Source organism: Lepisosteus oculatus, chromosome 2, assembly GCF_040954835.1.
Source record: "Lepisosteus oculatus isolate fLepOcu1 chromosome 2, fLepOcu1.hap2, whole genome shotgun sequence".
Classification (NCBI taxonomy): Eukaryota; Metazoa; Chordata; class Actinopteri; order Semionotiformes; family Lepisosteidae; genus Lepisosteus; species Lepisosteus oculatus.
The window spans coordinates 54,535,391-54,823,748 of NC_090697.1; the positions used below are offsets into that span (position 1 = coordinate 54,535,391).

Genomic DNA, 288,358 nt, shown 5'->3' on the forward strand with positions numbered 1-288,358 from the left:
ACTTTAATTTGTAGAAAACTACTCTAATTGGAAGCACAGTTAACTTACATTTCACCAATGCACAAACTCTTCTGTTGCTTTCCTTCCCCTTTAAAGAGGTTTGCTAAACCCCCCTTTCTATTTTATTTATTTTCATAACATCCACATTTCATGTATGTGATGTATTTTGTTTAAAAAATTAAAATAGCAGTTAAGTATTTTAAAATAGCAGCCAAATGTTGTTCATATACAGGATCTTGAGTTCATCAAAAGTAGTCAATACCTTCCAAGTGCCTTGTTGTTTAAACCACTCTTAGGCCCCTCCAGCCTGAAACAAGTTTGGCCAGTAGACATACTGTTATTCTTTTATGTGTTTTCTTAATTCCTGGGAATCAAGAAGTGGGGAAAACCATTTTATCCTTTATACTTGTTTTTTCAGCTCTACTGGCTTGGCTATAGAGGCTATCATTGGTTTGCTCTATTGCTCTATAGCCAATAATAGCCTATGTTCTTTAATCACAAAACATCTTCTGCACAGGAATAATTTGTATAATACCTTATTTGATATACTTTCCTTTCATTATTTGTATACTGTAATAATTTTTACCGGCATGATCATGAGTGTAAATTCATTTTTAATGTTACTGTTTACAACTCCCACCTGTTAAACAATTACAGGATATTGAGCTACTAATGAATTGCTTGTGACATTATTAACCTGCTGAGTCACTTTGTTGGATAACAGAAACAAAATGCCTCTCAGAATTTCAAATAATTTTATTATTACATAATGGTGTTGTAATCTGGCTGGAGACAAAGACGGACAAAGCCAGACAAAGATGTATTAAACTTAGTAAACATGCTTTACAATAAATGCACAACTTTAAATACATATAAATGCATACAGCACACTTGCTCAAGACTAGTAAGAGGTCATTATGACTAAGCCATATAACAGTCAGATATTGGAAAATTTAGTTAATGAAAAATAAAGCATGTTTGCATTAACAGATGGAATAATCAATGTTAAGTTCGAAGACAGCTCTATTATAGTGGGTTTCCACAGCTCACATAAGAAAACTTGAGGTTCATTTCTTAAGAGTATCCTTCCACCAGGCCTTTTTTTACCAGTTGTCCAGAAAGTCAAACCCTGTCTTCAGAATGGTGCTACTTGTATTAAACTGGAAAATAAACAACAATTAAATGTGTTAGAATGAAAAATGTAAAGAAATGGTTTAAGACTGTTATCCGAGATATAGTGCCGTTAGTCATTAACACTAACATTTTCACCCTTTTAAAAGCATTCACAAGAGTGATACTTTAGGAGTCCTAGAGGTCACAAGAGATTTTCCTTGTAAGAACAACCTTTAACTTATAATCTTGCCATATAAATTTTATAGGACTCAGAAGTTTGCAAAAGACTTTTACCGTTTTACACTTAAATACAATATATTCATGCCCAAGAGTCTGACAGGATTGATTTTTAACTAGAAAACAAATGTTGACTTTACTACCAAGGCAATATATGTAAATTTTTCCCATTTTGCCCTTGAAAACATCTGAATCTTTGAGATTCAGATAAAATATAGAAGGATTCATATTATGTTATTTAAAAAATAACTCATGGGTTAAGTGTTCATGATAAAACTATTAAGCTACCTCAAATCAGGCATGTATTGGTGTGAGCATGGCTCTAAGATCTCATGATCTCAACTCATGATTTGTCAACTCAAAATCTACCCAAGAAAGTTTGCCAGCCTCTTATTATGCCTTAAAGTCTTAAAGGCTTTCAGAAACAGCACACAGTCTATTATAACAAGGTCCTAAAAAGCATTCTCAATAGGGGCATCCCTTAAAACTATTGGCGTCCCCAACTGTATATCATTGGTTATTGGTAATAAAACTTTTCTGACACTATGGACTGAAAGTGCTAAAAAAGTGAAAGTAAGGTGAAAGCGAGGCACCAAAACAAAATTAACTAAGTGACTTTACAGTATCACTGTCATTTATGAAGAGCTTAACCTGGAAAGAAAAAAGAAATAGTCTCCTGGATATTTCAATCAGTTATTTTTTTTGTGTTTTATTTTTTAAAGCTTAAATATTTAAAGCTGAAATATCAGATTAATTTTCTTTTCAAAAAGTACCATAAAACCATTTAAGAGTTATGTCTTCATATTTCTTTTCCTGATATATTTTCATTTTATTCTGAAACGCTTCTTAAGTAAATACCAAACTGGGACAAATATTACATTATCAGTAACCTCTGCTTATTAAAAACATGAACATGTAGATAGCTATGCAAAAAACAATATTAAAGAACCAGCAGGTAGTTTATACATTTGTGAAAGAGAAAAATGTCAGCAATAACATTTAAATTTCTAAGTCAAAATAAAGTTAATTACCTAACCTCTAGCAGAAAGCAATCAGTAAAATCTCAGGAGCACAGGGATCCACTGGCATCCAACTTATACATACTGAAAAATTCAACCCATCAGGAAATCTGGTACACCCCAGCCTATATAGTGACTGTTAATGTATCTCTTACTAGTTATTCAGAATCTCTTAATCCAATGACAACTATAATAGTTTTTTATGACCCTAAAGTACACATTATCATTGTCCTTCTTTACCTACTGCTATTCTCTGGATCTTTAATATAATTTATTATTTTTACATAATTTGTAGTACACTGTATATATTAACTTCTTTCACTAGATGTTTTTAGTAGCTTGTTGTTTACTGATATTTTAATAAGTGTCAGTTTTCCATAAGGTCTAGGACATTTAATTTTTATCTTATTTTTCCATGTCAGCATAAAATTTACTTATTTTATGAGTAAGTGTCAGAAGTTAAGGATGATTATTTCAGGAAATAAAAAAGTAGTACAAAGGGCAATGTTATTATCTAGGTGTACCTACCTGGGAGAAGGTAGGACTTGCTGCCAGAGTTGACTCCTCTTTATCATCATCCTTCGAGGTATCGACAGTGTGAATGGGAGACTTGGTTTCTGGTCCTGGAGTGAAGACGTCATCTAATATGCTGACAGAAGGGAGGCTGGTCTGAACACGCTCCCATCCTGCCACAGTTGAAGACACACTGATGGGTGCTGGCTTTTCTGTTTTGGGGGCTCGAGGTCTCTCGGTTCTCTGCTCCTCTTTGTCTCTAGGGTTAGATTCTTGTCGCAAGTATGAGGGCAGCGTTTTTTCTCCTTTCTCAAGAGATTTGATCTGGCTGGGTGTTAGGGATTGAAAATCAGCCTGCTCACCCTCCAGTCTTGACCTTTCGGCACTGATCTTCCAGAATGACGACTCCTCTTCCTTCCTGCTCAGACCAAAACTGTCTCCATTGAGAGCCTTTCCATTCTGGGACACTTTCACTGTTTGGATGTTCTGGGACACCTTTGATGGCTGTGAATTTTTTATGGTTTGCTTTGCATCAGCTTGCGAAGAGGAGATTGCCTGTTCTGGAGCTGCAGTCAATGTCAGGCTGAAGTCCATCTGGCTCTGTCAGAAAAACAGTTAGAAGCGTGGCAAGCACAGATCAGACCTTAAACAGAAAATTCACTACCACTATCCACCCAGGAAGGAGCAGGAATGTTTCAGAGTCTAAACCTTAAGTTAATGTCTAAAACCAGTCATATGATGGAAAACTTTCTAAAATACACAACGTTTACTAGGATAAAGCATTTATTGTGTTTTTTTTTATTTAAAAGAGTTAGATACACAATCAATGATATTTTGATTTAGAGTATTACCAGAAAAGGACAACCATAAGAAAAGGGTGCTTACTGAAGCAGAAATCTTCACATAACTAATTGAAAAATCATACTGTTCAAACCAAACCACAACTTAAAACTACCAAAATAATTGTCAAATGTGTACATCACAAAGCTACTTCCTATTATACTCGATGTGTATGTCAGAATCCCTAACAATGGTTAGGGATCTAGACCATTTGATCAGTAATGATTTGACTATTATTCGGTCAATTCACTTAAATTAAGTCATGTGGTTTTGTAATAAGTTACCACAACACAATTAAACATGCTGGACCATTTATGCTTTAAAATATATTACAGATATTAATGATGTTATGTAAGTGTGATGGCAGTCCAGTGTGTGCTTTTACAGGAGCATTTGTACTACTGGGAAGAGTGAGTTACATGTTAGATTTAATTCAGTACATGAACAGTTATTTCAGTTCTGGAGAAGACTTGTCATTTACACCTTTACAATATATTAAAGTACATGCATTCAATATAACAAAATAAACAAACACACTGTACATTGACATTATCAGGCAACAAACCCCTTCACACAGATTTCTAGCTGGATAGATTTCTTAGTAAAAGGAAGACATTACAAAAAAACTGAACATATAAATCAATATTTGTATAAATATACAATATTCCAGTAAAATTAAAAATAAGAAAGAAAAAATACACTTTTTTCTTGTATTATAGGAGGTTTTAATAAATTCATTATTTTTTTTAACCTCTCCATTCAGTTCATTGGTCGCGAGGGAGATAATCCAGTTTGGATTAGTTCCAAACTGTAATTTCTGTCAATTTTTATAATCAATAACATGTTTCAATTTCTTAATTGTAATACAAACTGTTTGTTAACCTTATAGAAATTAAGGTCTACAAGATATCTAAAAATATGCATTTAATAAGACTTTATTGCGAACAGTGGATCCTACTGTGCATGTTATGCACTTATTTTCTTGTCAATGCACATCCTATATCCTATAGTATGTATTCAGTGTATCATTATGTTAATGTATTAAACTGTGAACAACTACTATTCTGAAAGCAAAATTGCCTTCTTATGGAAGCCCGTTTCCGCCAGGGAGTAAAAAAAAAAGCGCTGTGGTATCTCACAATTGCGACTTTGAAATAGCCCACATTTCACTGTCTGTCCTTTTGTTATTGTAACAGAGTCAGGTTCTAGGGTTTGTGCCCTCGCCGCTCCCACCCTAGTTCGTGCCTCACTGCATGGACTTGAACCCAGGTCTTGCCAGATGAGCTAAAGAAGACCTTTATAAAGTAAAAAAAAGAATTGTACCAAATTTGTTTTGGACAGATTTACAAAATGTCATCTTTAAACATTTAAAGGTACATGTAAAATTTAAAGATTTTGATATTTTATATTTTCATATTAAGATCTGATTTTGTAGCAGAGCTAGCTTGGGCACGGTGACTTCATCGCCCTCCCTGCGTGTAGAAGGGACTTCAGCGGCATGGGCTGAGGGAGGTCTTCTTTAGCTCATTCAGCTGGTTCCCTGTTGCGTTACGCCGAAGATCCAGGTTCACTCCCCAGATGTTGTGGGAGGATGGCAAGGGCATGAGTTATGGATAAAGGGTATGTTCTTATTCATTTGTTAATTATTTTGGTGAAATACTGCATCCAGAAAAGTAAATGGTGTAATACCGCTCCCTCTATTAATGCTTTTAAATTACAATTCCTTTTTTACTTAAATTCTATTAGAAATTTAAAGAATCAAAAGGCAGTATAAGTTTCAGCTTTTATAATTGTGAATTCCTTTGGATGTGAAGTGTCTGTTTCTGTATTTTTTTCATATTCTGTCTCCTTTTTTGTATTTCTGGTGTTTAAATAAAAACTTTTTTAAAAAGCCCACCGTCCACTATTCCATCCGGGTACTATGGAAGCTTCCCTGGCGAAAATGGGGTTCCATAAAAATGTGTGTAATTAATTTGATTTTTATCATGGTACTTGACAAGACAAGTCTTCAGGCCTATAGATCCTATGATCCTGTATGATTTATGAATATAGTGTAACGGAACTGCCAACATACAGGTTGTGCGATCTGTTTGCAGTGCGGTGATGGCACCGCCTTCCCTTGCGCATAACAGGGATGTTGGCTGGCGGGGTTAAAGGAGGTCTTCTTTAGCTCAGCTAGCAAAACTTGTGTTTGAGTCCATGCAGTGAGGCACGAACTAGAGTGGGAGCGGCGAGGGCACAAGCCCTAGAACCCGAATCCGTTCCAATAACAAAAGGACAGACAATGAAATGTGAGCTATTTTGAAGTCCAAATTCTGAGATACCATTGTACATTTTTTTAACTCCCTGGCAGAAACATGCTTCTATACCTTTGGGAAAAGACTTCTGAAAATGAGAAAAATACAAGGATAAGTTTAAATTGCAACCCTATAAATGCCTTAAGATTATAAAATTTGTAAACAATTAAATATCAGTTTTCTGTGCATGAAAAGGGTGTCTCTTGAAACTAAAGGCTTTTATTTTCATATTGACAATTCAGATGGGCATACATTCAACATTAGGCTCTTAACTTTCATATTCACATACTGTATGTACACAGCATAAAAGATTATCAACATTTGTGTATATCCCGTCTCTCAGAAAGAGGCCATGGATTGCATGGCACCATTGGCCTGCATACATAGATGTTTTTATCCCATTTATATTATATTAGTAGTATCCTAATTCCGCTTAGGAACAGCCATCTCTTACCTAGGATTGGAACCCACAACCTTACAATTACAGAACTAGAGCCAGTCATTCACTGATGCAATTATGTTTCTCTAGCTAGCGAAAGGCTGACAAAGTATTACCTTTGTTTCCCAGGAGAAAGGTGCAGAGTGCTCATCCTGCCAAGTTATATCCTGAAATTTAAAAATAATGTAAAAGATCAATATGCAGATTGCTTGTGCTATTTAATGGGACTGTAAAGAACTATCATATTAAAAACACAGGATAAGAATCATTGTGATTTTGGTCATTTACATGTAAATTCCCTGTGAAACTAATTAACATTACAAATATAAATGTTGGAGATGCTACGATTAGGAGGATCTTGACAGCAAAATCATGGTTAAGCAGGACGGTATTTCTAGTTCACTGTAATTTTAATCTTACTTGGCAGACTCCAATTATTGTAACACGAGAAATAGAGCTGCTATTGTGTGCAAATCCTTACAGAACTCCCAGCAAAACTAGCTACCGTTAATTTTAGGAAGAAAAAAACATTTTAAGAAGCTCCTCAAACATTAAAAAGTATACTATTATATATTGTACAGAATTGATATCTGGTATCTTAAACTTCTGCTCTCCTTTCGAACAACAAACCGCTGGACCCAAATATTGTATTTTGCAATTCGTCCCTTGTGACATAAGCTGTTCAATAACACCAGGGAGTCAGATATGGGTATAATAATACTTTGAATTCGTTTACAGTTCTTTGTTTTCATATATGGAGGAACCTAACAATGTCGTTTCAGAAATAAACTCGGGATAATACCAAGAGGTTGTCGAAACATACTAAAATGTAATACATGCATTCTCACCTCTTCACCGAAGTGTACAATTTTCTGTCCAGTTTGGATGATTAGTTTGGGGTAACACACAACTTCGTCTCGGTCAAACCTGTGCATTGCATACCGGGCTCTGATTTGGGGATCCATCATCCAGTTATCAATGGCCGTGTCCTGCTCGGTAGGAGTCATTTTATCCCAGTTGGATCCATGATTTTCCTTAATCTTCTCCCTTTCCAGCATAATCTTCTTGGCCATTGAGTTAATGGAAGAAAAATACTCAAACTTCTTCTCCTCCATTCCGTGGCCATCACTCCCGGCTACCGCCGCCGTGGCCATTTTACTGCCAACTGTTGTGAAAAGGGAGAGGCCCATATGACGTTTCACACAAAGCCTGAAACATGGAGTAGATTTGTGTGCTGTAAATCCAGATCACTCTGTGTGAACGTAAAATTTCCAATATTTAATAGGAAAATAAAGTAATGGGGAAAACACATTTTAAAACTAACAGCAGCGTCTGTAGTAACTGCGGACGTTATTTTTTAAACTAATCTCTGTTTACTTGACTACATGGCTTCTTTACACACATTATGAACGTGAATGTATCATTTTCCTTTATATGTTATATGCACTTTATGCATTTTCAGTGGACAATGATTTAACAAAACGGATTTAGCTATGTTTCTTATTAAAAAAGTCAATATATCTCTGCCATTAACAAGTTAATCATAAGAAATTTTACCACGGTATACCATGGTCTACTGTAGTACTCTGGAGTACAATATGGTATGTACCATGTTACACTGTGATATGTACAACAGTAAGATCATGATTTGGGAAAATAGTTTTCATTCATTTATTATTCAAATACAAATAAAAGCTTTAGTTTTAGGACATTAATGTCCATACAGATTTTTAAGTTCAATATTAAAATTAATTGATAAATTTGAAAATCATTTAGGGCAGCACGGTGGCCAAGTTTTTGGCATTGTTGCCTCACAGTGCTGGGACCATGGGTTCAATTTAGGACCTGGGATGATATTTAGGACCTGGGATGACCAGGTGGATGCTGCACATTGGTGGTGGTGGAGGGGAGTCTCCATTACCTGTAAAGTGCTTTGAGTGGAGTGTCCAGAAAAAGCGCTATATAAGTGTAAGGAATTATTATTATTATTATTATTATTATTATTATTATTATTATTATTATTATTATTATTATTATTTGCGTGGAGTTTGTATGTTCTCCCTGCATTCACTTGGGTTTCCTCCCACCCTATAAAGACATAGTGAAAGGTTCTGGGAAAACTGGTCCTAGGTGTGAGTGTGTGCATGCAGGTCAAGGTTGTATCCTGTAGTGGAATAGTGTCCCATCCAGGGTGTACCCCGGTTTGTGCCCATTGCTTGTCAAGATAGGCTCTGGCATCCTTGCGACCTTGTACTGGAAGAAATGGTTAATTAATGGGTGGATGGATATATAAACTAAATAATTTGCAACTGCTCCAGGGGCGCCGTACAATGGCAGACACTGCTCTCTGACCCCAGGCTCTCTCCCTGTCTGTGTGTCTCATGGAGAGCAAGCTGGGGTATGCAAAAAGATCATTCCTAATGCAAGAAATTGTAAAGGGTTAATAAAGTGATGTTGTTGTTGTTGTTATTATTATTATTATTATTATTATAAAGGGCAGTCAACCCCACCAGATTAAATATACAGCCATGACTGAGATGCAAAAATTACATCTGTCTAGGTAGTCTGCCCTTAATGTCATACGGAGCCGAAAAACCATTTGCATAGAAATCTGAAGAAGTATTCATCCATGGAAGAAGTGCTTGGAAGAAAAGAAAGTACTGTTTCTCTTTTTGGGGATGGGGCTCTTAATGTTGGCGGTCTAAAAGCAACAAGTGACACTGCGAAGGAACTATATTTTATTACAGGGATTTAAATATTTTTTAATTCCAGGTATAATAGTACGAGAGAATTCCTGTAATTTATTAACATTTAATTTCTCTTACACTACTCTGGTTCTGTAACTGAGATCACAAGTTAAAGTCCACGTCTCTTTTTCCTTAGGGCAATGACGACTCATACTGGCAAAAGCATCACATGATCTTTCAGTCATGTGGCTTATGTCATGTGATTATATCAATTCCTGCTACCTGACTACTTGCTGTATCATGTCGGGCAGAGACCTGCGTTAACACTGGAATCGAGAATATGGGTCCACCATTTGAGCGTATTCCGACCATAACGTGCCATGTTGTTGTGGTCCGTGGGATTATAACAGTATTAACTCTTTTATCCAGTATAGCGATATCGGATGAAAGCCTGTGGTATCAGGAATTGTGTAGGTAAGGCAGTTACTCCCGTCTGCATCAAGATTGTATATTAGAATATGCAACACACCAATTATATATTGGTTGTCTGAACAAGGGAAGTTGTTAAGGCTGTGCTGAAAGGACTCACAGTACAAGAACTGCAATTATTTTTGTATGTAACGTAGGTATGTAGCTAGCTGTTAATAAAGTAGTGCAGTATCATTGGGCAGTAAATTAAAATGCGGGAGACAAAAAGGTAAAAGCATTATCTCAGTACAGTATAATGAGATGAATATATAGTTTGAACACGTTGCGTGTTATACATTATATGCTTATGGTTACATCTAATGTTTATATGAGAAACACTTGACGTCCATCACGAGTTACTAAATTCAGTTTATTCTTTTTAAGTGTTTTCTTGTGTCTTGAGCTACAGATATAGAAATGCTGAAAATGCTCATTACTTCCTGTATGTAGAACACTGGCAAGAAACACGACTTAGCGTCTCTTAATTTATCAGTATTTAAAATGTATGATTTATTTTAATCCAATGAGACTGTAGAATACATTAGAACCATGTTTTTACTCTTTAATGTGTCTTCCGGATGCAGTACTATTGTAAGTTATGATGGAGCAGTCATGTGACAAACCAGACTGGGAAGCAGGACATTTCACTGTGCAGTTGAAATTACATATCATCCATACATGTCTGTATTTCAAAGCCAGAATAATGCAGTTTTCATTACGGCTTCAGTTTTTGCCCCGTTATAATCTAAAATAAATCATATTCGTGTAAAAACGTATTCGAAATTGAATGGGTCTTATCCAGTTCATTTTTAGTTAGTAAATTTAGTAATATTAGTTCAGAAGAGTTTTGTATGTTTTGAGGTTTTACTGTGTTTGTAAGTATTTGAGGATGAATTGAATTAGCTAAATATTTGGTTGTTTACATGACTAGTGTATATTAGCACATTATTTAAGTGCATCGTATTTTATGTTTCGACAAAAGAGGTACCATAACTGGTGTTATGTTTGGCACCTGAAAATGTATTGACTACACAAGAACAATAGAAAAAACACAAATGAGAGGAGATCATTCAACCAATCTGGCCCCTTTGGTAGTTAGTAGCTTTTTTGATCTAAGGATCTCATCCAGCTGTTTCTTGACAGAAGCCTTCAGACATGGTTAGCTTGCTCCAAACTCTCAGAATAATTTGGAATAAAGAAGTGGTACATGTACTGCACATTGTTGAACTGGAAGTAGAAAGTGCTTTAGCTGAAGTGCTATCATTTAATGAAAACTACCTTTTAGAATATTCCAAAATATCTGGGAGGATATTATATGGTACATAAAAATAATAGCTCATATCATGATTAATTATATATATAATTATGGAATATTAACTATATTTATAATACATAATAATTGTAGATTTAAATAACATCCCAACTTGAAAATTACTATTGTACATTTATTAATTTATCAAATTAAGTGCTTGTATTGAACATAATGAAATTTACACTTTTTAACAGATGCACCTCCTATTAGTTAAAAAACTAGGGTTATGTGTTAACTATTGAATCTGTTGTTAGGATGAGTTAAGCTCTTCTCATATGAAGGTGTCCCTATTCTGAGAGCACATTTCTCTGCACAGAAATTACAGAAACATTACAAAAACAAAATCAAAATTTACTGTGCCTATAAGGGCCCTGTTCTTGGCATAACACTGTGAAGCTTTTTGTGGTCCTTCAGATCTTCTTTGAGTCCCATACATGCAAAATAATGTTTAAGCAGTATTTATGTAAATAAAATCATAGTGGTAAAGTTTTTTTTAAAACACTTTGTTTTTGTGATTCAGGTTCAAGTGGGAGGCTGTAGATCCAGATGGAAATGTGCATTATGACATAAAGCTCTGCAGCTCCTCACCATCGACTACATGTGGGGAAACATGTGCCATCTGTGCCAAGAATTTAACTACCAAGCAGTCCCTGTCTGTTGGTGAGTACTGGTTGTGGGAGCTGCATATACAAGGGGAATAATACAATGAAATAAGGAATTATATATCACTAGTATTAATATTAATTTGTTTTACCCCTTTATTCCTGGGTTCTTTCAAGAGCTTAATCAAAAGGGTGCAATACAAGTTAAATACAGTTTAAAATAAAGCCAGTGTAGTCATGTAAAAGGGTCAGTATTGTATGGGAAATTATAAAAGCTGGTAAGGTGTCACACCACATTCCATTCAGTGGACATATGTACAAACATCCAGTCATTACAGCCTGGTGGTTGTAAAATTCTGTAGCTGGCACAGACACTCACTAACACTCAGAATGTCTTAATATGTTAGAGCTCACTGTCTTTGACCGGTACCTAACTTTGAAGATGTGTTGTACAAAGGAATTAGTGTGTTCACTTGGACATAACATTCCAGTTTAGGGAGGAAATTGTTTTCTAATGAGATCCTCTGGAGAGCTTTTTGCAAGCCCAAAGTCATTTCAAAAAATATCTCTTTCTGATTTTGCAGAAATTCTGACTTAAGTAACTGCGGCATATTCTAACATACACTGGATATCAAAAGTCTACACACCCTTATTGAAATTTCAGCTTTTATTGATGTAAAGGCTGAAATTAAGACATATCATGCCAGACCTTTTTTAATATTTTATAAGATCTTGTAACCAACAATATTTAAGTGAAAAACACATGGATCATTTTTAGGAAAAAAAGCTTTAATTGCCTTAATTATTAGTACAATGTAAAAAGTGAAACATTTGTTTTACTTTGTTAATTCAAGAAACACATTACCAAGCCTCATGGAGACTCATTTTATGAGATCTTTTAAAATTAAATTTTAAACATTACAAATAGGTATACTGGATGATTTCAAGCTCTGAATGGTCAATTCTTATTTTTTTATTCTGTTACTATTTTAAGTGATTCTTTTTCACATTTTATCTGAATACCAGACATGTATTTCTTTGCAGTACATTTTCATGAAACATATACTGTAATACAAATGCTTATTTTTATATACACATGTATTTTTACATACAGGAGGGAAATGAAAAATCAACACTGATAAAAATGCAGATCCCTAGGTTTATTTACATGTGGTTTTCTTAAAATCATATACTTTGTTTTCAAACGCCATTCAGAAATAAAATTAGTTTCTGAATGCACATTTTGAATGTCAGTGGAAGTTAGTTCATAATCAGATCTTTTAGTTTCAGGGATCATCTTGACTCAGGGAGATGATAAACTGGCACACTGCTGAATGCCTGTCAAAGTTGCTACTTGCATAACAATAGAATAATTCATGTATGAGATCTTTTAAAGCTGCAAATCAGAGGTTTTGCACAGAGCTATTGTGTTGTTTTAACACAGAGGCCTCTGTACATCTTGTGCCTAAATATTTTGTTTGTACCATTAGTCACGTTCATAGTCAAAACGTATGAGTGAAAGTAAGAGTTTTTAAATGTAGTTGTAAATTAATATCTCAGGGTTTGAATGGAAATATTTAAAATAACAAAATCCTGTTTTAACTTTGTAAGGCATGTAAAGTACAAAAATATACCCTAACACTGCATGTACTTACATGTTGTTTAGTTTTCTGCATAAATGTATTAGTCTTCCTACTGAAACACAAGCCCTGCAATTTCTCACATTATAATAAGTCCTTTTTGATTCTGAAATTCTAATTCAGAAAGAAAATCAGTCATGCACTGGGTTTCTTTTAACATTAACCACACCCAGGTTAAAATACACCTGTGTTTATTTTATAGTTTAGTTTTAAGTTCTTATTCATTTTTTCTCACATCCAGCTTCCTGTCTGTGTTGACAGACGAGAGAGGGAGACTTTGATGTATTCACAAGGTCTCGTTCTCATGTAATCATATGCTTTTTTCCCTTGGCATTACATACTTAGAAGTCTTGGCAGAAAAATGTCCTTAACTCATAGCCTTCCCAGGCCAGACAGTTTCTTAACCCTTCATATACCTGTAGGTAATCTATTGGAATAGAAGGAAATGTTTCATGTTTTCAGTGACTGAGCTTTTTGTGCATGTTCTTTAAACTCAGTGAGATATAAAAAGCATTAAATAACTTTTGTAATAGTAGATTTATTTGACTTTTCTTTGATTATTATTATTGTAAGGATTTTATTAAAGTACTCTTGAATGAGTATTTTAATAAGAGATAATAGATGCTGTTCTGCAGATGGAGAAAATTATATAAATATCAATATAAGCACATAGACATTTTTTTCAGTTAAAATATTTTAAGTTTCAAATCTGTACTTTGTAATAATGCTTCACATTTCTTGGCTTTTCTTTGCCCATAAAGAATGTCCAGGAAGTATATCATATATGTGTTGTCTGAGCAAGAGTGTGAAGAACTTCCCTAGTCACTTTGTCCTCATGTTTTGTGTGCACACGCTCACCTTAGTATGCCTAACTTTGTGCACCTGTTGAACCACAACAATTAATTAGAATTAAAAAAAATAATTAATTGGCACCTAAGTAACTATAATAAAAACTGTAAATTCAGAAGGCTCCTGTATGTAACTTGGCAGACTGTCTTTCATTAATTATGTTAATAATTTGTCTTTTCTGATTGCTTAACTTTAGGGAATAATAGCATTCACTGCTGTAAATTGTTTGAGTGTTGCCACAAATGTCTTTTGAATGTGAACTTGATTTAACAGCACTACTGTCAGCTGCACTACTTGGAATATGAAGCTCTACCAGTCTTGCATACTTTTGGGAAAAAATGAGCTGGATTTTTTCAGTGTTGCAATGTAGTTTACCTGAAGCTTTTCTGGTTATCTAATATGACTTTTTAATATGTCTGTTCCTCAATACAAATTGTTCTTCTAATCTATCTTGATATTGTGTCTAATCTCTGTTGATATCTGTTCTAGAGAAAACCGCTAGCTGCTTCATATACTGTTGGATGTGCTGTGAACTCAACGATATATGTACTTTACATTATATACCTCAAACTTCATTTTGACCTTCACTGTCCTTTCAGGTGAGGTGTCAATGCTGACAGCATCACCAAATGTGATGACATTTAACACAACCCAGAAATGCTCAGACCCCAATGCCAAACAGAACTTTCAGAGCAGTATCAGCTTCCTATGTGGCAAAACAATGGTAAGTCATTGTAAATGAGATTTTATCAGAAAACATAGTTTCATTGTGACTGGTCATACTAGTTACAATCACTAGAAATCGTATTTTACTTTATTTTTACACATGCATTTTCAGATGTACATGCACACAAGAAGTTCAAGTACTGTAGGTAGCTGTGTTAGCATAAATAGGCTGTCAACACCCAAAGAAGGCTCCAGAACCAAAATATTATTTCAATTCAATTCAATCTATTTTAATATAACGCATTTCACAACAAGTTTGCCCCAAGGCGCTTAACAAAGCAAGTGACTATACATATTGTGAATACAGAACAGAGGACCAGAAGACAACAGAGGAGAGGAACCAAAAACTCCTTAGTAAGGAGAAAAAAAACCTCTAGGGGTTCAATGTCAGCTGGCTGCCCAACCCCTTTGGGCATGCTAACATTATACAATTAATAAAAGGAATAAATAAATAAGGGAAAAGGAATAAATTAATAATTATTAAATTAATAATTATTTATTTTCTTCTCTTTTCAACATGGAATAAACCTGTACTTATTCCTTTGAAACATACAAGAATATGTGCTTTAAATAGTTGTATGTTCCAGATTAATATAACGTGTTTTGCTTAGCAATTTACAGTAAATTTCCTTGTGAGGCATGCACTGACATTGTTTCTGGACATCAACAATATCTAGTGCACTGAGCTTTAGTTATCGATAACATTTATTGGTGTAATTTTGATTAATTGATTATTCATAACTGTGAGACAATTCAGTGACATTGTTGCACAAGCACTAAGTCACCTAAGTGTACGAGTTTATATAGCATAGGTCATGAGGTTATTTCACCTAGAGAAGGTCAAGGCAATGTGAAAATTTAAATAAAAACATATAAAGGAACTAATATGCCCCACTCATGAAGAGGTCTGAACTTCCATGCCATTGATATGTTGAGAGCTAAACGTAAGTCAGCACATATCAACAGCAGAGTCAAACCTTTTGGTTTAATTGCACAAAATCCTACTTTAAAATTAGGATTGTGTGGAGACCACTCTGATAAACTTCAAATAAGTGTTGTGAAGAAGTGCATTATATCTGAGCAGAGTTGTCTAGCTATTTTAGAACTCTACACAAATATGATGCATTTGGAGTGATGTGACGGAATTGTGATTAACATAATCTCCAAGGTCATCCATGAAGGGTGCTTAATTTGAGAATAAATATCTAAATTTATCAGTAAAGTTACCTCAATGTTCTGTTATATACCTTGTTGTTGTAATATAACATTGATGATGGCATATACCATACCAGCATTTGTTGGCTATTTAGTATTTCTACAACAGAAAAGTTTATTTTTTCAGTTTACCTAAGCACTTTGACACTAATTCAAATCGGATTTTGTAGATTACAATAATTATTTACAGAAAAGTTATGCACAGAACTGGACAAAAAAGTTATGCACAGAACAGGAAACATTTATTTAACCTTATTTCCTTACTTCAGTCATAATCATGAAGGCATAAATTTACAGTTAGTCAGGATATGGCAATCTTGTAATTCTTGTACCTCAGCCTAGCTGATAAATAAAATGGTGTCATGCTAGTTCTTCCACTCTAACTGCACGTTAGGCGATAATGACAGCAGACAAGCTTGAAAGCACTTTTTATGTGGACTTAGATATTACAGAACATAGGGCAGGACAGGCCTGTTTGTTCAGTCTGGAGACTCAGATCTTTCTTGTTAAAGTTTGTACAAATGTTTACACTTAATTTTCTGAGGTACTGTATTTGGTTAAAGTTATTTGGTTTTAAACGGAGATAGGTATAAGGCAAAGCATGTCACTATTTGTTTTTGGGCAGTGTGGCTTTATGCGTCTATATATCTTTGTAGAGTCTTACTTGATCACTTGTTCTTTCATCTTTTCATTTAATAGTTGTTTTGGTATCCTATGTGTGAATTCAAGACATTAAAAATGAAAAGATTTTGACCTAAAAATGAGATAAACTAGATTTGGACGTAAGTGGTCTTGAATATAGGGAGATAAGTTTCCACAGCAGAAAATAGAAACAACATTAGAAACTTTCCTGTTGCAGGACTTTGTGGTTACAAAACAGATATTTGCAACACCCTGAGCATGATTTTTGTGTAACTTTTTTAGGTCTCATCTGGATAAAACTGTTTCTGCTTTGTAGTTTTTTTTAATGGAATTATGTTCTACTTCTTCCATTACATCCAACAAATACTAATGCAGTTAATTAGTGATTGCTTTTGAAGGGTTGTAATAGAACTTGCCAATAAGATTAATACCTGATGGTTAAATTCAGAAAACCTTGTTTTTGAAAAAACAGTTATCATTCTTATAATGTAGAATGGATTTTACACAACATTTTTAGGATATTGTAAAATAGCTCTTATTTAAATAAGAAAATCCAGATATTAACAGGGTTCGCGTGTGACTTTGTTGTTCTTGTATTATTACTTATTCCAGAATACTGTATCTATAAAAAACTCTCGTTCTCAAAAGACTGATGAAAGATGCAACAATGTCAGAATTACTCCCTGTTGATCCACTGTCTATCTTCATCTAGGGAACACCTGAATTTGTAACTGTATCTGAATGTGTGTATTACTTTGAATGGAGGACCTATGTAGCTTGCAAGAAGGACAAATTCAAGCCCCACAAAGAGGTAAGTATAACATTAATTTGGTGGGTTGCTTAATTTCACAATATTGCGCACCTTTTTAAACAAATTCCAGTTTTCCATCCCTTTCTTCATATCATAAGAACATAGAAAAGGTTACAAGGTTATAATACAGAGGAGGCAATTTAGACCATCTAGCGCATTAGGTTTTTTTGTGACAAAGTAATCTTTGTATTTCATTCATATGGTTATTGAAAGAAGCCAGGGTATTAGCTTTAACAACTCAGCCTTGCAGCTTGTTCCATGCTCCCACAGGCTTTGTTGTAAAAGTTTGCTGTTCTTAGTAATGTATTTACCAATAGTTTTGCCATCGTGTCTTATGGTTTATGTACAGTATCACTGTTAATGTCTTAGAAGTCTGTGTAGTTTAGTTGCTTTTTGGGATTTTGTATACTTGAATCAGGTCGCCTCTTTCTCTTCTGTATTTAAGACTCAAAAGTTCTCCTATTTACAACACTGACATACTATCAGTACTTATAGAACTTCTTAAGTGAACCATATTTAAATTTCTTATATTTAACAACTTCTATACAATACAAATGTAAAGCAAAGCCATTAGTATTTGGCAGTGTGATTGCTCAAGGAAATTAATATAATGAATTGCAAGCATGGGTAAAAAAAAAAACTTTATGCAAAGTGAGTGATAGAAAAGGTTAATGCTACAAAAAGCACATTAATCTGGGAATCTGAATAATGAGAATCTTCCAGACAATTTAATTGTATTAAATGTAAATTTTACTCAGGTGTCTACAGGGAAGAAATCAATACCATAGTTGAGACTAAGGAAAGACAAAGTTCTTTATTAAATAGTATTGGCATAGAAGAAGCAGAAGTATTAGAAACACTCAAGACAAACACATCTATAGGGACCTGATTCATATATCCAGACTCCTCAATGACATTGATAAAGTTAAACGTGTCGACTTGTTGAAATCATCAGAGAAACATGAGTCAGAGGAGAGCAAGCTGAACCTATGTGGAAGTGCATTTAAAACTGATGACAGGATACACTTATTTTCAAAAAGGTTTGTGAAAGAATGAAACAAGCTGCCCAGCCATGTTGCTGAAACATGTTGATGGTATTGATACCTTCATTCATTTTAAGTGGGAATGAGATCATCGCTCATTCTCTGTATTAGTCCTTAGTTTATTTTTCAGGTAGAATTTGTCAGATTGTGTGGTGGCTTGGGAAGTGGTTTTATTGTCTAAGGGGGCTGCAGTAAGTGAAACTAATCAACACGTTGTGGAAAATTTGACTGTCTAGGTAGTGTTCTTATAAGACAAAAAGGTACTCAAGTTATCATTTCACAATTGAGTATAGCAGAAAATTGTGAATGAAGCCTTTTTGACTTACAAACTAAGCCAGTAATGAAGTCTGTTAGTCTGCAAAGTCCATTTATATTGACATACTAGATCTGATTATAGGAACAAGGACTAAATATTCAATATTTTTTAAAAAGAACAGCCATTAATATAAAATAACCAAACCAAAATAATTATAACCAAAATTTAAAAAATTAGTTATAAGTAGAACAAGTATAGGTAAGTTACAAAGTTAAGTTACTGTTATAGGTAAGGTTTTTCTTTCTGACCACCTTTACTTCCATTCAACCCATCTTGGTAAAGATCGTTGCCAAATCATTGTATTTATTACAGTATTTACTTATATTTACAGTACTTATTTAAATATCTGAAATTTGCCTTTAGAAATTTTCTCTGATGTTCAGTTGTTTTTCTTTGTGATGAGATGTGCATACAAGTACAAAGCTGCAATGAGTTGAACTGGCAATGTCAGTATTATTTTGAATGTCTTATTTCTGTCATTATGGTGCTTTCATTCATCTATAAAATGACTAACATGGTAGTGAAGGTTAGCTTTTTACATGTTCAACAAGAAATTAACACAGCAGCTTTTTCACAATGATTCTGTAGGTTTTTTTTAGTTAATAGTCTGTTCGTTGCTGTAATGATGCATTTTGAGATTACACATTAATTTGTGTGAATGCATTTTCCTTTATCATTGTCTAGTTAATTCCAGTCATCACTATTAATCACCCTGGTGTGTATTTGAAAGGTGCCCTGTTACGTGTTTGATGCGGATGGAAAAAAGCATGACTTGAACCCACTGATCAAGATCACAGATGGATACTTGGTGGATGACTCAGATACCGATGTTGATTTATACATCAATATATGCCGAAGCATTAGTAAGTTTGCTTTGAAAGTGGACTTCATTTTCCAATGTAAAATTAGCAAATACTTTGTCATATATGTTAGGAGAGAACAAAATAATAACTCATGGTATAAAATTATATTTCCTATAAATTTGAAAATGATAATTGTTAAATGAACTAATTGTTGGTATATCTTTAATATGCTGTGTTTCTGCATATTATTGCCTCAACGCAGCCTTCTACCCTATTTGTTTTGACATCATCATGTTCCCCAGGGTCAGGGAAGAGTTTTTCTTGGAAAGTTTTTTTTTAAATTTTTATAGAAACGGTTGCCATTCTACAAGGTGGTCTGTTCACAAACAGTCATTGAGAATTCCATGGGATTTAGGTTTAAACGTGTGTGCAGGCATTTTTTATAGACATTTTTAAGCTGCAGTCAAGAATGCCTCCAACCCCCAGCACCTAAATTTTTTAAACCTAAAACATGGATTGGAATTAGTATTTTTGCCTAAGGTAAAAACAGTTTTCTGGGAAAATAGTTTTCAAAATTTTTGGAAGAAAGAGGGGGTTTCTTTAATCATTTTAGTTACATTGTTTTTTTCAGTTCATTTGTATTAAAATATCCCCCTGCTGCTATTTTTGGTTTTTGCCTGACCAAGTTAAAAGTTTTCTGGTTTTGGTATTATGGGCTTCTTTTTTGAATTTTTATGTTAATCTTACCCAGTACCATATTTTCAATAAGTGCAGATTTTAGAAATCCCTTCCTTTTATTTTTTTTTAGAAATCCTTATTGTTAAGTACAATTCATAATAGCTGTACAATTGTTATATAAAAACTCTTATGGTGATCACTTTGTGTAACAGGACTCATAGTTTTCTGTACTGTATATTATTAACATGTATATATCACTCTGGGTTCTCAGAAGCATTCAAAATCTAATTTTCCTTGGGCTAGCCTTTTTAGGGGAGTGGTTTCTCTGCTTAATTTTGTTAAAAAATGCAGATGGGAACTTGGAGGTGTGCATGATATAGTGGTTCACAACTGGAACCTTTATTCCTCCAAAGAGAGGAAATCGGAGAGTTCTTGTTTTGAGAAGCTAGACATCTAGTTCACTATAATTTTTTTTAAGCTACCTGTTTCAGAAAGTAAATTGTGACGCAGTTTCTCTTCCGTCATGCCTGATGGTATCAAAGGATAACATGACTCCCTTAGGTTTCCCTATGTTGGCTGTTCTCCCATATTTTGTTTTATAAATTTGACCTTTTCTTTATACCAAAAATAAAAAGTAAATACCATGGTTTCAGGGATGATAATTTATTATTTCTATTAGCCTATTCAGGAAACTACTGTCCTGAAGGATCCTCTGCTTGTTTGATAACAAGCAAAGGGGAATACTTGGATATGGGTCATCCTACTGAGAGTTTAGAGCTTTTGGATAAAGACAGGTACTGTTCTCCCATATTTATGTTTTTGTTTTCTCTTTTTTTCTTCTTGGTCTGTTCCTTAATTATTTATTTTACTTCCTTTTTCTTGAATCACAGCTTTGTAAATAATTATATGCATTGTTTGCCGCATGGCAATGACTTTACTTAAAATGTCAATGCACCTAGTACAGTTTTTTTCCATCAGGTCTGATCTGCCTGGTTGAAACCCTATTTCTGTCAGTCTTGATTATTGAAGGCATATTCTTCTCATGTTGTTCAGGTATTTTTACCTTAGTATGAGTGATCAGCTGCAGTGCTGAAAGATTTAAAATGTTTGCTTCAACTACACTGCACATGCATTTTATGACAATCAATTTGTTTAGTTATTAATGTCTCAACTTGAAATCTGTAATAGTTGTGCTAGTATTAATTTTGTTTTACAGATGGTTGCCAATGTTTTACTCTTCTGCGTCTTTTTTAAGGTCATGTCAGTACATTTTCAAGAAAATATTATTTGTATACATAAGATAAATGAGTGGACTGACCATTCTGCATTTGTGTCTTTTGCTTTCTGAACTGAAACTAAGCTGTTTCAGTTGGTGTGTATAAATAAAAATATGCACATCTCTGCATTAAAGCTCCTGCAGGAGATGCTGTTCTAAATCCATTTCACATCAGAAAAGTCTTTCAAAGTTGTATATTTTAGTGATAAAAAACAATACTTACAAAATGAGAGATCTCATGGATGAAACATCTAGAGTGGTTTAGGAGGAATATAGGAATGAAAGTTAAAAAAAGAGCAAGGGGATGATTATTTTTAAGGTCTAATTTAAAAACACCAAATGGATTGAAAGTTTCTAATACCCATAAGGAGCACATTTCATAGTTTAGGTGCTTTGGAACAACGTTTCTAGAATTTCTGAGAAAGTATTCTTGACTTGTGGACACAGAGGAGTCTAGAGTTTAGGAAGAACAAAGACTCAAAGTCTTTTATGTGACTTTTTTGTGTACCTTAAACTGTTGAGAAATGTTACTTATCCTCATTATCTTTTTTGAAATCTTGTTTTAATTTTATATCGAGTTTTCTTTTTTCCTTTAATCAGGCTGATGCTGCGCTATATTGGTGTTACTGAAGGCAAGCCAGAATTTTGTGGGGATCACACTCCTGCTGTTACCATTACATTTGTTTGTCCATCAGGAAGACAGGAGGTAGATTTTGTCTATGTTAAAACTTGATGATATGCATCAGTAGCAAGTCTGTGTGCTAAACATGTAAAAGATTGTTTAAATAGATACAATCGATTTTTCTTTCTAAATGCATACCATAGGCAAAAATATTTACTTATCTATCTCCACGTTAGTTTGAGTTCAGATGTTGTACTTCTACTTACATATGCCTGTTCCATCAGTACAATCCTCAAGTGATGGCCTGTATAAAGCCCTGTACCCTTTCTTTATTAAAAAAATATGTAAATTGAACAAATCAAAATAAAAATCTTTATTTTCATAACCATCTTTTGAAGTGTTTAAACTATTTAATTCTGCTGTGCATATGCAAACATCTGTTTTATGTCCTCTCTATTTTGTTCTTTAGGGCAGTGATCCTAGGTTGACTGCAAAAGAAAACTGCCGGTATGAGGTTGAATGGGTGACAGAATATGCGTGTCACAGAGATTATCTGGAGACCAGTGATTGCAAGTTCAGCAGTGCAGAGCATGATATCTCCATTGACCTCACTCCTCTCCATATTGATGCTAGTAAGTGAACCTTGATTTGGAGAACAAAATTGGCAAGAGTCATGAGGATACAATTATCAGGAGAAATAAAGGAGATTTTATGCTGCTATTGTCTGATCTGTGTTAGCATTTTGACAGTATTCAGAACCAAATTTGTAGTTTAATGAAGAGAGTTTGGCTAGTTATCTTTTAATTTAATTTTTGCATCCATTATGAAAATGAAAAAAATAGCTACAGTAAAACAAATCAAGTTTCAGATGCTTATGAAAAATATACTTAAAAGCTGAAGTTCTTTGCTAGAAATAAAGTTACGTTAACACATTTTAAAGAGAACCTTTCCCTTCATTTTCACCTTCAAGCATTTGCACATTGTGTACTTGATTCTGTTGCTATAGGTCTGAAATAGTCTCAGGCAGTTGTATGAAACCACTTTCTCAATCCTCCTGACACTATGTCAAAACATGGTTAAGATCCTACCAAGGAGGCAAATGTTAGTTTATGAGCTTGATGACTCAATTTTAACCATCTTAATTTTTTTGCCTTTTTTCTGGCTATGAAGAGTCAAATGTGTCAGAGTATCCAGTATTTGTGACCAGCTGTTGACAGAGTTGTATATTTAGGAAATTGCTTGACAAAAATAGATCTATGAGAGAGAGCCAGAGAACAAGAGAGAGAGCGCAACACACTAGGGTCTATTTGGGTAGTTACACAGGGATAGGTTGGCAATTTGGGTACTAGTATAACAGGGGTGCGAAACCAGGGAACTATTTAAACGAATCCGGGCAATCTCGCCATTCTGTACGACTATTTTACAATGGGTCAGCTGCACTGGTCAGTGGCCTTCCTTGTCCCCACTATGACCACTACTACTCCCGTCCTGCCCTTCACTGCGTACTCCAGCTGGGCACTCTTCGGCCGCAGTGCCACTTGATGTAGGCCATCCGCTGGTGCGGAACATGAATGGGCCGCACATCCGCGGTTTCGATCTCGTGCTGTGTGAGAACCGTGTGGGTGCAGTCCTCATCCCTCACCACGAACAGATCTTCGTTCTTGCAGGGAGAGACTGCAGCCGCCGTTGCTGGTCCCAGGTGAGGCCCTCGCTGCTACATCATAGCAGCTCCCCCACAGCACGCCCTATCTCCCTGTTGTGCTTGGACCCCAAATTTCCCCCAGCGGCCGCCCCATCAACTGCCCAGCCGGGCACCCTGGGAGTCAGCCCTGGTACACTCGCCCCGAGACCCGAAGCTCCGAGAGGCCCCGGCGACGTCCGCCGCTGCTGCCTCCGCTTCCCGGTCCGGTCAGCCCATGTGCCCAGGATACCTCCCTCCCTGTCCGCTGCAAGACAGATCAGTTCCCCCTGCCCCACCAACTGCCGCCGGCCCAAGTCAAGGCCCAACCACCCACCTGCTGCAACCAGTCCAACCCCAGGATACAGTCCTCGTAGATTGGGGCAAGGTAGAAGGGGTGTTTCACCCTCGCAGCCCCAAACTGCACGGTGAGTGCCTGCTTGCCGAGGACCTCCGCGCACTGTCCTGTCGCCACCCTCAGACGCAGGCTGTTTTTTTCCCCATCCTGGGGTCCAGCTACCTCGTGTTCCAGCAGGACACCAGGCCACAGCAGGGTGATGTTCGAGCCGGTGTCAACCAGGGCTTGGCAGGGTCTGCCCTCGATAAGGCAAGGAATAAATAAACCCCGGTTGTGGCCAACCCCTCCTACGGGGGCAGACGGGGTGAAGCGCTCCTCCTGGATCTCCGGAGCGGGGTAGCATCGTTCAAGGGTGGCCTTCCTCCCTTTAGAGCAACCTGCTCCCATTTCCCTATGGCCACCGGAGGCCCCAGGGCTCTGGCGCCTGGCACTCCTAAGCGAAGTGGACCCTCTCCCCACAGCGGTGGCAGATGACCTGCCGTTGTCGCTCCCCTGGTGTTGCCGTGCTGGCCGTCTTCTCCTCCCCGTCTGATTCTCCAGTTGCTGCCTCCGCTGCCCGGCTGGGATAGGGATAGGATAAGGGAATTTGATTCCAGGTTACAGCTGTTATTCTGTGCCACAGATGTGGCACAAGAAAAAGGAAAATATTCTTTGCAAGCATTGCTCTAAACTTGGCTTTCCTAAGACATGTGCAAGGTCAAAACCAAGTCTGGTTCAGCTGTGAGTGAGACAGCTGTGGGGAGAAACTCACCCTGGTTGTAGCTTCTACACTGAATGTACAGTGACTCTCAAAAGTACCATTTTCAGACCCTTGTACAGTTTCCAAATTTTGTTGATTTAAGGCTTGCAGTCATGACACTTTGATGTAAGAAAATTAAGTAATTTATATTTGTTATATACACCAAGTACTCCACATATTTAAGGCAAAAAAGCATATAGGAAGAAAATGATTATTAATATGAAAGAAAATTGAAAACATCATGATTACATAAGTATTCAAGCCCCTTCCTATGGCAAAACTCAATTTAGGTGAACAAATTATCTACTGAGTCACACAATTAGGTGAGTGACCTCTTTGTACAATAATAATGGTGATTTCAGAATAAATTTAGAACAAATACACCCTCGGCAAGGTCCCTCAGTCACATACTGAATTTCAAATAAAGATTCAGCCATGAAAACCAAGGAGACTCAGGGATAAAGTTCTATAAAGGCATGGGTCAGGAGAAAAGTGTAAAACATTTCAAAGAATCTTAATATCTCTTTGAGCATGAAGTCAACCATTAATGTGTAAAGCACCCAGACACTGTCTACATCAAGCTATCCCTCCAAACTGAACAGCCGGGCATGGAGGCAACTGGTTAGTGATGCTATTGTTAGGCCAATGACAGTGTTGTAACAGAAGGAATAAGGTTCTTGATCCCGAGATGAAGTAAAACAGATGAGTTTATTGCATGCAAGGAACAATAAAGCCGAAGTCTTGTTTCCCACAAGAAACAACAAAACCGAAGTATTTTTTCGATTGCCGGTACAAACTTTTAGGTTACATAGTCCTTGCTTGCTGCTTCAGACGTCATTCGATGTTATGGTAAGGGGGGGGGGGGGGGTCATGGTATTTGGCCAAATGGTCAGTTTAAGATTACGCCCCCAGGGGGTTCCTTGCTCGCATCTGCAATCCTTATCAGTTAACCCCCTTTCCTGCCATAGACCCCTGTTGCTTAGAAGTCTAATTTTCAGGCAGAACTGACTTAAGTTATTAACCCTTTTAACATCTTGTCTCTTACTTCAACAGCTTTGAATGAATTTGCCAATATTTACAATTTTGATTGTAGGTATCAGACACCTGTTAAATATCAAAACTTCTGTAACTTAAAGTCGTAGAACCTCCAGGGCTTTGGCCCTCCAAGAATGTAGTTGTGGTACAAGACATTGTGGTCTCTGCCTTTTCCTTCCACATTGACTGAAGGCTCAACCTTGGATTTGATATTGTCTTTCCCCAAGACAGAGTGGTTCTCTTTTAATGTGAGTCTTAAAATAAGCATGTGTGATTTGTTTAAGCTTTTGTTGTTCCTCCCCAAATATCTGTAGATTCAGAGACACCATATCGCGCCACTTCCACTAGTAGTGATGGGAAAGATACTTATTTCTATTACCTCAATGTGTGTGGTGAAACCAGCGCTGGTGAATGCAGAGATACCAAAGGATCCATCTCCTCTTGTCAAGTCAAACAAGATGGGTCCTTGACCAAGGTTGCAGGGAGATACAAAAATCAGATTCTGAGGTATGACTAATAGTTTAGTTTGTTTCAGGCATTCCATTTTTATTAAAATGTGTTTTACTTATTTTGTCTTGACATTATTTACAAACATTTTCAAATGTTTTGCAGCCTTCCTGCAAAAAAAGCATAGTTGAGAAAATAAAATATTTCTTTCATCCATCATTGTTCATTGTTTCATTGTCAGTTTTTATGGTTTTGACAGAAACTGTAAAAGTAGGGAGGGAAGGTTTAAAATGCATGATGATCAACAATTGTGTTATTAATGTCTCAGCTCACAGCTACAAACCCTTGTACAAGAGGGAATGAGGAAATTGCATAGACTTTCCTGACCTATCTAGCTTTGAGCTGCTTCACTTTTAACATGTTGCATACAACCCCCCCCCCATACTGGAGGTTGAGTGTAGTTAGGAGGACAAGCTCATCTCTAACTGACAGTTTCTTAGGAGGCTACAGTCATTGAAATGAGCTGAGAGAGCCTTGACTTACAGTGCCGTTCATGTCCTCAGAAATGCTAGACCATATATATGCTACATCTTGTAGAATCCCAATCACAGTTTGCTAGTGATATGACCCAGGCTCGAACCTGTGGTCATAAAGCATAAGCTTTTGGGAGAGTGGTTTTATTGTTTTTTTTATTGAACATTTTACTCCCCAGTGCTGTTTAAGATTTGGTCACCAACACAACAATATCAGATACCTTTTTTCCATCACTATTTTGATGTTTTCCTTTTAGTTTAATTATTAGTTGTTTGTTTAGACATGCACAGAGCCATTATGAGCTATGCATCAATTCTTGTATTGCTGTAGTATGCATCCATATGCATTTGTTAACAATATTAGTGGCTTCTGCAAAGTTCTGGTATGCAATTTAACAAGCTGCTCTCTGACATTTAGGACAGTTTGTTGATATTACCTCTAAGATTGCCCACTGCACTTCCTAGTGACTGTGCATGTTTTTTTATTTTTTGTTTAATTCAGAAGACCAACATTTGTTTAGTGTTTGGCCTTATACTGTAGGTGTCCTGTTGCATTTCAGGTACTCAGATGGAGACCTAACCCTAATCTATCCAGGAGGAAATTCTTGCAGTTCGGGTTTTCAGAGAATGACTATCATCAATTTTGAATGCAACCAAACAGCTGGTAAGGATCCATATCCATCTTAAACCATATTATTCCTAATTTAAATACATATATTAAGATTGATAATTCCAAATGTTTATTTCGGGCAATCTGTCATGTCATGCAGGTCGTTATGTTTGTTCTTTGCATTGTGAAACATTATTTGTTATAAGTAATCTAATTAGGTTAGTATAATACTGGGGCATGCAGATGAATGTGGGGAAAATGTGTAAAAAACAGTTGGTAAAGAATGTATTGACTTTTTTTTGCAAACATCTTGAATCTTCCAAATGGGATGTGAAATAAATATTAATGTATTCCTGGATTAAATTATCTACCCTCCACTTAATCAACATACTTAATTGAAATTTTCTGTTTAATTCAAGAAGTCTCTGGCAAATAGAAACTGTACATATAAATACTATTATTTCAATTGGTGGGTGTGTTATGTCTTTTGAAAAACCAACTGCAAGTTGAACCAAAATATTAAAGGAACATTGATATTTAATTGTATTTTTTTTAAATTACACATCAATTTACCCTTCTTTAATATTCTAATATAACGTAAGAATTAAAGTAAAGAATTGGAATTGTGTTCCTGAAAACAAGAGGTACTATAGCCTACATTTCCTGTTTCCAACACATTTAGCGGAAATATGGGAGCACTAAGGAACTTGAACTGCAATTTTTTTATGTTTCGGGGATAGAAAGAGTCAGCATTGAGTGATTAAAAATAAAATGTTCACTGTAACTTGTAAAACCTCCAATTTACATTACAAAATACATACATTTTTCAGGTATCCGCAGTGCCGTGTTCTGCAATTTAGAACAAGGTGTAGTGTGCTCTCTGAAGGCACCAGTTCTGTAGGGTTTGGGCATTTACTGGGACAATTATTAATTGTAGCAGTAAATCACAAAATTGATTCTTTTGATGGCTTTAGAATCCAACCATGCAAAATAACTCAAACAACGCACACACACAGGTACTAATACACGAGGATACATTTATTAATACATAGAATATGCATGTAAACCTAACAGATCTTATCGAGAGGGTTATCAGAATACAAAAGATATATATTCAGTCAGTTACAAAGAGTTACATATATCAAGAGGACATACGTTCAGTATATCATTCATTTAGACCGTTTCGGAATTGAACTTGGCTACAACTTCTACATTAGATACTCAAAACAAGTACATAACTCTTAGGAATTAAATTGATATCAACTGGTTGGGATAACAATTGAATTCTCGAGCTGTAATGCATTGAAGTTGAATACTCATCCAATCTCTGGGGATTCAGATCTCCTGCGGGCTCTCTGGCTCCATGCCAGGCTGTGCTGTGCGGCTTGCGACGGTGCGCTGCTGATGCTCACTGAACGGCTAGTTAGTGTTGGCTTTAACTAGCAAAGTTTGTGCATAGGAGAAAAGATGACTGTGGGTCCCAGCAAGTCAGGAAGAGGACCGGTTCGTTCCTGATGAAGAGCTAGTTCTGAATAGTGATTCAGCTGTCCACAGTTCTGACCTGTTCACGAGGACTGCTGCTGGTGCTAACCTCGGGTGGATCCTCTAGTTACTCTCTGGCAACCTCCGCTCTAGACTCTTAGAAGAAAGGAAAGTTCTGGCACTCGGACACAGTGGCCGTTCCGTGGTTGTCCGGCCTGAGTCTCAGGATGGTCAGGAGGCGCGCTGCGAGAATGTCCTGCCCTTGGGAGCCTTCTGCTCCTGGGCCGTCCTGCCCTGGAATTCTCCTTTGAATTCCCTTTAGAAAAGTCTCAGAAGTCCACTCTGAATCTAACTGAATCCCCTCAGGCCCTCTGTGTTGCCTGTTTTTACCTGGAGGAAATTCAGCTCATTGATTGGCTGAAAGTTCCATGGGCATCAGAGTCCCACATGGGTTACTCGGCCCTACCAGTACCTGATTGGTTAATCAAGGTGAGATATGAGTCACTTACTCCTGACACTTAGGGATGCAGTCCAGATGTCCATCTGGCACTCCCTAGACAGATAGGCGCCAATGGATGACCATTGATCATGATAGCCAGCCTTAGCTAAGTGCATCCCCCTTTGGGAGCTGTCCCTTATCAAAGGAAACCTTAAATCAGCCTGCATGAGTAGTTTCTCTGTGGCTGCACCACAGAGATGAACAGAGAGATGAGGCCTAATTTGGGAAAGCTCAGAAACACTTAATTCTGCCTTATTAATAAGCCTCGCCGCTACAAAGGCAACAAAACTTGGTAATCTCAAGCAGCCCTATTATTTTTTAAACAACCATATTGGTGAATACATTTCTTTTAATCCAACAGAAATATTGCTCTTGTCTTTGAGATGGTTTTGCCAATAACTTGTTAACTTTTGATGAATATCACATTGGACCAACCTGTACTTATTTGCTTGTTAATTGCATTATATAAGATTACAGTGACTAATGAGCAGGAAGGGCTGCTTCACATCACGATTCATGGGAGCTCTCGTCCATGGGGAGACAATGGGTCTGCGACAACTTGGCGACTTATAATACTACAACAAAGTTCACAGTTTTGTTCTTAATTCAAAATCTATCAAATCTTTCTATGCCACCAATGAGTTTTGTTACCGACATTTAATAACTGGTCTGAGAAATTGGGACTGTAGTTCCCCTTTAACTTTTTTATGATTTCAAAGATCCATCACAAATGTAGGGTCTCCAGAATTGCTCTGGATCCAATATGATGCTAAATGCAGAGAACAAAGCCCTACAGATCAATTCTGAGCTTCACTACTAAATGCTGCAAAGTTTGAAGCAAGATACAATTTCCTTGATACCTTGAAACACACCTTTATTATAATATTCATGTTATAATAGCTGGCAGTGGCACTAAGTGCTTTTTATCTTATGATTTTTTTCCAAAGGAAACAATGGGAAAGGTTCCCCAGTCTTTGTGGGAGAGTCTGACTGCACTTATTTTTTCAACTGGCAAACATCTCATGCCTGTGTGAAGGAAAAGGAAAATCTACTTTGCAGAGTCACAGATAAGAAGAAGCGCTATGACCTGTCAGCTTTAACAAGATACTCAAGTATGTTCTTTATACTGCAATTCAGACATATTTCTATGTGTCCAGCTTTTGATGTGGAAGCAAAAAGTGAAAATAATGTAAAATATGCCATTTATGCTAGGCTCAGTCTAATTTAGTCTCTAATTTTTAATGTAACTTGTTGCATTTATTGTGTGGTTTCTTTTAACATATTCTGAATAAGATTAGGAAAATCACACTCAAAGCCATTTGTTACAAACATGATGATCTCAGGCATTATATACCTTCATGAACGTTAAGAGCCATCACACAGCAGATCAGTTGAAGTTAGAAACTACGTTATCAAACAAATTATGCAGGACCTCAGGAAGGCCAGATTGTTCAAGACCAAAAATCCAGGGTTAGCACCATTACTCTTTCATAAGCTGCTTTCAAAGACAGTTTAACTGCTGTACATTTACAGGACAATTTAGATTATTGCTCTGTTTCAGAGCCTGGTTCAAACCAGAACTGGGAGGCTGTGGACAGCACGTCTTCTAAGTCAGAGAAGAAGCACTTCTATATCAACATTTGCCACAGGATTCTCCAAAATGAAGCTACAAAAGGCTGTCCAGAAGAACCAGCTGTTTGTGCTGTTGGTGAGTGTCAGGTTCCCTTGCTTGCTTTTCTTTTCCTAACAACAACCACCACATTCACCAGCTATGTCAGAGTAAATGTCAACGTGGCTATAAAGCAAATTGTCAATATTTGCCTTTATATTTCCCTTTGCCTTTTGAATGAGATGTAAAACCAACCCTTCCAAGCTCTGCTATGTAAATTGCCTGGTAATAAATATAGCTACTTTCTGTAAATCTGCCAAAATAGAATAATTAATTGAATTCTTGTGAAGGATTTTAACTACACAATACTGAATTGATACTGTAACTATGTAGTAATGAAACATTACTACAATATCATGAAATGTAGCTACCAAAAGCTCTCGTCACCTTTCAAAATTACTTTACAGTAAGTATGAAAAAGGCCTAATGCCTCATTTACCATTGTATATATTTTAAAGTCTTTATTAAATCTTTTAAATTTAACCAAAAGCACTCTTACTTTGAAAGGGTTAACTTTAGCAATAATTGCTCAGTCTTTACTGAGCCCAGTTCAGTTCTGTAATGAAACAATGTCATAGACAAGATACATTCTTTGTCCAAGTCTTTTTTAACCTCTTTGGGAAAACATTTGGCATACTTTTTCTTTTCTTCCTTCACTCCTGAGGCTTCTTTACACTCTGATCTAGTGCCTCTGTGTTGCCAGTGGTATGTGATTGGAAGAAAACAGTTCAATACGTCATTGTAGTTCAAAATCAAAATTAAATCAAATCAAATCAAAGTTTATAAATCAAATGTACAACAACACAGCATGCAGCAGTAGTTGCTGGCAATTAAGTGTGTTTTCTACGAGCTCACCAGGGGGAAGAAATCATAAAATTAAAGTTACAAAAGAAGGTTACATAATAATAAATAGTAATACAATAGAAATTGAATAAAATAAACTCGGACAAAACTCAATATGAATAGAGATGCTATGTGTCCATGGTGTATGCAATATATTATGTCCAAGTAGTGCAGTATGATGTATACAGTGAAAACTGTATGTCCATGTAGCCATTACGGGTGATTTGCTAAAGGAGCTGCAGGTTGGCTATTTAACAGTCTTATTGCCTGGAGGTAGAAGCTGTTCCGTAGTCTGTTGGACTTTGACCGAATGCTCCAGTACCGTTTACCGGACGGTAGGAGGGAAAACAGTTTGTGACTGGGATGACTACGGTCCTTGAGAATTACATCTAGTAGCTGAGTAGATATCCTGGATGTTTGGTAGTTCACAGCCAGTAATGAGCTGCGCTGACTTCACCACCCTCTGCAGTACTTTGCAATCCCGGGCGGAGCAGTTCCCATGCCAGGCAGTGATGCAACCAGTCAGGATGCTCTCAAAAGTGCGCCTGGATATGTGATGGCATGCTAAACATCTTTAGCCTGCGGAGAAAGAATAGGCGCTGCCAGGTTAAGTCCTCCGTGATGTTAACTCCCAGGAACTTAAAACTGCTGACCCTCTCCAATGCAGTCCCATTGATATAGATAGGTGTGTGATCTCCTCCCTGGTGTTTCCTACAGTCTATAATAATCTCCTTTGTCTTACTGATGTTCAGAGAGAGGTTGTTCTCCTGGCACCATGCTGCCAGGGTTTCAACCTCCTCCCTGTACGCAGACTCTTCACCATCTGTGATCAGGCCGATGACTGTTGTATCGTCCACAAACTTAATGATGGAGTTTGAGTTATGCCTTATGACACAATCATGGGTAAATAAGGAGTAGAGGACAGGACTAAGCACGCAGCCTTGTGGGGGTCTAGTGTTTAGAGTCAGGGTAGAGGATATGTTGGTGCCCACCTTCACCACCTGTGGACGTTCAGTCACGAACTCAGGGATCCAATTACAAAGGGAGGGGTTCAGTCCCAGGTCCTGGAACTTGATGACAAGCTTTGAGGGCACTATGGTATTGAATGCTGAGCTGTAATCAACAAACAGCATTCAAACAGTTCCTTTCTTATCCTGATGTGAGGGGGCAGTATGGAGGGCAGTGGCAATAGCATCTTCTGTTGCCCTGTTCTGGCGGTATGAAAATTGCAGTGGGTCTAGGGTGTCAGGCAGTGAGGAGGTGCTGTATGCTTTGACCAACCACTTGAAGCACTTCATTATAACTGACGTAAGTGCGATGGCAGTCATTCAGGCAGCTGACTCTGGGTTTCTTAGGAACAGGGTGGTTTTCTTAAAGCAGGAAGGGACTATAGACTGAGCTAGAGAGAGATTGAATATGTCCGAGAAGACATCTGCCAGCTGGTCTGCACATGCCTTTAGAACACGACCAGAGATAGCATCAGGGCCAGGAGCCTTGTGTGGATTGGTATTTTTAAAAACTTTACACACATCCGCTCTAGATATGATCAGTGGATTTCCGTCTTGGATTTCTGGAACCTTTCTGACTGGATCTGTGTTACTGACCCTAAACCGAACATAGAATGAATTTATCTCAGTTTAGTTTTGATTATACAGACAGGTTTGTACCACATACTGAGTTGTTTATTATAAGACTTAAATAACTCTGACAAACCTCACATAAGGCACAAGTATCTATGAAATTTTGGAATTATTTCCTCATTACTCCAAAACGTTAAAGAATTCCGTTGATGAATGCCATTGTTTGGAAAGGAAAATGCAGCATGTATAGCAGCCAGCTGTCTTCCCTTTATATATTAATTGTGAAGGCAGACCCATCTCTGATATCAAAGATGAAAAGGCTCCTGTAATTTGTCATTAATTATAGAATTATAGCACTTTCAACACTTCTAGTTCACTTTATATCAATGGTCAAACTTAACAGCAGCAAATAATAAAAAACAAAACATGGTTTTCTCTCTTTGTCATAAGATCCGTCTAAAAAAATTCCCCCTTATACATTTTCCTGCCGAAACAGTTTTCTGCAAGAACAATTTAGACGAGATTTTTAGACGAGATTATTAGGAGGCCATGATTGGTAAGGGCCAGGATGCCGGGGTTAAATCCCTACTCTTTTCAAGAAATACCCTGGGATTTTTAATGACCACAGAGAGTTGGGATCTCGGTTTTACGTCTCATCCGAAGGATGGGGCCTTTTTACAGTATAGTGTCCCCTTCACTATTCTGGGGCATTAGGACCCACATGGACCGCAGGGTGAGCGCCCCCTGCCGGCTCCTCTAACACCTCTTCCAGAAGCAACCTTAGTTTTTCTCAGTGGGTTGCCAGTTTAAAGTTGCAGGGTGATATGGCTGCTGCCTAAATAGCAGGTCAGTGCCTGACCACCATCCAATCCCAAGGATTCAGGACATGTTGGATTCCTTAAGTAGCAGCTTGTGGTTTTCAGTCCTTCAGCAGGGGTTAAGCATATCATCAGTGGTTCCTGGATGAGGAGAGCTGACCTTTGACAGCTTTTATTACCCCCTGGGGACTTTATGAAAGGTTCCTCATCCCTTTTGGACTTGGAGTTTCAGAGGTCCATGGAATAATGTCTCTTAGGTCTCTGAGATGCCATCTGGTACCTAGATGATAATCTTGTGCATAGCAGTACATTTAATGACTACTTAAATCATGTCCAAGCTCTCCTCCAAACATACCAGCAGTATGGTATCAAGTTTAGTCCTCGAAAGTGTGAGGTATTCAAACGGAAAGTGAGATTTCTTGGAAAAATGGTCTACACAACTACACCATGGACCCTCCTGAAATTGCTCCAGTGCAGTCACTAAACAAGAAAATACCTGAAACTATAGGGGACTTACGGAAGGTGCTGGGATATGTTTCCTATTATGGGTTATATGATCCCTGGGCAAACTATAGCCTGCCTGTCAGTTTTAACCGGCCCTTGAGGTAAAAGATAAATTTCTTGCGCATGGGAGCGAAGCACACAGAGATACTCGGTGTATTTTTCTCATGGTAATTAAACAAGTATTAAATATTATTCTGTTATCTATCACAGTTTCCTGTGCTAACAAGATAAACAGTGTTCCAAAATCATGCACATTCTCCTATCTCCTTATTTGCTAAAGATAATGTTTCATACAATTGGTTACTTAGGTTTCTAGCATGCATCCCTTTACAATGGTATTGAATTAAATAGTAGCCTTTGTGCCCAATTCAGTTCAAACCAGTTCTTAATGTCCACATTGTAAAATATTGCATCCTCTGCAAGAAAAGTTTTTACAAATTTCACAGAGACCCTCTCAACAAGTGAGTGCATCATACTGCTAGGGAACCTGGATCAAAATGACAAGTTGACAGTGAATGCAGAGTTTCCAACAAAGAATGGACTGTAAAATACTTTTTCACAGAGATTGGAACAAAGGCTATATATTTTGAATTTGGAACGAAAGGGCTGCAGTGTTCAAAGAATACAATCTCATTCTGCATTTTTCTACCAAACATCTTAACTATACTAGCAATCTGTCACGCGAGGAATGGTCCAATAATGCTTCCAAACTAGCCGCTAGTTTACAGACTCGGCAAAATGTTTTTCTGCCCTTCTACCATCCAAGAGGCCAGCAGAAAAGCAAGCTACCTGCTTGCATATAAAAGTGCTAATCAAAGCAAGCCGTTGTCTGAAGGGGAGTTTTTGAAGGACTGTATGATGGAAACTGCAGATATTCTTTTTCCAGAGAGCGAGAGCAAACTTGAGAAAATTAATTTATCACGCAGAACAATTACCCGTTGGGTCGAGGTAATCAGTGAAGACTTGGCTTGTGAGTTGAACAAGAAAATGGAGAACTTCAAGTTTTATTCAGTTGCATTGGATGAAAGTACTGATATAAAGGACACTGCACAGCTCCTAATTTTTGTCAGGGGAATTAACAACAGTTGTCCAAATTACAAAGGAGTCTATTCAAGGAACAACGAAGGGCTCAGACTTGTATGACAAGGTGTTTGCTTGTATTGACCGAATGAAGCTACCATGGAGCAAATTAGTAAATGTGACAACAGATGGATCTCCGAATCTAACTGGGAAAAATGGACTACTGAAGCGAATAGTGGTCAAAGTGAAAGAAAATGACCCTGAGGCGGAGGTAATATTTCTCCACTGCATCTTTCATCAGAAAGCCCTGTGCAAAAACGTGTTGGGTCTCGATCATGTCATGAAAGCTGTTGTGAAACTTGTGAACTTCGTACGTGCAAGGGGACTTAATCATCGTCAGTTCATTCAGTTTTTTGAAGATATTGGCGCAGACGACCATGACTTACTCTATCATTCAATTGTGTATTGGCTTAGCTGGGGAAAAGTATTCAAGTGAGTGTGAGAGCTAAGCAGAGATCGACTCCTTTTTGGAGAACCTGGGGAAAGCCGTATTTCCCCGAGCTCAGAGATTCAGACTGGCTCTGCGACTTTGCATTCGCTGTGGACATTTTCGCTCACGTGAACGAGCTTAATGTGAAACTGCACGGAAAAGGTGTCTTTGTTCCAGAACAAGTAATAGGTTTATTCCATGCTGAAAAGAGAAGAAAGAAAATGCAATGTTTCGGTCATGGAGCCTTCTTCGGGTGTGAGCTCACCTTTGCAGCCAACGCATGCTGATGCAGATACCCACCTGAACTGCTTTGTTCCAGAACTGTACTCGAATTTTAATGCATTCAAGAGCTAAGCTCACCTTGTTCTCAAAACAGATGATCAACCACATGTTTGCAGATTTCCCCACTCTTGGGACACTAGACGTGGCACACGCTCATGCACTAAGGTACAACAGACTTGCATAGAAAATTTCCCTGTCGATTTGCTGACTTTGATCAGATGGAGAGGTCTCTAAAGGTGTTATGTCCTCTGACTTTCAACTACGAGATAGCAGCACAAGAATTGCAGCTGGTACTGATCGATCTGCAGTGTGACATGACTCTAAAGGAAAAGTTTCATTCTGTAAAGCTGGATGAATTCTATGCATTACTGAATGAGGCCATGTTTCCCCATATTCGGCAAGCAGCACAATAGATACTGGTGTTATTCAGATCTACTTACATGTGTGAGCAAACATTCAGCTTGATGAACATCAACAAATAACGTCACAGATCACAGCTGAGTGACCACCACCACACAGCTGTGTATTAAGGATCGCCACAACACAGCTATCAACGCAGCTCACACAAAACGAGGTGATCAGCTGCACAGCTGTCATTAATCAAGGAGCCTTTTGGGTGGGTGTATTTATCTCAGGTTATCGCTAACATTGAACTCATAAGCCTATGCTGGATTTTAAACTAACATACGGCATAGGCTATCTGTAACAGCACCCTGAAGTGGCCCGCTATACAGTTTCAAATTTAATGTGGCCCTTGGCCAAAAAAGTTTGCCCACCCCTGGGTTATATATTCCTAAGAAAGAAGAGCCCTAGGACAAAACAACTAGGAAATTTACCACCACACACACCCATATGGACAAGCAGACTTCAAGAAGTATTGAATCAGTTAATCAATTATTTATCAAATCCACCTATCCTTGGGTATCCAGACTTCATTCAGCCATTTGTGTTACACTGTGATGCATGGAATGGAAAGATGTTTGTAATTGCTTACAGTTCTAGGACACTTACACCACTGGAGAAAAATTAACTTATTCAATCTGGAAATCTGTGAAAAAATGGGCAATCTGTGAGCATTCTTTTGGGACTATTTGTACAATGCACCATTATTTGTTGTATATACAGACAACAATCTGCTCACCTAAATGCAAAAGGTCACAAATGGGTAGCACAGCTCGCAGATTTCAACTTCACTATCAAGTACTGCCCTGGCAAGTCTAATGCTGATGCTGATGGTCTTTCTCGAATGCCAATGGACATAGCTATATGAACCAGTGCACCAAGGAAATAGACCAAGAGGAATTAGTGCTTCAATGCTCAGAGTATCAGTAGAACAGGAGAAGCCATCACAAGGAACCCAAACAGTCCTTGCAAATGCATACAAAAACACGCAGTTTCACTGTCTCGGTCAACCTTTGACTACACAAGAGATCAGAAATGACCCTATCGTCGGAAGAATTTTGCAATACAAAATAAGGAATCATTTGCCCCCCAAAGGAGTACAAGTAGAAAATCCTTATGTCAATGTACTGTTGAAGCAGTGGGCTAAGTTACATGTGGACAAAGGGGTGTTACACAGGAAAACATCTGAATGAGATCAGCTAATTTTGCCAAAAGAATACCATCCACTCGTATTTCTGGGGCTGCCTCAGGAGATGGAACTCCTTGGTGTGAGTAGCACATTCAGCCTCATCTGGGATGTATTCTATTGGACTTAGATGCAAAATGATACTTAACTTTTTTGACACAAGTCTGTAACTACCTCAAGAAAAAGAAGACAAATAAACCAGTAAAAGCACCATTACAATTACCACAACTTATCCATTTGAAATGGTGTCTGTTGATTTTCTGCAGTTGGAAACCTGTAAACAGGGATATGAATACTTCTTAGTGGTGATGGATCATTATACACAAGTATACGCTCCTAAAAACAAAACTGCCAAGACTTTTTTAACAGCTTGAAGATTTTTAATGACCTTACTCTCAAATTCGGGTTTCCAAATAAGATTCACCAAGACATGGGGAAGGAGATTGAAAATCAGGTGTTCTCAAGGTTGAGAGAACTCTGGCATCTATGGTTTCCACTTCACTACATATCATCCCCAGGAAAATGGTCAAGTCAACATGTTTAACCCTACACTGTTATCCATGCTGAGGACTAACTAAAAAGGAGAAAGCTGACTGGGAAAGTTTCCAGGCAAAATTTGTACCTGGTTATAATTGTACTTGTTCTGAGGCCACTGGTTTCACACCTTATCTCACCTGGCTTCTCACCTCCCTTTTTGGGAGAACTCCAAGACTCCCTATCAACATTCTGTTCAACCTAAACTTTGACAGGACAAGTGAAACCTACAATGACTATGCAACAAATTGGCAAAAGAGAAAGAGGGAAGCATACCAAATTGCATCGAAAACAAATAAAGAAGCAGCTAGGGGGGAAGCCTACTATGACAGGACTGTTCATGGGAATGAGTTGCACCCTGGGCCGAGTCCTTATTCGGAATTTGAATGAGAGGGTAGGGCAAGATTTGGTTTTACTGGGAAGATAAGGTTCACGTAGTTGTGGGAAGGAAAAGCAAGGAGTCCAGTCTATGAAGTGAAACCGGAGAGTGCAGAGTTAAAAGTTGTGATCCATAGGAATCATGTGATTACTTACCAGTGAAAGGACCTGAGTTGACTCCATACAGTAAAAAACAGAGAGAAATTGATTTCTGCAGCAGAAAAGGAAAGCTTATAAGGGACCACAGACTCAACAGGACTCTTGACGGTAAATTAGAAGAGGAATATCATCTTAGGTATGCTTCACCTACACAACAAAGGGACAACAATCTCAGGACTAGTGGTTCAGTTGTAAACCCTGATGCTAAGAGTTTTCAACCCCAATTAATACAGCACACCAGTGGGTACCATCTGGCATCACCCAATGTAGATGGAGATATACAAAGGCCACTAGATGAGGGAATACAGAAGGACAGTTGTACTGTGCTTGAGAATCAAGATCTCAAAGAAATAATAATTTTATTATTATTATTTATCTCATAAAATAATAATTTTATGAGAAAAACAAATCTAATCCTCCTCTGCACCCATACTCTCAAAGGCAAAGATGTCCACCAATTGTACTGACCTATGAAACCTTGGGAGAACCCTCTAATTTAATCTGAGACCTTAAAGTAAAAGGTGTTTTCAGGTGATTTAATTGATACTTACGAGGTCTAGGTATTGGATACAAAAATGGCCCAGAGACTAACCAATATTATTTTATCATAAGGGCATCCGTAACCTTGTGAATCGCTGATAGAAATGGTCAAATGCGCGAAGAAAAAAACATCCACCTTAATCTTTGGAAAATATTTGGTAATTTTCAAATTCCCTTCACTGCTATTACTTACTCTTAAGAACATAAGAAGTGTTACAAATGGTGCCATTTGGTACATCTAGCCTGTAAAAAAGAACACGACACTCCTTATCTGGGAATCGAATGTGGCCGCAGTGGTGTGAACACCAAATCCTAACCATTAGAACACCTGACAAGGTGGCTTCTTCTCTGCACGCACAGACGTTAACAATACATTAAACTCTTATGGGTGAATTTAAATACTCGTTTATTCATCCACCTATTATCTATTCACTTTATCTAATACGGGGTTATGGGGAAGCCGGAGCCTATCCCGGCAAACAACAGGTGCAAGGCAGGGTACACCCTGGATGTGATGTCTGTCCATTGAAAAGTTGTGTTTATAAATTAAAAATGTTTTTGAAATAAAATAAACTTCACAAAGTAACAAGACTTTCTTTTGTGCATCTTGCTCTGTAGTTAATTAGTAAATAAAAGCTCAGCTCAAGTGATCTGATTTGAATGAAGAAGATGTTTAAAGCATTTTTATATTTTATTTCCAGGACAAGATGGAAAAGCAAGGAATTTGGGCAAATTTGTTTCCAGTCCTATAAAGGACAACGATAATATTCGCCTTACATATACAGAAGGTGACACCTGCAAGAAAGACACAAAAATTAAAACAGTTATTACATTGTTGTGCAAACCTGGTAAGTTTATAAAATATCCCTTATTGTGTTAAATGTACTATTGCTATTAGAGTGGATGAATTATAAGCAGATACACTTTTGAATGAAAAGGTAAATCAGGCAATCTTCTGACAAAATGAGAGTATAGGATGGGAGATATTAAATTAAAAATATAACTTAAAACATTTCCAAATTGCTTAACATATCTCTGCACCACCAAATATTTGTTTTCAGTGTTATCCTTTATATCATGTCCTATCTTTTACATTTTTAATTTTTTTTGTTAAGGTGGACTATAATGCTTATATTGCTATAAGCATATACACTTTCTTCAAGTGTATAATGTTAACTTTGGTTGTGCCTTTGGTTGTTCCTTTTGATTAAGGTATTCTGTTGTTCTGTTGCTGTTCTGTTATTTTTAAAAATAAAAACATGGAAATGTCATGAAAAGAAGACAATCAGGCTTTGTCTGTAGCTTTCTCAGAATCTGGCTCACACAATGCTAATATAAGATGTCTGTTCTCAATTAAGGTGACCTGGAAAGTGCCCCTTTGTTGAGGAGTGTGTCCAGTGATGAGTGTGTCTATGAGTTTGAGTGGCACACGGCCGCTGCTTGTGTCATGTCCATGACTGTGGGAGACAACTGTATTGTGTCCAATCCCCAGGCTGGTTGGTAACCTTTCTTATTGAGGTCAAATAGACCACTTAGTTACTGTCTTTGTGCATTTTAGTTGCTGTGTTATATAGGTGTAGGTTTGAGGACACTATCATAAGAAACAAAAAGTAGCACTATTTTGTCTGTATTTATTAATTTTGTACTGTGCTATAGGTCTTGTGATCCAACACTGGTCTTGGAGGTCCAGTATATTTGCAGGGCTTCGAGGTCTCCTTAAATCAGGAGCATCCAAAAAGCTGGGAAAAGTTAGTAATCTGGTCCAAGTTAGTCCAAAATGAGCTCATTTATATTGCCTTGCAAAGTTATTTACCCCCTATCAATGATGTTCCATTTTGTTGAATTGCAAAAGATGTATACAGATTTTAAGTGCATATTTTAATCAGAACTTGAAATTTCAAACTGAATGTTTATGAGTGAAAGAAGTTAAATGTAATTAAAAACAGCATAGAAAAAAAATATTGATAGCATAAATATTCAGCTCATCTGCTGCAACTAGTTCAGGTACACAACATTTTGAGCATGATAATGTACATTCTCTCATTAAGAAGTTGAGGGTGCATCATATCACCCAAACTCTGTCTATTGTCCCTCCAAACTAAGCAGCAGATGGGGATTTAATATATTAGGAATACCATTTTTAGTCCAACATCTATTTTGAAACAACTGGAGAGTTGTGTTTCTGAAATGTGAGAAATTGTTCATAAGCCAAAAAATTTCCCAAATACTCAAAGTCTGCTCTTATGACAGAATGGTGAACCCATCTCATGCTCTGAATGGGGTTTCCAACAAACTTTTTAAGTGATATTGCAAACATCTGACCGAAGGTTTTGTGATCAGACAGTACAAAATCAGAGCTTTCTGGTCTAAATGTTATGCATGGTTAACCCAGTCAACACCATGCGTTCTGTCAAATATGATCACCATGGACTGGGAAGCTTATCAAGGGTTATAGGAACATAAATGGAGAAAACTACTAGCAAATCTTAAAGGAAAACCTACTTCAGATAAGGACAGAGCTCCAATGAAATTGCTTAAGAATAAGAAAGCGAGTTCCTGAGTGGCCAAGTCAAAGCTTTAACTTGAACCTGTGGCAAGACTTGAAAATTGCTCCCTCAACAATCTCCAACTTATTTGATGACGGTTAAGCACATTTGCACAGAATGGGCAAATATTACTGCGAACTGGGATTAATGAAAACTTTTACACACTCACCAGTCCTCTGGAACTGAAGTTGTATCACTCATGCTTAGCCTCATGTTTAGTTATTTTGTTTTTAGTTCTTTGTTTCAAAATATTTTAAATAATTTTAAAATGATAATTTAATTCAGATATTTCAAATGTATCCCTTTTCATTACTTAAATCTTAATTAAAAATGTTTCACCTAACTGAACAGACAAAGCAGTTGCAGTTGAATGTGGAATTCTCTTAGAGGGCAGGTGTTTGCAGGAAAATGGATGATTTCAGTATATTTGACCCACAACATCGCTTTATATTTGTATGGAGTGGGGATTGTTTCTTTGTCCTTGGCAGGGTTTTCTTTTGACCTTTCGCCACTCAGAAATGCAGATGGATACAGTGTCTCCAGTGGGGATTATAAGTATTTCCTCAATGTCTGTGGCTCGGTTAAGGAAGGAATCTGCACTGCAAATGCAGGGGCATGTCAGGTAGACAAAAGGTAAGAGGTTGTATTTTTAATTTTTGTGTTTCTAAAATGTAGTACCTGGACAATGTAAAAATAAAAACCTGGGAGTATAAAGCTCCTGCATTTATAATAAACCTTAAACCCTCTAGAATTCTAATGATTACAGAATGCAATGATGTAAAGTGATGTTTGTTTCAGTAAATAGCCTTGATGACGAATAAGCAAAGTGATGGGGTACTGCAGTATGTCAATAACTGCAGTATGTTTTGTATGGTTATATTACTGGCAGAATTAAATTTTGTGCCATACAGTAAGTTGTATCATCCTTAGTGGAAAGATTTTAATGTTCTTAAATGTATAGTTGTTTGGTGCAAAATAATATATACATTTACAAAACAAAGAAATCTATTCTTGATGTCAGTACGGATATCCGAGTGCATTTTCTATAAGTTGTGCACTGACACTTGCTGCCACAGATGCCACTCTGTGCAAAATCATGCTGATTTTGTAGAATAGTTTATATTCTGCTATTAAGCTATTAAGAAATAAGAATTGTGCATATCTTGCCTGTTTCTGAGGTGTGAAGAGATGAAAGTTGTACATAAAACTGATTTGCTAAAGTTTTGCATTTGCATTTAAGAAATTTCAAATTTCCACTGTAAATTGTAATTTTTTTATTTTGTGTTTTTTGTTTGTGCAGCGGTAGCTCTTGGAATCTCGGTGATTTCAATTCCAAGCTGTCATACTATGATGGACTGATCCATCTGAATTACAGAAATGGGTCAAAGTATAATAACAGACTGCACACTCAGCGCTCGACTTTCATTTCCTTTCTATGTGACAGGGAGGCTGGAGTGGGCCTACCTGAGTACCAGGTAACAAAACATACAACAGTCTCTCCCTCATGTTTCTGCTATCACAGAAGAATTGAACTGAACCAAGATTTATCTGATATTTATACAGTATGCTTTCACTTTGTACTGCTGAATTGCTATAAGGATGTGTATCAATTAATCAGGACTAGGTAAAAAATTAAAGCAACGGATTCATCTTGTAAAAGAGAAATTATTCACATTTTCTGTGGCTTTAGGTTGAAGACAACTATACCTACAATTTTAAATGGTATACATCATATGCATGTCCAGAGATGCCAATTGAATGTATGGTGACAGACTTAAAGACTATGCAGCAGTATGACTTATCCCGGTGAGTAATCACGGTAATCAATCACTACAACATTTAGAGTTCTAAAATCTTATAAACCACGCTTTTCTTGTTCTCCAACACAACCTTGTCCTTAAAGTACTTTTTTTATTAAAGATGTTGCACTAGTCGAGATATAGTAGAATATCAGGTGGGTAGCTGCGTCAGCATGCGTAGGCTGCAAAGGAACAAGTAATAGGTTTATTCCATGCTGAAAAAAAAAGAAGAAAGAGAACACAACGTTTCAGCCGTGGAGCCTTCTTCAGGTGTGAGAGAGACAGGGCAGTAGGCAAAGGTAAAGTAGCGGGAGAACAAAGGTTGGGAGGGAGGAGGAGTGAGAGGCGGGAGCACGGGACAGAAAGAGAGGCCAATCAAGAGGTGTGAAGTCAGAATGGATGCAGAGAGGTGTGAAATGAAACTTCCAATGAATGGAGAAAATTTAAAAGAACAGTAGTCTGTCGTTAAGGGAAGGGAGAATGTGTGATCCAAGTGCCTGGTGTGGATGGTTGATGAGGGCGGTCAAGGGAGCTGTGAACAAGGAGGTTACGCAGATTAGGTGGTCGGCGACATGAGATGATAGGGCGATCAGAAAAGAGGGCCCCAATGGAGGGATCATCCTGTAGGATGGAAAAGTTGTGGTTAATGGTCCTGTGGATAGGAAGTGTGTTAGGGTGGAAAGGAAGCACCAAAGGAATGCGGTTGTTACGGCAGGAGTTCCTGATCGGGTTGATGGTCCGGGGGGTGTTTTTGGCTCGGGCAAGGGCCCTGTCAATCACACTGCTGGGGTATCCTCTGTTGATGAAAAATGAGAACATTTCGAGGGCTTGGTTCGCGAATTCGATGTCGTCGCTGCATAATCGTCGTAACCTAAGGAACTGTGAAAAAGGAAGAGAGTTTTTAGTGTGGTTGGGGTGAAATGAGCTGTACAGGAGGTACAGTGCCTTGCGAAAGTATTCGGCCCCCTTGAACTTTTCAACCTTTTGCCACATTTCAGGCTTCAAACATAAAGATATAAATTTTTTATTTTATGTGAAGAATCACCAACAAGTGGGACACAATTGTGAAGTGGAACGAAATCTATTGGATTTTTGAAACTTTTTTAACTAATAAAAAAATGAAAAGTGGGGCGTGCAAAATTATTCGGCCCCCTTGCGTTAATACTTTGTAGAGCCACCTTTTGCTGCGATTACAGCTGCAAGTCGCTTGGGGTATGTCTCTATCAGTTTTGCACATCGAGAGACTGAAATTCTTGCCCATTCTTCCTTGCAAAACAGCTCGAGCTCAGTAAGGTTGGATGGAGAGCGTTTGTGAACAGTAGTTTTCAGCTCTTTCCACAGATTCTCGATTGGATTCAGGTCTGGACTTTGACTTGGCCATTCAAACACCTGGATACATTTATTTGTGAACCACTCCTTTGTAGATTTTGCTGTATGTTTGGGATCATTGTCTTGTTGGAAGATAAATCTCCGTCCCAGTTTCAGGTCTTTTGCAGACTCCAACAGGTTTTCATCCAGAATAGTCCTGTATTTGGCTGCATCCATCTTCCCCTCAATTTTAACCATCTTCCCTGTCCCTGCTGAAGAAAAGCTGGCCCAAACCATGATGCTGCCACCACCATGTTTGACAGTGGGGATGGTGTGTTGAGGGTGATGAGCTGTGTTGCTTTTACGCCAAACATATCGTTTTGCATTGTGGCCAAAAAGTTCGATTTTGGTTTCATCTGACCAGAGCACCTTCTTCCACATGTTTGGGGTGTCTCCCAGGTGGCTTGTGGCAAACTTTAGACGAGACTTTTTATGGATATCTTTGAGAAATGGCTTTCTTCTCGCCACTCTTCCATAAAGGCCAGATTTGTGCAGTGTAAGACTGATTGTTGTCCTATGGACAGACTCTCCCACCTCAGCTGTAGTTCTCTGCAGTTCATCCAGAGTGATCATGGGCCTCTTGGCTGCATCTCTGATCAGTCTTCTCCTTGTCTGAGCTGAAAGTTTAGAGGGACGGCCAGGTCTTGGTAGATTTGGAGTGGTCTGATACTCCTTCCATTTCAAGATGATCGCTTGCACAGTGCTCCTTGGGATGTTTGAAGCTTGGGAAATCTTTTTGTATCCAAATCCGGCTTTAAACTTCTCCACAACAGTATTACGGACCTGCCTGGTGTGTTCCTTGGTCTTCATGATGCTCTCTGCGCTTTCAACAGAACCTTGAGACTATCACAGAGCAGGTGCATTTATACAGAGACTTGATTACACACAGGTGGATTCTATTTATCACCATCAGTCATTTAGGACAACATTGGATCATTCAGAGATCCTCGCTGAACTTCTGGAGTGAGTTTGCTGCACTGAAAGTAAAGGGGCCGAATAATTTTGCACGCCCTACTTTTCATTTTTTTATTAGTTTAAAAAGTTTCAAGAATCCAATAGATTTCGTTCCACTTCACAATTGTGTCCCACTTGTTGGTGATTCTTCACATAAAATAAAAAATTTATATCTTTATGTTTGAAGCCTGAAATGTGGCAAAAGGTTGAAAAGTTCAAGGGGGCCGAATACTTTCGCAAGGCACTGTAGCTGTGTGAATCCATGGGTTTGTAATAAACTGAAGTGGACAGTCGGGGGTAGTTGATAGACAAGTGGATGTCTAGAAACAGAAGAGTGGTGGAAGATATGTTAACCGTATATTTGAGGGACGGGTGGAAGTTGGTGAAATGGTGCAGGAAGAACTCAAGCTGATCGTTGGAGCATGTGGCGGCACCGACGCAGTCATCAATATATCGTTTGTAGAGGTCAGGGACATAGCCAGTGTAGGAAGCGAAGAAGCGTTCGTCTACCCAGCCGACAAAAATGTTGGCATAGCTGGGTCCCATTCTGGTGCCCATGGCAACTCCACTGACCTGTTGGTAAAAAAGATTATTGAAAGAGAATGCATTCACATGCGATCACACATTCTCCCTTCCCTTAACGACAGACTACTGTTCTTTTACATTTTCTCCATTCATTGGAAGTTTCATTTCACACCTCTCTGCATCCATTCTGACTTCACATCTCTTGATTGGCCTCTCTTTCTGTCCCCTGCTCCCACCTCTCACTCCTCCTCCCTCCCAACCTTTGTTCTCCCGCTACTTTACCTTTGCCTACTGCCCCGTCTCTCTCACACCTGAAGAAGGCTCCACGGCCGAAACGTTGTGTTCTTTCTTTTTTTTTTCAGCATGGAATAAACCTATATAGTAGAATATGCAGATGAGAACTCAAACATTTTAGAACATGCAAGAAACAGGGTTTTTAACAGGTCCTCTAGGTAAGACCCATCCATAAAATAAGCAACAAATCTAAACCAAGCATGATATGCCATTACATTTAATTTCTTTTACTTTGTTTGGTTATGGAAACATAAATGATCATATATAATGATAATTATAAATGATAAAATGAAAAGCTACAAAATCTAGCATGGGGAAATAGGACTTTTATATTTTGATTTTAAAGTTTTTGGTAATGCTCCTTATAACTGAACATGTGTGTTTGATTTGAGAACTGAATACAGACATTTCATTCCATTTACCATAATGGGTGGTAAATGCAGTGATATAATTAGTACCACAGGTATCTGTATTAGGACAACTGTTTTAACTAATTAATATCAATATTTTTGATTCTGTTAGGAGGCTATTCCGGTTCACACATTATATAAAAATGTAGGGATTAGCTAGCACTTTAGAAGTGGTAAAGGATTTTCTCATGAACTTAGAATTCAAGACTGGGTAATGAGCTAGCAGATAACAATTGATGTAATCAAGTACAGAGTGTTACATCAAGGTAGCAAAGACATAAATGATCAAATAAGATGCTGAATCGCTGACTTTGAAGAAGCTGTTAATGAAAGACATTTTCTGTATGTTGACAAATTATTTTCATTTTTTAAAGAATTTGAGGAAGCAAAAGGCCATAAGAATGCTGTTTTAGTTAAAAATATAGTATTTAAAATAATGGATGTTCTTTTACAATTGTACAATGCACTAGTAAGACCTTATTTAACGTATTGTAAGCAATTGTAGCCACCGCATTACTAAATGCACTGGAATCATCCCAGAGAAGAAGTATAGGTACAGGCCTGACTAAAAGAACTGTTTTCTGGCTGGCATTTAAATATTGAGAATCCTCGAAGGAACTTACTAATTCATTTGGTGGTGTCTTCTGAAAAACGTCAAAAATGAAATGTTCTAGAATGCAAGTAAAAACTACAAGGAAATGTTCTTAAAACTGAGAACAGGAGTCTCTTTTTTTAATCATTGTGGGAGACACTACCCAGCCATGTTGTTGCAACCAATAGCCTGGTTCCTATAAAAAAACAAAGTAGATAAGTAGTAGGGTTTGTAGCCTTTCTGATGTTTAATGAGTATATATAGTACCCTCTATTTTCTCTGTATTTTTCTCATGTTTTTTAATTTGTATATGCTGTGTCAATTATTTTTGTCATGCTCCAGACAAAGCTGGTATTTGGCTGCTTTCCATTTCTTCAAAAGCAGAATCACCTTTATTTTCTTTAATTCAGTTTGTCCAAGTCTGAAGGTAGCGATGAAAACTGGCAAGCAATGGACAGTTCTCAACCAGGCAACCGGAGAAAATATTACATTAATGTGTGCCGTCCTTTGAACCACATACCAGGATGTGATCGCTATGCTTCTGTCTGCGAGATGAAGTATGAAGTACAGGAGGTCAGTTCAATAACGTAATGGAATCTGAATATAATTCTCTCTGTTGGTATTCATGTCTTGGAAGCACTTCTTGGAAATTATATTTGTTTAGTAAAAAAAATACAGTATAGTGAAATAATTTAATAAATGACTCCTGAAACACTTTTCTCAAGGGTGTATTTTGTGTGTTACTTTAGGGCATAATGGTTGAGAAAGTTTCTGTTAGCAATTTGGGAATTGCCAAGAAGGGCCCGATGATTGAAGATGAAAACCACCTTCTCTTGGAATACAGTGATGGCTCTGCATGTGTCAACGAGGATGGCAACAGGATGGCGTACACCACACGCATCCACTTGGTCTGTTCCAGGGGGATTCTGGTAAGTGCACTGTGACAGTTAACCAATCTTTCACCCTGTTTTACCCCCAAGACAATTATTTTCTCTTTTTATTACAGTAAATTGTAGTAGAATGGACGTGTAAAACATAGAACAGGAGATAAATTTAGTTACATGGTTTACTGTTCTGTCCAGCATTGACAAAATTAGTTAATTTTTAATTCTGCCAAAAGTTTAATTCTTTATTTAAAAAAAGCTTTATACTGAAACTTCTAAAACTATGTCAAAAAGAAGGTGGAGTCTTATTTATGTACATAATCTTTGCAAAATCAGTATAATTTAGTAATACTGTAAAGAAGTTTGTAGACTTCATGTAATAATTCACCATGACTTTACATACATAAACAAAACTGACTTGATGCCCTTGTCTGTCCATTTGAGCAGTGAGTTTTACAGATTTGGTTCTGCACCTGAGAAAGTCTGTCATATTGTGTGGAGTTTAGTCTGAGTTGGAGTAAAACTGGACGTGGATTAGCAGATAATGAATTGGACGATACTTGTGTGACAAGTCCTTAAGATACCCTTGAAACCATGCAGTACCTTATATACTGTATGAGCAGGATAACTGTATAGTCCTATCAAAATTTAACAGTGAGAATTGAGAGAGGACAGCAGATTTGCTGGTTTAAAGTGCAAACGGTAGAATCCAGGACATATTGAATCCCCAGTCAGTAAAGCATTACATTAGGGTAATTTTGATTAAATAAAGACATGATTCAATATTGCAGCATTAGAAATGTAGAGCCAGGGGTCCTAACCAAACAGAGTTATGCAGGTAGAAGAAAGTATCATTCCTAACATGAGTTTCAAATGATCATGGTTTTTCAAAACCATCATTAATGTTTCTGATTTCAATCAGAAATTACAAACATTTTATAAAGTAATTGAGTAGGCATTTGGTCTTATTACAGTTTAGCTTAAAGTTTGGTCTAATCTAAATTTTAGCCTTTGGTAGTCTCAGATATGCAGAAATATTAGTCATAGTATCTGATGAAAAACCTAGAAACTGTCCACGTTCAAGTTTGCTGTTCCCGACAGCTGCAGGGTCCTCTAGCTGTTTATTTAACCTAAACCTTTAAGTAAAACACTGATTTCATTCTGGAAGTTTGAAATCTTTTTTTCTGGCACAGGATACTGCATGTGACAGGGGGAACAGAAGATCAAGAAAACTAAGCATAGGTTAAACTTAATCTATGTTAAATTAAAGTTTAATACTAAAAATGCTAAGAAAGGGATATTTAGTTAAAAACTCTGTTCAAGGAATCATGGTGTGCACCATTTGTTTCCTCAGTCTTCTGGCCCTCGTTTCCTCATGAATCAGAACTGTACTGCCACCTTTCTGTGGGAAACTGAAGCTGCATGTGTCATCTCCACCTCTGAGGAGAGTAATGTAAGTGTGAAAATATTTTTGTCATGTTTGTGTTTTTAGCTTTATGTAATTAAAATAATTCAGTTCACACAACAAATACACCTAAAAGTTCATTATTTTTAATGATTTTTTGCCATGCTTTTATTTACATATTTATGCTTGATTTTAGTTTAGAAAAGATTGCCTGCTTTTGTTGTACCATAGCAGCAGACCTTTTGGTTTTCACGCAGTGTAATTAATCAGAAGATCCCTGCACTTAAAAACTTTACGTTTAAATTAAACTTTAAGTTAAACTTTAAAAGAACTTGTTGAGTGAGCAGAGAGATACAAATTAGGCAAATGTATGAATGATTTATTGTGAAATGGCTTCTCTTTTTCTGGATGTTGTGAGCATAAAGCATGTCAGTTATGGTGCGAAAGCAAATTACATGGAATAAATGATCTTTAGGATACTCCAATGAACACATCTTTCTTTATCTGTCCCTAGAGGTGGTTTGTCTCCTTCAGAGGGGAAAAATAACCTAAATTTCTCTTTATTTTAGACTTGCACTTTGAAAGATCCAAGCACTGGGTTTGAATTCAACCTGCAGCCTCTTGCTTCCAAAACCGGATATGAAGCTTTAGGAAATGGGAAAAAATTCAAGGTATATTAGAAAAAATAAATTTCTGCAAAACAAAAAATTGTGTCAGTTTTAACACTGATGATGATGTGAATCCTGCCACAAATATGCATTTTCTGTGCATACTTGTAACTTGTACTTTTGACTACAGAACATATGTCTAAGAGGTTCAGTTGCAATTATGTTATTGATCTTGAAGATGGGAAACAGACGATTGAATTTAATTGTGATAGAAGAGTCTTAGCCAGATCAATTTTATAGCCTGTTACTGGATTTTTCCTTTGATTTTGAAAAAAGTCAAACAAATATGTATTTTGTGATAGCATGGAGAGTTTTTTTGATACAGCAGATATTAAAAGTCTTATCTCCCTTATTGAAATTTCAGTTTTTGTTGATGTAAAGGCTGAAATCAACTTAAATCATGTCAGATCTTTTTTCACCATTAATAAGATCTTGTAACGAACAATATTTAAGCAAAACAAAAATCAATCATTCTTAGGAAAAATAATTAAAAATAAAAAACTTTCAATGCCACGGGTGCATAAGTGTGCACACCCTTTAACTAATACTTTCCGAAAAAACCTTTTTGCTTTGATTACAGCAGTAAATCTGTTTGGATAGGTCTCTATCAATTTAGCACACCGGGATTTTGCAATTTTATCCCACTCTTCTTTGGAGAAGAGTTCAAGCTCAGTCAAATTGCGAGGGCATCTCCTGTGCACAGCCCTCTTTAGGTCAGTCGACATATCTTCTAAAGGATTGAGGTCCAGGCTCTGACTGGACCATTCCAGGACATTAATCTTCCTTTTTCTAAGCCATGCCTTGGTTGAGTTTGCCTTGTGCTTCAGATCATTGTCGTGCTGAAAGGTGAAATTCTTCTTATCTTTAGTTTTCTGGCAGAAGGCAGCAGATTTTGTACCAAAATATCTTGATATTTGGACCTATTCATTTTCCCCTGTATCCTGATCAGAGCCCCTGTTCCCGCTGAAGAGAAGCAGATCAATATCATGATGCTGCCACCACCATGCTTGACAGTGGATATTATGTTCTTTAGGTGATTAGCTGTGTGGCTTTGCGCCAAACATATTTTTTTTGTAATTAAGGCCAAAATGTTCTACTTTGGTCTCATCAGACCATAAGGCATTTTTCCATATGGTGTGAGATTGGGAGATTGAATGTGTTTTCTTGCAAAAGTTGTACAAGCTTGGATGTTCTTTTTGTGAGAAATGACTTCTGTCTTGCCACCCTACCCCACAGCTCAGACTTGTGGAGAATACACAAAATGGTTGTAATATGCAGGGAGTGGCCAGTTACTGCCATTCCTGCAGCTCCTTTAAGGTTGCCGTTGGCCTCTTGGTAGCCTCTGTGATGAGCATTCTCCTTGCCCGGTCATCGATTTTAGAGGGATGTCCTGATCTTTGCAATGTCCTGGTGCCATATTTCTTCTACTTCTTAATGATGGTCTTCACAGTGTTCCATGATATATGTTATGCCTTCAGAATTATTTTATATTCCCCTCCTGATCTGTACCTTTCAACAATAAGATCCTGTAGATCTTCTGTTAGTTCCTTGTGGACCATGGTTATCTCTGCACTACACAACCAAGAAACCTTTAGGGAAGTCCTAATGGAACAGCTGATTTTATTTAGGTCTAATCAGAATCACTTTAGTTCATGTCATTTAAAGGCAAATTACCTATGTATGATTTGGAATGGGATTGGTTAAATCTGAACACAGTTACAAACCCCTTTATATAGGGGGTGCACACTTATGCAACCTAGGCATTGAAAGTTTTTTAATTATTTTTTCCTAAAAATGATCCATTTGTTTTTCACTTAAGTATTATTGGTTAAGATCTTATTAAAAGGTGAAAAAGGTCTGAAATGGTTTGTCTTGATTTCAGCTTTTACATCAACAAAAGCTGAAATTTCAATAAGGGTGTGTAGACTTTTGATATCCACTGTATACTATCTCATCTGAAAGACAGCTCTCACTTAACACAGTGCCCCTTAGTCATTGTTTTGTTGTGCTGGTTTAGAATGTCCTTATTTTCTTTTGGTAACCCAATATAAGTATTAACTAAGCCCAGCCTTGTTATACGAGCAATTTGTGAATCTGGGTGGCATATTCATGTTGATTATTTGTATTTTAATCTGTAGACGTTGTAGTCGGTGAACAAAATAATCATTGGGTACTGGGTTTATTTTAAAAGCAACCCAGAGTCTTGTTTCCTGTGAAAGGTACCAGTTATTCAAAAGATGCAGAATGTTTCCATTTACCATCCCAGTCCAGATCAGCAATATAAAATGGCAAAAAATGTGCTTGAAACTGTTGTAGATTTACTAGAGAAATCATGCAGTTGTCTAACTATTCAATTTACTTTTCATTTTGTTGCTAGGTTAATATATGTGATTCACTAGATGAGTGTGGAACAGACAAGCCAGCTGCTGGGTGTGAGATTGAGGATGGGAAACCTCTGGGTCCGGTTGGTGTGACAAAATCTCTGCAGTTCTCGACTGAAGGCCTATTGACACTCACTTACAAAGGGGACCTTGATGTAGCCACAGGTAGGAAAGACTGAAGTCAGGCAGTTTTGGCAGACACTTCCCCTATTAAATGACATGAGATAATAGGGTGGAGTATGCTTTAATGTCGACTGTAGAAATTCTACCTGTTGATGTGGAGCTATAAACTTGGTAAATCTTACCTTGGCAATTTTGTCATAATTGTTTTGTTTTTTTTTCATTTTTACCTTGGTTTTGCTTTGATGCTCCAGTAAAGTAAAGCATAATGAGGCAAGATGAAACCATTTGAAATAGAAAAACTGAATTAAAAGCTGACAAAACTATGTTAAATCTATTTGGCCACAAAACTAAAAATCAGCATTTGCTTTCCTTTCAAAATTATTGAATTTAGAAAGAAAAACATTTATTATGTGAAGCTTCATTTCAATTTATTTTCATACAATAGCTAAGATCACTTTATTGGCCATATACAATTTCTTGTATTAGGAATTTGTCTTTTTCGTATAAATGAATGTGAAATGAATGAACTATGAATAAGTTATTAAAAACTTCTGTTAAAAGTTGTCAATATATATTGTTGTTCATAATATTGACATGCATTTTACTGCATGTCTTACTATATTTAAATATTTTACACTGTAATCCTATATTTAACTCAATATTGCAAGTGATCAAGCATTTTCATATATAAAGTTAATACTGTAACAAATAGAGTGTATTTGAATATCTCTGAAATACAGAGATACCACATGAATATCTAGTTTCTGGTACTTTCACACAAATGATAAACATTAACATTAATTGCAACCCCTGTATTCAGCATATCACAACACAACATATCTTGGTGTATCCGGCTCAGCTTGGTAATGAACAGGCAACAATAAAACTTAAGTTTATACAAATACACAATTTAGAATGTTTCACTACTTTTATTTACAGGTATTTACAATTCTGTGAGACACAATTCTGCCTTCAACACATATAGAAATGACAGAATTTTGACACAGAAAATTAAAATTAAATTAAATTTAATTGAATTGATTTTAAATTGAATTTAAATTTACAAATTAAATTAAAATGTTAAAGAGGGAAACTGCATCCTATTAAACAAGGATTCTGCACAGGACTAAATCTGTCTTTTGAAACAGAAAAGGATGCTAAATGAATGGGGACCTATTGTCCTGTTCCAAATAATGCATTGCATAGCAAGGAAAAGTTTTTTTTTGTGAATTTCACAAATATGAAATCAGTATTTCCACAAAATGTAGAACAGGAAACCCCTTTTTAAAACCCTGGTACACTTTCCATGTTCAGTTTCCCTGGATAAATCCTGGTTTCTATGTAAAAACAAAAAGGAGGAAAACTTTTATCACTGCCACTTATGTCTCTGCTCATCCTTCCTTTCTCTCATTCTTCTGATTTCTCTTTATTTGTCTTGTTTATTATGTGTCCTTACTCCTGTGCAGCTGGCTTAATGGCGTTACTTGGAATGATACAGTCACTGTTAAATATTGATGTTCTAAGAATATTAGGGAGTGCTGTATTTTAACAGAGTTGAGGCAAGTTTAGTAACTCTCTGGTCTTCACTTCCCTACAGGAATCAGCAAGACTTATATCATCAACTTCATCTGTGACCAGGACATCTACCCTGGAACACTGAATCTGGTGACAGAGGAGATGAGCTCTACTACACATGTCACTCATGATGTCTTCTTTGAGGTTCACACAGCCTTGGCCTGTGCTCCTGCCCCTGTGAACTGTGAAGTCACTGGTAAGCTGAAATTGAGAACACAAAGAAGTCTTGTGTCCAATGCGTTTTTCTGGCCTGTGTTTAGTGATTTGTATCTGCTTGCTTTCCAGGTGCCCATCTTGCAAAACATTAGTTCGGTGACAGTAGTTAGGGAATGTAATCATAAACAGTGAAATGTTCAAGCAGAATTTTACTTTCCCTGCACTCATACATACAGTGGGTGCAGAAAGTATTGTCCCCATTGTATTTTGCCACATTTTGTTGTGTTACAACTGGAAAACTCAGTAGACTTATATATTTTTTTCCCTTTTGATCCATACAACATCCTCCACAATAGCAATGTGTTTACAAGTTTGAAGCTAAAAACATAAAGGGTTTTTAGGGTTAAAAAATCTTAAAAATCTTCATCCCAGGGAATACTGTTAAATCAATTATCAGGAAGTGGAGGACATATAACACTACTCAGAATCTTCAACAACCAGGTTGTCTTCCAAAACTCAGCAACGAGGCAAGGAGGACATTGGTCATAGAAGCAGTCACAAGGTCGAAAACAACCCTCAAAGACCTACAATGTCTCATAACTGAGATGAGAGAATCTGTGAGTGAGTCAACAATGCCTCAGGTACTCCACAAATCTGGGCTCTATGGTAGAATGGCAAGGAGGAAGCATTTGAAAAAGCTCACAGGAAGTACTATCTTGAATATGCAAAAAGGCTATGAAACAATATGGAAACAATTTTGTGGTCTGATGAGACAAAAAATCATTTTAATTGTTAATTTAATAACTACATTAAGTTGATTGGCTTCAATTCCAAGTGTTATATCTGGTGAAAAAAGAGCACTGCTCATCACTGTCTAAAGAACATTTCCACATTGAAACATGGTGGTGGCTGCATAACATTGTGGGGTTGCTTTGCAGTGGCAGGGACTGTTAGGCTTATCAATATAGAGGGCATTTTGGAAAGGGCAAAATATAGGCAGATTCTGGAGCAAAACCTAGGACCTCTGCTTCCCCAGTAACCTGCATCAGCTGGAGCAGTTCTGGAAATAAGAGAGGGTGAAAATTAAATCTGCAAGATGTGAAAAGCTGGTTACAATATACTGCAAAGGACTTGATGCTGTTAATGTTGCAAATGGGAAAGCAACTAAATGTTAAATGCTCAGGGAGGTGAATACTTGTCCAAGTTAGATTTCTCAGTTTTCTATTATTCATAAAACATTATTTTATAATTAAAAGTATTGTGCCCAATCAAAATGTTAAGTATGTTTTGATAATTGTACAAAAAATAATCCTGTTTTGCAGTTCGAGGTTGTAACACAGCAAAATGTGGTAGGCAAGGGGGTCAAGACTTTCTACATACTGTATTTGATTGATATTCCTTTTGATTTGACTCAAATTAAATGTTTTCTTCCACCATTTGCAACATTTCCTTTAAGGTTTGAGAGGCCAGATTGCCAGCCACAGCCATAGAGAGTTTTAGATTTACCAGGAGCTCAGAGATGGCACTCTGGCTTCCATGAACTAGGAAGGATAAATCATCTTGGTATTATCCTCTTTATTTTGTTACTGTATTTGCTCAGTTTGACAAAAATGAATTTGTATTATGTAGGCACAGTCCCTAAGAGTTTATTTTATTCAATAAACCCTGAATCTGTGTCACAATATCAGGTCAATGGAGAGGTAGACATTCTACTTTAAACAGAACAGGGTAATGAGTGTACATGGCTTAAGAAATGGATGTCTAATCATTTTAGATCATCTGAAATTTACTGTAATTTCATGCTTAGTCAAATAATATCTAAATTATTATTTGTTAAAAACAGAGCTTATGATATGTTTTCAGATTCATTTGGCAATGAGTATGATCTCAGTGACCTTAGTAGAGATGACGCTCCTTGGCAGGCAATTGACACTTCTGCAGATGCAAAACAAAGGACTTTTTACATCAATATCTGTAAGCCATTGCCTTTGGTGCGTGGCTGCCCTGGTGAGTTAAGTTTTTAATTATTTATTTTAAAAGGGAGTTTGATTATTTTGGTATTTCACCTTAGATTGTTTAATTTCTTCTATATTCACAGTTTAACCTTTGCGGTGTACGACTATCACGGCACACCAAAATAGATGTTTCTAATAAATGTTATCTCAGTGTGTCCCTTCAATGATTAATGGTTTAACCATGTCTTCTCAGACCTTTAATAAACTAAACACTTAAGCAAAAAGTAAAATGGTGAGGAGAGGCAATATCACCTTCATTAGATTTCATAAGGGTGACTAAGGTTAGAATAAGTTAATTTGTATGGTATTGTGTAATAAATGTCATTTTGAACAGGTGTAATGTAGGAGCTTTTTAATGAAATGAAGGTGCACAAGATGCTTAATTGCATTTGTATCCACGTGACATATTAACTCATTAAAATGTAAAACGATCTTAAAAATTAAGAGTAAGGAAAGAGTAATTCTAGCAATAAATATATTTTAAATAAATGTTAGTTTTTTGTATTACAAAATTCAGCAGATCATTTTATATATTCATACAAATTAATACAATTTGTATTAATAGGAAATTCAACATTTTAAAGGTGTTTGGTTTGGGACAGACAACAGTGACAGCATCCAGTTTGTACTGCAGTTGAATATAAGGAAGATACCAACAGAAGTCATAAAAATTGTTGAAATAATATAAGAGTTACGTACAGTATTACTGAATTTCAGTCAAATTAGAAAAGGTTGCTCTTGGCTTTTCCAAAAATGCTGCTTTGTGGTTGCTTGCAGTCTTTGAAATGTGCAGGCCGTTTGCTTTGGTAACAGTGTTGTCTGTGTTCAGGAGGTCCCTTGGGTTCCTGTGCCAGTTTCCCTGACCACAGCTTCAACCTGGGCTACATTCAGGCCAGCCCTCAGGCAGCTCCAGACGGCTCCCTCAGCATTGTCTACCTCAATGGAGACAAGTGCGGCCAAAGCCGCTACTCCACACGAATTATCTTTCAGTGTGATGACAGTCCTGTAAGTTGTTTTTTTCAATCTTTAATGTTTGCTTCCATAAAGACAGAATACGAAGAGGTTGAGAAAAAATAATACTTGGTAGGAGAAAATAGAGGTTAAGGAGTCAAAATAAATGGTGGCTTCTCTTTTTCTTTATGAATATTCATTATTTACTGTAAATGGCTAATTAGAATACAAATAATATACGGACAATAAGTCTGCTCAAGCTGTATGGTTTAGTTTCAGTGCACATCCAGATCCAGCAGAACTGCTTGTGCAGGTGGGCTTGCTCCATCCTTATACGTAATCTTGTGGTTTTTTATATGTTTGTGTGTGGTCTCATCCTCATTTGAACGATATTGTTAATAGGGGGTTAAGTAAATAGATAGTGGGCAATACAATAATTAGATGTCATTGATATACCTGAGCAATTGGTATAATTTGAGGTACATGAGATCTGGCGTGTGAGTTTTTTATTCTCACAGACAGCTCTGGGGAAGAGTAATAAATCAGTGGCAAATGTGAATAAACCAATATTTCTTAACAAGACAGTAACACAAAACTTGAATACAAAACAATAGAATGTTACACACATATTCTACAACAAAAGATACACTATTAACAAGGCAGGGTGTCTTGGAGGTAAATATTCTACCATGCCAAAAAGCCCAGAATGCTAACCCTGAAACCTGCAATCTAATGTTTAAACAAGCCAACAAGAGAAATACCCTGCACCCTAAATAAAAAGAATACAACGCAGTGGTAAATATCCCTTTCTAGAATCTGGATGCTTAAAATTGAATGGGAATATATATTCCTATTCTAAAACACATGACCAGCTTGGAGAGGACATTTTTAGCCTCACTGGATTTTGCAATAATGGAGTCCTAAAACTTCAGAATTTCTTGAAAAATAGGATGGCAAGCATTCTTGAACAAGGTTTAAATTATTAGCTTCTATTACTTTTAGCTAGAATTAGGTCTCCAAGACTAATCAGAACAAGGTCCTCCGGCCTGGCATACTTCCATTCCTTATTTGTCTATCTTTGTCTTCTTTCCCTAATCTCCCTCTCCTGTGACTTTGGATTCTGTCTTTTTGTGTGTTAAATGTTTATTCTACATTATGATTCACCAGAATTAATTCGCCAGAAGATTCCCTTTGATCATTTGTGTTTACCATCCTGTATGCTCAGTAAACAGTTCAGCTGCTACTCATTGTTTCAAAATTTTACAACACTTCTTCAGTTGTAACAATATTATCTTATTACAATATTGTAACATTCAGCTTCATTTTTGCTCAGAAATATAGAGAATTGATATCAGCAAAGGGAAGATGAACAGCACACATTTATTTCAAGACAGCACTGTGTTGTAAATGCCGGGTTGTTAGAGTGCCTTGAAATGGATCTCTATCCAAAATTTGTTTCAAAACATTTGAGTCCTGCTTCTAAACCAGCCCCTGTAAGAACTGCAGCTTTAGGAGGTCTGACCAAAAATCAGAAAATCAACAGAGCAGAGTATCCAAAAGTAAACTTTGTGTTTAGTCTTTAGGCTTTCGTTTTGAGTATTTCGTTTGATGTTTTTTATTTAAAATTTTTGCAGTTGCGATCAATCACCATACAAAGAACTGTAGGAGAGAACATCTGCATTTCTAACTTAACGTGCCTAAATCTTTGATAAATGATGAACCCATTTTTCTTTTCAGTAAAACAGTATCAGTTGTTAAAGCAAATTTTCTGTTTCTTAGGACATTAATACCAAGAGTAGCTTCAAAGATTGTTGACAAATCCAGTGGCAAATCCTGGCACTTCTTATATTCTTTTGACCTGTGAATGGCTTCCAGTATTTAACCATACATAGGTAACAGTGTAAACAAGGTTGCATTTGCCTTAGGTGAATAGGTGGTGAAAATTTTTAAAACAATTGCTTTTTGCCTCTGTTTGATTCCAATAGTAGTCAGAATGTGCTATGTAGAAATTGGTACCTCTAGTAAAAAATTAAATTAAGAAACTGAACTGCACTTTTAAAAACTCGAGGAATAGCACCTATTTGGATTATAACTGCAAAGACTTGCATATCAGATTTGATTTGTTTTAAATTTAAAGTAAATAAAATGTGTTCTCTGCACAAAGCTAAGTTTGATTTAGAGTACACAGACCATTTTAATCATTAGTTGTGAATTCTTCAGCTACTATTTTGCACTTCCTATCAAGAGTGAATTATTTTTCTGTATCTTTTCATTGAGGGTGGGTCAAGTGGCTTAACAACCATCACACTTCTCTACTAGCCTCAAATCTATCTTGTCCATTTTGGATTTCAAAAGGTCTGATGTAATTATTCTTTGTTGCTCTTCAGGGTTCCCCTGTATTTGACCGCCTCAATGGCTGTGAGTATGTGTTCATTTGGAGAACCTCTGAGGCATGTCCAATCCACAGGGCTCAAGGTAAAATAGGAGTATGGTGGGGTTGTTTAGCCTTCCTGACTGCCCTTTTATTTGAAAGATATGCGTATTTTCCTTTCTCTGGCATTTTTAAAAAAGTACACATTTAAGGAAACCACATGGCATCTTTAGTTTGGATTTGTTATCAAAGCAGTATAACTAAAATCCCCAAATTCTATCCACATCTACAGAATGTGGTGAAATTGTCTGTCCATGTCTATACAAAGTTTATAAACTTTTTTAACACAATTCTTTGTTCTATAGCTGTTTAGTCTGTTTTGGAATTTAATGATGGATAAAAGAAATTAGCAGAATCAATGTTTCATTCATGTTTAGTTGTTTTGCAAAGAATTAGTGGTTTCTGTGTATTATGTGTGTTGTTTTATTGTCATAAAATGGCCATCATATATATATATATTATATTTAACACAGGTGATCATTGCAGAGTAAGGGACCCAAGGAGTGGCTACGTGTTTGACTTTACAAAGCTTTCAGGGAAAGATTATGAAGTAAAGTCTGGGCAGTATAATTATCGATTTTCAGTGTGCAGCCCCCTGCATACCAAAAAATGCAAAAACAGTGAGTCTGCATCATCTTGCCAGGAAGACACTGCGCAACAGGATTTTCCAAGGATTGCAGGTAGTTTTGAAACTTTTCGTATGTCTTGGGAACAATATTTCATTTACATGATGGAATTAAGTATACCTACCCTGTCAATAGGTGCACTTAACATTTAAAGGAACACATAAAGGTTAATTCACACCTAATCTTTCCTTTATTTTCTTCTACTGTATATTCTCTTCGTCTTACACTCTCTCATATGTGAAAAAGGCTCAATGTTCAAAACATTGTTTCTCCCTTGTATTTTTCAGCATGGAATTAACCTGTATTTATTTATTCACAGCCAGTGCATGCTATCACAGCTCACCACTTGAATGTATTTAATAATTATTTGACTTTACATTTGGGTTTTCTGTTTCTTAGCAAGCTACCACTTATACCAGTTTTGCTTACTAGTTTCTACTACAAAGAAAGTGTTCCTTTGACTGTGCTGTTTTCTAGGATTGGCAACACAAAACCTTACCTATGAAGATGGGCTAATAATGATTAATTACACCAACGGGGAAAAGTGTCACAAAATCTATGAACGGTCCACAGCCATAGTGTTCATCTGTGACCACAGCAAGAACTATGTGAGTTAATTGTGAGAAACACACATTTAGGGTGTTTATGCAGGCCTTAATGCAGACTGTAGTGTTTGAAATATGTACTGTAAATGAATGTATCTTGCAGATGGGCTTGTGTTCAAATGAGAACATATATTCCTAGAAGGATCTTATCTGTTAAGTGAGTTTCCTGTTAGTATGGACCCTCTGTATGTGAAATTCTTGCATTTTCAGAAATGATTTTGTTCCATTACTCTACAGGTTACCAGTATTTGCTTTATAAAACTAATACTTTACTATTTTTCCATGCTTCTAGGTACTAGGGCCTAAAACACTGAAAAGATTTGAAGAATATTTAACAAACAAAATATGTATTAACAAATCAAAATACAAAATGTCCAGAAGTGTATTGTTTACTCTCTGTATGTTGGACAGACTTTTTGACTCATTTCAATTTAATTTGTGTAATTAGGTTTTGTGGCTGGCAGCTCCATCTGCTACTAAGACACTGCATTTGTAACATTTCTTGGCTGTGCAGCTTACAGGGTATCATTTTCATTCTAGGGAACACCTGTGTTTCTGAAGGAGACCCTAGATTGCACCTACATGTTTGAGTGGCACACAGAACTTGCCTGCCTTCCATTTAAAACAATTGAGTGCTCATTCAAGTAAGGGAGGGAATCTTTTACCATGTTTTCTTCATGTACTGTACCTCACTTTTTGGGAAACTCATTGTCCAGCAGATGTTTTTGAAATTTTGAAATTCTTTAAAATAATTGACCTGTTTATTTCTGACAGAGATGGAAATGGAAACTCCTATGATCTTTCACCTTTGTCACTGCATAATACCAATTGGGTTGTTGAACCAATGATTGGCAGCACACAGAAGCGCTATTACATCAATGTCTGCAAGTCTCTTGTGCAGCAAAATGGTAAGAGTATTCAATTTGTATGTGTTACTATGCAAAAATACTCCCTTCGAGATAAGTAAGAGGAAGCTCTTACAGTGTTAAGGGAAATAGGTATGTATAAAATGAAAGCAAAGGACATGAATGGAAATTTGCTAAAAGTTCTGTACTTTTCCCAGGAATAGCTGTAAATCAGAGAATTGTGCATTGAATGCTGAATATATTTAGATATTGTTGTGGAAGTTTATAGGATGGGATCTTTCGAAAGGATGCTGAGGTAGATCCGTTTTAGAGTCATTTGTAAAGAATCTTGCCAGAAAGAAAAACAAATTCTTTCTACTTTCAGAAGGGAATTTAAAATGAAGGATTGTGTATTTAAAATATTTTTTTGCTTTTGATATTGAAGTGTTTTTTTAAGTTAAGCTAAAATGTATTTTCACATTTGGAAAAAGTGAAGCAAATTCTGCATTTGGGGAACAGTTTTGAAGTTTGTATTGTTCGTGTTTAGAAAAATTGCAGGCTATGATATGCTGAACCACTACTCCCCATAATTTTTCCTTATGCTCTTGTGTGACTATGTGAATATGATGAATTATGAGGAAAACCCATTAATATTATTTTTTTTCTGTTTCACAGGATTAAAAGTATAGTATATTTTTATGCACTATGATAACTTGCTTTAAGACAAATCATGATAATTAAATGTTTTTTTAGGGTCCTGGGAGTGTCCCTCCAGTGCAGCATCCTGTATGAAGAATGGTTCTCAGTATGTCAGTCTTGGTGAGGTAGAATCAGGACTTCAGTGGGAGAACAATGTCCTATTCCTGCAGTATATCAACGGAGAGAAGTGTCCAGATGGGAAGCGGAACAGGATGACCATTATACGTTTCAAATGTGATGAAGATAAAGTGGTGAGTGATCTGACCCTTGTACACACATCTGTCATTTGTGTTAAATCACAGGATATGATTTAATGTACTGTAACACATTGATATATGACCTCCAGATGCTCTTTCAAAATTGATACATATTAAATTCATTAGGTTAAGTGAATTTAGAAATTTGCTGACCATATAAGGAAGAAGTATTTTCTGGACATAAATATATATAGGTCTTTAAGTACTTTTTTTGTTTTCTGCTTTATTCTATCATATTATTTAGCTAATGAAAAATGTAAAAAATATATTGTCAAAATCAAACATCTTAATATCAGTGTACATTCCTCAATGTTTATTCATTCCTGACATCCTGATGACCTTACCTTCTCACTATGTCTTACCAACTGAACTGACATCTGCTAACTTGAACTGCTTGAACTGTGATGTTGGTAGTCCTGTCCCTGAGCCAAAATCTTGCTCAATTTTCACTTAGCTGTAAGGGAATGATCTATGACGAATTGTTGAAACCACTGTTTAAATTTATAGGCTACTTGTACACTCTTAAAAAGCATTTAGGACTCATTGTAAATATTTCTTACATTTATTGGTAGAAATACATTTCGTGGAAATAAATACATTTCTCAGAAAGAAATTTCTTACATTTATTTCTTACACCATTGGTGGTGATGGAGGGGAGTCCCCATTACCTGTAAAGCACTTTGAGTGGAGTGCCCAGAAAAGCTCTATATAAGTGTAAGCAATTATTATTATTATTATTATTATTATTATTATTATTGGGAAATTTATGACAATATAGAATTTTAGGTAAAGCCTCTAATGGGGTGGCAGCTGTCAACCAAAGCCTATCCTCTGATTACGTTAATACCTATGGTCTTTAAGATTTGCTTTTTCTGTAGATTGCTTAGGTCTCTTCTAAAATGTCACTACCTGAAATGTTCTTAAATTGGACCATTAGTGGTTTGGTTTGTGACCTCTATTGGTTGCATAGAATTGAAGGACTTAAGCACACAAACTGCCTGTTATAAAGGTCCTGCAGCAAATATGTTGTGATCTGATTAAAGCCATTACTACAAACAGTGGAGAATTATAAATCTGGGGTGGAGGCTTGCCGACGTCTGGTAGAAAAAACCTTCCCAACCTGACTTGGTCCATAACCTATTTTCTCAGGTATACAGTTCTACCTGTAACATTAAACTAGCTTGACTCCATGAAGAGTTAATTAGACTACCTGTGTCCTTCATGTTTTATAAGCAGAGATTGAACACAGCCACAGCAGATCTTATTCTCACTGGTGCAAATTTCTGCACATTTTCTCTCTCTGTCAGGTCTTTAAACTTTGTAGTAACAGTTTAAAGACCAGACAGAGACAATGCCAGACGGAATAGATACACAATTACTGTTACAAGATTGTTACGTACTGAGTGCCCCAGATCTCCATGGTCTGGATTGGACAACCTCTCCTCTAGTAAATTTTGTTTAAACATAACCCCTTGTGGTAAAAACAAAACAATTTAAAACAAATGGAAAACCGCCTGCAGAAAGGTACAAGATTGTATTACCAATTACCTTTTTGATTAAGAAAATTAAATATTTACAGCTAAGTCTGTGTTGACCTTTGTTTAACAGTTTAAATAAATTTAAGAACCTCTTACTTATTTCTCTAATCTGTTAATGCATCACCTAACATCTGGATTTTAAAAGAAACATATCACTTTTCATTTCCAATGGGCATTTACTTTAGGTAATTCTTCAGCATAGTACCATATGAAAATATGGTTAAAAGAAATTTGGAAAACAAAGTGGAAGATAGTGTTCTAAAAATATTTTACTAACCTTCTAGTTCAAAGTCCCAGATGCAAACCTAACAGGATTCTGATTGAAGATGTACTTGAAATTAAAGTGAGTTTCACACCCTTGCACTGTACTGTATTTAAGACTGAAATCCTTTTTTTCCCACTGCAGCATATGAGAATAAGCAAGTTGTAATTATCCATAGAAAAGAACATAAATCCATTAAGGAGAGCAAATAGTTTGTGATTGGTTTGAATGTTAAATATCCTTATATTTGATTATTTTTTTGTGAATGCTGACGGCATGTTCATGTTATGTTCTCTGCTGCAGGATTCAAAGCCAACACTGATCACAGCAATAGAAGATTGTGTTTATACTTTCATGTGGTTCACAGCAACAGCCTGTCCCCTGAAGAGCAATGTACATAAGGACTGCAAAGTTACAAACCCAGTTACAGGTTAGGAGTGTATTTGCAAGTGACATTTATTGCTAATTTTAATCAGGGAAGTGTATTCCTTGCATGGATGCTTAAACCAACAACAGTTTTATTCTGGTTTAGAATCTGTGCATTAATCATGCCCTAAAAGAAACTTGAACTTTGCAGGCATCATATTAGAAAGCTGCAAGTGCTTTGTTCAATGGGAAAGATACAGTTTTAAAAAAGGTTAAATAATCCATTCCAGGTTGTAAACTGGAATGGAGTATTAAATTAACATCAGGTTAGGCATATTGCTGCCGCCAGAATTTACCTTGGACATAAAGAAGTGTTCCATGTTGTATAAATAACAATCATCCTTTTATATATTTCATTTTATCAGGAGCCAAAATATGACAATTTAAATATATGAAGCCCTTATAACTGGGATTCCCTGGGCTGTTTAAGAATCAGGATGGAATTAGACCAATTACATCATTTAATTGCTATTATTTGAATAGCAAATAATGTAGTGTCAATGCATTTGGTGTTAAAACTAACACTGTACGTGCATCAGGTTAAATACTTTGTATTAGGCCCATGGTCTGTTTCTTTAAGTACTCCAAAAGTAATTTTTTATGCATAATGAAAACACAATAAATGAAGTCTGTTGAATGTTCTTCCCTAAGGGTATCTCTTTGATCTGAATGTGCTAAACATAAAGGGAGGGTACACAGTGTATGACAGCACAAACAAGAAAAAACTAATCCGGTTGAACGTCTGTGGTGGAGTTGCAGATTCAGGATGTGGACCAGATGCTGGTGAGTTTACCTGAGTTGCAACATTTTTGTCAGTTTTCTTTAGTGCTAGCATGAACTAGATCCCTATGAAATGTTGCAGTACCCTTTCACATGTTTTATAGAAAACGGTTATATGCACTGCGAAGCATACAAGCGGCACTTTAAAAAAAAGTTTAAAATGAAACTAGCTCAGTAGGAAGAAAGAATAAATATGGTCTGTAACTAACTTCCAACTTTCTAACTTGGGCACAAATCTGTTGGCTACAAAAGGAGAGGGTAATACATGGAAAAACTGTCTGTTTCTGATTAAACTTGTCAGGGGACAGAATCTTATGTCTTTCACATCCCACTGCACTGAATTTCAGACTTCACATCAATAAGAGTAGTATTCTTTTGAAGAGATGTATCATGCAAATGCAATTTTAGTTTTTTGTTGTTGTTTTTCTAGATTATCAATACTTTTTCATCATTTAGCTGATCATACTCTTACAATCCTGGGTTCTGCTAGCTCCCAAAAGATTGATACATGGATTGATTTTTTTGGGAATAACACTTCCTTGCTTTTACTGCCATAATAGATGCATGCAATACATAAAAGTCTTATTTTCCATTTGCTCATGAAAATAATATCCATCTATATTATACCTGCTTTATGCAATACAGGGTCAAATGGGGAGCCTATGCCTTTCTTCGCAAGCAATGGGAGCAAGGCAGGGTCCATCGCAGAGCACACAGATACAAGCATGCACACATTCACCAGGGCCAATTTTTCCCAGAAGCCAGTTAACCTACAAGTGTGTTTTTGGACTGTCAGAGGAAACTGGAGCACCCAAAGGAAACTTATACAAATATGGAGAAACTCTACAAACTTCATGCAGATAGCACTTCAGGTCCGGAATTTAACCCAGAGCCCCAGTGCCGCATGGTGGCAATGCTAACCACCACTCCAACATGCTTCCCCATAAAAATAATAGTCACAGAAATACTGGAGATGGAGAACATTGATAGGAAGAAGAAAATATGTTGCTTTTAATAAATAGGCCTTAAAAAAGTCATTACAAAAAAGATTCATTATTAAAATAATGTCTGTTTTATTGGTTTGCAGGGGTATGTATAAAAGATACCAAGACAGCTGTTAATGCTGGTTTAGTTTCCAAGACGTTGACTTACTTGGATCAAGTTGTGCAGCTTACTTATGAGAATGGAGACCTGTGCCCTGGAAGTAGTTCTCTGAGACACAAGAGTATCTTCAGTTTTGTTTGCAAGTCCCAGGCCAGCTCAGCAGATGGACCTGTGCTGGTGGCTACAGACAAGGAAAAGTGCACTCACTTCTTCTCCTGGCACACACCACTCATTTGTGAACAGCAGGTACTATACCGACTTCCTGTTTACCATTTGTTTGACAATCATGTTTGACAATCATGATCATTAAAATTAAAAAACCTTTAAGGATAATGTTTCAGAAGTATTTTATTTCTAAATAATCACTAATGTTTGTCCTTAAAGAGGATGAACTCATCATCTCACATTACATAATTCACGTTCTGCATTTTTGTGGTTTACTGAATTTTAATGATGATTTACTGTTTTTCAGAGACATTTCTCTTCTTTGCACCATTTCACATTTTAATTCCTACTGTAATGTAATCCACTCTTTTTGTGTTAGGAGAAAACAATAAGATCCTGTGTGAAATGACAACTGACTTTAAAGAATGAACGTTTTGTTCAATGTATTTATACTCCCTAGTCAATGTTAATTTCGATTAATTTTTATCTTTCACTGTATTTTAATCTAGTCTATGCTCATGCAAAGGATTGTTTCTTTCATCCACATCTGTCTGATTATCTCAGACAGATCACCTCAAATTTCTGAAACGTATAACTCAGTTATAAAAGAACAACATCTTTCTTCTTTTATAGAGCTGAAATAACTTTCTGAGCTTGGAGAGAATATTGTCAGTTTATTTATAAACTCTTCTTTAGCATCTAGTCTCAAAATACCAAGTAGTTAGTATAGAGACTTTCTACATCAATTATTACCCATTGATAAAAAGTTAGGGATGAATGATACTGTCTGAATAAAATGGTAAGTTTGGCCATTCTCCTAAATGGAACTTAATTCAGTATTATCTACAGATGTATCACAAAGAGTAAGCCCTCTGCTTTAATTTTATATGTAACTAATTAAAGATGGTAACAGGCTGTTAGATACTGTTATGTAACTAGTTTCGTTTTTCTCAGACATGGTTATACTGTACATGACTTTCTGCAGTGATTGGACTTTCAGACTTTCTGTTCATTTAGAAGCATTCATTTTAAATTTTCTGTTTCATTTGCATCTGATTTGAGTTAATAAGTGATGTATAATGTCTAGAATTATGTGCAGTTTTATATTTATTCTGGTTAATGTTCATGTTTAAAATCAAGTTACACTTTATCAAGTAGTGAAAGCTAAACCAGAAACACAAGGAGACATGTTACCTAACCTGAATCGCCTTATAATATTAATTAATTATATTAATTATGGTATTACTTAATTACTGTCTCTGTACATATTGCAGTTTTTGAAAAAAAACACTTTAATGACAAATCTGAAATAATATTTTATGTAGATGCACTATTAAAAAAGGGCACAAAGGTTTTGTGACTGTGCGCCTGGAGATACTGTAAATATTTTTCTTTATTCTAATTTTCTGGATAAAATGTAAAGGTCATAGTGAGAATAACTAAAGTTTTTTGAGGTATACTACAAAAATCTTTTTAAACACCTATGAGAATGTTGAGGCAGATAACTGTCTTGGAAAAAGCTGTTACTCTCTCTGTTGTAACCACTTTCACAGTCCATTTCTACAAGGACAAATTTGTGAAATGTGCACGAGCTTCCTTAGCAAGTTGACACTCGCTGTCTTTAGATTCTGTATTAAGATTTGTTTTATACCCTAGATAATAGCAGAATATTAGTGACCCTGTTAGAATAAATGTAACACTTTTCTGGCACATAATAAGTATTAATTGTGACTCCAAAGGAACACGTAAAGGTTTATTCCATGCTGAAAAGATGACTACCGTTGTTAATTCTGACTGCATGTTCATAATAGTGCCTAAGCTTTTATTTAAAAAAACAGTATAAAAGCACTTTAAGATTTTTATTTTTATTTTAGATATTTATTTCATATTGAAGTGTCTGTAATTTCAGGTGAGCTGTTCAGTTAAAAATGGGAGCTCCATCATTGACCTAACTCCACTGATCCACAAAACGGGTTATTACTCTGCAACTGATGCTGAGCTGGGAAGGGACAACTCTCCAGACTTTTATATCAACATTTGTCAGCCATTGAACCCCATTCCTGGAGTTACCTGCCCACCTGGAGCAGCCGTGTGCTTAGACCCAGTTGATGGGCTTCCCATAGTAAGTATAAAGTCCTAGATTTCTTCCCTTTGTATCTCGGATGCATAGTGATAAATTTAATAAGAATGAACTGTGGTTTGGCAGACAGTTATTGACACAACATCTACAGGTAAATGACATTCATGCATTTTCCACTTAGAAATGGCTCACACTGATGTTGTTACTTTAAAACTTTGTAAAATGAACCTGCTTCTAACCCTTGACACTTTTTGCAAGAACAGTCTATATCTGATGATGGATGCGGGCCTTGAACCAATTTGTGACGTGATGCAGATTTTCCAAATCAACAAAGCATTAAATCATAGATATCATTGTAAGTTGAGTCCCTTTTTTCCCCCCTTTGCAGGACATTGGACGAATCACGGGACCTCCGCAGATAAATGAAGCCATTAATGAAGTTTATATATCCTTCAACAGCAACACTGTGTGTCTCTCTGACAAGAGCAAGAATTATACTTCACTCATTTTGTTCAGCTGCCAAAGAGGAACTGATCTGGTAAGCCTTTTTTTGGTTTATTTGCTATGAAGACAAATAAAACAGATGTCTCACATCAATATCTAATGGCAAATTAGGCATAAAGGAGGGTAATCAATGAAATCTTGTCAACAAACAAATTAACCCGTCTTTCACAATGTAAACTTGCTGTAATTTTCTCTGTAAGACCCATGTCTTTAAATTAATACAACCACATGTGGTTCATATCAGTTTCTAACCATCCTAGTAGAAAATAATTATTTTTCTGTAGTTAGACACACCAACAATAGATATGATGCCTGGAGACTGATAGCAACGTGGATCCATCACTGAGCAAGGGGCTGTCAAGAATTCAATGGGACTGTTGCATTAGCCAAATCAGACAGCACATGGCTGTGTATACCCAAAAGCAGCCTATACAGGGCACACCCAAACAGTTCCCTCTCAACCCTCTAACAGTTTCCATCTAGAACTGCCAACATACTGTTGCATTAATTTAATTTTGCTAAACCTTTAGAGGAAGAAACCCTGTTCTGTCTTTTGCCGTCTTCGATTTTGATGCTTTTATGTTGTGTATGTGTTTTTTTATTAATATTTTAAGTACATCCATCCATTATCAGAAAGGTACTTATTCCTGAAACCTAATATCTGTCCTCAGTGCATAGCATTTAAGGCAGGACAACACAGAGCAGCATTTCACTCTTTAGTGTGAAGAAAGTTTGAAGATAACCATTTTGAAATATTCTGTTATATTGATTTTACAGGGCTCTCCTCAGATGATAAGGAAGTCACCTTGCAGTTATGTGTTTGAATGGGCCACACCAGTGGTATGCTCAGATTCTGTCAGTACGTCAGGTTGTGCCTTAAAAGATGACCAACTACAGTTTACCTTTAGTCTCTCCTCTCTGACAGGAGGGAGCTACCAGGTGAGACAGAAGTCTTTACACTTTTTCTTATTCATGTTTCTTTATTTTTCTATGTGGTCTGGTCAGTTAAAATAAAATCTTAATGCAGTAACTTTTAGAAAAGTTGTAACCTGTAGTCCAGAATTACTTATTATCTATCTAATTCTCTCCAGAGCCTCTCCACATTCAAATTACAGGGTAATACACCTTTTACATATTCAGTATTTCCTGCTTCAGGAAGCAGATGACACAAAGAGGTCCATGTGACAAGCAAAGTGACAGTGTAATATCTGAGTGTAAAAAGTGTGTTAGTCATTGATAATGTGTTTTTATTGTCATTTCTGCGTAATCTCAGTGTCTGGTGTTTTACAGGTACCCTCTGGCTCCAAGTCCTACCAAATTAATGTCTGTGCACCAGTGACAGATGCCAAGTGCCAGGACAGTGCTGTGTGTCTAGTTTTAAACAATGCTGCATACTCTTTTGGGAACTTTAAGGCAATGTCTATGGATTACAGGCATGAAGATCAGGCTATTATAATGAAGTATGGAAGTGGAGACCCATGTCCAACAGGTCAGATTTACCATAGGTTTAACTAAGAAAAGCAAGTATTGGTGTTATAATAGTTTGTTTTTTTCCCAACTTAAGGCTAAGCCAAAGTTTTACCTTAGTATTTTTATCTGTTTCAGTGACCACAAAAGGTGAAGTCTGTACCTTCCCTTTTAAATACCATAAGAAGTCTTACAATTCATGTACTACAGATGGGAGGACTAACGGAGATCTTTGGTGTGCAACAACTGATGACTACAATAGAGACCAGAAGTGGGGATTTTGTACTAATGGTGAGCAGCACCCCTTCATTAATGCCATTATTGAGTCATCAGCTATGTTGGGGATTTTATTTTAAAATGTAATTTGTTGGATTTTAAAGTCACTTAATCAAACATGTTTTAAGCTTAAACATACAGATGCAGCCATTCAAAATAGGTGGGGTATTTCGCAGTATACCCCAGTGGGCGTGTCGCAGTATCACGCAGTATCACAGGGTAAATCGCGTCATTTGACGTCATGCCGGAAAGTATCCGGCATCACCTTGTAAAACCGTCAGGAGGAGCCAATAAAGCTTAACCTCTCATGTACAGCATTTGAGCTTTTAAATTTAAACTGTGTATTACGGCATGTTAATCATCAGTCATTAAAAAGTTGGTACAGATGCAGCCATTCAAAATGCGCGGGCAATACCGCATTATTTTGCGGTGCGCTTTACGCAGTCTACCGCGAGTTACCGTAAATTCTCTAATAATACCGCAAGTAAAATAATAGTATCCGGAATTTCTGCAAGATGGAGCTAATAAAGCTCAACTAATTACTAATAGTATTAATAATGAATGACCTTGCACAAGCTGTAAACTCAAAGTATTGCCCTGGTCCACATTCTTTTTTTCATTGACCATCTTTGTAAAAGTAACACCACAGCATTTCGCAATCACGCATTTGTTTCCAATCATGCAAAGTACAGTAATTTTTGAGAATCGATTCACCATGCCTTTCACATGCTCATAAAAGAGATTGATTTAGGAACATAAACATATTACCGTATGCAAACTGTACTGTATACAGTATGTATATGTATATTTAATGTCTTAACTGTGTCCGTTTAAGTATTGAATATTTATATGGAATTTTACCACTGAAGGGAAATCTTAGTACCTGAGAATAAAAAGAATAGGAGCATACTGTAACGCGTGTGAAGGCCATAAACGATATTAATTTTGGAACTTAAACATACAGTATATGGCTGGTCTCGGTACTTTAAAGAAAAAAATACACACCAGTATTCCATTTCTCCCTAAACATTTTAAGCATCGAAGTCTTTAACTAACGTGATACCGGAGTCAAAAAGCATACTTTTAGAATTTGATTAAAAGGGAATATAATATGGAATCGCGTATCTAAAGAAATTAATAACGATATAATTATATTCATGTTGCAAAAAAACTGCAACGGACATAAAAACTCCCTTGCTTTTAACAGAGCGTTCCATAATTTCTAAGTACGAAAATTATTTAAACTGCGACACTTATCATTCAACCAGAGCTCAAAATATCACAAGGATCCTCAAGAGCACAGCAAAGACTGTATTAAAAGATACTTGTATCAGATACATGAGAATCCAGGCTTTTTTTTCAATGCTTTCTTTTCCGTATACCAGATATTATGGAACCACTTCAGAAGGGTGTCAGCCAGTCAGATTCCAGGAATCGGTACTTAAGAGAAAAAATACACACCGGTATTCCATTTCTCCCTAAACATTTTAAGCATCGAAGTCTTTAACATGTGAAGTAGCGTGTAAAAAAAGTGGTAGTTTTAAGCTTTTCTGCTAATATAATATGGAATCGCGTATCTAAAGAAAACATTTATATTGATTTAAATTGCGTTTTGATTTAAATCGCAAATGCGTGTTTAATTATGTGTTTTTTTAATTGTAATCAGACAAATGCAATATAAATTGATACAGTATCTGTCTTCTAAGTGTTGTAACAGAAGAAATAAGGTTCTTGATCCCGAGATGAAGTAAAACAGATGAGTTTATTGCATGCAAGGAACAATAAAGCCGAAGTCTTGTTTCCCGCAAGAAACAACAAAACCGAAGTATTGTTCCCCGTACTGTTACAAACTTTTGGGTTATATACAGTTTTCTTCTCCGTTTCTGACGTCACTCGGTCTGATGGTAAAGAGGGGGGTTCATGGTATTTGGCCAGTTTACGATGTTCTGGGCAAATGGTCAGTTTAACATTACACCCAGGGGGGTTCCTAGCTGGCATCTGCAATCCTTATCAGTTAACCCCCTTTCCTGCCATAAACCCCAGCTTGTGACTTGGAAGTCTAAACCCCCTACAGAAAAGATTAAATTCAAACCCCCGTCTTCACATCTTTCTTCATTCCCCCCTTATAAAATATGGCATACGTCAGTGTAGCCTATTTTTATACATACAATGTCAGGGCAGATCTTTCCTTTCTTGGCGAACAGGTATGTATTGCCATGACATTGTACGTTCCACGGTTATGGCAAGATGTGATACATGTTTTTGTGCACGTGATGATTACAATTATACATATAAACAATACTATTCCTACAAATAAACACTGTAAAAAGGTTCCGCCCCAGGCCCCAAACACAGACTTTACCCAAGATCCAATTCCCCAATTTTCAGTATAATAGTCCTGATATTTCTGTCCCTCATTGTAAATGTGTTGGGCCAGATCTGAGATGTGCTCAGAATTATCAGGGATATATGTGCAGCATTCAGTGCCAATTACTGCACAAGTTCCTCCTTGGGCCGCCAGTACATAATCTAAAGCTAGTCGGTTCTGCATGGCCACTGTTCTGAGGGCTACCATCTCATCATTAACAGCCTTCAGACTAGATGAGGTAGAATTTGCTAATTCTTCTAAAGTCGAGGCCATTTGAATTAACTCTCGACTCAGAAAGTTCATGCCGGCTTGTGGAAATATTATACCTAAATAATATTCCCAATCAGCCAATTTTCTTTGTGGTCTGTGGTTAGGTCCGAAGGGGCTGTGGGTTTGAACACGGATATGAGGAACCACATATCCTAAATAACATGAGCCAGACCACTGGGCTGGCAACCATGGGTAGGCTCGTTTTCCACAAATGAAATATGTTCCGTTTGGCGCTCCCCATGCCTCTGAAAATAAGAAACTTATACCGAATTGTGGGGTGTGCCGATCCCATCCTGGAATTTGGAAGGTAGAGGTGGATATATTTGCAGCGCTGGTAAGGTTGCAACGACTCCATCCAACCAAGTGCAGACCAATTAGTGTGCTGAAAACATGTTTCCCTTACGTTCCTTATTGAGAGTCAGGTATGGTGGTGTATGGCTTCTGTTATATTTAGGAGCGTAAGAGCCTGTGAAACTCGTGGGCTCTAAGCCTCGCTCCTGTAGATATTGTAATGTTGTGCAGGTTAAAGTCGTGTTATGGCAACCCCCATAGTTTGTCATATTAAAATCTCCTAAATTATCCCTCCAAATGATCATGCCTATGACTTCCTCGAGACGCCAAGGAATGGCCCCCATAGGAAGTCCTCCCTGTACATATTTGGGTAATGCGGCACACACCCAGCAGGCACTTTGGTTGGTTTTCTTAGCTGTCAGATAGGAGAGGCCTAAAAAGGAATTAATTCCATGTTCTCCTTTGTGGGAGAGATGATCATTAATCCCTGCGGAACATAGTTCTACAGCAACAATTATCATTATTGACAGAAATGATTTCATTCTGGGTCTGGGGATGAGGCTAGTCGGCAGTGTGACGCGTGGATCCAGCAATCTTTTCCTTCCACTCGAACCGCAGACTCGGTTGTCAACAGGATCTGGTAGGGTCCGTTCCACCTGGGCTGGAGAACCTGTGAAGGAAATTTCCTGATCCACACCCACTCTCCTGAGGTCGTGCCCTCCTTCAGGTGGTGGTCCCCACGCCTCCAGGACCTGCTCGCGGGCTCCTTGGGTGGCCTCTGTCAGCTACTTGCAATAATACAAAGGAATGGTTGATCCATCTGAGGAAACCCCAGTCTCAGCACCTGTAAGAGAACTTGTTTCAAATTATTAAAGGCGGCTTTTGCTGCGGGAACCAAGGCAATCTTGTCCTTGTACTGCACTCCCCCCTTAAGCAGATCTGTTAAGAGTTGTGCTCACCCTGTAAAAAACATTGCAGCCAGGCCCTGTTAAAATTCCACAATGCTAGACACAAAAGGGCCTTATCATAACTGCTTCTATTAGACACTCTAAAGCTGAAGCAACTCAGACTTGTGGGTTTCCTCGTCAGGGGAAGCACTCAGAATACCATCAACATACTGAGTGATCACAGCCAGTTGAAGCCACGTGATACCCTGTTCTGCATAGTCATTCTTTGTAATGCATAATATTCCAACCCAATAGATCTGGAATAAAACCACCCATTAAAATCTGGTACTCGGCAAGTAAAACTTGCTGTCCCAATACTCCTGTGGCCTCCTGCCATCTTCCCCTATACATTGCTCTATAGTACACTGTTGAACAGAGGAGTGAAACAAGCAGGACAGTAGTGCTCCAGTATCCCCTAACAGAGAAACCAACACTCCATTAACAGTACATTTTTATCCACTGGACTGGGACAGACTTAGGGAGGCTACAAGGGATTTACAGGATCTAATCGTTAGGTAGACAGATTTTCTCACAAGACGTTATTCTCCCCAGTCTCGATTCTAAACCTACAGCGTTTCAGCATGTCTGGTTTCGAGACATTCGAATAAAACCAAATTGTTTCCACTATTGCAACTAATTGTATAAATTACAATTTATAATAATTTATAATAATACAAAAACTGTTTAACTACTTTTACGTCCACCTGTACTGTACTTATACGTTTCAGACGCTCTTATATTTTCCAATCTCCTTAAGTTGATTTTCATCAAGTCTCTGTAGTTACGTCTCTAGCCAGTCCCGCTGGCTAAACACACTCACACCGTCATTTAGTATACCAAAACTCACAGTTACACACATACATGCCGGCACACAAATTCATAAAACACACATACACATCGAGAATATATTTTTCTCTTCGTAATACAATGTGCTGTATTCTTGTTTTACTTCTACATGAATCCTTTTAATTCCTGAAGCGCACTCCAGGTTCGCTGCATTTCTAATTTCGGGTGCGGTACTTTAGCCCACTATCTTACGGTTTTGGATTTGATCGTATGGGGGAAATCAGGGAAGGTAGGTGCGATTGCAGACCCCCTCGACGGGGTGCGAGACAGTGTTAGAGTGGCGCTGTCATCAACGGCGCCAGCCCCTGCTACATCAAGTCCTTTCCCACTTCGAGTGAGAGTACAGATCTGCGGGCGCCCTCCCTCTAACAGGGGAGACCCTGATCCGTCTTTATCACACTCATACCAAGTGTTATCCCAATCAGACCCCCCTTCTCCATATGGCCACTGAGGGAATTGATCCCAATTATTTTCGTTTCCTGCCTGTTTGTTCCCCTGTGGGAGAGCAGGATATAACTTAGTCGCTGGCTGCAGCACATTAACCAGTGCAGCGTGACCAGGAGTTAATTCCTTCTTTAGTTTCTCATTCTCCTGTACTGCCTCTTTTAGCTTTTTTTCTATACTCTTTCGTAGCGAGTAAAATATCTTTTCTTCCGGGTTTTTGTTTTCCCCGTAAACACACTTTTAAATCACATCCCAATTTCTTTTTTTTTTCTCATGTATCTGCCACTACTGGTGCCGGCCGTGCACCAGGGTGGGAGCTACATGCTTGTGCTTTTGCCAATCAATACTCATATATGCTTTCTTTACAGGCGTCTTCGCCCCAAATTCCCTCTGACAAACTCAGCTTTTTCCATATTTTTCTCCTTCTTTTCCGTCAACTTACACTTTTCCGATATTTAAACGGACCCTTCCACCACTTTCTCAAACCATCAGTTAGCGCACATGTTCGGTCTCTTTAAGATTTACTTTTGTCGTGTGTGAGGTAACAGCTCATTCGGTAGGGGGATGCTTTCACTTGAAAAACTTGTGCATTCCTAAACTCATTCAGCCAAGGGCGTCTGTTACCTCCGGATCTAAATACCTCTCAGAGACTTTAGAGAGGATTTACACTGCACTGTTCACAGGTAAGAAACGAGACCTCGAAAACCCCCTTTCTTGATCAGTAATTCACCATCCCCAGAACGCCAGCATCGCTGCTTTTGCCCCGGGGTGGACTTACGCACTGAGCTCAATCAGGGCGATTCTCGGGTCTCAACGTCCTTTAAATCCTGCTACTTAATGCTTTGCTCTTTTATTATGAGGTGTGTTTATGTTAGTGTCGTGTGTGTGTATATGTATTTCACAAACAAGGAAAACACCAAAAACATACATACATATATCTCTTCTACTCCTGTTTCCTTTAAAACAAAAAAAAAAACCATGCCACGCCAGAAACCACGCCACTCCAATCTGTGCACGATCAAGGCGTAGCTAATCTCAGGACCCCGGGCGTAATTAAAGCCCACACCAATCCTGGATTATACGTGCATTTAATGCACCACTCAGCTCCAGAACCCCGGGCGCAATTAAGGCCCACACCGATCCCGAGCCACAGAACTCCGGGTGCAATTAAGACCCACACCAGTCCTGAACTACGTGCATTTAATGCACCACTTGCTCTAGAACCCCGGGCGCAATTAAGGCCCACACCGATTCTGAGCCTCAGAACTCCGGGTGCAATTAAGACCCAAACCAGTTCTGACCTTCAGAACTCCGGGTGCAATTAAGACCCACACCAGTCCTGAACTTCACGGTAAGGGTCCAAAACCCGTTCAAAACTCCATACGCAATTAAGGCATACACCAGCTTCGAACGCCTGTACACAATACCGCGGAACCCCTGCCAGACCAAATTCTGGGCTTACAGCAACCAACCCATTACATACACCGGTGCCTTCTCCGGGCCAGAGGAATTCAGAAACTCACGTTTACTCCGTCATCTCGGGCGGTTCTCGCAGGGAGCAGAGATTTCCCAATCGGTCAGAGAGAGTCGGGACTTTTAAATAAAAGAGGGGATCCTAGCTGGCATCTGCAATCCTTATCAGTTAACCCCCTTTCCTGCCATAAACCCCAGCTTGTGACTTGGAAGTCTAAACCCCCTACAGAAAACATTAAATTCAAACCCCCGTCTTCACATCTTTCTTCATAAGTATCTTAATAAACTTGCCATTTTTGCAATTTACGTTGCATTGTGCTGCTGTAATAGTTTAAAATAATTAAAAGTCTAAACAGTATCTTTATTTATGGGTTGCAATTTTAAAAAAGTCAAAAACCGCACTCAAAATGCAATTTAGAGCTTTCTGGCAAATTAATAACACCCAAATTAATAATGTAACGTGCCACTGTTTGTGCATGAACAAGGTTATACTGCTATTTCCTTAGATACGCATGGTTTATTCCATGCTGAAAAAAAAAGAAAGAAAACACATTCCATAAGAATCAGCACTTTTATATATTGCCTTTAAAGGTAGCTTCTCAAAACACTTTACAGGATAAAAACAACAATAACAACAACAACAATATTGTATTTCATTGCACTTTGACAGATCGTCCTTAAATCAATTGTTGACTCTTCTCTCTTTACTACTTGTTTGGAGTGACTGAGCTCCGCTCTGTACCACACAATGATCGCCCCAGAGTCTCTGCCCCGGGTGATTTGGGGGGCAAAAAACTCTCTTTTTGCTTGCCCTCTCCCCCCTGTGTATTATCTGTTTTTTTGTGCTGTCCTTTGACAAAACAAGGCTCGCCAGATAATGTGAATCGAAACCTGTTTTTCTAGCTTTTAAAGTCGTGCGATATGGAAGCGGGAACACATCATTATATCTTACATATGAAAAATACATAATATAGCTCCCAAACAAACACAAATGTGTTTTTAATAAAATGCTTTTATTCACTCGTAATCTGACAATTTCAGGAAGACTTAGGAAGGACTAAGGGAATTGTCATCTGTTGTTGAAGCTCTGTGAGCTCGGTGACTTTGAGACCACTTGTTATCCTAGGTTGTTTGAATCGCCACAATTCAAATAGAGAAAAAAGAGCTGACTGACAAGATTTAAGATGTGGCTGTCAATGTTGGATTAAAAAAACACGTTGCCCGACGTTATTTGCATTGCTTGAAAAATAATTTTATTTCGAGAGACTGGATAAGTAATTCAAGTGTTTTTTTTAACTTCCTGAAAAACAAGTAATAATTTAATTATATGTGGGAACGTTTTATGATATGTCGCTGTTGTGAATGTCTGTGGAGTGTATCTTATTTGCCTGTCTGTCCTGGCTGTGCTCTCTTGCTCTCCCCCCCTCTCAATCTCTCAATTCAATTCAAGGTGCTTTATTAGCATGACAGATGGGTACAATCAGTGTTGGGTATTTACTTTACTTTGAGATGCCACTTTTAAAGGTGATATATAAAATCAAGGCAAACTTGCTTTAACTCCGCAAGTCTGAGTTCTTGTGTCTGTCCTGTCCGAACCCGAAAGTATTACAATGTGTATCTTTATAGCAGGTGGTGTACAGCTTTTTAGTATAGATTACACTTTTCTAAAATGTATTTAAAAAATAAAAACGATTACAATCTAATCTTTCCACTTTTGATCCTATGATCCCAAGAAAAATACATCTCAACGGGGAGAAAGCTATGCTGAAAGTTTATTAAGATTAAACTTAGAAGACAAAGATATCAATTTATGTTGCATTTGTCTGATTGTGAATCAAAAAACACATATTTAAACCCGCATTTGCGATTTAAATCAAACCGCGATTTAAATCAATATAAATGTTAATATTGTAACGCATAGGTGACTATTCATTATTTTTAAAATGACTTAAATTCGATCATGTTGTGATATTTAGCAATATAAATTTGTTTGGTGTGAGTGAGGTTTTATTTAATCTCTGACCCAGGGAAAAGTTTTATTTTTTCCAAGAAATGTTTGTTTTAAAAAAAAAAGTCATGGCTTCAGCTGGATTCGAACTCTCACCATGTGACGTGGGAGTCAGGAACCTAACCCACAGCGCCACCGGCAAGGTCACATGCAGAGTGCTGAAAAAGCACTACAGAAACATTATCAACAGTGAATGTACAGTGTGTACTATTCTTGTGTTGCGGTACATGAATATAATTATATCGTTATTAATTTCTTTTGATACACGATTCCATATTATATTCCCTTTTAATCAAATTCTAAAAGTATGCTTGTTGACTCCGGTATCACGTTAGTTAAAGACTTCAATGCTTAAAATGTTTAGGGAGAAATGGAATACTGGTGTGTATTTTTTATTTAAAGTACCGAGACCAGCCATATATTGTATGTTTATGTTCCAAAATTAATATCGTTTATGGCCTTCACACGCGTTACAGTATGCACCTATTCTTTTCATGCTCAGCTACTAAGATTTCCCTTCAGTGGTAAAATTCCATATAAATATTCAATACTAAAACGGGTACTGTAAGTCTTTCTACGACCGAGCAACGGACCACGAGTGCCCCTGTCGGTCAACCAATCACGTACCGCGGTATTTTGCGTCATCGCGCGAGGCCGTAGCCAATTACCTCCGGTACGTGTCTGTACCGCACACTTTGAATGGCTGCATCTGTAGTAACAGTGCATGTTGTTTAACATAAGAAATGTTGCAAGGTAGAAGCGGACATTATGTTCATTTAGCAGTTAGTAGCTAATTGATTTTAGGATCTCATCCAGCTGTTTCTTGAAAGAAGTCAAGACATTGCTTGTCAGTGTAGGACATTCCCTCGTTATATACAGTATATGGTTGCTCTTTTCTGCGGTTGAACTGAAATATATATTCTATAAAATGTGATGAGAAAAATTGCACACATTCTAAATGGGGCCTTATTAGTATGTTATACATTTTTAACATAACATTCCTTGATTTAAATTCTGCACTTAGGTATTAATTCTGCACTTAGGTGTTTTTCTTTTAAATTTTTTCCCACATTTAAAAATGTTTGATATGTCATCATAAACACCTTAAAAGACATATTATATAGTGGGTAAAGAAAGTCAACACCCTCTTTCAAAATGTGTACCTTTTGTTATATGACACTCTGAAAATAAATACAAATTAAATTAGGCTTGCTCCATTTTTATTTACTCACAGTAACCCATATTAGCCAAGGAAAATCAAATTAAAAAACATTCTGAAAATTAATGTTACAGTAAAATGCTTTATTTGGATAAGTGAACAACACCCTTACAATTGCATTTGTAAACTTGCTCAAGTACAGTATAATCAGTTACCTTACAGATCCACCAACAAACTAATTGGATCCCAATCAGTTGTGGTGATTTTGATTAGTTCAGAATAAAAGCAGCTGTTTCTAGAGGATTCCACTGCTTGGAAGTGCATTTCAAAGCAAAGAATCCACTATGGGCCGAAAAGTGCTTTCAAAAGAACTTCGAGATAAAGTTGTGGAAAGGCACAAGTCAGGAGATTGGGTATAAAAAGATTTCAAAGGCGTTAAGTATCCCATGGACAATAGTCAAGACCATCGTTAAGAAGTGGAAGGCGTTTGGCACCAGACCTTGCCTAGATCAGGCCGTCCCTCCAAACTGGATGACCGAGCAAGAAGGAGACTTATCAGAGAGGCTACCAAGAGACTGATGGCAACTTTTAATGAGCTACAGGCCTTTATGGCCTTAAAGACTGATCATTGTGTGCATGTGACAACAATATCACAAGCACTCCACAAATCTGGCAAATAATAATCGGAATCACTTTTACTCTACAGTATGTGTCGTGTACAGGAATTTTCCTTGCTACATTTGGAACCTGCTCAGCACAAAAAAACACACAGGTGCAAAAGGAGCATTAACATTACTGACATAATTACATTGGACTATATACAAAAGATGTGGAGAAACAAAAACAATATGTGCTCACAGTACAGTATAGATGTGTAGAAAATGTAGACATTACAGTGTATATAAGACACAGGTATAGTAATATGCAACTATGTAAACATGTGGGGAAAATGGGAAAGCGCACCAGTTCTTAAGTGAAAAAATGAACCAAGTTGGCATTAATACTAATTCAAAGTTTTTCAGCTGAAATGGGGAGTTGTTTGGGAAAGGAGACTAGATAAGCAGAAATATAGCATTGGGAAAACATTGGGAAAGAAACTGTTCAAGTGTCTGTTTTGGGATTGATTGCCTTGAAGCGTTTTCTGGAGGCTTTAGAAATAATTGTCCTGGGTGGGAGGGATCTGCAGCAATCTTGGTGGCCCGATTCACTGCTCTAGATTTGTAAAGCACAGCGAGAGATGGAAGGTTACAGCCAAACACTTACATATATACATTGGTGGTGGTGGAGGGGAGTCCCCATTACCTGTAAAGCGCTTTGAGTGGAGTGTCCGGAAAAGCGCTATATAAGTGTAAGCTATTATTATTATTATTATTATTATTATTATTATTATTATTATTATTATTACTTTCTCAGCACACTTGGTAATACGCTGCAATTGGTTTCTGGAATGTGCAGTAGCCAAACCAGACAATAATAGAGGAAGTAATCACACTTTCAGTAATGGCTCTGTAGAACTGTAAGAGAATAGGCTGTGCAATGTCAAGCTTCTTGAGATGTCTCAAAAAGTACATGCGTTGCTGTGCTTTCTTTATAATGGAAATTATGTTTTCATACCAGCGGAGAGTGTTGCAGGATTCCACCACATTGACAGCAGTGTCCTTAATTAACGGGTACTGTCAGTTATCGTTTCTACAGTTTTGGTTTTAGTGGTGTTGAGATCCAAATTGTTAGTCATACACCACATTGTGAGACAATCCACTTCCTTTTTGTACCAGCTCTCACCGCCGCTTATGATGAAACCTATAAGAGTGGTGTCGTCTGTAGTCTGTAGTCTCTTATATGTTTGCTAAAAACACCTTAAGGATTCCGTGGCCAAGCGGTAAAAGGTGCTGTGGTCAGGTGAGACCAAAATACAACTTTTTGGCCGCAATGCAAAGCCCAATACATCTTACCACCCAAAGGACACCATTCCTACAGTAAAGCACGGTGGTGGCAGAATCCTATTGTGGGGGTGTTTCTCTTCAGCTGGGACTGGGGCACATGTTGGGATAGAAAGGAAGATAAATGGTGCAAAATACAGGCAAAGTCTTGAAGAAAGCCTGCAGCCCTCAGCCAGAAAGTTGAAAGTGGGAAGACTGTTCACCTTTCAACCTGACAATGACCCAAAGCACACCCCCAAAGCAACCGTACAGTGGCTGAAGGACAGTAAGGTTCTTGTCCTTGAGTGGCCTAATCAGAGCCCCGACCTAAATCCCATTGAACATTTTTGGAATGACTTGAAGAGGGCAGTGCATCAACGGTCACCGTGCATTTTGACTGAGCTCAAACTATTCTGTAAGGAGAAATAGGCAAGTATTCCTCCCTCTATGTGTGCAAAGTTGGTAGAGATGTATCCAAACAGACTCAAGGCTGTAATTCAAGCAAAAGGTGCTTCCACCAAGTATTAACTCAGGGGGGTGTTCTCTTATCCAACCCAGTTATTCTACTTTTTTATTTTTATTTTTAAAAATAAATTTTGCTTTCATTTTTCACTTGGATGTTACAAGGTACAATTTGTAAATAAGACTGGAAAAAGTCTAATTTTATTTGTTATCTTTTTGGGCAACAAAAGGTGAACATTGTGAAAGGGGGCGGTAACTTTCTATACCCACTATATATATATACTTATTTACATATATAGTATACATATTTATGCCATATATATATATTTCTCCCTCCCAGCCTTTGATCTCCCGCTACATTACCTTTGCCTACTGCCTTGTCTTTCTCACACCTGAAGAAGGCTCTACGGCCGAAACGTTGTTTTCTTTCTTCCTTTTTTTCAGCATGGAATAAACCTATTACTTGTTCCTTTGCAGCCTACTCATGCTGACGCAGCTATCCACCTGAACTACTTTATGCCACAAGCCTTCAAAACACTGTACTTTCCCACATTAAATATCATCTTTCAGGTGTTCACCCACTCATGAATTTTATGCACTTTTACTGTGTTCGTTAATATACTTAATTTGCTATAATCTGCAAAACTGATTAGGTTACTAAGCATACCAGAATCTAGATAATTTATATGAATTTAGAAGACGATGGTCCTAGTACAGATCTATGTGATAGTCTGCTATTACATCTCAGCAATTTGAGTATTATTTCCTTATCTTTACTTGCTTTTTTCTCTTTATTAACTAATTCAATCCTAACATTTGTATTCCGTTGAATGCATTCTATTGCCTGCACAAGAATATTACTGTTTTATTAGGAACTTTTTTAAAAGTGTTCTGAAAATACATCGTAAAGTATACCCTGTGTGTCACAATTACTGTTGATTGTTCAAAGAGCTCTAACAAGTTGGTTATGCAAGATCTTCCTTTTCTAAATCCTTGTTGACTATTTCATACAGTAGAACATTATTTCTCTGTAGGTGATCCTGTAGTTCACTTCTAATAATTGTTTACATAACTTTACATGCAGTAGAAGTTAGACATATTAGTCTGTAATTACTTGGTTCAGTGTTGTTACCTTTCTTCTGGATGGATGAGTACTGGATCGGAAATTCTCCAGTCCCTGTCTTGAGTGATTACTGGAAGACTTGAATCGATGGTTTCTAAATAACATCTAATTTCCCTGAGTAAGTTCCTAGACAAAGTGGTTAAAAGATAATGCTGAATAGCTCGGAAGGATTTACCAGGTCCGGTCAGTGATTTACTTAGAATTACAGAGCAAGAGAGATGTAACTAAAACTTACTTGTTAACTAAAAATTCTGAGTTAACGTACAGTATACTGTATGTGTTCTGTGTTGTCCAGCAACAGGAAAGATGAGTTCCACCATTATCTTCAAGTGTGATAGGTCTGCGGACCCCGGGTCACCTCAGCTGCTGAGTGAAACATTAGGCTGTGCCACCACCTTCGAGTGGAAGACCAGTGTGGCATGCCCACCAAAGAAGATGCAGTGCAAGGTGGTCAGTAATCATAAAACCTATGACCTCCATGCTCTGTCCTCGCTCACAGCACCATGGAAGTTCAGCCATGGCAGTGACTCGTGAGTACGCCTTGATTTCACTCAGAAATGATATGAGGGTCTTCTTATTTATTCCTCTTATTAACGTAAACACTGTTTGTACTGTATGGTATGTGTGTACTGTATCTGTATGTTGTGTGTCACACATGACTTTTATATGGCCTAGCGTGTGGCTTTCATTCTGTCTTTGTAATAAGAACTACAGTGATCTTCTTTAACAGACACTGTAAAAGTAGTAATTCAATTACTAAAGGATCAGTATCAGTGTCATTGTCATGCAGTATCTTATGTAGCCTACCTGTGTCTGGAGGATTTGTTTTGCAAAGCAAAGATTAAAAGTTGACATGCTGTTCTCACCACTGACCTGAGCTGATCTACTGTAAATGTTATTGTTAGAGTTTAATTAAATCAATGAAAAAACATGAAGCAGAATTATTAGATGGAATTTGTTTGCAAACAAGATGGAGGGTTATGTTGATAATATAATTTTTCAAGAAAGTGTCAGCAGAACACATACTCTGTTGAATCCCAGGTCTAAATCACGTAGAATTCATTAATAGCATTTAGTCCTTAAAATCACAGTATTAATGATACTGGTCTGGATCAAATGTTCCTCTCATTACAGTTGTATTGATCAAAAGTTAAGTGTTGCTAATGTATGTGATTCTTGCAGAAAAAATGCTTGCAGAGTCAACACAAAAATGTGGGGCCACACAAAATAAAAGATTAAACATTTTAAACATTTAGTATTAATGCATTTTGTTGATAAAGTAGTGTTTTACAGCTTCTTGTGAGAACATGTGTGTAAAACCAGTGAAAATGTAACAGTATGACACATTATGTACTGTAATCATGTGATAATCCAAATTGCACTTAACTGCAAATGCAAAGTCCTTGCTATGACTCAGCTGGTCTGGCTTGAGTGGCATGTAAATGAATGCTGCTGATAAGAACCAGGTGCTCTGGTACATTTGAACCACATCAGAATTATCAGTGGAAATGAGTAAGTTATTCATAGTGATGGGGTGAGGGTTTGTATTGAGATCTTTCAGGTTCAGTTAAAAAGGATTATGCATGTTTATATATACAGTATGTATGTATGTTACAGCAACAGTTAACTTTGGCATAACAAAGCCTGAGATTCTTCAACAATTCATACATTTATACATTTTTTTATTTCTTTGCTGTAGAAGTGGCAGACACATCTCACACAGTATATTTCTTGCTTGAGTTACTAGAATAGCAGTTTATTCTTATATTCCTAGGTACTACATCAATTTTTGCCAGGAAATCCACGGAGGTCTTACAGACTGCCCTGTAACTGCTGCTGTCTGTCGGCAGACCAAAACAAAAAAAACACAGACACTGGGCCTGTTCTACACCCAGCAGATAAGTGTTAAGGGTAAGTAGAATTTGCATAACCTGTGTTTCCTAATGAATATCAAAGACGTAATAGCCTGCAGTGCTTGGCTACAATCCAGATTAATAGTCAAGTACCTCTATTTTTTCCAAAGATGAGAAGATCTATATCAACTACTCTAGAGGTGATGAGGTATGTGAAAATGGAATTCAAGCTAAAACCATTGTGCAGCTTGAGTGTGGAAAGACAATGGGAATTCCCACATTTCAGAGGTGAGTAGTACTATGTTTCTGACTCTGTCAGAAGTTGAAAAAATTGGACTTCCTTCTCATGCAGCTGGGGAACAGATGGATTTGTCCTGTTATGCACTCTGTGATTTTGTTTTTGCTGATCTATTATTTATCCGTTTTTTTATTGTCCAGTTGTTGCTGCTAACAGGTGATTCTTGCCTCTGCATACAGTAGATTGTTAACACGATTGTCTTTAGTGCTAAATTACCTCCGTCAATTGTCTTTGACTCTCCCTATATTTCTAGTCTTCCCAGAGCCATGTTTCCTCAATTTTTTTGCTTTAATAGATCAGAAAGATCCAAAATCTAATGAGATTGCACAGTCCAACTCAACTGAAAAAATGCAGAATTTATGTTAAGTTATGTTAAGTACAAGCACATTTTTCAATGGAAATCTTGGAATTTTGGAAACTTACTCTATGAAGGTATATTTTAGTATAGTTCATCTGCACACACATATGTGAGTTTGTTTTTGATTCTGTGACTAGTTTAGTATTTATTTTTAGAAACATAACAGTATGTAGTCATGTTCATTTATATAAGTCAGAACCATTGTACTCTTAATTTTGACATTGTATAAAATCTAATTAAAAAGGAAATAAGTTAATATTTTTGCTCTTTCTGTACATTGAGTACAGACATTAGTTATTTTATATATAGCACAGGATCCAGTTAATTTAATTAATCATCTTAATTTGAAATAAAGTATCTGCACTACACATCTCCATGTTAAACACATGTAACATGTTAGAACAGCTGCAGATTAAAGCTTTTATTTGTAGTTTGAAGAAAACTTTCTGTGAAATAGGTTTTTAGAGCACACTCAATATTATCAATAGGAAACATTTTGAATATGATTTACAGTTGATAAGACAGGTTATTAAAATATTTATATTGGCTGGTTCTGCTTAAGCAAATAAAAATATAATTACATTGCATAACCACACGTATGGTTCCTATGCATGAATAACTAGTTCAAATGAATGTGTGCATTTGTATACTGTATGTCTAAAATATCAGACTTCCCTTTTCTATGTGAATTACATGGTATTGTACTATAACGTTTTGTTACAGTTCATATGTATGGTGTACCAAATGATCTATAAATCTCAAATAATTTAATTTACTCATTTTTGAAAAAAGAGCTACATACATTTATAAATTAAGAAATGAATACAGTACTTTTTTAAGTGATTAGAAGCAGAAGATAATCGTGCTGGTCCTTATTCAATGGTTACAGTGCTAATATGATTAAGAAGTGCAGTACTTTATTAGAATTTGTCTTTAACAGTGTTATAATAATAGTAATAATAAACTTTATTTTATTTAGCGCCTTTAAAGGTGGCTTCTCAAAGCGCTTTACAGGATGACAATAACAATAAATAAGAAGACTACAACAGTAAATAAGAAAATTTCACAAGATAGGGCACAATTATAATTACAACAATACAACAATAACAATAGAGGAGACCGTGGAAGATGGTATTAAGAAGAGCAGAGGGGTGAAGAATGGAACCAGTTAAGTAAAGGCTTTTCTGAAGAAGAAGGTTTTGAGTCTGGATTTGAAGGAGTTTAGAGAAGGTGACTCTCTAATATCCTTGGGCAAAGAGTTCCAGAGCTTGGGGGCATAGCAGGAGAAGGCCCTGTCACCCATACAATGTAGACGGGCTTGGGGGACAGTAAGGAGGGCAGAATTTGAAGAGCGGAGGTTGCGAGGTGGGGAGTAGGGCGATAAAAGTTCAGACAGGTATTGAGGTGCCAAGCCATGTAAAGCCTTGTAGGTGAGCATGAGGATTTTAAAGTCTACGCGGAATTTGACCGGAAGCCAGTGCAAGGACTCCAGGATAGGAGTAATGTGATCACTTGCACTAGACCTGGTCAGGATTCTGGCTGCTGAATTTTGGACATACTGCAGCTTGTTCAGAGTTGATTTAGATACCCCAGGGAGTAGAGCATTGCAGTAGTCAATTCGAGAGAATACAAATATGTTGATCAGCTTTTCAGCTTTTTCAGTTAATGATAGCATAGGGCGTAGTCTTGCGATATTTCTAAGGTGAAAAAAAGATGTTTTGACAGTATGCTGTACATGTGGGTTGAATGTTAAGCCAGAATCGAATATAACCCCAAGGTTTTTCAATTTTGATTGAAGCTCAAGTACAGAGCCATCTACAGACAGGGTTACAGGACTGGCTTTACGAAGTTGATGGGGGGTACCAATAAGCATGACTTCAGTCTTGTCACAGTTAAGATGAAGGACGTTTTGAGTCATCCAAATTTTTATGTCAGAGATGCAATTAGATAGAATAGAGACAGCCACATCAGTGTCGGGTTTGGTATGGATGTATATTTGAGTATCGTCAGCGTAAAAATGAAAGCTGAGGCCATGTGATCTTAAAAGCTGACCAAGTGGGAACATGTAAATGCTGAAGAGCAAGGGGCCCAGTATTGAGCCCTGGGGGACACCAGACTTGACAAGACCAATTTCAGACCTGTACCCATTGAGAGAGACAAAGTGACAGCGATCAGTGAGGTAAGACTTAAACCATTTGAGGGCAGTGTCAGAGACTCCAAACACAGTCTCGAGACGAGAAAGTAAGATGTTATGGTCAACAGTGTCAAAGGCAGCACTGAGATCAAGAAGGATGAGTATGGAAAGAGAACCAGAATCAGAAGCTATTAGGAGATCGTTGGTGACTTTGACTAGGGCGGTTTCTGTGCTGTGAAGTTGACGGAAGCCAGATTGGAGGGGTTCGAAAAGGTTGTTTGTCAAGAGGTGGTTATGTAACTGAAGTGTGACAGCACGTTCTAGAATTTTAGAGAGAAAGGGTAAGTTGGAGATGGGGCGAAAGTTGTTAAGATTGTCGAGAGCCATGTTAGGCTTCTTTGGCACTGGGGTAATAGCAGCAGTTTTGAGGACCATTGGTACAATGCCGGTGCTCAAGGATTCATGTATTATATTGAGGACAATGGGACAGAGAGAAGAGAAACAGGACTGGAATAAAGTGTTGGGAATGGAATCTAAAATAGATGTGGTGGGTTTCATGCGCGTAACTAGTTTGTTTAGGGATGCTGAGTCAAGAAGAGAGAAGCTGGAGAGACGGGAACCAGAGAAGTTGGATGAGGAGGGAGGAGGTGTGGAAATTATATCCGTAGTGGAGAGAATGTGATGCCGGATGTTGTCAATCTTAGAACTAAAGAAATCTAAGAATGTGTTGCAAAGTTGTGATGAGGCAGGTAATGTGGTAGGGCAGTTTGGCTTGAGCAGTCTGTTGATGGTGGAGAAAAGATGTCTGGGATTGTTTTGGTGATTTTCAATGATGTGAGAGAAGTAGGTGGATCTAGCAGACTCTATAGTAACCTTATAATCAGATAAGTAATCTCTCCAGGCCTGATCATGTACATTTAGGGCGGAAAGACGCCACCTACGCTCAAGTTTGCGAGAGGCTGCCTTCATGAAACGCAGATGGTCATTGTACCAGGGGGCAGGGCGAGAGAAGGAGATGGTTCGAGTTTTTAAAGGAGCAAAGGTGTCGAGGGTAGATAAAAGAGCATTGTCAAGTAACTGTATTTTGTCCTCTAGAGGGTCAGAGGAAGAGAAACAGAATAAGGAGGACAGAACAGAATTTGCAAACCTTGGGTGATCAATTGATCACCAGTTGCGGAAATTTACAGAGCGTGAGGGGGAAGTGTTAGAAACAGGTAATTCCAGATTGAAGAGAATGGCTGAGTGGTCAGAGAGGCCTAGATCAAGGGGGGAGCAGTGGGAGACAAAGGAGTCATTTGCAATAATTAGATCTAAGGTGTGTCCTTTATGTGTAGGGGTACAAACAAACTGAGTAAGGTCAAAGCATCCCAAAAGAGAAAGGAAGTCTTTAGCCAGATTGGAAGAGGTTGAATCAATGTGTATATTAAAGTCCCCTAGAATAAGGATCCTTTTAAATTTAAGGGATAAGAATGAGAGAAAATCACCAAACTCACCTAAGAAGACTCCACTGGGTTTGGGTGGTCTGTAAACTGTGGCAATAATAGTAGATTGGGGGATAGAAACATTTAAAACAAGACACTCAAAAGAAGAGGGAGGAGGTATAGTAATAGGACTTAGACTGTAAAAAAGGTTGTAAATAACAATGATGCCCCCGCCTCTGCCTGAAAGATGCGGAAGGTCAAAGAAACCATATCCAGGAGGAACTAGTTGGTTGAACAGGAGTCCATCGTTTTGTTTGTGCCATGTTTCGGTTAAGCACAGAAGGTCCAGTTGTTTTTCTTTGATAATGTCACATAAAAGAAGAGCCTTGCTGTTAACGGAGCGGGTGTTGAGTAGCGCTGATCTGGCCAGTCTCGGGGATGCAGGGGGAAGCGGAGTGCGGTCCAGATGAGTGCGGTCCTGTCTTTGACCAGGAAGTAGCTTTGTTTTAGTTGAAGTTGCAGTGCAGTGTACCTCAGAGACATGATCGATGAAGCGAGACGGGAAGGAAATCCAGAGAGGGCGGTAGCAAGAGGTGAAAGTCTTCAGTTGAGTAAGTTCACAATGCAGTGGAAGTCGCATTTTTGAATTTGTAACATGGAGCGGATAGCGTGAAGCGGATGAAAATAGATAAATTAGAAAAATCTGTGTAATCGAGGAGAAAAAGGAAAAAAAAACATAAGTAAGTAGATAGAAATGAAAAACTGGTGAGAGGAGCGGCAGCCAAATGCGCCAGCGTTCCCTCTCGACCGGAAATGAAAAAAAAGGAAAAACTTTTTATAGGCAAAACTATTTTGACTAATGTAGTACATTACAGTGTAATTGAATACTTTGTGTGATTAATGTGGAGGTTAGACTTGGGTCTTTTGGACTGCCTAAATACAACTTAAGAAAAGTTCATAATTTTATTATGGAAGATCAATTTAAATTGAAGTAGAGACATATTGAGGTGGTTTTACTTGAACATTCCATTTTTTTGTGCCAGCATAGTCTCTGTAACACTTCAGTCTTGTTTTAACACAGGATGTGGGGTCAATAAGTGGGAAACCATGTTGTTGAGCATTGCCATTTTTTATTTCTTAAATTATTTTGAGATGATTATATTATCCATTTCTGTCTTTCCACCTTACGGGGGTAAGAGACGCATATTACTGTGGAGTGCAGGTGATTGTAATGTTTAACACATCCTACTTATTTGACAAATTACCAGCTTGACCTGACAAATTTTACCACATTGTCATGTCAACATGACAACACCTTTGTAAATTATAAAATGTATAAATTTGAGAGCGATTCCATGCCATATTGTCTATATTGATGATACACTACAGCAGTGGTATACAAATTAGTTAATGCTTGTTCTAAATCTAAAGCAATATTTCACCTTTTCAGCTAAGGACATATGGCAAGTATTATTTTGTTGACCTCATTCTCAATGATGTGTCAGTTGTTTACAGGATGTTTTTAATAAATACACATCTTGGCATCAAAATGTCTTGGTTGCCTCCACATTGTGCATTTGCATATTTTGGTTGTTTATATCAAATCTGCTTAAAAATAAAAAGCATACCTTACTTGAGTTTACAGTAGATCAATGTTCATTTAGCAGAATTAATGCATTATTTTACTCTCATTTCATAAATATGGTGGGACCAAGATTTGGCTAAATGGACACATTTCTAATGTAATTATTTGTCTGGATTGAGGGACCCATTCACAGTGTAAATATCCCTAAAAGATTCTGTATTTTATTATTACGGGAACCTCATCATTCACAGAAGTATGTTAGTACTGCACTGGACACAATCTGATAGCATGCTAGGTGCATTGTCCGTGAAAAAGATTAATTGGTAACATTTTAAGATTACAATTAAAATATTACTATTAAAAAATATTTTTATGAAGTTTAAATGGTTCTCCCAGTTTCAAGAGAAGATTCTGTAAATTGTCCCAATCACAATTGTCATATTAAATATCTTTGCTGTCCCCGTTGGCAGTCTGGATGAGAAGAACTGCGAATTCTGGCTACATTGGGAAACCCGAGCTGCCTGTGTCATGACCCAGCAGGAAGTACAGATGATAAATGGCACCATCACAATCCCAGACACAGGGGCCAGCTTCAGCCTGGGGGCTATTTACTTCAGGTAAGGCACTATACACAGTGTCCAGCACACCCAATAGTTCTGTAGATCACCAATAGAGCCCTCCAAGAGTCTGTCACCAAACGTCATCCTCTATATAACTGTATCATTCCATCTGTATGGATTTTACTGAATATTTTGCTGCAAACAAGTTTTTGAAGTAAAATATGTAAAATTGTTATTGTAGACTTGAAATCCAAACTGAAATAATCTTTTATCACAAACTGCGAAGCTAACATCAGGTGATGTCTTTGGAAACATGCTACAAGTAGTGGATGATAGATTTATACTACTGTATTGATTAAACATTGTCCTTGATGAAATGACGTTTCTTACTTTTTCTTCTGATTAAGAAAAACACAACACGGTTGACCTGGGTGAATTAACTTAAACCAAAGTACAGATTTGGTGGGTCTGTTAGTCTTTCCTTTGTTTAATTATGGAATTATGAAAAGAGTTGTTGTTTTTTTATACTGTGTGCCACATTAAGCAGAATTGCAGTATTGCATTCCAGTAAAGCATAATTTCCTCAAGCAGGTCAGATTAAGTTCATGAGAATTTAATTTACACAAAAGAGTCATTGATTCCAAAAACCTTGCCTGGGTTTAATGCTGTATATAGATGCAAGTATAAATCATTTAATACAGTTGCTTGAATTGTTCTTGAGGTTCTCTACGGCTGAGATTCCCTAAGCTGCAGAGCACAAATGGCTGTGTGCTGTTTATGCTCTGTGCATTTGAGGTTTATAAGAACTTTCTTAGACGTGATGCAGAACGCATTGCTGTGGCTTACTAAGCTCTGAGATGAAACATAGTTGTAGGGACAACTCTGTTAGGTCTTTCTGATGCTGAACAGAATTACTTTCAGAACATGTAAGCAACATGTGGTCATGTGGTTGAGAGAGCCATCATAGCAATACATGTTTTATTTTAGCTTTGTAGCTTCTGTAAGGCAATTTCATTGAATCTGTAACATACAGCTTTCACTTACAATAGGGAGATTGGGCAAAATGATGGTAGAGTACATATAGAAATACTACACCCCTTTGAATGTATTTATTTGTTGTGTCGTTGTGTCAGTGCCCCAGAATTTCTTGTTTTTAAACTTATTTTTTCTTCTCTTGTACTCCACAACTTTAATATAATGATATATTAAAAATACAATATGAAACATAATTACATAGGTTTCCACCCCACTTGGCAGAAACAGTTAAACTGTGAGTTCTACCAACTTTGCAGACTCCGATTTGCCGTATTTGACAGTTCTTCTTTACAAACTGGTATCACGTTCCTTGGGAAACCTCAATGGACAGCCATCTTTAAAATTTGTGGCATGATTTAGAGTGGATGTATGTCAGTGCTGTGACTGACTCAAGGATTTTTATTGTTTTGATCCTTAGCCACTCTGGTGTAGATTTTGCTGCATGTTTTGTGTCTTTGTCTTGCTGAAAGGTAAACTTCCATCCCGGATTCAGCTTTCTTTGATAGGATAGCATGATTTCTTTAAGGTGTTTTTTGTATTTTGCTCGACTTGTTTTTGCTTTTAGCGCTCATCCCTGATCAGAAACATCCTCTAAAACAAAGTGATTTTTAAAATTAGTTAAGGTGGTCATAATATATGTAAGGCAACAATAGAAGAAGGAAGGAGCCATCAGTCAAGAAAGCCTGTAGCCATGTGGCAAAAAGTTCTGTGGTCTTAATAAGTTAAAATGAAAACGTTTGGCCTTATCAATTACATATTGTCAATTTTGGCACATTGGTCCAAACACAACACAGCACATCATCCAAAGAACAGCATCCTTACTGTGAAGCAGGGTGGTAGCAGGATCAGGTTAATGCATTTTAAATCCAAGTTATAAGGCAACAAAAAGTGAATATTTCGAAAGGGGTGTAGACTTTCCATAGGCATTGCACATATCATGTGTAAAGTGATGTTTTTTCTTAATACAGTGGGGGTAAAATATAATAAGCATAAGCATATTGAAACATATTTCAATATGAAATTTTTATATAGTTTGTCTTGTACAGTGGGCGTAGAAAGTGTTAGCTCCCATTGTATTTTCCCAAATTTTGTTGTGTTACAACCGCGAAACTCGATAGACTTAAGTATTTTTGTCCCTTTTGATCCATATAGTATCCTTTCTAATATCAATGTGTTTTAAAGTTTGGCGCTAAAAACATAAATTAGTTCAAAAGAAAAACCCTAGAAAAGTATTTACCACCTTAGCAATAATAAGCTCTGCCTTCACCAGTTGCCTTCAGAATTTGCACAATATGCTGATTGGAATCCCTTTGTGTGCAGCTAAAGTGGTTAACCATTCAGATTGAACCACATCTTTCTTTGTACATCTAAATACACCTGTCTGTGTGAGTTGCCACCACATTGTAAAGTTCTGGACAGTTACATAGACATTGTACAGTTATGGACAGACAAGTCAGGTGAGGGATATGAAAGGATTTCAATGGTACTGGTTATCCCAGGGAGCACTGTTAAATCAATTATCAGGAAGTGGAGGGCATCTAAAACTCAGAATCTTCAACGACCAGGTCATGCTCCAAAACTCAGCAGGTGGGTAAGAAGGACGTTTTTCAGAGAATCAGTCAACAGGTCGAAAACCCTCAAAAACCTATGATGTCTCATTATTGAGATGGTAGAAACTATGAGTGAGTCAACAATACCTCAGGTACTCTGTAAATCTGGGCTGTGTGGTAGAGTGGTGAAGCGGAAGCCATAATTGAAAAAAGCTTATATAAAGTCCCTCCTTAAATATGCAAAAAGATACATAGGAAAAAATACTGAAAAAAAATGTAGTCTGGTGAGAGAAAAATTGAGTTATTTGCCCTTAATGCTAAGCGTTTTGTCTTGTGAAAGAAGAACACTGCTCATCACTCACAAAACACCATTCCCAGAAGGTTTGGTTTGGCAGCGTAATATTGTAGAGTTCCTTTTCATCAGCAAGAACTTGTTGGCTTGTCAAAATAGAGGGCAAAATATAAAACATGCAGATCCTGGAACACAACTAAGAACAGTCTGCAAAAGATCTGCAACTGGGATGGAAATTCAGATTTCAACAGGAGAGTGACCACAAACACAAAGCCAAAGCAATCCTTGAGTAGTTTAAACTGAAGAAGGTGGAAGTGCATAAGTGGCCCAATCTAAGTCCAGAGTTAAATCCCATTAAAATCTGTAAATCTGTGGTGTGACGATCACTGTACACCACCGCTCCCTCAGTAACCTGCAACAGCTGGAGCAATTTTGCAAGGAAGAGTGAGTGAAAATTAAACCCACAAGATGTGAAAAGCTGGTTAAATCATCCTGCAAAAGGGGGAGAAACTAAGTATTAAATTCTTAAAGTCTTAGAGGGGTGAATACTTATTCTGATGAGTTTTCTATTTTTTTTTTTGTGTACAATAAAAATGATTGTCCCATCAAAATTTTAAGTATCTTTTGTTAATCGTACAAAACTACCCTATTCAAATTGTTTTGAATTTGAGGAGATAACATGGCAAAATGTGGTAGAGGTCTAAAAGGGGTCAATACCTTCCACATCCAATGTTTATTTACAAGGATTTTTCTATGCTCATGTACACTAACCGTGTTTGTGGCAATATACAGGGTAAAACAAAAAAAAAGTCACCACTAACAAAAAATTATAAAAATAACATTGAATCGAAATAAAGAGTGAGGGAAAAATATGGATTTCTCAGACTGGCATAGTGAATTCCAGAGTAATGGAGCACGGTGTCTGAAAGTACGTGGCCAGAGTTGCTTGTATCTATAAGAAAGTACTGCTAGAAGGAGTGCCTCAGCAGAGTGTAAAACCCTATTGGGTACATAGGCAGTAATGAGATGTGCTATGAATTGCGGGGATTTGGTGTGTAGGACTTCAATTGTTAACAATTAAAAAATTTAATTGAATGAACTGGGTAATGGGTAGCCAGTGAAGATGCCAGAATTGAGGTGATATGGTCGTGGAACCTTGAACACATTAAAAGTTTAACAGAATTTTGGACCATCTGAAGTTTGTGTAAGTAGAAGAAGGGAGACCTTCTAAGGCTATTACAGTAATCTAGTCAGTAAGGAACAAATCAGGATTTCTACAGCAGTATTAATCAAAAAGAGACCAAATGCAGATAATGTTTCTAAGGTGAAAGTAAGTCTCTCTCTCTCTCTCTCTTTCTCTCTCTCTCTAATTACTTCAGATTTTCCTTGACTTTGAATATTCCACTTATTATTTATTATACAATTTACATTCCTAAACAAAAAGATAAAAAATGACATACACTGTCGAAATCAGGATTTTGACCATCCTCTGTAATTCTTACAGTTATGTTACTAGAACAAAATTAACCTTGATCAATTTAAAAAATACCATTATATATACAATAGAGTACATGTGTATCATACATAATCAGAAGTATATAAAATCTCATACTGTATATATTTTCATGTACTGTATGTTGTTCGCACCTACAGAAAATGCATTGCTTGGCAACAATTACAGAAATTATTTTGAACATGTTTTAATTACAGTATTCTGAAAATGTTTTTGTTCACCAGGATGCACACAGCATATGGAGACATAAGATCAAATGGAGATAAGTACATCTATAATATCCAGCTGTCTGGGATTACAGACACATCCTCTGGTTGTTTAGGAGCCAATATTTGCCAAGTAAAGGTCAGTGGAGAATACAAAAGGAAAATTGGACACTCCAGCTCAGCCAAATACTATGTTAAAGGTAAACCCAAACATATTTTATTAAATTAGGCATATTCATTTTAAAGGTAGTAATTACAGTAAATCCAGCATTTGGAATTTTGTGGAAAAGTGAACTGTGTAAATGAAAACTATGGTTGTCACAGCTGGTAATAATCACTTTACTTTATTGTTAATTTTACTTACGGATGCCAGTAGGTCACTAAATGGAAAAACAGCAAATTGACACATGAACATGGCCTGATGTAAAATAAACTTGAACAGTCCAGTTTTGAGAGATAAATGTAAACTGGATTAAAATATAAGCGTATGCCCTTTTTAATTATACTCAACAGTCAATGTAATGTCAACATCAAACTCATAAACAGCTTAGCTCTTTCACATTTCACAAAATGCAAGGTTTTAGATTAAATTTGTAGATAAAACTGAAAAGTGTGTAAATAAAAAAAAATAATCAATAAACACTAAAGTAAAAATTATTTGCTTTTCTAGATGGAAACTTAGATGTGGTGATCCCCTCAGATTCTCTCTGTGGCCGGGATAAATCCAAAAATGTGTCCTCCACCATTATCTTCCAGTGTAACCCATCAGCAGGTGAAGGGATCCCAGAATTTCTCCTAGAAGCAGACGACTGTCAGTACCTCTTTCATTGGCACACATCTGTTGTGTGTGATCTTGTGTAAGTTACAGAGGTCTCTACACATTAGTCTGTTACAAAAAATGCATTTAAACCTTTTCATTCCTGTCTCAAAGCTAAATAAAAGAATAAGATACGTCTGTTCTTATGAACTCTACTTTTACTCATAATATATGGTCAGTACTATATTAGATTGGCCAAAGTTCAGGATAAGTATCTCAAAGTGTTGCATATGAGTGGCCTTGCAAAAGGGACTATTCTTGAAGTGCATCAGCCTATGGAAGAAATGTATATGAACAAAAAATCTATTTCTCCCCCGTTAACTTATTAAGTTGTGATTTCTGTGTGAATTTATGGCAATAAATTGAAACTTCATTTATTGAAACTTTACAAATTTTTAAAATGTCCAACAATTCTGAGTAATTCAAATGGGTATTAAGAAATCAGAATTACAGTGAGGATAACTAGAAATAATTTTGTTTTGAAAAAATATTATGCTTGATTAATATATCCCTCTACACATGCCACATGACAGAAGCAGTGAGCATTGACAAAATACCATTACGTGCATCTGGCCTCCCATCGTTCCATGTGTGGAGAGGCAACATTAAAATAGAGCTTTTTCCCTTCCCACGCTTAATGGCTTGAAAGCCTAGGTATTTCTCACTAGGTTGCTCTGGGGACTATAATAAATGGTTAGAAGTTTAATTGGGCTGTTGAGCACGAAGAAATCATTGATTAGGCTCTGAATTAAACATCTTTTGTCTCCGCAAGAACAGTATTTTTCTGTGTGTAATTGTAAGCTTTGCATTTCAAGCAGTTCATTTCTGGCTCCATCTCTTCAACTTCCTGAAGTGGTTTTCTCTTTATATTGTTATTATAAATGAGGTGCTGTTCTCAATTGAGTCTTCAATCTCAAAGAAACTCTTAACGTTCAAAGCAGATAACAAATACTGATGTACCCCTTTTTAGAGAGTAACACCCTTTCTCTCTAAACTCACTTGGGAAACCAACACTGATCAGGGAACGGATCCTGCTTTTTTGCTTTTGGGTCCTCCTGTCTTGCAAATGAAAATGAAAGACAAACCAAAATCAAAACTTAATGAACAGTTTCAAATACCATATCACAACAAAATTAAGTTAAACTGTTACTCAAAATCTATATTTTCTTATTTGAATAATTGCCTGTTTATACTCAAATGTATTTCTGTCATCTGGTTAATTTGGGCTGTAACTTGTAAAGCAATTGTCCTGTAATCGTTGGCAAATTTATACTATGTAGTGAGCGTAGATATTACTGGCCCTACAAAGTTTTTTTTCTCCCCCCACCCTCCACTAACAACCTAATTTTAACATGTGCCAAATTCTAACCCAGGATCTAACCTTAACGTGTTTTTGGTTTAACCAATGATACAATTCAAAAAGTATACATGGACCATAGTTTATTAATCTATTTATTGTTTTAAATGAATTGTAACATTAGATGATTAACAGAGTTCTTTTGAGCTTTATACTTCAGTGTTTGCTAATGCGTAGAACATGGCAATAATTTAAGAAATATATAAAGTATATCAGTGTTTACTGAAGTGTTCTGGAATAGAGTGCTGTAAGACTTTTCCCCTTTTCTAACTCTGACCTATCAAATATCCTCATCTGTTAGGTGGTATGTTAATATCTAGGCATATTTATTTTTCAAAAACATTTTAATCAGTTTTTAAAAACAAAACAACAAGGGAGCAAAGTGAGGAAGTTTTATGAATGTCAAGAAGAAGGTGTAAGAAGGAGCTTAATAGAAAACTGTATTTGGACATGCTTCTTAATTTGCATCAATACTGCTGTTCTCTATGCAGAATATTATCATGTACACCTTCAGCCTGTGATTCAAGGCACACTTTTCCTTTTGTTATCAAAGAAGATTTTTTTCCAAAATGATCTGCTTTGGTAGATCTATTTTGGTATGGAGTTTGTAATTATTTTCTTGAACCTTTCTCACAGTGCTGTGATGGATAGTGGCAAAAATGACAAGAGTGACAGTGGGCTTATAGGTCTGTCTGGAAGAAGTCAGGCAGTGGGAGCTGTGCTGAGTGTGCTGTTGGTAGTGCTCACAGCTTGTCTCCTCATCCTGCTACTATACAAACGGGAAAGGAGGTAAGACAGCAGAGAACATGGAGTGCAATTCAGGTATTAGTTAGTGTACCGTAACGTTTGTAGTCATGTGCATGTGCCCTTTGATCTAGCAGAATGAATTCTGTAACCATCCCTTAGACCAAGCTTGGCTATTTTATAGTGATTTTTTAATAATGATCCACTTCTTAGAACAAAAGAAGCTTTATTGGATTGTTTCACCATGAATTGCAGTGTGCACACTGGTATTGTTTGCATGGATCCTGGAACTGGTTAAAGTCTCAGTGCACAGGCAGACCAGCACTCCATTCTAATACGTCTGTGCAGCAATAAGTATGGGTCATGTATGTCTCACTCTAGTCTCGAAGAATATAATTTATACTGAGTGGTCCTCTCTTTTGTGTTAGCTGTATACGTCAGTTTGTTTTGCTAAAATCGTTAGTAGGTTCTTTTCTTAGTTATTATTTTACCCTGTCTGTATCTTTCAAAGCACTTTAAAAAAATTATTCCAGCTATATATTCAATATAGCTAATTTATCTTACACCTAAAGGTATTTTGCCACAGGCTCAGTGCAGCTAATTTAAAGCATTAATAAGGTTAGGGGGCTTTGTGTTTGGCTGTAGATACTGTGATGTTGTTTTTAAATATTTTTAGATTGGGTTTTAATTCAGGACTTATTAATGTCCTGATTAATTTTGTGTTCTTGTTATTTCATCCTATGCTTTATTGGAGAAATATGAAAAGTATTTTGTGTCTGTAATAAGTTTAATTTTCCGTAGGGAACTGGTTCTGCAGAAGGTGACTGGGTGCTGCAGAAGAGGAGGGAATATTTCCTATAAATATTCAAAGGTAGAGGATACTTTTGAAAAGTTTACTAAGTATGTTTAAGAAATATAAAAAACAAATGGTGCTGTTAGTGTCATTTTCTTGTATACTTAATATTTTTAAGTTAAATTCTTTAGAAAAAAAAGGAAAGTTTGTGACTTTAAGTGTTTGTTCCCAAAGAGGACATTTGGTAGGAGGGATAAATCTGGATAATTTGTTGACCTAAGATTGTAGGTGTCTTACTCTGCTCGATTTTCTCTTGACAGATAAGTACAGAAGAAGATGGGGCAGAGGATGAAACTGAGTGGCTGATGGAAGAAGTTGCCACACCCGACTCATTGTCTCGAGTAGCAAAGGAGTGCCAGGAGAATGGGCACATCACCACTAAGCCTGTCAATGCAGATGCCTTCAATGCATTCCCTCTTGATGAGCAGGACAGTGAGGATGAGGTGCTGACAGTTCCAGGAGTGCGCATCCAGTCTAGCCAGCCAAGTCTTGAGTGGCAAAATGGCAAGGCTAGCCCAAAAAGGCCTTTGCTAGAGCAGGAGAGCGATGATGACCTAGTGGAATTTCTTGGAGAGAAAAAAACCCGGCCTAAATGCAAAGGGAAGACACAAAGGAAGAGAGCAGAGAACCTTACCTCCTTCCATGATGACAGTGATGAAGACCTGTTGAAGGTGTGATGCCTTCCTTGATACCAAACTCCTGCCTGAACTAAGTTCATCAGAACAGCTCTGACTGAATGCTTCTATAATTATCCACCATTTTCTAAAAAGGGAAAATATTGGTTTACGGTTTAAAATAACTTTTTGTTTCCTTGATCAGTTCCTGATGATTCCCAAAATGATTTTCATGGATGTTCTTTAATATGATTTTTTCAGTTCTGAGTTTATTTTTCTAAATTTGTTTTTCAGAATGCTTTCAACATTGTTAATTATGTTTTTTAGGACTTCTCTTCCAATCACAGTCAGACTCCTATTATGAAAGACTAGGTACTCTGTGCTTTAGGTTAAAATATACAACATGAAAGTGCTTCAGGCCCTAAACCTATTGAAGATGCTAAAAACCCACTTTTTGCAAAAAAAATTTGTGGAGACTTCATTGAAACTGTTGAAGGTGTTGCTTGTCATTATTTTGGGTGAGTTACACTGACATGAAATGACAGTGCTGTCACCTTGAGGTACTATATGTCCTCTGAGAGAGTACTGAAATGCTAAGAATGCATTGTGTTCTGTTTTTTGTAATATAGTATGTTAATTTAAATAATGACAATGTTGTACATAACAGCACATCAAATCTGATAAGACCCACCACTGGCACATGCAGTTTTTTTAAGGTTCCTGTGCCATGTGGGTTATCCGTTTCTTAAAAGGTCACAACATCCATGAGATTGACCATATGAGTTAGAGGATAGGGAATTCGGGAGGAAGGTGCCACCTTCTATACCTCTTATAATTGTAGTCTAAAATGATTATTTCTGGGTTTCTAGAGGCTTAAGAACAGTTTCTTTCACTTTGCCAAAATCATTTGTATGCTTTTATACAATTAAGGCTTGCCCCAAGTTTAATTTTAATCAAACCAGTGCCATTGAAGAGTGTATTTCAAAGCTAGAGGCCCCTTTTCAGCCTTTCTCAGCAGTATCAGCAGTATTAATCTGAGGCTTTATCAAAGACGTTTGATCTTAACACGTATCGGGATCACCTGTTCCAAGATCACATTTCATGTTAGTTTTCGCATGCATTTAGTTTAATGAATCATCATTTTAACCAGTGATTACCTGTAGTTTTTCAAATATTCTCTACAGTATATGTTATGGTTTGCTATGGTGAATTCATTGCTTTTTAGAACAGACTGGGCAACAACCATACCATTTTTTCCACATATTAAATTAATGAAACATTACTTAATGCATCAGTTGTAAGACACATTCCAAGTTGTGATGTAAAACACATTAAATTGTGCTTCTGATATTTCACTTTTGGTTCTTTGAAAATGAAGCATTGAATGATTTTAAAATGCTTTTACTGCATTGGATTGGATTACTGCAGTAAAATGTTAGATATGCTGTTAATTCTGGTACTCAAAGCTAATTGTCCTCCAGTGTTATAGATAAAGATGACTGCTCATTCTAACTTTTTGACATTCTAGAACATATGCCAAAGTCTCCTTTTCTTTGTTTTGAGAAAGTTGGATATTTGAGAAACCAAATATTCAGTGCTTAAACTTGATGATTGCAGTATGTCAGCATGCACTTTCAGAAATTTTCAAAGCTTATCACTTCTTTGGTTGTTTTTCAACATACAGTACTTTTAGAAAATACATTTCCTAAAATTTTAAAAAGTGAAGTAAGTCTGGCACTGGAAAAAACTTGAAAATTAACCTACGTATTTATGCAAGTTTCAGACAGCTGCACATTATAATATGGTTATTGAAGATTATGTTTATTGAAAGAGTTTCTGTGGTTAAGCTGAGTAAGAGCTCTTAGTGTTTATTACTGTTCAAGACAAGAGAGGTCATGAGTGGGATATGTACATTTTCCAGATGTGCCCGAAAATGCAAAGCAAGTACTATTTAATAAATGTGGCCGTAGGACATTATTTCAGTTTCCAGTTCAAAACTAAATTTTGTAGTGATTTATATTTGCTTTTTTTTCCACATAGACTAACCACAGTCAATGTGGAATTTCCCACTGATCTACAAATGCGCGCACATGCATACAGTAAATGTATATCATACACTAGCTAAAAGGATGCAAATACACTTTGAAGGATCTACATTTTGATGTTTTTTTCAAGGAACATACACAACACTGGCAGGCTGTGGTTAATACCAGAGGTTTAATCTTTCCTCAGACAGCTCAGACATGCATCTGTTGTTTTAGGAATGTGATCAATATTCCGGTGTGGCAAGATATAGGATGCTCCTTTTAGGTACAGACACTGAAAGGAATTCTTTAATTGTGATGCTTTTCTTTGCAGGGGCTATTCTTTAATTACACATGATCTGTTAGTCTTACTGTATCTCTGTTGATTGGCCAAACTCTTGAAAAGGTGTGATGTTCTGGCATCCATTATTCATAAGACCTGGTTTTTGGGTTAATGGTTATTTGATGGTCTGCAAATGAATAGCAATTTCTGCATAGTTTGTCAAAATTCTCCAAAGGGGAGTTTCAGCTCATGTATGTCAGTGAAAGTAATAGTTTTGTGAAAGAAAGTTTCCAATCTTAAATCACCTGTGAATCATACTGTATATACAGAAAAATAATAAGTATAATCACAATTCTGCCATTAGTCATTAGTGAGTTAGTCTTAGTGAGAACAAACTGAACAAGCCGTTACACTGAACAGACATAGCCTCTCAACGAATTGCTACAAGTTGTTAGAAATAGAATAGAATCTTACAAATATAAGAACTCCTGATGCCTTGGCTGAGAATGGCAACACAGGTATTTGCCCCACTAATATATCACCTTTTTTTAAATTTATCTTTCTGTGGTTCTGAGATGAATAGGTTCACAAATATATACAGTACATTGTACTAGGTTTCCAATTATGTTATTGAAGAAATGAAAGAAATTGTACTAGTATGTGTAATTAATGCCAATGACTGGAGGAGTTAATGTAGCTCCGTGTAATAGGTTATTTGGGAAAGAGACCATTCACCTGCTTCCTTAGCTAGATTTCTAAGGAGAGCACTGCTCACATTCAGACCCACTTCTGGTGGCAGTAGTATCACTACTTCTTACAATAAGCGTGCTCCTCTGCTGAATGCTCCAAAGCATGAGGGCTTGGTATATTACTGATGGTAATTAAGGAAAATAAAGCTTTGAACCCTCTTTTTGTTGTATTTTTTTTCTTCTGGTATTGGGTTCTAGAGAGTTAGAATCTATTTTTACCAAATTGTTTTACCGGCACTGCTTTTTTGTGTGTTTCCTATTTAAGAATTGATTGAGTTGATGTAAAATAAAGTATTGCATTATTTAAATAAAATATCAACCTTCATGTTCTAAATGTTTATTTCTCATTTTTGATGGGAGACAAATAGGAACAAATTCCAATTAAAATGTGTGTTCTGATTTCTGTCCAGAAGCTTTTCCCAGCCAGATTCTCATTTTTTTAATGGAAATTAAACATGTGGTCGAAGCTTTGTTTAAATTCTATAAAAAACATAATTCCTTCATAGCAGTAAAAACACAATGAATGTGTATAATAAGTGTATAATTTAATTTGGTCTTTAAAAATTTGGTAAAGCAAAAATAAAGTTTTCCTGTTCCAGAGCCACAGATGTTATGATACCACAAGACAAGCAGCTTGAGCAAAATGGACAATAGAAGTAACTGGTTCTTAAGAGAGGCTCTTTCCCTCTTATCACTAAGAACTGGCACAGATGTATTGAAACCTACTGGGGATATTGTGTGGCTGTTGTGAACACTTCAGGCAGCAGAGATAACCATTGTTACGGTCAGTACTCTCCACTTAATCACCAAGAATACAGAAACTCAATATTGTAATATATGATTAAAAAAACTAGTGTGTATATTATGTATAACTACTGTATATACAGTATATAAATTAAAAATGCTCAAAATTTTCAAATTCAGGGTCCTCGGGTATGGTTGTTCTATGTAAAGAGCTGTACAGGATCTTGATATTTGGGGCTTATATGAACAATATCATTCTCCAGGAGGTACATGTCCATGGATAGTGACTGTACCCAAAAACATTAAAAAAGGCTCCATGTTGGTGTGTTTCTTGTAGTTCTCATTATCCAATTTGTATCTGTACTACAGTGGATATCAAAAGTCTACACACCCTTGTTAATTGAATTTTTTTGTTAATGTAAAGGCTGAACTCAAGGCAAATCATGTCAGACCTGTTTCACACTTAAGATCTTGTAACCAACAATATTTCAGTGAACAATTCTTAGGAAAAAAATACATACATTTGCATACCCTTTATAAAGGAGGTTGTAACTATATTCAGATTTAACCAATCCCATTCCAAATCATGTACAAAGGTAATTTGTGTTTACCTGACATGAACTGAATTAATTCTGATTAGACCTAAATAAAATCTATTCCTGTATGACTTCCCTGAAGGCTTCTTGATTGCATAGTGCAGAGATAACCATGGTCCACAAGACACTAACAGATCTACAGGATCTTATTGTTGGAAAGGCACAGATCAGGAGAGGGATATATAAAATAATCTCGAAGGCATTACATATATAATGGAAGTGGAGACCATCATTAAGAAGTGGAGGAAATATGGCACCACCAAGACATTGCAAAGATCAGGGATATGTATTTATCCCTACATATTACAACCATTTCACATATTCTCCAAAAGTCTTAGCTGTGGGGTAGGGTGGCAAGACAAAAGTCATTTCCCATAAAAGTTATTCTCCTAAATAACAGTTGGCGGTAAAGCCTTTAGTTACAGTGCCGCTAGTTTATGGAACAGTCTCCCACCCCAGATGCCGATTCAATCTCAGTTATTAAATCCAGACTGAAGACCTATTACTGAAGACCTATTGCTCCAGCCTAGCCTACTCACACCTTACTTTATATCCTGCTGCATCCATGGCTGCTGGTGCTGCTGTACATGCCATTGTGTGTCTCTATGTCGGCCCACCAGGTAGATACATCTGTTCTAACCAAACTATCCTATTCTCCTCCCCACATGTCCGGATGGTGCCCGGGCTGGGTACCATCTGAGTTGGATGCTGCATCACTGCATCAGCTGATGTGTGGTGAGCATTCAGGCGCACTGTGGCTGCCGTCTCATCATCCAGGTGGATGCTGCACATTGGTGGGGGTGGAGGGGAGTCCCCGTTACCTGTAAAGCGCTTTGAGTGGAGTGTCCAGAAAAGCGCTATGTGTAAGCAATTATTATTATTATTATCACTGCCATGGATCCAAGAGGGACATTGTGGATATACAGTAGCTATCATTTAGGAGATCTCCATGGAGTACTAACACAGAAGACATGATGGATGGATTGGATTAATACCTTCATTGTTTCCTTTTTTTAAAATAATATAATGTATATAATATAATGCCCAAAGGGGTTGGGCAACCAGTTGACCTTAGAGGTTTTTTTCTCCTTACTAAGGAGGTTTTTGGTTCCTCTCCCCCATTGTCTTCTGGTCTTCTGTTCTGTCTTGACAAAATGTATCGTCAATTGTATTGAAAAGCGCTTTGGGGCAACCTTGTTGTGAAAGGCGCTATATAAAAATAAATTGAATTGAATTGAATAAAAAAAGAACAACCAAACTCGTAAACATTTTGCAAGAAGACACATTCAATCTCCCAGTCTCACACCATGTGGGAAAATGCCTTATGGTCTGATGAGATCAAGGTAAACTTCTTGGCCTTAATCCCAAAAAAAATATGTTTGGTGCAAAGCCACACAGCTAATCACCCAAAGAACACTCTACCTACTGTCAATCATAATAGTGACACCATCATGATTGTGGCTGGTTCTCTTCAGTGAGAACAGGGGATATAGTCAGGATAGAGGGGAAAATGAATACAGTAGGTCCAAATATCAAGATATTTTGGTACAAAATCTGCTGCCTTCTCCCAGAAAGCTGAAGTTAAAGAATAATTTCATCTTTGAACACGATAATGATCCAAAGCACACAGTAAACTCAACCAAGGAATGGCTTAGAAAAATGAAGATCAATATCCTGGAATGGCCCAGTCAGAGTCTGGACCTCAGTCCTATAGAAGATATGTTGACTGACCTAAAGAAGGCTGTGCACAGGAGATCTCCTCACAATTTGACTGAGCTTAAACTCTTCTGCAAAGAAGAGTGGGATAAAATTGCAAAATCCAGGTGTGCTAAATTGATAGAGACCTATCCAAACAGACTTACTGCTGTAATCAAAGCAGAAGGTGCTTCCACAAAGTATTAGTTAAATGGTGTGCACACTTATGCAACCAAGGCATTGAGAGTTTTTTATTTTTATTTATTTTTTTACTTAAAATGATCCATTTGCTTTTCACTTAAAATTGTTGGTTACAAGATCTTATTAAAGGAGAAAAAAGATATGACAATTTGTCTTGATTTCAATGTTTTTCAACAACAAAACCTGGAATTAAATAGATAGATAATAGATTTATTAATTCCGTAGGGCAGTGGTTCTCAAACTGTGGTACTCGTACCGGCAGTGGTACGTGGCGTGCCGCCAGGTGGTACGCCAATTGACCCTGGAACTGTGTTGTGTGTGCTGAAAATATCGGGACGGGTTTTCATATTTTGTATTTTTATACGTGTCCAATACGCAGCCTACGTACTACGATACAGTGCGCGCTAATACTTCAGTAGACACAAGAGATACTCTGTAATTCTATACCACTCTATAGGAATGCGTGCTACGGACGCAAGTGACCAATTGTATTTAAAAAAGCTACTGTATCTCCAGCAAATAGGGAGAAAGGAGAATGTGCGTGATTTTGGAACAATGCCAACGTTGTAAACACAGGAATGCATAGAAATGCGTGCTACGAACGCTGGTAATCTTGTGAGCACAGGAAAGCGTGAAAAATAACAGAAAAATATTTAAGAACTGTTCTAAGTTAATTTGAGAAAAATACACCGAGTGTCTCTGTGTTTCTCTCCCATGCGCATGAAATAAATATTTAAAATAAACACTGAAATAAAAACGGAAACGTGGAAAAATGCGTGCTTGCGGATGGCTAAAGCAGGTAAGCCCCACACTATTATGTGTGGAGAAAAAGCTGCTGAACAGCTCGACCTGCTACCCCCCCCGAAAGACACAGTCATTCATAGAATTACTGAAATGAAATATTATATCAAAAGTACGCTGACAGCGCGCGTTAAGATGAGCAGATGTTTTTCACTACAATTAGATGAGTCTGTAGTCGATTTGGCCAATTTGCTCGTTTACGTTAGATACGAGTTTGAGGGTACGTCCCGTGAGGACTTTCTGTTCTGTAAGACGCTACCAACAGGAACTACAGGAGAGCACGTATTTCATCTTCTGAATGAATTTATCGAAGAGAATGGCATCGACTGGATAAAATGTGTCGGAGTTTGTACAGATGGTGCTAGAGCAATGACAAGCCGACACAGCGGTGTAGTTGCATGAATTAGAGAGGTTGCTCCAAAAATTAATGGTTTCGTTGCAACATCCACCGCGAGACCTTTGCCGTCAAGAAAATGCCTGACGATTTAAAATCTGTTAGACTGTTGTGAATTGTATCAAGGCTCGAAAAATTAATTCACATCTGCTTTGTTCGACTAAACAGGCTCACCTCTCTCACTGAAATGGTGCTTTTTTATTTTTATGTTGTTTTTTTTCTGTAAAACACTTTGAGAAGCCACATTTTAATTATATGTATGTGTGAGTGTGTGTGCACATGCGTTCATGTTGGTCATTGATAATTTCTGGGGTTCCTATGAGATGATGACTTGTAGGTGGTACTTGGATGCTTTGGTTTTGGTTTTGGTCCAAAAAGTTTGAGAACCACTGCCGTAGGGAAATTGATATGTTACAGCAGTCCAGCCCAAGACAAGCAAAGCACAGATATCAGAATAGTTATAAAACAAAAGACAACAAAATAAATAAAAATAAATAAATAAATTGTGAAAATTATAGGGTTTGTAGACTTTGGATATCTGCTGCTTTGTTTTACATTATAGGTTTTATTATGTTTTCAAAAAGCCAATTGAGGTAAGCTATGATCTGGCATGTACAAAACAATTACCCATAGAAAAATACTTCCAAAGTTAGGTCCTCTGTAAATTAAGTTTATCTCTTAATTTAGACTACTCCTCTAAACAAGTAGTGGTTAAGGTTCCCAACCCATAATTATAATTGCACTGCTGCTTTATGTAGCTGTGTAAATGGATAGAAATATACAGTAAGTCACTTTGAATAAAACTATCAATCAAATAGATTAACAATAGCAGGTCTCATATGGTGGGAATCACATACACCTAGGTATTCAAATAAAGATAAAACATCTGGGTTTGGCATATGGAGTGCAAAACACATCAACCTCTTTGGAATTACCAAGGAAATATTTTGAACTCCCTTTTCTGCCGCACCTTATCTAAATTTACCTCATTGTTATATTGCCTGAAAAACAATGAAATAAAAAATTGATAAAGGAACACAAAGGACTCCTCTATTAGTGAGGCAGCATAAACATTCACTGTGTAATAGAAAGTACAGAGCTCAGAATATAATCTGAAAATGAACATAAAGAGGGCAAAAATATTCGAATTAAAACATTCAAAAATATCAGAAACATTTACAGAAATAAAGTAATGAATGCTATTGAGTCATACAACTGAACGATGCATGTAGGAAACCACCAAGTTCTGAATAGCCAAGTAAAATATTTGTAGAGGCAGGTGATTATTTGCAAGGTATATAAATCTCTGCAAATTCAATTGGACCTCTAGATCAATCAAACCAGGCAAATCAGTCCACCTCAAAATTAAAAGAGAAACAGTTCAATGAGACCTGAAGAAGTAGGGTATCAACAGATGTTGATCAAGGTACAAGGCTCTTCTCAATATTGTTGACATCATACCTGATATCATGTAACCATCTATCACGTTATGGACCTACTTTTTCTTTTAAGAGACAAAATCCTTAAAGAAAATAATATTTATGCACGCCAGCAGTTCACAGCATACAGCATATAGCCAAATCAATAACAGCAATCCATAGTTACTTTACCTGCATCATATTACCATTAAGTGTAGAAACTTCAAAGATAAGTAGCAAAAGTACATTATGTATTTAGAGCTGCTACTGTTTGAAAATGTAAGTACAAATCTCACAGAAGTTACTGACAATTAATCTAAACTTGCAACAAAAAAAGCCTTTAAATTCTGTAACAGAAGTCAGAATGAAGGCTGGCACAGCAGCTAAGAATTTCGCCATGTACAGAACCAGTTTGCATCTAACCTTGTATTTCTTTTGCTATTTACTATTTTCTATATAATAATGCTATCGTTTGATAGTCTTGGCCACAGCAGTTACTGACACTTGCAAAGTTCTTGCAATTTGTCTTAATGATTGACCTTCATTTCTTGAAGTAATTATAGTCTTCAAGACTATAATTTACAGCTTAAAGCACAGATAATCATGAAAAACCTGGTTCCAAGGAGGTGTACTCCACCTTTCGACTGGTACTGTAAATAACCAAATCCCTGTTTCTTGTTTTGTTCAGATGAATATATAACTACTACTGTAATTGCAAAAGAACATAAAAAACAAAAGAGGAGCACCCAGGCTGATTTAGCTTGTTTAGCTCCTAGTAGCTAGCCCAGCCATTTCTCAAAATAAAGACTTTTTTGGCTTTTTGGCTTAATCTTCAAATGCTGACGCTCAACTGAATTGCATAATTTCGTTTTTGTCCAAGAATTCTGTCCCCTCTGTTAAACTGGTCACAGGATCACAGCAAATATTTACTTTAATGAAACATTAAATGGGAAGGTAGCTCAGAGCACACTTATCAGATTCCTAGAAACTTGTGAAATGTCATGTTTGCATAAAGCTTTGTTCAACTCTGGTCAGTGGATAAATGTGCAAATGAATGATTGAATGACCTTCAGCTAGTTTATAGCATGCACCTATTTAGTTCAATAGGTACTTTACATCAACATTCGTGTTTTAAAACCACACGTCCATTTTCTAACTGCTTTATCCAGCTCATAATAGGTGTAAAGAAGGATAAATTTATAACATTATAAATCTATGGGAATTATTGTGGATTACATATTCACTTTCTCAAGATAGAAACTTGATTTTGTGTTTTGTTGGTGTAGGTTTCTTTCTTACAGTCAACGACTTCCACGAGGAATTCAAACAAGAAACAGACATCAGATAAAGATCTTTCTCATATTAATCAAAATGAATTAAGTAGAAGAATGGTCACTGTATGTGTCACGAACTGTTCTTTCCGGGCCCTATGCGGGCGACACGATCCAAAAGGTGAAGAAACAATAGGGAAAAATATCATGCAGGAGTCGGTCAGGAGACAGGGGGGCGTGTCCATGCAGTGCTAGTGTCCGGGGGGAGTGAATCCAGGGCGAACAATCCAAGGGTAAATCCAGAGGGGGAATCCAAGACGGGAGGTTTAGTCCAAGACCACGGGATCCATCCGTAGTTAAAACCAGAACCGGGTCGGGACCGGCGGGGCAGGGAATCAGGAACAGGAAACTAAAACCATAACGGAGCCAAACGCGGCAAGACCCCGGGCTCTCACGACACGGAAATCAATGAGAAGCCCCGAGCAATCGCCTGCGTCTGGCTTTAAAGGTGGAACTAAAGAGGGGCTGGAATAAGGAACAGGTGTGGGGAATGGGACAGAACGAGGAAGGGCTGGAGCGCCCTTAAGAGGAGGAGTAACGATCGTGACAGTATGGATATTTTACAAAACACTTCATAATATATGTAAATAAGACAAATGTTAGCCCCCCTTTAATTTATTAATGCATTCTAGCTATGAAACATTTTGGCTTTTTTCTTGATTTGTATCTTGTTTACAAATTATAAACATTGTCTAGTTGGGGTGTCCGTGAATCACTAAACATATCATAATAATCAACAGGGATGCAAGAACAAAAGGACAAGTGGAAACTATGTGCGAGTGCATTTAAAACTTAATACAGGGGGTATGTCTTTTTTCAGAGTTGTGGGAGTATGGAACAAGATACCGAGTCATGTTGTTGAAGCAGAAATGTTGTCTTTTTTTCAAGAAATAGCTGTGTGACATCCTTGAATTAATTACCTCCTAACTACCAAATGTGATAGAAGGGCTGAATACACTCTTTCTTACATCTGTAACATGACAAACCCCTTGGTTGTGGCATAACGAGATCTTAAATTGTCAAGTTCAGGCCATCAGCCACATAGCTGTAAAGTTAAAAAACACCAGTACTCTTTATTTACAGTTCAGGGAATAAAAAAACATAAAATAACAGCCTAAGTTATTTTTTGAGCTACTGAATTCTTCTTGAAGTCCATTTCAATCACAGCTGAGCAGTTGAACTGCTTGCTGGTCTCATTAAACAATTCTGATGTATCCCCTGAGACTCTTCTCAAAAACTTCCAATTGTTCAAAACTCACAGTTTAGTTTACAGAGATTTTTTTGATCTACATTGAGTCTTTCTCCCTCCTGTGAATGGTGCACAGAGAGGTTCTGCCCACTTCAGATGACTGACATCCACTGACTGACAAAGGAAGTGACTGCTACCTGCTTTTTCAACAGTTACATGATCAATTGTCTTTGAGCAACTTTTGAGCAGCACATTCTCCCAGAGCTTTCATACACTGGTTTGTTTTCCTACACCTTCTGTATAGTACAGATTAAGTCTAAGAAGTCTGAAGTAGTTTCTGTTAATATCCTGACAATGAATATTCCTGATAATACCAATAACAAAAATGCATTTGCTATCTTCTCTAAAATTGTCCAAACCCCTCATAGAACCAGTCTCATATGGCAGTTAAATTCATTTAAATCTGCTAATGCTCTCATTTTCTAAACTTTTCTTGATGTATTGCATATTTCTGATGTTTCTATGGAAACATTATAATATGTCTGCAGCATTTATTACAGAACGCCACCCCGTAGTCCATCTTTAATTCCTATTCTATCTGTATTGCTTCCTTTGCTGCTTTATTGCTAGAAGAAGCTAGAACATTTAGTCTTTTTGACCTGCAGGCGCCTGTGTATAAACTATCATCAGATAATGCTAATGATAAACTTGCTAATGATAAAGGACTCTTGGACCATCATCTAGCATGTTACATTCCTAGCAGGCAATTGATCTGAGGATCTCAAATAGTCATTTCTTGAAAAATCTAAATTCAGCAGCAACGCTGATACACCAGCTTCTTTCAAGAAATGCAGACTTGTAAATTTAAAATAAAATGGAACATATTGCTTTACTTTGCTCATCTGTGAAATTTGTACAAAAGGCCACTTAAAGCTTGAAATTATTATGTCTAGTTATCTTGCCGCTGAGAAACCTCAAAACTTCACTTTTATTAAACTAACTGTGGAGTTTCTGAAGTGTGAAAATAATCATGTTTTTTCAAATTTATGCCAGGCTCATTTAAGTCTATAATTAAGTGACTTCAGATGCATGTAATGTTAAAACAAAAATGTCTATTTCTACGAGTGGTTTACTTATAAAAAAGTTAAAGGAACTAAGGTCAACCTTTTCGTTGGAACTTTGATCTCATCTATGTTGGTAAAAATGAATGGCAAGCTCCAGAGTCATCACAGAAGAAGGCACCAAGTGTTAGCAGAAATGACAACTTTTGAAGACATCCTGGAGGAGGCTGGGAACTTCGGTAGGTCTCAGAAGCGCATCTTTGCTTTGTTATGCCTGGTCTCCATACCATGGGCTGGGGCCTATGCGGGAATTGTGTTCCAGGGATTCACTCCAGAGCACTGGTGTCGTAACCCGAGTGTTCAAGAAGTGAGGGAGAAATGTGGATGGACTCTGCAAGACATCAGGATGTACACCATTCCTCAAGATAATATGTCAGCTGGCCTGATCTACAAGCAATGTGAAAGGTACGACATAGAATGGAACATAACTGATCTGAACTGTGAAAACCCCAAGCTGAATTTCACATCTGAGAGTAATGTACTACTGACAACTTGCAAAGATGGCTGGGAGTTTGACTATGAAGGCAGATCATCATTTGTTACTGAGGTAAGGAGTTCATTATGTTGCTTAAATGTGCAGTTCATACCAAATAGTGAAGCATACAAGTTTGATCAAATCTGGCTATTAAAAATTCCAGTTAAAAAAACTAACACTGTGTACTCAACATTTCAAGATTTAGAATTTGCAGACCAAGACAGATGTGGAGTTGAAATGATATTTTGTTGATTCATACAGCTTAACAAGTACATAATAAATACACTAATTAGTGTTGATGATGGGGTATGGATATAGAATCACTAGTAGACATGATATAGTATTGTCCCAGATAAAAACCATTTTGAGATAGTGTTTCATGTAGATGTGTGCTAGTTTTACATGCAGGAAAACAAACTACACAGTGAGAAAAACACATAAAAAAGGTGCTTATTTTGACTAATCATTTATAACTTTTAGACAATGTACTAGAAAAAGCTTGAATACACATACTGTATAGTTAAAAACATGGATTTTAAATCAAGGGATTTTTTGCTAAAATTGTATAACACTCTAATGAGGCCTCTATTAGAATATTTTGTACAATTTTGGTCACCACATTATAGAAAATATTTTTTTTAAATACATTTCTAAAATTAATTTTACTTGTGCATGCTATTGTTCAGATCTATAAAGGTGGCAGAGAAGAAAAGATGGAGATTTTTCTAAACCACTATACAAGTTTAGATGTAATGTTTCATAAAGCCCTCTAGTTCTGAATTAAATTATACTACCAAAGAAGAAGTGTTACAGTGTTATTAGAAGCACTTACGATAAATACCCAGGACTTTGCAGTATTCTGACAATCATAATTAAAATGTTGTTTATGGGCTGACAGCAAAACTCTTTCAACATTCACTCAAGACAGAGATAATATCCACTGACAGGAACTTTGCTAATGTAGCACCCAGTCATAAAAAGAGTGGCAAACCTGAACCAACTAATTGTCTTGCATCTATTACATGTAAGATTATGAAAACAATAATTAAAGCTAAACTAGAGGATCATCAGATCACCATGATACAAAAAATACTGCAGATCTGAAATCAGTACAGATAAGAGTAACTACAGTAGGTTTATTTCCTAGCTCTGAGCTAGCTAGCAATGGGAATCTTTTTCTGTATTTCAATGAAAAACAGAATTTGTTTTCTTTTTGTGTCTTTGTTACTTCAATACATTGCAACATACATTGGTCAATTGTCATATTTTATTGCTTTTCAGCTCGCCGTCATGATTCCTTGGGGTACCAATTAATACTTTTTACATAAACAGCTGACCCACACATACGAAAAACATGGTCTTATATGGAGACAATGATCCAAAACATATGTTTCGGATCACACACACTGGAGCAACACATACCACACTAAAATGTGAATAAAGAAAGAGAATGTTTTCAGTGGCCCATTCAAAGATTTAAGTTGAATCGTATTGACATTTGTGGAAAACAACTAGTAAGACTGAATACATATGCCAACAATAATGAGCAAAAAAGGGAAGAAAAGCATCATATATATAATCAGAAAGTAACTCATTCTTGATAAGGTCATGGCCACATAATAGTCTAAGGAAGGGGCTCAAGGCAGAGCTACAACCTGGATGAGACACAGTACCAGTTCATTTGTAAGGCACACAAATACAGGGACAGTTAAGAGAGAAACATTAGCCTATACTGTGTTTTTGGGAGATGGAAGAAAACCAGAACACTAATAATACAATAATCATGATGCTCTATACTGCTCTATAACTGCTTTTTAAAATACAAACTTTATTTAAAAAATACATTTTCAGTTCTCTTAATAATTTATTAAATAAAGGCAGTTGAATCAGAACTGAGTTCACACTGAATTAAATGTTTTCATATCACCAGTAGGACTCTGGAGATAAGGTACATTTCATTATTAATTAAACAAACACTGGTTGCAGTTGCTGTACCAATATACTGTAAAGGCTTTTTACAATGCAAAAATACTAAGTGTAATTGTTATTTCGAGGAAAGGAAAAATAACAATAGTACTTTATAAATTACTACTCTTTCTCTATGACCACCTATTTTTTCTGGTTTTAGTTTAATCTGCTCTGTTCAGATGCCTGGATGGTGGATCTCTTTCAGTCAACTGTAAATGCGGGGTTCCTAGTGGGCAGTATTGCCATAGGCTACCTGGCAGACAGGTAAAATTTGCATACTTTATTTGTTGGGATCTATGTTAATAAGCACACAAAGTTCAAATGCCTTGAGATTCTCTTGTCTAACAGTGTGAAAAAAACAACGTAATCTGTCTCCAACAGAAATTACAACTGCAGACATCAGATCCATTAGCTGTTCTTAGGCACAAGAAGATAAGAGACAATTTATCCAACAGGAGATTATGTTTTTCTACATGTACCACTGTTTGTGAAACTCTTGAGGCTGTCTAAATTTACATGTGGATTTATTTACTTTAATTTTAAATGTGCAACACATGATCATTCTGTCCAAAAAGTGTAGCCAATTACTCTAATTGGCATGGAGCAAGAAACCCATTTAGACAAGGTGAGAACACATCAACCCACATGGACAGACAGAGCTACTGAGCCTGAAAGTCCCTACAGTTATGAGGCAGCAATGCTATATACAAAACACTCTACCCGCTGTCACACAATATACCCATTTACAAAACTGAACAGCAATATGCTTCAATTATGGAAAGGCGTGGCGGTGCAGAAGATAGCAATGTTGCCTCACAGCACTTTCACAGAGCAGTTTCAAATAAGCCTTTTTTTGAATTTTCAGCAGTTATTAGTTGACCAGGATTCAAAATGTTTACCCCACGGTTGTTCTGTTCATACTTGTGCATACTCATACTCATGCATTTGAATGCACACACTTCCTTTGTGGGGAAAATTGTTTTAAATTGTAATATTAATGTGCAATTTGCCAGACATCCAGGCAATATCAGGTACTACATGATATTCACATAAACATAATTAACAGAAAGCATTTGAAGTATAAAGCTCCAAGAAATTTTAAATATTAAAATAACACTTTTTTTTTTTGCAGGTTTGGACGAAAGATTAGTTTTTTTATGTCTAATCTTTTAAATGCAATTACTGGAATTCTTGTGGCGGTGTCTCCAAATTACATTGCCCTTCTTGTATTCCGAGCAATCTATGGATTTGGCATCAAGGGAGGCTGGGTAGTTGGCTACGTTCTCAGTAAGAATACTGCTTGTATTTTTTACTTTTATTCTAAGAATACAACTTGTATTTTGTACTTTTTCTACATTTATGTGGTCATTTTTAATAATATTACTTATTATCTCCCTTATTTTACGCATAAAAATCTAGCAAGAGGGCATGTTTTGGAAAGAAAACACATTTTTAATTTAAAATAAATTTGAATAAATACATGTAGTTTAATTATCGAATATATGTAATTAGAAAATAAAATCGAAACGGTTGTGCAAAAGTTTTTAGTGTATATATTTTCTTATGATAAAGACTTAAAATAAACTTATTCCAGTCAGTCTTGCACATTTGAAACTTATAGTACAGATGTAAGAGTTTATGTTACCATCACAAGGAAAAATTAGAAGAACTGTTTCCTTATAAGATGTATAGATAAGACCTCTAGAGTACACAAAACTGACTGCTTAATCCCAAAGAAATTAAACTAATTTGAAGAACTGCAATGTCTATTATTTTTACAAACACAAATCTTATTCAGCCTATTGTGAACAATTTTGGTTGCCATGATACAAGTTTATTGTTGCTGAAAAGAATAATCAGATGCATTCCTGGGCTTAAAGGAATGTTTTACTCTGATAGATTAAAATTCTAAATAATTTTACTCTTGAACAGACCTCATTCAAATATTCAAGTTTGTCAGTTGCTTTGACAAGATCAATACAATTGAATCAAATCAATTCCAAAGGAAACTGAGGGGAAATGTGTCATTCTCACCCAAGTTGTTGCTCTGTGTGGTGAGCTAGCTATGGTGCAACAGTCGGTGGGGTCACTAACTTCCTTCGCCAGCTGCTGCAGAACATACCTGGAGACTTGGAGCACCTGGAGTCAGTTTACGACCTCACCCATTCCAGGTGCTCCTTAGAATAAAAACTGGGACTTTGCAGAGGCTGGGGCTCTGTTAGTGAGTTTGGACTCTGAGCCCTTCGAGCATCATTTTTGTTCATTCCCTGTGTTGTGTTTTGCTTGGATTCACAACCTTGTTTTGACCTTGCCCCCTGGATTTCCAATTTGTACAGGTACTTGTGAACTGCGTTTCCTGGGCTACAGACCTTGCCTCCTTATCTTATCCGTGCCTTTTGGATTTCCCCTTTTGTGCCTTTGCTCTGTTTCATCTGGTTTTGGACCCTGCTTGCTACAACTGCAGATCTGGACTGTATTCTGCCTGGATCGTGCTCTGGACTCTCCAGCTAGCTACAGCTGCTAGCTACAGCAATTTTGTGTGTTCTTTAAAGGAAAGGAAGCTAATGTTTTCACTAACTACCATACCCAAGTGCCACCTATTGATTTTCTTTGGCCAGTGAAGATACTTTGCACAGTATATTGTGGCTATGAGTTTTGACACACAATCTGAGTGTCTGCATCGGTGGTGCTTTGTTATAGTATTACTGCCATGTGTTCTTTTTATATAATGGAAGGTTGTCCACATCATGTCTCTTTCAACATTACAAGTTTACCGTATTCACCCGAATATAAGCTGCACTTTTTTAAAATTTGAGGGTGGTATAATTGGCCTGCGGCTTATATTCTAAAAGTAAAAAAAAAATAAAAATTGATCTGGTTGTTGACATATTTACCACTAAAGTGCTGAACATCTTTGAACTATTTGTACATACTGTAATCATTATCTTGGCCCTAGCTTTTTGTTGCGAGTGATAAAAAACTTTTAGATTCATTTTTATTTATCCAAACTGAAGAATAGATTACAGTACACTTTTGATTTCAAGAAGGTGATCCTGTGTGCTGAACAGCATGGGAATTGTCAGGATTGAAGGCAGTTTGGAGTGAACAGCTGGTTCATAAGAAGATGGAGAGGGATGAAGCAAGAGCTCTCGCTTGAAAAGGGAAGCAAGAATTTTAGAAGGAGAAAGCATGGTGTTTATCCTGACATTGTTTGCATTTTGTCTTTTAAATTCCTCTCCTTTTTCATTTATTTATTCAAAATCATGAGAATGTTTTCGCATGCCAACCATTTCTATTTAGACAAACTTGTACTTTGTAAAGTTCTTTGTCGGATTTTCACAGTCCAAATTTCTGGGTGCGGATTAAATGGTATTCGGGAAATTCTGTATTCTTCTTATATGAGCACACATTGTTTTTCCACATTTTGGCTTTTACAGTAGGTACTTGTATGAATCCTGCTTCTTCACACAGGGTAGAATGTGCAACTAAGGTTGCTGCTGGAAGAGGTGTTAGTGGGGCCAGCAGGGGGCGCTCACCCTGCGGTCTGTGTGGGTCCTAATGCCCCAGTATAGTGATGGGGACACTATACTGTAAACAGGCGCCGTCCTTCGGATGAGACGTAAAACCGAGGTCCTGACTCTCTGTGGTCATTAAAAATCCCAGGGTGCTTCTCGAAAAGAGTAGGGGTGTAACCCCGGTGTCCTGGCCAAATTTCCAATTGGCCCTTACCAATCATGGCCTCCTAATAATCCTCCTCTATGAATTGGCTACATCACTCTGCTCTCCTCCCCACTGATAGCTGATGTGTGGTGAGTGTTCTGGCGCACTATGGCTGCCGTCGCATCATCCAGGTGGATGCTACACACTGGTGGTGGTGGAGGGGAGTCCCCATTACCTGTAAAGTGCTTTGAGTGGAGTGTCCAGAAAAGCGCTATATAAGTGTAAGCAATTATTATTATTATTATTAGAATGAGATAGTGATGGCATACTCCTCTAACTCACCAAACTTTAACTATCAAACTACATCTTTTGACACATAACAAGCCATGTGGTCTTAAACAAGAGGTTAAGTGTTGAATGGAGGCAGGCACATCTCTCCACAACAGCACTGCATGCCTGAAAGCTTCCAAAAGGCTGAAGTAAGTATTTGCTGTGTTGCAAATTATTCCCTAGCAAAATAATGTCAAACTTGACCACAGCAGTATCAAATAATTGTTCCAGGGGATCCCAGTCAGATTCAGATAGTCTGATCACTGTTAGCTAGTGACCAGACTAGCTCTATCTATGCCCAGGCTAGGACTTTCATGGTTTGAACGACTTGGAAAACTCCTTGCTCAAGCTATTAATAATCATTCTTTTGTTGTCTCCATTCACTAACACAACCATTGCTCCTGTCCAAGCAGAAGTGATTATCATCTAAAACAGCACTTCCAGTGACTCTTACATGATGGACAGCTTCCCATTGCATTTGAACCTGTCTATGACATTGTGTGTGAAGTGGGAAAACATTGGGCTGACAAATGCTGATCCTGGAGACAATACTAGTAAAACCTGGCCTCCAAATTATTAAATAATTGTCAAGGTGTCACAGTTGTGCAGCTGTAATAGCAGCGGTGATATGTGGTATATGTGAGATAATGAGTTCTAGGAATGTCTGAAAAACTGGAATGATACATTTTAAAAGCTCTGCCAACATTTATATCTTTCTTTTGGCAGACATTGGAACTGAAGCCAGATTATTTGGCTTTAAGCATACGTCTTCTACCCAATAGTGAATAGTCAAATAACATGTGCATTTGTAAAATGAGCAATAAGTAAAAACGCAGATTGTGGACGAAACATGATTTAAGTTTTAATGGTTGTTTCTGTAATCATTTTGTTCACAGTTCAGAGAAAATTACTTGAACTAAAATGTGCTATTTTTAAGGAGAAACTGACTGAAGCTCTTCTTTTTTACCCTTTAGTTACAGAACTAGTGGGAGTGGAGCACAGAAGGATCGTGGGAGTACTTTACCAGATGTTCTTCAGTGTTGGAATTCTCATGCTGCCACTCATTGCGTACCTTATCACTGACTGGAGATGGCTACAAGTGGCTATCACTGCACCATACATTTGCTTTTTAGCCTATTACTGGTATGACGTCCTTTAAAAATACTGTAGATTTTTAAATATCCTAACAGTTCGTTTGAGATAATTTGTTTTGAAATAACTTAAAAGTAAAGACCAGGGTACAGTAAGTCAACATTGGCACCAGGACTCCAGCTTAATTATTCTGATACTGCAAGCCTTGTTCATTACTAAAGATTAGCTATAGAAAGAAACATAAAAAGGCACATAAAGCAGATGCCAAGCTTGACTAATGGATGGGGAACAAAGGTTACACATAAGGGGTGATATAATACATGGAGAACCACAATTAACTGTATTAGGATCACCACTCTTTCTGTTTATAACAATGATATAGTATAGTTAACAAACTAGACTAGATCACAAAATGACCTACTGTAGGAAGATTAGTGAACATTGTAGAGGCTGCGAAAGAAATTCCAGAAAACTAGACAAACATGTTGTGTAGGAGAAAGATTACATTTAATGTACAAAAGTGCAGGGTGTGGTTTGCTGATATCAGAAAAATAAACTGTAAATATTGAAAGGGTTATCTTCAAAGTTCCACGGGCTATTTTTGAAAAACACTTAGCTGATTATCCAGTTGCATCATTTTCGTACACAAGATACTGTACTGTGGAGCAAATGTGTTGTTTTTCATATCTAATTCATATGCCTGATTAAAGAAGAAACATTTTCAATTGTATCCATTTTGTTTTCTATTATAATATATAATAATATAATATACAGTATTTATATAAATACTGCACAGCACCATTTTGAACAGAAACCTAATGGCCTCTTTAAGCAAGACAGCAATTATATTTGAATTTTCTATCAAAAGGTGACAGTTTACCTGCTAGAAAGTATACAGTACACCACCTTATACCTTATGCACCACATTATATTTCCATTGATAGTAATTTCCAATGACTGAGAAATATATAAACATGTAAAAATTATTTCCCTGAAACAAAGAAATTGAGAACACTGCAACATTTTATTATGTTTTGACTATTGAAATTCTTCCTATAGGTTCATACCTGAGTCACCAAGGTGGCTTCTTTCACAGAAAAACACAAGAAAGGCAATGGCAATCACACAAGAAATTGCTAAAGAAAACAAGAGAACACTCTCAAAAAATGTGGAGGTACCTGACAAAATATGAATTTAGGAATATTTTTTTTCTTGATCATACAGAAAAAAACTCCATTGTGATGTCTTCACCATACCCCTTCATAATAAAGAAGACACCATTTAGCAATATGTTTTTGTATTTCTTGTAAGATTACAATGTCATGTGTCCTGGAGATTAATCACTCTGTTTTTGAATTTAGTACTTAATAAACAAGATATGCTAGGATTTAGTAGGTGCTTAGATAAACATGTCTTTTTCACAGAATCTCACTGATGATAATGAAGAAGTTTTGACAGCCTCTGTATTTGACTTGGTTAGGACTCCTAAAATGAGGAAGCACACCTTCATTCTAATGTTTAACTGGTGAGTCATGTTATACTTTTTTTCTCGTAGTAAGTTCATAGGATGCAGATGCAGGTACTTAGATACTTAGTTGTTACTAACAAAGGTACGAGCTTGCAGTGTAAGTGATTAATTATGGTGATCATTATCATTAATTATATATTATAAGCAAATTTCATCAGAACCTATACCTGGAAAAGTGAGTTGTTGTTTTTTTTAGATGGAAAACAGTGGTAGAGCAGGAATGTAATTCTCATTTCATGGTTTCACACAATGTCCTTTGGATGTATTTCTACCATTTATTTCTACTTTGTTGGTCTAGTCATTTAAGAGTAAATAAAATCTGCTTTATTCAGAATTGGGTGTCATGCTTGAATGGATTTTACAACTTAAAAAAGTTTAGCCTATTGGTTAAGATGTATGCTGTCAATAAAAGTAATGTCAGACAAATTAAAAACAAAAAATTCCTGGGTGATGTCAAGGATAGGCAGAGTGACCCCAAAATTTGAACTTGTAGCCAACTATATCATGTATCAATCTTAAGGGTGCTAAGACCATTTTTCCTAAAACAGGTTCTTTATAACTTCCAGAACTACCAGTAAACTTAAAGACTAGACAAAAAAGTTATCCTACACATATGTAGTTTAATTCCTCTAACAGCCTGGGGCTTAGAGGAAAAGAAATAGATGAAACTCCATTTATTGCTTTGGTTCCTCAAAAGTGTTCTCTCCACTCATGCCAGTCCCAAACAATACAGTATTTTCCATTATGCTCCCTATAACATGTTTTCTCCACAACCAGCAAGGCTTTCTCCTACAAGATAGGAGAAGAAAGATGATGCCTGAACCTTCCTCTGTAGTTCTCTTTTGAGTCCTCTCCTGGTCCAAGGTTGCCATCTGTGTCTCCCAAATTCTTCTGTCAGTTCTCCCCACTAGGTTTATGCAGCCCTTCAAATGAAATGAGTGCTGGTGTCCAAGGTGTAGATCACCAGGTGTAGGTGTTTATTTTAATTACCATGGAAACTTTATGTGAATAACATGTTATGATCTGTTCAATTTAAGATTTATTCTGGTGATAATGTAAATAATGTATGACAATAAACTGCACAGCTACATTGATGTTCACATAGTATGTAATGCAGCTGCTCTTAATGTTACAATATCAAACTTTGGATGAATAATGGATGTGTCCTCCATTACAACCTGTACACTATTGGACAATGGAATGATTAATACTATTAGTCAGTGTTTGATGTACAGTAGCTTGTACTGGCCACCTGCATATACAATTTCATTCTTAATGTTCAGTGGGATTTTCATATTCAAACCAATGGGGCAATCAATCTTTGTTAGTAGTTCTCTAAGGGATGTTTTACAGTGTGTAATCTGGCATTATCAAGCCAGGAAACCAGGACAATATTGACCAGTAATTAATGGCACACCCATAGGTCATAGAACAACTGCCTACAATCAAAACACTCAATATATGGCACCTCACAATTTAAGGCAAGAAGAATAAACAATAATTGATCTTCTCCTACCGGTACTTTCTGCAACAAAAACATTATTAGACTGATCTCTATTTTATTGGTATTCTCTTTCATGACCATTAATTCATTCATGCAAAAATATGAGTTATCAAATAAAGCAAATTTCTGTCATTGTCTGTTAATGCATCTTAAAAATGGCATGTAAATCAGTGCCAAACAGCAATGGACCACAGTCTCTGATGTATTCCAATGGACACTTTAGCTTTATTAGAGGCTGGCAGATATCATATAAGTAGGAAAAGACAATGTTTGGTTTTGCACCTGTACTGCTACACCTTGATGAAAATATAATACAAATAATTAACTTTACTTTAACTTTATTTTATATAGCATCTTTAAAGGTGGCTTCTCAAAGAGCTGTACAGAACAACAACAATAACAAAAATAAAAATACATGCACAATGAGAAAACACAATGAGAGGAGACAGTATATGGAGGTACTGAATGCAGTAGGAAAAGAGGGGTAAAGAACAGAACCACTTAAGAAAAGGCTTTTCTAAAGAAGAAGGTTTTGAGTCTAGATTTGAAGAAGTTTAGAGAAGGTGACTGATATTGTTGGAGAGAGAGTTCCAGAGCTTTGGAGCATAACAGGAGAAGGCCCTGTTACCCATAGAGTGTAGACAGACTTGGGGGACAGATAGGAGACCAGAATTAGAAGAGCAAAGGTTGCGAGGTGGGGAGTAGGGTGATAATTGCTCAGACAGGTATTGAGATCCCAAGCCACTCAGAGCCTTGAAGTGAGCTTGAGGGTTTTGAAGTCAACACGAAACTTGACAGGAAGGACTCCAGGATAGGAGTAATATGATCATTTGCACTAGACCTAGTCAGGATTCTGACTGCCTAATTTTGGACATGCTGGAGTTTGTTCAATTTGAGCTTAGAAACCCCAGTGAATTGAGCGTTACATTAGTCAATTCAGGAGAAGACTGTGTTGATCAGCTTGTCAGCCACAGTTAGCAGTAACATAGGACGTAGTCTAGCGATATTTATGAGGTGAAAGAAATATGTTTCGACAATACTGTATGTTGTGGGTTGAATGTCAAGCCTGAATCAAATATTCCCCAAGCTTTTCAATTTAGACTGAAGTTAAGTACAGTGCCATCCACAGATAGTTACAGCTTTGACTTTACAAAGTTGATGGTGGGTGCCAATAAGCATGACTTCAATCTTGTCACAGTTTAGGTTAAGGAAATTTTGAGTCATCCATGTTTTTATGTTGGAGGCGCAATTAGAGTATTGCTGTTTTTTGCTGGCTGTGGCCTAGGTATCTGCAGTAGGTTCATTTTTTCGCACTTGAAATTCTGAGTAGACTGTAATAAAATTATATAGTCAGAAAAATATAAGCTTTCAAATAGTCATGCTTTTATTAATGGTTGTGTATTAATTTTGGTTAATGTTAACAGATAACGTATTGACAGCTTGGCTCATATATTTCATTCTCAAACATTGTTTCTTTTGGAAATGCATATAATATTCAGAAAGATGCAGTATGGTCATGAAAGTGATATATTTTGATATATAAAGATGCATCCAATTAGGACTGCATAGTTTTTCAATCAGCTTTAAAAACAGTTGTAAAAGTTAAAAGCAGCCCTTGTGTATTGTGTGCACCTCAAAATAGAGCTAACTGTTTATTGTTTTAATGTTTCAGGTTCACAAGTTCTGTGGTCTACCAAGGTCTCATCATGCGTCTAGGAATCCTTGGGGGAAATGTTTACATAGACTTCCTAATCTCAGGAATAGTTGAATTCCCTGCTGCACTGCTAATCATTTTTAGCATTGAACGTATGGGACGGCGGGTTCCATTTGCACTGTCTAACATTATTTCTGGGGCATCTTGTTTAATAACTGCTTTTATACCAGAAAGTAAGTAAATTAAAAATAAAAACTTTAAATCTAATATCATAAGGGGCCCATTAGCTTTCAATGACATTTAACATGTTATGTTTTTTTCATAAACATGAGAAATAGGTTTTCTGAGGTCCTCCCTTGAACCAAAGTACACACAGTTAGACAAGGCTCTAAACTTCAGAAATTCTGGCTGAAGTTGTTATCATTAACAGATAAACGTTCCATCATATGTATATTTGAGTTTCTGTACTGTAATGTGTGAGCCCGCTTATCATACAAGTAAATTTCACAAGCATTTTCAGGAAGTTCTATTGCACATACTGTAAGTGTTTGGTAGAACTGTATTTGCCAAATTTGTAATCAACTTTAGTTTACATTTGAATTTAAAACAATATTTGCTCTTAAAATTATAAGATAAGATAAAATTTAAAAATGAATGTTTAAAATAAGCTATTTTTTATTGAAAAAGTAACAGCACAATGAGTCATTTAATGGCAGAAGAATTTTAACTTTATATTAATGAGAAGTGCTAATACATTGTATTACAGTACTGCTAAATTACTAATTTTGCATATGTCTTTCTTTCAAAGGTGTTTCCTGGCTTAAAACAGCAGTTGCCTGTGTAGGCAGGTTGGGTATTACTATGGCCTTTGAGATGGTGGTCTTTGTTAATACAGAATTATACCCTACATATGTCAGGTAAAAGTATTTAATTGGTATCCTATTTACTTTAAGTTTTATTATATTTTACAAGATTTCATTTTTTGTGTGAATTGATGTTTTGTTCATTTTTCAAAAACAGAACAAATAAGAACAAATGAGTACCTTGTAATAAGAAGTAGACTACATCAGCAGTACTTCATCTGTTTACTTTCCATCCACTGTTCCATGGATCCTAGCAGTAGAAAGCTTCATATAAGTCACTTCAAGAACAGACAGGGTCCAATGATTCCTGTGAAGGCCATAAGGAGGCTCCTTAAATGTGTTATAAGTATCTTTGAATTATAATCAGAATATTCAACAAGATCTGTTTATGCTGCTGTGACAGGTCATGATTGGAGTCATTATTGAAAAGTACTAGATTTGAGCAAAACCTTACCATATCCAGACACTCCCAAACATTTAGAAAATATGCCATAATGCCCCATAGACAATATACACAAGTGTTTGGGGGTAAGCCTCAGATGATATCATTTACAAGGAGTTACAGTGCCTTGCGAAAGTATTCGGCCCCCTTGAACTTTTCAACCTTTTGCCATATTTCAGGCTTCAAACATAAAGATATAAATTTTTTATTTTATGTGAAGAATCACCAACAAGTGTGACACAATTGTGAAGTGGAACGAAATCTATTGGATTTTTGAAACTTTTTTAACTAATAAAAAAATGAAAAGTGGGGCGTGCAAAATTATTCGGCCCCCTTGCGTTAATACTTTGTAGAGCCACCTTTTGCTGCGATTACAGCTGCAAGTCCCTTGGGGTATGTCTCTATCAGTTTTGCACATCGAGAGACTGAAATTCTTGCCCATTCTTCCTTGCAAAACAGCTCGAGCTCAGTGAGGTTGGATGGAGAGCGTTTGTGAACAGCAGTTTTCAGCTCTTTCCACAGATTCTCGATTGGATTCAGGTCTGGACTTTAACTTGGCCATTCAAACACCTGGATACGTTTATTTGTGAACCATTCCTTTGTAGATTTTGCTGTATGTTTGGGATCATTGTCTTGTTGGAAGATAAATCTCCGTCCCAGTTTCAGGTCTTTTGCAGACTCCAACAGGTTTTCATCCAGAATGGTCCTGTATTTGGCTGCATCCATCTTCCCCTCAATTTTAACCATCTTCCCTGTCCCTGCTGAAGAAAAGCAGGCCCAAACCATGATGCTGCCACCACCATGTTTGACAGTGGGGATGGTGTGTTGAGGGTGATGAGCTGTGTTGCTTTTACGCCAAACATATCGTTTTGCATTGTGGCCAAAAAGTTCGATTTTGGTTTCATCTGACCAGAGCACCTTCTTCCACATGTTTAAGGTGTCTCCCAGGTGGCTTGTGGCAAACTTTAGACGAGACTTTTTATGTATATCTTTGAGAAATGGCTTTCTTCTTGCCACTCTTCCATAAAGGCCAGATTTGTGCAGTGTAAGACTGATTGTTGTCCTATGGACAGACTCTCCCACCTCAGCTGTAGTTCTCTGCAGTTCATCCAGAGTGATCATGGGCCTCTTGGCTGCATCTCTGATCAGTCTTCTCCTTGTCTGAGCTGAAAGTTTAGAGGGACGGCCAGGTCTTGGTAGATTTGCAGTGGTCTGATACTCCTTCCATTTCAAGATGATCGCTTGCACAGTGCTCCTTGGGATGTTTGAAGCTTGGGAAATCTTTTTGTATCCAAATCCGGCTTTAAACTTCTCCACAACAGTATTATGGACCTGCCTGGTGTGTTCCTTGGTCTTCATGATGCTCTCTGCGCTTTCAACAGAACCTTGAGACTACCACAGAGCAGGTGCATTTATACAGAGACTTGATTACACACAGGTGGATTCTATTTATCACCATCAGTCATTTAGGACAACATTGGATCATTCAGAGATCCTCGCTGAACTTCTGGAGTGAGTTTGCTGCACTGAAAGTAAAGGGGCCGAATAATTTTGCACGCCCCACTTTTCATTTTTTTATTAGTTAAAAAAGTTTCAAAAATCCAATAGATTTCGTTCCACTTCACAATTGTGTCCCACTTGTTGGTGATTCTTCACATAAAATAAAAAATTTATATCTTTATGTTTGAAGCCTGAAATGTGGCAAAAGGTTTAAAAGTTCAAGGGGGCCGAATACTTTCGCAAGGCACTGTAAATACACCCCATAAAGAAACAAGTAATAGGTTTATTCCATGCTGAAAAGAGAAGAAAGAAAACGCAACATTTCAGCTGTAGAGCCTTCTTTGGTGGTGAGAAAGACAGGGCAGACAGCAAAGATTAAATAGCATAGGAGAACAAAAGCTCTCAGGTGGTGCAAAGTGGAGAGAGGTGTGAAGTCAAAACCTGCATGTGAATAGAAAAGATTACATGAAAACAAGTCTGTCTTTGAGAGAAGAGGGAAGCCGTGAACCAAGTTTCAGGTTAATTTTTGTTTCTGATGTCTTTCTGCTATGAGAGTTAAGAACCCCTTCTTTGAGAACACAGATGGAGATTGTTCTTCACAGCCCTAACATGTTCTCTGAAGCGATCTCCTAGTCTCCTTCCGGTTTCCCCAATGTAGATAGCTGGGCATTTCCCACAAGAGATACAGTAAATGAGGTTGCTTGAGGTCGCCTGGGTCGTGAAAAGAGGTTGCCTGGGTGATCAGATTGTCCTGAGGGGCCTTGAATGAGTGTGGTGTTATATATGTACTTGCGGGAGATGCAGAAAGCTCTGTTGCAGGGGAAAGTACCTGGTGTGGATGATTGTTGAGGGCGGTTAAGGGAGCTGTGAACAAGAAGGTTATGGAGATTAGGTGGTCAGAGATATGAGATGATGGGGCAGACAGAAAAGAGGGCCCCAGTGGAGGCATCAGCCTGTAGGATGGAAAAGTTTTCGTTAATGGTCCTGGGGATAGAAAGTGTGTTAGGGTGGAAGGGAATGGGAAGGAATGCAATTGTTAGGCTGGGGCTTCCTGATGAAGGGCCGGGGGCTGTTTTTGGCTCGGATGAGGGCACTGTCAATAACATGAGTGGGGTATTCTCTGTTAATGAAAAAGGAGTGCATTTTGAGTGCTTGGTTATGGAAATCCATGTCATCACTGCAGAGTTGTCATAGCCGAAGGAACTGTGAAAAAGGGAGAGATTTTAGTGTGTTTGTGTGAAATGAGCTGTACGGGATATACTGTAGTTGTATGAATCCGTGGCTTTGTAATAGACTGAAGTAGAGAGCCGGGGATGGTTAATCTATAGGTTTATGTCTAGAAACAGAAGAGCAGTGGAAGATATGTTCATTGTGTATCTGAGGGACAGGTGGAAGTTGGTGAAGTGATGCAGGAAGTGTTCTAACTGGTCATTAGAGCATGTGGCACCCATTGATGTATTGCTTGTAGAGGTCAGGGACAAAGGCAGTGTAGGAAGTAAAGAAGTGTACTTCTACCCAGCCAACAAAAATATTGGCATAGCTGGGTCCCATTCTGGTGCCCATGGCAACTCTACTAACCTGCTGGTAAAAAAAGGTTATTGAATGAGAAGGCTCATTGAGTGTGAGTACCAATTCTTCAAGACGTACAAGGGTGTGGGTGGATGGATCCAGCACTGTGCATTTGTCCAGCGTGCGCTTGAGGGCTGTAAGACCGTCATTGTGAGGAATGTTAAAGAAAGTTTTAAGTTGATCATTCAATGATTTTGGAAGCTGAATTTACTGTATACTGAATATTATTTGGCAGTTTTCTTCAGGTGTTATATTTAAATTCATATTTCAAATTAAGCCTGCTAACATTCTGTATGATGCCTCCAGCTTCCAAAGTCCTTCCCCTGGTCCTTGCTGTAGAATTTGGCGATGGGTAATGTAGTCCTGCAGTCCTGGAGCTACTTTGGTTAAGGCCTGTTTTGGTTTCACGTGTTTTTGTTTTGAATCTATTTTGTGTGCCTTGTATATGCTGGTAACCAGTTCCTCAACAGGAAAACAGGCCGTAGAAGAACAATCTGGATTAATCTGATGCATTAAGGCTTCCAAAGAATATGACTTCCAGTCTGTCATAGGATGAAAGTTGCATTCTTTCAAGATATGTGTAGAAGACAGTGTGCAATGATTTTTGTACAATAAGATGATATGCACAGGCTTCTGTCACAGTCATCCTCCACCACAAAGGACAGCTAATGACTGAAGAAGGCTCTAACAGAGGAAGCCAATCGTTTTATTTTGCCCCAGAAGTCCAGCAGCGTTTGGCCACATTGTCCACCAGGATGGTGGGGGTGGGCCAGGTGTTGATCCAGACAAAGTGCAAGTACATCACAGTCCAGGGGTAATGACCAGTGTGCTCCAGAAGGGACTCCAGAAGCTGAAAACCAGGAGTAAGACAGGACAGGAAGGCTGGCAAGCTGAAGCTGTCTGATGTGAAATGTGTATTTCCTAGAGATCAGGAAATAGGCCTGGATATCTGGACTAGAAGGATCACTGAGCTGACAGCTGTGCAAAGATTCCCCATGCAGGGTTGCTGTCAGGCTCCAGCTGGCTACAGCACTCCACTAGAACTGTGCAGCAGCAGTCCTCACCACTAGTGCACACACCAAGGGGGGAATATGACATGCCCCCTGCAGGTGGGATGCAATGTGATGAGAGAGCAAGGGGAACAGAAGTGTACACACTGACACACTTCAAGCTTTAAATACTATGTCAGATTTGAAAATCCTCTTTCAGAATGTTTTTTGCTCCTACAGGAACCTGGGGGTCTCTGTGTGCTCCACACTGTGTGATATTGGTGGGATTGGGGTACCATTCCTGCTCTACAGATTAGCAGTTATTTGGTTGGAGCTACCACTGATCATTTTTGGTAAGAAGCGTCACATCAAAGGCAGTTTAGTCAGTAACACCTTGCTTTAATCTTATTATTACTTGTATTTTAAATATAAAGTTTATGTTTAAATAAAAAAATATAGACATATATAGGTGTTTTCTTACAAATTCCACATACAATTTTGGGCAGAAGTCTTAAATGTTGGCAACTGTTTTAAAAAATATATTTTAACTCTATAATCCTGTGTGTTAACTACAGGTGTGCTTGCATTTATTGCTGGTGGCTTGGTTTTTTTGTTGCCTGAAACAAGAGGTGTGCCTTTGCCTGAAACAATAGAAGACATAGAGAACCCAAAGAGGTACAGTTCTTTATTCTCTGGCCTTATATGGTACTAAGATACTGTATATTTCAAGTTAAAATTCACCTTATTCTCTAACATTCATCATTTTATTTTACCACACAAAGAACAAAAAGAAACTATATGAAACCATATGTGAAGAAACATAGAAGAGTGTTTCTGCATCATTGGTCACAATATGTGTGCATAGTGCTGAACTGATTTAGAGCAGCTGGAGAAAATAAATCTTCCAATCTACAAAAAATGGATTTTACATTTCCAAAACCATTTCCATTTCCATTCAAATCTCAAAGTGGCAACGTGAATAGAGATAGATGCAACTTCAGAGGTGTGACAAATAATTCTTTAACCAAATCTGAAAATGGAAAACTGAAGATAAGTATTTTAGTGTGCCTGTTTTTTTTTCAGTGGGTCTTTTGGACAGTTTTTTTATAGTTCAAGTATGGAGTGTTATATTAAAACAAACAAGAGACTGAAACTGAATTAATGAAAAATGGTATAAAATCTTTTTCCACACTACATTTCCACACCAGCCTCATTCTGACTGCCATTTGCTTTATTTTCCCCCCTCTGGCTGAAAAGAGTGGACTTGTTTAAGCAATCCTGTTTCAGAAACCATTTTCAAACCACAGCCAAACATTATGTCACACTACATCTTATATAATTCTGTTTGTATAAAGCAAACATCCGTATGTATAAAGCAAGATAACACTTTGAGTGTTACACAGAATTAAATGCTTCATATTCAAGGAGTAATTTTTTGTATCTACTGTATATAATTATCTGTATAATTATCTGTATCAATAACAAACAGAATATAACAAGACTGTATGAATGACAGTATATAATCTTTAGAATTGTTTGTAAAATTTGCATACCATAATAGATTATTCTATGTAACAATTGCATTGTATGAAGATGGGTGGCATGGTGGAGCGGTGGTTGGCATTTTTGCCTTGGAGTGTGGGGCCCTTTGTTCGCTTCCTTGGATGCTATCTGCAAAGAGTTTGCTTGTTCTCCTCATGTTCATGTGAGCTTTCTCCAGATGCTCTGGCTTCCCTCCATAGTCCCAAAATATACTAAAAGGTTAATTGGCTTCTGAGAAAATTGACTGTGTATGACTGTGTGCATGTTTGGGTCTGTGTGTGCCCTGCAATGGACTGGCATCCCATCTTGAGTAGGTTCCAGTTCTCCAATGTTCCCTGAATTGGATAAAGCACTTAGAAAATGGATGGATGAAGATACAGTGCTTTGCTTAAAAGTAATCATTGTCATGCCCAAGTGGGCTCTGGTGATTTGTGCCGCATGCACACATGAGACAGCACACCCCTCAGTACTGTTAGAACACACCCAGGCAGACTTTCACAGCAGGTGACTAGTTTATTACTTTATTGTTATTATTATTATTATTATTATTATTATTATTATTATTATTATTGTTTGCACTTTCTTTGTTGTTGCAGCTCTTTCCTAGCCACTCTGCTTTGACGCTCAGAGTGTTGTGTTTACATTGCGTGTCTTTGTTTTCTTTTTCTTTTTGGCCACCTTTTTGTTTTGGTGTTCTCCACCTTACCACTGCCTGCTTTTGAGCTCTCAGTCAGGCTCAACTATTTTGCACCTCACCTCCCATATCATTTCAATCATATTTTGATATTTGCCATGTGTTCTTATTTATCATTTTGTTTTTAATGGATACTAACTCATTTTGTTTTTGTGTTTCAGGACCAAAGAGAGCCAGCTCAGAACCTACTAGCTGGTCACGTTACTTCCTACAGAAGTTACTACCAATAAAGAAGATACTTCAGTCTAACCTACAAATGGCTTGCTTTTTAGAAATGAATATAATCTACTACTCCTGCCAATTGTCAGTGTGAGCTGTGTGTGAGCTGAACAATGTTAGTGATTTTCTCAAATTTGTCATTTCTGGTATGTTTTTTATATCTGATCAGTATTACATTTTTACTGTACATAGACATTAAGCAAAGATTTTCATCACAGCAAGAACATGAGGCTGAATTTACACATTAATGTCTTCCAGTTTAAGAGCCATTAATATCCACTCCTCTCTTAAATACTCATGGTAAACACATCTAGTCATAGTTATTATCACAAAGCAGAAATCAGAATCCTATGCAGAAGGTATAATCTGGAAGTAAGTGAAACAGACACTGGGAGGAGACGACGAGGAACTGGGCAGGTAGACAAACAGGGGTGTGTGACGACGGTGCACTGGTGCTCGGGGGGGTCCTGGCCAAGGAAAACAAGTCCAAAGGAGTCCGAAGTAATTTACCAGAGCGAATTGCAAAAGTCCAGAACTGGGTGATCCATCCAGGACAGACGAGACAAGGTTTAAAAACCAGAGCGGGATCCAGTGAAGGGACAGGCAATAAAATGGGTTAACGGGCCCAGGTGCTCCAAGCCCCGGACCCAGATGGTCAGGATGCTGTGGTGAAGTGATGCCGTTGGGTCTCTCCTGGACCCGCTGGTAGGTGGGCTTCCAGGCGTCCATCTTCCAAAGCTGAGCGCAGAATGGTAGGAGCACCTGGTTTATATAGGGAGGGGCTGGATAGGAGGCCGGTGCACAAAATCAACTAAAATGGAAGAATCTTATTTAGGATACTTTTAGGATACTACTTGCCACAAGGGAGCTCAATGAAATTTAAACATTAAATAACCCTTTTTAAAACATGGAAAGCAAGCAACTGTGTTCAGTTTATCATTTTGTTTTTAATTCTACATAAATGTTCATACACTTTCACTATCACTATCAGAAAGCTGAATATTCCTAGGCAGACGACAGAAGCATAGAGTAAAAAGTGGGACTATACCCTAGATTGGATGATAGATTGCGCACATACATATTTCTTTATATTATGTGAATTTAATCCATCACCATGATAGATACAGTGTCCTCTAAAAGTACTGGAACAAGAGTTTAAATTAGCCTATTATAGCTGTTTGCTCAGGAAATTTGGATTTCAAATCTCAAGATGAATATGAGACAAAAACAGAGAATATCCCCCTTTAACTATGGGTATTTTTATGCATAAATGTTTTACCATTTTACAACAACAGTACAGTTCAACCCTCTACCTTTTAGATGAGTATACGTATTGGGACAAACAGGTTTACAGGTATTTCTCTAATCACAAAAATAAACAAAGGAGACATGATTGGCATTAAAACATTTCAGTCATTTAAACCTTGTACATTCTGAACTTTTAGCAAAGGGTCTGTTATGCACTGGAAGGTGCAAAACATGTGTTCTTTGTTTCTGTCTGAACAGTAATTTTATCTTTTTTATACTGTGTGCTTTGAAGATTCATGAGTTACACATAGTACATAGAACTACACAGCAAGATATTTTAAATTCTTAAACTTTGGAAAGGTTGCAGAGTTCCCCTTGTGTGAGTAGATTTTCTTGTTTTATCATACGCAACATCAGGAGACTCCTCTGTTCTTTCCTCTTGTGACTACACCCCCATTCCCAGAAAAGCATAGCCTGAAGTGTAGCTTTGTTTACATAGTACTTCACATCTAGGAACAGTCCGACTCACTTGTGGGCTCCACTGGGTTCAGTATCAGTTGCAATAACACTCTCAGCTCTTTTGGCTTAACCTACCATTTTTAGTCTGTTTCAGAATATCTTATTTATCTTTAACAATTACAAAACCAAAACAACTACAAAAACATGTTTTTAATTTTGTTGCCCCTTTTTAATGAATTTATTTTTTTCCAAAATGTTCACTTTTATCACAGTCGAATATTCCACCTTAATTTCTGGAAACTTTTGGGTCAGTTGGTGAAAAAGAAAAAAGTTTATTAACTGGGGCTTGTTACCATGAAGTGGTCTGAATGCAACCTAATTTTGAATTTAGCTGCTTTTCAAAACATATCTATATTTCCACCATGCAAAGTAAAATCCAATGAGGTGGATGCCAAAAACATTAAAATGAGTAAAAAAGAACCATACTGCTATGCAAATATCCTAGATATTTTGTATTGTTTTACTCATTTCCATCCATCCATTTTCTAAACATTTATTCCAATACATGGTCACAGGGGAGTTGGAGCACAGCAAGCAAATGGGTGCAAGTTGGGATACATTGTGGATAGGATGCCAGCCCATTGCATGGAATACACACACACCAAGGCCAATTTTCCCAGAAGCTAATCAACCTACCTGTATGTCTTTGGGCTGTGGGAGGAAACCAGAGCACTTGGCAAAAACTCAAAAAACACTGGTAGAACATGTCATCTACACTTAGATGACAACCCAGATCTAGAATTGAACTTAGGAGGGCCCTAGTTCTGTGAGGGGGCAAAACTAACCACTGCACCGCTGTGTTACCGCTGTAACTGTCATAATGTAAGTAAACAATGTTTTGGCAATCTTTCTGTTTAACTTTTAGCTCTTTTGTTTTATACTAAAGTTACAGTTTACTCGAGAGAGTCGAGAGGAGAGTCTTGTCTTTGGCTCAAAATCAACAGTAATATCAGCACAGAAAATGACATTTCTCTGTGTGCAGTCTACATTCTGGCTACAGAATCAGTTTATTACAGTGAGATAATTCTCCACAGTTTCCAAAAGGAGATCTATCATTACTTTTTTCAGTGAAATATGCTGCTCTGCACAAACAGGTATACTTGCAGACTTTACCAGCACAGGGAAACACTCATTTATGTGAACAATCACCTCTGTACCACACATTGGTCACTTCACAAAGGGGAAGCTACAACAGTGAAGTCACCAAGACCGGCATTAGCCGCAATAGTGCTGTCAAGTGTTAGGCCTGTCAATGGCAGGACCAGAGGGGACTCTTTGGGAAGGTTCACTTAAAGCTCAGCTCAGAGTCTGGTAGTAGTGTGGTGGACTATGTTATCACTGACCTGGATTCTTCCTCTATAAGTGATTTGACTGTCAGGCCACAGACTCTCTTTTACCAGTTAAATCACACTTTACATCAAGGGAACACACCAGCACAAAGACACACTGACAAAGACCAGTCATAGAAATGGATTACAAATAGCCTTGGAGAATACCAAATTACATTCAAACTAATAAGATATAAGAAAATTCAGATATTATTGAATACATTCCTAAACACAAGCCAGTAAAACAGGCATACATTTGGCCATAAAAGATTTAAATCACATATTCAATAAACCAGGCATTAAATAGAAATTAAAAATAATAACTTCAAAACACACTCAAAAAACAAAAGCAAAAGAAGAATAGTTTGCAGAAACAGCTGAGTATCACTGTGAGAACCATCAAAAACCACACAGCAGAGATCTGCACCTCAAATACTACTGTACAAGATGTTAAAACACTACAAACACACCCAAAAGTCTCAGAAATCGAAGAGTCAATCAAAACTGTTTTGTGGAAAAATTAAATAATTTAAATAGGTAAAAACTTGCCCAACACAGCAGTGAAGTGTGGGTTCCAATCATAAACCAAGATTACACCAAATGTGACAAATACCCCATAGAAGCCTGTATACAAGGTTCTCTTAAAACATTCCCCATGTGCAGAGAAAAACGCCTAACAACACATGCAGGGCTGAATTAGGCAATACCCTTTGCTAATCAATATACAGAACAGTAATAATTGAACAGAACCAATAATTGTGACACCTGTTTTGAGAAAAAATTTTTATAATATTTTTTTTCTTTGAATAATTTTACCTCACTGACAGATTAGATTTCTCTCATATTTTCAGTGTAAAATCAAGCTGATAAACAGCAAAGACATTTTTTCATAACCTTTTTTGCTCATCTTTACCAAGGGTGCCAATAATTCTGGAGGGCACTGTATATGATATATGTAAATGCCCAATAATTTGTATTGTAAATGTCTCTAAATGTTGTGTTAATTGTATCTGCTTTGGCAACATAGCTGTTTATCAGTCATGCAAATAAAACTCTTTGAATTTGAATGGTGTGAAGGAAGACATACAGATTAGAGAAGACTAGTTTTCCCTAGACGGCTTTTAAAATAAGGGCAATTGGCAGACCATGGTAAGGGGATAAGCTGCTGGGGTCCGGTTTACAGTATGTTGCAATTTGAGCAAATGTGCGTGGTGTAGTCCTTTGAGGTCGGTAACATTGTAATGTGTTTTCTGCTTGCAGTTCTGTCGCGGGCGAATTAAAAAGTTGAGACTTAATTGTAGTTACTGGTGTGTTTTAAAAAGAAAAGATTGAGTGATGAGTGATTTACGGTAGGGACTGAGCTAGATGCTTTGCCCGTTGGGGTGATGAACCAGCAGGTGTGGATTCAGAGAGCAGGAAAGGGATTTAAAGGAGCCTAACTGTGTACCCTGAGAGTCATGTACAGTAAGTTAGTTGCGAGTCCATACCAAGCTCTCCGACAGCTCAGGGTGTTTGGGAATCAGACTGACTAGACACAAAAGAGAAGCATTTGCAGCTTCTGGGAGGTAAGTTGTTTTAAAAAACAAAAACAAAAAATAGTGTCTTAATTGTTTGGAGGCTATGAAATGTGTGTGATGTGAGGCAAGTGTAGTGACTTAAGAGATTAAAAATATCATGTTTAGGTGGTATAACAATAAGCTCAAAATTATTAATAGGCTAGATGGACCAAATTGCCTCAACTTCTCTGTAACAGTGCATAAAATGGTATGTATGGCATTAAGTTAACTCATAACTTAACTTGTTAACATTTTAGCTTTTGTAAAATAATTATTATTTTACATTTAAGAATTAAATATATTATGTATACATTATTAATGCAATTTTAACTTCCATATTCAGTTTTATACCAAATCATTCAATTATTGTGACATCTCCTAGGTTGTTTAGTGCAGGTGGTGTGAAAAGAGAGGCCAGAGCAGGTCTATCAGGTTCACATACGTTTATCATCTTTGTAGTTACAGAGGGAGCTTGTCACAGAGTGAAAGAAAAACAGTTGGTAAGGCACACAAGGAGAAAGGTAAAGGGGAAAAGGGAATGGCCATAGGAAAGTCCAATGTCAAGGGGTGCAGAATGCTATTGTGTGTTACAGTAGGTTAATTTATTGTTATAGTTCAAGTAGGTACAGTAGGTGAGTCAGCATGCGTAGGCTGCAAAGGGACAGGTAACCTTTCCAAAACATAAACATATTTTATTCAATGCTTTAAGTACCTATCTGCACATATGCCACACCAAGCTTATTCACTTTCCCTACCTTATGAAACATACAGTATTTCTAGTCTAAATTCTAAATATGATCTCCAGAAGACTCTGAATCACGTCCTTTTACACAATAAGTATGTTGTACTCCATGTCAGTAATAATGCAGCTTTTGTTTTTTGACCTAAGACCATGTTTTGTAGCTTAAGGATCTCTGCAGGTACTCAAAGTTTATTCATTCAGCATGAAATAAGTATCATTGTCCAAAATACTGAGAAATGTTCAGGCCTGAAGCTATAAAAGTTCAAAACTATTCACATACTGTTTTGCATATAAATAAAGCATTATGTGGATGAAAAAATCTACTTGACAGCAGTGAAATAACTTCCAACCATCCATTTTCTAACCATTTTATCCAGAACATCGTTTCATGGGAGCTGGGGTCTATCCTGATAAGCAATGGGTGCAAGGCAGAATATACTCTGGACTGGAAGCCAGTCCATCGCAGGGTGTACACAGCTAAAAACATGTACACACTCAGACCGAGATCAATTTTTTTGAGAAACCAATCAATCTAAAGTAGGTTTTTGTACTGTGGGAGGAAACAGTATCACCCCGGGAAAACCTACAGTATGTGAATATTGAGAGAACATGCAAACTTGGATGTAGATAGCACCCGAAGAAATGAAACCAGGGCCCCAGCTGATTATACCCAGTGGTACCAGCCATTGCACTACTGTAATGTCCTAGTGATTGGTACTTGTCTCTACAAAATGTATTATATATGATTGTTAGCATACCTTCTGTTGCACCTCTACACACCTTGTGTGTTAGCTTCCCAGCAATGATGTGTTGATTGTCTGTGTCTTCATAGTATATGCCAATTAATATTATTGAAGAAATTCAAGTAGGTAGGTGTGTGAGCTGCGCAGCCCAGCTGCGTTGAGGTTGTGGAGCCTCAGCCGAAATGTTGTGTCTCCTTTCTTTTCCTTTCAGCATGGAGTACACCTTTACTCATTCCTTTGCAGCCTTTGCATCCTGACGCAGTTCCCTACTTAACTTCATTAACCCATTTCTGCTGCGTCCCACTATACCTTCCACTATTTTTTTTTCTAGATCTCTTTGTCATTCCTTCTCCTCCTCCCTGGACTACTTGCCCCCTTTTCTCTCTAAATCAGCATTCAATCTTTTCAAAGCGATCTGTTCCAAGACCAGGCTTTTTAACCACCTCCTATTCCTCATTGAATATTATTGACTTTTTCCCTGAATTGAGTTGTTAAGCAACATTTTGGGAGTAGGTATCATATATGTGTTTGCCTTCTGAGTTCCCTCTGAACATGTCTTTTCTAACACCTCTCCCTTAAACCCCATTTGCAGCAATACTAGCACAAGACTCCCTGGTTTATTCCCAGGTGATGGCTTTTGTTAGCCTTAATTTTCTACGCAACATCTGTAATTTCCTCAGATAGAATAGGTAATGCCAAAAGCTAAAATATTTATTATTATGCTGTCCCTTTACATTCATCTTCTTATTGTGTTAATTACAAATTGACCAAACTACTAAAATTACAATTTGTCCAATAGTACTTTGTGATTTAATTAACATTGGACAATATTTGTTCCAGCAGGAATTATCTTATCAGCTGAGTAAATATTGCAGTTTCATAGCTTTTCAGTCTATATGCTGTGTATTTTACACAAGGGGATTCATATCTGAATCCTGGAGAGCCAATGTGTTTGGTGATGTTCAAGCCACCTGAGTTCTTAATGATCTAAATCGCCTCATCAAATCAAATCACTTTATGATTTTTGGAGGGGGGATAGGGCTTTCCAACCTTTTCATTTTCCAGGAAGTAGAAGCCTGTACAAGATGAATGCTTTATACTTCTTCTTTTTGTCTGTTTTAAAAAAAATCATGAAAGATGTCCTTACACGATTAGATTTCTACAATAATAGAGTAAATATTGATGTATTGTAATATGTTTGATGTCCACTGTCCATCCTTCGAGATTTCAGTTCTGCAAAAAGGATTAGATAAAAAAAAAATGGCTAGTACAAAAGTTTAAAAAGATGTCAAGATAATGTAGCAATGAAAGATACATTTTCAGCACGGTTAGCAAGACATTGACAAACTATTAATTGATTTAAACTGAAAACAGTCCTCCTTTGGAAATGTTTAACAGTCTTACACTCTGTGAAACTCTAATCCTATTTCCCTTTGTTGGTCTTATAATGCAGGGCTGTGAAATGCAGCATGCCCTGGGAGGAACATAAGAACTTAAAACCTACAAATGAATGGAGGCTTTTTGGCTAATTTAGCTCATTTGGCTGCTCCTGTATATCCTACAGCCATTTCTTGAAACAAGCCAGAGTATCTGCTTGGGCAACATGGATGGGTAATGTGTTTCAAGCTCCTACAATTCTTTGTGTAAAAATTGTCTCCAGTTTTCAGTTTTAAATGTACTGTAATTCCCTGTGGTTTCCACTTGTGTTTTCTGAATCGTATTCGACTTAAGCCTGGAGAGGCCTGTTGGTTTGACTTTTTCAATTCCCTTGAGAATTTTGAATACTTGAATTAAATTTCTTTCAATTTGCTATGAAAGACTAAAAAAGTGAAGTTCTTTGAGCCTGTTAGTGACATTTGAACTCTAGAATGTATCCAGCTGTCCTCCTTAGAACTGAATCCGGAGTGTACTGTATATACTGTATATACAGTAATAATAGTAATTACTATATACAGTACTGTATATAGTAATAGTATACATTTTTACAGTGGTCAAAGTGTGCATAATATTCTGAATAAAGTGCTACTACTGCACAGTGTCTAGAAATTTACAATGTTTAACTCAAACGATTCCTAATCATTTGTTCATTTTGTCATGTATTTTCAAATAATTTATCCTTTTTTCCCTTTGTCTTCCCAACAGAAAATGACATGTGCTAACTTTGGATCGACTACTCAAAAGGACATATAATGTCTAGAAAACCACAATCAGACATTTGTGATACTTTGGCTTTTAAGAAAGAAAGGAAAACTGGCTCTTGGAGAAATATCCTTTACTGCAATAATAAAGAAGACTCAACTATACCTTCAAAAGAAAACAAGAAGAAAAACATTATATTAGAAGGGTTAAAAGCAATACTTCAGCTTTGGTGTCAGTTTATTTGCTCGGCTTTTAACTGTGACAACCTACTTTTTGTAGAAATAGTTTTTCTGTAGCTGTGCCAGAATGTAGGTTGGGAACTTTGCACTAATGTGACGCTAGCCTTGCCTGTTGTGCTCTTATAATACTCTGTGAGCTTCCACTGCATGAGCGTGTGAAACTCTGTGATTCACAGTCTGGCTGAAAGGACATAAACAACTTGGAAAGCTTTCACTGTCTTTTTTCACTATTAGAAAAGGCTTTTACTGCTGCTGTCTGGACACAATGCCAACCTTTGATGAGCTGTTAGTGGACATAGGAGAGCTTGGGCCATATCAGAAAAGGGTTTTCCTTCTAGGATGCATTCCGGGGATTCTGTTTGCTTTTAGTTTTGTTGGGATTGTTTTCCTAGGGAACACTCCGGAGCACTGGTGTCGAAACCCCAAAGTGGAGGGGCTCAAGGAAAAGTGTGGTTGGTCCAAGGAGGAACTGAAGAACTACACAATCCCACGAAGTGACAAGGGGTCCTTCAGCCAGTGTGAGAGGTTCGATGTGGACTGGAACAGCACTGATCTCACCTGCAGCAGCCCTGTAGGATTCATCATTGCTAACTCCTCACAGAAAATTCCCCTCACTGCATGCAATGAAGGCTGGGAGTTTGACGGATCTCGCTCTACTATCGTCAGTGAGGTACAGACTCCACAAATTATACTCTTCTTTGTGTTTTATAAAAATTACATTGCACTTTTATTTAGCTATTTTATGTTGATACCATTCTATTGAATAATTCATGTGCTACATGTCTAGGTAGGTGATACAGATAAAAGATTTGTGTCATTTTTTACTTTTTCATTTTGTTTGATACACATGGGGATATCCAAAGTTCCCTCTGTTTGCTTTCTTGTACACCGGAAATAAAAAGGACTGCTATGATTTGCATGCAAGCTCATATTTAACAATTAGTTTCAGGAATACTTGCTCTTGTTTTTGTACTAGTTAAAGTGATGACTAAATCACTTAATACTGTACAGCATTGGGCACCAGAGAACATTACTTTGCAAAGATAAAGCAATGCCAATATAGTACCATAAGTTCAGTAATTAAGTAACAATTTCTTAGTTCTTGCCAGTGACAGATCTTTTTTAAATAAGTCTCTTTTGCAAACTAATTACATAGTTTTAATGTTAACAGAAGGCCATATCTATTAACAGTAGGAGCATAGTGGTATTGTGGTTAGCATTACTGCCTCAGAGTCCTGGGGCCTTGAGTTCAGTTCCGGACTTCAGTACTATCTATGAGGAGTTGGTCTGTACTCACCAAGTGTGCATGGGTTTTCTCTTTGTGCTCTATCTTCCTCCCACAGTACACAAAAATACTGGTAGGTAAATTGGCTTCCAGTAAAATTGAGCCTAGGTGTAATTGTGTCTGTGTCTGTTCTGTCTGTCTGCCTTGCAATGGACTGCCATCATATCCAGGGTGTGCCCTTTCTTGTGCCTGTTGTTTGCCTCTGGCTCCCCCACAACTCTTTTGGAAAATCAGTTAGAAAATGGACTAATAATAATAATATTTTCAGAACAGTACTTAAGTAGTAAAAAGGGTTTTGGTTAAAATTCCCAAAAATATAGGTTAGATTTTCTGTTTTCCTGGTAGTAAAAATTCTTCCGTTATTGCATCCCAGTAATACTAGATTTATGTCTGAGTCACTGACAAGTGAAATTTTAGGAGTTTAGGAAAACTACATATTAGTAGAACCCTTGATAACTGATGGTCTATATCTTCACTGCCACCAAAGCTTATCACACTAATATTTAATGTTTATTCAATGTTAATATTTAATTAGGATTGTACTGTATGCATTCAGAGAGCCTGAAGAAAAAACATACTTTTTATTTTTTCAAAGAACAGATGAATACTTATTCTGATGCTATATTTAATTGAATAAATTATTAAATACTACACAGGTGGAATGGTGGTGCAGTGGTTACACAGCATTAGGGCCCTGGGTTCAATTCCAGAGCTGTGATGTTGTTTACATGGAGTTTATATTTTCTCCCAGTGTTTGCCTGGCTGTCCTATCTGTGTTTGTGTGTCTGTGTCTGAGAGTGCACTGTGATGCCTCTGGCTCCCCTGTGACTATGAAGTGGATGAAACGGTAAGAAAATGAATGGACGGATGGACAAACTTCAGTTCTAAACTCCTACCATATGCTGTTATCTTTTTAAAAAGGTTCTAGATCTTAATATCTGAGTAACAATAACAGGCCACTTTAATATGCACCCAAATAGAAAAAAAGGATAGCTGTGTTATTCTTTTTACACAGAGCATCTATATCACATTTGTTTCATTTTTAGAATGTCTCATTAGCAATTTGTTTGTTACTTTTACCCTACTGTGTTGTATCTCAATATTAACAAATGAATAGCAAATTAATAGATCTGAAAGTTTAGCCAGGTGAGGTTTGTAATGTGGATCATTTATCAAATGTAAGAAGCGTCAGTGATGCATTTAGCTCTAGGCTGCCTGAAACTCAAGAGGGGATCAGAAGCACATGAACAGAAAAGAAGAGGGAAAACACCCTTCTCTCAGAACATAATCAGTGCACAGATGAAAGTGTACAAACATTTACTGATGACAGTTGTCATTAATACAGTATTTGGAAGGAAAATAAAGTTATTCCTTATTGTCCATAATCTCAAAAGTCTGGAGAAAAACAAAGTACTTAACAGTATAGAGTATAGTGTAACAAGTAGAGGTTAATTCAGCATTGACAAGTCACGTGAAGTACAGTACAGTATGAAAAAAAGCACTTTGGAGTGGCCAGCCTCGGAGCCTTTCAGATGTAGGATTTTCAATTTAAAAATGTAATTCACCAAAAACTTAACCATTACTTGTTTCTTTTAATTTCGTACACTGATGTAGCTCTTTTTTGCAACCACTTTATAGAATATACAAAATGTATGAGGACTAAAGGAAACACAATATGCTGAGCTGCAATGATAAATAAAAATGTTCTAGTCTTTAATTAAATGTTTGTTTCACATTACAACTGTCACTTGTAAAAAACTAATTGCCAGATGTTTTTAAACAATACTTATACAGTACAATGTTATAAACAATACTTGGTTCATTAAGAATCCACTTTATATAGAAATTATCCAGCCATTCACATCCCAATTGAAAGGAGAATACCCTTTACTTGAAATTCAGGCCCTTGCAGTTTTACGTTTTCATATTTTGTTGATTTAAAGCTTGCAGTAATTGTACTCTGAAGTAACAATTAACATTTGTTATATACACAACATTTTCCACCCATTCAAACACAAAATAAAAAAAAAATATTTCATATAAATATGTTAATGAATATGAAAGAAAAATCATGATTGCTTTCCAACAGTAACCCTTTGTTAGTAGATTATAGACCAGGAGAAGTTTATTCAATTTTAAATTTTAAAACTCTTATTATTTAAGCATGGTAAAGAAATACAGTACATTTAGGAAAGTGGAAAACACTGAGCCACTGCGTTCTGTGTATCTGGCTGTTCATTCAACTTTATGAGTCAAGGCAAGAAGGAGACTGGTTCAGGACACTACCACTAGGTTGACAGTTACAGAGTTATAGAGTTCAGTGGCTGAGATGGGAGAAAATGTCCATGAAAATGCCAACAATATCCATAGCACTCCACAAAGGGGTTTGTATTTAACTGAAAAACAAAACAAAAAATCTTAAATGGGATTTGCAACAAAAAAGCTTGTAGAGTTATAGTTATCTATAATAGAAATAGTTTGTGGTCAGATAAGACAAAATTGGAACATTTTGGTCTAAATACAAAGCGTTACATCTGACAAACTCAACGTACTGTAGTGCACCAATCAAAATCTGTATCAGACCTAAAACTGGCACACAAATTTACCTTGTAGCACGACAATCACCCATAGCACAAAGCAAAAGCTATACTGGAGTGGCTTAGGATATTAAAGTGAGTGTTCTTTAGTGGCCCAGTTTAAGTCCTTATTTGAATCCTATTGAAAATCCCTGCGCATTCAAAAACTTGAAAAAGTTGAAAACTGGTGTCAGATTTTTCTCTTTGGCTTTTGTTGACATTTACTGTAATTTCTGTAATTTATTTTATCTTTAGGGGTTTTAAGTTTGTGCATTTAAGTTTTAAGTAAAATATTAATTTAAAAAAATGTGTATACAGATGTTACAGGCTGAGCACACTGAACTGGTTGGGAAGTTGGGAAGTGTTGCAGTCAAAGTACAAGATTGCCTTTTATTTTGTAGACATAAAACAGCTTGGAAGTTCCAAGATAAAAATGGGTTCACAGTGTGAACTAAATTAACAAAAGAAAAATATGCCTCAGCTGCTAAGAAGCTTCACTGGTGATTTCTTAGCGGAAGATTTTGTTAGCAATTATGAAATGCAGAAACTAAGGACCCTGTGCAGGGCTCAAATTGGCTTATTAGTAGGAAGTCCAAATAGAAGGCTACCAAAAAAGAAACACAAGTCCTAATATCCAAAATCCAAAGGGCAGGTTATAGTTGAGACCAGGTAGAGACAATACAGTGAAGCAACCAATCCAAAAATGCTAAGGCAGAAACGTGGTCAGTAACTAGCGAGAGTCAGGAAGGAAGAAAGAGTACGTGCACTAGGGAGCTCCAGGGAGAATCTGAAATAGTGAGCGATGGTAAGGGAAAAGAGGAGGGTTAAAGTAGTGATGGGAGTGAAACGCGATAAGAAGATAAGGTGTGGCGTGAGCGTCTGTCTAAGCGGGTGCGTGTGGGCATGTGAGAACATGTGGAATGCGTGACAGTTTTAGCTCATGATCTGATCACTCATTCAGTGAGTCCTTCACTTTTTAACCAGCTACTCCATAGTCAGTGGCTTGGACTTTGGCTGCTTTAGAAATTCTCATGCTCTCTAGAGCTCTCCCTCTGAGCTCCCTGGTGAGCTGTACTCACCCTCACAGGCTACCTGACACAACTACTGAGGAGATGCTATGCATTAAGTAAAGAGTAACTCAGCTGTCATGTATTTGGGAGCACAATGACCTGAGTTGGATCCTCTTCAGCAAACGCCTGTCTGTCTGTGACTGCCTGTCACAATTTTGTAATTTCACAAAATGGAATGTCATGATGTGGCTGTGCACAAGTTACAGCTGCAGTGGTAATCAGGTTGAAATCCAAGCGCTAGGGATTTGGAGGCTTCTGATGATTCCTGAAGGTAGAGGAGCCCTCTGGAGACAGGAGTGAATGTACTGTAGTAATAAGTGGTAGTTGAAGCCACAACAGAGACTGGCAGAGAACTGGTAGTGATGGTAACAGTCACAGAATCTAACTTCCGTCTAACAATAGACCAGCATTACCATATTAGTCACACCAGACATTGATAGTGGGCTAGTAGTGCCATAGCAGTTGCTGCAGAGATTGACTGCTGAATCAAGGTGTAGGGTCCATACCTGGAGCTGGGCAAGCAGAATTTTGTTTGTTGGGGTGGTCAACTGGGAGCATGCAAGGAGCCATACTGATCAGGGAGGGTCCTCTCAGGGGGGTCTACTCCAGAGACCAGGCAAAGAGTGTTTTGTCAGTGGGCTCCTCCTGCAGACTGCAGGAGGTACACCCTGGATTGGGCTGAACAGTGTAGTAACCAGTTGCGTACTTGTAAGTGGACCAAAGTTGCATTAATAACTATAGGTGTGTCTGTCGACTGGTAAAAGCTGTAACTGCCACTGGCTACCAGCTTGCAGCAGACCAGAGTAGCTGTGAAAGTTGCAGCAGAAATCAACTGCCAACTGGTAGACCAGTTAAGCTGTGGAAGCTGCAGTAGGCTAGTGTTGAAACTGGAGAGCCTACATCTGGAGCCAGACAAGACAGGAAGCTTGTCATCTAAGGGAAGCATGTCAGCAGCTGGGCACATCAAGGCTTGTGCTCTTCAGGAGGATCTACTCCAGAGACCAGGCCAAGAGAGAGCTGTCAGAGCAGACCTCAGAAGGTGCATCCTGGACCAGTTGAACACTGCACTCCATTGAGGACTGGGACCAGTGCAGGGTTCCATTAGAGAAATGGTTGCATGCAGGTGACGTGATACCAATTTGTAGCAGACCAGAATGGCTGTAGAAACCACTTGAGGCTGGTGAAGCATAACTGAAGCGGGCTGATGCAATGATCGTTTGCCCAAGGACTAGGGTGGCAGTAGAAGTCATGGCAGAGATGAGCTGCCAACATAAGATGGACTGGTAAAGCCATAGAAGTCACAGTGGAGCTGGTGAAGCTTTAGGAACTGCAACTGTCAAGGAACCAATACGTGGAATAGGAGGATCCTTATGCGTGACCGGAATCCCACAGGACACAGAGTAGCAAAGGGACAATCCAAAAGACAAAATCCAAAGGCAGGGTCGATAAGGGAGGCAAAGGGTCCGGTAACGAGAGATAGTCAAAACAATTCAAAGGCAAAATCCAGAAGGCGAGGTCAGGAGGCGGAAGCAGAAGATTCATAACAGGAGATCAGTCAAAAGGTTAGGAAACACGCACTGGAGAATACTAAGATAGGCTTCTCAATAGTGAGCATGGGAAGGTGTGCGAAGGGGGTTTAAATACTGAAAGGAAAGGGGTGTGATTGGATGATTGGTTAGGGAGTGAGAATTTGAGGAATCTGATGCATGTGAGAATGTGCTGGGTTCAATCAGGGATGAGATTGGGAAGCAGAGGTTCCGGGAATGTAACGTCGTTTGCGAGGGAGAGTGTGGGGCGTGACAGCAACAAGCTGGTGATGCTGACAAGCTGACAGTTTCTAGCAGAGCAGAATGGCTGTGGTTGTGGCAGCTGGCTGGTATGGTGATATAAATACAGAAGGTTGCCTTCAAAAGAACAGATGTGGAAAAAAGAGCAGAAATAGGCTGCTGATTTTCAGCAGGGTGGTGAAGTTAAAGAAGTCGTTGCTGTTTATGGTGGTGCTGTTTATAAAGGATGTAACTGTTTTGGAGGAGAATCAAAAAGAGATGTGATATTGCTTGTGAGGCAATGTGAGGGACTGATGCCTGTATGTATGCTACCAGCAGACCAGGAAGGGGTGTAATGCTCCTGCACTGTAAAAATATTGGGCTAGCATGATTTTTCCTCTTACTCTTTCATTTTTGAACCCTTGAAAGAATAGTCCTGGCCTGAGAAGCTTAATGGCTACTCTTCTGTTACATAGATAAACTAACATTTCTTTTCATTTCAAAGAGTAGTCACCATCAAGCTGTATATCAATGTCGTGGTATTATTATCAGGGAACCGATTGGTAGAACGGGGGGAACCTTATGTGTAGCCGTGAATCCTGTAGAATGTAGAGTAGCACAGGGACAATATCCAAACCATGTAATCCAGGGGCATGGTTGATTGGAGAAGCAAAGAGTCTGGTAACCAGTACAATCCGAGAAAGACAATCCTAAAAACAAAATCCAAAGAGCATGGTAGAAAAAGGCAGGAGCAAAGATTAGGAACTGGGAGATCGGTCAAAAAGGTTGAAACGCGCACAAGAGAATACCACGGGAGGGTTCTCAATAGTGAGCATGGGTTGGTGCATGAGGGAACTTTAAATACTGAAGGGAAAGGGACATGGTTGGATAATTGGTCCAGGAGTGACAATTTGTGGAATCAGGTGCCCATGAGAATGTGATGGGTTTAGTTAGGAATAAGATCGTGAAACACTGGGTTTGGGAATGTAATGGTGTTTGCAAGGGAGAGTGTGGGGTGTGACAATTATAGGTCCAGAGGAAAACAGTTATATAAATACAGTATATCCCAGAACCAAATACCAGAGCATCAGGTCCATAACACCACTCTGTTTCTAAGACGGGACCAGCCCCCCACTTTTATGTTCTGTCGCTGGAGAATTACAGACATTTGTGCCTCTCACAGTGGCAAACACAATCTGCCTGGTTGTTTGAATGCAGATTGAAAGTTGCTGGGAGCCGGGATGCTGGTGGGGGAATGTTGAGTTTTGTATTGCTGGCATTCTGTACAGTAGACAAAGCTTTATTTGCAGGGAGTACAATGTTGCTCTTTGCTGCTGTTTGTTGGGTCTTCAGTTAAAAGCTTGTAAGAGAGTAACACTGTGGGGATGGCTAGTGGAAGGTGGGTATGTTGTGGCATGGAGATGTTAGTTTTTTTTTCTGTTTTATTCTATTTTGTTTTGGAAAAAGAAAAAAACCCAAAACTTTCACAATAAAAAGTGTGCTTGCCATAGTTCTAGTAATGTTGAAGAACAGTACTTCTGACAGACTTAAAATGCAAAAGGAAATGCTGTCAATCTAATGTTGCAGAAGTCAAAGACCAGGTAATTTTGTACTGTAAATATGGGCTAACATGACAATAATTAGCAAAAAAAACGTTACTACTTTATTCTAGATATTAAATATAAATATTTAACATGAGTATAGCTACCACACATTAATATTTTAAAATTAAAATATTTTTTGTTGCAACATAATATATAACTTAATATATAATTTCATACCGAACATAAAAATTATATGTAAAAATGTCTTTTTAGTAAGAGAATCATGATGCTCTCACTTTTTGATTTGACAACTGTCACATTATTTCCTAATTAACTGCTGTTACTAGCATATACAGGTAGTACTCTAGATTGCGATTTACACTTTTTTCATATATTATTTACAATCTTTGTTTCTTCTCTGCAGTATGAACTTGTTTGTGAAGATGCATGGAAGGCAGACCTCAACCAAGCTTTCCTGAATATGGGTTATCTGTTAGGAGCTATAGTCATTGGATATGGGGCAGACAGGTAAGCATAGGATACTTTTCTACTCATGCTTATGCAATTATTAAACAGTTAATAATTAAACAAGAATGATGGTTTTAGTTTATTTCTCCACAAAATACATAAAAATAGGTTGAATGACTGCTTAGCATACAAAAAGAGCCATCATTTGCAATTGCCTTGTCTTTGCCAAATTAATAAAATCACAAGCCAAATGTGTTGAACTGTCCTTACTGATAGCCGAGGGGAAATTACTAGCTGGAATTCAGCATGCAATTCATTAAATAAGACTCATAGCTAAAGCTGGCAGTTGAAAAATAACATTTTACAAACTTTACAATCAACGTAGACCTTTAAAACTTTGCAAACTTGTTTTATGTAATCTTTTTCTCATTATTTCCTTTGCATGAGTATGGACAATGGTAAAATTAATGGGTTACTTCAAATCAATTTTTTCAAAAGACAATCTTCCACACCTCATCTAGTGTATATGAACACCCATGCTGTAAGTCCACCCCTGATCTATAGCATGAAACCTGAGCATTGAGTAAAGAATGTACAGTCAATGTTAACAAGGTAAAGTGTGAAGGTAAAGCTCAGCAGCATCTTTACTTTTCTGAGGTGCCTAAAGAGAAACGGCTTCCACAAAAAAGCACTGGTTAGTTTCTACCATGGTGCCATTGAGAGCATTTTGGCTAGAGATAGTACAGTGTGGTTCGGCGGTGCTACCCAGAAGGACAAATGCATCCTCCAGATTGAACAGAGTGATTAGAACAGCTGAACACATTTTTGGAACAGAACTTCCTTCGTTGGAGAATCTCGATACATCCTCCTGCAGGAGCAAGGCTCACCCTATCCTCACAGATGCACTCCACTCAAGCCGAAGTCTGTTTACCTGGTGAGACACTAAACATAACCTTCGGTGTTGCAGGCCAGAGAGCATTAAGACATGAAGGAACAAGTTTATGAACAGTTTCTTCCCAAGAACAGTGCGCCTGATTGCCAAAGACATGCACACCAGCATTACATATAGTAGGCCCATATCTACCTCAGCTCCGTAGGCCAATGTCTTTTATCATGTGTAACTTAGGAGCCATTCTTTTTATGTGCATTTTTTTGCATAATGATGTGTACAGGTTGTGTATAGTCTTTTTACAGTTTGTGTATATAGTGTCCTGCGCATAGTCTGTGTTTACCCTTTTGTTTTTATGTTTTCTGACTGGGAGAAACCATGTAAGATTTCCAATGCACTATTCGTGCAAATGGCAATAAAGGTACTTGAACTTGAACTTGAACTTGAAAAGGACCTCTTCAGGCCTGGAGAAACTTCAGTTAATCGTGAAAGCTTATTAGGATTCCAACATCTCCCATCAAAAGGCCACTGGGAACTAAGTTCTCAATAGCAGAACAGGAAAAGAAAGATGTGCTTCCCAGAATTTCTCAAAAGCTAGACAATAGCAAATGAAGACTGCATCAGAATGAAACCTTCAAATTGATCTCATCAATTAAAAAAATTATAAGAATGAGCAACACAGATGTTTCTAATGACCAGTTTTTGACTTGTCAAAGGCTTTAAAGGCTTTGAAATGTGAGGCACACTGAATAATCCTCCTGGAGTGTGGATGTCCTCCAAAATTCATCAGCATTCTTTGTCTGCTTTATGGAATCTGTAATCCATTACAGAGTCCTTTGTAAGTCCAGAATATCATTTGATAAGACACAGGGTTTATCAACTTCAGCTCTATTATTAATATTTCTGAGCACCATATTCCATAGGAATCTCTAATGAAGCTGACATACTGTACCAAGTACACACGCCAAAACTTACAACAACCCATTGAACTCTAATACTCTGATGATGGTGCAGTATATGCCTTAACAGAGATTGATCACTTTATATATTAAAAGGTATATGAGAAAATAGCACTTATATGTAACATTCAGAAGATGCACATGCCCTCTCACCTGAAATCTGTAACTGCAGCCTTGATTCTGTGAGAAACTTGGGTATTTGAGGATAGCAACATCAAATTGACATCAAACTGACAGTCTACCATACAGTCATCATTCCAGCCTTGGTGGTTAAAACATCATCAACATACAGGAGACTGAAATCTCATTACCAAGGTTGTTTGTAGAAGATTTTACATATCAAGTAGGAAAGACACACTGTCACATCAGCATTTATGTTATCTTCCAAACAAGAACAGAAGCTATGAACATCTGCTAACACTTCATTGTGTTAGTCATATCACTCACATCATCACCTACATGTAGATCATGGTTCTTAACTGAAATAGGCAGAGGAATAATATTTGGGAATGAACCTAGCACTTTTAGACAGAAATGTGTCATAATAAGGATTAACCTTAGAAGATTTACAATGACTGGAAGATTCAGTACACAACCAGATAAAGCACCTTGCACAGTTTTTACATTTTGTTGCTTTAAAGTTTGCAGGCATGATGCTTTGAAGTTATAATTATTATTTTTTAATCCAAACATCCTTCTCCACAGATTCAAAGCTAAAAACAAAAAGAGGTGAACAATTAAATGTCATGATTGCATAAGTATTCTGTGATGAATGCCAAACCCCAGACCATATCATGAAACCCAGAGACATTACATCACCAGTTCAAGAACACATGTTTCTCTGGTTTGTCACTGCTATTGGTTTGTGGAACCCCTTCGGGATCCTGTGATGTACAGCTTGTGCAATCTCAAGACCAGTCCATGCCTTACACAATCACTCCAGCTTGTCTTCCTTTCCTATTGTCCCAATCTTCAATCTTTGGGAAAATAACAGGAGGGATTGAACGGGTGCAGTCCAAATTAACACTCCCAAATAAACTCACCATTACAAAAACAAATTTTACATTTTCCTGTTATAGAGGATACTAATTAGGCAATTAAGCCAGGTGTGTCCAATTTTCACTCTCAAATATGACCCTGACCAAAGCCTTGGCTTGCACTATCATAATAAGTTATGTATTGTATTATTATTATTATTATTATTATTATTATTATTATTATTATTATTATTATTATTATTATTATTATTATTATTATTATTATTGTTGTATCATTTGTTACACTGTGGATGTCTTGTCTGTGTTAAGCTGCTGTTGCACTGCAATTTTCCTCACGGGATCAATAAAGTATCTATTTCTTACATAATTAAACACCTTGCTGGGGCAAACACAAGATAGCAAACTACACAATAAGTTAAAAGCCTTCTGTGTGACATTATAGTGGTTCTCATGATTTCATTAAAAAAACACAGCCTTCCTGGGCTATCTTGATCAGGGAATGAATTTCAATCAAGAATTCAGCTACTAAGGGATAAAGTCATTAAAAAGCACAGGCCAGGGGAAGTATACAAAAAACATTTTAGCCGTCGAGTATCCCAGTAAGCACCACTCAATCAACAAAAACAGAAGGTGCATCGTACCGCCCAGACATTAGATTAGATTCCTCTCCACTAAACAGTTGGGAAAGGAGGACATTGGTGAGGGACACCACTGAGAGGCAAACAGCAGCTTTTAAAGAGGTACATAATTTGATAGTTGAAATAAGAGAAAATATGCATTAGTCAACAATATTCCTATCTCTCTACCAAGCTTTCCTCTATGGCAGAGTGAAAGAAACATCTCATATCCTCTATGGAGCGTGCAGTAAAGCACTTGATTGATGCTGTAAAAATGTGTCAAAAAGGGTTGTGGTTAAATGAGACTCATTGCATTACATTCAGTGCAGGCCAAACATAGTATATGTCAAGTTAACACCACCTCTACAGTGAAGCGCGGTGTAGGCAGCATCATGTTATAAAAATACATTTCCTTAGCAGGGAATGGAAGGCTTGTTAGTAATGAGGATAAATTGATAGAGAAATTTACAGGCAAATCCATACATCCATTTCTTAATCACTTTATCCAATAGAGGGTTGCAAGGGAGCTGGAGTTTATCCTGACAAGCAACAGATTAAGTAACCCAGTCAAAGTCCTAACAACCTATTGAGAATTTGTGAGAAACTCACTTCCCATATAATTTGAGATTGAGGTCTTGAGCAAATCTGGAGGAATGGGGAACAATTGCACATGTGTAAAGTTAATAGAGACTTATGACTGAAAGTGCAGCCAAAGGTGCTTCCACTACATATTGAGTAATCAGCATATTTCAGTTTTGTCTCATTAGTTTTTGCTGTAATTTACTGTAACATATTTTAATTTAGAAGTCTTCAGTTTGAATGCTAATGTTGTCAATAAGATATAGATTAAGTCACTTGGTAAATTCACAAAATGGGACAACACGGAAAGGATCTGAATACCTTTGCACAGCATTGTACTCCCAAAACAACCCCTGCCCAGCCTACAGTACCCCTGCCCAGCCTACAGTACCAGAAAATGTCCAGGTCTTGCATTAGCCTGATCAGTCATCTTTGAGTTGATAAAAACCAATCATCCTCATCTGTGAAAAACAGCAAATAAATGATATAGACACATAGAACATTAGAAATAATTATGGAAACAGGTTAAAATGGGTATAAATGACAAATTACTTCATCTAAATTAATAGCTTTTGTGAAAAATTAAATGTGACGTAGTATTATGTAATTTAAAGTATTAATGTATACTTACACAGCTACTCCGAAATAGACAGATATTAAAGACTTTCATACATACAAGAATTATTATGATTAAATAAACTTTTTGCAATTACTTTATCTTTCAGGTTTGGTCGAAAGGTGTGTTTCCTTTTCTCTATTTTTGGACTAGCTCTTTCTGGTGTAGGAACAATCTTTTCCCCAAACTACACTGCTATATTGGTCTTCCGAGCAATCCAAGGAATCTTTGGGAAAGGAGCATGGATGACTTCATATGTGCTAGGTAAGAATTAATTAAGGAGATAGATAGAAGATATGTAGTATCCAGGTTAAATTACACTGTTTTTCACACTTGACTGGGTACTGCCTAGAAGTGAAAAATTGTATTCCAAATGCTTTAATCAGGGAAATTTGGGTGGGATGAAAAATCTTCCTTGCACAAAAACAAAACAATACTAACAAACTTGTGAGTGGTGAAACAAAATAACTCATGACAGGCTCACTGCGAAGTCCACTTGAAGCTCCTGTTAACGTGTTTTCTTCAGAGTACACAGGCAGTGACTCAGCAATAACATCAATTTACCCAGTTAAATAATAGATTTTTCTTGTTTTTTAAAACATTTACAGCAGAGAAATAAACATTGTAAAATTTTGATACAACAACAAAAAAAGAAAATTTATGTGAAAGGAAATTCACATACGAAAGTTCTATATAAAAAACAAGCAAATCTGACACTGTCAATGGCTCATTACCAATCAGCTAGTAAAAATAAAATATATTCAGAATCAGACTCTACTCAGATTATACAGAATAATTTTTCCTTGCCTTCACTGAGTCAAATGAAGAATACATAAAACATCAAATAGACTTTAAAGGAATTAGGAGAATAGTATGTGTGAGGAATCATTTACTATTAATTATGCTTTCCTGCAAACACTCTTAGCAAACACATGGTTCAGCTGGTGCTGTTTCTGCCTATATTTATAATTCTTGAGAGTTTAGCTCTAAAGAATTATAGGAATCTTGATAAAGGAATCTTATACCAAGATTCTTATATCAAGTGGAGATGTCGAAAGAGAGCACACTTTCCACCAGACTTTTGTAGGCCTACTCTAAGATTTGTTTGCTTCCGCCAAAGTTCCTCAGCCTTCTCAAGACAAACAATCACCTGACATCATGTAGAAACACAACATAAAATCAAAAAGTAAAACATTTTGTTCCATTTTCTCCAATGATACATTGTCTTCAGCTGATATACAAATATTCAATTATCCATCTCTGAGATGTCACACAAAAAGCAAAAGTGTGGACTATTGACAGTCAATTGAAGGATAAGGAGTGAGAATACCATTTATTCCAAATTCAAGTAAGACTGAACATTCAAATGAGCAGGACTGAGGCAACAAGCACAAGCATTTTCTTTATCTGGTAGAATTCTGTTCTGTTTTGGCAAGGATAAACTGCAGTTTCTAAACCATTAATATAACCACAAAACATATGTCACTGTTATTGTTCCTTTTGGATTTGCTGAAAAAAACACATAGATTGAAATGTCAGTGATAAATTGTTCAAAGGCAGGAATGGTTCTATTAATCTAAAACGTGGACTGCTTAAAGCTTGGCCTGGGTGTGCAAGGTTTTGTTTAGTTGCTGCCTAATCTTCAATGCTTGACTGAGTCTTTTACATTCACTGTGCAGCCGTGATGAATGCAAGCACTAATTAATCAGTGTCGTATGGTTTGGGGTGTGCTGTTGTGAGATGTTAGCATGCTAAAGACATTTTGTTAAGCATAAAGTGATGCACAGACCTGAAAATCGCCAGAAAAGTGAAAGACAGATACTGGAATGCCTTATTATAATTAAACATTATATAAAGTCAGTGACTAAATATGCCAATATTATGGATGGAAATATCATTATGACTTAAAAATAAGTTTTCTGAAAAAAAATGTAGGTAACTTGTAAATGACAACCAACTCTAAACTGTGGACAAACACTAAAGCTACACTAGAGTAGTAAATCATGGGTTCAATTCCTGCCTGGGTACATTCTACTCTATGTGGATTTTGATGTTTCTTCGCATAGTTCAACAACATGATGTCCTGGATAATTGGCATCTCTGAATATACTGTAAATGTGTTTTTATGTGCCTTCCAAGGGACTGGCACCCCATCTAATGGGGTATTCCTGACTCTGGATCATAATCACATAATAATATCATAATCGGACGGTCTTTTTTTAAGAATAAAAAATTCAAATGGACAGATTGTTGTTATTCTATGGATATGTTTTTAAGCACATGGCAGATATACTGAGCATGTTGCATTAAAATGGAAAAAATTCACATTGTTATTATGTACTATTCTACATATCTTGTGCAAATCACTTAGACCTACTATGTTTAGTTTAATTTAATTTTGTTTGAGATTATGAAACACATTCTTAGTTATACAATTATATGTTCTGTCTATTGCCAGCTGAATTTTTCACTTGATTCAAAACCAAATCATGCAAAACCCAAAAAAACAATACTTTTCAGATTTTTATTTTCATTCTAAAACAATAAGACAAGGCTAATAAACTATACTATAGCCTCTAGAAACATCTCACACTTCACCTTTAATAACCACTTATTCAATACAGAGTTGCAGGGAAACCAAAGTCTGTCCCAGGAAGTACTACGCACAGGGTGGGATACATTTTGAATGGGATATCAGCTCATCACAGGGTACACACACAGAGACATGTACACATTCACACCAGGGAAAATTTTACAGAAGGCAATTAGCCTACTGTTCTAGTATGTATTTGAACTGTGGGAGGAAACAGGAGTACCTGGAGGAAACCCACACACGAAAGCAATGCAAATTACTGCACCACCCTGCTGCCCTACAAACATGTCTAGATTTCCAGATTTGTCGTAAATTATTACTAATATTAGCTTTAACTAAATTTTATTTAAAAGACAAAGAAAGCTAAACTTTATCTGCAAGTGTTCAGTTAAGTCTTTGCATTGTACAGAGCTCTTATCTGCAGCTTGAGCATAGGCACTAATACTATATTCTCATTTCTTGCAGTTACAGAAATAGTCAGCTCCCGTTACAGGAGGCTGGTGGGAATTGTTGCTCAGCTATTTTTCACCATTGGAGTTATAATCCTGCCAGGAATTGCTTATCTCATCCCCTCTTGGAAGATGTTACAACTTGTCATAACGTTGCCGTGCTCCATCTTATTACTGTACTATTGGTACGTGGTTCATATTTTCATATTTTTCCCATTCAAGGTTGTGAGGGAGCTGGTACCTATCTTGGCAAACAGCAGTCACAAGGCAGGGATGCTACTCCATCACAGGACAGACACACAGACACAGACGTGCACCCACTTACACTTAGGGCTAATGTTTCCCAAAAGCCAATTAACTCACACACTTTGGACAATGGGAGGAAACCAGAGCACCTAGAGTAAACCCATGCAAACACGGGAAGAACATACAAACTCCTCACAGATAGCACCCCAGGAGTGGAATTGAATAAAGGTACCCAGCACTGCAAGCAGCAATGCTAACCCTTTCCACCCTTTTATATATCACTTAAAACAGATATCATGCAACAATTATTACTCCAATTATTATCAACATAACTTAATTTGTAATTGAGTGTAGATGCTAAAATATTCCAAATCATTAATCTAACTGAAGAATAACCTTACAGGTCAGCACTTTAAAAAACAAATGAAAAAAAAATGTAGGAACAATTATTGTCTTTATTTTTTTCAAATCTGACTTTTCCAAGTATCAATGATGAACTCATCTTGACACTATGGTACTCATAATAAAAAGAGAGAGCTGAAAACAACAAGCAGATGACATGAATTGTCTTCTGTTCATTCAGTGAATTTGTGGTATTACGTGAAATGGTGAACTGCTTTTTATAAAGGATGACAGGATGACATTTGCATGCTGGCAGACAATGAAGCAATTAAAAAGGCAAATATATATAAGATGTTAGGACGTATACTGTAGATAAAAGCACGAAATGTTATACTAAGATCAGGAAGCAATTCTTTATGTAAAGAGATGTGGGAGTGTGGAACAACCTTGGCTTCTTTCAAGAGTGAGATACTTGAATAAATTAACAACTTCGTACCAAACAGACTAGATGAGCCAAATAGCCTCCTCTCATTTGTAACCTTCCTTATTTTCTTTTCCATGTGCTTATCATAAATTGAATCAATATTTTGTTTTCTTAATGGGTGTGAACCTGAACAAACCCTCCTTAAGGTTTATTCCAGAATCTCCAAGATGGTTGCTGACGCTTAACAGAACCAAAGAAGCTATGGAAATTGCTGAGCACATTGCCAAGCGAAATGGTAGGAATCTTCCTGAGAAGTACCGTGAGGTAAGCACATCTTCAGGCTTGGATAAGGGTGCTATATAACCATGATTTAAAAATGTGACATAGATAACACAAATGTACATTAGTGTAATCTTTTTAGAATGTTACACTACAACATTGTGGTTGTATAGGCACAATCTCTTTTCTTTCAACTGTGCAGCACATTATAAAGATGTATGGTATAAAAAAGTCAGTGAAGTGCAATGATTTCTTTAAGTAACATTTACTTTGTAAATGGAGTAAAATAAGATGAAGTACTAATAATGCGGAACACATTAAGAAGAAGGTATGAAAGAAGAAAAAGATATGTATGAAACACATATCATAAGATATGAAACATAAATAGCACTGTGTTTTAAATTAGTTCACCATAATTTATACCACTGGTGAAATTAAGTCCCCACTGACAAAATAAACCAAAAACATATGGTGTTTGCAGTTTTATTAGAATTTAAAGTTAAGTTGAGCTTCTCTAAATGTAATTATTTTCTATCATGCTGAATCAAAATATCTTCAGCAACTTATATTCATTAACACTACACAATAAAATGCAACACAATCGCAGTTATCATTGGACTTGTACCTGTACCTGGTCCTCAGATTTCCACTTTGATTTAAGTTAACCTTTTTTCATATTGTTTCTTTGTTTTCATAGGGTTTCACTACATCTGTATAGTATCTAATTTCTTTCTTAAATGGAGTTTATTTAACTAAAGTTCGGGAGGGACAAGTGTGACAACAACCACACTCAATCATTCCCAGCCGTCAGTGATTAGCAATCACTCCCTTCGTCTCTCCTCCACCGAACACTATAAATACCAAATGTGATATCTCTCTCCCTTGCGTGTGACTTTTGCATCCCACCTCCACCCCAACTCCACCTCTGCAGCTACCCCTTGTTTACCTTGTGGGGGGGTCCTGGCCTCGTTGTAATATGGCCAGGAGGTCGGCCCTCAGCCAAGCGGGTTAAGCCAAATATTCACTCCACAATAGTTTGTTACGCTTCGATTTTGGGGTATTGTCATTCCTCGTGAAACTAACAAAGTGTTTTCCACATTGGTCCTGGAGATACTCCCAGAATGAATGTTTTTACTTCTGCAGAGAACAATTGAATGTAATTCTGAAATTTAGCAATTGGTAAGGGGAAGATACCAATTTCAAATCCCATCTGAACAGCTGAAAGCAAGTTTACAAATATGCCCAAACAGAAAACTGAAATCAATGTGTCTGTGATTCAGAACTTGACTGCAAAATCCAGAAGATCCGGTGGCCCTCCAGGACCAGAGATGGGAACCACTGGTTAAGCATATCTCCCTTTTCACAAGTAGCTTTTGGCTTCTTATTCTCGTTTGTTTCTTTGTACAGAGAAACAAACAGATGTTTATATAATCAGGCACAATCCATTTTCCAACCGTTTCTTCCAATTCAGGGTCACAGGAGAACCAGAGCATAACCCGGCAAACAATGGGTACAAGGCACATTGCCAGTCCATAATAGCGCACACAAATACTCAAACCAGGGCAAATTTTCCCAGAAGCCAATTAACCTACCAATAGGTTTTGGACAGATAGAGGGAATCAGAGCACCTGGAGGAAACCCACTCAAACACGGGGAGAACATACAAATTCCATACAGATCGTACCCTAGGTCTGAAATTGAACTGAATTCAATTCAATTCAATTTATTTTTATATAGCACCTTTCACAACAAAGTTGCCCCGAGGTACCTGACAGAGCTGTGTGAAAATACATGACATTACAATACAAAAAGAGAAAAAGTCAGAAGACAATGTAGGAGAGGAGCCAAAAACTCCTCTGTAAGGAGAAAAAAACCTCTAGGGGTCCAAGGTCAAATGGCTGCCCAACCCCTCTGGGCATGCTAAGATTATACAATTCTAAAATAAAGTACTAAATGTGAAGTATTAGATCTTCCATCATGTCCTTCTGTGTGCCAGTACTCCATGCAGATCTCTGTAGACCAGCAAATCCTTGAGGGGAGGAGAATCAGGTAGTTTGGTCAAAACAGATGTATCTACCTGGAAGGCCAACACTGAGACACACAGTGTAATGTACAGCAGTTCCACCAGCCATAGTTGGAGCGAGCTATGATGTAAGGTGTGAGTAGGCTAGGCTGAAGTAATAGGTTTTCAGTCTGGATTTAAATCCTGAGATTGACTCGGATTGTATGCATTAATCAACTCCATTAAATAGACAGGTACCTGACCTCTGAGAGCCTTATAAGTAAGTAAAATAATTTTGAAGTCTTCCCTGTACCTAACAGGAAGCCAATGGAGAGAGCTAAGTATAGGGGTTATGTGGTCGTACTTTCTACTCCTGGTAACAATTCTAGCTGCCGTGTTTATAATTCGCTGTAAGGTGTTGAAGGTATTAGAATCCGGTAGGGCTGATTCGGACCCTGTGCGGACTGGAGTGAAAATTTGAGAGAGTGTGAGTTCCGTTACCGAAGTCCAAATCGTAAGGCAATACCGTGGTCAAGAAGGAGGGCAGAGATACGTAATCCAGAGAGTCCAAAAACCAACTCTGATCCATGAGGCAGGTGCATAGTCGACGGGGAGGCTAAATTAGCAAACCAAGAGTCGGGAGAGATTTCCATATCCAAATCGTGAAGCAGGTCCGTGGTCGGTGGTAAGGCAGTATCCATAATGCAAAACGTTGCTAGACAAACAGGTGAAAGGAGTAGCTCTGGTGAGTGAAACTCCATAGTGAGCATGTAAAGGTGCGGCAGAAAGATTTAAGTAGGGACAAAAGGGAAAAGACGTTGGATTGCGGTGAACAATGCATGTTAGAATGTAGTGGCGAGTGAGTGGATGTGTGGTGACTCTCACAGAAGGTGCAACAGGTGCTCCCTTATAGTAGGGTATTACAGTAATCTAATCTGCTGTATACAAAAGCATGTATTAGTTTTTCTGTGTCTTGAGTGGAAAGAAAATACCTTAGTTTTGCAATGTAGGAAGCACACCTTCGATACTGCATTAACATGAGAGTTAAATGAAAGCCCTGTGTCTAAAATGATGCCTGAATTACGTGCCGAATCTCTAAGGCAAAGTTTTAAACCCTCAGAGTTAAGTGCTGAGGTTATAGCAGTCCTATCCACACTGTTGCCTCTAAACAACAGAACCTCAGTTTTATCAGAGTTGAGTGACAAAAATCCAAGACTTTACTTCATTAACGCAATTAGCTAAAGTGACAATTGACGAATTGTCATTATGTGTAAATGAAATGTAGATTTGAGTGTCATCAGCATAGGAATGAAACTTAATATTATGCTTTCGTATTATCCTACCTAGTGGCCACATGTACAGAGAGAACAATACTGGTCTTAGTACTGATCCCTGTGGTACCCCAAATTTGACTGGTGACAGTGACGAAGTGGTACAAATATTAGATGTTTGAACATAGTGAAAATGGTAAGTTAAATAGGAGGTAAACCACTTAAGGACGGTTCCACATAGGCCAGTGCCCCAGCACAACGATGCAGCAATGCTAACAACAGCACCACCAAGCTGTCTGCTTTAAGTAACATGTTTTCCAATTAAAAATGATAGTTTTTTATATAATTATTTCTCATCTCATCTGAGACATTATGCTAAAATGAAAACACTCTTTAATTGCGTCAGAACGTATCAGGTTCTAGATCAAAGTCGTTGTATAGATACAGCATTTAAACTGTTTAGGTAATTTTAGATAATATGCTACAAATTCAGTTTTTAATCTCTACATCTCTACACTATCTGGATAGTTCTAGAACAACAAACTAAACAAAAAAACTAATATGAGGAAAAAACTGAAACATCCCATCACAGTGTTTTATTTTCATTTAAATCTTATTTTTATATGTTTAGAATGTGTATTATTTGATGGTACTGTACATTAAGCATGTTGTTCAAGCTAAAAATCCCATTAAAATTTCAGATATTTCTTTTAAAGATAGTTTGTAACACTGGTTTTAAAAATGCAATAAAGTTAATATTTATCTCCTTTTTAAACTTTTTACTTTCAGATGGAACTTTCAGAGCCTGTCCCTGAGAGGGCATATAATCCATCCCCCCTAGATGTGTTTAGGACACCACATTTAAGGAAATTTACATTTATACTAATGTATGCCTGGTAAGAAAACCTAAGAATATTAAAATGGTTACAAACCAGAGGAAAGCAAAGGTCCATGTAGCTCGTTTGGAGAGTAAGTAGTTAATTGATCCAAAGATCTCTTCCAGTCATTTTTTAAAAGACGTTAGGGTATTGATTTCAACAATGTGTCTGGGTGGCTTGTTCCATATTCCCTTTATCCTCTATTGTTTAATAACAACTTCAAAGTACAGATATGTGGAAGCAAAGATCCAGTTTGATAAAATCTCATTTGCTGACTCACTGAATTGTTTATATTCACAAAGATTTCCAGCAAGAAAACATGCCTTTAAAAAGAAAAGTCAAAGGGTAATATTAAACCTTTGTTTAAATAAACACAATCATAATATTTACAAAACATAATGTCATGCTCTACCAATAAAGATCATGCTCAGACCTTTCAACTGCCTTTTAGAGATTTGAACATTATGTTGACCAGACAGCACTATAATTCTAGAGACATTCTGAGGCAACATAAGTTTTTAAAGTTGTTCCAGAACACAAAGAAATTGATTTGTACATTTAGCATTAAATAATTCCTAAATTCTTAGGAAGTTTAGTTAATGGAAATTAACATTACAACAGGATTATAATTATTATTTTAAAATATGTGATTTGTGTTTAATTATTATTTCATTTTATTATGAAAAATATTGTCTCATAATTGTTTAATGTTTTAATTGTTGATTACAGTACATCACCTTAATTTGCAATTTACTGCCCCATTTGCCTAAGACTGAGGAGTCCACATTCACTTCAGTCAAAGAAAAACTGGGAAACACTGTTCTGAAACTGCTCTGAATACTTTTATCACATTCTCATTATCTTGTTAAAAAGTACAGTATGTGGTAATTGTAACATGTAAAATGTAAAATCACATATGGCTCCACCATTTGAATTTAACATCAGTAGAATTGAAGCTGGCCGGTCTATTACAGAGGTGTACCATCTCTCTAACATACATTACTGTACAGTTAGCCTGAGTACGTAGGCCCCTGCCTGTATATCTGTCAGTAATGCTTGAAAAGCCCCATAGTGGCTGTGTGATTATAAAAGTCCTGGCTGAGGATTCCCTATTTTTTCCCCTAGCATTTCTTAACAGGATCAAAATGGCTATGCTTTTTCCTGCTTTGCAAGTCTTACACATCAAACACAAACAAGCACACTAATGTAAAAAAGGCACATATTTATTCATACAAGCATGCTATGCGTTCATGTAGGTTATAAACTACATTTTACACTGCTTTGAGAACAGTATTCTGTGATAAAACAAAAACGTTTTACTGTACTCTGCTTTTCTAATAATAATTACTTACATTTTATACAGTCTTTTATCTCAGAAGCTCTTAAATTGCATTACATATAAGAGAGTGACCTGGGTAATGCACAATAGCCATTATGTACCAGGAGCCCCACTACACAGCAATTTAGGGTTAGGCATGAAAAAAATTATTTAACAATTAAACTAAGGGAAGACATTATGAAGGCCATATAGTACAGGCCCAGAGTAGATCTCTTTTAGCCAGTGTCATGACACCTCAAATGACAGGTTCTTGATTTAAAATCTCATCCCAAGAACGATGCTATCTACCTCACAGTATCCCTGATGTTCTTACTGATTTCAAAGTTTGTGTCCAGAGGGAAGAAACCTACCAAGTTGTGTCACCTAGTTATCCTCCAATACCACAAGAAAGTTTTCCATGTCAATGTTAATACCAGTCTTGTTTAACTTAAGAGATGTGGAAAGATCAGGCTACAAGTGGTAACACTGCTGCCAGCATACAGAGCAATACATTTTGAGTGACCCATAATTACTGTACATGTGGTCATAACTTTATTTTGAAAAAAAAATTGCTTTTAGTATTTAAAAAATAAACATTTCTATTGTTTCACACTTGAAAACAAAGAGTACATTTGATGTTAACTGGTCTGAAGTCTGAAAAATATGTTTTGAGTTCTTTTGTCATTCCAGGTTTGCGAGTTCAGTGGTCTACCAAGGGCTAGTCATGCGTATTGGAATAATCAAGGGAAACTTATACTTGGAATTCTTCATCTCTGGAATTGTAGAGCTTCCTTCAGCATTGATATTTTACCTGACTATTGATAGAATTGGAAGAAGAATTCCATTTGTTTTATCCAACATTGTTGGAGGATTGTCTTGTTTAATAACAGCTTTTATACCAACTGGTGAGCTTTTTCAATTTTATTTTATGAACTGATTTTTAGAATTCCAGACATCTATTATTTTGTAGACTATGTTGCTCTTCTCAGAAAGGATTGATGTGATATATCATCATAATGTTTATATTATGCAGCTCACTTCATGTATAAAGAAATTAGAAGATGTCAATGCATAAAATGAAAACTTGTTGATAAAATTGAGAAGATGCTTTTTATCAGCATTTCATTGATATATGAATTATTTTATAAATACACCCCTTTACAATAGGAAGTATTGTATGTCTGCAAATCTGAGGTTAGGTAGAACAAGCAACAGCAAGATATTTGTATAAAGTTACAATGCAGATATCAGATAACATAAATTCAATTTTTTTGTCTATAGCTGTTTTCTAACTCAGAAGAAGTGCAGTGGTCGGAATTTCATAGAAGGAACAGATTTCTTTCAATATAATTATCCTAAATAAACCACTATTAAATGCTGATAATATTGAAATGTGTTTTTGGTTTGAAGTAATTCTTAACTCTTGAAGCTAATAAAATTAAACAAGAAATTCTGTCAATTCTGTAATTCATAATGATGTTTGTCACATGTCACAAGGCGTAGCTGTACACTATACTCCTTACAAGTGGTGATAAAGGTGTGCTTTTGAAACGGTACCCATACTGAGAAATTTCAATAAAAAATTCAAAAACTTTCACTTAGAAGATACAACATCTTCTTATTTCTTTGAACTAAATTTAGGCCACATTACCTAAATGGTTATCTTATATGTATGACAAAAGGCATGCCAAAAACATAAATACAGTACATTTAATCCATAGTCAAATACAATCATAAGGCAGAGAGACAAGAGCCACTCTTGTCAGAGCAGAACACAGAGCTGGAGAGTCCAGCACCCTTATTCAGTGAAAATAGACAGATCAAACTCTGATCTAGTCATACATAGTCATACTGGTGACATACAGTATTCCTACCACTGCACATTGGTGGTGGTGGAGGGGAGTCCCCATTACCTGCAAAGCGCTTTGAATGGAGTGTCCAGAAGAAGCGCTATATAAGTGTAAGCAATTATTATTATTATTACCAAAATATGTAAGATAAAAGCATGTTTACAAAATTAAAAACCACCACCAATAACAACTTAATAAGAGTCAGATCTTTCACTTGTACAGCAAACTAATTACTTTCACCCCCAGCAATCTAAAATTGAAATGCAATGCACAACATATATACTGTATATTCTCTACAGTTCGGAGGATTGAATAGGCAACATAAATCCAGTATAGCTAGCAAAGCTCTTGAGTGCCCTCTTCTGTTTTCTAAAAAACACTGCATTTTTAAATAATGTCCAGTGTCCCAGGAAACTCCTTGTTTCTTTTGATTTTTCTGAGTTAAATTCACATATTAATTGAATAAACAACTATTTGTACAATTAGATCTATATATATTAATTAACAAAAGGACAAATAATACTCAGAACTTATTTGTAAGCATTCATTATCAAGTAAAACAAAATAGTTTTCTTTATAAATATATCTGTGCTTTTGAAGCAGTAGTATCCAAAGTAATAAATGCATCAGTCTGATTCAACTGAATGAATTGATTAATGTATTTGTTTTAATTTATTTTAGACATGACATGGCTAAAGACATTCATAGCAGTAATTGGAAGGCTTGGGATAACACTTGGTTATGAGATTGTGTACATTGTCAGCACTGAGCTCTATCCCACTCCTTTAAGGTAATGTTTAATTCTGCAATATTTTTATATTTAGTAGATATGTGCATATTATACATGAAATTACTTCTAAGAAACCCATAGAGACCGTAGTGCTACAGTATGCTTATGTTTATAACACGAGCCACTTTTATACTGCAGAACTGGAACAGCATTATACAGTTATAATTATTCTCTGACTTTAAAGGGTAAAAGCTACAGTATATTTTATTCAGATAGTTTCTGTTTTGTATAGTTAGTTTTCTGTTACTACTTGGGTGTTTGTTTTGAGAAAGTTAAAGATATGATAAAGCAATAAAGACAGTAACAATACTTTCACCAGATGAAGCCCATTGAGATGTTTTACTAAGTTTGACACTTGAATAAGTTTGAAGTTGAAGTTGTAATGTAAATGTATGACAATGCAGAAAAAAAAACTGAAAAATATTTTTTGGAACCAAGTATGTGCTTAATTATTCTAGATGAATGTTGTTTAGCCATTGTTTGCAGATATAAGACTTAACTGAAAGGTGCAGGGCTGGTGGAAACTGTGGTAAGTAATGTCCTAAGAAAGCAGACCCTGGAAGGTGGTTTCCATCATCAGAATTCCATTCAGTGAAATCTGGAATATAAGTGCAGTTTCAATTAGAAAAAAAATGTTACAAATTAAAAATAAACATGAAACAATATACAGTAATTAAAGGTGGTATATATTTAGATTTCTTCTTAATTTGCTTTTTTTTTTCAAAACAAACCTTTATCTATAATGTAGTCATAATCACATCCTTGATCCATAGTTAAGTTACTCCCTGCTTACTTTTCAATATCACTGCCTACTTCATTTTTATAGAGTTTCCTCATCTGGACAACACAATAGAACTACTATGTGGCCATTCCAGCAAGTAAAAAATGGGGAATATATCAAAATAGAAATATTAGAAATTAATATTAATTAAGGTTAATTAATATCACTTACAGTAAGTGAAGGAAAGTGTTATAGTGCCCTGACACCAATGCTAAATTAACAGTACTACTGTATACTGTATGTTTCTTAAATTGAAACATGTACTGTATAAACAGAAATAATGTAGTAATTCAATGGAACCAACATCTGATTATTGGCAATAATGTTCTCTATTAATAACAATGCTTTTCCTTACTGATATGGTTCATTCTTGGTTGATATATATCTAAGAAATGTGTCACAATCAGAAAACGTCCTGGACAAGTAAATTCTAGATGACAGAAGTGGTCTCTTAACATATCTATATATAAAGAAACATTTTGGATACAGTATGTTCTTGAAGCTGAAACTCTAGCTTTTGAATGGTTAGATTAGATCTTTAGATCAATTAGCTATTAAAAACCAAAAAAGGTCCTCTTGTTTGTAACTGTTGTTCTCATATTCTTAATCAGGATTACCATGTGAATTAAGACAGGATTTTGTTTAATTACAATGCGGATGATTATACAGAAGCACAAGTAAATAATTTTTCCTGTGGTATATCATAGATATGAGATACAAAATTATCTTGTTATTATGATATATTAAATTATCTTGTAATTAAAATATACTAATGATCATTTGAGTGCATAAACAACCTATTACTTTAGGCAATGACAGCACCTAGAAGCCACTGAAAGCTCAGTTGGAACTTTGGCTTTAGTGTTTATAACAATGTCCAACACTGCAGAATGTGCCCTGCTTTCAAATGGGGTTTAGTCATAATGTAATATTACAATTTGTACCCTAATGTGAGCATAATCCTAATAAGCATGAGGACACTCACAGTTACCCTTAAACAAGAAAAAGTGTACCAATTCTTTAAAACTGCTTAAAACTTAAAACTGAAAGCCAATTAATGATAATGCACTGTACTGTAGGTATTGTTTGAAAAAATACACTATTACATTATTAACACTTGACGTACATGAAAATGTACCATATTACAAAATAATTTTCACAGAATTATGAGATAACACCTGACCTTTTTTTTCTTCATGGCAGCAATGTGCCTTTTATGATTTTATCTTCCTTTTAATAATTCTATAGATTGACTTATATCCAATGTACCACTGTAGCAAAATAATGTTTGATAATCAGTTAACATCCTTAAAATGAACATAGAATTGTCTGTGAGATTTCTCTATTTCAGTGTGAAGACTGAACATCTACTGTATGTACTGATAATATCTTGCACATTGTAGAAACTCATACGCCCTTCCAGCTTTGATAAAAAATATTTGACTGCATGAAATATTATCTGAATGCAGCATTTTGTCACATAAATGGAGAATAAAACTTCAAAATAAATTAAACTTGCAAAAAAAATAGCCATCAAATAAAACTAAATTGCATGAGATTATACATCATAAAAATTGTCTTAAACCAATCTATCCTGACAGACCTGCCAAAGCAGGAATCACTGTCTTCTCAGACATATCTCTCGTGTGGTAGTACGGGACCAGGCAACTCCTATTAATTCTCACTAAATTGGTCTTGTGTTAGTATTAACAAAGTCTTGGGAGTATAATATCCTAAAAAGTGGAAAGATGGGAAACTTTCCACTTTTAATTAAGGTATTAAGTAATAATTAGATTAAATTAGTTAAAATGCAGTGACCATGTCTCCTAAACTGAAAAGAGAACATCTGCCCCTCCGACACGTTAGTTGTTTTTTAAACTTAAAATTGTTCTGTCACATTTTTTTCTGTGATTGAGCCTCACAGGTTTTCATGGATATAGTTTTTTAAAAGAATCAGGACTTCCAGGATGCAGCTTAAATATAGGACTGTCCTAGAAATAACGGAATGTGTGTTTGCCTTCAGTTAAATTCATTAGTTTAGAACTAAGAGCGGAAAAAAAAACAGAAGGATTGAACTATTGCATTCCCTTCTTAATTCCAAGTGTTACCAGAGAGACATAAATGTAGTATCTTAACTGTCTGAAAAGAAAGCAGAAAACTCTTTTTGTCTTTTATATGAGCTAAAGTGATATCGTATAACCATTTAAACCTCCCATATGAAGACCTTTTCTCTTGGTTTATACCTATATGCTGTAGCACATTCAGGTTCTTTCAGAACAAAAGACTAGTGGAGAAACGATAAATTAACAAAGCCACTGCTTTATTCTCTTATCAAAACCACACAAAACCAAACACAGGATATGGACACACATGAGGAGACTGACAACACGTACACATATTTAGGGTGGTAATTACTTAACAACAGGCTATACACTTATAAGGCTACACAGGACACTAAAACTACAATGACACTATTTACATATGCAGGGTCAGCTGCTGGTCATCGTGCTGACCCTCAGACTCCCCCAGCTACAACTCCCAGTACTATGAGTGCCTAGGTGCGCTTCCTCCTCACCACCGGGCGAGGGCGTTACACTGCCCTACCTGAAGCGTCTTACGTCCCAACAACGTCAAACATCCCCCTCAGGCTGTACTCATACTCGGCTAAAGGCTGTGGAACTCTGTGTGAGCGGCTGTTGTGCCGCTGTGGTGGCTGGCGGCCCCGCGGGGAACGTCCTCTAGGACCCAGTAGGGGGCCAGGCGGTCTCAGTGCAGGACCACCACTCTCCCCCGTGTTCGCAACCGGACCTGGTAGTAGACCTCGCCCACCACCCTGAGAACCTCAGCGGGCCCCTCCCAAAATGGCGCCAGCTTAGGGCTGGGAGGCAGGCCCCCTACAGCGCAGGTCGTAGTGCCACTTCTATCAGACTACCGCCTGAGTCAGGTGGGTCCAGGCAAAGCTGTGCACATGCCACATCCGCTCCCGCAGGTCCCACTCATAGTCCGATCCAGATGGCGGTGCCGACGCGTCTCCGGGCGGTCCCAGTCCCATTGGCGCCGGGACACCAGCATGGCCAACTGGGTGGCGAGCGTCCGATTATACAGCTCCACTAACACGTCGCTCTGGGGATACAGCAGGGTGGTCCGCGTCTTAGAGATGCCCATGCTCTTGCACACTCTGGCGAAGACCTGGGACTCAAAGGTACGGCCTTGGTCACTGTGTAACTCCTCTGGCACCCCTAGCCTGGCAAACATCCCCTCCAGTAGTGCATCGGCCACCGTGGGGGCACTCTGGTCCGGGAGGGCATAGGCCTCCGGCCACTTCGTAAAATAGTCCATTGCCACCAGGACATAGTGGTTCCCTGCCTCGGTGCACAGAAACGGGCCCAAAACGTCCACCCCCACCTGGTGTTGTTGGAGGGGGACCTGAAAGCGCTTGGGGGGACCCTTCTGCGCCACACACACCGAACGCATTTGGCAATACCGCTCCACGTCCAAGTAGCAAAGACCCCAATAAAAATGGTCTCGGAGACGCTGGAGGATTTTTTTAAAGCTGAAATACCCCACGCCCGACTAGCCATGCCCCGCTAAGAGCACAGCCCCGTGGAGTGACTGTGGCACCACCAGCTGCCACTGGAGAGTGCCCGCCACCCCCGGCGCAGCACCCCATCCTTTACTTCCAAGGCCTCTCACAGGGCAAAGAGGGCCTTGACAGACTCTGGGTGCAGGCCGAGCTCATCTCGCTTAGGCCGCTTTCCAACGGAGCACAAGCTCCACGTCAGGATCAGCCACCTGTCGCTGCGCCAGGTGTGACAAGCCCATCCCCAGCAGCCTCTCCAGGGCTGTGGCCGTGGCGCTCGCCTCTGCTGCAGGGCATACGGCCTCCTCGCGTTGCTCCCACCGGGCGCAGTAGCGGCAGTCCGTGGCGTCACAGGGGTGCGGTAAGAGAGTGTCAGCAGTACTCCTGTAGGACCTCTATCCGTCGCTCCATCTGCCCCTCTGGCTCCTTAAAGTGGAGCAGTCAGGTGAGGGAAGCATGGTCCGTCCACAACCGGAACCGGGTCCTGAATGGCCTGAAGTGGGGGACTGCCGCCATCACCACCAGCAGCTCGCGATGGGTCACTCAGTAATTCCATTCAGCCTTATTCAAAGCCCGACTGTAGTAAGCAACTACATGCTCCCCATCTGGCCGCTCCTACGCCAACACTGCACCCACCCCCGTGTCACTTGCGTCAGTATCTAGGATATACGGTAACAACGGATCGGGGTAGGCCAGCACAGGGTCCCCCACCAGATCTTCACGTAACCGGCCGAAAGCCATCTCGCAGCCCGAGTCACAGTCGAAATGGTGGCCCTCTTCGGTGAGGCGGTGCCGGCAAAGTCCCAGACAAACCTCCAGTAATAAAAAAGCCGACCCCAGAAAGCTGCGCAGCTCCGAGACGGTCCAGGGAGTCGGCCAACCCCTCACTACAGAGACCTTACCTGGGTCTGTAGCCACCCCTCGCTGTTCAACAACATGTCCCAGGAAAGTCACTTCCTGCTGCAGAAGCTCGCACTTGCGGGTGTTGAGCCTCAGGCCAGCACGGCGGATGCAGGCCAGCACCTCCTGGAGGTTCGTCAAGGCCTGGTCGAAACCCCGGGCATGAACCAGTAGATCGTCCAGATACAGCACACACCGGTTCCGCAGGACCCATGCCAGCACCCTCTCCATCAGCCTTTCGAAAGTTGCCGGGGCATTGCACAGGACAAAGGGCATGAGAGTAAACTGCCAGAGACCCTTGCCGATGGAAAAGGCCGTCTTCGGGCGAGCATTGGGAGCGAGCAGTACCTGCCAGCAGCCGCAGCGGAGGTCAAGGGAGCTGAACCAGATCATCCCTGCCTTGGTAAACGGAAACGGGCCCAAAACGTCCACCCCCACCTGCTCCATAGGAGCCCCCACCTGGTGTTGTTGGAGGGGGGCCTGAAAGCGTCTGGGGGGACCCTTCTGCGCCACACACACCGCACGCGTTCAGTAATACCGCTCCATGTCCCAGTAGCAAAGACCCCAATAAAAATGGTCTCTGAGACACTGCAGGGTTTTTTTACAGCCAAAATGCCCCACGCCCGGCTGGCCGTGCACCGCTCGGAGCACAGCCCCGTGGAGTGACTGTGGCACCACCAGCTGCCACCGGATCTCGCCACTGGAGAGTGCCCGCCACCCCCGGCGCAGCACCCCATCCTTTACTTCCAAGGCCTCCCACAGGGCGCAGAGGGCCTTGACGGACTTTGGGTGCAGGCCGCGCTCCTACTGCCTTCCAGCGGAGCACCGGCTCCACATCAGGATCACCTGCCTGTTGCTGCGCCAGATCTGACAAGCCCACCCCCAGCAGCCCCTCCAGGGCTGTGGTCACGGCACTCGCCTCCGCCCGGTGCATATGGCCTCCTCGCACTGCTCCCCCCGGGCACAGTAGCGGCAGTCCGCGGCGTCACAGGGGTGCCGCAAGAAAGCGTCGGCATTGGTTCCACGGGGGTAGCTACGCAGACCGACTCCTTCTTTGCCGCCCCGGTTACCCGGCAGGGCGCACTGTGTCTGCTGGCGCTTCCAGCCACCCCGAACATGGCCTCAGCCCATGTGGCAAGGGCCAAGGCCTGCTCCAGTGAGGCCGGCGCGGCCAGCTGTACATGGCACAGCAGCTCCTCAGGGGAGAGGGCCTTGAGATCCTCTTAGAGATCCCCAGGCGCTGGCACACTCTGGCGAAGACCGTGGAATTGAAGTTATGCCCCTGGTCACTGTGTAACTTCTCCGGCACCCCTAGCCTGGCAAACATCCCCTCCAGTAGTGCATCGGCCACCATGGGGGCACTCTAGTCCGGGAGGGCATACAGATGCAGCCATTCAAAACAAGCGGGCGATACCGCATTATTTTGCGGTGCACTTTACATAGTCTACCGCGAGTTACCGTCAGTAAAATAATAGTATCTGGATTTCCGCAGGTGGAGCTAATAAAGCTCAACCTCTCATGTTTGAGCTGTCGCCATCAAAGTCTTTAACAAAGATATTACTAATAGTATTAATAATGAATGACCTTGGACAAGCCGTAAACTCAAAGTATTGCCCTGGTCCACATTCTTTTTTTCATTGACCATCTTTGTAAAAGTAACACCACAACATTTCGCAATCACGCATTTGTTTCCAATCATGCAAAGTACAGTCATTTTTGAGAATCTCCGATTCACCATGCCTTTCACATGCTCATAAAAGAGATTGGTTTAGGAACATAAACATATTACTGTATGCAAACTGTACTGTAGACAGTATGTATATGTATATTTAATGTCTTTACTGTGCCCGTATAAGTATTGAATATTTATATGGAATTTTACCACTGAAGGGAAATTTTAGTAGCTGAGCATAAAAAGAATAGGAGCGTACTGTAACGCGTGTGAAGGCCATAAACGATATTAATTTTGGAACATAAACATACAGTATATGGCTGGTCTCGGTACTTTAAAAAAAACATACACACCAGTATTCCATTTCTCCCTAAACATTTTAAGCATCGAAGTCTTTAACTAACGTGATACCGGAGTCAACAAGCATTCTTTTAGAATTTGATTAAAAGGGAATATATTAAGGAATCGCGTATCTAAAGAAATTAATAACGATATAATTCTATTCATGTACAGGTGGTCGTATCCCGCTGGAGCCATGACCTCTTTTTTTAACAAACATTTCTTTGAAAAAATAAAACATTTCCCTGGCTCAGAGATTAAATAAAACTTCACTCGCACCAAACAAATTTATATTTCTTAATATCACAACATGATCGAATTTAAGTCGTTTTAATAACAATGAATAGTCACCTATGCGTTACAATATAAACATTTATATTAATTTAAATCGCATTTAAATCGCCTTTATTTAAAACCCATAAATAAAGCTGATACTGTTTAGACTTTTAATTATTTAAAACTGTATTATAGCAGCACAATACACAATGCAACGTAAATCGCTATCTTTGTCTTCTGCGTAATAATGTTCACCTCTCTGTCCAGCAAATTAACAATAGTAATAATAATGAACTTTATTGTATATGGCGCCTTTAAAGGTAGCTCCTCAAAGCGCTTTACAGGATAAAAACAATAACAACAATACTGTTAGGCTGGGCAAAGGATTTTTTTTTTAAAGAAATACAAAATGAGATATAACGATGTGTTCCGGCTTAGACATTAACGAAGAGCATAACACGGGGGCGGCATAGCGGTCGGCTCTGGCTTTCCCATCTACTGTATACACTGCAAGTACAACCCCCCTCTCTGCGGGAGTGCTGGCTGTGGCGAATTAAACCGGTTTCACAGGTATTTTCAAAGTAGAAGGGGGCGAGATTTCCAGCGAAAGACACCTCCCCCACTCCAAATCCAGGTAAGTAAAGTAATTACTAATTAAGAAAGCGAGGCTCCTCAATGAAATCGCTTTAACATGCTAATGCGTTGGTGTAACAGTCCGGGCGTGGCAAGCTTCTAATGTCAACCCGACTACGGCGAAAGGAACCCTTCTTTCATTGGAAGACAATGAACATATTCTAGCCCTAAATTAATTAATAGCAAATATGGTTTAGATAAAAGACATTTTTCGAAGAAAGTTTAGCCTTTGTCGCTAATGAAACCACTAAATAAAGACATAAATATATAAATCTTAAGATTTTTAAAATACATGACTTTGCTAAAATTTATTTAAAAATAAAAACGATTACAAACGCCAGCGGAGAGAGAGAACAGGGGAGGGATGTTGGTTTTGCATAAGGGGCGGGGCTATTGAAATTAGGTCTATTTGGGAATGTGGAGTTACATGTTTGTTTGGCTGTTTGTGAATTATCGTTGTTGAGTATGGAGTGTTGAGGTATTGATTTTGTGTAATGCTTCATGTTGAAAATTTAGGTGGATTTTGTTTATGATAAAGAGGATAAACTGGGGTGGGAGGGGTTGGTTTTGCATAAGCGGCGGGATTATGATAATTGGAGGAATTTGAGAGAGTTTAATGGCTTGATATATTTGATTTTGTATTGTGGTTGTTATCTATGTTTTTGGGTGGTATTATGTGTATATGGTTGTTTTTGTTAGTGAGTCGTTATCATGGTTATTATGTTTATTGTGTCATTTTTGATTATTGGATGCAATAATCGAGAGCGAGCGAGCGAGCGAGCGCCTTATTTTTACTTTTGTAGCCAAAGGGCCTTGCAGATCAGATTCCCTTCCCCCTACGGAAAGACAGACACATGTTTTCACAGTTTACAAGCCACTCTTCAGACGCAGGCGAGCAAGCAGCCCCTAGATAAAACATCAACTGTATTTAAACTCCAACTTTTAAAATACACGTTTCGAACAGAAAGAAATCCTCTTCCTGATACAGTATGTATAGCAGACCAGCACGTCTTTTTTCTCCAATCAGAGGGGTGTCAGATGGTGTCAGCCAATCACCATTCTGAAGCCCTACCGTAATCTCTGGTATAGGGAGACCCATAGTTTAGATAGATGATAGATACTTTTATTGATCCCGTGAGGGAAATAAAGTAAATCATTTTCATTTTAGGAAATTATTAAACGCTCGGTTAAAAGCAAAGGAGATTGCCTGTTATAGTGGAGATAAAAACAAGAGTTTGCTGCGCCGTTATTGGAAACCCAAATTTAACAAAAAATCGCTGACATTATATCCTAGAAGACACAGACCGGCGCCAGACCGGGAGAAGCCCCCAGCGTAAAAGGAAATGCCTGATGAACTAGGGATTGGACAGTTTCCAAGTGCTTGTACAATCGTTGAAAATGTTCAAATAAATGTGCAAAAGACATAAACAAAATAATCATTTAATTCTTTATCATATTGGCTAGCAAATGTCCTCTCTTTGCTAGTTAGTGGCTGTGTTTCTGCGTTGGGTAGCAACGGGAGACTGTTCTCAGGCGGAAGATGTAAACAGCTTAATTTTCGTGTTAAATATTTTTTTTTAAATTAAAATTCATTCTATACAGCAATCGCATATTTGGGTACTGTTTCATAAAACCTTCATGCTTAAAATGTTTGGGAGAAATGGAAGACTGGTGTGTATTTTTTCTTTAAACTACCAAGACCAGCTATACACAGTACAGTTTACATACAGTAATGTTTATGTTCCTAAATTAATATCGTTTATGACCTTCAGATGCAACTTCAGATGCGTTATGCTCCTCTTCTTTTTATGCTCAGCTACAAAAAATTTCCCTTTAGTGGTAAAATTCCATATAAATATTCAATACTAAGCAGATTAAAATGTGCACAGTAAATAGATTAAATGATTAAATCTTTTCACTACCAACCAATGCACCACGAGTGCCCCTGTCGGTCATTTTGGTCAGCCAATCACTTACCACGGTGCCCTGCGGTGGCTTGTGGGTAGTTTACCATACCGCGGGTTTGTACCGTGCATTTTGAATGGCTGCATCTGTAGGCCTCCGGCCACTTCGTAAAATAGTCCATTGCCACCAGGACATAGTGGTTCCCGGCCTCGGTGCGCAGAAATGGGCCCAAAACGTCCACCCCCACCCGCTCCATAGGAACCCCCACCTTGTGTTGTTGTAGGGGGGCCCGAGAGCACTTGGGGGGACCTTCTGCACCACGCACACCACACATGTTTGGCAATACCTCTCCACGTCCCAGTGACAAAGACCCCAATAAAAATGGTCTCGGACATGCTGCAGGGTTATTTACAACCGAAATGCCCCACACCCAGCTGGCCATGCACCGCTCGGAGCACAGCCCCACGGAGTGACTGTGGCACCACCAGCTGCCACTGGAGAGTGCCCGCCACCCCCGGTGCAGCACCCCATCCTTTACTTCCAAGGCCTCTCACAGGGCAAAGAGGGCCTTGACAGATTCTGGGTGCAGGCCGAGCTTATCTCGCTTAGGCCGCGCTTAGGCTGCTTTCCAACAGAGCACTGGTTCCACGTCAGGATCAGCCGTCTGTCGCTGCGCCAGGTGTGACAAGCCCACTCCCAGCACCCTTGCCGATGGAAAAGGCCGTCTTCGGGCGAGCATCGGGAGCGAGCGGTACCTGCCAGTAGCCACAGTGGAGGTCAAGGGAGCTGAACCAGATCAACCCGGTGATGTAGTCCAAGGTGTCGGCTATCCTCGGCAGGTGGCATGGTACCTCCACAAGCTGTCTTTTTTTCGGACAAGTACAGCTGACGCCAACCATCGGCTCACGGAGGGCTCAATCACCCCCTCTGCAGCCATCTCCCAGATCTTTTCCTTGGCAGCGTTCCGCTTGGATGGCCAGAGCGTCACCCATGTTGATTTCATGCTGGACCAGGGCTGTGCAGGTGCAGTCCTCATCTCTCGCCGCAAAGAGGTCCTCTTTTTGGGCGAATAGCACCTGGAGCCACTGCCGCTGGTCCTGATCGAGGCCCTCGCTGCTTCGCTGGTAGAGGTCCTCAACAGCCCATCTCGCTTCCATGCAAGGCTTGGCCCCCGCCTTCTCTGGTCCCCCGGGTGACTCTGGGGCAAGATCCGTCACGCTCGCTCCCCGGCTTGCAGGCCCGGTCCGCCACAGCGACTGCCGCCCCCACTGCCTCTTTTTCCCCCAGCTCCAGCAGGCCCGTGTCCCTCGACCTTCGCCGGGCCTGCCCTCCATCAGGTGAAGTCACTCACCCTGCCACACCAACTCCTGCCAGGCCAACTCCAAACTGGCCCCAGCCCGCTGCAGCAGGTCCAGCCCCAGGATGCAGTCTACCTGGATGGGTGTAAGGTAGCAGGGTTGGTGCACCATCGATGTACCCAGACAGAAGGCAAGCACCTGTTTCCCCCAGCCGGAGAGCTGCTGCCTGCACCGCGTATTCATCTCTGTCCTCATCCGGGATATCCAGGAGCACCTGGAAGGCTGCTCCTTCCAGTGCCGCCGCCAGGTGGCCAGCCATCTCTGCCCGGCTCCAGCCATTCATCCAGACCGTGAACTGGAACTGCGCCTCGTAGGTTTCCCGAGGTGCTTCCCCGTTGTAGCGACCAGGTTGTAGCTGTACCAGCAGGTGTGGGAATAGCTGAGGAGCTCCAGCAGGGAGAGAATCTCCTCTCTGGTTCATCCGCTGGGCGGGAGTAGCGGGCAGTTGCCCCATTTCTACAGGCGGGACCACTACTAGGTAGCCCTGGTAAGGGCTGTGGCCACCTGTCGCACCCAGAAGTTGCTCAGGCTCCAGATGTGTGCTGCCGGTGGGTTCAGTCTCTTTTATAGTCAGCCAGCGCTTGACAGAATCAGCTAATATCTGCCACGGTTTGTCCATCCTCCCCACTTCTGACACCAATGTAGCACTTTCAGGACAAAGGACTAGTGGAGATGCAATAAATTAACTAAGTGATTGCTTTATTCTTTTATCAAAACCAAACACAGGCTATACACACATATGATGAGACTGACGGAACACGTACACATATTTAGGGTGGTAATTACTTAACAACAGGCTATACACTTATAAGGCTACACAGGACACTAAAACTACTATGCTACTATTTACATATGCAGGGTCAGCTGCTGGTCATTGTGCTGAACCTCAGACTCCCCCCGGCTACAACTCCCAGCCTGCTCTGTGGTACTATGAGCGCCTAGGTGCACTTCCTCCTCACCACCGGGCGAGGGAGTTCCAATACTATCACACTTCTAGTGTACTACATAAATTCTCTAGTATGTTACTGTATGTTAAGATACTGTATACCATATAGGTTTGTTTTTCTTAATGGGTGTGCTGCATGGATTTACCCCTTCCAGTATTACAATTCCTTTCAAATTTAATTTAAAATTTAACAATTCTGTTCAAATTGGTCCAAACTTCAGTTTTATGTTTTATTGACTGATGCTAAATATATGTTAGCACAATGACGTGGTGGTTAGCAATGTTGCTTCACAGCAGCAAGGTCTTGGTTTGGTTTCAGTTTTATTTTCCTGTTGTTTCCATTGTTTGTTTTTTTCCCCCGGTGCTCTAGTTTACTCTCTCTATGATCAAAACATGTTAATGGGCTTCTTAAATTTTTCCCTGAGATTTGTTCCCATGAGGAAGACTACTGGTCTCCTCACCTCATTATTACCCATGAATAGACAGGCTTCAGTCCTTCTTTCTCCCATACTCTGAGTATACACAGACAGATGCTTACAGTATAACTGTTTAAATCATAATGGGTTTGGTAGAAACACAACTAAACTAGTCACCCCTGGCCTTAATTTTGTTTTAATGACTTAAACAAAATACAGCTGTAAGACTAATACAACTTTCTGAATTTTTCTGGTTAATGACTAAAGTACCATTCATGCCTCAAACACTTTTTTAAAATGTTGACCACAGGAACATTGGATTATCTTTAACCTCTTCGCTAAGTGATGTGGGAGGAATTGTAGCCCCCTTCTTGCTATACAGGTTAGCAAGTTTTTGGATAGAGCTACCAATGTTATTATATGGTGAGTATCAAAGTTCTATATTTTTAAGCACTTTATTTTCACTTTGTAGATGTACTGTACTGCATACAGATGTAAAATAATTTCTACATTTGAGGTACTTGAATCACTTGCAACAGTTTCTGTCTTCACTGACTCTGATCTCCAATTAGGACTATTGCAAATCATTGGTGTCCAGTATAAAGCCACTGATACAAGGACACGGTGGTGTTTAGGTGCTTTTGTCCCAGAAATGCCAGTGAATTATGATTTACTGTGTGCTTCCATCCATTTTCCATTGCTGTGTTGCTTAACATTAACACATTAAAAATAAATGAGTTTATCTACATTAAAATTCTAAATGTTGGTGTAATTTATTCAGAGAGCACTAGACCTGAAAATCAGTAAGAATATTTTTTAAATGATTTTTGATATTGTTTGAAAAAGGAGTACTGTAGTTTGGTAGGTTTTAATTGGCAACAAAAAGCTGTAATTGGCCAGTATAAAATATTGAATAATAATTTGTATAATTTTGTATAATAATTAATCATGCAAAACTGACATGCCAAAACAGAAAAAGATCACAATAAAATGAAATTCTAAAATGAAGAAATGCTAGTGATCTGTTCAAACCAAGATTTTGGTAAAGATGCAAATCATAAATAAAATGTATCTCATCAAAATAATTAACATGTATGAGTGCATCCCTAACAATATAAATAACATACAAAGTTCTTGTTTTGTCAGGAGTCATGGCCTTGGTCTATGGAGGTTTGGTGCTTCTTTTACCTGAAACAAAAGGCATTGACCTACCAGAGACCACTGAGGATGTGGAGGCTCTGGGAAAGTAAGACAAATTACACTATACATTTTAACAATCGTTACTTTGTTACAATTGTTAATTTATTAGCTAAGGGATTTCTAGGCTTTGAAATCATTCTGGAGATCAAGTACTTTATTACCTGTATCATAATCTAAGCATAGCTAAGTGTGGTCATTACTAGGATAGCATACCATGCTGCTACTATGGATGGTGTGGGTGGACCATTAGGTGGTTCACTTTCGTCTGGATGAGAATTTCCAAAACAATGTTTTGGTTTGATGACTGGGAGCACTGTGCTTTAAAATGCGCTGTGCTTCAGATTAAACTTGGTCCAAACTCATTAGTCATTAATTATTGCATGGTACACTGGACTACACTTTTCGCTAAATTCCAGTCTGCGCTTGCGCAGTTTACCTAAAAAAACCCTCTTAATTCAATTAGTGAGGCAACCTCTCATGTCAACCAGTTGGGCGGTGCATGTCAAAGGATGATGAAGTGGGTCCCCCCCTGCCTGCAAAGCACTCAGTGATGCTTCAAGATTAAAATCACTATATAAATAGAAAGTTTGGACACAGTGTGGGCTAGAGAGGTACTGATAATCTTCAGGCTAGCTTTGTGTTAGGAGAATTGTTTATTTAGAAGAAATCTTTTGAAATTTGAAACACTGGAAATAAATGAAATAAAGGCAGGAAATATGCTGTACATTCTCATGACATTTATATCAGATGTTCAGTGAAACAGTTGTTATCTTAAATTAATTCTTTATAGATTGTAGAGGAATGATTTCATAGATTAGGGCAAGTGAGCAATGTGAGCTGATTTCTTAGTTTGGAACACAACTGAAGAATATTAAAATACTAAAGTATTTTACAATACTACTTTTCAATAGAACTATAAAATATACAAATAAAAAAGTAACATTGGAGAAAAAATCTATTGAATATCAAAGTAATATAATTCTCAAAAGAAGGTTGGAAATCAATCTGAGAAGTGTTCCCGAACCTAAAATAAAATGTAGTTTAATGCTCCTGAAACAGTCATACACAACTTTGAAATAAAGCAAAAGGAGGTGTGTAAGTAATAAAATATGTAATTTGGTTACAGCAACACAGTTTAACATGGACTGAAATCCAAAAGAAAGTATTGCTATCAGTAGGACATACAAAGGAAGTCCTTGACATTATTTATGTACATTTAGAAAGTTGTAAGAACAGAAAATGAAGAGTAGGAAGAAAGCTTGGGAGGGATTAAGTCCGGTCAATAACCTGTTTTCCTGAATATAAATACGGGACATCAACCACCTCTTCTTTGCATTCTTTGCTCCGGTGGCACTCCACCAACCTTACTGCATCTGTCAACGCAGCAACACAGATAGGACCCCCATGCAACCAATTGGGCAGCTGCAAAGGTGGAGAGGGGGTGGAGGAGGGATGCAGAAAATAAACAAGGAAGAGGAGAGAGTGACATTTGATATATATGGAGACCGGTTGCTTACGTCAGAATTAGTGGGAATTGCAGCAGCTGTGTCAAATGAGCTTGGCTGCCTTCATTCCTCCCGAACTTTCATTAAAAACTCCATTATGAGAGACTGAAATGAAGCTTTATTTCTAAAAAGTCTGAGGAGTTTTCTGATGTTTTTCTATGTTTGCAACAAATTGAATGGATCATGGCTCAACTTTAAAAATCACTTATTATATTGGCAGTTATGTGGATATGTTTTTTTTTCTTTCTCTGCTTCTCATCTTTTTTTTATCTTACAGGGACACAAAAGTCATAGGTGGCCTGAAATGGTCGTGTCTACAGAAGGGATTGCCTGACCACAAAGAAATACAAAATTGTGCAACACAGCTGACTTGTTCCTCATCTCAGATAAGGAAATAATTGTATTGATAGAGAAATACTGGATAGTGGTGTGAAGTATCCCATTGGCAACCTGTATTTGATTTAAGTTCAAGTAGATAGCTGTGTCAGCATTCACAGGCTGCAAAGGAACAAGTAGAGGTTTATTCCATGCCTAAAAGAAAAGAGACAATGTTTTGGCTATGAAGCCTTCTTCAGGTGTGACACATTCCATTCTTATCAGCATGGGATAAACCTTTACTTGTTCCTTTGATTTATGTTGCTACCTTACTGTTGTTATCACAGTTACTATATTACTATGACTTAAATGATTTAAGCCATCCATGAAGAATTCAGATACAATCTGTTTGTGTTATTTGAAAAAAAGTAATTCTATGTACAGTATCTAAAAAGAAGCAGATAGAAGTATTGCATCTTCAAGTAACCAAAGTGAATATTTGGTAAGCAACAGAAACAACATGTTTAGAAAACAATTCAATGCATTAAATAACACTTTACCTCATTGAAGGTAAGAACAGTATTTTATTATTAAATAACACAGGTACTGTATGTTTTCAATGAAACAAACACATGAGTAAAGCTGTATCTTTTGGAATAGTAATTTAATTTACTTTCTTCCTAATCTACAGATGTGTTTCAAAATCTACAGTGTGTGCAAATTTGCAGTGTAACCTTTGAAACATTTTCCGGGGCAATGAAATCTGTATTAAGAACTCCATATGAAATGTTTCAGTTAACAGAATGTTTTGTACGATTGCCACTAAAACTTCAGACACAATGTCACAATGGTGATTAAAAATACATACAATTTCAAGGTAACTGAAGTAAGTTGTGGTTGAATGCAACACATTCTTAAAGTATAGTATAATGGCAAGACGTATACAGACTTATACTGTACATATATTTTATAAAACAATAGTATCATATACAGTATTTTAAGATTTAAATTAAATACTTTTGCTGCTTACAATAAAATATGTATGCTGATATAAAACAAGAAATACACATCCTTTTAACAATTAAGATTGTCCTCCTTTTAAAAGTAATATTATCAACATCATGACAGTAGATGAGCCCATATTGCAACTATATTTAAAATAAATATCTTTTGTCACCATTTTTCTGGCATGTACTAAGTACAACTGCAGATAAAACCCCATAAATCATCATAAGCACAGTTGTACAATTTCTCAACAAAATCTTGTGACAATATTGCACATCCAGAAATACATAAAAACCTTTACATATGAGAAATCACATGATAAAAAATTAATTTTCACCAAAACCGAAGAATCTATAAAATACCATGTTAGGGGAAAGAACTCACCCGATGCTTCCAACATCTACAGTACCTCAAAGAACACTTCACCCAATTAAAACTCCATTTTCCACCTTTTCGGAAATTACAATTGTTATTTTGAAGTGGTATCCCATCCCGAGTGAAGGAAATCATTTAATTTAATAAACAATTTAATTCACTTTGTAATACAACTGACATTACACAATCCAAGTGACATGCAATTATATACATACAGTGTATATATATATACTGTAGGTACCTTGCAGTGGTGCAAAATGAGTGGATGCTGGAACTAATTTAAGGGAATTTAAATACAATATAGAGAAAGAAAAAAGGTATACAGAAACTGTGAAAATGATTAACAGACATAGGTCCTAACCCATAAGATGAGCTCATTGCAAACATGTCTGTACATGGTATTTCCAACTTTACTATTCAATCTGGCATGACAGGTCAGGAGAGAGGTCCTTCTGCAGTCCAGCAGTGAATAAACTCCACGCTGCCAGGTCCACAGTATATTCACTAGCCGTGGTCTTCTGGTTACCCATATTGGGATCACTTTGGACTCCTAGCACTCATCCATTGTTTATTTTCCAGGGAAGACTGTGGTCTCCTTTACTTGCCATTTTCCCATACTTTCTTCACACTTGGTTGCAGGTTTCTGCACTATCCTGACTTGTTACCTTGCAGGTGATTGCAGCTAAAAGCTTTTGCTGTATAAAGTCTACCTTATACCCTAGACTCTCTCCCACAGCACTGGTGGACAGCGCTGATTCCTTCCACCCACCTCTCCACCTCCATGTCATCCCTAGGCTGACAGCATCCCCAGTCATGCCACCCATGAGTGAATGGGTTTAAGTGCTGCACCTACACACAAACCCATTAACTCATTGGTCATGAGTCATCCAGGGCACACATCAATACAGGAAAGTATTCTGCATTTCAATGCAATACCCACAGCTGTAGCTTATCAAATTACCCACTCATTAAAGCTGTAGCTTCCTTAAGGGTACCAGCTGACACCCAGTTACATAAAGGGAACATTCCTTGTTTGTTCCTATAATTTTGAATAGTCACATTGTTTCAGTACCCATGATAAGTGAAACATCGCTCAAAGAGATCTTATTGCAAATGCGTTATCTGATTCAAACTGTCTTCTAACATGGGGACTCCCAACCCTTCCTGTACTGTATATAGTGGAGCACATGTTGTCTGGTTTTTATTCTAGTACATTGAATCCTTAATTGAACTAATAGGTTTCCTGATTGGAATAATTAGCTAATTTATTTTCTGCTCAAATGTTTTAAATTAGTTGGGATCAATTCTGGAAAGTGGGTTATCTCTATCGCTACATTCTAGCATGAGAACTACAGTAGTATTAGCCTTCTAAAAATGTTGTAGTATCAAGATGGGTGATATGAATCTGTGTGTTGTGACACATGGTCTCCTAAATAATGGATTATGATAAACATTAGTCTAAACCTAACCTAAACATTAGGACTGTTTGACTATAATGTCCTGTGAAGTTAAAAACATTCTAGATGGCAAGTGTGTTGACTTAATCCAGCTTCGACCAATGGACAGCATAAGGGAATTTTTGTCTTGATGAGTGAAACATATTGGTCACTATTTTCTATTTCATGACTTACACCAATTTTGACATTTAACTGGTTAAATCACCTCAACTGAGCCTGATTAGATTTCTCACTAAAGGTGATTTAGTGCTTATGTCACGTACAGTTCTTTCCGGGCCCTATGCAGACGACATGATCCGGTAGGTGGGGATACACGAGGGAAAAGTTCATGCGGGAGTAGGATCTGAAGACAGTGGGGCGTGTCCATGCAGTGCAGGTTTCCAGGGGAGTGAATCCAGGCGAACAAACAAGGCGAAATCCAAGAGAGTAATCCGGGACAAAGGGTAGAGTTCAAGGCCAGGGAATCCATCCAGGGAGTTAAAACACGAACCGGGTCGGGACCGGCGAAGGGAGGGGAATCAGGAACAGAAGATTAAAACCATAATGGAGCCAGACGCAGCAGGACCCCGGGCTCTCATGATGGGGAAATCAATGAGGAACCAGGAGTGAGGTCCGCGTCTGGCTTTTAAGGGGGAGCGGGAATAGGGAACAGGTTCTGAAAATGGGAGGGAACGAGGCAGGGCTGGAGCGCCCTTAAGAGGAGGGGTTAGCGATCGTGACAGCTTATGCAGCAGTAAAAACTCCTTGATTATATCAATAATCAATAACTGATGCCAGGAACAGTTGATCTATACCCAAAATTAATTTACAGTATTTTATTTATTCATTCACTTCTTGAAGAAGTAGAGTGATAAATTTATTTTGATACTCAGTATATAGTATGCTGAATGACCAGAAAAAAATCTTTTTTACAGGGTCCATGTTTTTTACCACAAATTCCAACAGTTTTTTGCAATGTAATGGTTTGGAAAAATGACAACTAGATCATTCACAAAGGCTTCATTAAGTTTGATTAAAACATAAAAGCATGTTTCCTGGCTGTCTTAAAATCATTATATGCAATTTAAGATAATCTTCTTATACAACTAAGGGGGATATTTCTTAAATCTCTTTTCTTTTATTAAGAATAAACACAAAAGAAAGTGCAATGTGCATATATGGAAATCACCAGGCGATTTTTTATGTTTCAGTTGTTGCCATTTCTATAGTCAAATAACTGAATTGTAATGTATATTGTATTTACAAATGTTTTGCAGTATTCAAATAAAATAGAAGCCACAGAAATAAAACATGTTAATGAATTAAACTTTTATGTCAAAGAAATTGACACAGCTGAGTTTCAACTGAGAGTTCTCCAAAGGTTCAATATTTAAAAATATTACCGTTATAGAACATTGAGCTTTCTGTGTGTAATTCTCTTTAGAATACAATGACAGCTGGTTCAGGTAAAGGAACAAAGACAAGGGATTATGCACTGAGAAACAAAGGCTTGTATGAGATTAAATTTAAAATATAATTTGAAAATAGTAAGACAAAAACCTAGCCTTAACAAGAAGCCAAAACACAAATGTAAAGAGCATGCTTCTATTGCACACAATATCCTGCAATTCTATCACTTGGATTAGGAATAAGCCTAGTCAAACTTTACATCAGAAAACAATAAACAGAAAATGGTACTTCAAAAGAAACAAAGAACCAAGGGCAGTTTACTCAGTACAATACATCTGGAAAAATAGACCTGGATATTTACACAGACATTGTAAAACTATTTTAAAAGACTAGATGTTAGCTGTGTTATCAAAATTCCATTTCCTGATTATATACTGTATCAACCTTGCAATGTGTTTCATAACTTGTTTTATCAGGCTCTTTTATTACATTGTCAGTTTATTTTTTGTCAAAAGACATGTTCAAAATGGTCAGTATTGTCTAATCTCACAAATGTTATGTAATGGATGTTAACCTCTAAATGCTTGATAATTTTAGATTTTGTAGCTAACTATGCCACCTAGCACTTATAAAAGTGCTAACACCCATTTGCTCCCACAAATGTGGGCTTCCTTCTACAACACCAAACAAAGGATGAAACTCCATGGTTTTAGGCATACTGATGGTCCCAGTCATCCTGAAAACTTTAATCCCTCATTCCTTCCCCCATTGGTCAAAAGTCCAGTTTTGGGTAGAGGGGGGACAGTGCCGGGGCCTGCTTCCACTGATTTCTGTAGAGTCCTTGGTTATCAAGTCCTCTCCTGGGTGCTGTGGTGCTACTGTATGTTTCCTTCAGTTTCTGCTGTCTCTGTGTGCTCTGTCTGAACCCTTACTTGGGCTCTGAAGGTCTTACAGTATGTAACTCAAGCTCAGGACTCATTATTGGAGGGGATCCTTGTGATGTCTTGGGTGTGGGGAAAACTAATGGCTTGGGGCTAATTGATAAACTGGCTGTATGCAGATGGTCAGGTGTAACGATGCATTTTGTATTCTTACCTTGTTTGATTCAAACAGTAATAAATACCAAGTTTACAATAGATACAAAGAACTTGTATATATTCAACACTCCTAGCATCACATCTATTCAACACTCCTCAATTCTGGTTTCAAAGAAACAACCCTCATGGAGAAGAATAGTAAAGTTCCATCCTTCTTCTTATCATGCCTAGTGGTTACTCAGGTGAGCCCATGTGGCAAGCACTCCCCTAAAGCATAACAGGGGATCTCCTCTACAACATAGCAGGAGATGTCCAGCTCCTCTACCAGCTCATTATTCTTCCTCCTCTGGTCACTCACATATCATCCAAAAGTATTCACCCCCGTGGACTTTTTCACATTTTATTGTCTTAAAATATGTAAAAATGTATTTAATTGGGATTTTTTGTCATTGATTGACACAAAACACTCTATAACATCAAAGTGAAAACAACAATCTACAAAGCGTCCGAAATTAATTATAATTAGCTTACATTTTTGCATCAAAACAACCTTAACATTGTGTGTGTTTTCTTTCTGAATGAACAGGCTTGTATTTTAGCTTTATTTATCAGAAATATCAGCAGAAGGATTATATATGTACTTTATTTCACTTTTCCAACTCTTAGAAACTTTCCCCTTAATCAAATTGGAGTGGAGCTGGTTAAAAAAAACTAACATCTTAATTAGTTACCAGTCACATTTTAATTAATTGATTATATTTATACAGTACTTTTCTGGAGCACTTTACAGGTAATGTGGACTCCCCACCACCACTAGTGTGCAGCACCACCTGGATGATGCAACGGCATAGTGCACACAGTACACTCACCACATAATCAGCTATCAGTGGGGAGGAGAGCAGAGTGATGAAGCCAATTCATAGATGGGGATTATTAAGAGGTCATGAGTGGGAAAGGCTGATGGGCTGATTAGCCAGGATGCTGGTGTAACACTCCTATACTTTCCGAGAAACACCCTACAGAAAGTCAGGACCTTGGTTTTACATCTCATCCGATGGATGGTGCCTTTTTACAGTATAGTGTCCCCGTCACTATACTGGGGCATTAGGACCAACATAGATTGCAGGAAGAGCACCCCATGATGGCCCCACTAACATCTGTATGTTTGTTTTCGTTACTTAAACTTTAACAACTAGAATTACTTAAGGTTTCCTCCAGTAACACGTGATTCACTTGTACTTAAACAGGTCGATGTTTTTGTTCCACCCTGAATTCTTAACCAATTAGTTCACCTTCATTCATGTTATGTGGTGTTATTGCTGAGTATAGTCACCCAAATATGCAAGACATTTTAAGCCTACTACACCACTTAACACCACTTAACAGCTTTCATGGTCCTAGGACCGTATCCCCCCCACAACAGGCTCATTGGACCCCCCAGGACCTCTCAGTACAACTACAATTATCATACATTAATGTAGTTTAATTCCTCTAACATCTATAATCTATCATTTTTTTACTCAAATAAAACATAAAAAAATGATAAGTAAGATGATACCTGGACCTTCCTCTGCTGTTCTCTGTAGTGTCCATCTGAGTCTATTGTGTGAATCTGTGTCACAAGTCCAGGCCCTATGTCCTTTCCCAGCACAAAATTCAAAATGAGAGGTGGGAGTGCCCTGGTGATCAAGGAGTGGTAGGGAATCAAGGCACAACTAATGAGTGGTGCTTATTAATGAACTGACTGTATGCAGACTGACAGGTGTAACAATGCATTGTCTATTTTCCACTGTGCTGCTTCCTCTCTGTCTCATCTGCTGTTAAACCTGTCACAATTCCACATATCTGAAATGTGTTGTAATAAATGGGTTTCTACACAAACTGTGTCGCGTCTTCAAGGGAGGCTTAAAGACCTTGATTAGAGGGAGGAGACAAACAGAAAGAAGAAAGACAGACCGTTGCTGCAATAATAAATATTTCATTGTTAGAAGCATATACACTGTACATACTGTATAGTCAAGGCAGCTGCACAAAAAATAACATTTAACATTAAGAACCTAAGTGAATGCAACATAATTAGAAAAATGACATTTACTGAGAGTTTTTAGACAAAAGAAAAGTCCCAATACTCTTTTCCTCTCGAGAACTTTATTTAACCATCACTAATGCTGATTTGCTTAATGTTTTTTGTATTTATATTTTTTAATGTATTGTTGCAAGAATTCAAATTGCACAATTGATTAATTTCACCAAAACTTTCTTGGTCAGCCTTGTGACCTGATTCAATACCCTGGGAATGAGTTAGGGTGTTGACTGAAACTTCATTCACCCTCAGATAATCTTCATAAAAATATCTTGTTGTTAAAGAATGAGAACCAGAAAGACTAGAGTATTCAGTCCCTCAGATCATCCCGTGGAACTTTACCAACAGACATACCATACAGTATGCCTTGTAGGCTCACTGGTGGTTATTAGATGAGTCACATGTACAGTAATATAAAATTTAAATATCCTATACTGAATCTAACATTATTTTTCATATTATTTACCACTTTCAATATTATGCAGTTTGCAGCTGAGTCATAAATGATTTATGAACATGCAAATGCATATTAAACATTTTAAGAATAATTTGTTGATGTCAAGGACACAGACTTACTGTACAACCCCAAATTACATACATTACATTTGTGTTCTCTCGATTTGACTACTGTTATGCTCTACTCGCTGGGATGCCTAAATCAACTCCGAACAAACTGCAGTATGTCCAAAATTTAGCAGCCAGAATCCTGACCAGGTCTAGTGCAAGTTCACATGACTCCTATCCTGGAGTCTTTGCACTGGCTCTGCAAAGATTCCAGTCTCCAGGCTCTGCAAAGACTCCTTTAAAGGCGCTATATAAAAGTTTATTATTATTATTATTATTATTACTTGGAAATTATTTATTGTGTTTTGCTTTAACAGTGCTTTAATAATTGAACATTTAATTAAACTGATATGAAATGAAGTTTGAGATTTATAAAACATAAGTAGAAGGCAATAAAAGCTGTAAACAAAAATGAAATATAAGAATTTAATTATTAGGTTAATTCAACTGTTCAAAAATATACCTTCTAGTTTGACTAGAACAAAAACCTATTGGGCCTATATGGGCCACCAGGTCTAGGAGGAAGCCTGTGCTGTGATTCTACCTTGTCATGAATATAGATAGATTTATCAATTAGTGAAAAAAATGTTTGAGAAAGCCAAGAAATGTATGATGAATCACCATTACTTTGCGAGGCTCAAAATCATGTGGTGTCTTGTTAATGTGGACAAGTACATAATATTCTATATATACAAAAGGAGGCTATAATTTCATGAAACTCCGTTAATAAGTAATCTGCCAAACTTCATGATGAGTTCATGTGATAAATATTAACCAAAATGTATTTTTAGCATGTGACCTTCAGACCTATCTCAAATTACATGAAACAGGACCAGCTTTAACAGGGTGCAACAATGTGGTGTTACAGTTTTTGTTTTGTAAACGGGTGTTGTGCTACTTACAGTAGCTCAGGATTCACAAATACTAGATCTCCAAAATCATAATTTAAAAGTCTTTCAAAAATGTGTCATTAACATTAAACTGTCTCTTCTTTTGTTCATTAAATAAATTATAAATTAAATATACAGTATATATTAACATTCTCTAGATGATGTTTTATTTAGCAATATTTTTATACTGCATATAAATTCTATTAGTATAATGGCATGTGAAGGATATCAATCATGGTGTTAGAGGCATTGTTTCCAGCTTGTTTTTTCATGAAGAGTCCACAAAGTCAATAAGTCCAGGTTGTACTACAGTTGTCATACTAACAGTATGAAATTACATCTTTGGTAATTATAAGAGAAACCGTTCACTTCTTGCACTGACTTACTATAAACAAATATGTATTATAACCAAAGCTAAATTGAATTTGATAATTAAATAATTCCTATTTATATCCATAATGCATATATATAGGTATTGTATTTCATTGGAATCAACTTATATGGATTGATACTGACATATTTAAGCAATGCTCTTATCACATATTGCATTTAGTGGTTAGAACTAAATATGACCATACACGTACCAAATAAGCAAACAAATCATCCAGATGGCTTTGAGAGGCCTCATATACAGTACTGTATTTGCTAAGACTCAGATATTTGTACTTGAATAAATATTTGAATGTTGAATTGATATAGATTGATATAGATTTATTGAACTTGCCTGGAGTGCTCAAAAGTCTCACGACTTATTTCTATTTTCAATATTTTAAATAATTTTCTCAAAAGTAATGTATATGGGTAAAGACATATAACTGTGAACAGGAGCTATTAAGGTTAGGAATGTGTGACACACTGTATTTTCTTAAACTGAAGATTGTGCAATCTGTTGATAATGTCTTTAAACCAAACCTACTGCTTATCCTGTATAATATTCCTCTTAGATTAATGTATGTAAATGACAAAAGCTTACAGAGATTCATATCCATGTATAGACCTGGAATTATGAGAGCAACCTAATTTAAGCATATACAGTACAGGTAGGTCAAGGGAACTGCAACAGCTTACCCACTCCTCCAGTCAGGAATTCTGAACAATTAATTTGAGCTGGGTGAAGGTTTTGACAAGTGTTGTTGCCCTACCCCTGCAGGGATTCAATCATGGTCACTTGCAGTAGAATTCTGAAGTGTTTAGGATTTAAGGGTTGACAGCACATCTGTAACATGACTTGTGCCACTGAGCCCTTGTTACAGGGGCACCTTGCAGAATTAAAGTTTGTATAAAACTATAGTTTTAAAATAATCTGTTCTTGGCATACATAAAAAATATCTGAAACAGTTTTCAAAAAGTTAACTATAAATACTTTTATTCTAAAATTTGTTATGTTTTCTAAGCTTGACAGATTTATTGTTTTCCATTTGTGTGTGCTTCTTGTTAAGCAGGTTTCAGAGCCCTTAAAATAAATTTCCTGCCTTACCTTCAAAACAGTTACAGACATGTGCAGCCAAGTCTATTTCAACCATAACTAGATTAATAACTTTAATAATCCATTTTAAACAATTTGACAGGCTTTCAAGGTTAGAAATTATGAGGCAGTTCATCCAGAAAACTCAAAAAAGCAAAATAAACTAAAACATTTTTTTTAAAATCTATGGCTAAAATTTCAAAGCACCAAATGAACACCATTATGTGAGCGTATCATATGGTGGAAAAAAAAAACTTGTGCTAGTGTTATTCTACTGTGAATAAATAAACATAACATAATTTAAACAAATTCACGAAAAGAATCCAGTTTAGAAAATATTACAGCTACATCTGTAATATTAAATGTAAATGCTCCACAGTTTTCGAAGTGTGGTTGTTATTGTAGCTTTAAAAAGCTCACTACAGTATATATAAACTTCAAATTATTTTGAATGCTTTTTTAATTATTATTGAAATTATAAAACAATTCCATTTTTTGCCAGTAATGTGTTTGCCAGTTATAAAATTATAACTAATTAAATCTGGACCAGGTCAGAAATTTAGAACTTAAAGAATTACTACCTTTAATCTCACACTTTAAACAGTAATTCTCCTTTTGTACAATGTGCAGGTGATTTACAGTGCTGCCAGGTAGACTTGTAGGGTAGATATAGTATCTCACTATTATTTTACTTTCACCACTAATCATGCCTGAGAAAATAAGTCTTCCATTTTCAACCACGGTACTACATGTACTACTACTGTGTATATATCTTATGTTAAATTTCTATTTCTGACCACTGGTACTGCAGTTAAATCTGACATCACAATCTGTAATGATTCTGTTAATCACTTGCACATCATTTCCATTCTCTTGAAATATCGTTACAGTTGTATCTTTTACAGTACATTTTCTATTAACTGATAAGACATGTTAGCTACCTGTGTGCCTGTCAGAAAAATATGGGAAAAAAGATTGGTCCATATGTTTTTCTTTTACTGTTTTAATGTTTAAAAAAGCCAAATAACAGTTTTGAATTGAACACATTTGCAAAACGACCTTTTGAAGTCCATATGAAATCAAACTCCTACAAGTTGCACGTACAACTAAATTAAAAAAGGAACATCCAAGGCCTTGGTTTAAGTGACACTAAAATATCTGACAAAATGTAATACCTACACATTTATTCATCAATCAGTAAATGATCTCAGAACAAATATGACAAATGAAAATCCTTTCAACTGAAAATTTAATGGGAAATACTGTAAATACTAAACTGTGACTCAGTGATAGATCATATATGTACTGTACAGTATATGTTCAAGTAGGTAGCTGCATCAAGCATGTGCAGGCTGCAAAGGAACAACTAAAGGTTTATTCCATACTGAAAAGAGAAGAAACACAATGTTTCGGGTGTGTATATGCCTGGCTGAGCAAGTGGCAGTCCTTGCCAATAGACCAGGGTACAGCTGCGGTGAAGAAGAACTAAAAAAAATGCACAGAGTTGTTTGCAACAGTTGAATATTTAGTGAAAAGTTTTGCAGGAAGAGTTTAGATAATGTGTTCTTTAGCGTGGGGTGAATGCGAAGAATGAAGTTACATATTCTATAGTGTAGATGCAGTCTTGAACTTTGTTTAATCAAGCAGATTTTGCACTGTTTCAGAGGAACACCAAAGGAGAAAAAAGTGAATGAGAAATGTGTATGATACAGTTGATGGAATGCAGTCAGTGAAGACAAAAGTACAGCATCCAAACCCTAGGTCACTTGAGATTGGAACTCAACAGAGGAAAAACTGTGGCAACCTGGAAAGAATAGCCGTAGGTGAACTTTAATCATGCAGAAGTAGGATATGAACTAGAGTTCTTAATAAGTTGTCATTTGCTGAAAGTAGATAGAACTGAAGTTGAAGTTGGAGAACTGAGAGAGCTGATTTAAGGTGAAGTTGAAATTTCAGCTACATTCACAGCATGAAGCTTGAGGAAAGAACTGAACATCAGTGGGGAGCTATGTATTGTCATAGAAAAAAACTAAATGGCAAGGAATGGCGAAGGGCAGTGAATGAGACAGCAAAAAGGATGATTGGGGAAAAGGGAGAGACAAAACAACTAAGTTAAGTTGGGGTTGGACAATCAACCAGAAAAAAAGAGAAATGGGGATAAGGGAGAAAATGGTTCAAGAGGAAGAGAACTGAGTTAACAACATCAGTAGAAATGAAAGAAAAGAGCACACAGCATGGTAGGTGCAAAAAGCCAGTTGTTTTTGATTACATTTAAGGTTAAAGAGCTGCTTCTTCATGAAAAAGTTAGAAGATAACTCCACTCCGCACCGCAGAGTTTGAATGACATCTGTCTCTGACAAGACTGAAACTCCAAGGGCTGGAAAGGTGCATTCACAGTTTTGGGCAGCCAGTGAATATTAACATTATATATAGTAGAGCAGATGTGCAGGGTTATAATTTGATGTCCACCTGAGTTTATAGACAATTACCTGAGTTACCTATCCATTTTTTCTAACCACTTCATTCAATTCAGGGTCACAGGGGAGCCAGTGCCTATCCTGGCAAGCAACGAACGCAAGGCAGGATTCACCCTGGACTGGACACCAGTCTATTGCAAGGCACTCACAGAGCCTCATACCATGCCATTTTTCCTAAAAGCACCTTAACATACCAGTTTGTCTTTGGATTGTGCAGAGAAAAAAAGAGAGAAAAAAACATAGGAACTCTGGGCCCTAGCACCTTGAGACAGTAATGCTGACCAATGAGACTCCATGCTGTCCAATACCATTTGCGTATTGTTTTATTCGGGTTTGCAAATAATCACAGATTAAATAATTTTATTTGTTTTTTAAAAACAAAACACATATCCCAAAGTACTGTACAATAAAACGTAAAATATAAATAATTAGAATCAAACAAAAGACTATACACAATATTCTTTATAAAATGTATAGGAATGCCAGGTCTAATAAGTTTTAAGGCAAGATTTCATGGCAGAGACTCAAACACTGAGAAACCTGCTTTACATCTAAACAGTGGAATTCTATCACAGAGAGTTTGTAGTTTTGTTGATGACATTCCCTTTATACTTTATATTCTTAATATAATAATAATAATTCCTACGCTTATATAGTACCTATCTGGAACTGGTAATGGGGACTTCCTTCCACCCGGATGGTACAACAGCAACCAATGTGCCCCAGAACACTCACCACACGTCAGCTATCAGTGGGGAGGAGAACAGAGTAATAAAACCAAATCACAGATAGGGACTATTGGGAGGCCATGACTAGTAAAGGCCAGTGGGAAATTTGGCCAAGGCACCAGGGTAACACCTACTCTTTTCGAGAAATGCCCTGGGATTTTTAACAACCACAGAGAGTCAGTACCTTGGTTTTATGTCATATCCTGAAGGACAGAGCATTTTTTACAGTATAATGTCCCTATCACTATACTGAGGCATTAGGACCCACACAGACCACAGATGAGCACTCCCTACTCCATTATAAAGTTAGCTATTTTGCATATTACTTACATTAGTTTGACTAATTCCAGAAAATACTTCCTTGTCCTTTTGCAGAAGGCTGGAACTCCTCTTATGAGGAGGAATAACAAGAACTTTGCCCCACAGGAATCCCCTCCCCTTTCAGCAATGCTGCCAGGAAGCTCACAGACACTGACAATCTTCATCAGCAGTATAGCTCTCTCTCACTGTCTTTCACTATAAGCTTCACAGTAGAACGCTGATCTCTGCAGGACAGGACACAATGCCCACATTTGATGAATTGTTAGTGAGCATAGGAGATTTTGGGCCATATCAGAAAAGGATTTCCCTTTTAGGGTGCCTTCCAGTGACTCTCTTTGCTTTTGTACTTGTTGGGATTGTTTTCTATGGATACACTCCAGAACACTGGTGTCAGAATCCTGAAGTGCAAGAACTGAAAGAAAAGTGTGGTTGGTCCTATGAGGATCTGAAAAACTACACAGTCCCACGAACTGACAAGGGGACCTTCAGACAGTGTGAGAGGTTCAATGTGGACTGGAACAGCACTGATCTCACCTGCCAAAGACCTCTCGCACTGTCCTCTGCTAACTACTCACAGCAAATTCTCATCACTACATGCGACAGGGACTGGGAGTTTGACAGATCATATACTACAGTTGTGACTGAGGTAGGAGCTCTGATATATAGAGAAGGTATTGTGACATTAGGGAATTGTTATTAGAAGCCTAAGTGTCTTTCAGGGAGGTTAAGCAGTGATGTAAGCACAAAATATGTAAGATCTACAAAAGTATAATAACTCCTAAGATTTCTTTAGATTTTAAATACTTTTTTCAACACAAAATCATTAAATATTCTATTAAGGGAGTGTATAGGTTCATTTCCGCACCTGCGTGAAGCAACTAAATGCCTCACAATGATTTTTACAGTTTAAGCAAAGCATATTGGTTATTAAGGCAGTGCAGTGCCACAGTAATTAGTATTGCAGCCTCACATCACTTGATGTTCAATTACAAGGTTGCTAGCTGTGTGGAGGTCTCCCTGTTTTTGCCTGGGTTCCGGCCAGGTGTCTGGTTTCCCCACACAGTCCAAAGACATATTAATATGTCTCAACTTGTTTGTCTTTAAATTTCCTTTTGGAAAAATTGGCCCAGATGTGAGTGTATGTGTCTGTGTGTGTGTTTGTGGCCTGGGATGGACTGGTGTTCTGTCCAGATTGTATCCCGCTTCATATCAAAGAAAGTGGTTTGAAAATGGATGGATGGTTATTGGATGTTAAATGTTTAATCGTATCCACAATATTTAATCTTTCATAGTTAATGTCATACTAGAAGCAAAATAATTGTGTTCATCTGATTTAATGCTTTACATCACGTTCATCAATGTCTCCATGTTAGTGGGGTTTTAGCATAAATTACTGTTATATATATTTTGTACTTGCAGTTATATAATACTGTATATGCCATGAAATAGATTTTTATCCTCTCAGGTGTGAGGTGCATAAATTTGTAGTATGTATAATGTTTGATGGTTAAACATCAAACAAGCACGAAATATCAAATGTAACATGTCCTTCTGCACTATAAATGAACAAAAACAACAAATCTAATAAGTAACAGTGTAGATCAGGTCTAAAATCATACCTGAAATTTTAATGGGTTTAAAATCTAGCTTGATTAAGTGCTCTTTTTTTTATAAATTCATACAAACTTAGAGTTCTTTGGATAAAAGCATCACATATTTTATTTTATGGTGGAAACATTAAACACATGGAAAACAGCAGGCTCTGGTCCCAACTTCTAAAAATGTCAGTTACATCTATTCCAATTTTCTTTTATCCAATGAAATGTACCCGATCAAGTGACTACTGATTTTATTTTTACAGTATGTAGAAAATATACAATTTTAACATAAAGTAAAGTAAAGTAAAATTTTGAAACAGTATACAGATGGAGCAGCATGGTGGTGCAATGATTAGCATTGCTATCTCGTACTGCCGGTTTAGTTTCTGGGTGCTGGTGTACTATTCTAGTGAAGTTTGTGCTGTATGTTCTGACCCTGATCCAATTGGTTTTCGTCAGGTGCTATGGTTTTCTCCCACAGTACAAAGACATACTTGTTGCTTAACTGGCTTATGGTAAAACTGTGGCGTGAGTGTGTGAAGTATGTCTGTTTGTCTTTTGATGGACTGATGTCTGATGTCCATCTTGTGCATGTTACTTACTGTGATGGGCTCTGGCTCTGCCATGACCATGAATTGAATGAAACAGTTAGAAAATGGATGTGCAAATTAACTATTAATAATAATACTACTATTCCATGCAAATTGAAGTCACATTTATGCAGTTGTTACCCTTCTGCTGAGTTTCTAAATAACGTATTTTAACATTTAAGGTTTAATGACTGCATTCACTTCCAATAACAACTATTATTATTCCCATAGTAAGTATTGAAATACTGTGCTGTAATATGAACATTTTAATTCATTTTCTTACACTAGAATGATTATGATAAAGTATTCTATGATACAAAGCAATCTATCTAGTAATAACATTAGAACTTTCTCCAACCATTCTGTAGTTTGGTCAAACTCTATTTAATTTGAAGGTTATAAGGATAGTGTACTTAAAATCTATGTGGCGTAACTCTGGTTGAGGAAATGGCAACCAAATCATAACCTGATGGAGTCAGTTCTGATATTCAGTATGTGAAGTAGTTTTGGAGGAACACCAGTCAGCTAGGGTTAGATTGAAATAGACTGGGAATCTGTGATCGGCTGTGGAAGATGCTGAGCAGTCCCAGAAAGAGTCATCTTAAATTTATTAGCACCAGGTTTGTCTTTGGTTAGCCAAATGTGGAGGCACTGTTGGAATGGGTAGTGAAGAGAAAAATGAAAAGAGTAATCATAATAGAGAGGGCTAATAACCAAGAACTGAACTTGAAGAAATTAATGTAAGCATCATGACCTTTCCAGTCTATTTGCCATGGATTCCAGGTGAAAGCCCCAATAATAAACACCAAAGAATTGGTCTTTGAGGGTCAGTAGGAGATCATTATACTTGACAGGCTGCGCATCAAGGAAATAAGAGCCTGGGGAAGGGTGAAGGGGAGAAGGGCTGTGAGAATGGAACCTTTTAGTTGTGACTAGGGCATGAGTACTCAAGCAAACTCAGTAAGCAGGATCAGAGAAGAAGAAAAGACAAAATACCAGAGGTACTATATGTTGTAACATGGCAGAAGTGTGGAGAGAAGGAAGAGAGTGGATGAAGCAGGGATTGAGAAAAGGAGCACAAGAGAAGTGGGGGAACAGGAAGAGGCCTTGGTGGCTAGGTTGTGCAGAGCTCTGGGGAAGGAACCAGAAGAAAAGAGCAGATACTGTATCATGGTGTCTCCGTGGAGCTGGTTCTTTATTGTGGGGTGTAGAGAGATAGAGATCGAAGAGCTGCTTATCTGAAGTGGTGAAAGGAATGAGAAGCCTTTCCCCCAATTGGTGCTGACATTTTGGATCAGGGCTGTTTTGCCTGTGACATTAAAATACTTTTGGTTTAAAAAATTATTAAATTATTTTTGGGTGTCTACAAATTTTACACACCAGGTGGTGAAATATTTGCCCATTTTTCTTTGCTGACTTTCTTAAGTTCTGTCACAGTGGTTGGGAGCCACTGATTAACAGTAATCTTCAAGTCCATCCATCCATTTTCTATCTGCTTTTTCCAATTTAGGGTTGCAGAGGAGCCAGAGACTGACACAAGCCAGACACACACATACTCACACACTAGGACCTGTTTTCATAGAAGCTAATTAAGCTACAAGTATGTTTTTGGAGTGTGGGAGGAAACCTGGGGAGAAAATACAAACTCCATGCAGGTAAACCCTCATTTCTGGAGTTGAACCCAGGACCCATGTGCTGCGAGGCAGTAATACAAATCACTGCAACTATGCCAGATCTTCAAGTCTTATATTTTCAAGTAACATATTTTTTTTAAAAGTCAGGAGATTTGTTGGGCTACTCAAGGACATTCACTCTAAACCACTCCAGTGTAGCTTTGGCCTGGTGAAATACATCTTTTAGAAACTGGCCTTTCTAGTTATTGTTATAAGACTGTCAACACATGTAATAAAACATCAACATATGCCCAAGAATTTAATGATACTGTAAAATACATAACTTATAATAGGGAAGTCAGAATCAGCAGTGAAACATAGACCAGAGAACACAAACAGCAACTGTGTGCATTTAAAACTGAAACTGAGAACAGGAAACAATTCTTTACACAAAAGCTTGTAAGAATATGAAAGAAGCCACCTTTCAAGTTCAAAGTAGATGTCCTTTCAGTGTATTTCATCACAAATGTGAAAAATGACTACAATTAAAATGAACAGAGCAAGATACAGGACCATAAGATACGGTGCTCAGTGTCTAACATTTGTTTAATGATAAATGTTATGTGGGAATTATTATTTTATTTCTGAGAATCTATTGTTACAAAATAGGAAGAGGCAGGAAATAAATAAATAAATAAATAAATAAATAAATAAATAAATAAATAAACCTTAATACACGAGTCAAACAGTAGGTATAATTTGAGACATGTGAGCTCAGGCATGCAAGTTTTTTATTCTATGGCACAGCTTTGGCGTAAGAGCAATTCAGAGTCAAAGCCTGAATCTTCAATCACTCAATGATTGACAGCTAACTAATTATCTTCCTTAGTATTAGCAGGCCTGATCCATTCTTAAAGTTGTACATATGGAGTTTTCATTTGGAACTGGGGAGGGAATAGTCTGAAGATGTCAGAACACATGAGTTCCTACTGAAGACTGAAGAGGAGTAGAGCTTGCATCAGCACTCCATATTGAGGTCCCGGTATGATGAGAAAATTCTAGATGATCTTTAGATGTTATGAAGCCAACAATCATCAATAAAGTAGACAAGTATATTTGTAGAATTTACAGTGTTATTGTTTTGGTACATTGCAAGAAGGATCATCCTGAGAGCATGAAGATTAACAATTAGATCTTTTCAGGATACAATTAGAAACATTTCAGTTTCAATAAAAAAGCCAGAAATATTTAATTTAATGCATGTGGAAACCTGTTGCATATTTCATATACATACTGTAATAGACTGCCAATCTATGCTACAGAAGCATAGATGCTGGTCTTCGAATGCTAAACTTAAAGTTGTAATTGGGTCATTTAGTGTACAAATGTATGTCAAGCTCTGTTTCTCAAATATGTTTACTCTGAAAAATATAACATTTATATCTTTACAATCTTTGTGAGATGAACATAGTATTTTAATGTGTTTAAAATTAATTGATAATTTAATTTAGTTTGCAAAAATCAAAGGAAACTTTTTCATAGTCAGCATACCACATGTTTTCAATGTGAAAGCAACATGTTACTCACACATCTATTCAAAGCTTAGAATGAAATTGCATCAATTTTATTGACTTTTATTTAAAATTTCCAATTAAACACTGCATTCTTACATTCAGTATTAACAAAGTAAAAAATGTTAATCATGCATTAGGAACAATGCATTTTTATTTAAATGCTATAAACATTTGTTTTTTTTATTTTCATCACAAATATTTTGTCAACACAATTAGCAGGTGTCTTTCATTGGGCTCTTAGAAAAGAAAAGAGCTGGCATGATTCAAGTCCTCAAAATCTTCATAGGCTTCAGTGACAAACACAACCCAATGGACTTCTTTAGAATTAGCAATAAAACAATCAGAAGAAGCTATAGGGGAATTTAAATCTGCTTTTAGACCTGAAAAAGGAGGCTGTTTATAAACAAAGAAACAGTATAGCCTTTTTATATTTTCATCTGTATAATAGCTGTATCATGTATAATTCTGTAAGGCAGATAATTTATTCTGGACAGATGGAATAGGCAAACTCTGCAGATATTTAATCATTTTTTCCATTTACATTATTTTATGTTTGAAGTTTTTGTTTCTTTTTTGTAAGCACTAAAACTGGATTATTTTAAGAAAATAATACATTTGTTACATCCTCCATGCATTTTTAGACTGATGGTTTGGTATGTACTACCAAGGGCTGTAGTTTGTACAGTAAGTAAGGCCTCAGGAACTTCAGACTGCTCCTTCCTCTCTTTCATCTAGTATTAGACGTTTTATCCATTTATTGAGTTTGAGAGAAAAGTGGGAAATGAAACAAATTCTGTGTAAAGACATGTCTGTCCACATTATAAATAATATACAGAGCAATCAAGACTAGGAGTTTATGGTGATACATTGTTTTCATGTTTTAGATAATGTAGGCAACCAACATCAGAGTTCTTATGGCAAAAAAACGGCATTTAAAAAAACACTCCTATAGTAAATTGGTCTTAATTCTCTATCCAGGGTCCCCTCTCTAACGCTTGAAAAATAGACTGATAATTATATAATCAAAGGTGACTTCTAATGACAACTGGAAATTAAGTTTCAGTTCATTTTTAATGAATAAGATTAGTTATTGTTGCTACATTTTCACATGCCTTTTGCCTCAAAGGAGTAACAAATATTTTGCAAAGTCTTTGAATTAATTTCAATTCCTGGTGATGGTGTCTTACAATGACTTAACAAATATTCAATTCCTTTTTGCAAAAAATGGTATTTAGCACATAAATACTGACAAAACCCTAGGCAATCACCCTACTACCAAATTTATACATAACTATATTACAGTAGGTAATTACCATAATTTTGTTTATTTCTCTGTGTTCCAGTTCTCATTGGTGTGTGCAGATTCTTGGAAAGCTGATCTGAACCAAGCTTTTCTAACAGGGGGATTTTTCCTTGGAGCTTTGGTCACAGGCTATATCGCAGATAGGTAAGTATTTTGTTACAGGGAATGACAGACGCAATGACAGATGATGGTAAATAAGAAGGGGTTTGGAAGCCTGTCCTCTTGGTTAGGTTGCCATTCCCTCAAGTACTCTAGGTGAATCACACCAAATAATCTAAAAATATGCAGTATACATTATACAGTATATTGTGGCATTATAACATTCATTAGGATCTAATCGAAGTGCTGAAAAATGAAAAAAAATTAGTTGGATAATCTGCCCCAAAAGAACTGGGGCCAGAACACTAAAAATAGATTTTAATTCTTTATGATTTTAATTCTTTATTTAATTTATGATTTCAGAAAATGTTAGTAGAATGAAAGTGTTTTGGGTAGAGCTACTGGCCCACAGCTCTAGGGTCTTGAATTTGAGAAACATTAAATGTTTAAGCAAAAGGGCAGATGAATCAATAGTTATATACAGTATATACTGTATGTACTGATGAAAAAAAGAAACACAACATTTTCTGGAATGAGAATACTATAGTTATAGCTTATGTACTTTCACAAAAAGTTATCAATTTGTTTAAAGTCCTCTGACCAGCAATACAGCTTATGCAGTGAGGCGCTGCAACTTGCCAATCACATGAAATCTCATTAGGTGCACTTTTACCCAACGAGGTCTGATCAGGTGACCTTTGAAAACGCCTTAATTCAAAGCTTAGGCCACTGCAAGGAAAAGGCCAAACTTAGACAGGGCAGACAAAGACACAAACTCACAACAGGCCCAGCTTTCCCAGAAGAGAATTAACCAACCAGTATGCCTTTGGGAGAAAACCAGAACACCTGGAGGAAACCCACACGAGCAGGGCTAGAACATACAACCTCCACAAAATTATTCCTTGTTTTATACTCATCTCCCGCACCTGCCTCCAGTTCCAGTCCCACGTGCCATAAAGGCCAGGCGTTCCTGCCAATCTGGGCTCAGCTTTGGAAGATGGACACCCGGAAGCCCTCCTATCTGCGATTCCAGGAGCGACTTGACGCCACAGGCTTCATCATAGCGTCCTGACCTTTTGAGTCCGGGACTAGGGAGTTTCTGGTCCCGTTACCCCTTTTATTCCCTTGACCCTCTGCCGGATCTCGCTCCGGCTTTTAACTCTGTTTGTCTGTCAGGATGGATAACCCGGTCTTCGACTTTTGCTTCACCCATGGATTTGCCTTGGACTCCCTTGGACTGTTTGCCTCAGACACCAGCGCACCATGGACATGTCCCCTGATTTCCTTCCAGCCCCTTCACATGCTTTTTTCCTCATGTTTTCCTCACTCCTCCCCAGATTGTGTTGTCCGCATAGGGTCCTTCGTGACATCATGCTGGCCAAATATTGTGTTAATTGATAATATAAATCACCTTTAAATTCATGTAATATGTATATTTCCCATTTCTGAACAAAGGCTGAGGAGAAGCTGAAGATTTTACATTTTATTGCTTTAATTTCCTAAAGGAAAACTAAAATTGTTATTTGAGGAGAGTTGTGGTCAAGACCTTGTTTAATTCCTGACCTTGTATTACAAACTCATTTGCACCTTGTAAAACAAGCACAATTGTCCAGTACATCAGACCCTTTATCTTTAATGTAGATGATGTCTTTTAACAATAGTTGTGGTACAGTAAAATTTTTAGTCAATATTGATCTAAAATGGATGTGTTGAAATATCTTCTACACATCTTTTCTATTTCAGATTTGGGCGAAAACTGTGTTTTCTTATCTCCATGTTTGGGTTAGGTGTCTCTGGAGTGAGCATTGCATTTTCCTCAAACTATGCAATGCTATTGGTATTACGCGTGTTCCAGGGTTTTTTTGCAAAGGGAGCATGGACGGCTTCATATGTGCTTGGTAAGCATACCATCAAATAAATAACCAAAATTATACACCTTAATCATATTAGGAATGTTGAATGCACAAGTAGATTAGGGAGTTTCTGTTTCCCTGGCAATTTCTAAGTGAACTGTTTGATTATGTTTATTTTTTGATGTGGTAATTAACTAATTGAATGAAAGGAAAAGTCCAGAGATAAAAAAATAAGATGCAGTGTGCCTAAGTCTCAATTATTGAGTCAAATCTGCAGGATCTTTGCAGTCAGACAAACAGATTGTAGCAAGCCTCTGCATGCCACAGTGGAATTGATACAGTTCCTTCTGCCACGTAACAACCCCTAGCTTGCAAAGCCCTGTTTATTTAAAAAAACACCAGCAGGCAGCCCTGAAACAGTGCGTCACTGGGTTCTATGGTATGTTAATTACATTTTTTTGTTTTTATCTTCTAGTTCAGATTTGTTTAGGTGAGACTTATCATTGGCTGTCTGTCTTCCCTGACTTATCTTCCTGCATTAAAGGCTACACTTATATATTGTAATTGTAATTATAATATAATAAAATAAAACCCACAACCTTTCAGTTTTGAGTCTAGAGCTCTAATCACTATATTTACCTATATTTTGCTTTGAAAAAGGTAATTCCTCAGCAAATGTGGAACAGTGTAATTAGAATTTTGTTTCTCAATATCCATGCAACGATACATCAAAAGGACTAATTGCAGAAAGAAATTAAAAACTTCAGTTTACCAAATATAGTGTAAATTCCTACAGGAAATCTGCAACAATTTTGTACTCTAAGATTTAAAGTTCCTACTTCTTGTTATAAAGTTCCAAAATATTTCTACAGATATTCCCAGAGCTGGGGACCCAAAAGACTACTTTTGGGAATTCCTATACTAAATGCCAATCAGCAAAAGCCCATTTGTAATTCAGAATATGTGCTCTGGACTTTAAGCTGAATCTTAGCAGCACAAACAACCTAAATAAACCTTTCTTTTTCTTTTATTGCAGTGATAGAATTTTTTGGATCAAATAACCGGAAATTTGTATCTGTTGTATCTCGGAGTTTGTACTCAACAGGGATGGCCATTCTTCCTGGAGTATCCTATTTTACTCAGTCATGGAAGACTCTTCAGCTCACCATGACAGTTCCAATTTTTCTCTTTTTATTCTATTACTGGTAATTGTCACCCTAAGTATTAACCATATTTACTGAAGGCTTTAATTTTCTTACACACAAACCTTTGATGAAAGCAATATACAGTATGTTGTAAAAACCAATGTCTTTGAGACATGGCATTTAGAAGGCAATACTCTGCAATACAAAATGATACCATTGTGATCCAAAAGGCATTTGTTTAAATTACTGTGTTTTTATATTATAATATATATACTGTATATACTGTAGCTAATTAGGCCTTTAAATTCTTGATTATCTTGGCTATTTAAATGTTGCTGTATAATGGCTTCATAATCACGTTCATAATACTTTATAGGGACATGCACAAATGACATAATGTGTGTATAAGAGGTCATGACGTTTGTTTTAGCATCATTTCTAGCACCTTCTTCATACCAGGATAGCAACTATAGTCAAATGAATGCCCTTTACCTCTTATGCAACAAAATTTAAATAAAGTATTACCAACATATCCTTGCAAAACTCAAGATTGTTTCACAGCCAGTCCATTGAGACACATTAATTGGTATCACAATATATGCCAAGATGAATTTACTATCTTATAACTTTTTATGAATTTAACCAAAAGTTGGTGGCTAGTATTCATAAGAAGATCCAACATCCTCTCAAGTCTGCATGAAAGTTACACTTTTTAAAAAGTGATTTGAAACCTAAGATATAAATAATAAAAATTAATATATTTTTCTCTTTCTAGTGTGTGAGGCCATACATGGAAAAATATTATATTGTATTCTGACAATATAATGAACAATTCTATTGTTCAGAACATGACAAACTAGAAATATACAGTTCAAAGATTTATGAATGCAGAAAAATGTACCATCGGCTGCAATTTCAAAATATGATTTAAAAAAAGCGTTATTCTATAGGTACACCTGTTTAAATAGACACAGGCTATTTATTCTGGAGACTTACTAGAAATATCACATTTCACAGCTTCAATGCATACCCCCAAAGTTCTATATGGATAAGTTTATCCTGAATTCAATATAAATCTTTTGTGTGATTAGCACTAAATATTTATCAGTAAATTTCAATTAATGTTGCAAAGGAACAAGTAATAGGTTTATTCCATGCTGAAAAGAGATGAAAGAAAATACAATGTTTTGGCCGTGGAGCCTTCTTTAGGTGTGAGGTGTTCTTCTCACACCTGAAGAAGGCTCCACAGCCGAAATGTTGTGTTTTCTTTCTTCTCTTTTCAGCATTGAATAAACCTACAGTATTACTTGTTCCTTTATAGCCTATGCATGTTGATGCAGCTACCCACCTAAGCTCATTTAATGTTGTTTTGATGCACCCTAATATATTTATTTAAACAAATGTTTCACCCATAAAAGTACTTAGATTTTATTTTACAGTTTCATATTGTTTCTTCAAGGTTAATTCCTGAATCTCCTCGTTGGCTGTTATCACAAAAAAAAACTAAAGAAGCCATGAAAATTGCAAAAGACATTGCAAAGTACAATGGAAAATCACTTCATGAAAAGCACACTGAGGTACAGTATATGACATCTTGAATGTTTGTGAGGTCTCATCTCAGTGCCACCTGGCCATCATAAGATCACAGGAGTTCTGCTGACTGTGAAGATGCACAAAAACCCTCACAAAAAGAAGAAATGCACATACAATTCCATTGTATTGCATTCCTCAATATTGCTCAATTCAGAGATTCCTAGAGGGCTTTAATTTAAGTACTGATCAAAGGGTTAGCTAGAATATAATATATAATATAATTTACCTGACCGTATGATTCCTCCCCTGATTGATCCACAGTAGAAAATATGATTGTCTTCAGGATAGTACCATATTGTTTTCTGATTAGTCTGCATGTGGTAAATCACCACTTTTCAGTATTTTTCTGTACACTGCTTGGCCCAGACTGCCTCAGATTATTTGATGTGATGATTTTTTTTCTTGTGCTCAAATGACATTTAATGACAGTCAGTTTCACTTGGTTGTGCAACTGAGATGAACCTACCAACATACAGTATACAGAGTAACCAATGTATTAACACTTCTCAGTAAATCATCTGAAATACTCTTTTCATGCAGCTCTAAAATTAAGCACCTTATGCATCTCTATTAAATAAAAAAATCAAAATGTTTTGCTAGCTCTGGGCTATCTGACTGCATTAGGGCTCATATTTCTTAGGTTCTATGAGAGATCTGCTGCTACTCTATACAGAAATGTATAGTGTTTGTGAGAACTGAATCCTACAGTACCTTTCTTCAAACCACATGAGCAAGACAGCCTGAACTAAATCAACAGTTTGTAGTTTATTTCTATTTCAGATACAGATTTTGGAGGAGAAACCTGAACAAGTCAATAAACCTTCAGTTATGGATTTATTCAGGACCCCACAAATGAGAAAACAAACATTCATTTTAATATATGCCTGGTAAGAAATGTGCTTTTATACGGTATGATCCTTAAACTGGGTAAAAGCCAACATCTTTTTTTCTCCACCTTTTTTGATTTTCCAAAATTTGCATGTAAATAATTTCAGCTTGATTTACTTAGTTAATTGTATACTTAGTATATTTGTGGTTAAATTAAATGAAACATGCAAAGAAAAAAATAGCCAAATTTAAAACTTTTAATTTTTTTTTACCACAACTAAAAAAGAGTGCAAGCCTCTTAACAATATCTTTCTTATATTTTAAAATTTACTGAATGCATTGGAATTTAAAACTGTAATAGTCATCCATCAATTTTTTAACTACTTTATCAAATACGTGGTTGTGGGGTGAGCGATCAGTTCATCACAGGGGACACAAAAAGTCACACCAGGCCAGTGTTCCCAGAAGCCAATTAACCTACTGCCCGTTCCATGTCTTTACTGGGGGAGGAAATTGGAGCACCTGTAGGAAACCCACCCATTGTACCCATTGTACTGTACATACAGTACATACATGATATCGCATCACAACTCTTTTTTATATGGAATTGTAATTTGTTTGTATTCCCCTCAATTGTGAATAATTAATTTTTATTTAGTGTGATACTGCAAATTTGCATGAGCACTGAATAGGTGATATTGCACTTTTTCTTCCACTAATGTTTGTCACAGAGCAGAGTCTATAGTGTCTTTCAATAACATTAACATTAAATGGAGGAGTGAGTGTAGCTTTGTCTGAAAATACTGCATTTTTTTGTAGATGCCTAACAAAACCTGGGTGCTGCTGGGTAATGGCATACTGTAATACAGTCTGAACTATTAAGCCTCAACCTGTACTGTAATATGAGCACATTTAAAAAATTACTTTCTCTTCTTTTTTGTCCTCTTGATTGTCAGGCTTCTTCATGGTGGGTCGTAGAACTGCTGAGTTCATTTTCATTGCTCTCTGTTTGCTCTCTTTCTGTTTCTTCCCTTCTTATCTGTATTAAACAACCTTCTTCATCACAAATAGAGATTTTTCAGGCAGGATCTTCCCCTTTCTCATAAATCATAATTAGGGTCTAGAAATGCACACATCTCTGTTTCTTCCTATTTGTTTACAATAGGAAGAACTGGTAGGTCCATCTCTCTCCTTAACTTTGTAGCATGTCCACTCACTCCAGATCCAGATCTTTCTCCATACTCCATACAAGTTCTCCAAACTTCCACACTAGCAATGGTTCCTTTATCCTATGGGCTGTGCCCTTCTTCTTTAACTGGCTGCTCTTTACAAAGGACTTGACTTTCCCCTCAGTTTCATCTCATCTTAGTAACTTTTTCCTGGACTATTTTGACACTTTTCCATTCTTGGGCTAAATGTTCAAGTGTAGGCTTCAGGTCTGTTCCCCATTTCCTGTAGCTCAAACTGTAATTGGAGGAGATGCCTCTCTTTTCAAGCCTCAGCTGCTTCTGCTGTATGTTTCTTTATCTATTCCTGTGTTATGATCAGCTACTGTTACAGTAAAGTCAGCTCCTCTGTTTTTCTGAGCTTCTTGCTTGGTCTGTTAAAGCCTCCCTAGGCTGTCTTTGACCATTTTCATGTTGCTCTACTTGTTTTTCAATTCTGCCATCAGTTTAGAGATTCTGGCTTCCTGATGCCACTTCTCATCTAACAGTACTGTCTTTTCCAAAAACACAATGTTTTTGCTTGTTAGACTCAGCTTGCTTGCATGCTCATGCTGCTTCTGTTGGTATCCTCCTATAATTGCATTAGCTCATCTTCTAGGCTTTTGGCCTTTTTCTTACTTTCCTTGGCTGTGGTCAGCACTTCCTCCCTGTGAAAGATTTTTGTCTTGGCACAGAACCTGTGCATCTGTCAAATAACCTTGTCTTGGCCTTTGGTTGCATCTTTCGGTTGCCTTCTAGCTCCTCATCTCTATTTAGCTTCTTGTTTGTGGTAGTCATCGAGATTCTATGCTTCTACTCAGCATGGTCTCCAGCTCATGCACTTGTTTTATTGGATGCCTCTAGCTCCTTACGCTGCTCATAATACTTCCTGGGCAGAGCTAGAATAGGTTACCTCCTAAATCAACTTCCAGTCACAACTTGGGATCTTTAGTGCCCTGTAGTTCATCCTTCACCTCTTCTAGTTGTATTTCATGTCTTGCTGGTAGATTGTTTTAAACCGTGCTTTAATAGTTTTAGGCCTCCAGGGGCTGGTGATTTCAATTTCAACTGCATTTTGACCTTCTCTAGATTGCACTGCAGATACGTGCTCATTCCTCCTTTAAACTGGAGACTTAACTCCTCTCCACATTATCATCGGATTCGGTGTGCTTTTTTTTTCTTATCTTTTTGGTACTTCCTGAATCTCAGGCATAATGATAATCAGATCCATCTGTGCTTTTGGCAGCGCTCCTTTGACTTACTGCACCTCTTTAGGAACTCATAAAATTATTGTCAGTGACTTCCACAAAGATGTATTCCCCATCTTTCATCCCTCCTGTTGCTGACTCCATCTTTTGCTTTTGGTCTCCCTTCTTAAAATGACAAGCTTGCCTGCTAGGTCTATACTCCGAGCAGGTAGGGCAGAATGGGACCATCTCGCATGCAAGTTTCTTCTGTTGTCAAAATTGGTGTGTGCATCCCTTGGACAGGATCTGTGATAGTGTCAAGGGCTGTTCTTAAAAAAGAGTCTGTCCCTTTAAAGATTCACTCTGGAAAACCTGGCCTGCTTCAATAAATGTGAATGGAATGCACACAGCATGTGAAGATACTTCTCGCCTTCTGTTTTCAGCAATAAGGAAGTTATGAGATTTCTCAACCACTGTAGGGTAAACATCCCTTTTGTTCTGAGAGAGACAGATTTTTTTCCTTGCACTTCACTATACAGCTCATAGGATGCATTCATCCTCCACCATTTCTGATACTACTTTCTACAGGTCACAAGATGATAAAATTATTGATTTAGGCATGTCCCTGACCAACAGACACACCACTAATACAAGCCCTAAGATTTAAACAGTGCAGTTTGTTTACAAACTGCAGGGAAAATCAAACCAGTTATCACAAAGAAAATAATAAATGAAACAAAACTCGAGTTCCTGGATAGACTTATTGATTCTCTTACTATCCAGCTTTGCTTGTACTTTGAAGCTGATAAGGTTTGGAGTCAGATAGACTTCTAAGGATTAAGCAGGAATTCATGTATTGAGGCAACAACTCATTCCCTAAAGGTCTCTGGGTAATGTACTGTAGATCAGGCAAGGCTGCCATTTTGTCTAGGATAGCGGTGTCTTCACAATATTGAATGTTAATAACATTTTAATTTCACATATTTCTAATCAAGTATGTTTGATCTTTATTGTCTTGTAATAGGTTTACTAGTGCTGTGGTTTTCCAAGGTCTAGTCATGCGTATTGGAATCACAGGAGGCAACAGGTTTCTTGATTTTTTTATCTCAGCAATTGTGGAGCTGCCTACTGGTTTAATATTTTATCTGGCTGTAGACCGAATTGGTCGGCGTCCTCTGCTTGCAATTTCTAACTTTTTTGGAGGAGCTGCATGCTTAACAGTCACCTTTATTCCAAACGGTAAGCTTTTTAACTGTCAAGTTAAAAAAAAAAATTACACATTTTAGTGAGAAATGATTTGGTCATAGAGATCCCACAAAATAAAAGGGTTTACATGGCCCCATTAAACAGTATGAAAAAATATTTACAACTGTACTCCTGTTAGAATGCAAGAATGTTTATGACACTATTTTTTTTAACTGGGTCATCAATTCCGACTGTTTTCTATTAAACACTTCAAGCAATCCAGGAAGACAATGAATGCAGAGAAATAATTCAGTATTGTTTTACATTAAAATAGAAGACAATAGTAGTTAATCTATAATCAATATGGGCTCTTGGACACAGAGCAAACACCACATCTGCTAAATATTCAAAGACATAATAATTAGCGACCCTTTCTCGTTAGCAGATCATTATCTTGTTATCAATGGCATAATTCCAGTGTCAAGGTTCATGAAACATACTGTACAAATAACTGCATTTAGTAATTAGATAATGTTCTCTAAGAAAAAATAAAGAATAAAGTTACGTGAGGTGGATCTTAATCAAGTTATTGGGTCTGTGAAATTTAAACTGAAGCTCTACAGCGAATAACAGATAATAAATGACAAAAATTGTTTTAAAAATTAAAATCTAAATTTCCTTAATAGAACAAATGTTTTAATAAGGAATATGAGTAAGTTTGTTTAATGTTGTACTTTTCCCAGCGCAGTAAATGAATCTTTCAGGACAATGATGACTGTTTAATATAATAAACATATGGTTTTACTTTTTGCTAATACCAAGAGGACATCAATGGTAAATTATATTATTGTAGCCTATACTACTGTCTTTTGATAATAGCATTACAAATATAATTAATTTGTTTTTTATTTTTATAATTTACTTGAATGATTTATACGTTATTAAATATAATTTTAAAAATCTATAATTTCTCAGATTCTGTAATTGTGAGATTTGTAAAACTATTAATTGGCTGATTTAAAGGTTATTTAAGAGTGTTGCACATTACTCTTTACTAAAGCAAACCTATACTAAAAACCATCCATAAATAATATTGAACAGCTTTTTTATCAATGTTTAACACATGCTGCATCTTTTGATGATCAGAGCAACAAGAACATAGCAAGTCAATTGCAACACTGAGGGGAATTTATGATAAAGGTTCTTTTTTTCACCACTAAGCCACGTACAAAGTGAAAACCTGATAAGACAGACAAGGGTTCCTTTAATTTAATATTGATTTGGCTGAAAACATAGCATGTACTAAAACCAACTCCATTGACATAAACACAGCTTGATGCTTAGCTCTGTTACATATTTTGTACACAGACTGCAATTTCAATGTGTATACAGTAAGTTGTACCAAAGAAGCAACATTATTTTTACTTCATAATTCTATGTACAATATTCAATTATTAATATTTTTGTCTTGTTTTTCAGATTTTAACTGGGCCAAAAGAACAATTGTAATAATTGGGAGACTTGCAATAGCAATAGGATATGAGACAGTAAACTTTGCAAACACTGAACTGTATCCCACGCCACTAAGGTAACAGTTTACCATTAGCATGTTTATCTTGTATTTTTGATTACTTTGTTATATTATACAGTACTATTGGTATATTATTATCATCTCTTAGTTAATAGAGCGAGAACTTATATTTTCAAGTAGAAATACACATATTAATTCATTCCAAGTGTTTAAGGTGATAGTAATTAGTACCTTTTAAATCAAACATTATCTAGATGTACTGTATAAATTTCATGTTATCTGCGTCTTCACATACTATATACTACACATATAGAACCTTTGTACCTAGGTATACTCACATAATGTGAAAGTTTAAGAATCAGAGTTGGAAACCTCCTAATACATTAGTCCAAATCTTTTCAAAAGAGGCAATTTTGTTTCTATTGTCAAGCTTTTTAGATGTATAAATAATGATTTTTCCTGCTGTTGTAATGGTCGAAAAAAGCCTGACTTTCAGTTATGCAGGATAATGAAAAAGAATCATTATCTAGGTACTGTATAAAGGTATGTGAGATAGAAAGCAAAATGAGGGGTTAAAGATTATAGTTTTGACAACAAGTTCTCTATCTCAGTCCACAATCTTCTTATCTTCCAGCAATTTACAAAAGAATGTTGAATATGGCACATTAAACAATTATGTGAATGTGGTCAACTAATTCAATATTTAATTGTATTTATTTAGCACTTTTCATTTAAAAAATTAAAATAATACCTGAAATGAAAGAAAAGTGAAGCTTTGCACATACTATATAAGAACAGTCCCATTTTATTCGCCCCTGAATTAGTACTGTACTCACCTGGGTGCAGCAGCATAATGAGTCAGCAGCATACTGCACAGGAAAAAGGCTTTTAAGGCTCCACGGCCGAAACGTTGTGTTCTCTTTCTTCTTTTTTTCAGCATGGAATAAACCTATTACTTGTTCCTACAGTATGTAGAGGTATTGTCTCTAGGGACTCTTAACCCAGTGTTTTCAGTTTAAATGTCAACATTTTGAATTCAGTCTTGGTTTAAAGAAATATTTTGCAAATGCACTGTAATATGTTTTCAAAAAATATTTTTTTTCTTTTGAAGAAACCTTGGAGCCTCAATATGCTCCTCGTCCAGTGATGTGGGAGGAGTTGTTGCACCTTTCTTGCTCTTTAGATTAGCAAGCATATGGCTAGAGCTTCCTCTCTTGTTGTATGGTGAGTACTGTATATATACATTACACTTTATGGATATTTCTAACTTTTTTTTTTAGTTTATAAACTGTACTAAATCAAAGTGTAACACATAATGTGATACTCAGTTCTGACTCACTGGCTTTGACTAGAACAAGAGATGTGGATATATGTTGTGTTTGAATTTCATTATTATTTGAAAACTGTAATTTGCATGAAAATAATAAAAATTATATTTCTAATATAATAGATAAGATGGTGAAAAAGAATTATGTTTGGAATGGAAATAATGTTTTGAAGTATTTATGACATGATAGAGTAATGACATTCATATTATGGAATTTGATTATTGAAATATTTTAGGTTTACTGTTATTTTTTATTGTTATTTTTGCTTTTACTCTTCACAGCCATTGGTATAAACAGTAAAAAAAATGTCAATACATATCACCTAAAATTTAAACTAAAATAGTTGGTTTTAAATTCGGAATATTTTGACCCTTAAATTCATTATATTTTCCATGAAAATTTAAGTGCCTGCATGTTTCCAACATAGAATCCAGTGTTGTAATAATAATAATAAAATCCTATTTGGTTAAAACCTCCCTGTACATGATGTTAGTGTTGCAATTTTGAGATGAAAAAGCATATAAAGTGATCTTTTAAATCACAGATCTTCCAATCAAAAGCAGTGGACTTTGTTTATTATGATTGCATTTCCATGTCTGCGGTTTATCAATTCTATTTGGCATATTTAATATACATTCTTATTTTGCAAGATCTATGACAATGCTTTCTCCATCTGAATTTTTACAGGAGTCATGTGTTTGATCTATAGTGTTGTGGTTATGCTTTTACCTGAAACAAAAGGCATTGATCTACCAGAAACTATTGAGGAAGTTGAGGCTCTCGGAAGGTAAATTAAACAATCCATTATTAAATATGTGGCAAAATACTACTACTACTATTGGTCTTGAGGTTTGAACCCAATGTCAGCCTAGTTGATACAATGCGCAGTATATGGCATGTGTATGCTGGCTTGGGCAATTTATCAAACATTTTTGGCAGTTAAAGGGGATATACTGTATACTATCCTGTTATACACTTATAGCTAGGAATATCTGTTCTGACACTTTTTCTATATATACAGTATCTGAAATAATATATATGGAAATTATGGTCAAAGTGGGCATATAATGCATATAACACATTATAGATAGATATTACACATTATTACACAAAATTATAGATTTTGTACAAAAATGAAATGCTACTTAATACAGTGTTACAATATTATTAGTTTCTATGCTAGGGACCCCAACATAAAATGTTACATTACCTTAAAGCTTATTTTTATCCATAATAATTGTTACGCCATGGCTAGAATGAAAATAGACGCCTGCAGTTAGAGGAAAAAAGTGATTAATTTGCGTGGTTTAGGCTAGCTTACTGAAAAATACAAAGAGGTTGATGCAACTGGAGAGATTTGGTCTGATGAAAATACCCGAAGCTCCCCAGGCGAGGATTGACAGAAAGTTTCAAAGACACTCAGGAATAACAGACAGAGGCACTTGGAGCGATGCTGGTAGGTGACTGGAGAAGCAGTGGAGAAGTAATACTGCAAGTAGCAGATCGAGTGGGACCACACAAGACGTCCAGTAAGCAGAACTAGACTGGAAAACAGAATTCTCAGGTCAGAACAGAGGGTGGCTGAAAGCTACTCAATAACTGAGCTCTGAGCAGCAGGGCTTAAAGACAGTGCTAATCAAGGTTTACAGGCAGCAGGTGGTTTACAGGTGGTAGGGACAGCTCGCCGAATCAGGTGTGTAATGTTGAGCTCTCAATGCGAATGTGAATAGTCTCCAAGGACACCAAGGGCTGACCCGACCAGGTGTAACAATTATATGAATTTCTACCAGCAAGAACATTTCTGCTTCCTGAATAGAACTTAACAGCATAGTTTAAATAGGGTGGCTCTCAGCTGCTACACATGAAGACACCAACTCCTAGCAAACCTCGCAACTGAGTACCAGCAGACACCCTGTCACAGTCTACTTTAAAAGGACGCAAGTAAAGCAGAATGGCTAGCCTGTGCTTGACTTAATATTTGTTCTGTTTTTTAGCAGTACAGTCTTACCAAGTCACCTAACAGGCTAGCAGTAAAGCTAGGTTTAATAAAGATGTGATGAATAATATATTTTTCGTAAAAGAAATCTCACATGCTGTAACGACACGGAAATATATTTTTTAGTTAATGGCAGCTACTGTTATTGACAAATTACAGCTCAACTTTATATTTTACCCAGTATCATGCAGTAGGACTCTTAGACAGGGTTCATGAATCTTAATCAAAGGCACCTTGAAGGGGTGATACAGATACAGACAGGTTGTAATCTGTTATGCATTCCTTAAGGACACATTTTATTGGAATAAATATTTTTTAAAATATTTTTTTAAATTTTTCTGCTAAAATTAATTGTGACACCTCCAAAGAAAATCAGGTTGCTACTGCAGGTGATGGGGGTTGGATCAGAGTACCTCTGCACTATATAATATTGTATGTAATTTTATTAATTCAAATATAATATAGAACATATTATAATTGTTCACACCTGAAGAAGGCTCCACAGCCAAAACGTTGTGTTTTCTTTCTTCTTTTTTCAGCCTGGAATAAACCTATTACTTGTTCCTTTGCAGTCTATGCATGTTGATGCAGCTACCCACCTGAAATACTAAAATTGATACAGTTTGCTTAATATAGCTCCTTTATCCTTTTTTCCATAATTCTTTCCAATACATATACAATTGATTTGAAATATTTTTGAATAGTTAGTAAGTATCAAAAGTTAAACCAACTTATTTTGTTTTTTTAATTTTTTTAATTTTTAAATTAAATTTAAGATTTAATTTTGCGTTATTATGCTTCTTATGCTTCTTATTGTTGTGTAAACTGACATTAATATATATATATTTTAATGTTATAACTTTTTTGTTTCTTTAGGGGCAGCAGATGTCGCTTCATTACAAAGAACAAAAAGCCACAAAATTCAGTTATCTAACTAGGAATGGACACTCTCAGTAAAGTTAGAGGTCAATGAGTAGCATGAATTATGATCATTGTGGAAAGAATGGGGGTGATACATCAGAAGACTGGAATGAAGATAGAGCTTCTTATTTTTTTATGTCTGATATTGTTTCCCTTATAGATATACATTTTTCCAGTATTAAGATCGGTTAATCCCTTTGTTATACTATATTCTCTTAGACCATTAAAATGAGTTTCTACTATAATAAACAGAAATATTATAATGGTTTACACATTTTTCAATTTGCTTAGTCTCCTAAGTCATTTGAGAAGTCATCTTGAGAAGAAGATGAAGAGATGAACAGACATCAATAGAATTTTAGAGACACACTATTTATGGTATGCTACACACAATTTATAGAATTGCACCTAAGCGTGTATACAGCATATCTAAAATTCACATCAGTTGATTAGTTGAGTGCAGTACTTGCACAAACAGGAAGATTAAACAATGTCCTGAAAACATGTCACAAAAAAGATTAAACAGTAAAGGCTACGTCTTAGTGAATTTGTCAATTATTTGTGTTTCTGCCCTGTCTATTGGGTTTATAGTATAAGCATTGAGCTTATCTTCATTAACAGAATAGAAGTAGGTAGTAAGGTGATTAATGTAGTAAATTAAGACGAAACATTTTAATTTATCTTGGCATTGGTTTTAGGCATTATACATCTTTATGACCCTCACTAAACTGCTGAATGAATGAAGTCATGCTGATGCTCAACCCATCATGAGACATTGTAGCCCTGAAATGATCTGGCAACACTTGTGTTGGGGATGTGATCATGTTCTCGCAGACCCACCTTTCTCACTTTATCAATTTAACAGGATGCCTGCAGCATTTTAAAGTATAGTACAGTACATTTGTAAGGTATTATTAGAAGTTTTTGCTATTTTAAAATTTTTAAACTACTACTAGTGAAATTAATTACTGTATTAGTCTGTCCACAAACAAAACATTCCTGTTAGACAAGGGGAATGTAAAAAAAAACAATTACTTGTTGTCAATGAAAACCTGTGTGTGTGTCTCTCTGTGCCGGATGTCTCTCTCTCTCTGCTGAATTAATAAAACAATTTTATTAAAAACGCGTTTGTGTTTGTCTGGGTATTTACTTTGTAATCTGTGGTTTACATCTACTGTATTGCTTTGAGATACCACTTTTAAAGGTAATATGTAAAATAAAGTTTTTTATTATTGTTATAGAGAAATATGATCACCTGGTTCAGAAAAAAAGATCTAAAGTGCTTCACCTAACTTTCTTAATTCAATGTATTTAAAGCAGTGAACTACTGTAGGTGTAACATAACATTCAGAAATACAATCGAGAATAGTTTTGTGGTGTTTGTATAGATGAAACGTTCCTAAAACATATAACGTAACAAACGTAAAGACAATTAAAATCTGTAATCTTTCCACTTGTACTGTATGTCATCGGAAAATACATAAGTATCAGTGTAAACCAAAACTTTTTTCTCTTTAACCTCTCATACAAATAAAAGAAAACAGACAAACTTCCACAACATGACAAATTTCTCTTTTTTTTTGCGAACTAAACAGTTCTTTACACATATAATACCGGTGTGGCTCTGTTACTGATTTTTTTTCTTCATTTTTTTATGTATACAATACGTATGTCATGTGTAAATACACAAAATACGTTTTTGCTTTGTGTAAGGATGGTATCAAAAAGTAATCTAAGTGGTGAGAAAGCTGTGCTCAATGTATTTAAGGGACTTAAAAGTAAAAGGAGATGCTTCATATTGCTTGACTAATTTTAAAAACTAAGTTATAAATGCAGATGCTCCCTCGGTGCCGCGCCGGGTGTAAATATCTAAATATACATTCGTCCCGGGCAGAGGCCGAAGAGCGCCCGGCTGGGGTGCGTGGGGAAGAGCAGGATAGGAGTGAAAGTGGTCAAGGCAGAGTTAAGGAAGGCCGGCGACCAGTGCGGCTTTCCCACAGTGAAGCGGGCATACAGTCTGGGCAGGTATAGATTACACTTTTCTAAAACGTATTTGAAAAATAAAAAACGATTGTAACGCATACTGTCCAGCCTCCATTTCTCTATAAAAATTTACAATTTGTTGATAATAGAAATGTTAGGTTCTCTAAAGCTTTGTGATAGTTGACCCGCCCAGGCAGCAAAAGATCAGCTGCACTGGTAAGATGCGACACCGAAGATATAATTAATAACCTTTTAAATCTGAAGGGAGATCTGAAGGGATCCCCCCACACACACACAATAGAAGCAGGAAGCAGAAGCAGGGACCGTTGTGAGAAGGGAAGAAGGTGACTATTCATTGTTATCAAAAATGACTTAGATTCGATCATGTTGTGATATTTTGAAATATAAAAGTCAATTGATTGTCCATAATATTGCTATTCTATTTTTTCAAAGAAATGTTTGTTAAAAGAAAAGTCACAGCGCCAGCTGGATTTGAATACACAACCCATGAGTTGGTAATCAGGCACATAGACCAGTGGGCTACAAGGGAAGGCACATGAAGAGAGAGGTGGAACAGCCCTACACAGCCCTGTCGCAGTACACAAATATAATTATTTCTTATTAATTTCTATATCTTATAGGTTGAATGATAAGTGTCGCAGTTTAAATAATTTTCGTAGTTAGAAATTATGGAACACTCTGTTAAACGCAAGGGAGTTTTTATGTCCGTTGCAGTTTTTTTGCAACATGAATATAATTATATAGTTTCCTAATAACACTTAGTAACACGTTACACTGCCCCCACCTGAAGTGTCTGGCGTCTCGCCGACGTCGAACACCCCCCTCAGGCTGTACTCGTACTCGGCTAACTACTGTGGAACCCTGCGTGAGCGGCCGCTGCACCGCGGTGACAGCTGGTGACCTACGGACGCCCCATTATCGGCCGGCTCCAGCCCTGGCTGCTCCTCTAGAGCCTCCCCACACGGCTCCTCCTCCCGGGCCCGGTAGGGGGCCAGGCGGTCTCGGTGCAGGACCACCACTCTCCCCCATGTTCGCAACCGGACACGGTAGCAGACCTCGCCCACCACCCCGAGTACCTCAGCGGGCCCCTCCCACGACAGCGCCAGCTTAGGGCTGAGGCCTTTGCGGCGGTGCGGGTTGTACACCCAAACCGAGTCCCCGGGCTGGAAGGCAGGCCCCCTGCAGCGCAGGTCGTAGTGCTGCTTCTGCCGGACCCCTGCCTGAGTCAGGTGGGTCCGTGCAAAGCTGTGGACCCGCTGCATCCGCTGCTGCAGGTCCCACTTGTAGTCCGGTCCAGATGGTGGTGCCGACCCGTCTCCGGGTGGCGGGCGGAAGACCAGGTCCACCGGGGTTCGCATTTCCCGGCCCAGCCTGAGCGAGGCCGGGGTGCACCCGGTGGATTCCTGGACTGTGGTCCTATACACCCAGAGCACAAGGGGGAGGTGGCGGTCCCAGTCCCATTGGTGATTAAACAGCTCCACCAACCCATCGCTCTGGGGATGCAGCGGTGCGGTCCACCTCTTAGTGATCCCCAGGTACTGGCAAATGTCCCCTCCAGCAGTGCATCAGCCACCGTGGGGGCACTCTGGTCTGGGAGGGCGTAGGCCTCTGGCCACTTCGTAAAATAGTCCATGGCCACCAAGACGTAGCGGTTCCCGGCCTCGGTGCGCGGAAATTGGGCTAAAACGTCCACCCCCACCCGCTCCATAGGAGCCCCCACCCGGTGTTGTTGGAGGGAGGCCCGAGAGTGCTCGGGGGGGCCCTTCTGTGCCACACACACCGCACACGTACACGGTGGCAAAGACCCTGCAGGGTTTTTTTACCACCGAAGTGCCCCACGCCTGGCTGGTCGTGCACTGCAGAGCGACCATGGCACCACCAGCTGCCACTGTACCTTGCCACTGAAGGGTGCCCGCCACCCCCGGCGCAGCACCCCGTCCTTTACCTCCAAGGCCTCCCACAGAGCGCAGAGGGCCTTGACGGACTTTGGGTGCGGGCCGAGCTCCTCTCGCGTAGGCCGCACTCCTGCTGCCCTCCAGCGGAGCACCGGCCCCACATCAGGATCAGCTGCCTGACGCTGCGCCAGGTCTGACAGGCCCACCCCCAGCGGCCCCTCCCGGGCCGGGGCCGCGGTGCTCGCCTCGGCCACGGTGCATACAGCCTCCTCATGCTGCTCCCGCTAGGCGCAGTGGTGGCAGTCCGCAGCCTCGCAGGGGTGCCGCAAGAGAGCGTTGGCATTGAGATGGCGAGACCCCGCACGGCGCACGACGGTGAAGTTGTACTCCTGCAGGATCTCTATCCATCGCGCCATCTGCCCCTCCGGCTCCTTAAAGTGGAGCAGCCAGGTGAGGGACGCATGGTCGGTCCTCAGCTGGAACCGGGTCCCGAACAGGTACGGTCTGAAGTGGTGGACTGCCGTCATCACCGCCAGCAGCTCGCGATGGGTCACGCAGTAGTTCCGTTCAGCCCTAGTCAAAGTCCGACTATAGTAGGCCACTACATGCTCCCTATCTGGCCCCTCCTGCACCACCGCACCCACCCCCAAGTTACCCGCGTCGGTATCGAGAATATACTGTAACCGCGGGTTGGGGTAGGCCAGCAGAGCTTCGTGCAACCGGCCGAAGGCCGTCTCACAGCCCGAGTCCCATTCGAAACGGCGGCCCTTGTCGGTGAGACGGTGCAGCGAGGTAGCGATGCTGGCAAAGTCCCGGACGAACCTCCGGTAGTACGAGGCCAACCCCAGAAAGCTGCGCAGCTCCGTGACGGTGCGGGGAGTTGGCCAGCTCCTCACTGCGGTGACCTTACCTGGGTCCGTAGACACCCCTCGCGGTCCAACAACATGTCCCAGGAAGGTCACCTCCCGCCGCAGGAGCTCGCACTTGCGGGTGCTGAGCCTCAGGCCAGCACGGCGGATGCAGGCCAGCACCGCCTGGAGGTTCGTCAAGGCCTGGTCGAAACCCAGGGCATGAACCAGCAGATCGTCCAGATACAGCACACACTGGTTCCGCGGGACCGATGCCAGCACCCTCTCCATCAGCCTTTCGAACGTCGCCGGGGCATTGCACAGGCAAAAAGGCATGACTGTGAACTGCCAGAGTTCACTGATGGAAAGGCCGTCTTCGGACGAGCATCGGGAGCAAGAGGTACCTGCAGTAGCCACAGCGGAGGTCCAGGGAGCTGAACCAGGTCGACCCGGTGATGTAGTCCAAGGCGTCATCTATCCTCGGCAGGGGGTAGGAATCTTTCCAGGTGACCTCGTTCAGCTTGCAGTAGTTGACGCAGAACCTCCACGAGCTGTCTTTTTTTTTTACCAGTACAGCTGGCGCCGACCACGGGCTCGCGGAGGGCTCAATCACCCCCGCTGCGGCCATCTCCAGGATCTTTTCCTCGGTGGTGGTCCGCTTGGCGTGAACTGGTGGGATGCGGATGGGCCGAGCGTCGCCGGTGTTGATTTCGTGTTGGACCAGGGCAGTGTGGGTGCAGTCCTCATCTCTCGCCGCAAAGAGATCTTCGTTCTGGGTGAGTAGCTCCTGGAGCCGCTGCCGCTGGTCCTGATTGAGGCCCTCGCAGCTCTGCTGGTAGAGGTCCTCAACGGCACGCCTCGCTTCCACGCAACGCACGGCCCCCGCCGCCGCCGCCTTGTCTGGACCCCCGGCTTAACGTGACATCAGCGGCAACCGGGCCCAGTCGATCTCCTTGTTGGTGCCGCCGCAGGGCCAGCCTCTCCCGCATCAAGTCCGGGGCCTCCTCCACACCGAAGCGCAGTTGGAAAGCTGCTGCCAGCGCCGTGTATTCGCTTCTGTCCTCCTCCGGGACGTCCAGGAGCACCTGGCAGGCCGCTCCTTCCAGGGCTACCGCCAGGTGGCCGGCCATCTCCGCCCGGCTCCAGCCAATTGTCCGGGCCGCGAGCTGGAACTGCGCCTCGTAGGTTTCCCAAGGCGCTTCCCCATCGTAGCAACCTAGTCGCACCCGCGCCGATGGGTGTGGGAATCGCTGATCGGCTCCGGTAGGGAGAGTATCCTCTTTCTGGGGCACCTGCTGACCAGGAGTAGCGGCCAGTCCTCCCTATTCTGCTGGCGGGACCACTATTGAATAGCCCTGGTAAGGGCTGTGGCCACCTGTCGCACCCAGGAGTTGCTCAGGCTCCCTATGTGCGCTGCCGATGGGTTCTGTTTCTTTCAGCATCAGCTGGCGCTTAACAGAATCGGGTAATGTCTGCCACGATTTGTCCATCTATCCCACTACTGAAACCAATGTAGCGTTTACAGGTTCTTTTCAGAACAAAAGACCAGTGGAGACACAATTAACAAACCAAGCACTAGCTTTATTCATTAACAACCACACAAAACCAAACACAGGATATACACGCACATGAGGAGACTGACGGAACACGTACACATCTTTAGGGTGGTAATTACTTAACAACACGCTATACTTTTATATGACTACACAGGGCACTAGAACTACTAGGACATTATTTACACAGGTAGGGTCAGCCGCTGGTCATCGTGCCGACCCTCAGACTCTTCCTGGCTACCACTCCCAGCATGCCCAGCGGTACTACGAGCACCTAGGGGGGCTTCCTCCTCAACACCAGGCGAGGGCGTTACAATATTCAATACTTAAATGGGCACAGTTAAGACATTAAATATACATATACATACTGTCTACAGTACAGTTTGCATACGGTAATATGTTTATGTTCCTAAATCAATCTCTTTTATGAGCATGTGAAAGGCATGGTGAATCGATTCTCAAAAATTACTGTACTTTGCATGATTGGAAACAAATGCGTGATTGCGAAATGCTGTGGTGTTACTTTTACAAAGACAGTCAATGAAAAAAATAATGTGGACCAGGGCAATACTTTGAGTTTACAGCTTGTCCAAGGTCATTCATTATTAATACTATTAGTAATTTCTTCCTTAAAGACTTTGATGGCGACAGCTCAAACATGAGAGGTTGAGCTTTATTACCTCCACCTTGCGAAAATTCCAGATACTATTATTTTACTTGCGGTACTATACGAGAATTTACGGTAACTAGCGGTATTTACTGGTAACTTGCGGTAGACTGCGTAAAGCTCACCGCAAAATAATGCGGTATCGCCCGTGCATTTTGAAAGGCTGCATCTGTACCTAATACAGTATATCAAAGAAAAGGAAGACTAAAACTTTAGCATTTAGCCACACGTTCAAACCTGATTGTTTGTAAAAATAATAATACAAGTATTTTGTATCTTTTGTGACTGTGCTGATTGGTACATTGATTTAATTCTGTATTTATGAACCACAAGAGTTAAACGTAGAAGCCCAAATAAATGGTTGAAGAAAGGGTGAATGAAAGCTTAGAAGTCCAAATGAATAAAGAAGTCCAAGTTGAAGAAAATGGTGATCTTATAGAAACCACACGGGAAAGAAAAACAAAAACACGTAATATTTGATTTTTTTTATTGTCTAATTTACATGAGTACTGGTCAACTTACTTAAAATGTGCTTTTAGGTTCCACATATATGACTGATTTACAGGTTACGTTGTTTTTGAGAATTTTCTAGGAACCTATTTACAATCAAGGATTATTTGCAATTTGTTCCTCAACCCAGTCGACAAACTTTGAGACTCTAACATAGACTCCAGGTTTCATTGCATTTGCACAGCCCAGTCCCCAAGATGTGACTCCCTGAAGGATAAAAGTGTTCTGCGAATAGCAGACCAAGGGACCTCCACTGTCACCCTAAGAACACACAATTAAAGACATGTGAACCACACACGTTATAATGCATTACAATTCTACAGAAACCTAACACCACCAATGGCACATGGAAAACTTGGTCAGTTTTAATTTTGAGGAATGGCAATGAGATTTTCCTTAAATCAAAGTATGTTATATATTTATTATTTCTTAATGTGGTACAGTACATTTTTAAAATTGTATTAAATACAAAGTTAATTACATAAGATTCAATATCTTTATTTCAGCTGCATTTGAGTAGAAATCTATAAGGAAGTAAGCGAATAATCTGACTCTACAATCTTGTAAAAGGAAAGGTTGGAAATGTAATTTAAAAAACTAAGTGTATGATTTGGCTCTGCTCCATTTTGAAGAGGGAATTAAAACATATGTACAGTATATACTGTACACTGGATTGTTTCTAGCCCACTCCTGCAACCTTTGTTATATTTCTGACAACTAGATTAATAATCATTGTAGCATGGCAAGCATTTAACATTGAATTTAACATTATTTCCTCTGGTATCATTATCTGCTTATTAAAACCATGTCTGTTTTACCTGGCAGCTGTCTGAACCCCCTTCTATATTTCCAGCACACATTTCATGGTCCTGCACCCTTCCACCTAGATATGCAGGACGATTGCACACTTTGTTTTCAATGACTGGGAAACCAGTTTCTTTAAGCAACCCTTCTCCTCCAGTACCTACAAAAAGAATTATACAACACCTCAGATTCAGTACTGTATTTTGGAAACACTTAACAAAAAATGGGTAGAAGAACCACTACAAGTTATGCCCTACATAGATGTCTTCAAGAAACTCATTATTGTTTCTTTAGAACAATAACAACAAAATCTCAGAAGGTATTAAATAGTTTTTCAAAACCGTTAAATGCATTGACGAAGACAGCCAAAACACTACTTCATACTTTACATTTAAACCATGCCCACAAGGCATGTTTCAATATTTTGGAAGCTGATTCACCAGAAACCTCTTAGAACAAAGAGTGGACATTAAAAAAGGAATGTTGTGAGAATAATGTTGTGGGGAGAAGTGGCCTGCAGTTGTGAATACAACAAAATACTACTGTTTCTATAAATATTGTGACATAATGCATCATGTTTTAAATTCACAATGTAATGATTAACTTAAACATTGTTCATTTGATAGTTTTAAGCATATAGATGTGTTACCTCTTTTAATTGGATGGATCCTCAAAATTGGGTATTTTATAACTGAACATAATTTAAGTTTATTAGCATTTAACCAGATATTTATAAAATATTATTTTCCATTTATAAACCACTTAAGTGCCTTAAATCTTAATTTATATTAATAATTAATTATTTTCATAGATTTTAAACAGAAAATGACTAATAACAGTCTGTAGGCTGCAGAACAATCATTACTTGAGAGACTGTTACCTATTTATTGAATTGTCCTATTAGTGCACACTAATACTATTCCACTAATACTACTTCTCATATTATAGATCATACCTTTTGTCTCACCCCATCCAGTCACATAACATTCAGTCCCACTTGGGGCTATGTAATCTTTCTCTGGCAAACAAGCAGGCAGAACTTTATCATTTATTGTAGCAGGTCTGGAACAAAAAAAATGACACTACTATACTGGCATTTATTTATTTAAGTGCTAAGAATTGTGTTCACTTGTAATTATTTATACATTACTTTTTAAATAATATACAAACATCAAAATCAAGAAAATAAACTAGTCCCATAAGATTATGGAATTTGTAGACTTTGCAATAATACAGTATTATTTATAATAATACAGTAATGCAGATCCAGCAATGTGTCAATATGCTTGCCTGTATTATAGAGTGTATACAATACCTCAACTTTATTTTTTGAATTGGAAAAACAACATTGTGAGGTACTGTATGTGACCTGTAAATCCTGAAACAAACCTGGTTAGTTTGAGCAATGCAATATCAATTCCAGGCGGTCCTAAGATGAGTTTTTCCACATCTATTTCTTGCTTTGACAATTCTGTTGCTAGTTCTCTGTAGATTCCTAGATATACTTTGTAAGCAGCGGGTTTCTTTGATCTGCAAAAACATACAGATTTAAATACAGTATATAATACTTGGGAATTCTTATCAATTCATCAAGCGTACAATTACACCCAACAGATTAGAAACTTCTCAAGATGAAGTAATTTTTCTTCCTTTACATTTTGGGTTTTTGTCTGTTTTCGTGATAATTTTTTTTTAGCTATTTGTTTTAAAAATACGTCTGGGGAAATAAAGACACTTGAAACTTAATGTTCATTAACCGTAGTGCACAGTCTCTTACTTATGGTAGACAGCCAAAAAGATCCTATAGTGGTGCTTAGCACCCCAAGGTATCACTTCTTTGAAGGAAATGCTTTTTTTGTAACTCTACAATGCAAAAAAAGAACATTTGCATTGTTTTGATTTCCAGCAAGTTGTTTATACTTATACAGTGTATTTCAGTCATTTCTGTATTGTATTCTGAATATGACAACCAAAGAAGGTCCCACAACCAAAATGTTGTGTTTGCGTTCTTTTCTTTTCAGCATGGAATACACCTATTACTTGTTCCTTTGCAGCCTCTGCATGCTGATGCAGCTACTGACCTGAACTATTTCTGTATTAAGATGTCAAACATGCTTACTTACCTCTCAAGACAATGAGCTGCTGTCAGAACCCATTGTGGCCTTATCAATGTTCCTCCACAGAAGTGTAAGCCAAAGCTGAAGTACAGGGAATTATTGATTTTATTGTTTAATCAAATACTGAATCCAAAACATTTAAAACACCACACAGTAGTACACGTAATGTTCTCATAGGCTAAAATATCAGCTTCCCTTTAATAGTTTCAGTTTTATTTCTCAAACATTAAATATCCTAGAAATAAATTTTTAATTAAATCTTTAATTACCGAAATTATCCTGAAACTAGGATTATGCATTTACCCTTCCCATAACAAAAGATTTGTATCCTAATCCCTTCTACTCATTTGCAGGTTTTGACTTCACAGGACTCTTCCAGTTCTCTGCCAGTTTCCCTCTCTCCCTCACAGCTGAACATTGTCTCTTTTCTTTTCCTTTCAGTATGGAATAAACCTTTACTTAACTATAATGTAATTACTAAGGTGTATTATAATACTATTATAAATACTGTTGTGTTTTGAAATACTTTCTGTGTCACAAACTACGTGACACAGAGAGATGTACAGTATTACAATACCTAAACAAGCAAATTACAATTCAGTTAATGGTGATAGAGGACACTATTTTTCTTTTATATTTATTTTTATAAATGTCTTACCTATATGTAGGTAACCATTGTTAAGGATAAAAGGTACTTTAATCCACTTGCTATTTAGAACTCATTTTGAAAAATACTGAAGTGTTGCTTCAGTATTACTGTTTTTACATCAGTGTTAAATCTTCTTTACATGTTTTGCATCCATTGAGATACAATAAGCAAAGCATATTGTATACATTTTCAATAGCTATGTAAGAAATACCCTACTTTGTCCGAAGACTAATTTGCCAGGGCCATGAGTAAGGTTTGGACACACAGCCTCCAACAATTCTTCCAAAGCACCTCTTGGGTGTTATAGCAGGTTTTCCACACTCCAGGTTTTCTGTTTAAGAGCAATATATATAGGAACAGACAGAAGCATTAACATCTGAAACAATGTTCAGATTTATCAAGGAAACTTGTTTTTTACCAGACTATTTTTAGCAGTGATAAGTTTAGGAATTTTATCTCACACAAATTTGTGTTACTGAGTAGCAGTGCTTCGAAATAAATGTACAGAGTCAAGGCAGCACTTTTCACATTCTGTATCTTATGCCTGCAACTTAATGAAGTGTTTCTTTCATTCTTCATTTTGACACATTTCAGTTGCTGTCTTTTCTTAGTGTTTACAGTTTTATAAACAATGAAAGGAGAGAATTCTCACCACAAAGTGGAATTTGACAATAGTCCCATTTTTTGGCAGGATCTGTAGTGTAGCACCAAGGTCCATTCACATCACCATCAGGATTTCTGCATTTCTGAAAATTGTTTAGTGGTATTTAGAAAGTGTTCAGTTAATATTAATTATCTGAATTGAATATTTGAAAACAATAATAAAACTAAAGAATATTCTTAAAGGGAATATTAGTCTCTAGGTTACATTTCTAAGAAGAAATTTGTTTTTTAAAGCTTCAAACAACAACTGTAAAAGACAAAGCAGTTTTTTTTTAAATAGAGATGAACCCCTCTCTTGGAGACCCAGAATCCCATAGTTTTTAATTAAAAAAACAACAAGCCTAATAATCTGACATTATTATATATTCTGATATTGAATACTTTTTTAAAATGACGCCAAGTGCTTTAAGGGTTGGTCAGCCAATGACAAAAATACAAATAAAATGTGTCCAGTTAAATACAACAATAATGATTCGCTCTTAAAAGTTCTTAAATATTTGGTGATAGATTGGCCCTAAAATAAGCAATATTATTGAAATAAGTAATGTCGTAAGTAATATTTCAACTATCTTAGTATCTTAACAAGATATTTGAACAGACTCACTCACATTTGACTCCAGACCTTTATCAGGGTGGGTCTGGGGTGTGAAGCTGGCATGCTGATGGGGAGTGTTGGAGCTCCATTCTTGGCAAGTTACTCCAAGTGCAGTGATTGATGTTGGGCCTCTATAATCCTGTCCATTGCCAATCATGCAATCTGAAAGAGAAAAGTCACACTTTAACTTCTATGAACTTTGAACCTACAGTATATGCATTTTAAGTAAGAGGATCATATGGGCAAGGATAATGCGACCAGCCAAGGATATAAGTTTAAACCTGTACACCCAGTACTGGTCCCTCTGAAAACAGTGTTTCCTTGTTTTCACTCTCATTTAGCTCTCAGGTGCTAAATTAATACTTTACTTAACTTAATAAACAATAATACAGATGTATAGCAGGTAGTGGAAGCTAAAAATAAAAAAAATAAGGTACATATCTTTAACTCTGTCACTTGCTGTGGTTATTTTGGGAAAGTGTTCAGCTCAGAGTGATGTATTGGTGGCTCAGTGTTAGGATTCTGTAGTATCATCCAAAAACTATCCCAACTATAACCCAAGTTACATTTTTAACAAATTGTCCCTTGACATAATTAACTCTTTCTCTAACAATAGAATAATTTGTAAACTATATTCACATTTATAAATATTGAATATATCACAGTATGTCAAATGCAAAACATATTATTAAAAATATTTAATAATATGTTTTGTATTCACTTATTTTTATTTTAAATTTAAAAGAAATAATGAACCTCCAGACCAACAATCTCCACGTTTCTCAGAAAGAGCAAGGGAATTTAAAGATCCCCTTAAACGAAATCGCAATTGAGTTTTTTACATGTAGATTATACACCATTTAGTTTAAAATACAAATTTTAATGACACTACATATATTTTTAAATTCTTAAATTATATCATTTAAAAACTAAATTTTCATTTTTATACATGTTTTGTGCTGCCTGTTTTCTTCTTAGTAGTTTACATAATTATGTTTTTATGTGTGAAATACATTTGGGTTAATAACATCTGTTCTAAAAGGTTTCAGATTTGTTTTAATTTGTATCTGTTGTAACTGTTAATACAATTAACTGTAACTGTTAAAATTAATTAAACAAAATAAAAATATTAAAAAGCATTGTGTCATTAATATAATTATTGTGTATCTCTAAATGGAGTTAATCTCACCTACAGTACTTTGCCCTCCTCTCTCGCTGAGATTTGCACATCTGGTGCACACCTTTAGGCTAGGTTAGGCTGCCAATCCTTCAGCTAGAAGAATTACACCTAACAAAGCTAATACATTTTGTCTCATAATCTCATTTATTAGTTTCTGACCAAACTACTGAACATACTTTCTCTTCCGTAAGTTTGAACTTATTGCATAAAAATGTTTTTATTTTCTTTCTGGAATATTACAGAGGAATATTACAGAGGAGGCAAGAAGAGATGGCTGATAAAATGGAGGGTGGTGTCATTCAGCTTGTAGTTTCTTAATTCAGGTTCATATGTAACAAAATAATTCATGAGTTTAGAAGGGACATTAAGATTTTGTGAGACTGTCATTTTGATTGACTGAGACAAAACTCACCTTTCACTTCATCTTGTTCTGGTGGGGTTTGAGGTTTGACTGCTGATGTGACAGCATCAGAACTGGCCTGCACCACACACTTCTCCACTCGGCAATACTCCCAGCGCACTGAGGGGTCTGTGGTATAGCACCATGGTGCACGATCACCATCGGGGTTCCTGCAGAAATTTCTCTTCAGATCGCTGTGGATCCAAAGCAGAAAAAGAGTCTTTACATCTTGCAGTGTTTCGAAGAGCAATATACCCCTACCTTAAGTATGAAAAGAACCAAAAAGCTGAAGATCTCACAATGTAAGAGCACAGACCAGATAAGAAAGCAGCCATGTTTCCTGATTTTGGAAGGTTCTTTCTCAATCATGCTTACAACAGACACCTTATTCTTCATAGGGAGAAACCCATCATTTAACATCCTTGCAGGAGAGAGACATGACTGGAGGAGCAATGTGCCTCATACTGGAGTGTCATAGGAATCTAGCCTGCTACATCTTACACCATTCAAAACACAAACCTAGACCAAAAGCACTTTCAGTTTTAAAAAAATCAGGAAAGAAGTTTTATATTTGGATTTCATATTGTAATCTTGGCTATTTTTACAAAATAGAGTAATTATACAGAAAATATCAGAGAAAGTGATTCCTTATCTGAAAGAATACTCAGCTTCATTTTAAAAATACAATTTCATCCTTTTTGTAGATAAAGGGCATTTTGTGATTTATGTCCCTATCATCCTACGCTTTTGGGAAGCTTTGAGGAGTCTTCTTATGACTGTGAGGAACCATGGAACTCCAGGCTTGGCACTTCCTCCCGCTAACTGTCTCTGAGATGACTCCTCGGTAACTGGTCCCATTTCCCTCATAGCAGTCAATAGCAGGAGGGATGATAGGCTCATCTACAGGTCAGATGGAAGCAACATTAGTTATAAGTACATTTACATGGCCTATTGTAACATGCTGTGGTTTAATATGACTAGATGTTTGTGTGCACTTCTGGAATTTGGCAAATATTTTTACTCTGAGATAACTTGTCGGCAGAATAAACTAGCATGAACAGTTCAACTAAATAATGTACATTCTTGTACATTCAAGATTTACAGATCTCACTCAGTTTTTTAATGCATTGTTTACTCAGGAATATATTGGATACTAATAATACTAATATGATACTACAACATAATGGGTGCTATAAAAATAAAAATGCTAATATCATACATCATAAGATGTAATGGCCTCTGTTAAACTTCTTAGTTAAAAAATTGTAAACCCAAAAGCCAATCACAAAACTTGATGGTGGTTTTTTTGTCTACAAGAAGTTGCTTCCTTCTAGTCAACAGTCAAAGTTTCGGTCAAGCACTGTTTTTGTAGTTAGCAATTGGCAGGTATATTGAGATTTTGTTTTAATCTGGATTATAAAAACATCAAACACACAAAATCAAGTTTAAAGAAGTACTTTTTAGTAGAGTATTGTATAGTCAGTTTAACAGCGGTACCCTCTAGTACCTAAGACAAAAATGCTGTGATTAATTATTTGCTTTAAAATTGTGCTGTCATTACATTGGAGAAGTATAATATTGTCAACAGATGAAGACACAAAACTTTGACACTTTTGATACTTATTGAACTACCACTCCCTATTTTGTAAAGTGTAGTAATTAAGCAAAAAATGCTCAAGCATTTAATCAAAATTAAGATGTGATTTAAAAACCTTGTATGGTCCGTACAGCATTAGTATTTAAATAATACTGTAACATTTGATTAAATATTTTTAAGAGTTATGGTCCATTCACATATTTCATTGTAATATTTACACAAAAAATGTTTGTAAAAGCTCTTATTTAAATAAATAAAATGTATGCAGTATCCATTATCAATTTTGAAATGGATTGAAAATGCTTGCAAGACAAAAACCAAATTATAAAGCAGGTCTCCAATGATGTAGCCTCACATCATGGCTGAGAGGTAATTATTTCTTTCTAAGAGGGTTCACTTTATTTCATGTAATGAAATATAATGAGCAAAATACATATTTGTATTAAATAACAAAAATAAAAAACGTTTTTCATTACTCCACTTTTATTGTATTTAGCATACTGTATCATGAGGATGGGAGGTTCTGGCAAGGTGGAAGCCGTGGCCAGAACTACATTCCTCAGTAATCTGCTAGCAGCCATATCACTCTGCAACTCACAACTGGCAACCCACTGAAGTTATGCAGGTGTGAGCCTGGTCAATACCTGGATGGGAGACCTCCTCAGAAAAAACTAAGGTTGCTGCTGGAAGAGCTGTTAGTGGGGCCAGCAGGGGGTGCTGACCCTGCGGTCCATGTGGGTCCTAATGCCCCAGTATAGTGACGGGGACACTATACCGTACACAGGCGCCCTCCTTAGGATGGGATGTAAAACTGAGGTCCTGACTCTCTGTGGTATTTAAAAATCCCAGGGTGTTTCTCGAAAAGAGTAGGGGTGTAACCCCAGCGTCCTGGCCAAAATTTCCCATTGGCCCTTACCAATCATGGCCTCCTAATAATCCCCATCTATGAATTGGCTTCATTACTCTGCTCTCCTCCCCACTGATAGCTGATGTGTGGTGAGCGTTCTGGTGCACTATGGCTGCCGTCGCATCATCCAGGTAAAAACAAACAAACACAAATAAGGATAGGTCTACATCACAAATTGTTCGCCTACTGTTTCTTTGCCAAGCCAGAAACCTGAGCTCTTTTCTTTGATGCAAGAAAGTCTAATCTTGTCTTAAAATCCTGAACTATGGCTTCTTGCAAGATGGAGAAGAGGTGTGAATCTGTCAGGCGGGACCTATGTGATGACTTGTTCCTCTTCACGACAGAGAATAGCTGCTCACACAGGTATGTGCTTCCAAACATGCAGTTAATATCCACAACTTCGAGTCGAACTTATGGCATGGACTCTGGAATAATGGGTGGGAAACTGCTTGCACCAACAGTGTCAAATTTATGTTTCAGCACACTATTACACTGGAGCTCAATTAGTTCCATTTGTAAGTTCACTGGTGCACTCTCCGCATCAAAACGACATGGATTTTTTAAACTTGAATTCCTGGGATCAGAAGTCTGTAAATCGTCGTACAAATTTGGCGTGAATTGAGATTAGTTTTCTGTCAAAGTCAGTGCTTGCAAAGGTTAGTTACTTGAGTTCATTGGCAACTGTTTGGCAAGTTGGAAAATGTCCAAAGTTCCCTTGTTGCATTTGATTTTGTCACAAACACAAAGTCAATTTGGAAGCATTTCACTGAATCATACATGTCGGTGATCAAATAACTGTGTCCCTGTAATGTACCATTCAATGTTGCGAGGTGGCATACTACAGCACATAAAAAAGCGAAGTCACAAAGCCACTTCTCGTCTCAAATCTCCATCATAGATATCCCTTTGTTTTCCATAATTTGTTACATCTCTTTACGTAGCTCAAAACCACCCCACAGATGGAAATTGATAGTTGAGCGGTGTCTGTAGCATCTGTGCTCTCGTCAATGGCAAGTGAATATGCAATAAATTAGTTCGCTTTCTCTGCAAACTGCTCTTGTAGATCGTTAGCAATCTCGTCCATTCGAGTAGTCATTGTATTTCTAGTGAGACTGATGTTTGCAAAAGTAGACCTTGTTTCTGGACACACTCCTTCACTGACTTTTAACAGGCATTGCTTTGGAAAAACGCCCTCACAGAATGGTCTCCCTGATTTAGCTATTTCTTCAGCCACGATAAAACTTGCCTGCACTGCTGCTTCATTTTGTGATTTGGCTTTTATAAACATACTCTGCTGGAAATCAAGTTCCCTTTTTAACTATTTTTCTTTTCCTTTCCGAAGTACTTAAGCCATCATATTTTTTTCCATGCTTTGTCAGGTAATGGCGCCTTATGTTAAACTCTTTCACAATGTCCACAGTTTCTTGGCATATTAGACACAATGATTTTCCCTTGTGTTCAACGAACAGGTATTCTCTCTCTCACCTTTCTTGAACAACTCTACCCTCTCTGTCTACTTTTCTTTTCTTCAACATTTTCTACAGTTACATATTGCTATCATGATGATAGGGTTTTTTCTATTACTAGATTCAAGGTGATATCTGTGTAAACGTAACTAATCTAATTCGTTTTACTCCTGAGGGGAGGGGAGGACATTAATACTCAGTTGTTGCATGATGCGATTGGAGCCAAGGGCCTGGCTCATGGACTTGGAGTTCCTGCTGTCGTGGGACTCATACAATAGAGCGGGAAAAGTCCTGCAAGGGCCCGATTAAAAGGATTGAGGGGCGAATGTGGCCCGTGGGCTGTGAGTTTGACATATGTGCTCTAGAGGAAGCAAGATGCTAAAACTGCCACCAGGAGAGAGAATTGTGGAAGCATGTGGTGCTGTCAGTGAGGAAATGTATCTCTTTTCCAGTCTAGCTAAGACAAAGATGGGTAGGCCAGAGGAAATTACCTACGCTTCCTCATTTGCTGCTCTGTGTGATTATGGGGATTGTTGTTGTTAACCAAGATGTGAAAGCACACTGGCTATTTAGTATAACAAAAAAATAATTGGTGATTATTAACTTATCAATAAAAAAGCAATACACATCTTACACTTACTTATGCTTGGCTCATCACCACAAGTTGGCACTTTACAGTATTCCCATCGAGTATTGGGGTCAGTAGTGTAGCACCAAGGCATCCTCTCACTGTCAGGATTTCTGCAGTAGTTTAACTCAAGGCCCCTGAAAGGACAGCAACACTCTTTATTTGTCTGTATTTACACATATGGTTTCCAGCATTTTTTTACAATTTCATCTATAATTGCCTTTGAATGGAAGGACATAGTTTAGAATTAAGCCATACAACATCAAGAAAAGATAACTGAAATTCATTGTAAAAAAGATTTCTCAACAATGAATGAGAGAAGATAATGTAGGGAAGAAATTTAGGATTATACTGTATCAATTTAAAATCATAGTCAACATATTGTATTGTACATTGTTGTCTATTAGAGAGTACACTAGTTAAACCACTATGGCTTATGATATCACCTTTTAAGAATCAGTACCATTTAGCCAAAACATGCTAGTAAACAACTAGGGCACAAAGATGACATGCTCTGGCCACATACTTGTTGGCTCTGTTGTATCTTGAGATCTATGTAATTTGCAAAGTCCCAGGTCAGGTTTTGAGTTGTTTTAGTCTCCTGTGCTACTGTTCATGTACAGGGGGTCTGTTGTTAAGATGTTAGCTGTGGTAAACTACAAACAGAAAATTGGTTAAGCCCTAGCTGAAGCTTTCTTTGGAATAGGAAGTACAATTAGAAATATTGTTAGGAATATTGTACTGTGAAAGCTGCTCAATCAAGGCAACAAAATAATAATGTAATCTAATAGTGATCTGTGTGTTTATCTGTTAGGTTGTAAATAATGACAATAAATAATTGTTTGCCTTTTAAGTATGTGCCTCTTTATTGCTACATCATATCAATGTGACAGGGACATAAAGAAATTGTGTGATCATTTGTGGTGTGTAATTGGGTATTTTAAATTGGTGTCAGGAATGTTTTTACTGTTTTTATTAGTATACCTCCATGAGAGGAATGAGAGACGCAAACAAATATCAAAACTAAATATTAATCCTCATGAAGTGCATTAAAAACTTTCTCAGTGTGTTTGAGGAGCTTTCTTTAAATAGACTGGCTTACTTGCAAGGGTAGTTTTCTGGAGTTCTGGAATGCTTGTGTGGGTGCTGAGAGCTCCAAGACTGGCATGCCTTTCCAGACTCAGTCACACCAATGGTTCCACGGTAAGCACTACCATCACCGGAGGCACAGGTGAGCTCCGGAGTGATTGAAGGAGGCTTGGTGCCTGAATTAAAGAATTTAAAATATAAACTTTCTCTTAACCCTTGTGGTGTCCAGATAAGACTAGGACATAAGGCCAGTCTAACTTTCAGGCACCAAATCTAAAACATACTGTAGCCCCAATGAGATATAGACTTACAGTACATTTGTGATGTACACATCCTTGATATCCACTGTAGAGAATAAAAATGCAATTAAAAGCCCAGTAACAAAGGCATTCTGTATGTTATGTGTTCTATACATTCTTTTTATCTGTGTCCTACACTGCAAGGGTAAATTGTATATACTGTAGATATTACATCTTCTGAACTGACCTGCAGAGTCCTTGCCAGGCTATTTTTTTCTCTCAACCATGAGGGTTAAATGATGAATAGTTAAGAAAATACTTAATTGACACAGTCACTATAGGTTATGCTTACTGCAGCGTGGGATAGAGCAGAAATCCCAGCGTTTGGCTGGATTTGTAGTGAAGCACCAAGGTCTGGGCTCTCCATCTGGATTCCTGCAGTAGTTTTCATCCAAGTGTTTATCAGGAAGCCTGGGATTCAAAACACACAAAAATATATTTTTATAGGTAAACATAACTGATCAATTTATTCAAAAAGTTGTAGATTGGGGTCTCTGTTTATAGTCATTGAAAATGGAAAAAATGTGTCAAGTTAAAACATATTTTCAGTAAGAATAAAAAAGCAAAAGATATTTAAATTTGATGCAACCAATGAAAAAAGGTCACACCTAATGGAACTGTTTAAAGAGGTCCAGCCCAGGAAAAATATTTCTTGAATCCTAGAACTCTCTCTTCGAAATTCTTGTTGGAAGGTTACCTCATTGGATATACCACTATGGCAAATACCCATAGCTACAGTATATCAGAAGTGTAAATATTTTGGTTAATTTTTAGTTTTGGAGGTTCAGTTCTTCAATTTTGTAAATTTGAATTTTGAATCATGATCCTCAGCTTAGATGTTATGCAATTCTAAACAGGATGAATTCCTTTAGAATTTTCTACCATAGACTTCAATGTATTATGTTGCACATGCTGTCTTATTCTCCTTTGGAAACCTTGGAACTTGTTAGAAAGATCTCAGTGGCTCCTGTTTTCATTCATGTAGGCGAGAAGGTTTGATAAACATTTAATTTGTAGGCCTTATGATTTTTGTATTTTTACTTAAATATCCAAGAATATTAGTGTCTCTGTACAGAAAATGTACAATACAACTTCCATAAGACAAAGCTCTTTTGCTCCATTACCCATTGGTGTGCAGCTGCTAAGGAAAGTAATGGATGGCACACCTATTAGTCATCTAAAACTGAAATTTGAAGCAACAGCTGACTATTCGACAGGAGAATTTTAGTTCAAAAATAGAAATTGTGCAATGCATAAAGATATGTACTGTATTGTAGCAACAATCTGGGTGGAATCTATGCTCTCCAATTGAGGAACATTAACGATGTCTTTAAATCTATCTACCTTTGTTTTTTTTCTGTGTATAATGATTCATTTGTATTTAGATTTATTGTAAGACACACAGATTTTATTTGGGTTTTGTAGTAAATAATACTGTTGTTTAAATGTTTAGAAAAGGGGCTACTTTTGCCAACATCTAATATTCTAGATGAGATTGGTCATAATCCATATGGCTGTGTAGCGGCGAGGCTTATTAATAAGAAAGAATTAAGTGTTCTGAGCTTTCCCAAATGAGGCCCCATCTCTCTGTTCATCTCTGTGGTGCAGCCACAGAGAAACTATTCATGCAGGCTGATTTAAGGTTTCCTTTGATAAGGGACAGCTCCCAAAGGGGGATGCACTTAGCTAAGCCTGGCTATCATGATCAATGGTCATCCATTGGCGCCTATCTGTCTAGGGAGTGCCAGATGGACATCTGGACTGCATTCCTAAGTGTCAGGAGTAAGTGACTCATATCTCACCTTGATCAACCAATCAGGGACTGGTAGGGCCGAGTAACCCATGTGGGACTCTGATGCCCATGGAACTTTCAGCCAATGAACGAGCTGAAGTTCCTCCAGGTAAAAACAGGCAACACAGAAGGCCTGAGAGAATTTCGTAGGATTCTGTGGACTTTTCTTAAGAGAATTCAAAGGAGAATTCCAGGGCAGGCCGGCCCAGGAGCAGAAGGCTCCCAAGGGCAGGACATTCTCGCAGCGCGCCTCCTGACCATCCTGAGACTCAGCCCGGACAACCACGGAACGGCCAGTGTGTCCGAGTGCCAGAACTTTCCTTTGTTCTAAGAGTCTAGAGTGGAGGTTTCCAGAGAGTAACCAGAGGATCCACCAGAGGTTAGCACCAGCAGCAGGCCTCGTGAACGGGTCGGAACTGTGGACAGCTGAACCACTATTCAGAACTAGTGCTTCATCAGGAATGAACCGGTCCTCTTCCTGACTTGCTGGGACCCACAGTCATCTTTTCTCCGGTGCACAAACTTTGCTAGTTAAAGCCAACACTAACTAGCCGGTCAGTGAGCATCTACAGCGCACCGTCGCAAACCGCACAGCACAGCCTGGCACCGAGCCAGAGAGCGCGGATTGGACAGCAACAGCCTGCAACTGTTTCTTTCTGCCCGCAGGAGATCTGAATCCCCAAAGATTGGATGAGTATTCAACTTCAATGCATTACAGCTCGAGAATTCAATTGTTATCCAAACCAGTTTATATCAATTTAATTCCTAAGAGTTATGTACTTGTTTTGAGTATCTAATGTAGAAGTTATAACCAAGTGCATTTACGAAACGGTCTAAATGAATGATATACTGAACGTATGTCCTCTTGATATATGTAACTCTTTGTAACTGACTGAATATATACCTTTTGTATTCTGATAACCCTCTCGATAAGATCTGTTAGGTTTATATGCATATTCTATGTATTAATAAATGTATCCTCGTGTATTAGTACCTGTGTGTGTGCGTTGTTTGAGTTATATCGCATGGTTGGATTCTAAGGCCATCAAAAGAATCATTTTGTCATTTACTGCTACAATTAATAATTGTCCCAGTAAATGCCCAAACCCTACAGAACTGGTGCCTTCAGAGAGCACACTACAGCTGTAATATCTAAAATGCAGTTTTTTAAAATTGTAAGGAATTTCTATAACTGAAAAACTTAGAAAGTAAGGACTGTACAGTAAACTGACTCAGTTTCACTCTTGCACACTCACATTTGAGGAAGGTATCCATGGCTATTAGGTTTTTGTGAATCCCAGCGCTGACACTCATAGCCACTCTCTGTGATGGATGTTTTTCCTTCGTAATCCTCCCCACTGCAGTGCATACATTCCTCTGTTGAATTTTCAATAGCATTTTAGTCAAATATTCGTTATGATATATGGTTAACAAACACTTACACACGATCATGCTAAGCCTGATTGAAAATGTATGTTTAACAAGCTTAGCTTAGCTTTATACAGTCATTACCAAATCAAAAACAAAAGTAATGGGAATTGCTGTTAAATCAATTATGATAAAGGACATGGATAAATCATTAGCTTTAATAAAAACACTTAAGGTTTACTCTAATTGTACATTTCAATTTGCTTTAAGACATGTTTATGATAGTACAACATACAGTAGTGTGAACAACTATTTGCCCCCTTCCTGATTTCCTCTATTATTGCATATTTGTCACACTGAATGTTTTCAGATCTTTAGACAAAATCTAGGATTAGATAAGAGAACCTGAATGAACAAATAACACTTTTATATTATTATTATTTCATTTATTTAATAAACAAAGTTACCCAACACCCATATCCCCTGTCTGAAATAGTAATTTCCCCGTTACACTTAATAACTGGTTGTGCCACCTTTAGCTGCAATGACTGCAACCAAACGCTTCCTATAATTCTTTCACATCGTTGTGGAGGAATTTTAGCGCGCTCTTCCTCACAGAATTGTTTTAATTCAGAAACATTGGTAGGTCTTCGAGAATGAACTGCTCATTTCAGGTCCTACCACGCATCTCTATTGGGTTTAGAGATGATTAGGTTTAGAGATGACTTTGATTAGGCCACTCCAAAACTTTCATTTTGCTTCTTTTCAGCCATTCTGATGTGGACGTGCTTTTGTGTTTCGGATCATTGTCTTGCTGCGCGACCCAACTATGCTTCAGCTTCAGCTCACGGACAGATGACCAGACATTCTCCTTAAGAATTTTCTGATACAGAGCAGAATTAATTGTTCCTTCAATTATGGCAAGTCATCCAGGTCCTGAGGCAGCAAAGCATCCCCACTCCAAAAAGTCCAAAAAGTTCCACTTTTGACTCATCTGTCTATAGAACATTCTCCCAAAAAGCTTTGGGATCATCCAGGTACTTCTTGGCAAATGAGAGACAAGCATTTATGTTCTTCTTGGTTAGCAGTGGTTTCTGCCTTTCTACTCTCCCATTGAGCCCATTTTTGCCCAGTCTCTTTCTGATTGTAGAGTCATAAACACTGACCTTAACTGAGGCAAGAGAAGCCTGCAGTTCTTTGAATGTTTTTTAAGGATCCTTTGTGACTTCCTGGATGATTTTTTGCTGCACCTTTAGAGAAATTGTGGCAGGCCAGACACTCCCCGGAAGATTCACAACTGTTCCAAGTGTTCTCCATTTGGAAATTATGGCTCTCACTGTGGTTTGGTGGAGTCCCAGAGCCTTAGAAATGGCTTTGTAACCCTTTTCTTACTGATAGATATCAACAACTTTTTTCTGATCTCTTCAGGAATTCCCTTTGATCAGGGGATAATGTGCTTGTTGAATCTTTGTGTTGGCAACTTGACTCTGATGGTAAGGGTCAAAATAAGGTTTGTATTCAGCAGGGCTGGATATAATCAAGCCTGGCTGTATTCAGTCAGTTGACTCTAAATTATCCCTTCAATTGGGTTGATTTAACTAAGGGGGCAATTACTAGTACATTAAAAAATGTGTTATTTGTTCACTCAGGTTCCCTTTATCTAATATTAGATTTTGGTTGAAGACCTGAAAATATTTTCAGGTTGACACCTGAAAACAAAACTGTACAATAATAGAGGAAATCAGTAAGGGGACAAATACTTTTTCATGGCACTGTATGTTCCACAAACGTGAAAGTTAGTTTTTATATGATTATGCATAATACAACAACTCACAATATAGTTTTTCATAGTTTGGGCTGTTTCGGGCTGTGTAAAAGAGAGATAGTCAAGTACAATGTTTTCAACTTATGTTTAGCTGGTTCTAACTTTAGGACAATGAAAAAGAAAAAAAATGGAGGACTACAGTTATATCTATATGCTGCATTAACAATGTGAAACCAGTGCTTTCACATAATTCCCAAAATATTTAACTAGAGATTTCACAACACATCAAGATATTTTGCTAAATATGTGAAATTCCCATTTATACATTTAGGGATGGTGGGAAGTCTCTTGTTTCAATTATTTACCAGTACATATAATACATTCAGGAACAACTGTTTTCAAATACATCTTTAAGATAGGTTTAATACTACAGTATATATGCTATAACAATTTGTATAAAATCATATCTATATAATATTATAATCTCCCACACAGAAACAGTAAATCACTGTAAAACACAATCATTTCACTAAAGCAAGCCAAAATATAACGTTTTTGGAACGTTGATAAAAATGTACTGTAAATTATCTATTATAATGTGTCTTTTTCAATTTTGAATTAGTGCTATATGCATACCTTGTAAGTTAATTCTATTTTCTACGAAAATGTTGGATTTAGGTCATATAATTTCCTGATTCCTGAGTACCAGTAGGTTTAGACAAAATGACAGTCTGAAACTTATTTCCCAGAAGGCAAAGGGAATGAACTGTAGCCCTCAGTCACCTGAGTCACCTACATGGAAGATGACCATGAAACTTCAGGTGGCTGAGGGCTACAGTTCTTTCCATTTGCCTTCTGTGAAATATAGTTTCAGACTATATTGTCATTTTGGCAATCTAAAAAAGTTTAGCTATCGCTCAAACAGAGCTAGGTTTTTGTTTTATTACTTTTGTTATAAAAGTGTGACTAAAGCCTTTTTACATCTGTACCTAAAGGGAGCTTTTCATGTGCAAATGTCCCTTAGTCAAGTTATCCCATGTAGAGATCTTTCACATTACAAAATGTGCAGTGCTTTCAATTTCACAGGGTTCTACCCTTATGTGTATTTCACATACAGGAGGGGACCCACTTCATCTACCACTGCAACACTGACCTGGGTGACATGCAGCAGATGTTTGTTGTGTGGGGAGTTCTGCTACACATCAGATCAGGCAGGAATGTGATTAATTTCACCAACTTAATTAAAGGGGAAATTTAGCAAGGCCAGGTAGAGTATGTTCAGAGTGGAATTGAGCTTGGATGCTGGGGTTGACACCCCAGTTCTTATGAATAATGCCATATGATCAGTCATCACCAAGCAGTCAGTTTAACATCTGTTCTGTTGAGGAATTGGTTAGGAAAATCAGACGTTTTTCAGAACAAAAAGTGTCACCTACAGCAGTGACCTCATTTTCCTAGAGATGGGCCCAACCATTGCTTGCTCCTGAGATCAGGCTACAAGGTGGTACCACTGCTGTCCTTACCAAAGGGTACTTACTACAGATCAGAGATAAGTATTCAGTTCAAACCTGTGTTTTGTTTGTTTGGAATATTGATAACAAAAAGATAATAAATTACATGTTAAAATCTAAGGACGTTATCACAATTGGAGCTGTTTAATTACTTTATACAGTACACAGTATTTTTTTTAGATAATTTGACTACCTTTTTTCAAGCTCTTCTTCTTTTCTAATAACATTTAAATTGGATGTTTCAAAGTCATGGGATGATGTTGTAAAGATTCCCCAGCTTGTACATTACAGTTGTGAAAGTATAATGGATGAGTGGTTATACCATCACAGTCCTGGATAGAACAGTGTTCCCATCTGACACCAAGATCGGTGGTGTAGCACCAGGGACCCTTAGAATCTCCATCAGGGTTTCTACAGAAGTTTGACTCCAGATCAGCATTTGGGTGTGTGGTTGGATTGACACTGCAAAGTTATCAAATATAGAAAGAGATGACTAAGCAAAAATGCATTACTGTCAGTAGGTTTTGTGCTCAACTCCTGGAATATTACTCCCTGTGACAATGTAAATGGGAACAAATATGACACATGACATTCTTTAGTAATATATACTCATATACTGTATACACCTGGAAAAGTATTTCTCCAAAGTTACTTACATTTTGTCCTTACTTATTTTTTGTTACTTATTTGTTAATAGTAGGTCCAGTTGTCTATTATTACTCTAACATTGACAAGACACGTGAACTTGAATTCTTCATGAGCAGCAATGGCTAAGGTGATGCCATTATAGATCTTCAAGGAAAAGACATTATCGGGGTAACACACACTCCAGGACCATAATATCTGTGCATTTATTTAACGTGCAAGGCAGAAAAGGAGAGAAATTCAAATAACAGCAAATTTCAACCTGGGGCCCAAACACCCAGTTTTATCAAAAATTGTCTACCCAGAACTCCACAGAACAAGACAATATAGTCTGGTTGCAGGATAATGTAATCTGGATGATGAATGTACAAACCAATCATCATACCAGTGATATCTGTTTGTGAGTCCAGTGGTACAAAAGAGCACTGGCAATTGACTACTAAGCAGTGGAGAAATGTAATATGGTGCATTGAATAATCTTTCACTTTGTTCTCGGCATAGTTCTTGACACATGGTGCACCAAAGGAACTCTAGAGCCCTGAGCTGTTGGTTCCAATAATGAAGGGATCTGGTGGTCCAATAATGTAGGGTGCATTTTACTGGCATGGATTGTGTGCACTCGTTCCCCAGAAAGTAAGTCAATGTTAATTGCAACTCAATGATACATAGTGATCATTTTCATCCACCATTGCCATATTGCAGTATTTATCTTCTGCTTGGAGGAGTACCTTCCACAGAGCACTAAATTGCACAATGCTTTGCAAAGAAAAATAAGAAATCCACCCATCATCTAACAATCCAGTGACAGGAAGTTGCTTGTCCTTTTTTGCGCTACAAGTTAGAGCATATTCTGGAATTACAGTGTAAGTGCAAAGTAGGACAAAAAGCATAGCATTGATCTAGCTATGGACAGGATGTCTGTCAAAGCAATAACTCATTGCAGGAGTTAAGGAGGTGAGTATACTATCAGTAGTGCCAGTAGTATCAGTATACTATAGTAAATTGGATATTTGAGATTTTAAAAAGGTATGAATTAGAGGAGAGTTAGAATTACTACTAGATCTTTTATTCCAGGTGAATTCACACTGAAATCAGGTTACTGGTTTTAACAACATGGCTGAGAAGCTTGTTCTATACAGACAAAACAATTTCTTGGATTTAACTAAAAATTCATATTATATGACATAATGTTATAGATATAATACTTTTAAATATTGCTTAGAGAGAAAAGTGTACTTAGGGTTGTGTGGGTAGGTAGATGCCCATCTTTGGCATTTCTTTCCTGATACTGTTGTAGATTGTGTTCCTCTGTAGCTTTCACCATTGCCAGTCTTACACTCCACCAAGTACTCTGAAAAATAAATAGTAGCCATATTTCCATAGTGAGATCTGTGAGGACAACTAATATAAAACAACCATCAATTTAGCAAACAAAAATCATCCATTGACTCTATGAAAACATTAAGACCTGTATAAAGCTTTGACATTTCAGCTCGAATTCAACATGGTTTTATATTATTTTATGGCTTTCCACTTATCTTACAGCTTTCATAATTAAGCAATTCTATACACTTACTTATCATTACTATTAATTTATTCCCAATTTAGTAATGAGCTAGTAAACCTGGTCTAAACTATGAATTAGTAATATTTTCCAACAGAAATAATGAAAACATTTTTATTTTCAATAGATACTTGTATACTAACAGTAACATTGATTAATAATGTTCTGGCCTTACTGTTTTGAGGCTTCTTCTAATGTTTTAATGTAATTAAACCAAGTGTTAGTTTTCTACATAGTCAACAGAAATTTAGAACATAAACAAGTGAAAGAATGTTCTTCAGTAAGTCAAATCCTGACCTGTTTGTCAGTGCTGTTTATTTAATCTCAAATTTCAAACTTTACAGACTCGTGTTTGTTTATTTTTCAAATCTGAACCCAAAAAAGTCAATGCCTGAGAGGTTAAAAATTTACAGATTAAAAGGAGAAGGTTTCTTCGACTGATCCATAAAGACAACCTTTTTTCTATAAGAATAATTTATTACATTAAAAATACAGTACTTTGCCCTAATGAAGATCAAAGTATTTCATCAGTATTTTTCCATCAAGTAGAATAAATTAGAATTTCATTGTTATATGATAACCATTCCCTGTATGCAGTTTTATTCCAACTCTACTAAACTACAGGTACAAAGGCTGACTAGTTTAAGCAACCTACCAGAAATGATGAAAGTTCAAAGTTCTAATGCATTTTTTTAGAGGTGTGAGTGTGCGTACGTATGTGCAAAAGGAATGTCACAATTGCACAGCCAGCCATGTCTATTTGAAGAGATAAACAAGTACTGTATAACAAAATGATTCAAACAATGACTCTCAGATATAGATAATGGAGGATATTCTACTCTGGTTCTGGAAAAAATAGTGTTTTTACTTTCATTCTAACTGAGCATTTCAATCATTTAAATATATCACTTATTAGCTCAATTACTGAAGAAGAGAATGGCATATTTCGAGATATTGCATACTGCAGTTTCAGCAAAGCACTTGCAATCCAGATACAGGGCAAAGCAGGAAACTACACCAGTACTCACTGCACTGAGTAGAGCTATGGATACACACTGGCCTGAGCGGCATCTGAGAAATTTTCTCTTTCACCTTGATTCACCCCTGCCAACATTATGGGAATAATCGATCCACAGAACAGCATAAACGATGAACAGCGGATGTGGGAATGCATTCTTCATGGTCTCATTTGTTCACCTAACTTAAAATAATTGTATTGCTCCGTGGCTTATATTTTTTTGTAAAATACAATACTGTACAATGAAACAATTAGCTTTAAGCACCCTGTACTAAGATCATACTAAGTTAGTGGGGGCTATGGTGAAAATATTTAATCGCGGTAGACATACGTGGAATCAACCTACTACATCTTTCACTGTTTTTCAAACAAGCAATAGAATTCACTTATTAGTAAATTTAAGGTTCTGCTGTTCTCACGTTGTAATCCAAATTTGGTGCAGCATAACAATAGCATTTTTTATAGTAAGAGGCACAGATGGGGATATTCATAACTACTTCTTTGAACTTGTATCTCTATTACTTTATAATCAAATGGTAGTTGGTCCTCACTGAAGTATTCTCTTTCAATAACCTTTTTTTACCAGCAGGTTAGTAGAGTTGCCATGGTCACCAGAAATGGACCCAGCTATGCCAACATTTTTGTCGGCTGGGTAGAAGAACGCTTCTTCGCTTCCTACACTGGCTATGTCCCTGACCTCTACAAACGATATATTGATGACTGCGTCGGTGCCGCCACATGCTCCAACGATCAGCTTGAGTTCTTCCTGCACCATTTCACCAACTTCCACCTGTCCCTCAAATATACGGTTAACATATCTTCCACCACTCTTCCATTTCTAGACATCCACTTGTCTATCAACTACCCCCGACTGTCCACTTAAGTTTATTACAAACCCACGGATTCACACAGCTACCTCCTGTACAGCTAATTTCACCCCAACCATACTAAAAACTCTCTTCCTTTTTCACAGTTCCTTAGGTTACGACGATTATGCAGCGACAACATCGACTTCGAGAACCAAGCCCTCGAAATGTACTCATTTTTCATCAACAGAGGATACCCCAGCAGTGTGATTGACACGGCCCTTGTCCAAGCCAAAAACACCCCCCGGACCATCAACCCGATCAGGAACTCCCGCCGTAACAGCCGCATTCCTTTGGTGCTTCCTTACCACCCTAACACACTTCCTATCCCCAGGACCATTAACCACAACTTTTCCATCCTACAGGATGATCCCTCCATTGGGGCCCTCTTTTCTGATCGCCCTATCATCTCATATCGCCGACCACCTAATCTGCGTAACCTCCTTGTTCACAGCTCCCTTGACCGCCCTCATCAACCATCCACACCAGGCACTTTCCCTTGCAACAGAGCTCGCTGTATCACCTGCAAGTACACAGCCACCACCACACTCATTCAAGGCCCCTCAGGACAATTCCGGATCACCCAAACAGCATCTTGTACCTCCAGCAACCTTATTTACTGTATCTCTTGCAGTAAATGTCCAGCCATCTACATTGGAGAAACAGGAAGGAGACTCGGAGACTGCTTCAGAGAACATGTCAGGGATGTGAAGATTACAGATCTCTCCAAGCCCATTGTTTCTCATTTCACCTCTGACGGCCACAACCACTCTAATCTCTCCGTCTGTGTTCTCAAAGACGGTTTTCCGAACTCATACATCAGAAAGACCACCGAAACTAAAATTATACTGCAGCTAGGATCACACATTGTCCCTTCCCTTAACGACAGACTACTGTTCTTTTAAATTTTCTCCATTCATTGGAAGTTTCATTTCACACCTCTCTGCACCCATTCTGACTTCACACCTCTTGATTGGCCTCTCTTTCTGTCCCCTGCTCCCGCCTCTCACTCCTCCTCCCTCCCAACCTTTGTTCTCCCGCTACTTTACCTTTGCCTACTGCCCTGTCTCTCTGACACCTGAAGAAGGCTCCACAGCCGAAACGTTGTGTTCTCTTTCTTCTTTTTTTCAGCATGGAATAAACCTATTACTTCACCCAATAAGTATTTTGTTTGTTAAATATTTAACATTTGTTTATGAATGTACAGTTATTTCTTGGCTACTTAAACAAATCACATAGCTTTTGAAAAAGGGGAAAGTAAAAAAATCTCACTTTATGCCACAAAATTGAAAAAAATAACATTGTTGTTACCGAGTTCTTTTAGTTTTACATTTTGTATATAAAGAAATGCATTTTTTATTAGTAGGTATGGATACCCATTTCTGTTTAAAGTTTCATCAGGCTTGGCATAAAGCAAAAAGGTGTATATCCCAATAGTCTTCACGAGGCATTATATAATATGCAATGTAAAATTTGTCAGACAACATCAGTCAATGTTAACCAATGTTCATCTGCATGGTTCAAACCTGTACATAGAGTTATAAAATTAAATACCTTCCACTGCTGAGGATAGTCTGGGTCTGAGAGGGTAACTATTTTTGAGTTATTTAAAGACCATTTGTCATAAGTCAATGTATTGGAATCAGAGTGATTAATATAACACTGACAATTCGGCAATAAATCTGGAATTTATCCAATTTGGATAAATCTGGAATTAAGAAAAAATAATGGAAGTAAATACTTTAATATCTGACAATATAAGATGAAAGTTTTATCTCAAACTGATGATGTAAACAAGTCTCCTGTGACTTTGATAGTTCCATAATATGTAACATGGCCTCTACTCTTTCAAATGTCGTTAGGTAAATATTTTTATTAAAGACAATATCTTTATTTTCAGGTGGGTATTAATGTTTCATTTCACCTCACAGTGTCGCATTCTTTAAGGTAAGACAATGGGTATTCTTAGTGGTGGTTGCTTAGTTTATCCTAATCTTGTCTGTGAGGCAGTCAATATGGCCAGATAAAACTAATTTATAACTAGGACTAATCCAATTATGTCTAAGCCATCAATCACCTTTCTTGGAGAAAGAACACATCTAACCAATTTTGTGATGCACTGTGTGGAATAGGGAAAATGGTCCAATTCATTAGAATCCAGTTTAGGAAGTAATCTTATCCTGAGAAGGATCTAAAGGGCGGAGCGGTGGCTTTGTGGCTAAGGATCTGCGCTTGTGACTGGAAGGTTGCCGGTTCAAATCCCGCAGCTGGCAGAGGAATCCTACTCCGTTGGGCCCCTGAGCAAGGCCCTTAACCCTAACTGCTCCAGGGGTGCCAGACAATGGCAGACCCTGTGCTCTGACCCCAAGCTTCTCTCCCTGTCTCTGTGTCTGTGTCTCCATGGAGAAAAGCTGGGGTATGCAAAAAGATGCATTCCTAATGCAAGAAATTGTATAGGGCTAATAAAGAAACATTATCATTATCTTTATTTTCCAAAAAAACCTGGGTTTCTCTTTTACCTTTAAAATATTTGTGTGTCAGTTACAGGGTAGAATGTAGAAAGTAAGGTAGAATGTAAGGTCCTGATACTCAGTTATAGAAACATCTGTACAGAACAGAAGTGTGCCCTTCTACGAATACATTTGTTCATTATGTAAAGCTTGGTTGTTTCACTATTACACTGTTCTGTTACTGTTCTTTATTCCCGGACAATAGGGTGTGTAAGTGTTAACTATTATTGGTGTAGAACATTATATTTCAACAGTATGAGGAATGTTGTTAGTTAATTCTTTGGCCAAATCCTGAGTGAAATGTCCATTTAATGCACCAGCCATTTCAAACATCCATTGTTAAAAGAAGACACAAGGAAAAGAAAGAACAGGGATCTCAAGCACCATATAAAAACTCAAAAGACATTTGCTTCACAGGAATCCAGATAATTGTGATGATATAAGATGTAAGCCTAAATACTGAAAAATCAGAAACAGAACAAAATACATACTGTATACTGTACATAAATTCAAAATGATACAAAATATATGTTATGAGAACATCCACCTGGACTTAAGATATTGGATTGATTCAAATCTCCTGAAGGCCTTATTAAGTACCGATGTATTTTGGACAGGTATTTATCACCGCTGTCAACAGTAGTTAGTCGTTCATAATTCAAGGAAGTACAGACCAATCCTTATTCAGTTTAAGAAAGTTCTCATGATTGTATGATTATCCTATGTAAATGTATTTCCAGCTTTATTGTCTTACTTTTCTTTTCATACAAAACTGTGTCCATCCTTCGCAGCACTGTGTCTGTTTTTCCATTTCCTGGTAGCGTTATGCAGATTTGGTCTTTCTGAGTAAAGCAAAAAGACCTAGAATCACAAGAATAAAAAAAAACAGTTTTCTCCAGTTTAAAAGCAGTCATACACAAAATCACCCAAATTATAATTACATTTGATTTTAAAAAGGTATTCAGAAATTCTTTGATATGCATTTATTGTGTCTCTATACAGAGATCTACTAATGATGTTATGCTTAGAAACTATAAATGATAGAGTAAATGAAACATTATTTGATATAATACTGCAACATTATAAAAAGCAATTCAGATTATGCTCTAGATTTAAGTACATATACTGTTTTTCTTTTGCATCTAATGCATTTTGAATTCTTACTCATTTGGGAAATAAATGTGATGTTATTTATACATTTATAGTCACTTTCACTATAAATATTTCAAATATTTTACAGTCTCTTTCACTGTAGTATTTTTAAATGTCTGTCCAGAAGTAAAAACCTACAGATGGATGGAAAAGTAATTTTTACCTGCAAGTAAATGAGGATTCAGTTTCACATTTCTGTGCACATTCAATGGCTGTGTTAGTTGTGTACTGTCTCTTAATAATGGATAATATCCAAGCCCCTTCAGTTTTAGTATACTCATCTAAACTCATTCTGCTTTCTAAAAAGGGAAAAAAAGAACGATAAGAAAACATAATACTATACAGTATTGTACAGAAAATCTTGATTTGCATTTTTGTCAATTATATCTTAACTTGTGCTTAACAGGTCAATAATACTTTTTGGCAGACGCAAATCTTGAAGGTTGAAATTCTATTTTAAGTGATAACGGGAAGATGTTACAATTCAGCCAAAGAAAAAAAATATACATCCTGGATGACCAAAGTGCACACTCAATGCTATAAAACCTGTGACTTCAGAGCTAAAAAAATATTTTTGGGAATGCAATGTAAGGGCTTTTCAAACCCTGGATCAGGTAAGAGAAGCCTGGTTGTTTTCATAGGCCTTAACATTTTTGACTTTATTAATATTAGGCCTAACAATAACATATCTTAAAAGCAATCTTTATTTATTTACTTTTAAACAATACATTATTTACAAAATTACAATTTACATATTTATTTACATATTACATTATTACATTATACAATATTTTAGAACTATAACATTTGGTTCTCATGTTCTTATGTTCTGTTTCTTAATAGGGGAGTACAGCGGCACAGTGGTTGTCATTGCTGTTTAACAACTGTGGGGCCCTAGTTCAATTCTGGGCCTGGGATACTATCTTTGAGAAGTTTGGATAAGCTCCCTGTGTTCATATGGTTTTCCTTCTACAGCCTAAAGACACACTGGTAAGTTAATTAGTTTCTGGGAAAAGTGGTGTTGGTATGAGTTTGTGCATGCTTATATCTATGTGTGCCCTGTGATGGACTGGCCTTCCACCCAACGTGTATCCTGCCTGGTGCTCATTGATTGGAGGGATTGCTCTGGCTCCCCCCTGACCCTATATGTGATAAAAGACTGAGAAAATTGATAGATTTTTCTTATTAAACATTTGGTAATTGAACATGAAAACGTGTATAGAATGAAAATTATAACTAAAAACATGATTTGAAAGAAGTAAATATGATGAAAGTACAGTATTGAACAGATCTGTGTGAATCCATCATTCAAAGGACTTGAAAGCAACCAGATTTCAAAGTTTAACAACTGCTAAGTACATACAGTATGTAATGACCTGTTGCTGAGGTGGAACTAGCAGCAGATCTATAAGGCATAGAGTGAGCCCAAGTGCTAGCCAAGGGGCAACTGAGACATAAAAACTTGCAGGCAGCACACACATACGGAACTGTGCAGACAACTACGCTGAGCACACAGGCAGTGTTGCTGTAGACATCTCTCAGACGTACAGCAGTGCGTGCAAACTGACAGTGTGCTATGGCAAGAAAGACTACCAAGAAAGAAAAAACTCCAAAATCCTGGTCAAGCAGTGAAAGCCAGTGAAAAGTGCAGTCCAAAGCACAAAGGGGAATCCAAGAGTCATGGTCAGAGTGAAGAGTGATACTCACAGGCAGGGTCCAAAGCTAAGAAAGCACAGGGAAGTAACAAGCATAAGGGGTGATCCGGGAGACAAGATGCAATGCAAAACAGAATTCCGAATTTCCAACAAAGCACCTGCAAGGGAACAAAGCTAGAGAAACACAGTAACAACACACCCAAAGAAGGCTCCACAGCCGAAATGTTGTGTTTCTTTTCAGCATGGAATAACGCTTTATTTGTTCCTTTTTCTTTTGTCAACATAATATAATACTCTATGTGCAGAATATTCTGAACAAAGCTATTGCCGGAAGAACCACGTTCCCCTTTTGTCTACCTTGTGGACAGACCCCAAGAGGACAGATCATGCACAGACTACTTTTAAACACTGATGTCAGTAAGATGCTACTTTCGCAGAGCTGCCTGAGCTTCAAGCTCTTTCTCTCTCTCTTCAGTCTGCAGCAGCACCCTCCCATCACAGAGCAGACCAAGCAGCCATGGACCAATTTGCTAAGCACTGTTTTACCAGCATGAAGTTTTACTCGTGAAGGATGTGTGGCCAGTGGAAGACAAAACAGGGGCTAAAGAGAGTGAAGGAACACAAAGGTCATGCTGCATGAATCTGAAGACTGAGAAGAGGAGTTACTATATGACAGAATATGTGTACAGAATATGGTTCCCAAGTAAATACATGAGAAAGTTCCTTATTTGGCGCAACATCAATACATCCTAGAGGCACACTTCAGCTTTTGAAGAACACGTTTGTGGTACAATCAAAGTAAGAGATGCCCAATCAGTTGTATAAATCAAGAGTCATAGACATGCAAACATGAATTCACGTCTGCAACCAAGTTCAACATAGTGCATTATATCACTTATGCATTCTAAAGGCTAGATACACTTAAGAATTTTAAAAGTGACAGTTTGGGAACATCACCAAAAAGGAGTTGCACTGTCTGAGAATTTTGAGGAACCATGAAATGATTCAGACTAGAGACTAGATTAACATGTAAGACTTGCTGATGCTTATAGGCATGTGTAAGGGATTTAAAATCAGAGCACTAGATGGGCATTGGAAGGACTACCAGTAGAACAAAATCTCAAGTAAAGGAAAGGACAGGCAACAGAATAGATTGCTTGTGAGAATAGTGGTGTAGGAGCTCAGTTTTGTGAAGGGTGGGTGTCTGGAAAAGAGGGGCTTTGATTCATAGATGCTAGGTTGAAGAAGGAGGAGGGAGAGGTTTCCTCCATAGTTTGGATGCCTTCCAGGATAGGGGCTATGAACTATGGTCCAACATCAAATTTCAGGGCTAAGAAATGGAGCAACTATAAGGTCGTGTAGGAGCGGTTGGGGTAATTGACTTTATGCCAGTACATACACAAACTGGGAGAATTTGGGGCACAAAGAAGGTATGAGAAATAGGTGCATAGGTGGGACAAATGTACCAGGGCCAGAAAATAGGCATCAAAATTAACAGGGTCCTACAGTATATTAAAAAAGCCAGTATAAGCTGTGGTTTTGCTGAATTCATAACACAGAAAGCAGTGTTTATGTTGGCTTGGAAAGGAATGTTAGATAGTAAAGGACAGGAGTGCAAATAAAGGGGGAGGGGGGGGTTGGTGGAGCCTGACATATAACAGACTTGATGGCCACGCTTGAATTACAAACTATAAGAGGAGACTGGAGAGGATTGGGGGGGAAGACTGAGACGGTAGTAAGAATAGACTTGAAAGCAACAGGAAGTATTGTTTTTTATTCTTTTTGCAGGCAGAGCGGGAGAAGGGGTAGCCTTGATTGTGCAAAAACACTATATTATCCTTCATAGCAGGAGGAGGTAATTTGAGGGTAGACACCTTTTGGACTTTTTGGCAAATAAAGAATTAGTTCAGAGTTGTGTTTTTAGTGCTCAGATTTCATCCATCAAGTTGAAGCATTCACAACAACAAATTTTAGTCAAGGATGAGAAGGAGATGAAGCTGATACACAGAGTCCAAAAGCTTCAGGAGGTTCCACAGGTTCCACGAATACACCACAGGGCTCTAGAGATCTAGGCTAGAGCAGTGGTTCCCAACTCTGATGGCGGGCAACCATGGTGGGTCTGTTGGTGTTCATTTCCACTGAGCTGGCAATCACAGGTGTTAATTGATCTTCTTGCAAGGGCAGACTTTTGTTTACTCGTTTCTTCATTCAGTTCTTGTTAAATAGTCTAGTTCAGGTGTATTTTTTTCTCTAAACATCAGCATCCTACGGAGCTTTTTGCAGTCTTTCCTTTTCTTGCCGTTAAGTACATTGTTATTTCAATCAATTTCTGATGAACAGATATCAGAAAAGTTGGAATGACAATGTACAGTATTAAACATCCTCACAGTATTTTTCTTTCAGCAAACGGCTGATTGGTTACATTTCAGGTTACGCAACTAAATGGAAGGAGCTCTGAAACTGAGAAATTGCTAGAAAGTTGAAACCAGTTCTAAATCCCATTAACATTTTTAAGTGCTGAATACAATTTCTTTTACAAATAATGCCCCAAATGGATAACTGAAATCAATTAGCCTGTGATTTGGAACTTGGCTGGAATAAAATATATATATATAAGAAACAGTGGCATATTTAGTAAACCAAGGCTGGGAGCACATGTCCAAAACCTTGATTAATACTCAGGACCTGTGACTCACAGTTAATGGGGCCTGTTTTCCTTATATATTTTTTAAAGAACCTGTTAAGTCAGAATCTTCAAATATCTATTACAACAACACCAAGTAAATTACACATGAACATACATATGTTAGATCCTTACATGTATACAGCTAAAAGTCTACTTTTAATGTAACATATTGCAGAGATATCAGGATTAAACATTTGGATTAAATAAAATAGCTAAAGTTTAAGCAGAAAGTCATTTAACAATTATGGCTCGAAATAAAAAAAAGAACACTGCTGACTGATAGAAAAACAATGCAAAACACCTGAAAACTCTGGTATGTCTACATTAGTGTTTGTATAGTATGTCATGTTGAGGGGCGATTGCCAAAAAATTGTTAATTGGAAAAGTGAGGTCTCAACCCATGTAAAAAACTATCTTTCTCACATGAAAATATGTATACCATGAAGAACACACTTTTAAACAATGAAATTAAAGGGAGATAAAATAAAAAATGTACCTACCTTGCATGACCTGTTGTCCACTGAATGCTGGGAGTCCTATCAATGGTAAGAGAAAAGGGTTAAAGTTAATGAGTGCAGACATTTTTTTCCAATTAGAGTACATCTGAAATACATAGCATTTCATACCATTTTGGACCCTGAAATAGGAAGTTAAATTACAATATTTCTTTTAAGAATAGAAGATTGGAAAGTCTAGGAGAGATTTTTCTGTTTCAATTTAAGAAAGAGGATCTTTGTGCAATTATAACAAATATAATGGCAAATACAATTATAATTTCTGTTTTTTCATCTGTGACGCTTCTTTTTACTATGTTTAGACAAGTGCTTTTAAGCCTCCAATTCCATGATATTATGGCATAATGCAATTGAATTGTACTTACTGAGCTATTCCACTTCAATGAACGGTATTTATTTTGGTTGGAAGAAAATATCAAAATACTTTTTTTTAATTGAAACTTGTTAAAATTGTTAGCTGTTCTGACTAGAGTACAAAGATTACAGGATGAGACTGTTGAAAATCTAAGTCAAAACTAGGTACATCCACGTCCTCAACAGTTGTCCTGCAATGCTTTAAGAGCAATTTTTTGCACAGAATTAGTAATTACTTATAAAATAATTAACAGCAACCCCCCTTCCCATGAACTACATTATTATCTAAATAACTGATAATAATCCTGATAATAAAGCAATTGCTAAAAAATTCACATTTACAATCATATCCCAAGGATGGCATTTTTTGTAAAGTAGGGCAGTCTAAAGCAATCTAAAGACTAGAGAACAGCAGCATCCCCTAAACTGATCAGATCAGAATTCACTTTCTAGTTACAGATACCCTACTACTAAACACAGTGACCTTTGACAATTTTGATGCAATTCAAAAATCTTCACACTGTTAAATGCACAGTACTTATAATTAATACTAAATTGGCTGTAAACTAAAACACATTCAAAATTTTTTTATAGATGTAGTTGTACTACTCTTCTGTATGTCTCATTGTGTGACATAACTATATATAACTCTAATTATTTGATCAAAACTCATCATAAGAAGAGGTTCTGCAATTAGTTACTGTCTAATTTGTACAGATTAAGCCGCAGACAAAAGTAATAGAAGTAAACCAGACTCCTTTTATTTGAAACATTTATTCATTAATACTTTTAGTTCAATTATCATTTCACTAAATTCCATTAAAATGAACATTAATATCAAAATAAAATCAGCATTAATTATTTTGAATATTAAAGCTGGTGTACAGTATTAAGGTAGCAATTAAAACACTAATATAATGCTAGTCTTATATTCCTTCCTTTGTCTATAACTTTATCAATAATAGAGATTTAGGCTAATCAGAGCAGTATAGTTATAATATGAACTGACCAGCCTTTTGTTGTTGTTTTGATCTTCACTTCATCTGGTACCTCCAATCCATTGCTAAGAACTAAGATACTCAAAATATCTGAACAAGCTGTCTCTTTCCCTTTCCTTTTTTCGGCTTTACAAATTTCCTTGAAACATTCTATTGTGTGGTGTACTTATCACAGCAGGACATACCCACATAATCAAACCTTGGTGTGATTTCTGCTCTTCTTATTAATATAACAAAATAGTTTAATATGAAGGTAACTTGTATTGTTCTATCCAACTAAATTTCACTAAATGCGTTTGTATAGATCCATCTCCTAATCCCTCAAGAACAGGTTACAAGATAGGACTGCACTCCAGATGGATCTTCAGTTCCTCCCAGGCACATACTGTACATGCATACTGGGGCAATTTAAATGCCAATTAACATAGACAGCATATCTTTGGACTGTGGGTAGATAACAACCCAAAAATATACAGGGACATGCGGAAAACATGTAATCTCTTATTTTTTTCCTCTGATGTGTTTTCAAATATTACACAAATACTAGACATTAGAATACTGGACAGATTTCAGTGTATTTACAAGGCAGAATGCCCTGGTATCTTGAAACATGAAGAACACAAGTATTATTTTGATTTCTTTTCTGACTTTAGCTGTCTTTAAACTACTTTGAAATGAGTTTGAGATATCCCTGTAGCAGCCAAACTTGTGTTTGAACTCTGTCCAGAACATACAGTACTTACTGTCCTTCAATGTTTACAGGAACAGGAGTGTGTTGATGACCCAAAGGTACATTTATTTAGGGGTCTGTCACATATATGGAGCCTACTGAGGATGTAACACTAGAAGAGCCTCAGGATTAACAGTAACCTTTGTCCAAAAAGCTAAAGCTACTTTGTGTTATAATCAAAATGCTTGAATAATTGTTTTTGACCTATTTTTAAATATTAGGCATTATGTATCTATACATTTTCAATAGCTGCTAATAGTCTAGTAGTCATGCAAAATGTTTTTCTAAAACAAGCAATTTATTGGTGCAATCTAAATGAAATACTTCGCTCAAGGGTGTAATAGCAGTGCATCATTTCATGTATGTATCTGTCATGCACATTAAGGACAGACATTTCAAATTAATTCTCAAATGTAAGTTTTCACTGAATTGATATGTATTAAGAAATCAGAATATTTCCCAGAACAAATTTGCCTGAATCAAAAATTTAAATCTTGTAAAGCATATTCAGCACCTTAAACAACATGATAATAATAACATTTACCTTACTCTTATATGTAACTATGATTTGATTCACACTTATCAACATCTCTGTGCAAATTCTATATACAACAATTTGAAATATTATCAGTTAAAACTGAGAATCCTTTTGATTTCCTTTAATCAGGTTTTTCATCACTGTAAACTGATACCTTTACAGCAGTTTATGTTAAAAAATATCTAGTGCTTACCTGAGTATAAGAGAGTGCATATTAAAAGGGCTATTTTGAGAACTGCCATTTTGGCACTAATATGCAGCACTTTCAGGATCCCTAGCATGTTTTGAGCCTTTATTGGAACAGCCAGTAAGACAAACAGATTGATATCACTAGTAGTCAATCATTCTCCTGACAAGGACAGAGAGAAAAGTGGGCTTTGAACCCGAGGACATCTGGTTAGAACTATGACTTAACCTTCATGTGAAAATTATTGCTTACATTTTTTATGGACATAATATCACTTTTTAACATAAAACATAATGATAAATCTATTAAATTAAATTTTAATGTCTTCTGCCAAACTATATGAAGATTTCCAAATTCAAAGAGCCAGAAGCCATTAAGAAATGTCAGAAGACAAGGTTTTGTGCTGTGTACAAAGAATCTGACATTTACTATACAATTTACTATACTATACATTTAAATGTTTGAATAAATTTTATCTATACCTTTATATCATAAAATCATCATATGGTATATGAAGATGTCAAATATCTTAAACTCTGACTTACAAATTGTAATACAAGAGTTAAGCAGAATGTGACAAAAATTTATTGGAAATGTAAGATGTAATCCTTTGTTCTTTTCATAACAATATTCAACCACTTGTGTATTGAAATAATGCTTTCTAGTGTATTTCTATTTCCATGTATATAAAGCACACATTTTAGAAATATCAGTATTACTTTGGAACACAAATAACTATTCATACTTGTTTTACTTTAAAGTAATCTCACAAGTAACAGGCTAGCACTGTTTGAGCAGTGTTTAAATCAATAGTTTAATAATTAACAGAGAAAAAACTTGCTTTTTTTACACATAAAACAATTAGAATTCTTAAAGAATCAAAAGGATAGTAAATAATACCATTTTGATTGGAACAGTATCATTTTGACTGAAACAGAGTTCATTCAGTTGTTACCGACCAAAACAAGGGCTTATAAATAAATTGGCAATAGTCAGGATCCCAGATCCATAACAGTTACTCCATACTACTGCCTCAATTAAAATATATCTTTGATTAATTCAACCAAATTAGAATTTCTAGAACAATATATGAATTATTTATTTATTTTTAAAAGTTTTAAAAATCATGTTGAATATCTAAAGAGAACTGTCTAGCAGCGACTGTTCTTTGTTTGCCAAACTAAAAGATTTTTTAAAAATCATATAAGGCAAGGTATTGATTAAATATGTGTATAAAAACCTTGACTGGTTAGTGCATACTGCACAGCCATGTTGTAACCTGGTTATACTGTATGCATAAAAACAGCAAGCCTTTGTCTTTAGTACCTGTAACTCTTACATCTCAGATTTTTCTTCTACCACTTCTTCCAATTCAGGGTTGCACGGGGCCCAGAGCAACAGGCTCAAGACAGGGCACATAAAGGATGGGACAATAGTCCATTGACACACATAAAGTATAAAGCACACACAGACATTCACTCTGGGACCAGTTTGTCCAGCAGCTAATTAACCTGCCAGTATGTTGATGGACTATAGGAGGAAACTTATGTTAACATGAGGAAAACACACAAACTCCACACAGACAAAACACCAGGTCAATAATTAAACCCAGAGCCCAAGCACTGTAAGGCAGTAATACTAATCACTGTACCACTGTGCTGCCAATATGACTGCATTTTTATTTAAATTTAATCTAAGAATAATATCCAGTACAGTACAGTACTAAGGCTCCACTCTGGATTATTGGTGAAAGAGGGTGGAGTGCTACAGTACTTTCTGGCATACAATATAATTATAAAACTTTATTTAATATTGTGCCTTTGCAGGTGGTTTCTCAAAGCACTTTACAGAACAACAACAATACAAAATACATAAGATATACACAATGAAAATACACAGTGAGAGGAGACAGTAGATGGTGGTGTACAATAGGAGCAGAGGGGTAAATAACAGAACCAGTTAAGTAAAGGCCCTTCTAAAGGAGGTTTTAGGTTTAGAGAAGGTGACTATCTGATATCATTAGGTATAGAGTTATACTGTTTCAAGCTGTACATTTAATGATATATAGCGCAGATGGGCTCCAGCCAGTCTTCAAGCTGGTTCTTTCCCTGAAATTAGAGGTCAATATCACCCAAAGGAATGTCCACCAGTTGAAGATCTGTAGTGTGGGTCATAGAATCAAACCTGATAGCATATAAACTGGAATACAAGTAATTTTTCTGTGGTTAATTCACTGACTTAAAAGTCTTTCAAGTTCACCTTTTGTATGGCATGTGAACCTCAAGAAGACAGACTGTTTTACCGAAGACAACAGTATGCTTCTTTGGCAGAGCTGCCTGAGCCTAGCGCAAGGAAAAGCTCTCTCTCCTCTAGCTGCTAATGGAAACCCAGACAGCTTTTACCAGCACAAAGTTTAAACTATTCAAGGATATTTGGACAATGAATTGTTGAGAATAACTTCATTAATCACATACTGTACTTCTTGAGAGCTGAATGATTATTAAAAAATACGTTTGATGTTTAGTTCATGATAGTAAATGTATTTACTTGTGTCTGAGAATATAAATGTGATATAAGTTACAGTATGTAGACTGATAAAACCTATAAGCCATACTGTAACACATTATAGTCAATGTGTATTTTCACTCTGAAGTTATTAACTCTGATTTTTGTCATCCCTGAGTGAATGATCAGCCATTGTTCAAGGCAGATTTTTTCACAGACATATACTGTGTTCCATTACATTGTTGTTTGTTATATATGTTTCGATTATATTACATTAATAAATTGTGCATTGTAAATTTAGAATCCTTGCATGAGACTATAAATTGTTATGTTTTATTTGATCCTGAAATTTACAGTTACAATTTCTGATTGTTACAGCAAATTAAAACCCCAAACCTCTTTACGGTGGCTTACTGAAAATATGACAGTAAGTGGTCGCAGATGGTGTGTCCTGATCTCAGCTAAAAGCCACCACCAAACAGTTGCTTGGGTAGAGAAGTACTGTACTAAGAAAGGGAGAATGGGAAGTGAGTAAAGGCATCACCAGCTAGCCATTACTGGAAGAATAGAAAAGGCAAATGATACAGATGAAGACTGTTTCCAGAATACATGTAAAATTTAAAAATGTATTAGTTGGACTTTAGTGCAGGAGGCAAAGGCAGATCACTGAGGTGAAATGGAAGCCAGGACCAACTTTTTGAATTTAGCAGTTAGCAAAACCATACACACACACAAGTGAAAGAAATGTTTGTGGAATCTACACACTGTTTTCCATGCATATAATCCTTTTATATTTGGATTGATGCTGTTTGCTGGCTAAAAATAAACATTTACACAAAAAGTACTAGCACTGGGTTCCATAGTGAACTACTGTATGGGTGGAAATCAGAGTACCCAGAGGAAACCCACATGAACACAGAGAGACCATACGATCTCCACACAGACAGTACCCCAGCTACAGGATAGGACAATGAACCCAGTGCTGCAAAGCAGCAACACTAACCACTGTGAAACCATGTCCCCTGCCATGACACTCCATTTAAAGTTTTTTAAAAATTTGCATATACTGTACAAAACAAGATGCACACAATGTAAAAATATTTCTGAACACTTTTTGGTGCTATATCAAGGTTAGATAAAAATTGACTACGTTTCAAAAGAACTGAATGTATTTGGACTATAAATGACATTTTTAGTTAATTTTATCTTAGGATTTGTAGACAAGGATTTTTGAGACAAGAATGGCATATTTGCATGGTAGATCACCTGTAGATTGAACTCACCTGAAAAATAATCAGGGGTTAGCCATTTCTACACGTCCACCTTGGGAATGCACTAATGAAGTTACCCTTCCCAAAACAAACATGAAATCTGCAAAACTTGTTATCAGGCATCCATCCATCCATTTTCTGCTTCTTTCAATTCAGGGTCACAGGGGAACCAGAGACTCAGGCAAGCAAGCAGAGCACAGAACACCAGTCCATTGTAGGGTAGAAATACAGACACAAACACACACTCACATCTAGGTTCAATTTTCTCAGAATCCAATTAACATACCAGTACTGTATGTCTTCAGACAGTGGGAGGTAACCCTCATGAACATGGGGAGAACATATAAACTCCACACTGATAGCACCCCAGGTACAGAATTAAGCTCCATGGAAAAAACAGATGCAGCCATTCAAAATGCACAGAGTATGCTGCGGTAAAACACAGTAGGCGTAGCACGTCTAAATGCGTCATAATGGTCATACAGCATCATACTGCAGTTATGATAATAGTATCGGGAATAACCTTCTAAAACTGTCAGGTGGAGCTCCTAAAGCTTAACCTCTCAGATATAACATTTGAGCTATCGCCAGAAAATGCCCAGTTACGAATCCTGGTCACTGCTGAAGGACAATCTCTTTTCAATTAAGAATTTAAGTTGTACACTCTTTAGACTTTTAATAATTTTAAACTGTATATTACAGCATGTTAATCATTAAACATTAAAAAGTCAGTATATTTTATAAAAGCAATTTGTTCAGTTGTACACAACCTTTCACCTTCATCATAAATCTTTTAATTATCCAGAAATATTTAATGCATCAAAGTCTTTACAGCAGAAATAGTTTTAATAATGAATGACCTTGGACAGGCTGTAAGCTCAAAGTATTACCTTGGTCCACTTTCTTTGTAACCATCTGCATCAGTTTAAGTGTTACAACAGAAAAATACTTTATTTTTTCATTGACAAAAAGTAACACCACAGCATTTCTTTGATCTGATCACATATTTGTTTCCAATCATACAAAGTAAGTTTTGAGAATCTCCAATTCACCATGCCTATAATGGTTTCCCGGAGATTGCTCATAAACAATATTAATTTATATTTATAATAAATAATAATTAATTTATAACATATTATATAAACTGTATATGGCTGGTATTGGTTTAAATAAAAAATACACACCAGTATTCCACTTTCTTCCTCTTTTCTTATCACCCCATCAACTCATATTGCCTGCCACCTAATCTGCTTAACCTTCTTGCTCACAGCTCCCTTGATCGCCCTCAGCAACCATCCACACCAGGCACTTTCCCTTGCAACAGAGCTCGCTGTATCACCTGCAATTACACATCTAACACCACACTCATTCAAGGCCCCATAGGAGAATTCCGGATCACCCAGATGACATCTTGTACCTCCAGCAACCTTATTTACTGTATCTCTTGCAGTAAATGCCCAGCTATCTACATTGGGGAAACAGGAAGGAGACCGCTTCAGAGAACATGTTAGGGCTGTGAAGATTAAAGATCTCTCCAAACTCATTGTTTCTCATTTCACCTCTGACAGCCATGACCACTTTAATTTCTCCATCTCTGTTCTCAAAGATGGTTTTCCAAACTCATACATCAGAAAGATTAAAGAAACACAAATTATCCTGCAGCTAGGATCACACCCCCTTCTCTTAACAAGACTCCTTTTCTTTTAAATTCTCTCTATTCATTGAAGGTTTCATTTCACACCTCTCTACACCTATTCTGACTTCACACCTCTTGATTGGCCTCTCTTTCTGTCCCCTGCTCCCGCCCCTCGCTCCTCCTCTCTCCCAGCTTTTGTTCTCCCGCTACATTACCTTTGCTTACTGCCTTGTCTTTTACACACCTGAAGAAGGCTTCGCGGCCGAAACGTGTTTTTTTTCTCCCCTTTTTTCAGCATGGAATAAACCTATTACTTGTTCCTTTGCATATAAATACATATATTTAGACCCTTAAATTAATATAGTTATTAATTTCTTTAGATATGTGATTCCACATTATATTCCCTAATAATTAAATTCTAAAAAGTATGCGTTTCTTTTACTGCGATAACGAGCGCAAGTATTCATGGAAAAGGTTAATCACTTAACTCAATTAAGTTTGAACGTTTTGCGATATTTAGAAATACCAACAATATACGGTAGTTTCGAAAATATTTATTATCAGTAATAACAACAGTAGTGGCAGTACAGTAGCAGTGTGAAATTATTCGTTGTTATTAATAAATCACTTAGCTTTAAACATGCTGTGATATTTAGAAATATAAAAAATGTCATAATATTTGCTATTTTAGTTTTTCAAAGAAAATTGTATTTGTTAAAAGAAAACTCATGGCAACAGCTGGGTTCAAAGCCCAGATCTCAAGTATACAAGGTACTTACCTAAACCATTACACCACACACATAATCACAGGTCAATGAGTTAAACTGATGCAGACATTTCCAAAGAAAGAGTACTACTGCGATAATTTGAGCTACAGTATATGAATATAACTATATCGTTATTAATTTCTTTAGAAACGCGATTCCATATTATATTCCACATTAGTCAAATTCTAAAATGTATGCTCCTCTTCTTTTTATGCTTAGCTACTAAAATTTCCCTTTAGTTGTAAAATTCCATATAAATATTCAATACTAAATGGATTAAAACATGCACAGTAAAGAGATTCAATGATTAAATTGTTTCACTAACAAACAATGCACCACGAGTGCCCCTGTCAGTCATTTTGGAAAGCCAAATCACGTATCGTGGTACAACGCAGTGAACTGTAGGTAATTTTGCGTGGTATGGGGTTGTACCATGCATTTTGAATGGCTGCATCTGTATGTGTGTAAGGCAGCTATGCTAACCACAGCAGCATTGTACTGCCAGCTTTATAAGATACAGCACATACTGTGAGTCATAACAACTTATTTTTCACATGTTTTGACATTTAATAACACAACATAGAATAATTATAACATTTAAGTGTTGGGAAGCTAATTTTATTTTGTAATCAATTACACATATCAGATTACATCCACAATCCAGATTACATAAGGGTTTCATTCCGCAATATTCTTTAAATAGATTTTTCATAACTCAAAAGCAACTCAATAGAATTTTTCATAATTCAAAGGCAACTCATTCTTAGGTGTCACTTGAACACTTATAGAAAATTACCATTATTCATTTCTCATGTATTTTCCCTAGATGTCTTAGTGACTGAGGAAGGAGGGACATGAGATTGGACACCAGAGCAGAACTGCAGGCTCACTAGAGTTTATAATTTTTAATAGTTTACAAGTGTGTGTGCTAGTCACAGAGGGAGTTAGAGAGCAAGAAAGTGAGAGAATGTAGTAAGAAGTCCAAGAAGTTTCATGAGAAAGGAGACTTTCATAGATTTCAATTATCTGGTTAAAGCAAGTCAGGTTTAAACTCTGAATGTGCAGGTTTACTACATTTTAAAAAAGGCAGGAATGTAGTGCATTGAATCCTTTATCATTAGAAGAAAAAACCATGGCAAATGAATATTCATCTTATTTCAGTAAAATGCAATAAATTACAGTTCCTTATGGATTATAATAAGGAGGATCTGCTTTAATGCCAAAATGCAGTTAGCCATTGCAAAAGCCAGACAAGAAACCCTTGAAAGATTCAAGTGAAGTTAATTTGTAAGTATGTAATGCAATGAAAAATCTACATTTATGATATATACAGTACATACATATTGTCAATACTTAAGTGCATTACTATGACAAGTGAAGCTCCTATTGAGGCCACTGTTTAGTTGTTCAATATTATTTTTATGCATCAGGAATTTAAGTAATATATACAGTACATATAGCAGACAAAACACAAGATTACCATCCGAAGTGCTGACAAGTCTTCTTGACCCAGTTTTTTCTAAGGGTTGTACAGTTTGTACTGTACCATAGTTCCAAAGAAGAAACACACAATGAATTTAAATGAATAAGGCACTTAATTTTATACAAGAAGAAGCAGGGAGCAGAGGGGATGTCAATCAAGAGCAACCAGATGTCATGTAGCAGTTCCTTTCGGGCCCTATGCGGACGACGCGATCCAGAATAGTGAAGATACACGAGGGAGAAAGTCATGCAGGAAAGGGTCAGGATACAGGGGGGCGTGTCCAAGGTGAACTGGTGTCCTGGGGAAGTGAGTCCAAACAAAGCCAAAGTCCAAATGGGGAATCCAAATGGGAGAGTAGAGTCCAAAGCCAGGAGATCCATCCAGGGGTTAAAACCATGAGCAGGTCGGGACCGGCGGGGCAGGGGTTAAGTAACAGAAAGTTAAAACCATAACAGAGCCAGACACAGCAGGACCCCGGGCTCTCACAATATGGAAATCAATGAGGAACCAGGAGTGAGGTCCGCGTCTGGCTTTTAAGGGGGAATAGGAATAGGGAACAGGTGCAGACAATGGGAAGGAACAAGGAAGGGCTGGAGTGCCCTTAAGAGGAGGGGTTAGCGATCGTGACACCAGGGTCATCTTATAATAGAAGGAATCCCTGGAGGCAGGTCCTCCAAACAGGCCAGGTCCAGCATAAGATGCCTTTTAGTTAGAGGTGGGTTAACTGCACTTTCTGCTGTTTTTATGTTTTGCTATGGTGTTACTCAAGTCTACTTTGAAAACAACAGTATCATCATCCTTGACCCACCTCCTAAATCCTAGGCCCAAAGGATATTGACACTTATGTTAGTTCCATCCAACCATTTTCTTACTGCTTTATCCAATACAGTGTTGTTTGCTGGAGTCTGGAATTTATTTCTAACTGTACACTGATGTTGTGAAATGATTTTCTGGTAAAAATCAGCAAAAAATGTTGTGGCTTTAAAAAAGGAAGCTGAAGTCCCCAGCATCTCTCATGACCTACCTTTCATTCTTCTGCTGTGGTTTTATTTTAAACAGTGCTGGTGATTTTGGCAGACTGGGAAATTCCAACCCTATAAATTGATAGCCATCTTGTCTCCACTCAGCAAGTTCTGGCAGATATTTACACAGTAACATGCCTCAATTGTCTTAATATACTTTGACAGATATATACCCTTTCAGTAGCCAGGCTGGCTCCCCAAGATTAAACAAATGCAAATGTGTTCATACTTCTCCCAGTAAACAACAAAATATGATGAAATATAGTTCCATATACTGTTGTTCTTGAAAATATAGATATCCACTCCAAAAACATTTTTAATCATCTGAAATGGTATAATGTTGTAATTAATATTATGATTAGTCATTTATATAAGTAATTTTACGACATTGGGAACTACACAATGTTTTAGAAAAAAATAAAACGTAAAAAATTCCACAAACCCAATACCCTTGGGCACCCAATTGACTCCACTGTCCCTCCACTCACGTCTCAGTCTTTCCCATCAGCCTTATGAGACCACTGGTTGAAGGGCTTCCTTCAGATATTGTCCTGCCCTCTGCAGCCAGAGGGCGCTCCTTCTCTGTCCTGTCCCTAGTTTCCTGTCTGCTGTCCTTCTGGTTTCTCTCTTTCCCTTGGGCTATATATTTCCGGATCTTGCACTCTGCCCTCGCTCAGCATTGACGTTCGGATGTCCTGGGACCCGCCTCGCACCAGGTCGCCCCACGTCCGCTACCTGAGGGCATAGGTTTCTATAAGGCACTCCTGAACTCTTTGCACTAACGAGCCCGGGCCTTTTTCCCTTCTCGCCGCTACTCATATGGGTCCTTTTCCGCTGTCCTGCTCTCCACGGTTAGTCCTTTTGGACATCCGTGACAGATATTAAGGACACTAACCATACTCTCCAACAGCTGCAGTTTTAAGGGCTCTGAATGCTTCATATTCACCATGGACATCACATCCTTGTACACTGTCATTCATCACAATGATGGTCTTACAGCAATCAAGAAAAAGCTGGACAAACGAACAGTGTTTGATCCACCAGCCCATACTCTTGTTCATCTGGTAAAACTGGTCCTCACACAGAGTTCCTTTTCTTTCAAAAACCTTTTTTATCAGCAGGTTAGTGGAGTTGCCTTTGGCAACAGTATGGGACCCAGCTATGCAAATATTTTTTGTAGGGTGGGTAGAAGAATGCTTCTTTGCCTCCTATACAAGCTTTGTTCCTGACCTCTACAGGTCATAAATTGATGACTGCATCGGTGCCTAACAACCAACTAGAACATTTCCTGCATTATTTCACCAATTTTCACCCATCCCTCAAGTACTGTATAAAGTTACATATCTTCCACTATTGTTCAATTTCTGGACATAAACCTATTAACCATCCATGACTCTCAACTTCTGTCTTTTACAAACTTACTGACTCACACAGCTATCTCCTGTACAGCTCCTTTACCCCACACATACTAAAAGCTCTCTCCCTTTTTTTAGTTTCTCAGGCTTTGACGACCATGCAGTGACAACATGGACTTCCATAATCAAGTCCTCAAAATGCACTCTTTTTTCATTAACACACGATACCCGATACATGTCATTGACAGGGCCCTCACTCGAATCACAAATAGCCCTAGGATTCTGTCTATGCCTTGGAACATTAATGGCAACTTTTCAATTTTACAAGATCACCCTCTTTCCCCATTATCTCATATCGTCAATCACCTAATCTGCACAATCTTCTTGTTCACAGCTCCCTCAACCAACCACAGCTACAGTACCATCCAGGCTATTTTCCCTGCAACAGAATACACTGCATCCCCTGCAAATATATGTCCAATACAATACACGTTCAAGGCTCCTCTCCAACTGGATCTCCCAGATGGACTTTTATATTTCCATCAACCTCATTTACAGCATCTTTTGCTAGAAATACCCAGCAATTTACATACAGCTGGTGAGACATGAAGAAATCTGATTTTTCATGGAACAGGTCAGAGCTCAAAGAATATGTTACTGAGCATCAAAGATCTCCCTAAAACAATAGTACCCAATTTCACCTTTAAAGGTCACAATCTTGCTCATCTGTCTGTGTTCTTTTTTTGTTTTTGGAACTCCCATTACAAAAAAACATCTGAAACCAAAATTACACACACTTCCCCCGTTCTCTTACTAGACTCATCTTCTTCAAAAATCCTCTTCATAAATTTGCAGTCAGTTCTTTATTCTCATCCTTTTCGTCCTGTCTCACTTGTGTCCTCTCCTCCTGGTCTTTCTGTGTTATGTTTGCAGATTCCCCTGTGTCTGTATCTGCCTCCTCCAGATCCTCTTGTGCTTCATTTATTTTTGGCTTTGAGTCTTCCTGATTCCATTTGTCAAAAAACTCGGCTTTCTTTAAAACTTGTCCTGGATTGCACAATGAGACAACATACAGTAAATTCTAAACTGTTGAAAATGTAAATTTTTCCAGTTTCTTCATTTTTACTAGAATGTGTCTCCTGTCTAAAACCCTGTAAATAATAAGGAAAGAGAACAATATACTGTACACCTATGTACAACCTTTGTAAGGGACAGCTACTCTTGTTTAACAATTATGTGATCTAACACTAACGTTCAATTACTCTTCATTGCAAAATTATAGGGACTGTTTTAAAAGATTGAAAGGTTGATGGGTCTTGTTGGATTTTGATGATGCTCTTTTCTTTCCTTAAAATGCAAGTCAGACACCTCCTCTTCAGGTTTAGAGAGACTGGAAATGGTCTACACAGAACGGCAAAACTTAGTGTAATGCAGTCTTAAAGAAGTCATGAACAGAGGAGCTATTTAGGATGTGGCTTAGATTCCTTATAAAAAACTCTGCACTAAATGTTTCTTTCATTAAGGTACTTCATGGCATTAGCAACTACAGTAATATTTTGTGCCTAAGATAGAAAATTGTGTTTTCATATAATTTCCTAGTTCTGAAGAGGCAAAGCAGACCTAAAGTACTATACACCTTCATGTTACCTTTCCCATGTTGTGCATTCGCCACTGTTTTCTCCTCTATGTCTCCCTGTGTCAGTTCTGTCTTCTCATCCTTTTCGTCCTGTCTCACTTGTGTCCTCTCCTCCTTGTCTTTCTGTGTTATGTTTGCAGAACCCCCTGTGTCTGTATCTGCCTCCTTCAGATCCTCTTGTGCTTCATTTATTTTTGTCTTTGAGTCATCCTGATTCCATTTGTCAAAAAACTCTGCTTTTTTTAAAACATGTCCTGGATTGCACAATGAGACAACATACAGTAAATTTTAAACTGTTGAAAATGTAAATTTTCCAGTTTCATTTTTACTAGAATGTCTCCTGTCTAAAACCCTGTAAACAATAAGGAAAGAGAACAATATACTGTACACCTATGTACAACCTTTGTAAGGGACAACTGCTCTTGTTTAACAATCATGTGATCTAACGCTAACGTTCAATTACTATTCATCATAAAATGAATTTCATAACCTCAATTTTGTGATTTTTGTGTTTTTGTGATTCTTGTGATTTTCGTGAGCTCGCAGAAAAGACATTTCATTGCCAGCAACTACTGCTGAATGCTGTATTGTTGTGCATTTGATAAATAAACTTTGATTTTATTTTATTTGATAGTGACTGTTTTAAAAGATTGAAAGGTTGATGGGTCTTGTTGGATTTTGATGCTCTTTTCTTTCCTTAAAATGCATGTCAGACACCTCCTCTTCAGGTTTAGAGAGTGGTCTACACAGAAGGGCAAAACGTAGTGTAATGCAGTCTTAAAGAAGTCATGTACAGAGGAGCTATTAGGATGTGGCTTAAATTCCTTATAAAAAATCTGCACTAAATGTTTCTTTCATTAAGGTACTTCAAGGCATTAGCAACTACAGTAACATTTTGTGCATAGAATAGAAAATTGTGTTTTTATATAATTTCCTAGTCCTGAAGAGGCAAAGCGGACCTACTGTACTGTACATCTTCATGTTACCTTTCTCATGTTGTGTATTCTCTGCTGTCTCCTCCTCCATGTCTCCCTGTGTCAGTTCTGTCTTCTCATCCTTTTCGTCCTGTGTCACTTGTATCCTCTCCTCTTGGTCTTTCTGTGTTATGTTTGCAGATCCCCCTGTGTCTGTATCTGCCTCCTCCAGATCCTCTTGTGCTTCATTTATTTTTGGCTTTGCGTCATCCTGATTCCGTTTGTCAAAAAACTCTGCTTTTTTTAAAACATGTCCTGGATTGCACAATGAGACAACATGCAATAAATTCTAAACTGTTGAAAATGTAAATTTTTCCAGTTTCTTCATTTTTACTAGAATGTGTCTCCTGTCTAAAACCCTGTAAATAATAAGGAAAGAGAACAATATACTGTACACCTATGTACAACCTTTGTAAGGGACAACTACTCTTGTTTAACAATCATGTGATCTAACGCTAATGTTCAATTACTCTTCATCGTAAAATGATTTTCATAACCTCAATTTTGTGATTTTTGTGTTTTTGTGATTCTTATGATTTTTGTGAGGTCACAGAAAAGACATTTCATTGCCAGCAACTACTGCTGAATGCTGTATTGTTGTGCATTTGATAAATAAACTTTGCTTTCATTTGATTTGATAGTGACTGTTTTAAAAGATTGAAAGGTTGATGGGTCTTGTTGGATTTTGATGCTCTTTTCTTTCCTTAAAATGCATGTCAGACACCTCCTCTTCAGGTTTAGAGAGTGGTCTACACAGAAGGGCAAAACGTAGTGTAATGCAGTCTTAAAGAAGTCATGTACAGAGGAGCTATTAGGATGTGGCTTTTTCATTAAGGTACTTCATGGCATTTGCAAAAGAGTGATATGTTGTGCCTAGAATAGGACATTGTGTTTTCATATTATTTCCTAGACCTGCAGAGGCAAAGCAGACCTACTATACACCTTCATGTTACCTTTCTCATGTTGTGCAGCTAGACATAATAGGTTTGGTGACTGCATGGGGATTTCTATATCCAGAGACAGTCAAAATTATTTCTCCAGTGATTCCTGATTAATTTGCAGAGGGCTCTTATTCACTTTCCCCTCTTGTGTCAAAGGAGTATAGCAGTGTTCACTGTATAATCTGCTTTCATCAGTTCAAAATCATACCTTGTTTTTCCACTTCATCATGTTATTAGTACATCACCTTTAACAGTCATTTCAGATCATGTCCAGATTGCAAAACTCTACAATAATCTGTGGTGTACACTCAAATGGAGAGATTAAGCATTTAATTCCCATCCTGTTGGCTTGTCACTATGCCTGGACATTTCCTTAATATATGAATTCATTTTTTAAACCAAAACTAATGATGGAATACAAAATAAGCACATTTACAGTATATATACGGTGGGTATAGAAAGTCACCACCCCCTTTCAAAATGTTCACCTTTTGTTGCCCTAAAGCCCAAAAAGAAGACAAATAAAATCAGACTTTTCCACTTTTATTTACAAATTCTACCTTGCAACATCCACGTGAAAAAAGAAAGCAAAATTTCTGAAAAAAAAATAACTGGGTTGGATAAAAGAACACCCCCCTGAGTTAATACTTGGTGGAAGCATCTCTTGCTTGAATTACAGCCTAGAGTCTGTTTAGATACATCTCTACCAACTTTGCGCACCTAGAAGGAGGAATATATGCCCATTCATCCTTACAGAATTGTTCAAGTTCATTCAAACTGTGTGGTGACCGTTGATGCACTGCCCTCTTCAAGTCATTCCAAAGATTTTCGATGGGATTTAGGTCGGGGTTCTGACTAGGCCACTTAAGGATATTCACCTTCCTGTCCTTCAGCCACTGTACGGTTGCTTTGGCAGTGTGCTTTGGGTCACTGTCATGTTGAAATATTAATGATCTTCCCACTTTCAACTTCCTGGCTGAGGGCTGCAGGTTTTATTCAATAATTTTTCTGTATTTTGCACCATCCATTTTCCCTTCTATCCTGACAGGTGCCCAGTCCCAGCTGAAGTGAAACAACCCAATAAGAGGATGCTGCCACCACCATGCTTTACTATTGGAATGGTGTTCTTTGGATGGAAAGATACTGCATATTGGCTTTTCGCCAGCCGTACCATTTTGCATTCTTGCGAACAAGTTCAATTTTGGTCTCATCTGACCCAGCACCTTTTGCCACAGGGACACAGAATCTTTAAGGGGCTTTTTAGCAAAACATAAACATGACTTGATGTAGCTTTATTTAAGGAGTGGCTTTTTTCTTGCCACTCTCCCATGCAGGCCAGATTTTTGGAGAGCTTTTGCTATTTTTGTCACATGCACATAATGACCAGTCTTTGCCATAAAGGCCTGCAGCTCGTTTAAATTTGCTATCGGCCTCTTGGTTGCCTTTCTGATCAGTCTCTTTCTTGCTCGGTCATCCAGTTTGGAGGAACGGCCTGATCTATGCAAGGTCTGGGAGTTGCCTTATGCCTTCCATTTTTTAATGATCTTGGACTTGACTGTGCTACATGGGATACTTAAAGCCTTTGAAATATTTTTATACCCATCTCCTGACTTATGCCTTTCTTCAACTTTATCTCAAAGTTATTTTGAAAGCACCTTTTTGCCCATAGGTGTCACGATCGTAAACCCCTCCTCTTAAGGGCGCTCCAGCCCTTCCTTGTTTTTTACTCATCTCCCACACCTGCTCCCTGTTCCAGCCCCCTTTTCAGTTCCCCTTTAAAAGCCAGATGCTGACGCTATTCTGGGCTCTGCAAGTCCGGGACCTGGAAGCGCCTGGTGCCGTTAAGGTTTTAGTTCCTGTTCCCATGCCGGATCTGACCTGCTTCTTGTTTTTAAATCTTGTTTGTCTGGGATGGACTGCCCGGTTTTGGACTTTTGCCTCCGCTTGGATTACCCCTTGGACTTTCTTCTGGATTGTTTGCCTCGGCTACACCTCCCCTGAACACCAGCACACCATGGACACGTCCCCCTGTTTTCATTTATGACTCCTGCATACCTTTTTTCCCCGTGTTTCCTCAGTCTACCCCAAATTTTGTCGTCTGCATAGGGTCCGGAAAGAACGCTTCCTGACAATAGTGGATTCTTTGCTTTGAAATGCATTTCCAAGCAGTGGAATCCTCTCGAAGCAGCTGCTTTTTATTCTGAAATAATCAAAATCACCACAAGTGGTGACAGGTGGGAGGCAATAAGTTTGTTGTGTGATCTGTAGGGTGATTGGTTATACCTGAGCAAGTTCACCAATGCAATTGTAAGGGGGGTGTTCACTTATCCAAATAAGGTATTTCACTGTTGTAATTGTCACGATTGCTAAACCCTCCTCTTAAGGGTGCTCCAGCCCTTCCTTGTTATGCACCATTGTCTGCACCTGGTCCCTAATCCCGCTCCCCCTTAAAAGCCAGACGCGGACCTTACTCCTGGTTCCTCATTGATTTCCACATCATGAGAGCCCGGGGTCTTGCTGCGTCTGGCTCCGTTATGCTTTTATCTTCCTAGTTCCTAGTTCTCCTTGCCAGTTCTGACCCGGTTCCTGTTCCCCCCCCACCGGATGGATCGCCTGGTTATGGACTTCAGCCCTTGTTTTTGATTTCCTGTTTGGATTCCCTACATGGATTGTTTGCCTGGATTCACTTCCCCTGGACACCTGCACTGCATGGACACACCCCCCGTCTCCAGACCCTTTTCCTGCATGACCGTTTTTCCCCTTGTGTCTTCACTATTCTGGATCATGTCGTCCGCATAGGGCCCGGAAAGAACTGTATGTGATAGTAATATTAATTAATTTTCAGAATGTTTTAGAATTATATTTTCACTTGGGTAATGTGGGTTACTGTGTGTAAATAAAAATGGAATACCCCTAATTTAATTTGTTTTAATTTTCAGAGTGTCATACAACAAAAGGTACAAAATTTGAAAAGGGGTGGTGACTTTCTATACCCACTGTAGGAGGGGATGAACAGAGTGGTAGATACTATACAGCAGTTTGAGGTACAGCTGAGGTACAGCTACTGAAAGGAAAGAAACACTTGTCCATTTGTTAATGACTGCATTCTTTTTTCAAGAACCTGGGGTGATAATCCTGGAATATGGAATGTTAAAATTCCTAACCATCACAAAACAGCGGTCTCTGTAAAATGCCTCCCTGGGGCCAGAGTTTCTGACATTGAGGCAAAAATATACAAATTTTCCAGCAATGAGGTCTCCACCTCGGTTGTTCACGCTGGAACTAATGATAAAAAGTACCAACAATCCGAGGTGTTAAAGAGCAACTTCATTTCTATGCACAAAAGAGCACAAAGAAAATGTCAGAATTTAATTGTATCTGGTCCCTTACCGATCCTATACAGAGGGGACGTACCCTATAGTAGGGTATACTCTCTAAATCGCTGGTTAGAGACTTGGTGTGCATCCAATAGAATAACCTTTATTAATAATTGGGACATTTTGGGGGAATGGCCTGGCTTTTATAAACGGGATGGTCTCCACCTTAACCAGAAGTGATAATTAATTCTATCCCAACATACAGCATTGAAGTTGCTTGCTTGACTACTAAGAGCACCACCCAGGCATCAGCCATGTGATCTTAAATCGTGTGCTGTCTGTACTCCCACCTCTAGTTCACCTCCTGTACCAACCCAGTTTCTCTACCACACGGCATCACATCAATCACAGTACTTTTCAGAGCCAGATATGAGTGTGAATAGACAGAGTATTGCAACTATCACAAGACCTAGATTAGAATTCAGACATTCCTTTAGGGGCTCTCCTGTTGACAATTTAATCTCCACTCCACTGGTTAACCTAAATCAGTTAAAACATGAAACAACCATAAAATACTTACTATTAAATGTTTGATTACTAGGCAACAAATCAGTTCTGGTTAATGGTTATGGTGCTTGAGACCAACTCAGACCTGTGCCTACTAACAGAAACCTGGCTTAGACCCACTGACACTATTCCTTTAGTTGAAGCCTCACCTAATGCCTATACTGTTTTACAGAAAGCTCGTTGGTCAGGGCGTGGAGGTGACCTAGCAGTCATCTTCAGTGAGTCTCTGAGAATTGAATTAAAAACTAGTAATGACTTTCACACATTTGAAGCCATGGTCCTTAAAATAACATCTGAGTTATCTACATACATTATTTTAGTGTACAGACCCCCAGGACCATATGCATTGTTTATTGCCGTATTTGGTGAACTGCTCTCTGATTTAGTTATTTACTTAGACAAAGTTGTAATATTAGGTGACTTTCACATACATATGGACAGACAGACAGACACCTTCAGTAAAAAATTCTTGTGTCTCCTTGACTCTGTAGGTTGTAGTCAGCAAATAACAGGACCAACACACATGTTACATATAACAGGACCAGCAGCCATATCACTCTGCAACTCACAATTGGCAACCTACTGAAGTTAAGCAGGTGTGAGCCTGGTCAGTACCTGGATGGGAGACCTCCTGGGAAAAACTAAGGTTGCTGCTGGAAGAGGAGTTAGTGGGGCCAGCAGGGGGCGCTCACCCTGTGGTCCATGTGGGTCCTAATGCCCCAGTATAGTGATGGGGACACTATACTCTAAAACAGGCACCGTCCTTCGGATGAGACATAAAACCGAGGTCCTGACTCTCTGTGGTCATTAAAAATCCCAGGGTGTTTCTCAAGAAGAGTAGGGGTGTAACCCCGGCATCCTGGCCAAATTTCCCATTGGCCCTTACCAATCATGGACTCCTAATAATCCCCATCTATGAATTGGCTTCATAACTCTGCTCTCCTCCCCACTGTACTGATAGGACTACTATAACTTCAGCACTTAACTCAGAGCATTTAAATGCTCAGCACGTAACCTATGCGTCATATTAGACACTAGGCTCTCATTTAACTCTCATGTTAAAACAGTATCGAAAACATCCTTCCTACAGTTAAGAAATATTGCAAAACTAAGGCAGTTTCTCTCCATTCAGGACACAGAGAAATCAATACATGCTCTTGTATACAGCAGGTTAGACTACTGCAATGCCCACCTATCAGGGAGCACCCACCACTCTTTCAACACCTTACAGCGAATTCAGAATGCAGCAGCTAGAATTGTTACTAGGAGCAGAAAGTACGACCATATAACCCCTGTAGCAATGCGGCAATGCTTGTTAATAAGACAGAATTAAGTATTGCGGTGCTTTCCCAAATGAGGCCCCATCTTTCTCTTCATCTCTGTGGTGCAGCCACAGAGAAGCTATTCATGGAGGCTGATTTAAAGATGTTTTCTTTTGATAAGGGACAGCTCATGATCAATGGTCATCCATTGGCCCCTATCTGTCTAGGGAGTGCCAGATGGACATCTGGACTGCATTCCTAGGTGTCAGGAGTAAGTGACTCATATCTCACCTTGATCAACCAATCAGGGACTGGTAGGGCCGAGTAACCCACATGGGACTCTGATGCCCATGGAACTTTCAGCCAATGAACGGGCTGAAGTTCCTCCAGGTAAAAACAGGCAACACAGAGGGCCTGAGACTTTTTTGGACAATTCTAAAGGGAATTCAAAGGAGAATTCCAGGGCAGGACGGCCCAGGAGCAGAAGGCTCCCAAGGGCAGGACATTCTCGCAGCGCGCCTCCTGACCATCCTGAGACTCAGCCCGGACAACCACGGAACGGCCAATGTGTCCGAGTGCCAGAACTTTCCTCTGTTCTAAGAGTCTAGAGCGGAGGTTGCCAGCATACATTATACATTATTAAGTGCCTTGGGGCAACCTTGTTATATAAAAATAAATGTAATTGAAATGAATAATCATATTTTTTGTTTTTCTTTATGATTTAAGGTCGGCCTTTGAGCGTCATTATAGTCATTATAACTTCAAAAACAAATCATCAGCCTTTAATGTTTCTTTTTGAAAGCACTGCTTTACTTTGGAGACTAGAATGATTTTGTATCCTTAGAATCGTATCGTGTTTTGATATTATTTACTATCTCTGCAATGGCAAAGCAGACCTACTGCACACCTACTCTGTTACCTTTCTCATAATGTACATTCTCCACTTTCTTCTCTTCCTGGTCTCCCTGTATGATGATTGTACTCTCTTCCAGATTATTTGGTATCTCAGTTATTTCTCTTGTTAAGACATTCTGATATCTGGGGCGTCCTGTATGAAAGAATGGGAAAACATACAGTATTTTGTTCTTGTTGGAAAACAGTCATATTACTCTGCATTGCAGAATCACAGTATGGAATGACTGAAAGACTGAATGGGATTTTGTATAATAATATACTCTTTTATTTCCTAGATATTAAAAACCACATATCTGCTATTCAGGGGTCAAAAGGTTGAGAGTAGTCTGGGAAGATGGGCAAGGCCCTTTCTTATACTGTCTAAAGGAGCCCATTAATAGTGGTGTTAATAGGAATTGACTTAAATGCCTTAAGTTCCACCTTTGGTTAAGACACAGAGATAGGGTTTGTGAGAAGATGCACACTGTTACAGGACTCAACAAATAAATGTAAATTACTGACATGGGCTTGATGATGCTATGGGGTTTCTTTTTTGGGGATAGCCAGAAGGATCTGGCCTGGGGTTCCAGATACATTTTGTTGTGTTGGCACAAAAAAAATACTGTATTTGTAATCTGCCTCAGCTCAACAAATCACTCAATCTATTGCACTTCATCATGTTAAGTCTGCTACACCTTCAACCCTCATTCCAGGTCAGGGACTGGTTCACATTGTACTTGTAGCCAAATTCTTCTTTATAGACTAATTACAACATTTTTAAAAATCAACTAGCACTACCCTTTCTTCATTTCATTTAATGTAAAACATTGGTATAATAGATGAAAAACTATTATTTGGATAACTTACTGATTAATTCCTATAAAAAGTTTTTTCAGCTAGACATGAGGGTAGCGAAATTATAAGGAATTAAACAACATAAACTACAATTGTTTAATTAATTATAGGTATACAGTACAAGTATTATACAAGTGCATAGCCCTTCTGTTTAACTTTTGTGCAAACTCAGATGAAGATCACCTTAACTAATGAAACTAAAAGTATAATTAATTACTGAAGAAAATATGTTACATAGAAAACAATACATATAGTAATGTAAACCAGCTTTTTCTCTGAGAATGTATGTGGACAGACTTAATTTAAAAAGGTAGATCTCCATTATATTTACTACATTACATGTAATAAAAATAAAAAATAAATTTGTGTTAAATTTTATTCTAGCTGCTGTTCACGGAATTTTACTTAAGTACCTGGTATATATTCTTTTTCTAAGAGAAGTTTCTGTTTTAACTGTTTTTCCTAATCAATAACGATTCCTGCAAAAAGAAGGGAACAATCCAAATAATAATGATGAATATCCAGTCAGATGATTCCTTTTGTTTTTTGTATACACTTCCATCCAAAAGTATTGGGACAAGGAATTCTAAACAGGAATTTTTGTTATGATCTTAAATTATATTTGCATTACATTGTAACATTAATTGTCATGAAAAAATAATGTGACTGATTAAGCTCTATAATAAATATGATAAATAAAGTTCTGCTTCTTAACTCAATTAAACCGCTTTATTATGAAGGAGCAAAAGTACTCCTTCATTATAAAGTACCCTGGTAGAATTGGTAGAATTATCATCCTATCAATTTATCTCACTTTGACTTAAGTTCTTGGAGGGATACTTCTGAATAGGAGCTTGGGTGTAGCTTGACTTAGTCCTCTGTTTTTAGGTGTAGAGTTTGAAGGCAGTAGTGAAGATCTTTAATTGAGAATTCAGTTTTGTTTTGCTCCTAATATGGTCAATTTTAGTCGTTTTTGTTAGGTTTTTTAAAATACAGCATATAAGGTTTTCTGTGTTATTTCTCGTTCTATAAATTACGAGGGGGCATTTGACATAATTGTGGGTAATTGTAATTTAGGGTAATAAAGCACAGTAGGTAAGACTGAGTAGGCTGAATTTGTCAGGGAAAGTCTAACAGAACTTGTAAAACGTGTTCATGTTACTTGTCTGATTTTGTTGCCAAATAGGATATTAGTTTAGACTTCAAACGTCAACCAAATTTCAGATGGTTATGCAAAAAGTTTATGGAGCTCAAAGGGTCACGGACAGCTATTTTGTCAAAGGGATAAGCCAACAAATACTGATTTTTACTTCTATTAAATCTCATTAAAGTAAATGTGTCCTAAAATTTATGTCACTTGAAATAACTGAATTAAACACAAAGTATGTTTTTGTTCATGTATGATATAATGTACTGTATGCTTGGAATTGTTCAAAAATAAAACACTTTATGTTGTATTGTTTGCATTGATATTAATCTCTTGATCACAAATACATTATTGACTGCAAAGCAAATATACGTCTGGAAGGCACTAAATGCCAAAATACAAAGAAGTTAGCTTACCTTTTTTAAGTATCTTACATAATAAGAAACCAAATATCCCAAAAACTAAAGAAATTAGAAGCATGCCAACAATTCCACCGGCAATCATTGCAGCATCTGAAAATAAAAGATTTTACATGAGCTATTTTTGCCACATATATAAATATAAATATATATCTTTACATTTGTTTTCCAGACTAAATCAAGCTAGACAAATTTACTTTTAAGATGTTTTTGATTTGCTTGTTTAACCAGTCATTTAAGGCGGTAGATTCTATATTATACCAAGAAAACCCCATGGCACTGTATTCAGTGTTTGCTTTAATAATGAATATAATGTGCTCAGATAATTTTTACAGCAGCACAAGAAATGAATTTGGCTTCAGCTTTGGACTAAAGCTACAGTATGTTCCAAAAGGTCACATTGCAATAAGTTAAATTTAAATTATGACTTAGATGTATTGAAAATGAAAAATATTACTTTTTATCTAAACAGACTTGCATTTGTACATCTGGGTATTTTATTGAAACACTTACTTTGATCTAGTCATGAGAACAAATTGATCTCTTACAATCTAAAACTTAAATCATTAAAGATTTCAAAATCATATTTTATGATTTTCATACTGTTTAAGCTTTTGAATATTTTAATAGTTAAATCACTTCAAGCTGAAAAGGGCTTTAGTTTATATTCAAAGAAGCACTGGAAATTGAAAATGTGTTCACCTGCAGTAAGACAAAATGTCAAGAATTCCCACATCTATTATTTACATTACTCTTGCTCAATAATTAAGGAAACAAGAGCTCCAGTGATTCGTTAATACCTAGTTACAATAATAAGGTCATGGCACACGTCACCTTTCATTTGGTATACCAACAAATCAAATGTACTAGAAAAATGTCAAAGTCCAGGAATGAAAACTTAGCTTCACATTGATTATTCTGAGAGACATAAGAATTATTATTGGAACCAATATTACCTGCTACATTATATTTTTAGTGGCTGTTATATACTGATGGAAGAAAGAAACGCAACACCTCCTCCTCCACACTCTGGCCCTCCCGTCAGCATGGAACAGGCTGAAGTCACTCATCCGTGAAGAGGACCTGATGCCACTGCTGACAAGTCCATCACAGCATCTGTCTGGCCCAAGCCAGTCAGGTGTTACATCTACAGTAGGAGGTGTGAGCAGAGGGCCTCTGACAGGTCGCCTTGCTCTAAGACCAGCAGCATGGAGCCTGACTGTCCTATCACTGATGCAAGCACTGTGTCTGCCGGCAGTTTTTGCAGCAGTATGGATGGCAGATCTGAAACGACTGCTCAGATGGACCAGTTTGATGTGTCGGTTCTGCTCTGGTGTGGTCACTCAAGGGCGACTGGACCTTGAACAGTCTTCTGTCCTGCCGGTCTGCTGAAACCTGCTCTGCAGTCAGGACACAGTGGAGCCGCTTACTCCAAAGTGACTGGCAACGCTGGCACATGACATGCCTGCCTGCAGCATGCTAATGGCCATCTCCCTTGCTTCTGGTGACATTTGAGGCATTATGGGATGCACAGAAAACTGACTAAGTGTGGCCTTTTTCTTGCAGTGACCTAAGCTTTGCATTAAGGTCTTTTTAAAGGTGACCTGATCAGGCATTGTTCCACCTGGACCTCTTTGGGTAAAAGTGCACCTAACAAACTTTCATGTAATTGGCAAGTTGCATGCCTCACTGCAAAAGCGGTATTGCTGGTCAGAGGGTGTAAAACAAATTAACAACTTTTTGTGAAAGTACATAAGTTATAACTATAGTAGTCTCATTCCAGAAAATGTTGCGTTTCTTTTTTCCATCAGTATATTTTACAGCACAGGTGCTAACTGAATGTACCAAAAATAAATGATATTCACTATCAGGTCGCTGCAAGAGCTGCAAGAAGTGTGGTTTAATTCCCCACTGTAATTGCATACACTATTGCAGATAAGACTTTGTCGTGTGTGGCTCAGTATGATACAATAGATGATTCAAGGACACAACAAAAACCCTGGCTATTTTCAATAAATAACCTCCTTCAACTAGGAACACACCAATAATTCTACCGGCAATATATGAAATTCCAACACTTGTGTGGGCTCATGATGAAATATTCAACACTGTGATTTAATTATTTAAATTTATGTTATTCAATATTCAGTAATATTCAAAAAGTTACCAAGCAACTTTTGTGAGAGGTCTTGTTGCCTTACTTATTATTTGAAACTTTCTTGCATCATTTTAATTACCATTTTACATAAAATATACTTACTAGATGAGCATTGTTTGAAGCACTTTTTGGCAGGAAATGGCTCACTTCTCTTCTCACTCAAAGGATTACTGACAATGCAAATGTACTCTGTGTCCTGGCAGTCCTCAGTGTTGATCAACAGCATTCTTGGAGAAAGCAGCTGCATTTTAGATCCTTCCCATCTGTATTCAGTGTAAGGGCTTGTTTCTCCAGTACATTGAAGAATTGCAGTGGTATCACTGGCATTACAAGTTACACTTGCTTGTGTTACAGGCCCTAAAGTAAAGGAACACAAATATGAAATACCATATCTCTGCAGGAGATATATATTAATTCTAATTACAGGCTCAATTTTCTTTGTGGTCAGTCTCCCAATATAATTAATTTGATACAGAGTGGCCAATTCTCACAGTGTGTGCACAGAGAATATCTATGTTTATATACAAGCAACTAAAAATAAAAAATAATATGATTTAATGTAATAAAAATCTAAGCACTGAGCTTCAGCATAGCCTGTTGCAGAGTATATCAGAATATTAAGTTCTGATGTATGAACTATAAACATCCATGTAAACTATAAAATAAACTTTAAATTTCTTCTGGTGTGCTGCTGAAGGATACAGATGTCATTTTTAGTGGTTTGCTGTCCTGGTCCTGGAGGACAGCTGTCTTCTATTTTTTTCCTTCAGGTGAGTTTCAGGCTAGTTGATGATTTATCTGGCATTTTTTTTCTTTCAGCTCTTAAAATGTTTAATCAAATTTATTGGTAGCAATATTAGTAATTTTTGAGTTTCAGAGCTATATTCAGGCAGGTGTTACCTAAAAGTTAACCAATTGGACTACAACAAAGGTATATTCTAAAAGGCTGGTATTGCAATAAGTATAGAGCATTTTAAATTTTAGTTTAGATGCATTAAAAGCTAAAATTATTTTTTTTTATCTAAAGTGATAAGCATTTATACAGTACATCTTGGTATCTTAGTGAAGAATATTGAATGAAATAACTTGATCAAGATAGTCATGAGACCAGCTTCATCTTTTGGCACAACCAGTATATCATTAAAGTATTTTATATATATATTTCAAAAAATATTTTGTGATTCACATTTATATAGTAAATTATATAGTAGTATA

At 37.5% G+C, this 288,358-nt stretch overlaps 7 protein-coding genes across 10 annotated transcripts in view; 4 read left to right on the forward strand and 3 right to left on the reverse strand.

The window, feature by feature from the left end:
• Positions 1 to 738: 738 nt before the first annotated feature.
• c2h1orf198 (chromosome 2 C1orf198 homolog) lies at positions 739 to 7,646 on the reverse strand. The gene is made up of 4 exons (XM_006625656.2): positions 7,307 to 7,646; positions 6,575 to 6,625; positions 2,898 to 3,482; positions 739 to 1,160 (listed from the first exon to the last, which is right to left on the reverse strand). Exons 1-4 carry the CDS (start codon positions 7,610 to 7,612, stop codon positions 1,104 to 1,106), a joined length of 999 nt encoding a protein of 332 aa, XP_006625719.1. The 5' UTR covers positions 7,613 to 7,646; the 3' UTR covers positions 739 to 1,103.
• A 1,776-nt stretch (positions 7,647 to 9,422) lies between these two features.
• On the forward strand, positions 9,423 to 106,360 carry igf2r (insulin-like growth factor 2 receptor). The gene is made up of 48 exons (XM_015345087.2): positions 9,423 to 9,619; positions 11,446 to 11,585; positions 14,616 to 14,740; positions 17,312 to 17,410; positions 19,500 to 19,632; positions 20,930 to 21,044; positions 22,127 to 22,232; positions 22,618 to 22,780; positions 26,273 to 26,465; positions 27,499 to 27,602; positions 30,477 to 30,641; positions 31,091 to 31,237; positions 40,636 to 40,782; positions 41,293 to 41,430; positions 42,969 to 43,113; positions 43,781 to 43,955; positions 44,171 to 44,286; positions 48,833 to 48,995; positions 49,172 to 49,351; positions 50,661 to 50,759; positions 51,281 to 51,382; positions 53,757 to 53,925; positions 55,481 to 55,654; positions 57,478 to 57,621; positions 58,459 to 58,634; positions 60,968 to 61,055; positions 61,485 to 61,691; positions 62,115 to 62,245; positions 62,783 to 62,886; positions 63,017 to 63,150; positions 63,841 to 64,037; positions 66,147 to 66,273; positions 66,921 to 67,052; positions 68,137 to 68,399; positions 70,228 to 70,440; positions 70,787 to 70,936; positions 71,680 to 71,841; positions 72,193 to 72,391; positions 72,508 to 72,660; positions 86,251 to 86,485; positions 87,730 to 87,866; positions 87,979 to 88,096; positions 94,075 to 94,221; positions 98,779 to 98,960; positions 99,431 to 99,617; positions 101,571 to 101,723; positions 102,480 to 102,549; positions 102,792 to 106,360. The coding sequence occupies exons 1-48, from the start codon at positions 9,486 to 9,488 to the stop codon at positions 103,206 to 103,208; spliced, it is 7,458 nt and encodes a 2,485-aa protein (XP_015200573.2). The 5' UTR covers positions 9,423 to 9,485; the 3' UTR covers positions 103,209 to 106,360.
• Positions 106,361 to 115,755: 9,395 nt separating this feature from the next.
• Positions 115,756 to 136,204, forward strand: slc22a2 (solute carrier family 22 member 2). Its single transcript, XM_006625657.3, has 11 exons — positions 115,756 to 116,238; positions 118,295 to 118,398; positions 119,267 to 119,421; positions 123,099 to 123,267; positions 124,276 to 124,390; positions 124,641 to 124,741; positions 127,921 to 128,135; positions 128,711 to 128,819; positions 133,506 to 133,618; positions 133,841 to 133,940; positions 135,663 to 136,204. Exons 1-11 carry the CDS (start codon positions 115,762 to 115,764, stop codon positions 135,691 to 135,693), a joined length of 1,689 nt encoding a protein of 562 aa, XP_006625720.2. The 5' UTR covers positions 115,756 to 115,761; the 3' UTR covers positions 135,694 to 136,204.
• A 7,951-nt stretch (positions 136,205 to 144,155) lies between these two features.
• On the forward strand, positions 144,156 to 191,231 carry LOC102691058 (solute carrier family 22 member 3-like). Of its 2 annotated transcripts, XM_006625725.3 has the most exons (11): positions 144,160 to 144,904; positions 152,900 to 153,003; positions 157,711 to 157,865; positions 160,660 to 160,828; positions 161,862 to 161,979; positions 165,997 to 166,103; positions 168,094 to 168,308; positions 169,935 to 170,043; positions 183,160 to 183,272; positions 183,996 to 184,095; positions 185,832 to 191,231. In XM_006625725.3, the coding sequence occupies exons 1-11, from the start codon at positions 144,500 to 144,502 to the stop codon at positions 185,950 to 185,952; spliced, it is 1,716 nt and encodes a 571-aa protein (XP_006625788.3). In that variant the 5' UTR covers positions 144,160 to 144,499; the 3' UTR covers positions 185,953 to 191,231. The 2 variants fall into 2 exon arrangements, with proteins under 2 accessions (XP_015201468.2, XP_006625788.3); XM_015345982.2 differs by lacking the exons at positions 161,862 to 161,979; positions 165,997 to 166,103 and having other exon boundaries at positions 144,156 to 144,904.
• Positions 191,232 to 199,713: 8,482 nt separating this feature from the next.
• Positions 199,714 to 222,334, forward strand: slc22a3 (solute carrier family 22 member 3). The gene is made up of 11 exons (XM_006625726.3): positions 199,714 to 200,306; positions 206,379 to 206,482; positions 208,181 to 208,335; positions 209,327 to 209,495; positions 210,895 to 211,012; positions 211,809 to 211,915; positions 215,273 to 215,487; positions 216,913 to 217,021; positions 218,076 to 218,188; positions 218,980 to 219,079; positions 221,165 to 222,334. The coding sequence occupies exons 1-11, from the start codon at positions 199,902 to 199,904 to the stop codon at positions 221,220 to 221,222; spliced, it is 1,653 nt and encodes a 550-aa protein (XP_006625789.2). The 5' UTR covers positions 199,714 to 199,901; the 3' UTR covers positions 221,223 to 222,334.
• A 6,312-nt stretch (positions 222,335 to 228,646) lies between these two features.
• plg (plasminogen) lies at positions 228,647 to 263,045 on the reverse strand. Its single transcript, XM_015346241.1, has 20 exons — positions 262,941 to 263,045; positions 260,113 to 260,148; positions 255,435 to 255,570; positions 254,874 to 254,980; positions 249,398 to 249,512; positions 247,839 to 247,978; positions 244,129 to 244,249; positions 241,373 to 241,491; positions 240,795 to 240,957; positions 239,705 to 239,829; positions 235,838 to 235,994; positions 235,107 to 235,288; positions 233,528 to 233,676; positions 232,909 to 233,002; positions 232,473 to 232,587; positions 231,614 to 231,688; positions 230,880 to 231,020; positions 230,446 to 230,552; positions 229,505 to 229,650; positions 228,647 to 228,947 (listed from the first exon to the last, which is right to left on the reverse strand). The coding sequence occupies exons 1-20, from the start codon at positions 263,026 to 263,028 to the stop codon at positions 228,783 to 228,785; spliced, it is 2,481 nt and encodes an 826-aa protein (XP_015201727.1). The 5' UTR covers positions 263,029 to 263,045; the 3' UTR covers positions 228,647 to 228,782.
• Positions 263,046 to 264,593: 1,548 nt separating this feature from the next.
• The window catches only part of LOC107077053 (hepatic and glial cell adhesion molecule-like), a 30,177-nt gene continuing 6,412 nt past the window's right edge, over positions 264,594 to 288,358 (reverse strand). Inside the window, exons 3-8 of one of the 3 annotated variants that reach the window (XM_069179197.1) lie at positions 287,246 to 287,500; positions 284,983 to 285,078; positions 282,590 to 282,718; positions 275,596 to 275,838; positions 274,621 to 274,863; positions 264,594 to 274,020 (exon numbers count right to left, since the gene is read on the reverse strand). In XM_069179197.1, the coding sequence (XP_069035298.1) occupies positions 273,815 to 274,020; positions 274,621 to 274,863; positions 275,596 to 275,838; positions 282,590 to 282,718; positions 284,983 to 285,078; positions 287,246 to 287,500 (1,172 nt within the window). In that variant the 3' untranslated portion in view covers positions 264,594 to 273,814. Of the gene's footprint in view, positions 274,021 to 274,609; positions 274,864 to 275,595; positions 275,839 to 282,589; positions 282,719 to 284,982; positions 285,079 to 287,245; positions 287,501 to 288,358 lie in introns of all 3 variants that reach the window. The other 2 variants (XM_069179203.1, XM_069179200.1) reach the window with 2 other exon arrangements.

Coding starts and splice junctions, on each gene's coding strand:
- slc22a3 (XM_006625726.3), top strand. CDS start 199,902: ATGCCCACATTTGATGAATTGTTAGTGAGCATAGGAGATTTTGGGCCA. Junction 211,013..211,808: donor TTCATGAAAAGCACACTGAG/GTACAGTATATG, acceptor TTTCTATTTCAG/ATACAGATTTTGGAGGAGAA. Junction 217,022..218,075: donor CTGTATCCCACGCCACTAAG/GTAACAGTTTAC, acceptor TTTCTTTTGAAG/AAACCTTGGAGCCTCAATAT.
- LOC102691058 (XM_006625725.3), top strand. CDS start 144,500: ATGCCAACCTTTGATGAGCTGTTAGTGGACATAGGAGAGCTTGGGCCA. Junction 161,980..165,996: donor TTCCTGAGAAGTACCGTGAG/GTAAGCACATCT, acceptor TTTTACTTTCAG/ATGGAACTTTCAGAGCCTGT. Junction 168,309..169,934: donor AACAGCTTTTATACCAACTG/GTGAGCTTTTTC, acceptor AATTTATTTTAG/ACATGACATGGCTAAAGACA.
- slc22a2 (XM_006625657.3), top strand. CDS start 115,762: ATGTTGGTAAAAATGAATGGCAAGCTCCAGAGTCATCACAGAAGAAGG. Junction 128,820..133,505: donor TTATACCCTACATATGTCAG/GTAAAAGTATTT, acceptor TTGCTCCTACAG/GAACCTGGGGGTCTCTGTGT. Junction 133,619..133,840: donor GCTACCACTGATCATTTTTG/GTAAGAAGCGTC, acceptor TGTTAACTACAG/GTGTGCTTGCATTTATTGCT.
- c2h1orf198 (XM_006625656.2), bottom strand. CDS start 7,612: ATGGCCACGGCGGCGGTAGCCGGGAGTGATGGCCACGGAATGGAGGAG. Junction 6,626..7,306: donor TTGTACACTTCGGTGAAGAG/GTGAGAATGCAT, acceptor TTTAAATTTCAG/GATATAACTTGGCAGGATGA. Junction 3,483..6,574: donor CTTTCTCCTGGGAAACAAAG/GTAATACTTTGT, acceptor TTTTTCTGACAG/AGCCAGATGGACTTCAGCCT.
- igf2r (XM_015345087.2), top strand. CDS start 9,486: ATGGGTCCACCATTTGAGCGTATTCCGACCATAACGTGCCATGTTGTT. Junction 41,431..42,968: donor TGTGTCCAATCCCCAGGCTG/GTTGGTAACCTT, acceptor TGTCCTTGGCAG/GGTTTTCTTTTGACCTTTCG. Junction 70,937..71,679: donor GCCAAAGAGGAACTGATCTG/GTAAGCCTTTTT, acceptor TTGATTTTACAG/GGCTCTCCTCAGATGATAAG.
- plg (XM_015346241.1), bottom strand. CDS start 263,028: ATGCTAGGGATCCTGAAAGTGCTGCATATTAGTGCCAAAATGGCAGTT. Junction 241,492..244,128: donor CATGGATACCTTCCTCAAAT/GTGAGTGTGCAA, acceptor TTTGAATCCCAG/GCTTCCTGATAAACACTTGG. Junction 233,003..233,527: donor ATAAAGGTCTGGAGTCAAAT/GTGAGTGAGTCT, acceptor AACAATTTTCAG/AAATGCAGAAATCCTGATGG.